The 282,884-nt window shown below is 34.4% G+C and overlaps 15 protein-coding genes across 25 annotated transcripts; 6 read left to right on the top strand and 9 right to left on the bottom strand.

Moving 5' to 3' along the window:
- The first annotated feature begins 10,526 nt into the window (after positions 1–10,526).
- LOC128983888 (peptidoglycan-recognition protein 2-like) lies at positions 10,527–13,798 on the top strand. The gene is made up of 4 exons (XM_054403142.1): positions 10,527–10,724; positions 11,347–11,510; positions 12,760–12,890; positions 13,665–13,798. Exons 1-4 carry the CDS (start codon positions 10,680–10,682, stop codon positions 13,769–13,771), a joined length of 447 nt encoding a protein of 148 aa, XP_054259117.1. The 5' UTR covers positions 10,527–10,679; the 3' UTR covers positions 13,772–13,798.
- A 689-nt stretch (positions 13,799–14,487) lies between these two features.
- Positions 14,488–17,633, top strand: LOC128987978 (peptidoglycan-recognition protein SC2-like). Its single transcript, XM_054409138.1, has 4 exons — positions 14,488–14,619; positions 15,428–15,750; positions 16,540–16,667; positions 17,380–17,633. The coding sequence occupies exons 2-4, from the start codon at positions 15,437–15,439 to the stop codon at positions 17,508–17,510; spliced, it is 573 nt and encodes a 190-aa protein (XP_054265113.1). The 5' UTR covers positions 14,488–14,619; positions 15,428–15,436; the 3' UTR covers positions 17,511–17,633.
- A 35,994-nt stretch (positions 17,634–53,627) lies between these two features.
- LOC128987385 (peptidoglycan-recognition protein 2-like) lies at positions 53,628–56,596 on the bottom strand. The gene is made up of 4 exons (XM_054408209.1): positions 56,491–56,596; positions 55,775–56,240; positions 55,034–55,167; positions 53,628–53,793 (listed from the first exon to the last, which is right to left on the bottom strand). Exons 2-4 carry the CDS (start codon positions 56,203–56,205, stop codon positions 53,669–53,671), a joined length of 690 nt encoding a protein of 229 aa, XP_054264184.1. The 5' UTR covers positions 56,206–56,240; positions 56,491–56,596; the 3' UTR covers positions 53,628–53,668.
- A 16,100-nt stretch (positions 56,597–72,696) lies between these two features.
- On the bottom strand, positions 72,697–77,496 carry LOC128987386 (uncharacterized). The gene is made up of 5 exons (XM_054408210.1): positions 77,190–77,496; positions 75,676–75,765; positions 74,915–75,003; positions 73,282–73,396; positions 72,697–72,800 (listed from the first exon to the last, which is right to left on the bottom strand). Exons 1-5 carry the CDS (start codon positions 77,260–77,262, stop codon positions 72,739–72,741), a joined length of 429 nt encoding a protein of 142 aa, XP_054264185.1. The 5' UTR covers positions 77,263–77,496; the 3' UTR covers positions 72,697–72,738.
- Positions 77,497–79,963: 2,467 nt separating this feature from the next.
- Positions 79,964–87,019, bottom strand: LOC128987384 (delta(24)-sterol reductase-like). Its single transcript, XM_054408208.1, has 6 exons — positions 85,954–87,019; positions 85,164–85,388; positions 83,115–83,890; positions 82,774–82,867; positions 81,714–81,749; positions 79,964–80,062 (listed from the first exon to the last, which is right to left on the bottom strand). Exons 1-3 carry the CDS (start codon positions 86,579–86,581, stop codon positions 83,607–83,609), a joined length of 1,137 nt encoding a protein of 378 aa, XP_054264183.1. The 5' UTR covers positions 86,582–87,019; the 3' UTR covers positions 79,964–80,062; positions 81,714–81,749; positions 82,774–82,867; positions 83,115–83,606.
- Positions 87,020–91,760: 4,741 nt separating this feature from the next.
- On the top strand, positions 91,761–96,308 carry LOC128985208 (uncharacterized). The gene is made up of 7 exons (XM_054404595.1): positions 91,761–91,946; positions 92,770–92,854; positions 93,702–93,766; positions 94,275–94,310; positions 94,606–94,717; positions 95,626–95,690; positions 96,180–96,308. The coding sequence occupies exons 1-7, from the start codon at positions 91,761–91,763 to the stop codon at positions 96,228–96,230; spliced, it is 600 nt and encodes a 199-aa protein (XP_054260570.1). The 3' UTR covers positions 96,231–96,308.
- A 330-nt stretch (positions 96,309–96,638) lies between these two features.
- On the bottom strand, positions 96,639–123,837 carry LOC128987383 (myrosinase 1-like). Of its 3 annotated transcripts, none has more exons than XM_054408205.1 (12): positions 123,758–123,837; positions 117,372–117,503; positions 110,394–110,527; positions 109,696–109,830; positions 109,194–109,316; positions 108,382–108,580; positions 108,086–108,180; positions 106,989–107,136; positions 106,254–106,405; positions 97,952–98,086; positions 97,238–97,341; positions 96,639–96,818 (listed from the first exon to the last, which is right to left on the bottom strand). In XM_054408205.1, the coding sequence occupies exons 1-12, from the start codon at positions 123,804–123,806 to the stop codon at positions 96,707–96,709; spliced, it is 1,518 nt and encodes a 505-aa protein (XP_054264180.1). In that variant the 5' UTR covers positions 123,807–123,837; the 3' UTR covers positions 96,639–96,706. The 3 variants fall into 3 exon arrangements, with proteins under 3 accessions (XP_054264180.1, XP_054264181.1, XP_054264182.1); XM_054408206.1 differs by lacking the exon at positions 123,758–123,837 and adding an exon at positions 120,609–120,629; XM_054408207.1 differs by lacking the exon at positions 123,758–123,837 and adding an exon at positions 120,513–120,531.
- A 338-nt stretch (positions 123,838–124,175) lies between these two features.
- Positions 124,176–143,356, bottom strand: LOC128985476 (protein lin-52 homolog). 7 transcript variants are annotated; one of them, XM_054404997.1, is made up of 4 exons: positions 143,296–143,356; positions 131,412–131,497; positions 128,323–128,388; positions 124,176–124,532 (listed from the first exon to the last, which is right to left on the bottom strand). In XM_054404997.1, exons 2-4 carry the CDS (start codon positions 131,485–131,487, stop codon positions 124,384–124,386), a joined length of 291 nt encoding a protein of 96 aa, XP_054260972.1. In that variant the 5' UTR covers positions 131,488–131,497; positions 143,296–143,356; the 3' UTR covers positions 124,176–124,383. The 7 variants fall into 7 exon arrangements, with proteins under 7 accessions (XP_054260972.1, XP_054260969.1, XP_054260966.1 ...); XM_054404994.1 differs by having other exon boundaries at positions 128,323–128,427; positions 143,296–143,345; XM_054404991.1 differs by lacking the exon at positions 143,296–143,356 and adding an exon at positions 135,147–135,342 and having other exon boundaries at positions 128,323–128,427.
- On the top strand, positions 142,443–225,787 carry LOC128985475 (tubulin-specific chaperone cofactor E-like protein). 3 transcript variants are annotated; one of them, XM_054404990.1, is made up of 9 exons: positions 142,443–142,531; positions 195,909–195,966; positions 213,933–214,176; positions 215,693–215,871; positions 218,855–218,967; positions 219,797–220,116; positions 220,926–221,086; positions 221,932–222,073; positions 224,003–225,787. In XM_054404990.1, exons 3-9 carry the CDS (start codon positions 213,940–213,942, stop codon positions 224,177–224,179), a joined length of 1,329 nt encoding a protein of 442 aa, XP_054260965.1. In that variant the 5' UTR covers positions 142,443–142,531; positions 195,909–195,966; positions 213,933–213,939; the 3' UTR covers positions 224,180–225,787. The 3 variants fall into 3 exon arrangements, with proteins under 3 accessions (XP_054260965.1, XP_054260963.1, XP_054260964.1); XM_054404988.1 differs by lacking the exon at positions 142,443–142,531 and adding an exon at positions 166,142–166,253; XM_054404989.1 differs by lacking the exons at positions 142,443–142,531; positions 195,909–195,966 and adding an exon at positions 208,245–208,389.
- Positions 225,788–244,539: 18,752 nt separating this feature from the next.
- Positions 244,540–246,888, top strand: LOC128988169 (peptidoglycan-recognition protein SB2-like). The gene is made up of 4 exons (XM_054409404.1): positions 244,540–244,673; positions 245,224–245,441; positions 246,119–246,246; positions 246,563–246,888. The coding sequence occupies exons 1-4, from the start codon at positions 244,656–244,658 to the stop codon at positions 246,688–246,690; spliced, it is 492 nt and encodes a 163-aa protein (XP_054265379.1). The 5' UTR covers positions 244,540–244,655; the 3' UTR covers positions 246,691–246,888.
- A 1,966-nt stretch (positions 246,889–248,854) lies between these two features.
- LOC128987559 (riboflavin biosynthesis protein RibD-like) lies at positions 248,855–250,195 on the bottom strand. The gene has a single exon (XM_054408467.1). The coding sequence runs from the start codon at positions 250,193–250,195 to the stop codon at positions 249,116–249,118; it is 1,080 nt and encodes a 359-aa protein (XP_054264442.1). The 3' UTR covers positions 248,855–249,115.
- Positions 250,196–251,843: 1,648 nt separating this feature from the next.
- LOC128988001 (peptidoglycan recognition protein 1-like) lies at positions 251,844–254,370 on the bottom strand. The gene is made up of 4 exons (XM_054409166.1): positions 254,246–254,370; positions 253,286–253,496; positions 252,722–252,849; positions 251,844–252,266 (listed from the first exon to the last, which is right to left on the bottom strand). Exons 1-4 carry the CDS (start codon positions 254,286–254,288, stop codon positions 252,004–252,006), a joined length of 645 nt encoding a protein of 214 aa, XP_054265141.1. The 5' UTR covers positions 254,289–254,370; the 3' UTR covers positions 251,844–252,003.
- Positions 254,371–256,031: 1,661 nt separating this feature from the next.
- Positions 256,032–260,133, bottom strand: LOC128987896 (peptidoglycan recognition protein-like). Its single transcript, XM_054408980.1, has 5 exons — positions 260,065–260,133; positions 259,253–259,424; positions 258,356–258,455; positions 257,217–257,344; positions 256,032–256,492 (listed from the first exon to the last, which is right to left on the bottom strand). Exons 2-5 carry the CDS (start codon positions 259,413–259,415, stop codon positions 256,362–256,364), a joined length of 522 nt encoding a protein of 173 aa, XP_054264955.1. The 5' UTR covers positions 259,416–259,424; positions 260,065–260,133; the 3' UTR covers positions 256,032–256,361.
- A 4,591-nt stretch (positions 260,134–264,724) lies between these two features.
- LOC128987041 (peptidoglycan-recognition protein SB2-like) lies at positions 264,725–268,475 on the top strand. The gene is made up of 4 exons (XM_054407704.1): positions 264,725–264,862; positions 266,607–266,818; positions 267,044–267,180; positions 267,848–268,475. Exons 1-4 carry the CDS (start codon positions 264,791–264,793, stop codon positions 268,003–268,005), a joined length of 579 nt encoding a protein of 192 aa, XP_054263679.1. The 5' UTR covers positions 264,725–264,790; the 3' UTR covers positions 268,006–268,475.
- LOC128987040 (peptidoglycan recognition protein-like) lies at positions 268,227–272,091 on the bottom strand. Its single transcript, XM_054407702.1, has 4 exons — positions 271,976–272,091; positions 270,824–271,043; positions 269,822–269,949; positions 268,227–268,819 (listed from the first exon to the last, which is right to left on the bottom strand). Exons 1-4 carry the CDS (start codon positions 272,064–272,066, stop codon positions 268,653–268,655), a joined length of 606 nt encoding a protein of 201 aa, XP_054263677.1. The 5' UTR covers positions 272,067–272,091; the 3' UTR covers positions 268,227–268,652.
- Between the last annotated feature and the right edge of the window lie 10,793 nt (positions 272,092–282,884).

The raw sequence follows: 282,884 nt of genomic DNA, 5'->3' as shown, positions 1-282,884 counted from the left end.
AGTCCATTAAAATCAATGAGATAAAACTTTGTCATCACCTGTCAAGATTATCACCCTGCGTTTTATTACTAAACATATTGTAAAAAGATAATAAAAGTAAGCACACCACACTGCTTGAGTGGCTTTCGTTACTTTGATTTGTTTCCAAAATACTTATTTCTTAGTTAACCAAATACAAATAAACATTGACCGAGTGACTGTGTGACTCAGCGTCCTCGAGGGATGAATGCCTCATTGGCACGACGTCCTCCACTGAATCTTCCTCAGTTGTAATTGGTCCGTTATTAGAACGTCCGCGGCTTTGATAAACGCGCGTCACATTTGTCTGCAACGGACAAGTCTGGCCTTCCAAACGTCGTCCATTCACTGCGCCGAGGATTTATAAATACTTATGATTTACACTCAGTTGCAGTAAGTTAACGCTCATTGCAACTGACTTTATTAGTTATCTTGCACGTTTGTTAAATGATGATGTTTGCAGTTGCCAAAATGAGGTTGTTTGTGGTTATTTTTTAGATTCAAATTTTAGTAAGGTATTAAAATTGGTTGCAATCAATGTTGTTGTCTCAAGTCATAGCTAATTAGACCCTGCCTGAACTTATCGTTATGGTATAGAGTAAAGTTTATAGTAATACTAGACTTTTCTTAGAGAAAGGGCATCGTTTAGTTTTGAATTTTCCCGTCGACCTGGACCTTATCTTTGGGCTTATGCCTATGTGTAGCACCTTTCAAGCAAATAATGTGGTGAGTCTATACTTCACGAGAATGAACTGTTATGATACATAATAGTGGCACCAGAGGGACGCGAACCCCTAGATCTCTGCCTTGTATACAGTCAGGTTGCCGACTAAGCCACCGTACCATTGTACAATGTATTCTGACTCAATTCATGTTATGTTTTTCTAAGTTGGGTGAAGCTAATTTCTTAAGTGAAATGTCCTGTCATAGAGATTTGTTTATTCATTTATTTCGGCATACACAATTTTATCATGACACAAATCCAAAGTGGCTACATAAAAAATAGCCTATTAACTTAATATGCAATGACATTTTTACAATGATAAGTAAATATAACAAGCAATAAGGACACACGATAAATAATAGGAAACAATATTGCAATAATACACCCAAAAACAATCAATGGAGATGGTATGATTCAGTGCATACGAATGCAGCGATCACGCATAATTTATCAAAGACAATTTAATAGTTAAAACGGGTGAGTTATAAAGATAATTGGATATAAACTTGTAATAAATAGAATAAGGAGATGCTGAAGAAGTCTATTTGTGCTCTCTTAGATGTAGATTTTTTTGTGGTCACAGCCGAGGTGTTCCAAAGGTCCACTTGAGGTAACAGGAGGTCCCCAATCCTATGGAGACGAGGTATCATACTCTTGTGTTCGTATTTGCTGGCTTAATTATTTAAACATAACATTTATTTTGTTCCACCATTTTCTAAAACCTTCAACGTAACTTTATATCCTAGAACTCTAGTCCTCGAAACCACTTGCTATAAATGATTGCGTAAACTTTAGTAGCGGTAACATTCCTCACCTGACTGTCAGGATAGCTTACCTCAGTGACCTACACACTGACCGTTGTGTGTGTGTGTGTGTAGGTGAGTGCGCGTGTGTGTGCTGACATTTAGGCCCTTTGCCATTACTCCACTCCGACTGTCTTGTTAATAACTTCGCCATTATAGCTTATTGCCGACGCAATGCCTCATTCATAAACTCTCGCCTCCTACTTGAACAAGTTGGAAATACTCTGGCCTCAAGTCGTGTGGTTCATGTTGTCTAGTACTCCAAGAGAAGAGAATAACTGTCACAAATAGTGAATGTTTTCTCGTACGATCGTTCGCAAACTATACACCTTAAAATATATTGGAACACATAACTGTACATATTTATAATTAAACATGTACAGTGCCTAAATAGTGGTACTGCACTTTCAAAATTAATCTAATAATTTCAATGATGTTGACGTTGAAAATTTTAAAATCACATTATAACCACAACGTTTGTGTACATTTAGTTTTTAAGCCTACTGTATGATTAGATTTGTATAATTTATAAAGTTATAAATATTTAAAGTTACGTTAAAGGTTTTAGAAAATGGTTGGAAAAAATAAATGTTATGCCTGAATAATTAGATTTGCACAAGAAAGGTTTTAAAAATAACCGACTCCTATCAGTTTAATTTATTTTTTTAATCAATGTAAAACTATTTTTTTTATTTAATTGTTAAAGGCTTATCTTTTGTCTTTGTATCTTGTTTGCTCCTTAAACTCAAATTCTAATGGTAGACAGATGCAAAAGTTGATTAATTTAACCCTCAAAAATAACAATCCAAATAATAGTTTTATGAGGTTCTGTGAAATAACCTGAAACGCAAGTAACTTTAACCATCAAAACTAGGATGTACAAACAACAAATCACAAAAACATATATAGTAATAATTGTACATACACGTAATAGTCATAGTAAGACAACTAAGTAATGGAACAAAAAATTAACTATAATCATACTACTAGTTAACAAGATGAAGAGCTATCACAAATTACTGTTGTGGGAAGGGTGTGAATTGGACTACGTTGAATGGTGTACTTACGAAGATTTACTACATGGTATTGACAGTTGCTAGATAGACTGTTAGCCACATGGTTGATAAGATTGTAATTAAACTGGTGACAAGGCATTCGAGATCAGGGAGCTAACAAGGATTAATTGGTACTCTCATGGATGGCAGCCAAATTACCATCAAGATATGCTTTCATAGCACATGATGATGATATGTTTACTCATAGCCACCTCTAACTGGAGAAGGCTATGGTTTACTGCAACACATATCTAGTGAAACCCCTTTAAAAATTGTAATGTTATAAAAATACGTTTTACTAAGAAGAAAATAAAAATCTTATGCAGTTGTCAAAGTAGTTTTCTTTTGCAAATCAATTGGATATTACCATGACACAGGATTATTTTTTAATACAAATGTTTCTGTCATAACTATTCTCTTGGCACATGTTCACTGTCCATTTATAGAATTATTTATGTCTTGGTTCTTACTCAGATAAACCCACCTTAACTTTCTAAAATGGTTACAACCGTTTCTATGTACCCTTAATATTTTAGTACATTGTGCAATACTTGTTAAGTCAATAACCTAAGAGTTCAATAACTCATTAGTTGATGTTTTTAGACATCAAACCGTAAATCCATAATTTACATATTGCATTTAATGGCTAGAAGGATAGCTAGAACCGATATATTTTTTCCCTTCATATTAATGTTTTATTTTATTTTTTATAGTAGTTTGTTTAATGAGTGTTTGTAATTGTAATTCCTTTGAAAACTGCTTCTCTAATGAATATTATATCAATCCAAGATATATTCTAATGGCTCTGATCAAATAGTAATTTAATATAAAATTGGCGATACTCCCCAATAAAAGAAAAACTTTCACCAATAGCAAATTTCTTTAACACAGTTTTAATGTACTGTTTAGATGGTGTACATTCAATAGAGAGTGCAGTTGTGTAGCTTTAGCGAATTTCCCATATAGGGAATAAGCTATTTTGGTTTAGTTAATGATCCTTCTATTCAGTTTCTTGTTTATCGTATTTTACTGGACCACCAAACTAAAATAATAGAAGTCTGGTAAAAAGTAGTATAAGTACTAATTGGACCATATAAATTATGTCATGTAATAGTATATTTCATTACTAGGACCGAAAGTGGCATTTTCCGTCGCGCGCTCAAGTTTTTGTGTGAGGCGAAGCCGAACACAGGGAACATCAATTTCACGTGCGAGGCGAAGCCGAGTATGTGAGAGCTATTTTCACGTACGAGGCGAAGCCGAGGACGGGAATAACGGAGCAAGTGCCGGATAATAACTTTCGGTACGAGTTATGAACGATACTTTTCATCACGACGCAAAAATACACAAACACAGAATAGCAGACCTCAGTAATATTACAACTATTTTATTTCTCAATTAATTTGATTGAACATCAAAATAAAATTAAATTAAATTTTCTAAAAGGAAACCTACGTATATTCCTCAATACATTTTGTTTAAATACCTATCAAAATAAAAGAATAAAACAACTTTGAACTATACATACAGCTGATTCAAATCATTAAATTAAACCATAACAAAACACTAGCGCGCGTAGTGAATAAATAGAGAACTAATTGAGAGCGAGGGAAAGTAAATTTAGAGCGAGGGAAAATCAGCTGATCGATTTTCCCTCGCCCTAAATTAGAGCTTGGGAAACGACTACTTTCATTGATGTCAGCTGCTATCGAAAGTAGTTACTTTCGTTACGGAGTGATGAAAAAAATATTACATACCAACATCACACCAATAAATAATAACAAAAAGTGAAGAATTCAGGTCAATTTCAATAATTGCAATTCTCACCGGCTGTAAAAAGCGTGTCGCTGCTAACACTATACTTTAAACATAATTCCATTTCTTAAATTGCCACCTTAATTTGTCGCTGAAATATTCTCCTGCTGAATATTTAACATCCATCAGGTCAGCTGGCGTAGTCTCACGGAGAATTAGACGTTCTTCCTCCTTACTGTTTCTGAATATTTGAACACAGGGTTCAAGACAAGACACGACCTGCTAAATTATACATCTTGGTAATAGATCTTACAAAAGAGATGGAATATTTAGAAATCCCTTGATTATGATTACTACTTTGTCTATGCCTTAATCCAGTTAAGGTAAATGGGTTAAATAGAAAAATATTTTCAGGTATAGTTAACTAGATAAATTGTGAATCTAGTAGGATATTTATTCTACTATGACTTCTGGTCGGGGAGCGAGCTGATCAGTGGTTAGAGCGCTGGACTTTGGTCCAAGAGGTCCCGGGTTCAAATAACGCCAAATCACCAATGGATTTTATCTAAGTGATAATGCCGTAACGCCTTGGTCTAGCCTGAAGTAATGTTCAAAACAATCCCGGGCTTATAACTAGCGTCCTAGGACAAAAAAAATACTATGAATTCTGGTTGATAAATTTGTATTTTGCTAAGGAACTATACAAATATGTATTTCACTGTTTAAAGACATTAGTACTGAGGTTTATAAGTTATTGTAAACAAATGAAAAATATGTTAAAAGCAAGGAAGAATTTGGAAGCAGCCAGATATTAGTGCTGAACTTCAAATCTAAAGGTAGCTTGTTCAATTCCAATCGGGGTCAATTTTGAAACCAAAAGTCTATGTGTCATTAGACTGCTAACTAATAATGTTCTCTGAAAAAAGGAATAAATCACTATAAACTTTATAATACATACATTCTAAAGTCTTACATATTTTTATTTTATCTTTTGAATGGATTTATTGTTTAACTATACGAGGGTGGCAGGTTTGTATTATTGAATGTCAACGCTGGCCAGGCTATTTACAGCGTAGGAAACGTGTGTCAATTACGATTGAGTTGGAACGTTAATCAAGGCACGAACATTCAAATAGCGGACCAATTAGCTGCTGGAGATTCCTGGACGTTGCCAGAATGTGTCGCTCTGTGATTGGTGGATCAAACTGTAGCTGGCGTTTACTGCGACAGTCCTAGCGTCGCTGAGGTGTGTGCTTACGTTTCAAACTATACGAATTCAATATACCGACATCATTCTATCCACGGGGTGTGACATTTGGGGTAGGAATACCAAATTAATAAAACATATTGGTAGAATTAATAAATAGCCTACATTAAATTCATATTGGGGAGGGTTTTGCATTTTTATTAGCTACGTATAGTGTGTATTATCTGTACTGAAAGCTATTATCATAGTTTCCAAAAGTGCAATTTGCTCAAAGATGAACCACTCAGTTAAACAACTTGAAACGTTTTAAAGACGTGATCAAGAGATGCAGATGATATGAGAGTGCTGATATATCCGTTGTATTCAGCATCCGTCTGGAGCAGCTGCTGCATCTCAGGGAACCATTAATAATCAACTGTAAGAGATGAAACCTACCTGCTGACGCTGCTATGCATTCATGTAGCGAGAATCACATCTGCTACGTATCTCTATTTGATCAGGGATTTACTAAAATAGTATAATATGCATTCAAAAATGTTCATATACGTTGTAAATTAATTGTTTTTAAAATCTTAAACAACCATTTGATGTTGGGATGATTAACATCAATCTAATCTAATCTATATTCTTGATTCTTGGTTCTTGATTCTAAAACAAACAGTTTCAAATCAAGCTTGTAATAGTTAGCTACTTTGGACTTCAGCACTACCTTCACATGGACTTCAGCACTACCTTCACATGGACTTCAGCACTACCTTCACAACTGATTGTAACCAATAACCTCGATAAGGCACGAGAGTTGTAGAATGACGATTCTGTACGTGGGTGTACTGACATTTAACTCGATAGGTTACTCTAAAGTCAGCTGGTCCATTAACACCTAGTTATTGGTGTCCAAGCTTTGCCTACAGGAAAGCATTATGTCTCAACCTTATGTTAACCTTTGCTCTCGCATGGTTTACTCACTATGTTGTACACATGTACAAACTAATTATTTTACAAACAATAACCAGAGGAAAAATCAACATATTATTTCAAATGTGTTCAATATGTAATACCGTTAATATAAATACGTTTATTTAAGTGGTTTTAAGTGTGGTTTCTTAGGTGAGGCCATAAGTAAGTAACTTAACAGATGATAAACTTAAACGAAAGACATATACTTGAGGCCAAATTTAGGAACTAAGATGATTTAACAACTCTTTCTCAACTTGTAACCCACGAGACTGAAGTATACTTTTAACAAAATGGCCAAAAAGGTTAGGATTGTACTTTACAGCTTTCAAACCTCTAAGAACGTAATCTGGAATTAAGGAAACTCTGGAGGCTTACTCACATGGCTGTTCGAATTCGTAACGGCTGTTCGATTTCTTTTGCATGTAACTCTCTCTATCTCTACCTAGCTGAAAACTGTGTGAGCTTTGAGATTAAAAGACCCATTTTTGCATATTCCTAAAAATTAAGAATCTTCTCCAGTTTGTATCCAACCAGGGTCGAAACCTGTAATTCTTTGTAGCATTCAACATATGAACATTTTACGTACTGCACGCTTTACAATGTTGCACTTCCAACGAAACTAGTCGGTACCTACCTTGATGATAAAGATTTGGACCACAGATGGAGGTAAGATAGCCTAATTTGTTAAATAGTTCAGGAATATAAAATGGATATACGAATCTTCTTACAGTTCTTGTCGCGTATTACGACAGCCACTTAAAGCATATTGTTGGAGTTACATGACCTCACCGTTTAATTTTTCTTCTAAAACGACGAAGGCAGGCCAAGCTGAAATCCATTCCGTAGCTGGCGTACAAGCTCCGAGCCCGGTGACATTTGTAAGACAATCCCGTGCTTCCCACACTATGTGAGAGTGTGATTATTGTCCCATGACAGCTCAGAGTGTTCTTGTCCCGCTGATATACGATCATTCCGTCCTACACAGTTTACGTAACTTACTGGACCACATTCTCACTCCTTGCTTGATTTAGACATTAGATCTCAAAATTTGGTTTTGGCATACAAACAATTTTTGTGACAAATGTATTTAGATATATGCGAAACATGTTGGACTTTTGTTGGATTTACAGATTTGTTGTGGGTTCTGTCCAGAAAATAACCTAACAGAACTTTTGATTTGATGCCAGCATATAATTTTTGTAATTGCGGTTCTACCCTGAAGATACCGATACACAAGAGCACTACTAAGTAGTCTAGTCGAATTGCTGTGGAAGCTTTGTAATTTTTACTTAAGAAAATATTAAGCCTACAAAAATATTATATTTTTGTTTATGTTTCATAGGTTTTTAAAGTTATTGTCCCGTGTTAAAATAATTATTATAATATAGTTTATCTTTGTAAATTTTGTTGTGATAGCCTAATTTTTTTTTCAAAACCATTTTTTGCACTTTTTCCGCACTCAAATTATTTGTTAATCCCAGATTTCGATTTGACCCTCCAATCACGAATCATGCGCCTATTGGGTCTGATGATGATTGGAGTGTCCAATCGAAATCTCTCACCACTTACCAACTTTTATATGTATTTACCATATTGTGAGTGAACAGTATTAGTATAAATATATTATTACAAGTGTTATTTGACTTATTTTTTTGTGGTTTTAGTTAATTTAATATACCACGTAATAACACGTACGATGCTGATAAAGAAATAATTTGGTGTTATTATGTGCAATGAGCATTATTTATTTCACTCTTGTACACTTCCGTTTATCAAACATTTAGTTAATATGAACAAATAAATGAATAGGGTTTAAACTTATATATGCAGTTGTTTAAGAGTGTTTCGTTGTTAATAAGTGGCAACACTGGCTGGTGTGCTAAAAGCTTTTGTTGACGAACGCTGACGAGATTTAAGCTATAACTTGGTGAAGCTATTATGAATCAATTTAAATAGCCCCTTTGGCTTTAAATATCAGATAATCTACCATGGTAGAATTGCGTGGGTTCGTGGCCTGGGCGACCACGCGGACCCTAGCTCTCCCAGAGGGGAGGTAACTGCCCGGTGTCAGACCCGGCACTTCAGGTAGACCACAGTTATGGACGACTGGTAAGCGCCAGCCCCTTAGGGGGAGCCTCCAGTGACATTCCCTCCATTCAGGGTGGGGGGGGGGGGTGTTTAGCTCTCAGTGACGCCGTTAATTCCGCCTCTCCTCATCTACCTGTAACTGTGGTTGTGACACTGTCCTACCTGTTGTGTTCGACTGACATTTTGTGAGGCATATCCTCGACTTTGGAAGTAGCCTCGTCCTGGGAGGTGAAATACCTAGCCCCCAGAGGGGAGGTAAATGCTCCGTGTTGGTATCGGCATTTTCAAGTTGGCCACAGACATGGTCGACTGGGCATCGGGTCCCAGTGACATTCCTTTATCCAGGATGGAGGGGTGTTTAGCTCTAGGAGAGATGGAAGTACATCATAATCTCTAACCTACCTGTGTCTGTGGTTCTTTGGGCTTCGGCCTGCTTGTTGTGTGCGACCAGCATTCTGTGGGCAAATCCTCGACTTTGGAAGTAACCTTTCCTGGAGGTGAAAACGGGCAAGTACCCGCAGCTCACGGGGACACTCAAGGGCAACGTAACTTTCCGCAGTGTGAGGGCAACGGTTTGTAGGTACTTATGCAAACCTATCCCTGTCTCTGAGCACGGACGGTATGGTTATCTTGAGTGTGGGGGGTTCTTCCCGGAACCTCAATTGAGTCAAGGGTGTCGCCACCTCTGGTGGATAGGTTCATCCGGGTGGGTCCCACTTCTATACCTGCCTCCTTTTGGGAAACCCTGATGGCCTGGCAGTGATGTTGGGTCTGACGGGCAAACGAAGTAGATCGGGTGCTGGGTCCGAGCCCGCCAGGGGTATCTGGGGATCTATCGCTCTGGTTATCTCTGGTTTCCCAGCAATGGGTAAGGCCTCGATCGGGCAGCGGTGTAAATGGGAGGTTGGGGTTCCCCCCGTCAGCGTGCTGATGGTCCCCTTCCTCCTGGCTATTGATGGCGGGTTCTGCCTGTCAGGGACTAGATAGGTCCCGAGTGTTGCTTGCACTAAATGCGTCGGGGCGCTCTACTATGGACCTCTAGGTTCCGACCTAGTGGAACCCAGGTGGAGTGACGCTTAAACAAGCAGCCGGAATCCCTGGTTAGGATTGAGGGGCAACCCTCTTTCCGAAGGGTCTGCTTCGGCAGCCGGCGAGCCTGATGACCTTAAGTCATCCGCCCATGATGTGCTAAAGGTTGATGCGTAAGCTTCGGCCTACATCATGGGGCCCGGGTATGTCCTGAAGGATAGGTACCGGGTAAGCAGTCAGGGGGCTTCGGCTCTCATGACAACAAATGTAATGTAATGTAAATGTAATGTAATGTAATGTAATGTAATGGTAGAATTGCATAAAATAATGCTTCAAGCAAAAGTTCTACGACCCCGACCTATGACTCAACCAATAGGCATTACTCGCTGCATAATAATTTGCTGCTAGACGAAGCCTATCGTTAGCATTTGTCTGAGGCCTTCGACTGACAGGCTAAATGGTTAAATATTTCACAATATCTTTGTGATGAGGAAATTCCCTGAAAATTAGGAGGACATAATGTTTGAAATAAAAAGTTTTACAGGAATTTTCATATTTTCAGTTAATGATTTTTATTAGATACGTTCATGACTTTGAGTGGATTTTGACCATGTGTTTAAAATTTATCATTACAATTCGCGTAGAAAAATGAAGCACTAATCCAATGAATGCAATCAAACACGGAAATGATACATTTAAGTAACTTATATTAATTGTTAAAAGTTATGTGTAACAACTACTTATCAACTAGATATCCCTAATGTACGTCAACAATATCAAGCCTACATCATCGTTCTTATTACTTTTCTTATATGAATGACGTTTGTAGTAACACAACAAAAATGTAAAACCTTCACGGTTGTCTAGTGTTGTAAATACAAAACCTATGTATGCATTTTATCAAACTAAATGTGTGGGTTAGCATACAGTTATTGTACATATAAATATTGTATTTAGTGATAGCCAGGTTTGATTTGTCTTTCAATCCAAAACCTTTAGAAATCACACTAAACTTGAGTTATGGATGAATTATAATTGTGGTAATGCCATTCCAGCTGATTACTAGGGCAGATTGGGGTGCACAGGAGGTAAGTACAGAATTATAATATTAAATTTTCTTCTTTAAAGACGCTTTTGGAAAAATAAAATCAAGATTAAGTTATTCCTGCAGCTTAACATAAGCATATAGTAATATTATGTTTGGTCAACTGTTGATAATAAATTAAAGATGCCGTATCCTAAGTGGTCAAATATTTAAACCAAAATCGCGTTCGAATCTAGTTTCACTGTGTATAGGGTGTGATTTATTAGTTTCTTTTCATTTCATAAAAAAATATTTAAATTTAAAATGTGTAAATCTATACTGCAAAATTGCTTTTAGATTAAGGTAAGCAAACGTTAAGAGCCATAAAGTCTGAAGACAACTGCTTAGTCCCATCGTGATTGATCAATATTTAAACTTATTTACCTTATTGCAGAGCATTATAAGTGTAAATCAATGTTTTAAGTGTTGTTGGATGTATTTTTCCTTTATCAAAAGTAGAGGTTTCTGAGCATGTGTGTGCTTCATTTCATAGCTCTCATAAAGATATTGTTGATTTTAAAATTTTTTATGTTATCCTAATTATTTATAGACCCACTTATGCACTTGACTTTATGGATGTAAGAAATAAGTCTTATAGAGACAACTTTTCAATCTCACTTGTCTAGGTAGAATACGACTGCGAGGAACTTCAGAGTCCTGTAGAAGTTGTTCAAATAGTCTCTGACACAGAATCTGATCACTGTTACACCAGAGGAGAATGCGGAGAAACAGTCCAGGAGATACAGAAGGTCCACATACAACAGGACAACCTGCAAGACATTAACTTCAAGTGGGTGAGAATTTTAGTACAGTATATTAGTCCACGAGTCAGTATAGTTAGGCCAAAAACGTCTGTGCGAACGGTTGGTTAATGTTTCAGTTTATTAAGTAAATCATTTGTATTCTTCTGACCATCCATCTGTATTCCATCATTTGTATTCTTGTATCCATCTGACTCAACCACGTACATTGCGTTGTAGCAAATATTTTCATGAAATCTGATGTGGTGGCTGTGGTCGAAACTGCCAAATTAATAAACCCCATCACCTAAGGAAATTACCGTATAAACTGATTGCGGTTCATCCCAGAAAGAGAAGAGACTTATTAAAATTAAGGAGTAACCAAAAATAAAGGTTAATAACCAATGAACTAAACTTAAAGTAAGTGGCTACTTGGCTGTAACTGGTGACTTATCCCTTTCAGACCCAGCACACTCATTTGTGTAGGTAAATTTTTAAGTCCTGACCACCTAACCAACACGATTGTGTAGGTTAGATGTTTATTTGTTTTTTTTGAAGTTTCTGGATCTTTCTGTTGCTCAGACCTGTACGCATCGATTGTGTAGGTTATGGAGATCAGCTGGGAATTTTTGTTTTGCAGTCTGCCTTCATGTCTTATGGTAACACTGAATGTTTTGTTACAATGTCACGGTAAGATAGGAGAAAGAGGCAACTGTTAAGGTTAATGACTGTTTTATTTATGTTTTTAAATTTATATAATGCTAATTATTGCTGAAACTGAAATGGTTAATATGGTATTATGAAGGTTTCGTCTTTAAAACAAACCTAATCAATAATTTTAGTATTTGAAATCTAGGTTAAAAACCAACATTTATTCAAAATTTGCTCAGAATTTAAAGCGGTCGAGATGACTAAGATTCTGGGGTCTAAAAGGAATAGGAAACGTAATTTATTTTTTACGGAAACAGAACCATCAAAAATGTATTTAAAATGATGATACTATTCAACCTTCTTTCTTTCTTATTCAAATAGTTCCAAAATTTCTAAAAGTCCGCAAAAAATAAGACCATGTAGTCATACTAAATCCCCTATAATTATCCGTGAGTCAGTGGTCTGAGGAAAAATGTTGCTGCATTTGTTAACGTCGGGAATTGTATATTCAAGACCATACGTTAAACGTAACTTATTACGTTATAAGTAACTTATAAAACAAATCAATTTTATGTCTTAAACATATTTTGATATGAACAAACAAAATCAAATAAAACCATGCGTTTCGTAATTTATTGTTTCTTGTAGTTTTGTGATCGGTGGGGACGGCAACGTCTATGAAGGGCGAGGATGGAAGAGAAAGGTCCAACAACATCAAAATTGGCAAACTAATATCTGCAATAACCTTGTCATAGGCTTCGTCGGAGGCGATATAATAGGTAAGTAATACTGATATTATTAATACTAGTGTTGTTTATGTTTGACAACTTGACCACAAGCATTCTAGTACAGTAGGTTGGGCACAATACTAGTGTCTAAAGGTTATACCTAATCAAAAACTATTAAGGGTCCAAGTGTTTCTTTGAGTTTCAGCAAAATGTGTTTACAAAGATAAGTAAAAATTATTTTACCTAAAGAAATTGTAAGCGAGACATGTATAAAACCCCACTTTAAGGTGTATAATCCCTAATATAATATTCAAAAATATTACCAACCATGAAATGTATACAGGTCAAATTAACACCTTCAATATATCTTGTTGATCTATACTGCTTCTTCGTAATCTGCAATAGTCATAGTTTGACAGCTGCTGTTGTAGTTAGAATCTGATTCAATTTTAGTTCCAGTTACCCTAACAATTGCAGTAAAAGTTTCAATCCCAGAAATTGTTTCTATTACAGTTGCAGTTGTAGTTACGGTATCGTATTCAGTTGAAGTTGCGGTTGCGGTTACATATTCAGTTGCAGTTCCAGTTTTATTTTCAGTTGCAGTTGCAGTTACAGATACATTTGAAGTTTCAGTTGGAGTTGTAGTTACAGTTACATTTGCAGTTGCTGTTAAAATTACGGTTGCAGATACAGATCCAGTTGCAAATACTTAAGATATAATTTTGCCGGACTGTAATCGTTTGAAGTTATATTCATTAGAATATCTGTAATGCTCCTTCTAAGATAATTGGAAATTTTAAGTAAAATATTTTGTTATTTTTTCAGCTAATCCACCATCAAACGTAGTGTTCCAAGCATTCCATGAGTTTATCGTCCATTTTGCAGAAGAAGGGAAACTCAGTAAAGAAAAACACATTGAAATAAAAATGTAACAATCCATTAATGATTCTTTAACACTATAAGTTACGTTTACTACTCGCTACTATACTTATATTTTATATTAAAACTGTGTTCGTGCACCAATAATGAGTTTATTTTTCGTACTAAGTTTTCGTACCACATCTCAAAACTCAAAAGATCAATGTTTAAAATCATAACTGTTTTACTATAAAAATTATAGTTAAAAAATCCTTTTCATATTTTTATTTATTATTTGAAATACACTATTAGCTACAGCATTTAAAAAATAGCTTACTTGAGACTAATTGTTGTTTTTAAATAATAAATCATGTCCATTCAATGAATAAAAGTTTAAGTTGCTAATAATAAGTAAATAAAAATAACAATAGTAACTACGATATTTGAAAAAAAAACTTCAAACCCTTAATTTTAATCTGTTTAACTCTGCTTTTAAAACCATAAAGCTTTTATTTTAGTTGTGAAATTGTTAATTTTACAAATAGAAAAACCAAAAATGGCAAAATGTATAAATTGTTAAGAAATTAAAAGTTAAAAGGGCTTGTATTTGCCTCAATCACTTTCTTAGAAAAATAAAGTAGATATAGTAACCACCACGAATTTATCAATGTAGTCATTTACATAATTGTAAACACACGTTATCTATTGACGCCCTTATCTCCATTAGAAAATCAACTAACGACTTTACATAAATAATCTTTAATCAGAATAAGGTTAGTGTTGCCGATATTGTTAGTCTCCTTCCATTGTTACATATTGTTGCATACTCTAAATAGACTGTGAGTCATACACGGGTTTGTAAGGATTGAAAACTTTTAAGAAGTGGTTTGCAGCTTTTTTACTAGCAGGAAAGTGATTTAAAGTAAGTAAATATTTTAATCATCTACTGTAAATGTTATATGTGAGTTTTCAAGTTTTTTTATGACCGAAAGATTTTTGTGTGTATATTTTCAGTTTTGTAAAATTGATGTAATTTACTTCTGTAAATTATAATATTACAATGATATTGAAAAGGTTGTTTAATCCTATTAAATTTTCGCTTAGAAAAGTCCTTATAAATAGAGAGACAGTGTTGATGTGAACATCAAATATTATATTTGTAGCTTATGAAATAATGCACGTTGTGTATTATCACTTCGTATGATAGGTTGCTTTGGTTACAAAAGTGTTGTTTCGTCTTACTCTACTGTTATTCTTTAGCTTATATGTTGTTTCAGACAATTTGTTTATTAGTACTTGAAGATTTGAGCATATTAACTGTAAATTAAGTTGAATTTGTACTTGTACATGGTATGTTTACTCACACATTTAGGGGTAAAACTCGTTAATTATATTTTATCTGGAGTTATTTTATCTCAATCACAACGTATTTTGTCAACTGCGTTTTAATATCTTTCATAAAACTTCTAGGTTTGATCTAATTTGATCTAAATTACTTCATAGCCCATTACAAAAAGTAAATACTAGATTATTTTTAACTTTAACTTCTAGTTTGATGAGTCAAAAATGTAATCTGTTTCAATGATATGTGTACTATAAATAGATTGAATTACAATACAAAAACAAGATGTCAAGTAAAAAAATTATATTTGGTCAATTGGGAAACCGTTCTACGAATTAAGAAAATACCTCAGAATCTTATAATAATACACCACTACGTCTTTTCACAGTCCAGCAGGATGCCGAAAAAGAAGAAAGCGTACGATAAGATTCCGAGTTATAGAAAGTATGATTCAGAAGACGATAATAAGATCATAGACCCTGATGATGATCCTCGTAATATGTTCACGAAACAGTGGAAGTTTTTTACACGGGAACAGTGGGGGGCGAAGCCCGGGTTTGCCCATCGTCCGCTGCACACCCCGGTCAGGAAACTACGGGTGATTTATGACCTGAACATGGACCGATGTACGGTGACCAAGACCTGCAAGAAAATTGTCTTCGGAATACAGAGGAGGCATTTACATCTGGGGTGGCCTGACATAAACCTCAAGTTAGTTGAGACTTTTTTTGTAAATTTCAACAATGCTGTATTCTTAAATTAGCATTATGTATAAGTGTCAAGATCAGTAATAAGATTTTACAATTTTGCTTGAGTTGGCATGCACATGCTTTATGATGTTTTTGTAATATTACGATTTTTTATTTGATTTATGCATTATGTCTGATGTTTTTTTATGCAATTGACCATATATTACTGATTACTCGTAACTTCCCTTGTAATGTTAAACATGTCTAGAGCATTTATTTATTACAAGTAACGACTGACAGTAAACGTAACGGTGGAAAAATACATTTTGTGTAAAACCACCTTAGGATCTGGCTTACAGAAATTAATATTTCTGATGTATAGAATACATTTACTATCAGGAGCCAATTTGATTTAAATTCTTGGCCTTACAGTAGATTGGTGTCAAATTGGCATTTACACAATCTACCCAATTAAAAATATCAGATGTTTCGCCCATGCTACGATATGATATCCAGAGAAGAATATTTAATGATTATATTTATCACCTCAGTCTAGGAATTAAAACCACCCAGATCCGTATACATTCCCTACTACTATTCTTACCAGAACAATAATGACAAAAAATTGTAATGACCAGCAGTAAGAAGGTAATTAAACACGCCTTTGAGGCCCACATTCCTGGATATTTTCCTTTGTTAGGTAGGAATGGCCTTAACATTTAGACGGAGTTAAGTTATAATATACCTAAAAATAGTAATTTAAGAATGAATGTGATCGAATAAATTTAAACACGATTAATGTTTTTTTTAGTTTCGTAATAGCAGGAGATGGAAATGTTTACGAAGGTCTAGGCTGGACCAAGAAGATCATCAGACTTCCTCACCATTCCCTGGAGACTGGGAACACCCTTGCCATTGGCTGCATCGGCAGATACAACAGTGAGTACAGCGGAGGACATGTCAGTTAGATGTTCCATGAGAGAGGAGAAATTAAATAGTAAAAATATAATGAGCCCGTGATGTGAAATCAATGCAAAAATGTGTTAGGCTTGTGTTCTATTGACACCACTTACTATTAGATCAGTATGAATCAGCACACCCCTGCTTTGCTTAGTGCGTTCCATGCACAGGATGGTTAAGACATAGCGGACAAGCAAATTCAAGGTTAAAAATCCCGCTCTTTATAAATGATTTTAGTAATAAATAAAGTTTACAATATAATGGTGAACAAAGTCATACTTTAACAGAAAATCATTCATAACTCTATGACAACGTTTGGTTTTGTAAGTAAATTGTTTTACTTGTATTTGGTGTTGCATTGTTGTGCACAGATAGTTTTCCCCAAAATATTTTAAGTAATATGAATAGTTAGTTGTATTCAACTTTTTTAGAAAGAATTCGAAACTTTTGAGTCAGTTTGTCACGAAGTATGCTTTGCATTTTGGAAAACTTTCATGTTTACAAAAATTACTAGAAGGGTAACTGAGCATAATACTTTTTACAAAAACTTTGCAAAATAAATTATAGTGACTTAAATAAATTCCAATAACTATTCTAAATAAACGATAACAGTTTAATTATACACAATTGTATCAGTATAGTTTTCTTTGTACTGAATTACAAAACTAATACTTTGGCAAAAATATTTCAGGACTAACGCTTCCCCGCAGAATAAAGAAAACACTTGATCTATTTATAAAGAAGTCTGTAGAAGATGGATATATTGTAAAAGAAATATTTAATGGAGAATTCTGGAGGATAAAACAAAGTTGTAAACTGTGATTTTAACTTAAACTGTATAATTTTAACGGAATTAGAAGAGCTCTGGTTGTACCAAATGTTTTAGTTTGAAACAAGACAGTAAACTGCATTTATGGGTTTGTACTTAGACTAAAATAAAACGCAATTTAGTAAACCTTAACATTTTTTCTTAAGCTCCTTGCACTCTTATCAGCAATGCTTTGCTGTTAAGAGCATAGTGTACAGTAAACAAACATGACATTTAGGGCCAAAGAATTGCACGAATAACAAGATAGCATATATTGGGGTGATATCTGTTTTCTAAATGTTCTAAAACGCAGGTAACAACTTACCTGCTAAAGTAAAAGAAAACATGCATAATATAATGTTTTAAGATTTGTTTGCATTAGTTTGTGTACAAAAGATAGGCCTAACCCCACAGCAACAATCATTGGTTTAATTAAGAAAGGAAGTTTTCAAAGGAAAACCTTTATAAATACTCTTATCTCTGTGTAAAATAAACAATATTTTCGAAAAACTTAACAAAAATGCATAACACTTAAATGATCATAAAATTTTAAAAGTTTACTTTGAAAACTATATCATAACAAAGTGTTTTTTTTTCAAACAACTTGTAATCTAAAGTAAAATAAGAGATGTACTATTTTTTTATATCTGATCGCTTAATCTTAACTGCTTAAATCTTTCAACAATAATCTTCACACCCTTATCAACTACTATCCGTGTTAGAATTAATATATAATATTAGAGATACTATTATCACAAGCCATTTTATAATGAGAAGTTTTGTTTAGTAGTGCTTTAAACTAAGGGGATAAAAGTAACGTTACAGAAACGCTATCAAGGTGAGTGAATTGTGTTGTCTGTGGAGGTAAAAAATAGAATAATCGATTTTTTTTCTTAAACAATGAACACATTGTATATCAAGACTTGCGTGCGTTGCACGTTTAATTTCGCACATAAGAGAAGTAAACTCACAATAGGAAATGTTTTATTTGAAGATTTTCTACTTTATGATGAAAAATAATGTCGCAAAGAATATGTCAAAACGTGCTTTTTAGTAGCATTAAGTTGGATTACAGTCCAACAAACACCTACTTAGTAACTGTTAGAGATGGTAAAAAAATGGGTTAAGTAAAAGCACTCTTTCTATTTACTATGTAAACATCCAATTCTTAATGTTTGAACCAACGGGAGTCTAATATAAAAACTAATCGATTAGTTTCAAGTGAAGTGGCTTTATGAAACATGTTATTGATCATTTATTAGGTAAATAAGGTTAAACTATAGGCCTCATTCTTGCCCGCTCTCTCACTTGTTATTTAATTACTTACTTTTAAGCTCATCCACTTACTTTAAACCTCACCAAAAACTGCATCCAACTATTTAGATCCTATGAATCTTCTTCATCGGCTTTCAAAGTTTGAGAATCTTTGGATCATTTTCACGTCTTTTTTTGAACATCCAATGGTCTTCCCTTATATATTATTTCCATTTTTAGTTCATCACTTTCTCTTCTCTCTTATTCACATCAATTTTGCTTCATCATATTTCCATTTACCCAAATTCTTTACTTCAGATTGCCTCGTTTTCTTTGGTAAATTTAAACATTTCCCTTCTTTTTGGAATAAAGAACACTCAATCGTCATTGATATTAGTGCTAATAACAGTATTAAGCCGATGCAACTTTATCATCTGTTTCCACACTTAGATGACGTTTGGTGAGGTGACAAGGTTCGAATGGGGAGCTCTTGAGAGCAAAGCGAGAACAGAACTATGGAACCCCATCATGAAGGTGTTAGCTGTTCATGGAACACACACCAAACCCTGCACCACCAAATCCGAATGTATAAGGAGAATGCAAGAGATCCAAATCGTTGACATCTACCAAAAAAAGATGCCAGATATAAATTACAAGTAAGGGATCAGGCCGCTGAAGACAGTTGAGGTATTAGTGCAATAACATCAAGCATTTAACTACAGGTTATTTACTGTCAAACTAATTGTAAGCTGAAAAACTTAATTATTTTGAAGTATTTAGAGGGATTGAGGAGGGAGAGATTCGCATTATAGCGTGTACAATATCTTTAAATACCTAATTATCAGACACCTATCAAAATATAGTCGTATGTTAGCATGTTTAATAAAAATCTAAATAATATTAAAGTGTAAATGAGTGGAATTATAATTTAAAATTCATATTATAGCCACTTTTCTACAAGGCTTTAGGTCAGGACTGTGGAATTGTATTTAACATTTTCCATAAGCTAGGCTAGGAATTGCGGCAATATCTTTTAGCTAAAATTCATCAGTGGTTGGCGGGAGTTCAGCCCGGAACTATGGAGACCGCAGACAAGCACGCTCTCTATAATACAAACTAATAATAGTTATTTACCTAACATCCTGTTGTATATGCAAATTCCAAAGCTTTGTAGTCGTTTATTTTACATTCATCTAAATTCCAGTTTTCTCATCGGAGGAGATGGCAACGTCTACGAAGGTCGGGGATTTGCAAAGAAAGTGTCACCAACGTCTGACTATGTACCGAACTCTCTTGTCATTGGGTTTATAGGAAATTGGGCTGGTAAGTATTTATATACCAGTGTTACAAAAAAGTTAGTCCCCTAATTGCTTGCAATTTTTCTATTGTTTGTTTGTTTTGTCATGTAGCTGTTAGTGGTACCTGGTGTATCTAAATGTAAATTAAAGTATTGCCGTTGGAATGATAAAAAAATATTATATCTGTTCAAGCTTTATTAAAATTGAGACATTTTAGTTTTAGCTTTGTCGGACTATTAAAATGAATTCCGTTCTAAAAGATATTTTTAAATGTCCAGCTTATAAATATAGTTAGGTACGTAGAAGTAAAAACAATAGGTACTCATTTAATACATATGAAATATAACTCGTACTAATAATTTATTGAATCGGCAATTTGAAACATTTATGTTTCAATTAAGTATTATTCCAGTGTTATTTATGTCTTATCTTCTTTCAGTTGAAGAAATGCCAGAAATGTTTGAAGAAATACTTACAGAGTTTTGTCGATTGTACGTCAAAGAGGGAAAGATAAACCCGAATTACAAGGACTATTTTGAAGTAGGATACTAAAATTAATGTTCCTGTGCTACATGTTATGAGTGACCAAGAAATTTTGATATACTAATAATTACTAATCAAAGTAATCAATGGGTGACTCAAGTAGAGATAGTTTTAGCGTTGTATTTATTTATTTTCCTACGTCATTTTTACTCAAATTTATATTTTCGCCCGTTTGTTCTAATAAAAAAATCAGCAAGTAAATCATTATGCATGTCGGTCTTAAGAGGGTCAAAGCTTTCAAGTTTCAGCATTTCTGCTATCAAGTAGGCCTACATAATGGAGAAGACGTTTTCAAAATAAAAATATTTTAGTGACCAAAGAACCTGACATTTTATTTTTAAACTCTTTATGTTATCAGTTAGAAGTTCTCATATTTAGTATTTTAATATAAAAACATAGTTTGTTGGAAACAATCATTGGATATTTAACGAAATAATTTACAACGAGAAATGTTATCATTTTAATGAGTTATGTTAAATAATACAGTGTACACTGAAAGTGAGATAATGTACAATAAGACAGCATATGTATTTAGCTATGCATTGGAAATGAACAAGAATTTTATTCGTACTAATATAGAAAAACAAAAAAGCTAAAGATTCTTTACACGATTTAATTATGGTTGATTTTAAACCACTTTAGCTACTTTCATAAACCTATTCGTTATCATTGCCACAAAATCAATGCACATAAAAAATCGAAATGCACGATCATTTATCTTTCTGTTTAAATTAAAATTAAAATGTTACTTTTTACTTTTACTCTTTTTCGCTTATACATTGATTACATAACTGCTCATACTCATACTCGCCTACTCACTTCGATTGTGTATGACAACGTGTCATTATTTGTTCCTCAATTAGTACATATTTCAACTGTCCACTTCCTCCATCAGGAACACTAGTAATATGTATGCTGGTCTCGAGACGAATCCATTCTAACCCCTTGATGTCTCTATTAAAATGATATCAACCAGTTAAGAGGGCCCTCACCACGATGACTTCATGTTCTCATATTACAGTGGGCTCATATTCAGCTGCCTACTTAATTGTCTTAGATATCCGGTCAGGAATTCTATTTAATGATGTACTACTTAAATTTTTCACCGCTGTGTTCATAAGCTACTGTATGGAAGGTAAAGTCTAGAATTTAGTTACTGGTAACTGAAATCCAATACACCACCATAAGTTTGTACTTAACCATGTATAGTTGAACTACCATTGTTAACCAATAATGGACTGGGTTAGTACTTTTCAAAGTATAGTTGCATCAATGACAAATTTTTTAATTCTGTAAAAAAAATCCGAAATCAAAAGTAGTTTTAGAAATCGTAGTACTTTCAACAACTCAATAATTTTTATTTTAACGTACGGTAGTCTATATTAACTTCGAGATTAAATCTAGTTGCTGGGTTAAGATACGTTTAATCATTTAGGTTTACTTTTATCCAAATATAATAAGGCAGTTTTACATGGTAAACCAACTTATCTAATATTTAATGATTCTCTCCATAAATTGCTATAAATTGTCCATAAATTGCTGTGACCGCTGGTAGTTGATTGACGCTTCCTTAGGGTTTTAGTTAATATTTTAGATAGAAAAATTAACTATGAACAAAAAGTACCACACCCCTCACACATATTGTTACTCTATCACTCATAATAACTACATTAAATCAATCATGATCTTAGAAAATACCTAAAATAAAACACTCACACAGAAAAGTGCGAAGAATATAAATATTCCCGTGTAACAAAGTAAGTTGGTCAACTCGTATCGGAGTTTGATTGTTAAAAGTTGTCACTCGTCGCGCAAACTTGTCATAACCTTCTCACAACTTTGTTTCTGTCCACAAAACCAATTTATCTTTGGGCCTTTATCAGCACTGGATCATTCAACTTTGTCCATCCCAGACAGCATTTGAGGCGTGTCGTGTAGAAAGGGAGCAGTTTTTTCTCTCCTGGGGGTTTGGTAGAAGTTTCAGAATAACACAGTTAAGAAAGCTTAAATCGTAATTTTGATATTTTAGTGGTTCAAGCTTATAAAAATGTTTTAAGTAGATAAAGGGGAAATAAATGTTATTATATTATCTATCTTTTCGAATGTTTTTTTTTATTTTCTGTGAAAATCCTTAGTTATATACCTAAAATGTACACAATGAAACGTAATAAATTGAAAGGGGTATGATGCAAAAACCACATCTGCAATGACTACAGGATTGTACTTATCCTAATACTTACTGTTAAACACTCAAATTACTGAACGAGTTTGTTGAAAATAGTAATAGTTGGCTGTGGCTTTGATTACGGCACTTCGAATTTTCAATTAATAAATTAATTGCTAATATCCGTGGGTTTCCTCAATCAATGTCTAAGGAATTTCTCGTAAAACTACTTTAAAAACTCTTATAAAACCAGATTCCCAAAACTTGTTTGTTTAGTCGTTACCTGAACCATTGTAAAATATTAACAGCATTATATATTTTCACTTTTGAATTTGGAGGACGGTACTCTTGTCCACAAAAGCTGATTCAGCTGGTTTACAAAAAGAAATATTGATAAAATACCAACCATGCACTTCACATTTATTTGAATACGGACAATGGTTTCAATTACTTGAGGACGAATGTCATAGTTTAGTTTGATACGTTATCCAATTGCATACAATAATGACAAAATATTCACTAAACAGTAAACATTCCTCCTCATGACCTCAAGCCACAAGCCCTCATATTCTCAATTGTTATTTAACAGAGGCAGTAGATCACCCTCGTGACATGTATAACCAGCCTATTAATGACGTATTAATTAACCGTAGGCTGGAAGGATTCGTCACAGTTTAGGATGAGTATATCACTCAATTAAAGTAGACATCGCTGACTCGGACTAGTACGACGTTATTGTTTACATTAATCTCGGAATATTTTCTGTTTTTCTCACGAACATGTTAAGTTTTTGTCACATAATCTACAAAACTCAATTTCAGTTTGCATGCGAATATTTTCACATTAACAGTAACCTACTTTACTTGTAACTCGGAAATAATAAGGCGATTTTCAGTTCCCTTATTTTTCTTTTTCTATTTATACATATTGTAAAAAGTAAATCTTTACGGTTACTCAAGAAAAATCGGATTTTGTCGAAAATGCCCTAAACGATTTTCTAAAAAAAATAGTATGTTATAGTCCTTTAAATTGTGAACAAAATGGTATAAATCCCATTTCCGGTAAAAGTACGGTTTAAAAGTTATCGTAATTTATGTTATTTTACCATAAAAAAATCATAAAATTACGTAAAAAATCGGACTTATGGAGAAAAGCTGGTTTTGATCAAAATTAATATGTTATGGTCCTTATAATTCTAAAAAAATAGTACAACACCCCATTGCTGTAACAATTACGGTTCAAAAATTATTGAAACTTGTGTGATTTTTAACTATAAAATATCATATTAATTCTCACCGCTTACCCATGATAAAGGTGTTTGATGAGCTTATAGGAGAAAATATGTGTCAGAATGCTGATACCGTATATTATTTTTTTTTTTTTCATTAAAACTCAATAATGGTTTTTTATTATAAAAAATGCTTAATTGTTGAAAGCAGATGATTGTTTTGGCACCCTCTCTAAACCCCTCTTCCCATGTTCAGATGCTGCTGGTTCACAAATCCCTACAATATATGTTTATTTAAGTGGTCGATCAAAGTTTCGTCAAAAAAGGAGAATTTTAACAAAGAAAAAAATTATCATTTTATAAGAATTCTCAGCCCTCTTAATTAATTGAAGAACCTGTTGTTTGATATAAAATAAAGAACCGTTACGGGAAAAATACCTGTGTAATTTTCTTAATCTGTTTTTAAGTTCTTTATTATCTATTAATGTCATATTCAACGACTTTAGTATGAAAATCTATGGTTCAGCTCAAGCAAATAGCACATAACGTGAAATAAAACTTATTTTCCATTACAAAATTAAAATTTTGGCCTCTTATAGTAGCATTAAACATTCATACAAGTTGGGTTATAAACACAGATGAAGCTGTGATTCCACACACTAACGCCGTGCGACGCTAACGATATTTATAATGTGAAATATGCATTTATCACCATTATGCGAGACATTGGTTGGACACACTATGACACAAATCTGAAGCCCACCGCTCTCATTTAGTGTCTCCCCGCCCAGGCTGCATGGGTGGCCGCGGACTGAATAATACTGATTAAACGTGTCCGACATTTGTTGCGAGTGTGGTTTGGCCAATTAAGATCACGTAGTCATCAATACAGTACTCGAGGAGTGGGTGCTTACAGGCAAAAAGACTTAGTAGATTTGTTTATTTCTTCTACAAAGGAAGTAAGTTTGACTAGTTTGTATAGTATAGTATAAACCAAGAAGGGATGCAGAAATATTTATTTTAGTACAGTATTTACAAACAAATATTTATTTTTATTTTAGTTATATAATATAACGCTGCCACACCAAACCTGCAGACTAAGCGAATTTCCATTTGCCTGATAAGATTTTTCACTTAAATCTATTTTTATAACATTAAGTTTAGCAAGTACCTTGACTTGCTGCTACAGGGAGGGTAATATAAAATGTTTGTATTTATACTTAGTTAGTTAACAAAACATCCAAAACATAAATATTCTATTCAACACAAATTTAATGCTTTAAGTCATATTTGGAGTGAATGAGGGGATTTAAATTTTTTATCGAAACCAATCTTTTTCATTTAATTGACATATTTATGTATCGCCTTCTAATAACTAAAATGAAAAGTCAAGTCTGGTGAAAGAATACTCAAAATCGCATTCCAATTTTTAATATTCTTGTAACAAACTTATTTGGAAAATCCACTGTAAAAGATCTAACTTGTCTCGGTGAAGATCAAATTGTTAGAAATATGATTGTTATGTTTAAAAGGAAATCAAGTTGTAAAATATTGTTGGATTTAAGAAGTACAGTAGGTCAAACATAGTGGAAAGTAACTAAAGGAAGTGTCCAAGCACAAAGATTTTCTACATCCAAGAGTTCTCGGCAGTTGGCATTCATGATCTGCATTAGTGTTTTCGTTCAACAACAAACAAATATACACAACAAAACCCATCTCCACTTTTTAATATTATAGATTTAGGCAATATTATAGTAAACCTAGGTGAGATAGATTGACACTCATTATACATTTCCACCTTGTGATTACAAATCTAATTACAGATTCCTCTCCCCTCCCCCACTACAACCCCGGCCTGGCTCGGACCCAGGGAGAGTTCATTCATTCAATTAGTGATTCATAAATAGTTCTGTCAGACAGCGGAAATGTCAAAGCAGCCGACTGCAGTGAGAGATGGTTAGGTTGTTTGTAATCAAATCGTGTTTTTATTATTCCACTGTAACCTCTTTGTGTATAGTGTATAACGAACGAATATGCAGTCATTATTGTCACACATTTCACTATTGTTCGTCTCTCCATTGAATTAATCAATTAGTATACTGCTCTGTTTTTAGCTAAGGTCTAAAGTGGTAAGGTCTAAAGTATACGTACTATTCTAACTAACGATGAGAGAAACGGGGACATAAATTATATATGATTAGGGCAATTTCTTTTGCAAAAGTTTTCTGGTTTTTTTTTAACTATGCATACAATATTTTATATTGAACAGTAATAAGCTATTTGTTCTTAAAATAGTTTTGGGGTCGGATACATTCCCCCTCCTAAATCTATTAACGCATAACGGTCACAGGTATGCATTTAAGAAAACCCCTGTATGAAAATTTAATTTTCCATCTTCATAATAATGCTCAAACTGTAGACTGTAGAGTTCTAAACCAAACTCATTTTGTAGCTTGAAAAATTTTACAGCTGTTGAAATCTAAAAAGGGTATTTATAAACAGGTGCAACCTGAGTGATTCAAACATTCCCTAGGTCCAAGCTGTAGATCAAAGACAATGCAACATGAGGAACTGGTAGAGCAGATGATTGAAATGCTTCTGACTTCCTAGAATAGTCCAGATGCTAACACCTGTCAGCTGACATGGTGTGCGAAACGATACCTTCATCTGACTAGACTTATCGTAACAGGAACAGAAGAAGAGAAGGAAGTTGATGTCTTCACGTGAATTGATAACAGTTTGAGAGGGAAATGTGGAAAACCAATCCTCTTGTTTCGTTAAGAAAAAGCTTGGTTTTTGTACCTGAGAAATTAATGTTTCTTTTTCATAATTCGAAATCGGACTTGATGACAAGTGGTTAAACGACCTTTTCAAACATTGTCTTGACACACGAATAAGCGTGATCCTGGCCAGCTTAATTTACAACTAAACACAATCTGTATCACCTACCTACATCATACACCTATCTTTACCATACGGTCATAGTTGGGTTTAAATTTACTAATGGATTTGTATTGTAATGAAAATGTATTGAAAATTTAAATTTTTAAGGCAAATTACTGTCAGGAATTCGAAAAAATACGTTTGTAGTGATTTACTTTAAATCGGTGTACATTGATTCTACTTTTTCAACTTTTATTTTTATTCCACATAACTTCATTAATTATAACCGATTGTTTGCCAAAATTTGATTAATAATAAACGATAAAAGTTATAGCGTTATGCAACTCGTGGATCCCTGGAGTCTACATTACTAAGTATTTATGTAATGCTTAACATAAGTCGAAGCAATACAAGAATGCTTTGTTATTCTTAACCCCATGTGCAATGTGGACTTCATTATAGCTCAATACTGTATCGAACAATAATTGCACTGTTTTGAATTATGTATATTTAAATTGAACGCTTGTCAGAAGTCAAGTAATGAAACACCCTTCGCTAGGTGGGAGTCGGTAATTGGGTGTAAATAGGCCATAAACTGAACGTTGACAGGCGCGCCCACCTGTACAGACAGCTTTACTGCCCTTTATGTGGCGCCTTGCTGGTTGTCCAAGCGTCCGTTTGTACCGAGAATGTTCAATGTTCATGAAAATATGTAGGTAAAACATTTCCAAATATATTAGTTTAGAACTAAGCAGCAGTTTGAGATCAATTTATTCATGTTTTGTGGATAGAAACTGTTTAAAATATCCTTTTTGTTGTTTAAAATCGCCTTAGTACTATCAGTGTTAAATGTTGATTGGCTGTTTAGTTAAATGTCTCAGTTAAGTAAAAAAGTATTTGGATTGCATATAAGTTAGTACGAGTGTCTTCTTAATGTAGGCTACTTTTTCAGAGACTCTTTTATTGGCAAGGATTGTACGCATATTGACATCATTGACATAGTCATATGAAAGGGGTCGGAACTCTAAAATAAACATGTTTGGTGTTAAGATCATCTTTTTTATCCTTCATTTTCAAGTAATCAAAAGCAATGCCATTTACTTTGCAGCTTAGTTCCATAAAAGATAAGTAGTCTACACGTACATTTGCTGAAAACTAATTTTTAAAACGTTTAAACTTGATTGCAAGAACTGTTACACAGACGATTGATATACATTTTCTGCTCTCTTCTTGCGAAAAGGGAACAGTTTTATGTCTGCATAAACAGATCTTTCTCAAACCATATGTTCATTTCTCTGTTCGGAGCAACGAGTGATCTATGAGACATGCGAGGCGCCGCTCTGTTGGCCTAGTGACAACAGGCCTACGCTGTGAATATGCTAACGTTCACCAACATATCTTGCAACTATTGTATATGATAATATATTCAACTCGACAAATTGAAAAACACTCGTAATACACATTACTGGCTTTCCTATCCTTGTACTTTATAAGGGTTTAAGGTGCATAATAGTGTGTTGAGATCCACAAGTACTGCATTTGAATTGAAAGAGAGTAATAGTAGATTTGTCATCCTTACGGAACAGCTGAAGCCAATTTTATTGTTAGTTCTGTACGTCCAACTGTAGAGGTTATGTTTTGTTTACAATTTGTTTCTTGTTATTTCAGTAATTTAAAACCTCATTTAACCAAATAAAACGATTTAATCATAAGCAATAACTGGTCTCATAGTTATATAACCAAATAGTAAAGCACAAATCATGAAAATAACCCTAAAATAATAGAAACAAAATGTTGTCTACCCCAGCGATCGGCGTGGACGTACATGAACCAGTCACACACGAAAAAGTCTATGGTAATACCGATGACAGTAAGTTGTTTATTTTTTTATGAGTCGTAGGAATTTCATATTGATTTACACTATAAAAGTAATGTATACATTTCTTTTGTTATTTTAACAATTGAGTCTATACAACATATTAATTAAAAACTTTTAAAGTAGACTTTTTGCGCATTGAGTAGATTTATTTAAAGCATTAAAACGAAAATTTGGTGTTCAAACACTCATTCATGAAACTACAAATGTATTTTCCAGGCTTACGTAAACAAATAGTGGGAATTTTGGGGAAATCCGATACAGTTGAGTTTGTTATAAATGATTGTGGAAATTTGTAAAGGTTTTAAATAACGTAACAATGTAAAGGATCCCTTAAACTCTCTGAATAGTTTCCAGAGAGAAACGAGAGCCAAGAAACTATTCAGAGAGTTATGTCCTCAAACATTCTCGCTCTGACAGAAAGTGTTATTGTTATAGCATCATGTCACGTTAGCACTTCATTGTTCTAAAGTTTAAGAAAATAAGGCCACTGTCTATTTTATTTCTGCATTCTTTAAAGTGTATACCGTCTCTTATACGAGTGAAAATTGTTTCTCATTGTTGGCAGTCATGGCTATTTGTAGTACAGTTTGACCATAGATAAAACATGGTCCCTTAGTAGATTTCCCATCCTAATGGAACAGCTGAAGACAATTTTATTGTTAGTTCTGTACGGTTTATGTAGAGGTCGTGTTTTGTTTACAATTTGTTTCCCGTTAATACAGTAATTTAAAACCTCGTTTAACCAAATAATACGATCTAATCATAAACAATAAATTGTCCCCTAGTTATTTAACCACACATTAAAGCACAAATCAAGAAATTAACCCTAAAATAATAGAAACAAAATTTCGTCGACACTAGCGCCCAGTGTGGCGTACATGAACTAGACATGAAAAACGAGCTTCAAAATTTACAATGGGATGAGAAGTCTACTTGTGTTGGTTAGTCTATGGTTTGACTAACCGGTTATAGCTGTTTTGAACTAAAACTTGTTGACGTAACAATTGTTACTCATGAACTCGTATTAAGCTAATCTTGTGTAGCATTGAGAGTGGGATTTGGTCAATTATCCAATTTCCTCCATATAATTTCCAAATAGGATCAGATGTCATTGACAGATTGGTGTCTGTTACTAATTGCTTAAATCAGAACATCCTACTTAGGAATATAAACATACACATGCCCAATTGTCATCGTGTATAGCTTAAAAAACAAATAATTTTGGATATTGAAGCGTAAAGTACTTTTAGGATTAAAGGTTACGTATCAAAGGCTCCAAAACGCTGTACAAATACAATTACCGTGCTATTTTATGGAAAAATTAAACTGTCGTAGTTTGCTTGTATATAAATATGTTTTGATCGAATTTGGCAAATCTATTTATATCATACTATTCGATTGACATCTTACCAAAAACATTTGTTTTCCCTTGTAACCAAGGTAACTGACAAGTTTGAGGAAATATTTAAATGGAAATTTGATTAGTCACCCTGGTTTTCTATGTGTTGGTAAGGGTTCTATGGTTTTCTAAGGGTTGATTTTCATTTAAAACCTTCGATTTATTATACTGTTTCATGTTTGTGAAAGAAGATAGTATATTCGGGGGGGGGGGGGGTTTATGATTAATTCCTAACATTAATTATTCATTCTTGCATGGTGAGACTCAGTTTTTTACACCGAATGTTTAAGCAGTTGTAGAGGCCCGGTGTAGTGAGTGCCCCGGGGACTATTCTGTAGCAATGTCCACATAAAGCTCTCCCGCTCCTGGCATTTATTGCTAGTGATGGCCGTCGCGTCTAGCTTGGTTTATTTATATAGTTTTGTAAAGTAGACATGTCGCCGGACCTACAATTTTCTATTTGTTGATCGGTGGCGTTTTGGCAAAATTAGTTAAATAACTACTGATCCAACACAATTTATTTTGTTTATGTATTTAACAATCTCAATCTTAAGGCTTATTCAGATATTTTCACTCCACTTCTTTTGTTTGGAAACATTTTCCCCTTTATTTCTGAGTTATTGATCAAACTTACATACAGTTCTTTGTTTTATTCGTCCAGTTTGGGAGACTGCATTATTTTATATAGTATATTAGCCAACACATAGGCGAATGCTAAATGATATTACAGAGTTGTAAAGAAAACGAAAGTGAATATTCCACATTCAAGGTTGGTACACCTCTAAAAAAATACTATGGTTGATACAAACATAGTTTTAACATTAACACAACGTGTAAGGCTTCAGTCTCGAGATTATATATTTTTTATACATATAAAACATTAACATGTATTTTTTACGGCTAAAACCATATCAATTAATTGATGATTGTGAATATGTAATGCAAAGTAATATACCTTGTTAAGATAAATAATTTCAAATAATTCCCTTATCTTTTTTTAAACCCCCTACACACGTTATCCTCCTGCCAGGGATTTACTAAACGCCCTGTGTCCTTATTCCTCATGTTCGAAGCATAACTGTGCTGCAAGAAACCGCTACTGACTTGCAGTGTTAGTTTATAAATCGTCAGATTTAGTTTTATTTGTTACGTTTTAATTGTAACCTTTAATCTTAGTTTTGGGATTCTAGGTTGAATAAATTAAAGTTTAATCTCAAATTTCTTTTCTTTTATGACAGTTATGCATATTTAATTATAAAATGTTTCACAAAGCCGATCTACGAATTTGAAGATTTTTTTAAAGACTAAGATGCTTAACATCTAGTTGGTTAAAAAAGGAAAATATTTCTTTAATACTGCCTACGGGTAAAAGAATAGGGTAATAATTTTTAGACGTAAAAAGCGAAAATTGAATTATACACTTTTGGTTAAATACCAAGTATATCACGGTCAAAAGATTCAAATAAACTGTCTAGTAGGTGTAATCTTTATAATATTAAACTAGCTTTATTTTTCAAGTTAGAGCTGCTTAGTTGTGGAGTTGAACCTAAAAGCACGACTCTTTGCTATAAACTGTTTGAAGTTAAATTCCACAGTTTGTATAAACCAAAACACTATGACTGCTCTCTCAAATCCACATCCCATCACGGCCAAATAAAACAATCATATAAAATAACCTGATACACAATGCATTGCCAACCTTAGCAACATAAATATACCTGGACAGACACAGGAGACGAATGTGCATAGTTGGCCCCGGGTCAGGGCGAGGCGGGTGACATGCCAAATGTCGCCAGGGAATGTGACATGCCCTGGTACACGAAGCATGTGACAAGCCGTCGACAGCTAGCTGTCTGCACTTCACACTACCTACAATGTGTTCTATTTTGGAAATTAGTTAATTACTACGTAAGGTGCATTAAGAGTCCGTTAATTACATTTAATTTGGTAGGTTATTTAATTATTTATTTTACATCTTGTTGCAAGTTTGCAGTAGTTTTTCCATGGATGGATCTAAAGTTAAATAGCATTGGCATATGAACTTCATTGTTAGCTAATTATCAAGACCAAATAATAACCAACCTTAGTCCTTGGTCTACTACCCAGAGCTCCCTTCTAATCCATTCACAGCACAGGACAGCTTTCTTTAGTCAGTCTGATAGACGGACAGACTACATGACCATTAATTGAGGCTCGAGTAAAAAAGGAGAACGAAGGTAGAATTCTAAACAAACAACATTTCCTTATTGAGATTCACTCAGGTCCTGCAAGTCATCCTGATCCTGCTGATGCCGCCAACATCTATGGGGATGTTTGATGTGGTCAAATAACAGAAAGTTTGTTCAGAGAAGTAGTTTAGGTACGGATTAGTTTTGAAATCTATTACTGTCTCCCCTTTACATAGTATATGGAAAAATTATTGTTTTCGTAAAAATTGTTGAGTTTGGGTTTTGGGTGTACAGTAAATATCCGTTTTGGGCCTCCCTGAACTCAGTGGTTTTCAAAGTGACGTATGTGTGTGTGACTGGTATAGTAGATCCGGCGATGGCTGAAAACTTATCGCGAAAGCTCGGTAACCTCTTCTCTACAAATCTTATATCCCACACACTAAAAAAATGAGTTTTGGTCAAACTTTTTGAAAAATTTTCAAATTGTAACACTGGTTACATCAAAATAATACATCTAAACAAATACATACATCATATATCATACAAGGTGGGGCAATGAAAGCACTCCAATTTATAAGTAGTACAAACTCAATAAAATTCACCCTATGGATATAAATAGCACATCAAAACACAGCTTATCTTTTGTCATTTTAACTTAACAAAGTCATTTTTCCATTTCTTGAAAACAAAATCCTGCAATTGACGTCCTTTTCCTACTTGACACTCCTTTTAGTCATTTGAAAACTCCATCAAATGCTCCTCCAGCATTTATTCAGGGATAACTTCAGTTTTTGGACAGTTCTTAGCTTCGGTTCAAGCAAATCTGTGAGGTGACTTTAAAAAACCCCAATCTTCAAGTAGCTTATTAGAATAGCCCCCCCCCCCCCCCAAAAAAAAGACCCAACGTGTAATGCTTTCAACAACAAAAGCTTCCTGGCAAATCTCTTTGGACTTTTAGTTACTGCAACTCGCTCTCTTTCAACATTTGCTGGTGTACAAAGAGTTTTGCGGTACCCACTGATTATTTTTAAGGTTTAAGTGTTTATTCTAAATAATTTTCTCAGTTCACCATTGTTTTCCAATCTGGAACAACGCCATGTTGACCAAGGATGGAATGTGGTCCAAACAATCTCTGGGTTTTTTGCACAAGAAACACTATTTTAAAAATAGGTTTCCACATAAAAATCTCACTGTTAATAGCCTCAGACATAATATTTACTAAAATGGCATAGTTTAATTGTTGTTATAAGCACAGCTGTTCATTCGTTGTTGCTTGACTTAAGTGTGACAACGAAATAAAATTGGGGTGCTCGCACTGCCTCACCCTGTACATACATCTAAATAATATCTTAAACCTTACACTATAAGGGCTATAACGCTTGTTGAAACTTAAACAATAAAGACGGTTTAAACTCAAACAAAGTAGTTGAGAGATCTCTTATATCCCTTGCACAATTTAAAACAACAACGTAGGATTTAATAGGCTAACAAACAAACAGAAGAGATAAACAGTAACTGGAGCACCCTCGAGACCGTTTGCTGCTTTAGTGTCGGACATTAGTGGCTAATACGGCTCTGTTTGTTTTGGATCTTTTATTTCTAGTGTTTGTTCTGCCATCGTTTACTGTTTTAGAGAACATTTATTTTAACCATATACGTGTTAAGATTTTACTAGAGTGAGTGGCGTTAAAATTGTTTTGTCATGGTGGTACACCGGGTGGATTTACTGGTGTTTTCGTCTAAATTAATTCCCACATTTTGCTTCTATAAAGTTTTTAATGTAATCCATTGCTTTTCCCGAAATGATCAAAGACAATCCCCTAATATTTTTAAACCAGGTTAAACGGACCATAGAGTTCGTGTTGGGCGAATGGGAAGTTATATCCCTAAAATTATTTTGCCCTCCTTCCTTTTTTAATTTTACACCCAGTTTCGTTTCAATGATTTCTATCATCTTACCAAAGTTTTTAGTATGAATCTTTTAGTCAAGATAGGTTTTTTCTATGCCATCCTTCCAGAGATCAATATAATTACTGTAGATTGCATAGCTCCACAAACCAACCAAGCAAACTATACTGCAAAGTAGTCACAAAGTATCAGTATTGTTTATAAATAATGTATAACCATTCAAATGATCATTTATCAAGTCGTCAGATTTCTATAGAATCCTACTAAGTAAAATAAGTGGCTGTTTAATAAAGCGACACATTTTCATAAATTCCGGTACAAAATACAGTAGAACCTTGATAACAAGACTCTCATGGGGATTGTAAAATATGACTTGTTATCAAGGTTGACTTCTTATCGAGGTTTTTCTAACATTAGGGGTCAAATAATTTTAAGGAGATTTGAAAATGACACTCGTTATCAAGGGCGGCTTGTTATCGAGGGTCTTCTTATCAAGGTTCTGAGAAAAATATGGCATTTAAAATCAATATCTTGCCACTGATGTTAAAACCAATAACAATTTTCAATTGACCTTGTGTTGGGGTTAAAACTTCACATTGAACAACAAGAACCAACGACGGTCCTCTACAATACAGTTTAAATAGTTATAAAGATTTACTCTTACGTCCTGAGGTATAAAGAAGACAAGAAAACACTTTGGTTGACGGATAGTAGAAGTTTAACTCCACCACAATAACATAGTTGGCAGAGTGTGAGACTGCGATATAGAGGTTCAACAAACTAACAAACCGCTTCTCCAGCTATTGTCCAGTTTATTTCTGTTGAGTTGGTTTAAATTGAGTCTCAACCCAGAAATACTTGCTGATTCGTGTTGTTTTACACAAACGTGGTACTGTTGCAAACTAGGAATATGTGTATGGACATAAAATATTATAACATGGTAATTTTGGTGACAATTTCTTATGAAATAACGGTATTATTGAGTCCATAAATAATCCTTGACAAATGTAAGCTAACATAGAAAATTATGGCTAAATCATGCCTTACACAAAAGAGAGGCAACATAAAACAAAACGCTTTGCACCTAATACTTTCCAACAATAAAGGCAACATAAGGCACGATGTCTAAATAATACCTTACAACAATAAAGGTAACATTGGCCACAACGACACAATGCGCCCCAGGCTGTACGTGTCTCTAATACTAACTGGAGTGTGTTTATTGAATTTTCAATCTGTTTGACACTGAAGTCGTCTTTCCTTCTGCTTTTTCACTGGCGCTTCAGTTTACGTTGTAATTTAGTTAAAATGAACGTTTAGATTTTCTCATTTCCAAATTTTATTCATTTGAGTTCTCGTTTGATTAAATTTTAGTTCGGACTACATCAATATAGCTGAGCATGCTTGGGACATGCATTAAATTCTTGATTGTTCTAGATTTTGAATCTATTATTGAGTGATTTGTGAGTATATGCAACTTGTAGCTAGAAAAGTCTGTGTGACTGGTCGAAACGTTTTCGTAGCTTGGGGAAACTAATGTAATGTGTATAATGACTTTTCTATTGTGTGCTTTGAATCCAATTTTTATTATCAATACATATTTCAAGTCCTAAAAGACTAAGCACTAAGTTTTCTTCTATAAAAAGATGTGGGATTGTTCCGTAATACATTTTCATAATAATCAGTAGCAAAGCTACACTAAGCATCTCATTTATACTATACAGTAAATATGGTTTGTGGTGAGTTTCAGTGGTTTATTTTAACGTTAATTCTTAAAATGTGTGGTTTTTTTGGCAATTCTTAGGCCATATAGGGTAAATATGGACAATTGTTAGTCCATCAAGTACTAGTATATACCTGCGCTATATCTCAGCTCCGGGGAAGCTGAAGATGGAGACAGACCTCTACATCGGCGGGTTTGTAACAAGACCAAAACAAACACTCTTGCTTTGATAAACGGTTGAGTCATGGACCACCTCCTGGTCCATCCATCATTTACTTATCCATCAACGTCCAACGTATTGTTTTATGTCTCGAGTCTACTGCTTATAGGCCTACGTATGTTTTTTTTATAACTGTGATCTATTATTTAACCAATCTCCTTTAAATTTGAAAGTTAAGTCAGAATCCTCTAGTTATTTTTTTATGAAGTAACTCTGTCTAGATGGTTTTAAGCTTTCGTTCATTGAATCGTGTACATATTATGTATTTAAAAAAATTTCAATAATTTAGTTGTTTATAGCCAATCAGTCTTACAATGTGTTCCGTTGTCTTATAGAAAAACGTCGATTATATACATTTGCATGGTTTTGTACATCCTAATTATACCGTATGATATATTAAAGTGGGTGGTAATATTCCTGTGTAAATATTACTATTATTTCTGCAGTATTTTACACATACTAAAACAGTGCAAATAGAAATTAATTAGCATCAAGTGGTTTGTAAAATTGCTAGTATTTTCAGTCCAATTATATTTTCTGCTACTTACTTACTAGTTAATGTAATATTATTAATTTTATCTTTTCTAAATTTTATCTGTAATACCTTTGGATTCTAAAATAAATAAAAAAAACCTGTGGATGAATATTCTCAGTAAGCGCAAAACATTTGACAGCAGTCTTGAAAATAGTGACGGTTGACGATTCTACTGACACCGACAACAAGACCTACAAATGAGGATTCGCTGTCATCATCTTGAAGTAAAACTTTGCTTAAAAACTGTTCAATCAAGTGTTCTTTATTCAATTTCCCACTGAATCCTTCCAACGCCATTCTCTTCTTCTCCTGGACGGTGAGCCAACGGCGGCTACTCTACAGTCAGCCTTTTACAAAGTTCGCACTCTCATGTCTACTGCCTAGTGCCTACCAAGCCGGCGTCCATTGTGCTGTGATGGATGGTCGGGTACAAGATCATTAATTGGACCGACGATGAAGGAGGAGTAACGAAGGCAGAACTCTAAACAAACGTGTCCTTATTGAGAGTCCTGAGTCACTCCAGGATAACAGATAGGGTCAATATACTTTCATTACCACTTTTATTTCGGGCCCGGGAACAGTTTGCCTCATTAAGAAGGTAGCCAGTCTAAAAAGACATATACTAGTTTATACATGTGTACTATAAATATTTTTTGTGAATAATTTAACTTTAAAATTGTATTACTGATGGAAACCTTAGGAGGGTGCTTTTCGATTGTTTGTATTTTAACTAAAAAAAACTACCTATCCCCTAATTACAAAGGGAAACATTAATTTTACGAAAAGCTACCTGCAAAGTGTATGCTAACTGCAAAGGTTATCTATATTGTTGTCATACTTTTATTGTTTGAATAGAAGCCAACCATTAACTAAGAACAATTTTAGCAGAAAGTAAAGTCAAGGTAGTTAAGCAAAAAAATGATTAAAAAGGTGCATAAAATTAGCCAAAAAATGTCCGAGCCCTTAAAAGAAAATAATATATTTAGGATTTTAGGTGGATATGTAATGGAATTAAAACTGAATTGAGGCTTCCATTACGCCTTCCTTTAAAAAAGGGATACCAAGAATAGTAATCAGGTAATATTTTTAGTAATAAAGTCCATTCACGTTGACCCGATTATATTCAGGAACTTCCACTTATCATTATTACAATATTGAAGCCTTAAGTATATCACGATACCCAGTCATGTTTATATTTTTATCCTGACACAAATGAACTATAATAACAAAATCTGGATAATTATTTACCTCACTCCTAATGTTAAACGCTACCAACAGGTGTTTAATACTCTATTACTTATTTTCAAATCTTTATAATGTAATATAACAAAGAGCAGAGTGTTCCATGCGGTTTTTGCCAACAGAAATCGCTTGGTAAGAGCGACACCAGGAGATAGGAGTCATTGAAAGGGTCGCCATCACATTACTCCAAATGACCTCCTACACCATCTGACACGTGTTCCAGACGTCTCCCTTACTGATTTATTCCTTGGGTTTTATGAAAACCACCAAATCTAGTCATGTGGCTTTGAGATTACGCCTGAAAATTGCCGTTAAAATAAAATAACAGAAATCCTCAATAATAGTAAAATTAAATAACAAATAATGGAATTACATCTGGAGTAATAACTTTGTATAGTCTAATTGGTTTTTAAGTATCTTGTAATTTGGGAAACACGAGATACTTAAATGCTTAAAAATCACAGTATCTAAATTTTAACCTGTTAGGTTTTGTGATATCTCAACGATTTAGGTGAGTTCGATTTTTAAAATAGAGACATGTACGTTGGTGTAAAACTGAATTTCTATTCGTCAATGTACTCTCACATGAAAATTAATGTTTGTGGAAATGCATATTTGTGGCATACTGTTAGGTAAACCACGTGAATGATAGATAATGCCTTTACAGAAAGGACAGGGCAAAAGTTTTGGATACTGTCATCTTCTGTCCGAAATAACCTGAATGATTGGTCAAAATATAGCATGAAACTGGTATTATTTACGAGCGCAAAGTAAATCAATACAAAATAATATTAAACATATTAAGTTGAGCTGACAGATGTCATTAATTTTACAAAAAACTATTAAAATAACTAACCATTTGAAGGACAACAACTTTTTAGGTAATAAATGTTTTCTTTCTACATTTCAGACATTAATACAGCTTACTATCATCTATTATATTATTAAAGTGATACAATCAAATTTTATGTAAACGGTTAAGGCCATTTACCAAATAAAAATATAGGCATATGGCATATCAAAATGAAGCTTAGAGTGTGTAGATTTGCCGAAAAGTATTGATATGGACGAATTTCCTAAGGGCTCTGCCCCACTGGCTGATTTCCAAAGGGCTACGCCTGGCATTCTTCCAAAGTGTACATGATTAATTTCATTCAGTTAATGAAACAGCTGGTCAGTACAATGAACTGGTGTTTCTTTATTTACTCGAAAAAGATGTTTCTGACTCTTTATGTAGATTTAGGAGGGTTATGTTTGGTTTTAAAGAAAGGTTGTTGGCCTATACGTTTTGTAAAGTATTGCTCAAAGTTTCAGTTTGTGATTTATATAGTAAGCTACATGTAAAGAGGCTTGACTAAAGTTGAAGAGTTATGGTAAAACATGTCATTCGTGAAGCATCAATATGAAGCAATTGATGCTATTGCTACACCAAGGAGGTATGTTGCCATATTCTTTTGGATCTATTAACATAAAAAGTAGGGGCTTGAAAGTAAGTAGGCTTACACTTTTAAATCAGTTGTTATTTTCAAACTAAATCATAGAGTTGCCGTATCTTAAAACACACATCAGAATTACTTTAATAGCTCTCTAGGTCACATTTTCTTCCCATTGCAAAGCACGGGTATAGCAGCTTGTATAAATTAAAGAAAAACAATTTTGCAAAAACCATAATACAGATCATGATTATTTCAATGTTTTATATCACAGCCGCTTGTTCCAAAAAATCAATCCAAGATCAAGACCACACAGATCTACATTCAGTTCAATGTTGAAAACCTCAACCCTATGATATATCAAATTACGTTCAAACTGATGATTGATGAAAGATGATCAGATTATTTAACCGTTCTATAAAAGGTTTGTTTGTTTTGGTTCGGGTTTAGCTGAGTCACTCGTAAGGAACGCGTCTATTGAGAGCTATCTTGATCTCGGTAACCTCTCCACACATGGGTCAACTAGATGTGAACTTTACGTTTGGGTGTTTTGATTATGTTTAGTATGCTTAGGTCTGGTTGCAGATTATGTTGGAGTATTATAATGAATGAGTATTTTTAGACCTTCATTTACATACTAAACATATCTCTTTTTTTATATGATACCTATCCTCAAAACAAATTATTATATTGCTTAATCTATGTAGTTGACACTGTTACGATAATTTCAGTTCACAAACAAGATAATCACAATACCATGAAATTAAACATAGTATCAACATCAATCTAATACGGAGGCCTATAGAATAAATTTATCATCTTAGGCAATTTGTTGCCTTCAAAATCATTGTAACCACAGTTCATGATTCCACGCCAAGATGGAAACCATTTGGGAGATTACTCATAAAGGTAAACAATATACGAAATCTACGTTCTGTGATTTATCCAGAAATAATAGTGCAGTGAAAAAAAAATTTCACCATGAAACAAAATGACTTTTCGACTCTCACTCATTTTCTAACCTCGGTTTATGGTTCGTGTCGAATACAAAGTCACTTTTAAGCCCTAGAGATATACATATTCCTAAATGAAAATTATACTTAACACCGATAAAAACATCCATTTTGAATGCTAGTATTGAGAGTTTTAGGTAATGTAAAATGCACGTACCTGTTAAAGTCAACGTATGATACATAAACCCAGCATATGTACAAGGAAGTGTAGGATCGATTGAGTCGTAATACATATAAACCGGCGGATTATGGAAATGTGGAACTGATTGTTAAAGTTAGACCGTTATACTGGGTATCAATCACTGTACCGAACTCGTTCTGCGCAACCTTCAATTGCTGCGATACTTTGGTAAAATCATCACACATACATTACATTACATTGGTAAGTGTACTTTACTATAGTTTGTGACTATAACAATGATTCTTAGAGTGATAAATAAATGATAAACCTGTACAAATACACCTTAAACTATCCGATTTCTGTCAAAAATATATTTAAAATTGTGTAATAGTTTAAATATGTTTTCGAGTTTCAGGACTATTCCATTTCATTTTTTACTTATAGTAGGCTTTCATAAATATTTTGATATGTAAATAAAATACAATAGTTAAATATAATGACATTCAGCTTGTTAAACTCTTTATTGAGCTTCTATTTAGGATAAATGAATCACAGGCTACTTTTTCTTACAAGAATAACGTTAAAAGAAGATTTTAAACAATAGTACAATTAATTGTGTTAAACTCTTACCGAACAAAAATTTCCAAAGAGAATTATATTTCAATTGAAAGTTTTTTTTCATTCTCATTCAACCCACGTCTTGTATCGTAAAATGTCTTGGTATATTATCTCTTATGGTTAAATTCTTTCGACTTTAATTTAGGTTTTCTTTTGTTCAGTTATTTTGATGATGTTCAGACTTTTTATGCAATGTTTTTTGTATATTTTCTTAACTGGTTATTTGAAGGTTTAAAGCCCTGTTATTGAGAATATTTTAAATGATGACCTATTTTGCCTGCAGCTAATTTTTCCCTGAAACAAACATATCTATTTATATGCATAAGGCTCAATATGTGCTATTATTTATGATGTGCATGGAATTTGAGTACTTTAAACACTATTAGCGTTAGACTACATAAATATTATGAAACCAATACGATTTCACCAAACACACTAGTGCAAACGTAATTGATTTGATAAATATAATTAGGGTTTTTTATTACTTATAGTAATTGAGAAATGCAACATGGAAGGAAAAGAAATAGCATTTGTTGTTATGTTGTAATTCTTTCATATTGACTGGATTCTTTATTATTTTTATTATACGCTTATTGTAATAAATGGTCAGAAATCGTCGTGAAAAGTTATGTGGTCCTGGTCCGGTCCACCGACATTTGCCGTTATGTGTCATTCCAGCCCTCGATATTGCTGCCGTCTCTGAGAAAATGCGTTGATTTTTGACAAAAATAGTGTTATTATTCCTGTATGAATAACTCAGAAATATTTTTGGTTTGTAACTGCAAACTAATATTTAAAAGCCGTTAGTGATGAATTTGATACACTAAGTAGCCACGGATTATTTAAATTGTATTATATGTTTTAACCTTAATATATATACTATGATTCGTTAGATGTATAAATTTAAAGTCTTTTTTATTGCCAATCAGTTTTAGATAAAAACAAAAATAGACCTCATTGAGATTTTTAAGAATTTTTGAATTTTTTTTTTTTTATAAATAAAGACTATGACACACTTACATGAAAATTGAATACAGTAATTAAATATCATCTCCCGGAGAGTCGCACAACAGTTCGGACGATTTTATTATTTTAACTATTTTATTCATGTTATAAAATATGTGACTCTTAAGTATCTAATTTCACGTAAAAAATAAACTGTACAATTGTACTTTCTTGACATTCCTATGTTTTAGCTACTCTTATATTATCGATAAATTAAATTTTCCAAATCATGTAGCTGTTTAAATTTCAGCAACTACAACATACAAATTTGCTTTCCTATAAAACAAAGTAGCCCAAATTATTTGCAACAATGTTTTCGGTCTTATCGTTACTTAAGATAAGGGAAATTAAACTAACCAGTTGGAGGGAAATGAACTCATTTTTCTGTCTGCTCAGTCGTATCACTTCCATTAATAATCAAGTGAATCGTTCACTGACCTATATCTCTCCATAATCTTTCTCACTGTGGAGTTGGACCATCATAATATTGTTAGACTTTGACCAGATTCACATCGACAAGTAAATAGGGTTTTAGAATAAAAAATAACCTAGTTAGCATTAACTACCAACTAGGTATTCTGCCACAAAATATAGTTAATTGCTAGCTTTGCCACAGTGACATAGTGTATGGACAACTAAATGTTGGATTTATTATGTCCCTTCAACTATTGTCCGATAATCAAATAACTGAGAGCTTCAATAGTCCCACGATCTTTGATAGGTTCATTCAACTGTGTTTACGTGGGGTTAACATCAACTCGCCACAGTGGGATGTTAGTCCATAAACTGAATTGTAGGATTAAATAAAATTATTTTATTTATATTATTTACTATATTTATGAAGACCTAGAACGTTTCAAATTCATAGAGTAACATTGAAGTTAAAATTAAAATTATTTTTTTTAATCGCAAACGTTTTTTATGACACATCCTCAAAGTCATATAACATGACATGTGTTTTAAATAATAGTTGGTGTGCTTGTATGCTGAGTTTACTTTTAATAAAATATAGTACTTTTCAATACTATTAACACTATTTCAGTAAGGAGTGGATAGTAAATGAAAATACATTACATTATATCGAAATAAAATTTATTAAACGATAGTTTAAAAGCGCAATGGAAGGTTTTAATATTTTATATGAATAAATATTTCAAAAGAAAATTATTTTATTTAAAGCTTTGGCCAGTGAACTTTTTTTACAGCAAAACAGGTTTAAGAGGTTTAAGTCTAGCTAGGGGATTGACGTGCCGCGTATATCTGACTATAAATCTTTCTGAGTTTTCCACCAATAATTGTATTTTACTGGGCCTGTAAACTAATATGTTATATGGAATCTCTACGCCACCTGTTGGATTATTTAATGAGTATCATTTAGTTTTAATTAGCATAGACTAAAGGTTTCCTAACCTAACACACGAAATGTATGTTTCATCTATATTAAACTTTTTGTACTACGTAAAATTTATTTTTATCTTCGATATGTTTTTTAATTCTATAAAATTTAAGTCAACATAGGCAACTAATACTACTCATGAAATCTGTACAATTAGTTCCAATGCCTCATCATCCAAACTCATAATTCATACTTTGTTGAAAACGTGTAATCAAGTAATATTTGACTTCAAAATTTGTATTATTTTAGCATTCCTCTAACGTTTTCTACGGCTATTATTTTGTATTTAAAATGATTTATACCAGTTCTGACCATACCAGTCGTAATTTAGTAACTCAAAATGTAATTAAAATGGTAAGTAATTGTTGTTATTATAGTCTAACAAGAAAACATCTAGGCCTATAAAGTAATAACCATGACAATGTAATCCTATGGATAAAACACCAACGTTATTATGATGAAACATTGAAGGGGTGGAAAATCTGCCAATAGCATTAACATTCTCGTATGTTGCCAGAGTTTGCCATATAATTCACTTCAGGAGCAGACTTTGCCTGCAAAATATATCTTTTCTCCCACTTGTATCTCAATTATATACTCCGGTTTTCTACAGCAAAAAATAATCTTTAGTTTATTTACGTTTAAAAATGTTGATCAAATTGGAGGTCCCACGATGTCAAAATTTTAATCACAATGTGAATGTAATTTTTAAAATACCTATGTTATACATATCAAAACTCTTGCAGTTGTGTAGTTAGTAATTGCAATGCAGTTTTTAATAACTTAAACTTGATAACTATTTTCTAAAGACATAACTGATTCAGTACTACGAAATTGATATACAATAAGGTTTTTTCTGTAACTTCCTTTTTCTTTGTCTGGATTTATGTGTCAGTATAAAGCTTAAGTTCTAGCGGAGGGACAATTGATAATTAAATAGATAGTTTCATTTTCGCCCTCCTCGAGCTTGATTTATTTATAGACTACACTTTCAAAGATCCAATGATGCTGACCAACTGTCTAAATAACTGGTTTAAATGTTAATTGTAATTTAATAAAACATCAGATCCTTCAGTTAAATGTTTAGCCACGGTCAGATGGCACATCAAGTCCTCCAAACTACGATTTTTCAAACTACGTATTACTTTAAACCCCTCTCAAATGATGTCTTAAATAATTCCAAAAGACTTTGGCTTTTGAAAAAGACCCCTTGGTCAAATGAAGATGAAGATGCCGCGTGACATACAATAGATGTCCACTTTTTACTTTGGAAGGAGACTGATCGACCTTTAGTAATCGATCACGCTTGTCTCCCTCACTTATCCCTTCGATTTCCCCCAATCCCCTAAGATTATGTCTTTTCCTAACTTTTAAACAATTAGGCCAACTTATGGTGGATTTTAATTTTATTTTACACGAATTGCAGGGAAGATTGAAGTCACAAAAAATAAGTATGTGTACTAATTCTTTAATTGACACCGGCTCTTTACCATAAAAGAATCTGAAGAAGGACCATAAAAGAATGAAAATAATGGTAATTTTCCTCATTGTAAAAAAATTATGATATTTGTAACCATAATCAGAAAGTTGTTATAATTATGTCACATAATTTTATTTATATATACTTTGTTTAGGACTTTGTTTAGTTTTATTTATGTAAACGCGATCACAGAGACAATAAATTTATTTAATATGCGATTTCATTGTAAAGTAATTTAACTTGCTGGCTCGAGCGAGTGTTATGGGAGTGACGCTTTATAAACGCGTTTGGCTGAGAAAAGGCGAACCTAAGATAATTTCCCAAAGGACTCTTCAGTTTAAAGAGAATTTATTTGATTTACTCCATCAACCCGGTTTTATCATCAAATACAATCTGTGCATTACTTGGCTGGTAAAATGAATTCTCATTGAAATATCAAATTATTTAAACAGGGTGAATCGAGTATAAGGTGTCCACTATTACAATTCATTTCAGAGAAACCGTTGTCTACAGTAATGAAAAAGATTTTTGCTCTAAACAAGGAATAACTTTTTATACTTTTAAATACGGGATATAGCAAAACAGAGGTTCAATAACCTGAATCTCACAAAGAACAAATACAAACATTTGTCATTTTAACGATCTTCTTAAAAAAACTTAAATAAAAATTGAAAGTGATTATTTTCTTTACTTTAAAAAATACGGCACTTAAAGTAACCCCATATCTTTCTTATAAATGCAGACCTCTCTACTCTGATTAAAATGTTACATCTATATATTTAATACACAGTTGTAACACTGTTTTCTCAGTAATTACTGGACCGATCCACAAGATTTATGTCTCAAATTAAAGGGGATAGTGTGTAGATTTGCCGAACTTCCTTAGAATTTACGTTTTTTCTAAGGGCTACGACCTACAGCCCTTCAAAGGTCGAGTCAATACAATTCTTATTGAAGAATATAATACACATGTTATAAATTATTTGTCAGCTGTTTAATGTTTGTCGGATATTTGTTATTATTTTTATAACCTCACTTTCAGTATGTAATTATTAATCTAGGAGTTCCTGTTTATAGATCCAGGAAAAGTGTATTTGTTAGCTTTTTATACCACAATGTATTATTTATAATTGTATTTGCACATTATTTGTATGTTTTGGTGTACAATTTGTATTTTTGAAATGTTTTAATTAGTTTTCCTGCGAAGTGATGTGAAGGAAAGTGGTAATTATGAGTTTAAGTTTGAGTATGGAATGTGAAATAATACCCTTAGTAGGGACGGAAACTTATTGTTTTGATCAATATAATTTATTCTCTATTGCCACCAGAACAATCATAGGGAAATGCACTTACAAGTTGTACAGATAATTGTTAATGAGTGGGAAACATACCAACCTTTTATCTTAAGTGATTAATCTTATTCAAGATCAGGGTTTGACGTTCAGCAGTACCAAATTTTGCCTTCACACCCTGACATACGCTGAGATGGTGGTGGTGGTGGTGTTGGTGGTGTGAGTACGCTGGGATACGTGGAACTACAATTTATCAGTGAACTATACCCTAAATATTTTTTTCGAGTACACAGGAAAGTTGCTTGAGAAACTGTAACACTTAGGATTTCGGGTCTGGCGAATAAGTATATGACTTTATGTTTGATGGCAATGTTGACTTGGGTCATTACAGCGTTATAAAGCTTTATCATTAACTCCAGGGTGTGAAAAGTACAAAAAGAAAAAGAAAAGGTAATCCTTAAAAAGACATAAAAAAACGAAAAAAAAACATGTAGAGAACCATCGAACCAAACAAGTAAAGAGCAGTAATGTTGTTAAATGTGCTCTGGAAGTCCCTACAAAAAACACCAACTCTTTTTGAATTGGGTTAGTTAAATTGGATTCGTCACTACAGCAAATCTATGAATTTAGAGTCAGATCAGACTAACAGGGACACAAATATATTCTGCTTATGTCACAAGGGGAAGGTAAAATGAGCTCCTTATCAACATTTTGAGTTTAAAGAAAAGCTTATCAATGGGGCTACAGCGACTTTAAATAAAGTAGTGAGGGTCAAAAGAAAAAACAACTACGGTATTTGAATAATATACTATCATACAACTCTGCATTTGAAATGGCGAGGTCTGAGTCTCACTTGCATAAACATCTTTCTGGTAGGTAGTCGTAGTCTATATAATTTTAAGATCCGGGACTCTCTTTACCATCGGATTGGACCGTTAATACCCTCTAACATTGAACCAAAGTATGCCCAACTTTATATATACGACGTAAACACAGCTGTTACTCACAGAATGGGTCAAAGGTTCGTGAAATGCGACCAACTGCTGATGCGTGATTTACATGTAAGTGACTATATTGATTCCATACAACAAATGTAATTGGCTAAACAAAACCAGTTTAAAGGAATTAATATAAAACATTAATTTGGTTAAACTTATATATTGGTTTGATTAACATAAAATAGTTTATACAGGCCAACTATCAGTTCTATTTCATGTAAAAACTTTTAAGCATTCCCTAAATAAAATACAAAGATTTAATATTTGTTAATTGTTATGTCTTTTATTGCTGACAATATTCCCGTGGCGGAGCACGGGCGGTTAACTAGTTACTTATAAGCTAAGCTTTAATTTACTTATAAAACTAGCTTTATTTATAGTTATTTCTTGGGGTTGGAGTAGTGGGAAAAGTTGTCATTTCATAATGATGGGACGAACGGTTTGTCTGTAATCAGTAGTGAACACCTTACATGAGTCACGCTTATGTTTGGTTGAAAGATTATAATCTATAAGGTTATATATAGATAATAATAATAATCTACTTATTATTAGATAAATACCCCCGCTGCAGCAAACCTGAAGGCTAAGCAAATTTCCCTTTACCTGAATTGGTTTTTAATTAAATCTATTTAAATAACATTATGTTTAACGAATACCTAGGTTTGCTGCTATGGGGAGGCTAATAAAGAGTGTTTTTAGAAAAATATTAGTAGCTTACAATAAAATAAATAAATTTGCCAAGTTTGATCAAAATATTTCATAAACAAGCAACTACGACATTTTAGTATTCTCCGTCAGAATACCATGGGAATTTTAAGTTTTTTCTCCGTAACCAATAACCGTAAAAAACACTTTAAGATACTAAAATATTTGTTTAAGCTCTTTAAAATGGTCTAGAGAGAAATTTGGAAATTTGGTGTTTTGAGGTCCAAAATGAGAAAAGCAAATTTTTACTGCATAAAACCCCCGTAAAACCTGTTCCCATAGTCCAATCATACTAGTTCACGAACTCATTCAAGTTTATTCCGCCTTACACATTCAAACCAAATTCCGTCAAAATCGGACAAAAGTTACGCAAGTTATCACGTTCACGGACGTATATATATTACATAAAAAAGTGTTTTTATATACAGGGTGTCTCAGACCACCCGGCCGGCTTGTATAGCTCCAATATGAAAGCAAATGGAAACCTAATTGCAACTGGAACCCCTATTTTGACCCCAAGGAATTCAGCTAAATTATTTTCAACCCCAAAAAAGCATCCCAAAGGGCAGATTTTGGAGGGTGGGGGTGGTTTTTGGGAAATTTTCAAATGTAAAGGGGGGTCGTGTTACATCTCATTTTAAAGGTCTTTTAGTCCTGAGTATTTTAGTGGAAAAAGATTTAAGTTATCTTCATCCCTATTTACAGGGTGTTCAAAAACGTACAAAAAATAGACCTTTGAACTACTTTTCACTGTAAAGAGGCGGAATTTCGTGGGGGATTCAAATTTTGATAACACTTTAATTGCTAAATGAGCTTTCAAAAAACTCTGGTTTCAACACTTTTGCTATCTTTTTACTTATGTTACGCATTTTCAAACTACATTGTATCCCTTAAAATTAGCTACAAATTTTGTATTTAATGTTTTTTGGTATCTTCATTGGTTAAAGAGATATAGTGAAATTAGTGTATTTTAATGTTTTATTAAATGGTATTCAAAGTGTTTGCTGTTGTAAATGTACACCTCTAGGACTAAATTAAAACTAATTTTGTCTAAAAAATAAAATAGTACTCATATTGTTGATCTTGGAAGATTGATAAAGGAAAGATCACACAACTGCAAATATTCTTAGTTATTTTTCAATTCCATGGCTCTAATAGTGCTTTGAATGAATAATTTGTTTGAACAGCATTAATAGCCTACATACCGCTGGACTTGTACAAATGCTTAAATTACCTTCCATTTTGTTCCATGCCAACCCCAACTCTGTTTATGGGCACTAAGTACTTCTTCTCCACTATTATGGTACTGTATTGTTATTTTACTACCGCAGGTGCATTCACCTCTCGTACAGGTCCAGTAAGTTCCTTATAATTTGTTTTATCCGATCAAACGTGACCAGTTTCACGCACACGCTCATTGATTTCATGATGATTTTTTTTTATTTACCAGTAGCATTTATAGACAGTACTAGCTGTGTACCCGTTCTACGCACGGGGATCTTATAATATTCAGTTGAAACCTTCTTATATAAAGAACAGCAGTTGGTTTGCATATTTTAAGATATGCTGGCCAAACTATTATACATAGCTTCATTTTATGTTGTTTTTTGTTGTTCCGGATCGGTATGACAATCAATAAAAGGTTAAATTACCTCTGTGTCTGCCGGTCGATCCTATAACGGTAGGCTTACTTTTATTTTTACTATCTGATCTCGTTTGCATGGCTCAATCACGTCCTGGTTGAAGTTCGTTCGCTACGCTCACTCACCTGTATGTTGGAGCTCGTTCGCTGCGCTCACTTTCCTTCAGGTTAGCTCGTTCGCTACGCTCACTTGCCTTCAGGTTAGCTCGTTCGCTACGCTCACTCGCCTCCAGGTTGCAAATTAGCTGTTGTCATAAATGTAAAAGAAATAATAGTGCTAGTGCTGCACCCTGTTGGTAATCCTTGTAACTTTAATGCTATTGAACATCACAGAACAGAACCAACTTGTTTAATTGAAACAGCTGTTAAGATTCAATAATTTCATTTCTCATAAGGTTAACATGGGCTTCCAGAAATTCCACGTCTAAAATCGACAAAAACTTGATTTTCAAGGGTTTACTGTTAAATATCTAACTGTCTCATATTCGATGAAATACGTCTAAAACCATCTCATATATGTATAGTATTTGGAAAATAAGTTTCAGGCGGGACAGTGCTATAGTTATTGAGGAGTAGTTGTAATAAAGTGCGTATTTTAGCGTTACCAAGAGAATGACAGATAGACAGACAGACAGACAGACAGACAGACAGACAGAAATTGAGATAAGGTTTGATTCGGTTTCTCTGACCTATGAAATGTAAAAATAACCAAAAAGTTCATTATTCTAAGCAATGTACAGACAAAACTCTAATTTTATTTATATAGATTCATTCAAAGCACTATTAGAACTCTGTAATGTAAAATAACCAATATTTGCAGTTGTGTTCTTTCCTTTATTAAGTTTAACAATCTGGGTAGTATTTTAATTTTTTAAGTTTTAATTGAGACCTAGACGTGTACATTTACAACAGCAAACACTTTGAATACCATTTAATAAAATACTAAAATACACTAATTTTGCTATATCTCTTTAACCAATATAGATACCAAAAAACATTAATTACAAAATTTGTAGCTAATTTTAAGGACTACAATGTGGTTTGTAATGAAACCCATGATGTTATTTGAAACTTTTGAGATAACAGCGTTTTAAACTTCAAAAAGTTTGAAAATGCGTAACTTATGTAAAAAGATAGCAAAAGGATTGAAACTAGAGTTTTTTGAAAGCTCATTTAGCAATTAAAGTGTTATCAAAATTTGAACCTCCCACGAAATTCCACCTCTTTACAGTGAAAAGTAGTTCAAAGGTCTATTTTTTGTACGTTTTTGAACACCCTGTAAATAGGGATGAACATAACTTAAATCTTTTTCCACTAAAATACTCAGGACTAAAAGACCTTTAAAATGAGATGTAACACGACCCCCCTTTACATTTGAAAATTTCTCAAAAACCACCCCCACCCTCCAAAATCTGCCCTTTGGGGTGCTTTTTTAGGGTTGAAAATAATTTAGCTGAATTCCTTGGGGTCAAAATAGGGGGTTTCAGTTGCAATTAGGTTTACATTTGCTTTTATATTGGAGCTATACAAGCCGGCCGGTTGGTCTGAGACACTCTGTATATTAGTAATATAAAAATTTAAGCGAGTGGTGTTTTTGGCCTCTAGGGATATCAAAATTAAAAAGTATATCGGTCCCGGCCCCAAGTCTTAGGCTATTTATTATTATATAAGACGGTAGGTGGTCTTAGGTGCCACCTACGGTAATAGCTACTTCCCTATAGTCAAATTCACTAAAACTGTTGTTTTGAGAAAAACAGATTTTCATAGTAAAGTGGCAATCAATTCTGCACGTTCATATCCTAAAAAAAACTTAAGAAATCAGTTTAAAAACATTAAAAGTTCACTGCGAATTAATTAACACTATTTCAATAAATGATTTACCCTAATAAACCTAATTTCGTAAAGATACCTACTATCGCCCTAAAATCATCCCCCTTTTGGCACTATTTACACAAGTAGATCTTTGTCTTTTGTGAAAAGAAGAGTAAAGAATTTGGCCCTGCACATGTCGTCGGTAAATAGGGGTTGTTAATTTGGGCGAGGGGAGAAGTGGATGAGTGGCAAAGTGAAAATTCGCCACAGTTTTGTTTCCGTTTGACCCTCTCTCTTTGACAGTAAACCTCATACATTGAAATGCTGCTGAATCCTTATTCATAGTACCAAGGTTTAAAAAAATGATTAGTTGAAGTTATAAGGTGAATTATTAATGATTGTGTTACGATTTTAAGTACGGTAATACTTTATACTTAAGTAATACTTTATTGTTGAGAATAGTTGTTTTTTATATTTATTGACCTGATTTTACTCCATATTTCTCATTCAAAAACGACAATTGATGCCCAATACAAATAATCCTACAATATAATCGATTGAATCATATAAATGATCATAAAACATTTAGAGTGGAATCATTTTTTAAATGTTGAAAATAATATCCATATAATAAATCCACATAATGTAAAACATAAGTGGCATCATAAAACAAAAATATCTCTGTAATCCTTTGTTTACTGTAATTAAATTAAGCTGTAATTAAACTTTGAAATACCTAATTATAAATAAATTATTAATGTTTTAAATTGATGACATGATGTGAATTAATAAAATATTAATCAGTTATAAAAGAACATTACATAGATAAAAGTACATACAATATTACTTAACATTTATTGTCAAAACTATGTCATACATAAATCACAATGAAGTAATTAAATTTAAATTCAATAAAAGTCATTATAATATATTTCCTTGGTCAGTTGATTTCAGTGATTTTTTTAGTTTCTCAAAATTAGGATTATTTATTAACTCAGGTTGGGAGGTTACTCTAGAACTATCTACATTATTTATCGTTAAGTTGTAACCACATACCTTTATGCTATATTTTTTTTTTTTTTGTCCTAAGGACGCTAGGCACGAGCCTGGGATTGTTTTTCACATTACTTCAGGCTAGACCTAGGGGTTGCGGCATTATCACTTAGATAAAATCCATTGGTGACTTGGCGTGGATCGAACCCGGGACCTCAGGGACTGAAGTCCCGCGCTCTAGCCACTACGCCAGCTCGCTCACCACCTTTATGCTATATTAGACCATCCCAGATTACAAAATGTAGTTGATATTCTATCGTATCAAAAGTTGGACCTTTTAACAGTTCAATTGGCTGCGGAGAAAATGTCAGTTTACTTTCAAACCGGAAATTAAATCTGTGAAACCGTGCAAGTGAAAATATTTTCATCAAAATCCAATCTGCAGTTACATTAAATTGTTTGGTGTTCAATGGTATTTGTTTCTACTTGTACGAATTATACAACCTACTTCTGTTTTATATGTGTTTGTATCATTATATTGATGTAGTATTAAATATGTAGTACCAACAACATGTTACAAAAGCTACGGTTAACACTATTCAGTGTGTTGAAATTATTTTAGATACTTTATCTAAGCTTTAAATAGTTTATCTTTATTTATTTATGAGTTTAAACTATTTGCCTTATTTTTAAATATAATCTAATACGATCTTGTGGTTGATAGCTGTCAGTAAAAGTATTACAGGATAAATGTAGCCAATTTGGTGTTGAAAGGGTTTTCTAGCCTATTGTGAAGGAGGGTTATGTTAGGCATTGAAAAGATAAATTATGTTTGGGTGATATAAAAGTAACAAGAATACCTTATAAAATAATTCCACAAAATTCATAAAATTTAGCAATAATCGCAACCAGTTACTTCATAAAAAGTAGCAGTAGTACCGTATCCATTAAAGCGGTTTATTATTTTTATTTTCCCTAGTTACATGTGGTTCATTTCTTTTACTTCTACCAAAACAACCATCAATTCGCAATTCGCAAGAATTCCAGTCTGATTCTTGTATTTCGATGAATGTCCACTCATAGAACGTTTGAATTTGATACAGACTGTACTAAGTAATGTCTATCATTTCGTTATCATCTTGCCACCTTCCAGTGTTCATAGTCTATAGGGTGCAATATTTAATTAACCGTATATGACTTCAACGTCCGTATACTTCACTCTACCATACTTCTTTTTCTCTTTTTATGGTGGTCACAATGTGCATAGGCGGAACCTTTCCCGCTTGTACCGCTCTTTTGATGAACAGATGACTGGCGATGGAAATTTGGTGATTAATAGGCGCATCTGAAAAAAAAATTTAAAATAGGTGCTAAAATTATGCAAATTAGGCTATAATAATTATTCCTTCATTTTGAACTCCAGATTATAATTTCATAATAGTACATAATTCAGGAGTGTATTTGAAGGAAACTAAACGTAAACTGTGTGAGACAATTTCATTCTTCTGATTTAGACTAGTTTTGACATCGTCTCAGTTGCAAACTGCTTTTTATAACATATATTATAATAATCTAACTATGTGTAAATAGCATTATCCTTTTTAACGTGCCTTTTAAAACAGTCAGTTGTTTTTTATACTAAAAAGTTTGTATCATTTACACTCAGATCTTACCCCAAAAAAGTGTTCTTTACCATGAGTATGTTTTACTAATAAAGTTGGCCTTATAGTTAAATTTGTTGACAAGGCCTACACAACATTCAAAATCCTAGCTAAACAAGTTAAATAGTATACGACTATCTTACTTATCAATTACAGTATTTAATGGGGACGCCACTATGTGCGTATTTTAACCCAAATATGAGTGAAAGATGAGTGGCACGATCTTGTAGTCTTGTTAGTGACTAAGGCTGACCTTTTCCTTAGACACAGCTGTTAATTAATAGTCCATACAGTCAATCTACAGTTCTACAGCCAATCCACTAAGGGACCTACAGTTCATTGTGGAATCCGAACCATATTTTTTTCTTGTAATTAACGAATTGGTCTAATTATCAGGATAGTACTGCGGATAGTCGTAGTGCTCACTAATGCGGAAGTTAATCCACACCAGGGAGCATCGCATCCACAATGCATGCCTATAAATCAACAATTCGTGACCTCCTCGTAGCTCGATTACAGGACGAAGCCACTGTCCCAGTCTTATATTAGGCTACAGCTATTGGTTTAGTTAACCAATATAACCCCGTAAATATAATTCTAACAACTCGAGTCTACGCACAGATCACTGAGGTCTATGTAGACTCCTTTCCATTTACATTAGTTATTTATAATTATTTATAATTATTCTAGCCGGAGCAAGCACATTTCAACTAGTATTTAAGTTTATACTATTAATGACTTTATAAATTGAATTTTACGTAAACAATGTACTGTATAATGATTCAAGACTATATAGGCCTATATTCGTATTTTATTTTTTGAAAAATTGTTATTTTTTTGTATATATTGTGAAAATAAAACTGTTTTGATTTGAGTTAGGAAATATTGAATAAAATTCAAATTTGTACAATCTGTGACACTTACTTTGGAAGTCCCCGATGTATCCGAACTCAACAACTGTTTGTTTTCCAAATTCCTTCTTCACAGAGATAGGTTTATATCCCTCATTGTCCCAGCCCCTTCCTTCATAGATGGTCCCGTCGCTGGAAAACATGAAACTGAAAATGAAAAAAAGATACATTCATAAGAAAAAACCGATATATTATTATAATATATAACTGCAGTTTTTGTAAACGTATTTATTTAACTCTCCATATATCGATTTTCACTATATGCTTAGTGGTGAACTCAAGGTAATAATTAAGGTGGTTAATTCCTATGCAATTCGTAACAGACTTTTCATCTACATTTAACCTTGATTTTGAACTAGGATCTATAAAATTACCTACTTCATTACTTCTTGATTTTCAATTAATTTTTGTACTTTTATTTCTTTTATGCATAATGAAATACGTCTTCAAACACTTTTTGACACACCCACACTGACAATGAAAACATTTACAACACGGTAAATATATTTTATTTTTATTTTACTGTTTGTGGCCTCTTATAACCTCGCATTTGCTGCTACATAGGCTATGGACCTGTGCGTGGAACCTATCCAGCAAAGCAAGGGATAAGGTGGGACAGTACAAAGGGTGAGCTGTACTGATGAAAAGTAGTAGCATGAACCCTGCCTTTGGCCTCAAGTTCGTGGGACTGAGCCACCGACTCACCAAGACTGAAACTATACTTAAGATATTGACTCAAACATAAAAGCCTTACTTCCAAGCAATGTCGGGCAGATTCATCTCAGTCATGTGGAAGTCTTGTAATTTCTGCAGAGTTTTCAAACAAGTTTCTCTCTCGAAGCACTGCTCAGTCCCAGTATCAGTGACGTGGAACACTTGATAAGGAGGCCCCATCTTCCTCGTCCACCTAGCAGCTACGCCACCCCATTGTTCCTTAGGCACAATAACTAACTCGTTCTCCTCTTCCTTTTCATTCAACATGTCCAATTCACTCCAACCTTTCTTCTTTCTCCAGTAAGAACTTCGTCCACCTTCTTCAGACATCTCGCCTTCGTCCTTATCTAAGGAATTTCCTTCAGCTGTGTATTCTGACTCTAGGTCCACTGGGATGTAGGGGTTTCTTACCTTTTCCTTTTTGTCTGTCTTCTTACTTTTCTTCTTCTCCCTTACAGGGAGTTCGCTCATCTTTGGCTATTGTATTTTCAGATTTCATTGTATTTCTGGATGGACATTTAATGAGAACATATTAGTGTTAATGTATTATTTGATTGTATACAAATATAAATATTACTTTAGGATTGGAAATATATAAAAATTTAATACTTTTCTAAAATTGAATGTATTATTTTAAATTGAAAATTTTTAAACCTACATATTTCTTATTAGCATTATTAAAGTGACTAAAAATATTAATTACTCTAAGACGGGCTTGTAAAATATTATAATAAAGATTTTTAAACATGTACTTACACAAAAGTATTTACTTATATACTATAATAAGTTAGCACATCAATCAATTTACAGAATATTTAGTAAACCCAAATTTAGTCTATATGCACAAACAACTGTGAAGCCAATATGAGTATTAACTCTAATGCCTTGTTATCAGCAGTTATCTTTATTCCTACTTCTTTTATAAAATTACAGTTTTTACGTCAAAACATAATTTCATTGCGATAACAGTATCATCTGTTAAGTATGAAGTGATATAAACGTAGTGACAATTTATTCTAATATTATTTACAGTAGAGAGTTTTATGTTTGTTGACAATAACTGTTAAATAGCAATCTTTAGAGCCCCATATGTTATATGGCCCCAGTTCCTCCCTGTTACCTTTGACTATAATGACATATAGTCAATGCTAATATATGGTCGGGTTGGTATTCTTTTAAACTTTTGTATCGTGTTACATAAATCGAAATCAGTGATGGATCATTAAAATATTTGTTTGCAAAATATAAATATTTTATTGGAAACTTATATGTTTATTAAAACAGGTTTATACTGTAAACCTTCTCTTGCTGTGAGTTACTTAACATCTTGACATTTATGTCGAATTAGATATGTGTAATTACGAGATATTTGTAAGAGTTTATGGTTTACAGAGTAAACGTAATTATTACCGGTTACTATGATTTGTGAGGTATTATTTATTTTACTAACTAGTCTCAAATCATTATTCAACAGTGTAAATAAAGGCTTTTGCATCGTATTGTAAGGACATATAACAGTTGGTTGTTATTGTTATAGGAACCAAAAGTAATTTCAAACTTCATAGTCTGAGGTAGTTCTAGGTAACGTTTTAGTTCAATGCCGCAGATATTAAACCCGTGTGAGAAATAATACAAAGTTGTTCATTGTCTCCGTTCGCTTTTAATTTCCTGTACGAGAAACTAATCTTGCTGGCATCCTCACAAGTTCTAATTAAATCATTTCTTTAAGCCTTGCACAATAGGTTATTACTAGTGTTCTCAGCATTCCTCACCTTACAATATTAATTATTAGTTAATTATCTATAATTTTAACTATTATGTTTATGTTGATTGTTATTTGCGTTTTAATTTTATAAACTATTCTTTTTTATTTAAGTTTACTGTCTTGTAAAGTACAATATTATGAATAAATTGGTAAGAATTAAAGAAGTCATTTTGTTTGTACATTAATTGGATAAATAATATTTATAAATCTTCATAGTGAAATAATTCCTAATTAATCCTCACATTAGGATCTTACTGTAAGATGTGGGGTTAATAGTTCATTTACATTTGTATTTCCTCCCGTCATCATATATAAACATGATTATGAATTATTAACTAGTACATTTACAAGCTATACATGCTAAGAATAAATGTTTGCTTGTATTTTAAGGAAACTATATAACTTTTTTGATCAGCATTGTATGTGTTAATGAAGTTACAGAAAGTCCTACTGTATTGTTATTCGCTTATTGGGTCTGACGATAGTTAAAGTGACCAATCAAAGTCGATCACCAGTCACCACTGCTATCTATTATATTTACAGTATATTCCGTCTCGTAAGTGGGAAGTATAGGTGTAAATATATGATTCAAGTGTTACTTTTTGCAAACTAAATATAAACTATATTTGAAACCAAAAGCTGAATTTATATCAACGTAAAGCATTATACAAAGTAATAAAGCTGTTTCCTAGTACAAAAGAAAACTTAAAATGGGTCAAAATGCAATCAACATTTGAACTTAAACCCCCTAATAATGAATGTAGATTAAATCTGTATTTTATAACCAGTTGTTTTCATTCACCGAATTAAGTTATTCAACTCTACTAATGAATTGCATTGCTGTTTACTGTAGTTTAACTAATTGTTGCTGCCAAAACTTAAAACATTACCTGCCATTCTAAATACCAAAGACGATTTTACAGTTAAGTTTTTTTCTGGTCGTACCTCAGCTTAGCACGTATTTTCAAAATGTCTACATTTTCCGAATCAATGGCAAAAGTAACTTGATCCACACTTTAATTAGGAAAGTTTCTGTTTTGTTCACTCGTATCGTTAATGGAACTTTAAGCTAAAGCAACTGTGAGAGATAGATTACGGTTAAAAATTGTGCGAATGTTTGATCACACAATCATGTAAGGAAAACACAAAAAACTAATATATATTTATGTCTAGTTTCTGCTAACAAGCTAAATAACACCTAACCCTCAAATAAACACAAATAAACGGTTTTATTTGAAGAATTTGTTTTATAGGCTGTTAAGTAGTATCGGGTTCTAGAGCTTTTCAATTTCTCCCAATAGTTTTGTTTTCGTCTGGCTATCGAACAAAGTACTTTTATGAACTCTTTATTATTGCCTTCGTTTGTTTTTCTATTCAACTATGACTAACCCTTTTTCGCCAGATCAATCGTGATAAGTTTTAGTAATGGGCAAAGTGTATCCATACATGCTGATAACTACATATTATGTCAAAGGTTTATACAAACTAAAAACAAATTTTGAGTTAAATTTGTCCATTGATTTTAAACTGAACAATACTTTAAAAATTGTTGTTTAGGATACTACCAAAATTATTTTACTCAACGATTAGAAGCACAACGTTAATATGAGTTTTTTATGCTGCTCAACTTTGAGATATTCTCTGTCATTTAAAAGTTAGGCAATCGTCAAAGTGCCATAATATTAATCAGTGATTTTTTTATTGTTTCTTAATAATATTTCATTTATTATTTCAGTTCATTAATTTACTTTATTTACTATATTCTGATAATAATTAATTTTAGGTCACCATTATATTCAGTTCGACTTAATCTAAAAGTAAAGGGAAATAAATATCATATTGTATCCTGTTTAAGCTATGTTGATTAATTTAAATATATATAGCATATTGGTTTTCAACTATGTAGCTCGTGATATGGTGTATCTCATATTTTCTAAACTTTATCTACCAATACTGAGGTAAGAACAAGAATGCAGCCTGTTAACTTTCCCAATTAAAGTACGGCTTAAGTTTCTTGTATTGGCTGAGGGCGCGAATGTGAAACTTTAGGAGAATCTTCTACTAATTGACTTTCATGAGTTGCTAAATATAACTTACGCTTCAAGTCTCGTTTGTACAGTTAAAGCTGGATTTACAGTATTAGCCAAAATAAACAGTACTGAAAATGAATCAGCTGTAGTTGCCTTCTCGATCAGCTGATTCAATAGGTGTTTGTTGCCACGGCTTTGCGTTCATTACTTCTTTCTTATTTGAGGTTAGTTTTTGTTAACATGGTGCTAACAACTTTAGAAAAAACTTTTATCGTAGAGCATTATTTTCGCTCATACGGAATTGGACGTGCGGGTGGTCCAAGCTTGTCACACACTGCTTTACGTTTTCCGGAACATTTCCACAAAAACCCGCCTAGTAATGCTGTGATTCTTAGTGTCGTCGAAAAATTTCGAAGAACTGGTAGTGTTTTGACACAGCGAAAGGGCTTTTCAGGTCGCCCAGTTACTGTCTGTACAAATGAAAACCACGGAAGAGTGTTGCAGCAAGTGTTACAGTCACCGAAAAGAAGTCTAATGTGAGCTTCTCTTAAACTGAATATTAGCAATACGTCAATGAGAAGAATGTTCAAAAATATTGGTGGTTTTCCCTACAGGATACAAACTGGACAACCATTGGATCGTATAAACAAACTAGCCAGAGTTCAGTACTGTGCTTCAATGTTAGCAATATGCTATGAAGAACCTGATTTTCTGAGTGATGTATGGTTTACAGATGAATGTCATGTGCACCTTAATGGTTACATAAACAAGCAGACAACACGTTTTCTTGGATTTGAACGTCCTGACATTGTTGTAGAGAGGCCACAGCAGTATTGTTAAAATTTATACATAAAATAAAAGTATTACCATTAAAAGTATTTCAGTACTGTTTATTTTGGCTAATACTGTACTTACCAAAATTGATTGTTATGGTACAACTCTCATATACCTATAAACTTTGCGTAGTTTTCATGATTAAATTAGGTCCGGAAACACCCTCTGTATCGTTTGCAAAGCCCTATAAGTCAAAACACAGCTCGTCTTAAATTTTAGTAAACATCGAACTTAAATAACAACCCCAAGCCTGCAATATATCAGTTAGAGTTCTCGGTGCGTATTATATTATTACGTTACTGGAGAGAAGTTTTGAAAGTCTAACCAAAAACTTCGTCAAAAGGATAATTTTATAAATATTGTTAGTATAAACGCCAATGGAGTAACATTAACGTAAACATTATTTGTAATGGAACGATCTAAGCATTTGTCTTGTTAGTTGGTAGAACGACAACTTCAACCTGTTGTTATAAAGCATCATTAATTAATGACTCAATGGTATCTGGGTCTAGGAACGATCTTACTTAAAATCGAACGAGTGACCTTCAGATTTGAAGACGAGAATTATAACCACTCGACTATTTAGGTGATAGTCAAATCAATTAGACTTGCTTAAAAAAGTCCAACCTTTCAGCGAGCAACAGCCTAAACCCGTTTACAACCTAATGAAGAACACGTAAAAATAAGTTTACTTTTATCAGCACTTTGTCTACAATTACTGGAAAAAGATTTCGCTACAAACTATAATAATCAGCAACAGTTTTAATTTGGAACAGCATGTAATTGTAGGTCAACGAAAACTCATAATTCTCACAATAACTGATGAGTCTAATGAAGAAGCAGTAAATAGGAAGTTCAACAATGAAGACCAACACTGTGGGTATACGCTGTCTAGTGCCTAACTGCATTACAGTTCTACAGACTCATCTGCTTATCTGTATGTTCAATTCTGTCTGCAATGTGTGCTTTGCGTTAGCGCATTGCGTTCAGTCTGCTGCATATGCTGTAGTTAACATGTTATACAACAGTTTATTATCATATTGGTAGTACTGAATGTATGTTTTAATAGTATTTCTTAATTCAATTTTGAAATTATAATGGTTCTTCGCTTAAAACAACATTATTTTAAACAAAATTTCAGTTTCCTCTATTTTTCATATACAGACACTGTGAGTTATCAAATAAACACATTTCAGTGGGTTTGGACAGTTAAAGCAAAATTTTAACACTTGATCAATGATGAATTAGCTTTTTCAACAATAAAATGGGTTCGTTCAATTAACTGGTCGTATTTTAACCCCAATATGAGTAGAATTGACTGGTTTGTCATGAGAAGTTGTATAACTTTGCAAGACCAGTTGTGTTGAGTAACCTTAACCAGAATTAATTTATAAAAAATATTTATCAAAGCTTGGACATCTGGGTCCGGTTTTGAATCAAAAGGTTTCTGAACCTTCTCGACATCGAACATTTTGATCATGGACGACCATAATCAATCTGGCAAATACAAAACATGCACTCATTAATTTATTTTACAAAAGAGCGGATTTCTGTTACTTTACTTTGTTATTTGGCAAAGACTGTCTAGCCAATGTTTTAACTTTCAACGTTTCTAACGAGTCTCAACCCTTACAGCACGCCCTTTCGTGCGGACTCACCAAGACCGGAAATCAGTTGCACCCTTGTATTGCAAATTGTATCGAGTTTTGTGCGTGTACGGTTTACACGCAAACCTTCCCCTGTGTTTAATACTTCACTTTCGTAATTGCTTTCTGTTTATTGCCAATGTTTCTTCAGAGTCTATTTTTACTTTTTCCACCTACCCCAGTGTTTTACGTTTGAGTAGAAAGAAAAGGATTCTTTAACAATAATTCATAACGTTAAAAGAGGGTTGTGTGAGTAGATGCGAATAAATGTTGCCAAGTTTGCTTACGATTTTTCTTGTTTTGGTTCCACGAGCGAGAAAAGGATACAGAAATTCCAAGTAAAAACTACTTCAATAAATACGGACCAAATTTAAATTCTAATATGTAACTTTTTTCTAAGTTCATACAAAATGATTACACTACTGATAGTTTCAATTGCAAAATAATTACCGGTATATACCTTGCAAATAAGTCCTTCTAAAGTATGGATTGATGAATACAAGATTTTTATTTGTACGTCTTTATTTTTCGCCAAGAAGTTGTGTAATGTTGTTACAAACTTAAATTTAGTAAAAAAGATCCTTGTACTATTTTTAATCGTTCTCGATAAAACAGGTATCAGTTTGCTACAGAAAGATTTTTTTCAACGTGTTGCTTGAAATATTTAATGCCTGAGATGGTTGTAAAAATATAAAAGCACTTCTGTAAATAAGGTTTACATTCAACAAAGGAAAGTTCAATTATTCACTAAAATATTATGATAAAGATGCTTTCTAGATAACTCGTGATAACATTTTACTAGCAATAGATTTATTTGAAAAATGTAATATTCAATAAGTTCCTAAGATTAAGCACTATATTTCCAAAGACCTGTGTTGTAAAAAGGTGAAAGAATTGTTTACATAGAAGTGAATCTATATAAATAAAATTAGAGTTTTGTCTGTACATTGCTTAGAATAATGAACTTTTTGGTTATTTTTACATTTCATAGGTCAGAGAAACCGAATCAAACCTTATCTCAATTTCTGTCTGTCTGTCTGTCTGTCTGTCTGTCTGTCTATCTGTCATTCTCTTGGTAACGCTAAAATACGCACTTTATTACAACTACTCCTCAATAACTATAGCACTGTCCCGCCTGAAACTTATTTTCCAAATACTATACATATATGAGATGGTTTTAGACGTATTTCATCGAATATGAGACAGTTAGATATTTAACAGTAAACCCTTGAAAATCAAGTTTTTGTCGATTTTTGACGTGGAATTTCTGGAAGCCCATGTTAACCTTATGAGAAATGAAATTATTGAATCTTAACAGCTGTTTCAATTAAACAAGTTGGTTCTGTTCTGTGATGTTCAATAGCATTAAAGTTACAAGGATTACCAACAGGGTGCAGCACTAGCACTATTATTTCTTTTACATTTATGACAACAGCTAATTTGCAACCTGGAGGCGAGTGAGCGTAGCGAACGAGCTAACCTGAAGGCAAGTGAGCGTAGCGAACGAGCTAACCTGAAGGAAAGTGAGCGCAGCGAACGAGCTCCAACATACAGGTGAGTGAGCGTAGCGAACGAACTTCAACCAGGACGTGATTGAGCCATGCAAACGAGATCAGATAGTAAAAATAAAAGTAAGCCTACCGTTATAGGATCGACCGGCAGACACAGAGGTAATTTAACCTTTTATTGATTGTCATACCGATCCGGAACAACAAAAAACAACATAAAATGAAGCTATGTATAATAGTTTGGCCAGCATATCTTAAAATATGCAAACCAACTGCTGTTCGTTATATAAGAAGGTTTCAACTGAATATTATAAGATCCCCGTGCGTAGAACGGGTACACAGCTAGTGTTTATTAAAATTTGTTATAAATAAATTTGTAACGTAATAAATTAAAATAATTTAGCACATAGTCTGTATAATAAGTACATATTCAATATTTAAATTTACATAGTAAAATTACTTATTAAAAAAGGACGGTATGTACTATATCATATGAAGAAAGTTATTTAGTTTGAATTGCCAGCTGACCTCTTTCTGAACTAAGATAGAGTTTCAACTTTACCAATTCAACTTTTTGTTTCAGTCCGTTAAAACAAACAATTCTGATGAAATATTTGTAAGTAAAATGGATAGTTTAATACTACAGTAAGAGTAGTCCTAAATACTCAGTAATAAATTGACGATCATTATTATAAATTTGGAGAACGCGTATGCTAGCATGAGTAAATATTTAATTAAGTTAGTCATTTATTAAACCATGAAATTATTCCTTTTTAACTTTTAGCATAATTATATTTTCTTAGCAGTTTATTGACGAATAACTCATTTGTCTTCTTAATTATAATTGAAAGGTTAAGTGACAAAATTTAATAAACATAAAATTAGGAAATTTAATTTAAAATATTTTTTGAATGACTATGACAACACCAAAATAACAAACTGTCATTGAACACCAATCATAACTTTTGAATTCGGTCCATGTGATTTGGATATTCTTATGCAAACACTTACTGACATACGTTTTACTGCAAATGATTAACGATTCATTAATTAAATTTAGTCAATCGATCTATTCAATATATTTTCAAAAATCTAAACAAGAATATTTTATCTAACTACAAGATTCCGCCTCTTCCCCTTTCCCCATTCGTTGTTTCTTTTATTCTCATACGTCGATTGTACCTAAGATTACTTGGAAGGAAATAATAGAAGCCCCCAATCCCCTTCCCTCTGTCGTTATCTGTGGGGCAAACAGCTAGGTTTTTGAGTAAAAGATACTGACTTGTATTTATGAGTCGAACAATATTATGCCATTCTGTGCTGCTGTTTAAAATTGAAATCATCCAACTTTGAACTAATGTGTCTATGCAAATTATGAGTAATATTTTGTAACAGTTCCAATTTTGTATTTATTTTGCGTCGTTTCTTCCTTAAGATAAAATAAATCAACTTCATTAATATCGTGTTTAGTTTTCTTTGTAATACTGCATTCATCTAGTTTTGTTTAAAAATGTTGATTCTATCTATAAAGTTAAAACAACGAACTGTAGCTGAAATCTGAATATAACTGTGATCCAACTAAGACAGTTTTATAATGGGATATTCTCTAATCAACTCATATTCCAGTTACACTATATTTTTTATGATTTCATTAAAGAAAAACTCGCATGAGAAACATCATCAGTGATGTTTATGCATTGCGGAAATACGTTTCTATACTTTTACTCTGCCTAAGTGCTTTTGCGGTAATATGCAAAATGTTAACCTCACTTTTACATTTGCATTAATCTTCCTTTGATCAACTAACAGCGCGGCCGAGGCTGACGTGGCTACACTGGTCACTGAAAGTAGATTTTCATCTTTATAGAAACCCGCCAAAAATTATGTAAATTATATACTTCTGTAAATATGCGGTAGAGGTTTATTAGGTGATCTATGACTCATTGATTAACAGTTTTAAAAATAAATATATCCGAACTGGTAAAATTAATTTGGTAAATTGTAACTTTGATTTTATTAGGAATTTATTTTAAAGGCTGGCAGAAGGTATGGGTTTAGTTGAATGGGTTTTACGAATTTGCTTAGGGAATATAACATTCTACTCTACTATCAGATCCAGTTTTTCCTCTTTATGTGAATTAAACGTGACCGATTACAACTGGTTAGGTTAGGTTAAACAGTTAGGTTGGATTAAATAACTTAACATTATAAATTAAATTCATTTTGCAATATGTATAAACCTAATCTAGTGTGGTGAATACAACGGAAAACCCATTGTGTTGTCGGTCAATAGGAGTACGAAACATGTTTTCAATGGTTTTGTAATATGACGAAAATATGTGTGATGTGATTGAATGACACAATTATTCATGGATAAATGTACTGTTTGAATAACAGATGTGTTAATTTATTTGATGTACAGTAAATAATTAAGTTACTGTAAATTATTAGCCATTCACATTAATAGCTTTAAATGTTGAATAGACACCATACACATCTTTGCTTTCAATTTTAAACTCTCACCAGTCCCAAACAATCAAAAATTATCACTACAATTTTTAAATACTCTTAGCAGACACTAGCTTTAAAACTAACACAATTTTTACCTCTTTAACAAATGTAGTAAATTCAAAGCCTGTTCCACACTGTGTCCTATGAGTTTGAAATTGAGAGAGCTGTTGTTGGAATAAAGTGTAAATAGGTAGGAAAACAGGAAGTGGAAGCACACTCGAGGGATCTAATTATTTTGAAAGAGGCGAGTATCTTCTTACGCCTAACTCAGCCTGAGCACATTACAGTATCAGCCGGGTACAATTTGGTCACCAAGTTAACATTAGCGTGATCCATATGATCGTTAAATGTACGAGTAATAGAGTAATTTTATTTTCATTTTATTTATTCGTTAAAATGTAAAGCCCACTTTTAACATTTAAAACGTTACATTTGTCTTAATCATGAAGTTTCTCAATGTCCACACGCATTTCTTCTAAGAACGTTCAATAAGTCACTATTTATCAAGTGTGGTTAAGTTTATAACACTCATGGATAAAAGGTGTTTTTGTAATACAGAGGACGATTTAGTTGTAGTTTTCATGGGTAGTTTTAAGGATACATGATAAAACTTTGTTTACTTATGTCTTCAATACTTACGGTTCAGTTAAGGGCTTAAATAATAAGGTGATAATGTTTCGAAAATGTATGCTTCCCCTCGTCTTACAAGTAAAATATTATGTGGACATTCGTTTCATAAACTAATTTTATTTGGAGAGTGGATAAAAAATGTCAGTAGCCTTTTCGAATACACGAGATTTTAATGTGTATGGTACATTCATTTTGATGGCACTTTTTAGTATTGATAAAATGTTATACACATTACTCTTTCAATTTTAAAATAAAAACTTCACAAATATATTTTTGATAATTTCTGAAAAGGCTTAGTATTGTGTTGTGTTGTTACAGTTCATTAAATATACATGACCCTAAAGATAATTTTAACACAGTGTGGCCTCCGTTAATACTTTTGGATTTACGGTAAATAAGACAAGAATCATATCATTCATGTGTTCATTGCAATATCACATATATAATCGGAACCATGCAACTGGAAACAAGAATACCCAGCAGGGAGTCAGGGCTGTTGTAATGAAAAAGGGGAAGTTTTTGAATTATGAATGCATCTCGAAGAGATATGTTCAATCGGAAGCACAAAATGGGCAGGATTTGGGGAAGAACTGAGATGAACAGAGTTTGGAAAAGGATGATGGTGCTTAAGTATAAATGACATCTATGGTGTGGACGAAAGTTCATTTTTATGGAAGAACTTCCATGCTAACTAAGTTTAACGAAATTTAAGACAAATTATAAGAAACAATAATCAAAGGCCAAAGTTATTGTTAAGAATATTTCTTGCATTAATGAAAGTACAGTTTGATAATTTTAATACTGTTAAAACTCAATGTTTGGTTGAAATGAGTAAAATGTGGGTAGAAATTGTATTGTTAAAAGGGGTTGGCTAGGTCATGAACATGTTTAGAGCTTGGGATGTACAGTATACAACAATGTAAAGATGTTTAGTGACAGATTACTACTGACTACCTATTACTTATTACTGACTTCATTGTAAAATCGGAGTTATTAGTACAGTAGTAGTAATCATTAGGGTTAACTAAACGACAAAAAAAATAAGTAATGAAAAATCATTGACATCTTCATAGAATTAACAGTTCATCTGAATATCCATCTCCTTTAGCGATTCCTCCCAAACTTTTTATAACTTTTCCCAGTAAGGAGGAAAAAGTCAGTTTCAGTTATGATTTATGACATTTTATTTTACTTATGCCCTTTTAATTGATTAATAACAGTATATTAACTCGTGACTACAAAGTAAATAAATAATCTTTTCCGTGAAAGGTTATCATCCCTACATAGTAGCAGATCGTTAAATATTTGTTGAATCTAATTTGATTGGATATATAGTAACTTTGAGTTTAAATTTTCTACTTCCATATTCGACATTTTGGTTTACTCCAATATTTTATTTCTTAGGGATTTTTGACACCGTGCTTAGTTTTTACATACTGATTCACTAGACAGTGGTAAGCTTCAAGCATGAAAGGCAAACAAAAAGATAGTCCTAAACGTTATAAATACGAGTACTTTAGGTTGGATTTTGAGCCTTTTCGTAAAGACTTGGTATGTTTGATAGATATTTTGAAACCGAAATACACTAAAGCATTTAAACCTTAAATGGTAAAAGTTATGTTTAGTACTGTAATCATACAGTAACAATACTAATCGTAAAATCTTTTGTAATAAAAACTTTAGACTATTGATAAAACAATGAACTACGTACGTGTAACAAAGATATTCGTTATAAGAGGTTTCTGTGGTCTTATCCAGTCGAATACATCGCCTTCAGAAGTAATTTTAATTTTTGGGGCAAAACGCGAACTACATCAGTATCCATATTGCGTGATAGCGTCTTATAATCTAGAATACATCTATAATATACAGTATATATTTAATAACAATAATATACTGTATATTATATTTTTATACAGTTATTGAAATCCCCTAACTACTCCTAAGAACCTACTCTGCTATCGTAGGTTTGAATTTACCGGTATATCACCTATTTTATAAACAATAGTTTATTTACATTAATTTTCATCCGAATCTAAAATTAGTCGCTGCAGTACTTCAACCTAGGTTTCGACGCAGGTTGCCTCATGATCATACATATACCAGACACATTATACCATGATTGTTTCCTAGATAACAATATAATAGGAATGGTAATAGTATTATAATGTACTAATTACTATGTATAATCTACTAAATCAACTAAATGTATAATCATTATGACTGCTTATCTTCCAGCATTTTGTGACATGCATTGTGTGCATTTTGCATTTTGTGCACATCGTTATTTCTGTCGTAACTTTTGATTGTTACTATGTGTTTGTTCGTTATTTGCATGTAAATTCACTAAATCGTTTTACCGAGAAAGGTAAAATTTATTGCAGCTAAATTTCATTATAGCAATTGAGTGGTTGAGGTATATACACACACACACTGTATTTAACACGTGATAGGAGAAAAAATTACCCAAACAACTTGTGAAACATAAATATTCAGAAAATATTTTTCACCGAATCTGCATAGTAGTGGAAAAACTTAAGAATCGATGGAAATATTTTAAATTTCCAATTGTTTTACAACTGACAAAAGACTTGTTACCTTTTTTACGATTCAAATTCTTTAATAATAAGGCTATTTTCAAAGACACTTTTAATCAGTGTGTACAGCCTAAAATAAAGAAAAAATTAAAGTAATTACTCAAATAGAAGAAATAACTGATAAATTTGAAACAAAAGAAGCTATTTTGTTTAAATAAGCGACTGTTGACCCACTTTCGACGACGGAACGCTGAGCAAGCTTCAACTTTACTAATTTAACTTCTTAGTAGAGTAAAGAGCATCTAAACGTCAACATGTGTAACTGCCAACAAACTTGGCTTTTTAGTTTATTACTGTCTGGCATTAATGTTTCATTTACTTTTATTTTGTTTAAACACTCTTAAAATGTAAAATATCATCTAATTGTTTGTATGTGTGTTATAATTGTAAATTCAACATTGCTACACATTGTCTTTAGATGAATTTCTAACAATTTCACTAATAATGGTTTACACTTACTGCATCAGAGTAATCCTTTGTTGCTTATTTGGCAACTAGTTTCGATTATTCTGAGCTATCATCACACCTCAAGGTGTCAGGTAATCAATTCGTTCGAAGGTCGTTAACAAAGAGAGTTCAGTAAATAAAACATCTACGACACACGATAACATAGAAAGGAGACACGAAACACACGAAGTAGACAAAAAATTAACGTTACCGGGCTGAAGTAAAGTCTAGACTTAACTTAATACAGGGATCCAGAGGCTAGCTACAATTGAAAATAACAATTTCAATATAAAATTAGCCATTTAAATGTTAACCATTAAACCATTAAAAGGTTTATGTGTATGCCTATTTAAACCTTTTAGTATTAAATATTTAGAAAATATATTAGGATTCAACTTACAACCGTCCCTCCTTAAAGGTTATTCGGGTGTATTTAAAGATGTAAAAATGTTGAAGAAGGCAATAATCTGGCCAGGTTTTAATATCGAAGGATTCACGTTCGGTATAAGAGAGCCATTGTGAGGAAGGACATTGTTGTAAGCCTGTCTGAGATTGCTTTGTATTGTCATGAATCTTCAAATATGCGTGAGGCAAAACTGCCCAGTTATTGGAACGCTGAGATATCCTGGGAATTGACATTCAATGTAATGTTGACGATTTCAATTCATCAAACTCCACTAGATTCGTAAATATAGGCTAATAACACTATTGAATTTGTGAACTCTAGTAAGAGGATGTAGAAAAAGTAGGTATTTTAAATGTAATTCATTTATAGTATATTTCATCACGAAGGCCTAAAGTGACCCTTTTCAATCCGAGCTCAAGTTTTTTTTTTCAAGGCGAAGCCGAGGTTAAAAAAATATTGAGTTTTGAAAAGACATTTTTTGCCCATGTGATGAACTATATTTTTTGTCATATTGCACCATCATTTGAACAAACTATGTTACAAAACCGAATTAGTTTTCATTTAAAGATGGCTTCTCTAAGCTACTTCTAGCTTGTTTTCGATTTAATTTTCGAATGGAAACAAGCAGCTGTTTAGCGCAGTAAGTGGTTCAACCGTTTGGTATATTACGATTATGTTACTGTAGTGTACATTATACTATCGAAATATCTAACTATTTACAAAAAGGACAATTAACTACAATCGATTAAAAAATCAATACCTACTTTTGATACATGCAATTGTTTACAATCAAAATTTACAACTGAGTTGACAACAGCAGATTTTTACTCCCTATGCACTAAAATCATTATTTAAATATTCAAATGTTAAGGTTTCAAAAAATCTTACCATCTGTTGCAAAGGATTGTCATTATATTTGAAAAATATTCCTTTACGGCGAATCAATCAATCCATCTCCTAATGGAAAAGAATATTTAATCTGTCTTATATTCAATTGTTTACAAAGATTATATATTATTAAATATTTGAAATTCAATTTATTATTATAAAATATCATCTATTTAATTATTGAGGTGATGGAGTTCCAGTTGATTTGTTCTGGTTCTATAAAAAGGTATTGTACTCTAGCTCATGGTATTATAGTTGGAAATCCGTAGATAATTATTATGATTTGATATCATTATCTCAGACGTGCTACAGAACTGAGCTTAAATCACACTTTACAGGAGAGAAAGTTACAGTATATCCACAAGAAACTTGACAAACCCAGGAAAGTCTCCATGATTAAAAGTTAGATTGATAAAGTTTTTGCTTTAACTACTCTTTGAAACTATACATTTGATGTACAATTAACTTCTTATGACTCAATACATTGATTTCCAACTATGATTTTTACTGTTTCTTTCTTTAGTTATGTTCTAGTTAAAACAATTGAAACCCCAGTTGAAATAAATTGGCATACATTGTGATGGCCATTTTATTGTGAATTATGAACAACTCAACACACAACATTCACCTACGTGATGTAAAAACGCTCTTACTACACTTGTGAGGTAAATAGCTATATTAGTATAGTAATTGATGGTACTACATGGCAATAATACAACGTTATAAAGTCACTATTGAATTGCATTAATTTGTTTTTCTTTTAGATAAAACTCAACACTAAAATAATTTTATACAATATGATTCAATCAAAACAGTGTAAAGAATTTTCTCATCTAGGCTTGAGAATACTTATATTCAATAAATTAAGGAAAATGTTTCATAGAATTTTTCTGTCTCAGTTTTTATGGACAAATGATATATTTCAATTCCACATAGCATAGCAATGTATTTAAATTAACTTCAAGCCATTATCCTTGTACTTTCTGAAACGATTTATATTTCTTATAACATAGTAGGATTATTTAAATCGTCAAATTCATCAGTTAGGTCTTATTTTTAACAATTAAGTGACTATGAAACAAGTGGATAAACTATTAAACTTTCTTAATTAAACTTTGAGTTGAGTTAAACAGGTTGAAGAAGCTCATGTGAAACTTCATCAATTATTCATTTGACTTAACAGGGTCAAAGTTAATCCTCCTGATGATTTGAACACTAAGCAGCAGTTAAAAAATAGGACTGATGAGAATTTCATTTTTGTTCTGAATCAGTCAAAACTTGAACCATACTGTAGTTTTTTAGGTTACAGAAACTCTAGTTTTCACCACTATTTCATCTTAACCTTAAACATGAGCTGTCAGTCAATGGTTAAATAGCCGTTAAATAGCCCTTTAGTTTTCATTTTTATATTGACTACTATATAGTTTTCATTATGATTTTCCTGCCTTTGGCTGGATTTTTGAAGTAACCTTTTATATGTTAAATAATACTGTTCTTAATCCCAACTTATTATAAAAATCATTATCGAAAATATCCTCAATAATCTCTTTAAAAACAAAAACTCACCTTAACTAAAATTCAAATTTAAACAAAGAATCTACAATATTATTTCATAACAGGTTTTATATCCACAACAAACTCTAAATTGTCCATACTGAAAATTTTTTTTAAGGATTAGGACTTCAAATAATTTAACAGTGTACTTTTGTATTTTTAGTGTATTTGCAGGAACGAACAAAGGGTTAACCTTTTTTGTAAAAGCACTGGACGAATCTGTATCCTTTCTCACAAACATCCTTGGCATCTGAAACGATATTCGACCACAATAAATATCACACAAGTATAAAAATTAATCACACTAAATTGTATGTTTATATATGTTTCCTATATTTCCATGGTGGACATTTGTTGGTGAGAAAAGAGTCTTATTTACCAAGAATTGTAAAAGAAATACATCTGATTTATTTAAAAAAGTACTTTTCAGTGTTACCAGTGGTGACTGTGATGCAAAAGTGGTCAATGCAAAATGATAATAGAACTATTGATGTTATTACTTAACAAATATTGCAATATTAAACTGATAGAAATCCCTGACTTAAACAAAAAGCTTACTCAGATTCACTATAAGCATTTCAAACTTTTCTGAATAAATTTTACCATCCAAACAAAAAAAAAAAAAAAATATATATATATATATAGAAAGATTTATGACAAAAGTGTTTTTATAAAGAAAGTTTTCTTGAAAATTGATTATAATTTTCAGAATGAATACTAAGGCTACTTACTCTCCTTCATACATGTAGCTGAATTTCTTGATATGGATTCCTTAAACCTGGATTCTGGGATACTGTTTAAAAATTTCTGCATCGAAGATTGGCTAAATTTGCCTTGTCGGTCCATCTAAAAGTAAGCATATATTTCAATTCAAACCTTCAAAAATATAGATATTTGATATTCTGCTGAAATACCTTTTTCGTGACATTATATCAAATAGGCATGAACGTATCCAATTAGGTAAAAACTTATTACGGTATAAAAGTATATCAACTATTAAAATGCATAATATTTAACTTTCTGTAAGCATATATTTCAATTTAAACCTTCAAAATATAGATATTTGATATTCTGATGAAATACCTTTTACGTACTGTAGGCATTATATCAAATAGGCATAAATGTATCCAATTAGGTAAAAACTTATTATGGTATAATAGTATATCAACTATTAAAATGCATAATAGTTGCATAATAGTAGTTTTCCAGTCACATCGACAAAATTCACAATAGACTTAGTACTAGTGCTTTCCTTCTTCGTAGGCTCTCCTGTTATCAAGACAGACGCATCCTTCTGACAGCTTATTACGGTCTTGTTTACCCCTTTCTTACATATTGTGTGCCCGTTTGGGGTAACGACAAACTTCAAACTAAGAAAATATTCAAACTGCAAAAAAGGGCCATCAGATTAATCTTCAACCTAATAAAATATAGAGGGTCTTGTAGATCTGTCTTTCGTACAAATAATATGCTGACCTTCCCATCAATTTTCATTTTTGAATCTTTGACCTTCTTAAAAAAAAATTCGACACTGTTTCATATTAGAGGGTCATCTCACCACAGCTACAATCTCAGGAGGAACTTTAACCTACATATTCCACTATCTCGTACCACTTTCCATAAAAACCAATCATTCTCCATGTGTATCCGTCTTTTTAATTCTCTTCCTAACACAATCAAGGGCGAACATGATTTTAAAAAATTTAAGCGTGGTCTGAGGGAATATTTAGTTGATAAGGAATTTTACAGAGTTTCTTCGTTTTTAAATTGTAAATAGTTTGTACCTTTTGAAGTTTGTATCTTATTTTAATGGGTCTTATTTTACTTGTTTAGTTTTAGTGACTTTTGCCCTGTACATTTATGTATTATTATGGCAATAAAACATTCTGATTCTGATTCTGATTCTAATATTTAACTTTCTGTAAGCATATATTTCAATTTAAACCTTCAAAAATATAGATATTTGATATTCTGCTGAAATACCTTTTTCGTACTGTAGACATTATATCAAATAGGCATAAATGTATCCAATTAGGTAAAAACTTATTAAAAGTATATCAATTATTAAAATATGTAATATTTAACTTTCTGGAATTATTGGTAATAAACCTATAAATTAAAATAGTTTGTTGGATGGTTGGATCATGAATCACTAGGCTATATATAATTTTTTCAACAAACGAGTAAAAATTCAGTTTAGCTTCACAGCTGATCTGCCGATCATCTTGCATTTAAAATATTTTTGGAGATTAAACTCTGACAAAGACAATAGTTGTAGCAAGCACCGCTGACAAAATAGTATACAACATACTATTCTATGATCCTGAACTACGTGTACCATAATAATAAGTGGTATCTACAAACCAGATTGAACTTGTGAAGTAGACATGATGTGAAACATTTACTTTTCTGATCAGTTTGTTCTGGAGAAGTCAGAAAGGCAACACTCATGGCTGAAACATACCCCACAACTCTATATCCATAATTTGCTCCACAGTTCATGAGTATTTAAATGTAATATCCCACAAAATATTAAAAATATATAATAGTTTTCTAGATTGGATTTTTTCATGACATTTTTTATACAAATAATTACAAACAAAGGGGAGCTGTGGGCATTTCAATTGTGTTAAAACTTTTTTAACTCAATTTAATAACATAAAATAGTTTATTTTGGATCTACACCACAAATAATAATTTACCTACCTCAATCAGCAGTTAAACTTATCAAAAAATAGCCTTAAAACCACTTCAATAAATTGTTTTGTCACACTTCTATACATTCTGACTATGGTTAAACAATCAACTGAACAACCAGCAGTTAAATTACAATTTACATTAAACCTTTTTGTAAAGAAAGTGGGTCAGCATTACTGAACATTTGAATGCATTATGTAGAAATAAATCAAAAGCAAAAGGGACAAAGTCCTAAATGAAAAAACCTTTTAATTACCATTCCTCACTCCGCTAGGTCATAAGCTTTATAAATGCACTTCCACTTCAGTCGCAAAATGCCTTCAAGTTATACGGCTGTAAAAGGGATTTAACAGAGAAAACCCTTATTCACAGTTTGATGTTTAAATTTTAATGATAGTGATTTGTTTCAACATGTCTTGTAAACTCACCTGATGGGGGGCCAACTTCTTGTGAACACTTTTTTGCTGCTTCCACAAATGTCTTCTTGAATGTTCTCTTATCTACCTGCTGCGCTTGAGCTAGAAACCAAAATATAAAGGAAAGAAGAACTAAGTAAAATAAGCATAAATGCAGTTTTTAAACAGAATAGTACCAATTGTACATAGTTACAAACTAAAGAGGAATGAGTTTTTCAGGTCAATTAATACCTCATATAATATCTGGAAGCCAACAGTATGATTTTTTGGTCAAATGATTGATTCAAAATACTTTGAAAACCAAACAAAGGTTTAAGTAGTTAAATACTGTAGTTCTAATGTATTTAATAATGCAAAGAGCAAACAACTCTATCATATAAAAGTAGGTACCGTACCTATACACAATGAATCATACAAATAATAGTACAATTAAAAAAAAATCTGATTAAAGGTTGTACTGTTGGATAAAATAAAAGATTGAATTTGTACTACAATATAGTTGAACATTATTTTATATGAGATTGAAGTTTTTATAATGAGCAAATGTATTAAAATAATCAGTTTTAGCTTAAAATGGATGAGAGTTGTCACCTATGGTTTAATAACAGTAGTTAATTCAATTCAGCGAAATGTTGTAATACAACATAGACAAAGTGAAAAGTAAAGTTGATTTTTTTACATATTTGAATGTAAAAGTCTGAAAGTAAAAATGAGAAGGGGTAGTCAGGTAACCCTTACATAAGTTCTAAATTAGTTCAAAAATATTACTGTTGACCCCTTAAAATGTGTATTATCTAACTTGAGAACTACAGAACAGTGTACACAACAGTTACAGTTCCCTGATAGACCCTTTTGTAGTAAGCAAAAACCACAACCATTAACAAACAACACAGCTACTCCACTACCACTCTTTAATACCCATATTAGTACTTATGGTTATGGAGTGAGGAGGGAAAGAGAGGATGTCTAGATGCCAGCAATTAAAATGTCCCTTTGTGAATGGTAAACTGTCCATCTGGCAGCATCTGAATGAATAAGAAAACTCCATAAAAATTTGTATTTGTAAGTGGTGTACAACCTACAGCAAGCTAGAAGCCCTCTTCAGAAATTCTCTCAACCCTCATACACAGTGCAAAATCACAACACCCCTACCGCAGTAAACCTGCAGACTAAGCAAATTTTCACTTGCTTCCATTTGTCAAACGGGAAAACCCCATTTTTACCCTGTAAATTCATTGCAGCAATATTGTAGGTTTGTCTGAGCTATGTTTATCAGTATAGTTAACGCTTCACAGAACAGACATATCGCTTTGCTTAAAGCGTTTCGCTCTCAAGCCAACCTCTAAAAACAGATTAATGCAATTTTTGCACTACACAATACTTTAAACTACCTTTCAGCTTACAATGGGTTGTATATACCTACAATGCTTTGAGATAAACTTGTGATTTATCAACTATATCGAATAAAAAAGATATATTTTTCAAAAATTTGCAAATGTGAATTCACAAAGAAAAATAACACTTACTTGGGCCATAGGTGTATATAAATACAAGCAGGATAACAACTGCTGTGACCAGGGTCAGCTGTCCTCCATTCATCCTGATGAACTGATGATGGCAAATGAAACAGGAAGCATTGATAGTGATCTTTGCAGAGTGATTAGATCAGTGACATGGCAATAGTCATGCTATGATCACACTTTACCTTGTGTGCTCAATATTTACAGTTAGGGACCAAGAAAACCCAACTGTGCTAGTCCATGTAAATGAATTGTTCAGCATTTGCTGTCCAAGTCAGGGCTTTTGTCAAGAATAAGTAGCCCCTATCCCTCCAAATTGCAACCATGCAGAATTTTTTTAGGGCAGTGACATATTTTAGTTAAGAACATTTAACACGGAAAATTGAGAAGGGATTTCTTCCCCTCTATTTTTTATTTTTTTTTTTTAACCCTCGAGCGGGGGCTTGCGGAGTTTTCCTCCGCAATTGTAGTTTTTGTTAATATAAATATGCATAATGGGTGTCGGCAGTCGTGTATGGCTCTACACTTCACGCACCTCATCCTGGGAATGCCCTTAAGCTATTTTCACCCCGAAATTCCTCCTCATTTTGTTGTCAGTTGCAATTCAGTGACGCGGTGTCAGTTTGCGGAGGTTTACTCCGCGTGCGCCCTATCGCGTAAGTCCTCAGCGCAGAGTTTATTTCCTCATGCGTTATTGTCAAACTTTGTGTATATTTTATACATACAAAATTATAAATATGTATAAATTTATTATTTTATTTATAATTATTATCAAACATATTTTGTTTGCATGTATATGTATAATAGAATTATTGCGGATCAAAACTCTGCACGCCCCTCGTAACATACCTTTATACTGGAAAATTGCTCAATATTATTATTTGAAATATTACTCATATAAAGTTTAACAAATAATGTTATCTACAAAGAAATTAGGTTTCTGATTAGGTTATTCAACATTTACATATAGTATTTCTTATGACAAGTAAAATGGGTAAAATTTATGCTATTTAACACGTTCGCTACTGCAATAGTACGAAATGTTCCATTCACATGGACCAGCGACGCACATATGCGACGGCTGGTTTCCACCCATAGACTGCCGTCGCATATATGCGACGGCTAGTCACATTAAAATAGACTGCCGACGCATATGTGCGTCGGGGTTCTAATGTTTTTAAAATGCTTATATCTTTGTAGTGGTTTATTTGAAGGCACTGAATTCCCTGCAGTGGTCTACAGAGATGTCTGACGCACAACTGCGTCGCTTGGTCTGTGGATATGATGATTGGTGACGTCATATAATAGTTGGAAAAACTGGTCTTTACTTTTCTGCATCACTGTATGTATGCTGCATTATCCTATGTAGCTTTTATATTTGTTCAGTTATAAACTGTTCTTGAATAATCTGTTTATTTCTTTACTTACTTTCACCTTAAAACACAAAAAAATGAACTGTCGCATATATGCGACGTTTAGTCGTTTAGTCTATTTCAAGAAAACTATGATAATTTTCACTATTGTCTTTGCTGTAGACCGGGTGTCGCAAATATGCGACATTACAAAAGGTTATAAAAAATACAAATAAAAAAGAATAATTTATTTACAAACACGATTGTAGCGTATTACAATGTAAATGATCACTGTTTTACAGGTTTTCGCCCGTGGTCTGTGTGTACTGTTATCCAAGTGACAGTCGGTCGTGTAAGATTCAAATGTATACCTCGGTCTGTGGCAATGACCGTGGCGTCGCATATATGCGACGCTCAGTAGCGAACGTGTTAATGATGCGGAATAAAACTCTGCATGCGCCCCGCTCCCGTTTTACTGGTGAAGGAGGATTTAATCCTTGAGGGTTAAGAATATTGTACCAATTTTTACTTTTGTCCCCTAGTACCGTAGTCTATATGGAGAAAATATTGTCTTTACAAAATGATCAAGTTTGAAATTTGGGTGGAAATATCCACTTTATGTCACCCTTAACCCAAAAAAAATTTGCTACAGACTACACCTGTGATCTGATTTGGATAAAATGTGGAATTTAGGTACTAATCCATGGTATCTACAGAGTCTTTTTTATCATTTGTTGGAGAATTTTTATTTTTATTGTGGTTTTCCTATAAAATACATCAAATACCAGATGTACAACAGAAAATCAGATTTTAACAAAACATAAATGCTGTTTGCTATTCACCATTATCCTTGTATTTATTAATTCTAGAACAACACTTATTTTCACAAATATTTCTTCAAGTAAGGCCTGACTTCTTCTGCTTTTGTTCTTGCCTGAAAACAAAAAACATGATATAAGCTTCTTGCATTTTAAATTGTGGTATCCCCAACATGATTCTTATAAATAGTATTTAATCTATGTATCACAAAAAGGAAAGTGTCTTCTCTAAGATCCTGCCTCGAGTGGCTTAAACAAATACTAAAAGATACCACACAGTGAAAACTTTGGAAATACCTTTTTTTTCATCAGTCGTATAATTTTATCTCTGAACCATAATACATACTGAGCAGTGTGTTACCTTAGCAGAAGTGTTCACAATACACTTCAATGCATTCACCACCGCTTCAGCTCCCGAACCTTCCACTGCAACAAATGAGAAGCTCAATTACATTAAATTCTTATTTTGATTGATTCTCAAGTTTTCTCAACAAATAGCATTAATCTGACATAATAGATAAGTGTCTCTCAATATTTTTCCCCAGTGATACTTCTATTAATGAGATAGTGATAGTAAGACAGCAGCTGGAGGTCTAGTCAATAAAGTTACCTTTCCTGCAGATCCTGTAGACTCTATTGAACTCTTCATCGTCATTCACTCTGCATTTGTACTTGTGGAGAGTTTTCGGCATCAACTTCCCTTTAGCATCTAGCTTCATCAAGGTGGTTTAGAAAAGACATAAAGGAATAAGTAACATCATTTCAAAAATAAGAAATTATAGATAGTTTCTACGTGTTTATTAAAAGCAACCAGTTTTCGATCAATATATCATAATATTTTTAGATGGTAGTCCTGGTCTTCAGTACAGGCTGCTATGAAATATCGCATATGAAATATCTGCAACTACTTCACTGTCGTCTTCATCTTTGCGGTTACACGTTCGCTACTGAGCGTCGCATATATGCGACGCCGCGGTCATTGCCACAGACCGAGGTATACATTTGAATCTTACACATAGACCGGCTGTCACTTGGATAACAGTACACACAGACCACGGGCGAAAACCTGTAAAACAGTGATCATTTACATTGTAATATGCTTCAATCGTGTTTGTAAATAAATTATTCTTGTTTTTTTGTATTTGTTATAACCTTTTGTGATGTCGCATATTTGCGACGCCCGGTCTACAGCGAAGACAATAGTGAAAATTATCATAGTTTTCTTGAAATAGACTAAACGTCGCATATATGCGACGGTTAATTTTTTTGTGTTTTAAGGTGAAAGTAAGTAAAATAATAAACAGATTATTCAAGAACAGTTTAAAACTGAACAAATATAAAAGCTACATAGGATAATGCAGCCTACATACTGCATACATACATACAGTGATGCAGAAAAGTAAAGACCATATTTTCCAACTATTATATGACGTCACCAATCATCATATCCACAGACCAAGCGACGCAGTTGTGCGTCAGACATCTCTGTAGACCACTGCAGGGAATTCAGTGGCTTCAAATAGACCACTACAAAGATATGAGCATTTTAATAACATTAGAACCCCGACGCAAATATGCGTCGGCAGTCTATTTTAATGTGACTAGCCGACGCATATATGCGACGGCAGTCTATGGGTGGGAATCGGCCGTCGCATATGTGCGTCGCTGGTCCATGTGAATGGAAAATTTCGTACTATTGCAGTAGCGAACGTGTTAATAACCCGAAGACCAGGATAGGATTTACCAACTATAGGAATAAACCGTGTAAGCTTTCACAGAAAGCCATTACACTTGTTTTATATTTCTAACTGTAGATCAAATTACTTTTCTATTGTGAATAACTAACTTTTAAGCCAACAATGTACCGGTACTTCTAAGCTACTGTGTTCATGTGTCACTATGCTTTATATAATTCCTTTCAGATGTTTCTGCAGTTAAGTTATCGTGATATTAATATAGTAACTTAGCCTTTTTTTTGTGTTATTTCGAGTAAGTAAACTTCTTTTGTAAGAGAAAGTTCTAAACCCTGGTCATGTTACTATAGTTCGGCCGCTTAGAAAACGACCTGCGCGCTAATACTAAACCAATGCTGGAGGAGGTCGCTTTCTAAGCGGCCGAACTATAGTTAGTTACTATCTAATGGTAATCGTTTTGCTGGATAGCATCGTTGATTGGTAGTCCAATAACAAATTGCATCCAATAACGATCTGGCTTTGGAATCAAACGAGGAATCATAAGATTTCTTGGTGAGCACTATAACCGGGTAGCTACCCAAACAGATTATATAAATCATGTATTAATTATTATGGCCTGGATAGTAAACATCTCAACTGTTTTGGAATATAAATGGCATTGCTTACCAAACCAAGCTTCCTAGCAGTGCAGACATAAACGCTCTGGAAACCAAAAAATTATGTTAATCAAACAACTTTATCTCAATTAATTATCTTTCAAAAGCTGCAAATTATTACCAACGTTTGCAAATCATTGCCACATTCCATTGTTGTGGAGCATAGTTGGATACCACTGGTGATTTTTTAAAGCACCTTAATTTTCTGGTCTAAACATTTGCAACAGGTATATGTACTTAAGATTCGTTGAATGAAATCTAGTTATATGAAATGACCTCCTGATAAGATAAATGTGTGTAAACACCTGCCTTAGACAATAGATAAAAATAACAACATTGAAGGACAAAAAAAATTAAGAAAATACTTCTAGAAATAGTTCAAGAATGTGGTATCCATAATGACCTTACCCTACAGCGTTCATATTTTGCTTTTTCACATTTTTTTGACTTCTCTTCTTCCAATATTTCTTCTAAACATAGATCTACAAGAAAATGCATGTATGATTACCAAACCGAAAAAAGTTTAACTAAACAGGAAATATGTGGTTATGACACAAACACCAGTATAAGCAAACTCTTGTCTTCCAAATGGAAGTCCAAATGCCAAAGTTAATTTGGAAAATGTTCAGATTTACTTGCAATTTACTTTAAGTGTGAACATAAGTTGACTGATTCAAAGTGATGATACAGGGACACACACCAGCCCCCAATGACTATTTCATAAATGTGTTTTCAATGTTTTTGAGATTTTTATTAGTCACTGCATACAAAGGGTGTGCATTGGACATTGTCAATTTATTGTTAAGTCTAAATCCATAAAACTAAATATCGCCATTACAATCCTCCACTTCAAACATAAAGGTTTTCCCAGTTTTACTATAAACATATGAAGACTAAACCTTTGCCATGTAAATATATATAGAAGCTAACAATTTATAGCTTATAAATAAGTATGTATCAAGGAATACAGTAAATATCCTTGACTTTTAAGGTATACAAAGGTTATCAATGCACAGTAGTTTGATCAATAAAGCGAATAAACATAAACTGTTATTACAGCTTTTGCTTACCAAATGTCATAGATCCATCATCAAATTCCTTGTAACAATCTTTTAAAGCTGCAATCACATCACTAAATTTTGTCCGAAGCTGGAAAATTTAGACCTAATAAACATATTAAGTAATACAGCATTCAAATCTCATTCATAAAAATAAATTATCAAATACATTCAAAGCAGGTTTATAATGCATCTACAGGGATAGGGCAAAATATTTTAGCCATATCAAAACTCTCAGGTATGGTAACGTTAAAATGCTATTTTTCTAAAGATAAAACTCATCTTGAAAAGAAGAATTAATGTTCTAGATTATAAATTTAATACCCTGAATTCAATTAAAGTAAATTTCTTACTCGTAAAAGCGAGAAAAGTTTGCAGTCCAAAAATTCAAACATTTTATAAACATTGAAATTATCTTTCACTGTCACCTTTTGAAAACATCTATTTGTTGACAAAATAAATCATTTCAAACATTCACTTTATTTGGTAGGATATAGTACACACAAACAGAATTATCTTTATCCATTAGATTCAGTTATCTCAAAGAGTTATGAGTACTTTAGAAGTAACTGAAGTATCACTATCAATTATAATTACTTTGTAAAAACACTCAAGGCTGGGATTAAATATGAACAAGATAAAAAATTATTATTTTAAAGTGGGTTCGCTATAATTTCATATGTCTCAAGTTTTTAGTCCACTATATAATAATTATATTTTTATATATTTTATTGTTTGGAATATCCATCAAACACCCCAGAAAGTCATAATAAGTTACGTAACACTTATTTCTATTTTATCAATATTTAAAGCTATAATCCGACACTTCACTTAGTAAATTTAAACTAATCATTCACGCTGCTGTTTTCACCAATTGCAATCACATCGATTTCAGGCTTCACTTTGTCGTAAAGGTGGGGAAAAGCGCCTTCAGCTGAGTATTTTTTCCTCACTTGGTCATACAATTTCAGATCAAACATCTGTTCAAACTCCTCTCTTGTCATGAAGATATCTGCGTAGAGGAAAGAGAATCCTCTGATGCTGCGTGTGAATGCTTCCATCTTTCTCATAGCTTGTGTTGAGTTGTACTCTAACTTACGCTTCACATAGCCTGGAACTCCATAGATGCCTGAAAAACGTTTAAAGTAACTATTTAACACTAAATGAATGCAGTTTCTCAAATAACTCAATTGTAATAGATTGTGTCAATGAGAGCGGAGAGCGGTATGCACATTCTCACAAGAACCCTTCCAATACCACCGTTGTTTTATTATAATTTTGTAGACTTAACAATTAATAGTGGATTAATTTAATACCTCTAACTGTTCAAAGCCTGTCCCTCATCCACTTGCTATCTTAACTGATACAATTTTTACGCCTACCTCTTTTGTGTCTTTGAAAATTGGACTGTTAAGTGTGGTTATCACATTAAACACAAAGCGAGTTTACAAGTTACTAGTTGGTGCAAGCTCGCAAGCTGGTCCAGAGTACTCGCCGCACTCGCTCAATAGCTGCTATACAAAAAGTTCAGAAAAAGTTTAATTTGTTGGCTAGATTACATGCCACTCACCAAATTTTGAGCAAATAGCTTGTTTACTAACTAAAATTCTTTTAAAACCTCTGACATGGGTACCTTTAAGATGGTCCCAGGGCTGAACCCTAAAAGTTATTACAAAAGTAATTGTGTATAAACCTACTCTATGAAATTCTACATGTATGTACCAAGTTTCGTGGATATCGGAAGTGTCTGTGATTTACTGCCTGTGACAAATTTACAAATATACAAACCAACAAACTCTTTTATAAAATGATTAATTATTAATTCACAGTTGCTAGTGTACGTACAAACAGGTGTAGGGTTAGTCTTACGTCACAAGTTGTGTGTCGTACTCGCTGACAAAGTGACAAGTCTTCTATTTCACCTGCTGGCTAGTAGTTTTTAAACTTGCTTTGTGTATTTGTGACTCTAGGTTAAAGTCATGGTTCAGTAATGCAACAAACAATCCAAGGCAGCAATGTCTCGATGATGCCACTAGTATTTATAATATACAGATAATACTAATACTTTACTGACAAATCCGTTACTGTGCTTGATGTGTTAAATGCACAGGATTGAAATCCATGAGTACGGGGATTACGGTTACAATAGGCCCACCAATCTCATATAAAACTAGGAAAATTCAATCTCCTTAGACCATCTTTTATTGTATTTAAATAATGTGGTACTGTATCTTTCATATCCCGTAAAACTTTAATTAGCTAAATCACCACCATTACTTTAACAGAAAAAAGTGTGTACCATTCATGTTAAAGTTATTTATATCAGTACCATTCATTGAATATTTTCGACAACCACTACACAAGACTTTACCAATAATCAAAACTGTCTATTCTAAACTCACCCAAGTCATTATAGAGAGCGTAGTCAGCTCCAGGACAAAGACAGTCAGGGTTTGGTGTAGGTATTTGTCCTGAAAGTTCTCCTCTGTCGTAAACCCTACAAGGATACACCAACAGTGGATAGAGGTCAAACAACTCCTCTGAAAGGTCAATCTGCTCCTCTAGACTAGACATCGGCAACACAATGTCTTGGAAAACTTGCTTTGTGAACGTCAGCTTCCTGATTCCTGGAAAATTGAAAGAGAACTGAATATTGGTTTAGTGAGAAGTTTCTGAGAGTATTGAAAACAGTGTTAAGTGATTTTTACGTAAAGGACAGCAAAATGGGTTTGTTTAACTATCGATTGTCTCACAACCTGAATGATAATAATGCAAATGTTTATACTAAAATACGAGGAGTGGGCTATGTAATCATAATTTGGAATAGGACTAAAATTTCTTATCCTCAATCGATATCAGAGAGTATAGTTTCATTCAGAGAGGAGGATAGATTTGATTCTCGGCGTATTCACAAATTTTAAAGGACATGGACCACTTTCAGTAAAGCATTCGGGATTCTTCCATAAAGAAAATTCACAGGTCTGGACATTGAAAAAGTTCTAAACCTTTACTGATTGAAAATTATCTTTATACTCATATTTACCTTTAAAGTAACAAAACAACTGAATATTTTACTAACAGCCAGTGGCGAGGTATTAAGAAGCTAAAGTCTAACTTAAATATTAATTTTAGCATGTAATTGTCTACATGAGTAATCTGACTTTTCTAAACTAACACACATAAAAGTAGTACCTGGTGTTGTTGTGAACTTCAAAAAAGCTATTTTGGGTGGTAAAAGCCATCCAAAAAACAAACGAAACAGTTCATTGTTCCCAAAAGGAAGCATCGACTCCATCACCCAAAATATGGACCTGTTATGTCTCAGAAGATAATCCTCCAACGGAATCAACTCTTCAGTATTTCCCCTCTTCAGAAAAGTCTCTACGTATTTATAAAACCAAGGTTTGTACCACTTCTTGACATGCTTCACCTTCAAGCGATCTGTTGCGTTTGAAAACCATCCAGCTAGAATTACAGCTTCTTCTTTACTGTAGATTATAGCTTCCAAAAAGTCAGGAGTATGTTTATCTTTGTTGTTTGCTCCTGCTAGTTCCCTCAGTAGTGTGCAGTACCTCTTCTTTCCTCTCATAGGGATGTAGTTCATGTGTATGTAAGGTTTGGCTGGAATGATTTCAAGCTCGAGTGCAACTAAGAGTCCTAATGTTCCGTGAGACCAAGGCAACGCTTGGTGAAGGTCTGAGTGCTCATTGTCTTTAGTTACATGTATAAGTTTGCCATTTGCTAAGATAACATCATATGATATGACACTCTCTTGGAATAGTCCTACCTTGTGTGAGTGAGTGGTCATCCCCACACCCATAGCCAGTCCACCAAGTGTCGCTTCGGCTATTTCCAAGTGCACTGCCAATATGTAACCTCTGGGTAACAAATATTTAGTTATCTCCCCAACAGTCACGAAAGGCTCTACTTTCACTTTAAGTTTTTTCTCATCTAAACCCAATATATCGTAAAGGGGTATTGCTATTTTATGACAATTATTTTTTTGAAAAAATGTTGTCGAAAGACTGAGCCAATTTGCTCTAGCAGTGCAGAGGGGTTTTCTGTTGTTTTTAGAAAGTTTGTTCCAATATTGTATGTTCTCTTGAACATCCCTGACCTTAGCCTCATGATCCCTGTTAAAGGTAAACTTTCTAACATAGAAATAAAATTTGAGGAAAAAATCAAATATAAAACTTAAAGGTAAACAAAACACTAGCACTATAATCCCTCTGTGTTCTTCTAGTACAGAGAAACACCACTGTTTAACACTGGCCATCTAGTAGCGATGGGAGTACTGGCAGATAACTACAAGCCAAAACACAGCTGTGACTTCATTGAGTAAATATTGAAGTAATCATTATCTCTAGATAAAAGAATTTAGAGGATTCAGCCCCACTCATTGAAAACTACGGTACCGTATTTTAAAAGTGTGAATAAATAAAACTGCTACAAATTGTACATAAAATACTGAGGGAAATTGAACAAGAGTATAAATATTATAATATTCATTCTGATAGCCCCTGAACTATGTATATATGACATTTCAGGCTAGCCTCCTTAAGTAGTCCAAATTGGGTCAAACTTGAATTACTTAAAACTTAAAGTAGGTAATTGAAATTTGGCTCAATTTAAACTACTTACGACGAAGGTAAGCCTAAAAGATTATGTAAATATTACTTTAAATTGATACTTTTACTTTTATACATAAGTGAATTTTATGCATTATCATATGCACCAGTTGATGACAATCAATTATAGTTAGGAGAAAAAATTTACAAAAATAAAATCTGCGATTATTTACCTTTACTTTACACACAAATAAAAGTTCTCCTAACACATTCCATACATGAATGAATATATCCATAGGAATGAATATATTTTTTTAGAGATGAATATAAGCAAACAAAAAGAAACTAGCTTAACTTTGAAAGAGTGTAATATTCAATAACATTCAGTAACACAGCATTATTCCACGGAACTATCAATTGAGCAATCAGATATAACAGCCAAACAACCAACTCTGCAACACGCACATTGATCAACTTTGCCTGTTTCGTCCAAAATAGTCTGTTTTGAGGTTTCAATATGTAATCCGTTGTAAAGTCCTACATCAGACTCTTTTTGCACGGAAGTCCTACTACCAATGATCTTTTGATCATTATTTAACAAGTCATAGGCTCTTGAAAGACAATTTTTCTCATCTTTACAATGTACTGAAGAAGTTTCAGTATGAACACTGTTCTCTAGATTTGTTTGATCATTTATTTGTTGTTGGGATTGATTGTTTACTATTTTATAATGTAAATTTCTCAATAGTGTTTCAATGTAGGTTTGGTCTGATTCAGCAAATTGTGGTTTGATATTAGCCTCATTGGAAACTGACATGTCTAGGGAATTAGATTTGTTATTAATATCAATGATCTTAAAATCTGCTTGGGGAAATATTGGTATTTTTTGATGATCTTCTATTAGTGGGAAATTTACAGGATTGGGTTTCCCCTCTCCTAGCTTATCGATCAACCTTTTGGTCCCAACACTACAAAACCAGATGTTTGTATCTTTTGACATATTCTTGTGATCAAGTTCAACATATTTTGCTTTACACAATTTGTCAATTCTTTTGTCATTCAATCTTTGGAAGGAAGAATGGATTTCTGCTTGTTTTTGAAAGTCGGAAGATTCTTGATTTATAGTTGGGTTGAAATCAAATATTTTTGTGTCTAGATCATCAGCATCATTTGAATTTTCTTTGTTATCATTTCTGATCAAATGATTATTACACGGATGAAGTTTGAACAACTGCGGAAGTATTTGTTTATAAAAATCTCTTCCATTTTTCTCATAAAAGGATTCATTTTTCAAATTGTTCTGTAAAATGTCTACATCTTTGACACTGTTTAGACCAATATGATTCTTCAAATGAAATTGTCTAGTTTTACCCATGTTTGATTCATTCTTTAAATTGTCATTTGCACATGAATAACTAATATTGTTATTGAAAAATACTATTGGCAACCCACCAAACACATTCTTAGTACACAAATTTTCTTTTACATCAGGAAGAGTTCTTTTGTACTGTCCTTTCACAGTGAAGTCTGACAAGTCTGTGGACTTTTCACAATTATTTATTCCTAATACATGTTTATCAAACACTTTTCTCTGATCTTTATTCAAGTAGTTGACGTTGCTTGTTATTCCAAAGAGTTGGGTTTTTCTAGTATCTTGTTTGGTTACTGAATGATCAATCTTATAAAACTGTTCTCCTCTACCAAGTGATGTTAACTTTGTAGGTGATATACCACACTGTAGAAAGTTTAGTTCATCATAACAATCGGTTTTGCATTCCCCACAATCTCCCCATTCCCTTTGGCCACTGTTAAGTTGATACTTATTTGAATTGAACGTTTCTTCAAGCAGCAAAGATGATTTGGTCCCTTTGGATTTTCCACTTGTACATTGAGAACTTGTGTCCCTGTGTTCATCAGTTATTAAATTGTTGTCAAGCTGAATAGTTATGCTCAATTGTTGTTTTGGTGACTTCACTGGGAGAGAAATTGTTGTTTTCTTAAAAGACTTTTGAGTTTGGTCTAGTGATCTTTCACATTGATCATGAGTTATATCAAGTGTAAATAGGTTCACATTTACTTTACTATCCCCCTTGGAGGCACCATCTGAATCATTCCAATCATCACTTCCTTCATCAGGTTTTAAAGATTTGGATGATATATGTGACAAATTATTATTGTTCTTTAAACTTTCTCTTGTACAACTAACTTTGGAGTTACAGCATCTGCCCTCACAGGATGTTGACTCATCCAATTCATGTTTCTCCGATGTCACTTCAATACGTTCTTCAGATATGTTGTCTTCAAGATTTTTTATCTTAGTTATGGATTGTATCTTAATACAGCTTGTAGTTTGAAATTCATTATTGCTATGTTTACTGACAGCATCCTTTGAGCCATTGACACCGTTAATTTCTTCGATAGCATGAACCAGGTACATCTTAAGTTTATCTCCCGCCTCTGAAACATTTTCTACCAATTCCCTCTTATTTTCATTCAATTCACTATTGGCATGTGATTTCAATGCATGATTTGAAGGTAGACTGAAATGATTGTCTAGCCTTATCATATTATCTTCACAATTATTTTGATTGTCGTTTTTAACAGTAGTTTTTGTAAAAATGCTTCTGACTCTAGCCGCATCCATGTTCATTGTTTCGTCATATTTTTTATCACTATCGTAATTTTTTTCAAACTCCAATTGTTGTTTGTGGTCTTTAATTTCTTTAAAATTGGAATTTTGCTCATGAAAATTGTGACTTTTCGACAAAGAGCTAAACAACTGTAAAATAGTATCACACCCAGCTGACGGGTTTGCTTCAAACAAACTTTCCTCTGATAAATCTCCCGGGATTATTAAATGATGGTTTTTAATGAGCAAATCTGGATCGTTTAGTAATGGTACAGATTTACGGTAATCGTTTTTGTTTTCTTGTTTGCTTTTGTGCTCTTTCTTTGTTTTTAGATTATTTTTTAAATCACAGACCAAGGATGTATTTTCATGACTAAGTTCAGTTATAGTATGCAGATTTTTATGAGGTCTAACAACCTTTTCTTTATTTACCTTAACTGTTTTAGGACTACCTGGAGAAAATTTTGTTCTCTGAGCATTACTAGGCAATTGAGTATTTACATTATACTGGGAATTTAGTGGCTGTGAAGGTGATCGGGTAAAAAGATCATTTTTCTTACATATAGTAATTTGATTTGATTTATTATCTATTGATATTGATGCAAAATTAATCGATTTTGGTTGTTCATTCATTAATTTGGTTTTGGGTAAAAGAGAAACATTATCAGAACCTGTCTGATCATTTCTTTCAAAGCTTTTGGATGAGGTTTCTTCTGTGTTACTGGTATTGGATGTTTTCCTTTTCTTTAAACCTTTTTTTCTTAAATAAACCACCCTAACTTTCTTTTTTGGAATAAGTAGCTCTAATTCCTCAGTTTTTGCCTTTATATCATTTTCAGTTAGTTCGTTTAGATTATTTTTATCTTTTGCATTATTTTTTTCAAGTTTGGTTATCTGAGCTCCTGTATTGTTTATAAAAGCTATAACTTTGGGCTTTTTGAGATTAAATTGTGGTTTACTGGTACTAGTCTTGATCAATCCTTTTTGTGATTTGTCAAAACTATCACTTGTCTTGTTTAGTTCAAATGTTTTGACATCTTTATGGTGATTGTTTGAATTGTTGTTTATGCCATTTAATAGCTGTGTATCAAATGAAAACTTTCCGTTCTTCAGATTTTGTTTGATTAACTGTATCTGAGCAGGGTCGAAAACCGCACCTTTTTCCAGGTTCATTGAACCAATGTTGCTCATGTCTAAGCTAGTAAGGTCAATTCCTTTAAGTTTCAGTATTTTCAATGTTAAACTATTGAGTTTTGGTGTTGCATTGCTGTTTGAAGTTTGTTTATCATTTTTATTATTTTGTTTACAAACCAATTTCCAAAATGATGACATCCCTTCAGTTTTGGTTAAGTCTATTGAGCAAATACTGGCTGATTCTTTAGTGGAGAAATGCTTTGGCATCGTGTTAAACTTACTTTCACTTTTAATACAAATAAATGTGATGTTAATACTAGTAATTTTAAATGTGATTGATCCACTAAAAATTTGTATTCAAAATAACCTAAAAGACAAATACTTTGTTTTTCATAAATTGGATGTCAAAATAGAGCTCAGCTGGTCAAAGTTAATCATTTATACTAATACATAGACCTTTAAGTTACTATTCAATTTTAGGGTATTTTCATCAATATTTGTTTTTTGACACCCACCATTCTGAAACAGGTGCCCAACGTGTTCTCCAATTAATTTGTTAGACTACAACCTTTCTTTGACAAACCAAAAGTTAAGTCTAATTTTTAAGTGACAAAACTAAATGAAGCTCTCTGACTCAGAGTTTGGTTTGATAGCAAATCTGTCATCAAATGATTACAATCTTATCTGAGGCAGTTGCTTTAATAGCTGAGTTGTGCAACACTAGTGCAAGCCCTCCTGAAGTGTCCATCTCACGGGTGCCTTTGCTCCGAGTGCCCAGTGAAAAGATGGAACAAACCAAAATTTTGTTGTTTTTAGCCGCTTTGGTTTCTTTTGTTACGCAGTATGCTGAGGGGGTAAGTAACATTACTTGTTTGACCTTGTTACTATTTGAGAAAAATTACTTCCTTGTTTACACATTGTATTTTTCAAAAGTAAAAGTGTAAAGTAGAAAATGTAAGCATTTTCCTTACTCATGTGGGGGGGACACATCATGACCCTAAAGCCTGATCCATATGTTGATTGATTATTCCTCAATTTGTTATTACAGTTGTTACACAGTTGAAGAAAGAGGGTTGTTCTTGAACTAAATATTTACAATAACAAGTCTGAGCACTTACTATGCACCCAAAATATGTCTAAATAACTCTACAAAAACAGCAAAAATCTAAAGACCTCTTACATCTTATCTTAAATCATAGTGTTGTTTGGATGGAAAGGAAATCATTAGATCTGTGTGGGTAGTACAAGTAAAACTTTTCACACTAAAGTGATAGTTAAAGTTCATCATGAGTCAATAAATCATGTTTTAATTACCGTCCCAAGGTCAAAAAAGCATTTTATTATTCACAGGAATAAACGTAGGCCTTAGTTGTTTTAATTTATAAATTCCTATATAAGAAACGTTTAGCTTACCAATTCAAATTTTTTGGAGTTTATATAAACCCAATTTAGCTAGACAATTTAACTTATAGAACTTATGCCTTGAGCTATATGTACCTTACAAAAATATTTCCTGGGGCTCTAGTATTTGTAACAGTAGTTGAAAGTATACTGTGTATGATGCAACCTGTCTTCTGACCGTTCGTCCACCTGGGAACTAGCCAATGATTTATGGCTCAGGTAGACGAAGGGTTAGGAGACAGGTTCCATCATACAGACTATAGTCATGTTTTGCAGGCTGCATTGTTTAACCGCCTGATGGGAAAGATGTTTGCTACTGTATCCATGTGCACAGACGATCTTCAAGGCAAACTTTCCCCAGGTAAAAAGTCTTTGTATACAGTTGTCATATAAAAGATAAGTACTTTGCTCATGGCACAAACGTTATTCTATTTTAAAGGTTGTAATTTTTGTACTTATATTATTGTAATCAAGGGAAATAATAAAACAGTTAAAATGCTGATATTTCTGACACATAAATAATACTTCCATAGACATTTCAGAGTATGCTTAATCCATGTTATCTATAAGGTTAAAATGACTTAATTTAATCTCTGTTATCAAACCACTGTTTTACCTCTGTTAATTCAATATGAATTTGAATTGATCTTATTATATATGATTATAGTATTATATTATATGATTAAGTATTATAGAGACACTTTTGCTCCGTGTGATGAACAACTATTTTCATCATACTGTGGAAATAACCTTCCAATCCTTCAAAATTAGACAGCATAATTTGAGGTTATACAAAGTCATCATCAATGTTTACATTTCTGTTGTTTACAAACATAACTTAAAAATATGTTGTGATTAGCAACGTTTTCATGTGTGTTTCAAATTAAACAACATTTATAATGAGCCATTAACATATTTTGAGTTTAGCAAACCAAAAAAATTTACCATAATATGTTTTTTCTGTTCCCTATTTGAAGTTACCCGTAAAATATGATTTCGCGGATGATTTAGAGAACTAAAACGGCTTTTTTTCCTGACAGTGTGATGAAATATATTTATTTGTTCAAACAGTCATCTTGTTGTAGCCTACTGGACCAAATACACTAGCTTTAAAAAATAACTTATTCATGAATTATTTATTCTTGAAACCTTCTTATTAAATATACTGTAACAAATTTAAAATTAACATTCTACTCCTTTGCTTTCAGAACTGTGTCTGTCTCAGTTTGATGGTGAAAACAACCCAAATGACTCTCAATTTGATGGATGCAAGGTAACTAAATAAACAAAATTGGAAAAAAAATTAAATGAGTCGATTGACCAATCCAGTTTTTACTTGAATTATCGGTCATTGTACAGTATATAATTGGTACTCACATTCATTTAGATAGGTCTACTGCCAATGCACATACATAGCAGATTTAGTACACCATTACATGAAATCGGTGTACTGTAGTATTATTTATCTTTTTGAACAAAATAACTATTATGCACTTATCCCCTTAAGATTGGCATTTCATTCCCATACATGACAGAAGTTTAATTCAACATAATTATTTGCTAATTTATACCTTATGAACTCCAGGACTAAAAAATATTATTTTGGGGTTGACAAATATTTTGATTAAGTTATTGGAGTTGAAAACTGTTCAACAAAACATCTACACTCAGACTAACAACTAATTTTTAAGTTTTAACAATTTGTGTCCTTGAACATTGTATTGTATATTTCCAAGTAATGGAAAATAGGAATTATGAATAAAACATTTTATTTGTTTCAGCAAGCAATGACATGTGCAGTAAAGAAACTCAACTACGTAAGTAGTCTATAGTTTACAACACTGTAAGTAATAACATTCAGCTTCAAGGTTAGGAAACTCAATTTGAATATGTAACGCTATTGCACAATTTTTTTTAATTGGATGTCAAAATCAATTTTATTTAACTCCACAAAGGATAAACCTTTGTTGTGTTGGATATTTTTAAAGCACCTTAGCCATATACAATAGTGTGATTTTTTTAGCCTACTTTCTAAATCTTGGTGCTTATTTGAAATTTGAAAATCTAGGTTATTAGGAGTAATCCCTACTTTTTAACCGATCATACTGTTAGATGACAGAGGAGGGCAGATGGAACCAAGAAAAGTTAGCTTCACTCAAAGACGGCATTAAGGATCAAGAGGCAATAAACGAATTTGACCAGACATTCCAATCATGTAGTTCAGGTATGTACATTATAATACCAGTCGTTAAAATAATACTGCAAACAACTTTGTAACTTAAAAAATCAATAAATTTGCATTGAAAATTCTTCAACTAATAAGAATTAACCTTAATAGCTTAGAAATTAGCTGAATTAATTGGTTCACAGACGCTACAGAACCCTGCTTGGTGTTCAACCCTGCTCAGATACAGTTAATTAAACAAAATATGGCAATGCACCGATACTAAACAGCAATAAAAAAATGTAAACAAACAAAATGATAAAAGTACTTAGCATTTTGGATCAATCAATTCACTAAGTGATAGTTCCATTAAGTCACAAAAAGGATTGAGTCTAGTACCAGTAAACCACAGTTTAATTTTGAGGGACCCAAAAAGTTATAGCTTTTACAAACAAGAAGTAGAACAAAATTAAAGCAATAATTTTAATACAAGGGAAGATTTGAACACATTATTAGCAAATGACGTAAAGAATGAGTGAGGCAAGTCAGTAAGCGCCACGAAGCCCAAAGCACCAATGTGCTGGGTTCAGATCCTGGTACCTGCGACTACTTTTTATCAGTACAGTACACCTTAGTACTGTACTGGCTCACCCCCTTGATTTGCTGGATACATTCCATGCACAGATATAAGTAACAGTGTGGACAGGCAAATGCTGAGTTTAAAGAGACTGCAAACCTCATTAAAAAGTTAAATAAAACTGAATGGTTAGAGATAGGATACTTAAAATTTAACAAAAAAGGAAGTTACGGTGGTTTATTTTAGAATGAAAGATTCTAAAAATAGAAAATCATCAGGCAATGCAGAAGAAAACTTGCTTCTATTGGTAACTAGCTTGACTGAGTATAAATTATATTTAGTTATGGTTAACAACATCTGAAATCTTGAATGACAAAACGACAATTTTTAGTTCCAGGAACTGACGGAGACGCTGTGATCAACATGATATCTTGCATCATCAACAACTCAGACAGGGTAAGGGAATTTGTTATTGAATAGATATGAATACTGTATCACTAAAAGAAAAGGAAAAATGTATTCACTTGCTGGATTTACTGTTAGCTGGGCGTAAGGACTGCCATTGTAACATTTTACCCTACCTGGCTAATTTTTACTTTGATCTTTCTAATAAAACTTAGCAGCTAGGTTATTTCACAATTCCTGTAGACTCAAAAAAATATTAACTAATGGGGTAGCGTAGGTGAAGGATTCAGATTGTCTTAAAATTTATATTTTAACTGGTCAGATATATAGTCTTCAGGGAAGTTAAGATTGATTATCCAGGCAGACACCAGCTAATCTGAACTAATTGTCTTAGGACCCTGGGATTGCCAAATGTTTGTTGTTGGGATTGGGTTGGGACAACCAAATTGTTCGGAAATATTTGTACAAAACTTTTTTGATTAAATATGTTGTATTAATAATCTACTGAAAAACTAAGTCTACATTTTTTCCTTTTTTCAGGCAAAGCAAAGCTACAATGAACTCAAAGAAACCTTCATGAACGGATACTAAGCATAAGTACATGGTCCGAAAGCAAACATATTTTACATATAAAAATTTAAGTAAAAGGCTTTGTTTTTATGATCAGTACCCATACTTTATTATTGTAGAGACTGTACTAAGTTGAAATTAAATTAAGTTTATTAGAGGTTACTCAGCTTTTAAGCTAAAACTAATTAATTAAATCTAAGGAAAAAATATAGATTTTACTAGTTTTTCGTTCCATCAAAACTAAGTGCAAAAGTTTTGCATTTATCACTACTGTTATCTAACTGAAATCATACAAATTCCTAAAAAAAATGTTCATGCCCTACATCAGTAAGATGAATTCTTCGTTGTCTTTTAAATATAAAGTTCTACTGGATGAATACTTAATGTTAACCCCCAATGCTCATAAAGGCAGGCTTTATGACAAAGTCATTAACAAATAAAAACAGATTAGTTTTATTAGAAATGTAAAACAATAAATACAAATACTTTTAGGTGGGTCATGGTAAACATCTTGTTTGTAGGAAGTCTTTGTAGAACTTTGCAGATTTCTTCGGAGTCCTAGGTCTAGCAGGGTCTTCAAAATCAACATGATACAGACCAAACTTTTCCCTGTTGAAAAAAAATTGTTATAGCATTAGAGACCTTCTGTTTTATTTTGGCTTTTCATTACTTAAAACTGACACAACTCTTGAGTAAAGATATTAAATTATGTTTCTAATATGTGTGTTGTATCTTGAACACTTTGTTAAAGATAAACATTCTATTCTTATTTTTCTTTTGAACATTTGCATCTTTGGTTTTTTTATTCAAACTAAACCGATATTTTAAAATGAAGGCGACGCTTAAAAGGTTGACCTGAAAATTTAGAGTACTCCTAATTATCAGGGGGGCACTTTAGCATTCCCTTGAGGGGATTTTGCTTTATTGATAAATTTTACTAGAAGAGACTTATAGTTTTTCAATCTCTTCATATTTATAACTTCAACAGTTTTACTAGATTTATAAGACCGTAAGTAACATAAACCTACGTATAGCCGCAGTCCCATTCATAACTGTCCAGAAAACTCCAAGCTGTGTATCCTTGGACATTGCAGCCTTCCTTGATGGCCTCCAGGATCTGCTTTAGATAGGCCTAGGAAACAATTAATCAAGTAGTTATAGAAAGCAATTGTGACAGAGAAATTCAATGAAAGAGTCTAAAAATGTCAAAATTAAATTGATTATTGAAGGCTTGCATTGGAAATATAAAACAGAATAATGTTTCTTGACAGTTTCAACGTTCATTCAAAACAAGCCTGTTTGAAATGGGTTTTACACTTTAAAGACACTTTTTACACTTATTGGTGTACTTAGATCAATAAATTCAATCTTCTACCAATTTTAATTTGTAACAGATCATATACATTTATAAATAACTATTCATTTCAATGAGTTTTTATATAGAGAAGTAATTATTATTTTGGCTTCAGTAAAACTATGGGCCACTTTTCTTTTTTTAAAGCCTTAAGAAACCAGTAACATAGTTTGACTAGATTATTAAATACTTATAATTTATATTTGTACTGTATATGTTTGTGTCTCATTGTCTTAAAAATTAGTTCTTATTTCTGCTTGAGATTCATTTTCTTGAATCTTGGTGGAGATTGACTAGAGAATCGCCATAAATTGTCATAAATTGTTGACATAAATTGCCCCATTATTTTACATGAGCTTTTAGTTTCTCAATGCCTCTCAAAACGAACCTTGTGATATTCTACTTTGTGATTGTCCTCAAGTTTGTGAGGATCAGAGCAACCATTTTCTGTGATGATCACTTTTGGATTTCCGTAGTTCCTTCTGATCCACTGCAGAATATTCTTTACACCTTCTGGTTCAACCTGAAAAAGGTTAGTCTATTTTACCAGTTCTAGTGTTGAAATTCCAAATATAAAAATTAATTCATAAAAGCTGAGTAACACGGATTACTGTTACCCACGGGCTTCACCCCATTTGACTTCATAAGTATTAAATTAATAAAACTATTGATTAGTTAAGTTAAGCTGAAATAAACAAAACATAATACAAACAAATAATCCCACCTGATTTTAATAAGTTAATAAATTAAAAGTATAACAGACAAATAAGTTAGGTAAAAGGAAAGTCCCCTTTAGAAAGGAATTACGACCTTAACCCTCGAGTGGGCGCTTGCGGAGTTTTCCTCTGCACTTGTAGTGTTTGTTAATATAAATATGCATAATGGGTGTCGGCAGTCGTGTCCAGCTCTACACTTCACGCACCTCATCCTGGGAATGCTCCTAAGCTATTTTTACCCCGAATTCCTCCTCATTTTGTTGTCAGCTGCAATTCAGTGACGCGGTGTCAGTTTGCGGAGGTTTACTCCACGTGCGCTCTATCGCGTAAGTCCTTAGCGCAGAGTTTATTTCCTCATGCACTCATGTCAAACTGTGTGTATATTTTATACATACAACATTATAAACTTGTTTAAGTTGTATTATTTCATTTATAATTATTATCAAATATATTTTGTTTGCATGTATAGTTGCATTATTGTGGAACAAAACTCCGCAAGCGCCCTCTCTCGTAACTTAGGCCTACCTTTATACTAGAAAATTGTTCAATATGTTTATTTGAAATATTACTCATATTAAGTTAAACAAATAATGTTATTAACAAAGAAATTGGGTTTCTGATTAGGTTATTCAACACTTACATATAATATTTCGTTATAACAACAAGTAAAATGGGTCAAATTCATGCTGTTTAGTGTTGCGGAATAAAACTCTGCATGCGCCCGCTCCCGTTTTACTGGTGAAGCACCTCCTTGAGGGTTAAAGGGCAATCTATGAAATAATGGTTAGTACGACAAATCAAATCAAATCAAATCAAATCAAAAATTCTTTATTTATTTCATGCACATAGGTACATATAAATAGTGTCAAAAAATTATATTAAAAATACATCAGTGTTTGAACCTTAACTATTTTAACATAATTTGTCCTGAAATATACTTTTTATTTCTTTTGTGAACAAAGGTGGAAAAACTCATCTAATGAATATATTGGTTTGTTTACTATGTACTCTTTGAGTTTCTTCTTAAATTTTTCAATATTCTTTTCAGACTTTATATTTTTTGGTAAATGCATAAAGAATTTCTTTCCCGAATATGTTGGTTTTTTCTCGTAAAATTTTAATCTGTGATGATTTGGGATAATTTCATTTTTATGCCTTGTATTATACTTGTGGCATATGGAAGATTTAGGACTTACTGCCTCATTTTTAGAAATTAGTATGCAGTCATAGATGTATTGTCCATAAACTGTGGGAATTTTAAGATTAACAAAGTGTTCCTCTTTCGCTGATTGATCATAATTTAGTTTAAGAATGATTTTTATGGCTCTTTTTTGTTCTTTCAAAATACTGTCTAAATTTATTTTCCCTGTTGCTCCAAAAAGACACAATCCGAAACTTATGTGTGAGTGAATGTATGAAAAATAGATATGGCGTAATGTCTCCAATCCACAGTATAACGACATTTTCCTAAGAGCATATATACCAGAGTTAACTTTTGATAACACCTTACCTACATGATCATTCCAATTTAAATTTGCATCCACTGTTAAACCAAGGAAGCATGTACTTGTCTTCTCCTCAATCATCTGTGAATCTGACATAATAATTAAATTCTCATTTTTTTTATTTTGTGCAGTTCTAAATTGCATGAAGTTAGTTTTTAGTGTATTTAGTAACAAATTATGATTTTTTAAGTAATCGTTTAAATTTTCTAGCTCTACAAAAGATCGTATTTCCATTTGTTCTATTGAGTTTGATGTTATTTTTAAATTGGAATCATCAGCGTACAGATAAAGCTGACTGTTGTTCTTATAAGACAGAACCTTATTTATATCCTTGAGATATATTATAAAAAGCAAAGGTCCTAATATTGATCCCTGTGGGACACCATATTTTACTAGTTCCAGGTCTGAAACTATATTTGTTGATTTGTTATTCGGTGACAAATGTTTTACTTCTACATACTGATACCTATTTACAAGAAATGTATTGAACCAATTTAGAGATGTTTTTGAAATGCCAATATTCTTTAATTTTTCTATTAAAATTAGATGATTAACACTGTCAAATGCTCTTGAAAGGTCCATAAATATACCTGTTGTATGTTTGCCCTCGTCAACTGACTCTATTACTGATTCTATGAAGGATACTGCCGCACTAATAACAGATCTTCCTGACCTGAAACCGTGCTGTAAGTCATCAAATAAGTTGTGTTGCTCTAGATATGACGTTAATTGTACAGAAACTATTTTCTCAAATATTTTAGAAACAGAAGGAAGCAGAGCTACGGGTCTATAATTAGAAACATTTTTAGGATCATCTTTTTTATGGATTGGAATTATTTTGGCTATTTTAAGTTGGTCCGGAAACAAACCAGAAATGAAAGAAGAATTAATCAGGTGACATAAAACTTTCGTTAAGTATTGGCTTGCTCCCTTTAATACTGTAGTAGGCACTTCATCATAGCCACTTGAAAGCTTATTTTTCAAACTGCTAATGACTTTTTCCACCTCATGTTCATTTACAGGATTGAGTCTAAAACATGTACTTAAGAATGAGTTCTTTTCTAATTCTTTGTTTAAATGTATATGATTACTAGTAGTTATATTCTTAACAACATTTGTAAAATACCTATTAAACATATTTGAAACATCCTTAGGATTAGTTATATCATTTAAGCCATCATTTAACACAAACTTTCTTATTGATCTATTATTCTTTACAACTTCTGAATTTATTATGTTCCAAACAGTTTTTTGAACATTTGATGATTTATATATTTGATCTTCATAAAAAGTTGTTTTAGCCTTTTTTATATGATTCCTAAATGCTACTTTTTGTTGTTTTAGTATTGGTTTTAATTTTGTGTTTTTACTTTGCCTGAATTCATTAGTTAGTTGTATTATTTCTTGTCTTTTAGTTTTTATTTCATTTGACATCCAATTTGAATTTTTGTTCTTTTTAGTTATCAATTTCTTTGGAAATGCTAGTTCAAAGTAATATCTGAAAATTTCATTGAAAATACTATACTTTTCTTCGACTGGGGCAAAATATACTTCTTCCCATGTTTCATTTTTTAATAGGTCTGAGAAATGGGCAATGTTTTCTGGAGAAAACTTACGTACCTCCTGCTTCAACATCTTATTTGTGGTATTGTCATTTGAATTTAGATTATTGAAAGATAATACTTGTCCATCATGATCTGACAAGCAGGATACTATTCCTTCTATTGAAATGTTATAATTTTCTTGATTTTTTATAAAAAAATTGTCTATAGCTGTTTTGGAATTTTCTGTTATTCTAGTTGGAAAAGTGATCAAATATTTCATATTATGGCTTTTTAGAACGTATTTTAGGCATTTGTGCTTATCATCATTTTTCAAAACATCTATATTAATGTCTCCTCCAATTATGATATGTGTGTATTTCTTGTTAAAAAAGTCAATAAAAATACTTAATCTATCCAAAAAAGTTTGATAATCTGAACTAGGGGATCTATAGACACCAACTATTAAAAACCTAAAATTACATTTAACAAAACTATAAGCACAGAGCTCAAACTGTTTTTCTTCTATAAATCTATTTGACAAAAATTCGGGAATATCCACCTGTTTCCCTTCAATACCCATCTTGGACACAATCATGACACCGCCTTTAGAGGAATTTTTTCTTGAAAACGATACATTAATTTGATAATTTTTTATGTTAACCCTAGTGATTTCATCTGGTTTCAAATCATGTTTAGTTAGTATTATTACATCTGGATTTAATTCATCTATGGTTATTTCTAGTTGCTCAATTCTTGATTCTAAATGTTGTATGTTTTGGTGGAAAATTTTGAATTTTGAATTTTTAATTAGTCCTATCTTTTTATTTGTGGTGTCTTGTCCAGTAAGTTTAAAGAGGAATCAAGTGGATTTATTACAAGATTGTCCTTATCACTATTACTACTTTCTATTACATTATTATTTAAACTTTCACTGCTCTGCTTTTTTAAAACACTTTCCGGTATTTTTATCACTTCACTAAATAAAAGATGACCTGGAACTGTTGGTGGGCTGCTGGTGCTGATGGTAGGGTTGTTGGGAGTTATCGGCTGGGGTTGAGGTCTGCTACGTGCTGGTGAAGTTAACAATGATGAATTTTCAACAGGGTTGTATTGTATTTGGCACCTCTGTATGTACTGATCAATGATTGTTTGTTTAAGATATTTGATGAATGTTGATTGTTTTAATCCATTTTTTTTAAAATTTATTTGATATTCTTTTGCCTGTTACAATGATCACAGCAGCTCCTGTTAGTTTTTGAAATTCCAATACGTTTGAGACAAAATGAGCGGGAGTGACACGATCTCTGTTGCAGCCCATAGTTGAGCAAATTAAAGTTTTTAAATTACGAGTTTTAAAATCATCAGTTAGTTGAGAGAAGGCCAGATCATAGTTTGTTTTATATTCAGAAAAATTGTTGGCATTTTGAAAATATTTGGGCTTTGTTACAAGACTGTACACAGCGGCTCCCTGTACAGTTTTCTGCTGATCAAAATCTGCTGAAATACAGTGAGCATATGCAACTTCTGGGTCACTGCTATTCTTCTCAATGTATGTATCCATGTCTTCCTCCATTACTTTTAAGAATATTTTTGTTTCAATTTCTGCCAATTCTTTTGTACGGTTTAGATTTAATGCTAGATCTGCTATTCTTCTGCTTAGCACCTGCTTCCCAAGCTTATTCAGGTGTTGTCCGTGAACAGTGAAAAATTTACGTTTAAAGTCACTAATATTTATTAAATTGAGATGTCTCATTTGTTTCAATTCACAGTTGATTTTGTGAATTTCTTTGTTTAAAGGGTTGTCACGTGCCAAGTCAAAACGGTAGGGTTGCGTCACATAGATAAAATTTGTATGACTGTTTGCTTTAGAAAAATTATTCAATGTAACTGGAATGTTTTCTTCCTTAGTTTGAACTTTCTCAGTGATGTCTTCAATGTTATTGGCTCCTGCAATAATGACAGCTATGTCATTCTCGTTGAAGTCCCTTACAATGTTTGCAGTTTTCTGTAATATATGGTCAAGTTTTCCCCCAGAGCTTGCTGAAACAAAGGTGTCAATAGATCGAGGTAGCAATGACTGTAATAAATTTCCTAATCCTTTTCCATGGCTGTCTGCAATTACATACACTTTGGTCCGCCGAGGTAAGCTCCCACTTGTTTGTGTGGAGTTTATCTTGTTTTCAATTGGAGCATGTTTTCTATCTTTAAACATGTTAGGTTTAGCAACATGTTTTCTACTTTTATTCGGCATCTGCTTATTTGAGGAAGGAGATTTTTGTGTCAATGTCTCGTAATTATGAGTAGAAATGTAAAGGTCTTCCTCTTCTGGTTGGTAATTACTCAGTGATGCATACCGATTTGTTGTTGTGGGAAAGTAAGTGCCAGTATTTTTAGGTCTTGATGCTTTTTTCTGATACCTAAAGCCGTCATTGTTCATTTCCTTGCCTATGTTATTTGTAGCTGATGGAGTAGTTTCAACACTTGTTGGATTCGTAACAGCTGCCTGTTTATACTCATTCTCAACCCTTTTGAGATCTGTTTTAGATGATTGAGAAAGCTTTGGCGATGTCATCATTTCACGGATAATGTCCGGAGTCAAATGAAGTGCACGGTTTAAAAAGAACAAGGCTAACTGAGATCTTTTTAGAATCAGCGTGCTTTGTGAAATGATAGGAAATAGGTTTTGGAGGGACTCAAATGTATCTTTTCCCTGCATGATACCTTGGATTATTATTTCAGTGAATATGATCAAGTAAATGCCACAGTCAAATCCGTTAAACTGTTGAGGAACGCTTACAGGTGTTATGTTACAAACTTTTGTCTCACCTATCAATGTTTGCCAGGCAGAGCTTATTTTAACTGCGTGTTCATAGTTTTTTAATTTCAACGAGTCAAAATAGAAGAATTCTTTTTTCTCAGTAACATAAAGCAGTAAGCTCCAATGCGACCCTGAGCCACCAGGTTTGTCAACAGCAGGGGAATCGTTAACCGGGATCAACACATGTGTTTTATTCTTTAGATCCATGTTACTAAGAAAATGCTCAAAGTTATTGAGGCATTTGATTGCTTGGGAGATTATGGGGTTTATTAAAGCGATATTTGTTTTATCACATTCTATAGTTCTATTTATTACTGAATCGGTGAGTAGTTCGTAATAAAACTGAATTGCATCATCTGAAAGCCAATTATTTCCTAAAATGTCCAGTGTTAATGCATTTCTTTTTTGAGAGGTTTTATTCTCATTAATATTACAGGTGTTCATGCCATTGGAGGTTACTTGTCTTTCCAGGTGATCTGGTGTGATTACATCTAGTTCTATTTCAACATTTGCTGTTTTTGTCTGCATATTTAGTGGGGTACTAGTAACAGAGGGATCTTCACACAGAATCCCAGAACTTTCAGTTATAGAGTCTTGTATTGAAATACTGCTGATTTCCTTTTGCCCATCATGATTTTTGTCATTTAGGCATTTAAAGCTTGCATTAAAACTTCTCTCAGCTTCTCTGATTGCTGTATTGAATTTAGTATTTTTAACCTTTAACTTTCCATAAAGTGATTTGTTCTCTTTGTAAGAGCAAATATCCACTTCCTTTACTACACTAATCTCATTAGTACCATAAAATTGAACAGTATATTTATTAATATTCTTAGATAAGTCTATTGCCGTAACAGTTGCTGGCCAATGTGGGTATCCTTTTATTTTTGCAAAGACTCTGTCCCCAGTATTAAATTTACTTTTTGTAGGACTCATGTTTATACTGTATTTTATAACAGATTTAAATTCATAATATAAAATAAAATAAAACCTCTATAGTTGGTAAAATAAAATAAAATGTTAGCTTTTGATAATTATATTAACAGTTGTGTTAATTGAGAACTCTTTAGAGTCTAATTAAAAATCTAGTGTAATTCTGAATAGAGCAATAGTTCCAGTTTAAAGCAGATAACTTAAGTTGGTAAATAAACCAACTGATAAGAGATAACAATTTAAGGTAGGTACCAGTTTGTCCTTGGCCAAGGCCAGGTTAGTCAGTTGTCTCAATTACTAATCTTGATTCCAGTATAATCTCCATTGACTGTAAAATTTAACTTTAATTGTGCTTAGTTTATGTGCAGGTTGTATATTCTTCATATATTAACACCGTTAATGGAAAATTCAGGTAATATCTTCCTAGTGGAAATTCTCTTGTAGGTTATAAATAGAATACTGAAAATATTTATATATAAAGATTTAATAAAAACCGACACTTATTTAATAGTTTTATATAGAAACACTGTACCATTCATTTACAAAACACTTTTACACTAAAAACTGCTTGATTTAATAGAAAGTAACTGAAAAATGAGGACTGATAAAAACACCTGTATAACCTTTATAACCTCAATCTTTCCACATTTTAAGTATGGTTTATGGGGGTGTGACTTGTAGTTTTCTCAAAAGTTCATCGGTACTTTGGGATTTATATGGATATTGCAGAATGATAGTAGGAAATTGTGTCCTTTTAGAATGAGATGAACTTTTGAACCACCACTTTTGTCATTGGTTCAAATACCAGTGAGGCCAATAAAATGTATACATATTTAATTGTTTACTGAAGCTTTACTTTGTTTGACACGATATATATCTAGCACAAGAGCAAAGCCAATAACACTGGAAAAAACAAAGTAGAAAGAGTCTGACAAACTTAAAAAATGAACTAGACACAAACTCATTGTCCGAATATATTTTTTTTTCTTCTAGGATTCCTTAAAAAACATTAAGATTGATTCCAGTTGTTGGTTTTGTTGCTCAATTGCTTCTCTTGTAGCCAGCGTAAAACCATATTGCTGCTACATAGTTTTACAATAACAAAAAATTATATCAAGAAAACACTAGATTTATGTGTTACTAAAAACAAGAATCAACTAGGATTGGATATACTTACAGCGAGCCAGGAAGGATATCTAGGGGTTGTGGTTTTAGGGTCAATAGATCTGATAAAGTTGGTATCCCTGTTTTGTGAAGGGTTGGCTCCACATTCACCCTCAGATACGACGTATGTTGTGTAGTGATTCAGCCCTAGGAAATCTGCAGACCCTGTAGGAAAATATACTCAATAAACCATTTGGTTAAGTAAATATTTATTAATGCAACATCAACTGTGCTAGCAAACCCCACGGTTAAGTTAAATTCAGCAGAGCTCAACATTCTACAAACTGTACCTAACTTGATAATGACTTAAAACCAACTGTTTAGAAAGTAAATTATTTATATAGATGTACATTTTGGCTCTTGTTTGAATGCATTCTATAAATGAGTTATGTAACCTACTGTCCTTGTTATAAACTACAATAAATAGTCTAAAAAATTAATAATAATTTAGTCATTTGCATTAATGTAAATATATCAACTGTGCTCCTGAAGATGCCATACATGTTGGTGAAATGTACATCGGGCTTCATAATCATAAGCCTCAAGAATCTGAACCACTAGGTAAACTTAAAAATTGTTGTTGTAGATTTCATGATTTAATAAGATATTTCTTTCTCATTAAACTTCCTATCTAAAGACTCAGCTAATCTTTAACAGTTACACTGTTATCTCAATCATTAACACTCATCTTTACCTAAAACTACTCACTTTTACGTACAAAGAGAAAATATCATGAAGGATATTTTACCTTTGATCATTTCTATTTGCTCTGGTGTGAAGGATGGTAACCGAGATCTATACCTTCCCTCCTTCATACTGTTCTCAGCTACTCTCTCCTTCATTATAGTGGGATAATCTCCTTCTTGGCTGAAGATGGGGTGTAAAACCCATCCTAGCTGGAACATGACAATAATGTATAGACAAAATTGACCTGGAAATATAACAAAACTCAGTTAGCTATTGAAGTGTAAAATAATTATAGGTTACACCAATAAGGCTGTTTAAGAGGTTCTATCACTTATTTCACACCTCCAGTATTTCTAAGCAACATATTTGATACAAAATCGTATAACTAAAGACTTGGACTAACTGAAATTAGATAAAACCAATTATAATTTTATTTTTCCAATTGTGTAGTTAAAGTATATAAATTTTAGTCTGACTAATAAATGTTTGAGTACAATCACAAAGAAGTAAGGTACACAGGAAACATTCAATGGTTCAATTAAGTAGTATCTAACACTAGTCGCTGGTGTTTAGAGCAAAGTCTAACAACGCTCCCCTCGCCCACATGTACGGCTTCTGGCTTGTTTGTGGATATATTTCAATCAAACTTGGCCAATTTATTTATTTAATACTAAGCTATTAATATTTTACTAAAACACACTTAATTACCCTCCATGTACAGCAAACCAAGGTCCTTGTTAAACTTAATGCTATTTAAATAGATTTAAGTAAAAATCAAATCAAAATGCATTTATGTGCGTTAGGCTTAGCTGCTGCAAAGAGTGTATGTGTGTGTGACTGCATGCTAGGAAAAGAAATGTATGTTATGTTGTTTATTATTAATTATGTTACGAAATGTGTATTTTACTTTTGTTCATGTCATGTATTATTGTTATTACTATTATTATTTAGAGGTTAACTGTAAGAAAGGACCATGAGGTCATAAGTTCGACTCAATAAAGAAGGATTTTCATTTCATTTCATTTCATTTCAAATCAGGCAAATGGAAATTCACTAATAGTCTGCAGGTTGGCTGCAGTGGGGGTATTGTAGTTATAGGTTTGGTTGAAGCCATCATAAATCAAAATATTTTTGATCTCGAAAAATTGTGTACATTACCTCAAATGTAAGCCCTCTTTCAGCTGCCTCCAAGTCTTTTGGATTGTTAGTAGCGGGCCTGTAATAGAACCCGTCTGCCACGATTCCTATTTGACCTATAACAAAATAAATGTTTAAAAATATTAAAACTGGAAAATTAGACCAAGCTTACGCAATGGAGCCTCTTCAAAGATTTTGTCGACTTACAACTTTATGGTTCATTTTAAATTTTACATTACATCTTAAAATGGTGCTGAATATTTTACCAGTGGAGTAGACATTCAAATTAAGGTAGAACTGGAATTACCAACACTTACCCTGCTGTACCTCCCTGTAGTGGTTGTTGTAAAGGTGGTAAGCCTTGGCGTGGGCCAGCAGCATGGTGTGACATGCCAGATACTCCCCCACCCCATGCATCTCTAGACCAGGGGCCAACAGAGGGTAGACCGGCAACGACCTTCCATACGCGAAACTGGAGAACAGTCGGGGCTCGTTGATGGTGCACCAATACTTTACCTGCAATGAGAACAGGATATTAAATGGACATTTTACGCCAATTTATAAACTACTTAACCAATTTCCACACACAATAAGGAAACTGGCTGGGTAGCTGAGTGGTTATAGTGTCCCCACTAACAATCAAAGGTAGCCCTTTAGATAAACAGTATAGCCCAGGATAAACAGCCGGATTGATCCTGAGACAAATCAGAAGCTTTTAGATGAATCAAAACTGAACCCAGCTGTCCCTAATTGGGCTTGAAATAATTTCTCCTGGCAAGTAAACAGCTGATCTTAGTCAGTAACAAAGCTTCACAGATCCTCTCACTACATTCTACGATCATACTACGTGCCTAGGTGGCGGTCCCCTTCTCAATTAATAACGATTCCTATACTGTAGTTTTCTGTGGACTTTAGTAAAATCTATAAATTAAACATTCAATAAGACTATCAATATTTTTAACTCTTTTGCCATTCTTGAGACTCAAAACAGGGCATCTAAACAAGTTCAGTTCACCAATAATGAATTGTTAGAACTTTAAAATTTTAATATGAATTTAGAAACTTAATTCAAGCTTACGCAGGATGGTTAACAAATAGATCGATAACTATGTAAAAAATGTCCACTTACCCTATCACCAAAGTTCTCAAACAGAATCTTGGCATAGTCCTCGAAGTAGTCTGCAATCAAGGGGTTGGGCCATCCCCCAAGGTCCTGCAAAGCTTGAGGTGTGTCCCAGTGAAACATTGTTACCTGAGAAACAAAAAGTCCAGGTAACTCTAGAATTCCATTTCTCCAAGAGACGGATTGTGTAGCAAACCTTTTAACCAAACTAAACTCAATAGCCAAATACTGTAAAGTGTAAACTATATGGCATCTTTACTAGTACATGAACAACTACAGTCTAAAAGCAAAGGTAGAGAATAGAATTTTAGATTAATGCACAATCCTGAGATAGCTCTATTAGTTATGCACCTATTTACTAAAAAGTGGCTTCAGCTGGTGCTGGTCCATTGGATGTCTATTTCAATACGAGAATGCCATTTCTATTTAGCTTTTTAAGTCAAACTATGTTTTTTAGCACTTTAAATCACAAAGTACGAGTTCTCAGAATGGGTCATTCATAACTTACCATTGGCTGTATCCCATTTTCTAGGAGATTATTTATGAGATCATTGTAATACTTAATTCCAGCATAGTTTATTTTTGAAACATCGCCATTAGGTAAAATCCGAGGCCAGCTGATTGAAAATCTGTAAAAGTCAACCTGCAACAAAAGTATTTTTTTTTACTTTTCATTCTAATTCATATAAAATATTTTTTGACATATAATCTTTTATTATATTAAATTTTAGCCTCCTGATCACATTTAAGTACTAAATAATGGTGTAAATACCTGCATTTATGTGATTAATTTGTTGCTAAATTGCAACCGGCCAGTACAGATGTCTTCTTGCTTCATTTGAAGGTTGTCAGTTCATAATAAATAAATACATTTAACACGCACACGTACACGAACATAGAAACAAACATTTAGGGTTAAAAACGAAGGATAATACTATACGGTAACGGGACACGACGTGATCGGGCGGGGGTTAAGTCTAGACATAACTGTCTTGCCTAGCGTCCTAAGACATAAAAAAAAAAAAAAAAAAAAAAACGGAGATATCAATAAAACTTGAGACTCATCATTTTTCCACTTGATAGATATGATTGTTAGCACTTGAAACTCTGTAAAACTGCAACAATGTTTAGTTAATTTCTTGCTTGGTTACACTTATTTGTGTCTATCTACCGTTGTACATTTTATGTTTATTCATACCAACATACCCCAAGGTCCTTTAACAGTAGTGTGTCCTCTTTGAAGAGCTTATATGTGTTGCAGGCAATATCACCATTGGATCTGTCAATGATATGTTCTGGTCTTGTATGGACAAACCTATCTATTGTACTTTCTCCCTTACCTGAAATTGACAAATAATCAAATTAAATCAACCAATGGCCTTTTTGAAAAGCATTTGTTAGGGTTGTCTGAAGAGATGGATAAGTCAATAGCAAGTCACATAATTACTGATCTTTTGGATGAACAAGTGGAAATCCAAACAAAATGTTTTAGTTCAATACTAGCTGTGTGCCCGTTCTACGCACGGGGATCTTATCGTAGCCAGTTGAAACCTTCTTATATTAAGAACAGCAGTTGATTTTAATATTTTCAGATATGCTGGCAAAACAATTATAGATAAACCTTCGCAAATACAGTATCTGACAGTTTCAAGCACAAGCCAAAACAAATGCTTCGAAATTAAATGTCACCCGGATCATGTTGGTCCATATGTTAAATCCAATGATTAAACTAAAAAAAATGCTTTATAGATCTATGAGGCATAGCCCTAAGGGAGGCCTGAAAGTTACTTTCCAGAATGGTTAAAAGTATATAAGGTACTACATTAACTTCACAATTTAACACTTTATTCTGGTTGACATTTTTCATTATCAAGGGCTCTTGTACTTTCCGTGAAACACTGAGAAATAAAGGACATTGATGCGTTACCAACAGACATACACACACAAATCCAGAACTTAGAGAATTTACTACGCTTTAAGCATAACAAAGTACATATAAAATTAGTATTTGAAATCTTTGTTAATGTCATCAAATTTTATCATAACAATTTATATTTGCTTGGACCGAAGATGACCCGTAATGCTGTCGAAATGACGGATGACTATTTGAAATGAAGTACTATAGACGATTTAGATTGGTAATTTATAATAAAAATTACCAAAATAGGCCACGAACTATTGATGCATAAACAACGTAAAGCGTTTAAACAATTCATGATGGTTTACTGAGTTTTACTAAAATGCGTTAGCCTATCGTTTTCTTAGCATAAACTAACATTTTGGAATCCAGACAGAAAAGCAAAACTTATACAGTTAAATTAAATACGCCTGTAATAAATAAGGTGCAACACCAACGTTAACTAATTTGTAAATTACAATGATGTTGTAGTACGTAAATGTTATTCTTGCTGCTACCAACGGTTCTAAGGGAAATCAGTACCAAAAACCAACGTTTACAGTTAAGAACTATAGTACATCCGATCAACTGTATTCGTTAATCAAGTCCCGAGGATATTGATCTCTTGGTTTTGGATTTTCTCGTAAAAGGTTATTGGCAGTCAAAGTTATTTACCATAAATTGCTTTATTTATAAATAACTTTTAATGTAAACTTATCGGTGTCAGTTTGAAAAAAAAACAACCTTATACAAACAACTGTTTTGTTATTTAATAGATTACGTATTCTCTAGAAACAATTATTGGTATAGGCTATCCATTTACATTAGAAGGGAATGTGATAAAAATCACACAACGTTGGGTTTTTGGACGTTTGTAATTTTATTTCTTAAGTAGGTAGGCCGTGTATCCTAGGAAAAAGTACCGGCATCAAGGATCGTCGTCAAAAAGGTTGTTATGAATAATTGGCTAGGCGTACGTACCCAAGAGATAGGCTATTTGCCTATTGGCTGTATGGCTATATATATACTATACTATATATATAGTCAATGTTAAGAACAGAAAGTTACACATTGGAAACCGAGTTTAGCATTATCCGTAAACCTCTGTTACAATCACCTACAGCAGTTGTGATTTTTTTACTTTACACTTTACACAACCGCCATTGAAGCGCCGTCACTGAGTGGAAATCTTGTTTCTAAGCTACTGGCGACGATCATTATTAAATTTAAGTTTCCCACCCATATACAACACTGATTCAAGGTCTTCTTTCTTGTTATCAAAACTCAAGAACAATTTCATACACTAAAGAATTTCTGGTTCCTGACCTGGATGATACCTAGTTAATTAATTTCATTTACGGTTACACTATTACACTATATTATTGAACTTACGATTAATTAAATCCGTTATGTAAGAAAAACGTTTTTAATCTCACTTCGTTGAGATTCGCTTTCAAAACGTGATCGAAAATGGTTGCGGTATTTGTAAACAACATTTGTAAACATATCAGTGACAGCTAGAAAAAATAATCTTGATCCGAACAGCTGTTCGTTATTTCATAGATGATTATGTGATAAAAATTGGACGAAAACTTTAAAAAAATCGCACAAAACTGCATTTTTGAACGTCCGTAATTTTATTTACAAAGTAGTGAGACCATATTTTAATCACTAAAGACACTCTCACCAATCCAGTAAATACATTAAAATGACTTGGATCTTGATAGGTAGGTACTCTCGTTTTCCTGGAGAAGATTGCATAAAATGCCATCTTGAGTGTTGCAGACAGACAGACAGACAGACAGACAGACAGACAGACAGACAGACAGAAATTTAGATGAGACTTGTTTCGGCTTCTTTAATGTATAAAACGTAAAAATAACCTAAAGGTTTATGATTCTGAGCAATGTACAGACAAAACTCTAATTTTATTTATATAGATTTTTTTCAATTGTTATCAATTCATTTAAGCATTTTCATAATCTTAACTGTAATTTATTTCTAATAGATTAAATATTAAAGACATATTAGCATTGGGACATATGGAAACAAGATATAAATAAAGCTAGCTGTGAATCTGTGGTTCTCGTTTTGTTATGAAGAATTAATCGTCTTCTTGATCAAATAAGAACCAAAAGTTTGGTCAATTACACAAACCTATTAATAAGTCTGACTTAAATGTCTATTCTATTGTTTATTACTCAAATAAAAATGTTAAAAAACTATTGGTTTCTGAGTTTTAACATACTGTAACTTATATTGGCTGAAAAAAACATATTTGTTAATATATTTTCTTCCTACAAAACTTGTCCATCCAGACTTTCCGACAAAAAAAATTATCAGTGTTCAATTTAGAAAAATAAATTTAGACACATACTTCTGTAGATAAATACTTCTGTTTTTGAAATGTAATGACACTATAAAGAACATTACTTGAAGATTTGCTGAAAATATTCTCATTTAAATATACTGTTTTTCAACATGAAGATTTGCCTTGTTCATAGTTGTGTTTATTTATTCACTCTAACACATTTTATCACCTTAAAAATACTATTGAAATCACAAAGAAAAAAACTGTCAAAACAATGTGGTTATTTTTATTGTAACTATGTACAGTTCAAAAGCCCATGATTAAAAAAAACAATGTACCTTTTTACTTTAGACTCTAAAGCAGTGACCCAAAAACCTGGACAAACAATGGGTTGCAGCTTTGGCCATGAGATAAGTACAGTAACTTCTAGTAAGGCAGACTAGACAAGGCAAGCAACTTATAAACAGCTGACAGACAAGGCTTGGCCAAGGTTGTCAATGATGCATTTCATGCTGGTAATCTAATGACTAATATTTGGGGTCTACGCCACTAGAAACTGGCTAAAGCTTAGTTTGAGAATTAGATGTGTCGGATTTGTTCACACTACATAATAGACCTGCCTACAAACCTAATGTCTAATTGAATTCTTAGATTTTGTTTAAACAAGTTTAGTTAAAAGAATGTTACACTTTAGGCCCTACTATAGTCTTAATTAATATTTTTTTGTCTAATACTTATGTTTTCTGCTATACCAAACAATTATCGTTTTGGTATACTTTTAAATACTACAAATCAATAAAATTCCAGCTGTTAGAAAAATATATTCTAAAAAAACAATGTACGCAGTAACAAATTTACCATGAATAAGGGTGGAAGACATTGTATTGTGTTATATTTAACACCCTTAATACCAGAAGTATCCAATATTTAAATTGAAGGGGGCAATATGGTAGTAGTGTCAGAGCACAGAGCTTTGGACACAGAGACCCCGGGTTCAAACCTCGCCAATTACAAATGGCTTTAACTACATAGCAAATTGTACTATTATGTAATTAATGGCTGAACAACTATTATGAGCTACGAGAAGATGCCACGGCCCTATTGCTTAGCCTGAATTAAGTAATGCCATTGACTATTGGATACTGAAGTTGCTGTATTAATAGTCAAAATTAATGCGTAAAACGTTTCCGAACTTGATCTAGCATTCCAGGATGTGAAGGTATGGGACAAGAAGATTTGAAAAACAGATTTTTGGGGTACAAAATCCAGTGTAAATCCCCCCTGCATAGTGCTGGGTTCAAAAGTGTGTATTCCTACATAGCCTAAACAGATAAATGTATTGACATTTCGATCTGAATTCCTTACAATTCAGAATAATGTGAATAGGCTATAGGTGAATAGCAATAGGCTATACTCTGTACACGGAAAAATATAATACCAAAAATACGTGAACCAACAGTCTTTTTGGATTCTAGAGTTCATAAAATTTAGGATCTAGATATTACCATCAAGACCACAGTAAGAAAACCAAAAGGTCCAAATAATTAGATCAAACTTAAATTAAATATTTTGCTTCTTGGAAACCTTCCAGCATCAAGCATAAGAGAAAGTTTCCTGTCAGGTCTTTAACCTGCAGAGAATCCCTCACCTAGTATCTTAATGAAATACATTGTACTCGTCTTATCTTTGTTTGCTGAGACTAAACAACCTGGTGCTAAACACGTCCACCGCTTCAGATAGAAAATATCTTTTCTGAACAACTTTCCTTTGTAAAACTAAGGATTTATAAAACCAAACAATTTGTAAAAGTAATTTGTACAACAAGTAAAAGCCAGTCTAGTAATTATGAAACCATTGATCTGAGGGAGATTAAATCACTACTAGTTATGTTTAAAATTTGTAGCAATGAGATGATTTGATTTATAAAATAATGATTTAAATGGTAAAAAATGTAGAGCTGTCAAATCCTAGAGGACTTTTACTCAGGCTTTGAGGGTCTCAAGATATGAAAGCCCAAACTACACCAACAGTAACCGTATTTTGTATTAAATAAAATTGTTAAACCAGTTAACAGTATATTCTTTTAGGCCAATGAACCTGTAATACAATAGACCTTAAAGCGCACCCCCAGGAAACAGGGGTATTAATGTCTAGTCCTTTGATGTAGTCAAGGCATTGGCACCTAGTTTTGAAAATAACATTTTTATAAATCTACAGTAGATTAACTCCAAAAATGAAACTGAGAAATTTTGGGTTTAGTAGGCCTAATGACATGAAACCATTAGAAATCAATGACTAAGTCAATCTAAGCTGGTGAACCATATGAGAAGTCATCAAGAGATTTTCTGATATGCTACTATCAACGTGTGCCCATTAGCACTTAACAGTACCTGATTCATTGTTAAATGTCCCTAATCCATCTGAACCAATGGGTCGATTAGAGTTACTAAACTAAATGTTAATTTTTATTTTAAATAAAGAACTAATAAACAACAATGATTAATTACTCAAAGAAAGTAATACAGCCAAAGCAACCAACAAACTTAACAAATTTGAATTTACCTGGTTGGATTTTCACTAAAATATTTCCATAAAATTGTCAGATTTTGTATACGGTATGTTTGATAACATTAATTTTAATGAGTACTTAGGTTTGCTGCTACAGGAAAAATAATAGAGTTTGGGAATGAATTGCTAAATAATGTGTTTTGGGAGTCAAAAAAGGGAAAAACCAATTTTCATCCCATAAAATCCTGTTCCCATGGTCTGCAAGTAGAGGATGTAGGTTTACACGTTTGTATTCCGGGAACATCAAAACAAAAAAGTAAATCTGTCCTGGATCTAGGTCTTACCATGAGACCATGGTAATAGCTTATTCTCAACATGGGAAATACTAACAAGCAACAATATTGTGGAATGTTTTAACAATAATTATTGTTGATACAACCAACAAATTATGAGAAGAAAGTTAATATGGAAAACAATCATGTAAACTCCAATGATTATTGAAGCCTTTAACACGTTGGGTGCTGATGACGGGAATTCCCGCCATTGCTTAACATTGAAATAAATGCAATGTTCATGTTCAAACATGTCAACGGCACTTTAAGTGTTAAACCTAGGTCATGGAAATAGTATATTTCATAACAAGAGTAGAAAGTGAGTCATTACATATTTGAGACGATTTATCAAGCACTTGAAATGGTCGAGAATATAGACCCACTTTCTCTCGTGTTTTGAACATTAATTTTCACTACACTACAAAGACTTGTATTTTCTTGAACATTACCAAACTCATATCATTTTTCAGGTTATAACATCAATATCAAACAAACAGTTAACATTTACAAATTTGGTTTTTTGTTGTACCAATTTGGTTCTTGAATTTTAAAACAGTTGAAAAAACAATAACAAAACTTTGTTTGTTTACGTTGGCAAGATCCAAAAAAAGATAGTAAACATTACTTTGTTTCGCATAGTAAACATTTTTTTGCCTTAGTAAATAATGAAATGATGAATTTGTGCAGGTGATAAACAGGTAATTTCACAGTAGTGTAGAGAAAAAAACTGTTATGTCATTTTATATTTATTTTTAGAATCCATAATTGTTTAGCTTATTGTGGACATCACTTTGGAATCAAATCACAGTTGATATGTGATAGGTACAGTGGTACAGATCAAACATTTGGTCTACCAGGGGTTTTGAGCACCTAAGTTGTGATTACAAAATATACACAGGACAGAACATGATAATTGAAATTAGTAAAGTTATAGAGGAACATATAGAGATATGAATGTAAAGTTATGCAAAATATATCCCCAAGCTTTCCTGGTGGTTTTCGCCCCCTACTTTTAGTGGTCAAACTCTCACTGTGGATGAGTTATTTTGCTATTTTCATTCCCAATTTTAAAATACTGGTAGTAAAAAAAAAAATAATAAGCCAAGTCCCATAGTACAAACTTTAAGATTACTCACCATCCGCAGTTGCGCCTCCTTCCACTTGGTAAGCAGAGCTACCAACTCCGAAAATGAAATCAGGTGGGAAACACGATTCAGAATCAGCCATCGTCCCAAACCAACACACTGAGGAAATGACCACTACTAAGCCTGTTGAACAGAAACGGTTTTATAAGACACACAATGAAGCTAATATAGAGCCATTGACCTCCTTGGTCAATATGACATCATAAAGAGCGTTTTGTTACTTTAGCTGATGTTGAAGTCGTATTTACATTGCTTGATAACATATCACAGCTTTTTGTGACTTAAAATTAAACCTGTACTACTGAAATCCAGGTGATCAGATAAAAGTTATAACAATACCATCACAATATTTGTGTAATAATAGAACATCTAAGGTATTATTAGGAAAAATATAAAGAAACTTACAGCTAGTTTTAAAATATTGTAGAAAATAATTATATGTAAACATGATCACTGAAGATAGTTCAATAGAAACTTGTTATCTTTGTCACAGAGCTATTTATCTACTAGGTAAGCAGCACAGACTATACTAGCACTAGAGAATGGCACCGTTTACACATTGGGCCATTACCCTTTGCCTGATGAGATCTTCAAACTGATGAAAGTAATCAGTCCTCATTTTGTGTAATTATTCACTCTTCACTCTGATTATCAATAAATGAAATGATTGCATAGTGTAGGGATAATCCTAAAAAAAGGAATGTTGTCATGGTTGTAATTGGAATTACATAATTGTTTGGGTAACTGAGAGGTTGGTATGGAGTTAGGTTTCAAAGCTGAATATAACTGGTTTGGTTCTGAGTGGAATTAATTCCATACCCAGGTGTGATTTTAGCTATCGAACTGTCAGTATTTGGTGCTACGTCTAACAAAGATATGTTAAAATGGAATCAAGACTACGGTTTATGAACAAACAGAAAAGATATTCCAACTCGTTGAAAATATAAAAAATCTTGGTTTTTTTTTATCCTTCAGTGAGTGTGGGTTACTTGTAGAGCATCAATTTACTGTGGTATTTACAAACTTATTATTTTCAGTAGAATACAAAAGGGTGGTACATCTTTTATTGTTTGTACAGGGATCAGCCCAGTTCTATTCTGTTGAAATATGTTTAGGGCAATAAACCACATCACTGGTAATTTGATCAAAATGTTTCAAGGAAGATTGAGAATATCTCCTCAAATGTAAGTTTAAAAACTGTACCAAATCAGTTTTATTTTAAAACTTTTTCCTTGTTTTACGAGGAGAAGAAGATTGACAAGCTTTATCTCAAAAGACAAGGATTTTATCTCAAATGCAATATAAAGAATAAGGTCAGAGCCTTGAAATTACAAAAGATAGATATTAAACTTTCTAGTTATCTCATTTATATTTGGATAGTAGCATCATTGAAGATACTGATTCTACGTTTTCATTAGCGTAGATAACTCCAATGTTGTTATAAAAACAAGATATTTATTTATGTAATAATTCTATGAATCATTGTATGGAATGGAAATTATTACTGGTGGGGGGAACTGTCACCACTATTTATATGGCTCCACATAATAAAGACCATCAACTTCATTCAACTTGATTCAGCTATATATTATATTATAACTTACCACTTTTTAGACTTAATTGTGTATATATTCGACTTACTCGCCTCAAGATAACAAAACCTTAAATTTAAAAAAATTTTTACCTTTTTGAGGTCTTAAAATCTATTAGGTATCAAAATCATGAACCTGACAAGTTTGACATTAAGTGTAATAAAATCAAATTAATTTCATCATAAGTTATCTGGTTAATCTTGAAAAACATAAGTAAGTTAGGGTCAAAATAATACAGTAGTTTTTTATAGCTTTAATCTATCTATATAAATAAAATTAGAGTTTTGTCTGTACATTGCTTAGAATAATGAACTTTTTGGTTATTTTTACATTTCATAGGTCAGAGAAACCGAATCAAACCTTATCTCAATTTCTGTCTGTCTGTCTGTCTGTCTGTCTGTCTGTCTATCTGTCATTCTCTTGGTAACGCTAAAATACGCACTTTATTACAACTACTCCTCAATAACTATAGCACTGTCCCGCCTGAAACTTATTTTCCAAATACTATACATATATGAGATGGTTTTAGACGTATTTCATCGAATATGAGACAGTTAGATATTTAACAGTAAACCCTTGAAAATCAAGTTTTTGTCGATTTTTGACGTGGAATTTCTGGAAGCCCATGTTAACCTTATGAGAAATGAAATTATTGAATCTTAACAGCTGTTTCAATTAAACAAGTTGGTTCTGTTCTGTGATGTTCAATAGCATTAAAGTTACAAGGATTACCAACAGGGTGCAGCACTAGCACTATTATTTCTTTTACATTTATGACAACAGCTAATTTGCAACCTGGAGGCGAGTGAGCGTAGCGAACGAGCTAACCTGAAGGAAAGTGAGCGCAGCGAACGAGCTCCAACATACAGGTGAGTGAGCGTAGCGAACGAACTTCAACCAGGACGTGATTGAGCCATGCAAACGAGATCAGATGGTAAAAATAAAAGTAAGCCTACCGTTATAGGATCGACCGGCAGACACAGAGGTAATTTAACCTTTTATTGATTGTCATACCGATCCGGAACAACAAAAAACAACATAAAATGAAGCTATGTATAATAGTTTGGCCAGCATATCTTAAAATATGCAAACCAACTGCTGTTCGTTATATAAGAAGGTTTCAACTGAATATTATAAGATCCCCGTGCGTAGAACGGGTACACAGCTAGTATAATTCTAAAAGCACTTTTAGTAAAAAAATCGCAATTGAAACCCGCAATGGCCGCAATAGAGTTATCTTATAACAATATGTTTTCAACTGTAAATAAACAAGTAAACTGTATGCATAAATCTGTCCAACATTGTTCAAATATTATAAAAATGCAGTTTGTGTTATACTGAAAACTGGATTTTAAATACTGTATTTATTGAAATAAAAGCACATTAAATGTCAAAACTATAGGCGTTGCAAAAATTTTGGAACCAAAAATATTTTCAGTTAGATTTACCATGGAATTATCAAAGTTTTTACATAATTTTAAAACCAAAAATTTGCACAACTTAATTTTTTCAGGTTGGGAAAGGAGCAAATGTAACTTACCTGAATAATGTGTCAATTTGTAGACAAAATATTCTTTTTGGCTGAAAGGTATTTAGATAGTAGTAACTGACATATACATTGTTGGAGGTAGCTTACCTGTATCTGAAGTGTGTGTGTCTGTAGACTGAGTGAGAGTGGCTTCAGGTGCCTACTCTGACCTTGATCATGTGACCTCCTCCAGGCCTTACCTTTACTTTTTATATTGCAGTTTTATGCATCATACAACTTCTTTTATCTTTTTCCTCCAATTTTTTGCCAAAATCTACATCCATTTTGGGAAACCTCTATGCTTTGACATTTTTGAATATTTAATACATGTGTTTGATGGTTGACTTCTTATAATTAGTGTAACGATTTTTGATCAAGGATATTGTGTCATAATTCACACAGTTACTTTTGTGACATGACTCGGTAAGTCAGAGTTAGTAAGTTGGAAAAAACTGAATACCAAAGGGTATAGAGTAGTAGCGTCGAGTGAGAAAAACAAGAAGCTAAGCCATATTTTATGTTACGTCAACCATCTCAGTAACAAAAAATAAGATAGGTAATAGAATTTAAGACACTATCGTAATCAATGTTTTGCTCACTCAACTACTTCTTTTTTAATAAAAAATTGGTGACATCGGGTCCATTTAGATACGATAACTACTCCAGTATACTCAAGTTATTAAGCCCCCAACAATGTTTGCTGCTGCATCGTTTCCTGACTTTAAAACAATTTTTTGAAATTATAATGGTGAACTAGCGTGAAAAGCATACCAATATTAAGACATCTTTGATAGCTAGTCCTTAAAAATGGGTCTTGAGTATCCTAAGACAGTAATGTTATTGTTTAAAACTACCTGAGTTCAATACACAAACAAATTTGCTAGAGTTTGTATTTGAGATGAATAAAATTAATTGTAGCAAAGCATGTTATATAATTTTACTTGGGTTGATATTTTAATTAATCAGCTATTATGCGTTTTTTTTATGGAAAGCAAAAGGTAATTCCTATGCTCCAAAATTCTTTAGATTAGTAACGGTTCGGTTACTCAACAAAAAATTATAGCTTATGTAAATAGTAAAATACTGATATCTATTGTTTTTCTGAACTTTCTAAATGGTTACACGCTTTGTTGTTTCTGTAATTTTGATTTATGTACTTTTACATCAATTGCTACCTATTGATGATGTGATAAATGATATTTTTATGTACAGTACCACTAGAAATTCAATTGGGCCGACATCTGTTCTTCGCCTACATACCTTCGGTCTATTATGATGACTTAGCGGTTTAGGGCTTAGATTGATCAACTCTATACATATAACTGTACTCATTAACATTAAAATGCTCTTTACTAGATCCAAGGCATTGAACCTTGTTTTGACATTGTGCTATGCTTCACAGATCCAACGATCCAACTGCTTCCGGCGAAATGTAGGTCAAGATCAGGCAGAACAGGAACACAATAAACTGGTCCCCTAAAGTTGATAGCCTTTGGCAAGGAAGGTCAGATTATGTAACGTAAAACAGAACTGGACACACAGCAAGGCAGCTTAACTTGATCAGGGGAAATATCTATTTACTTTGCAAAAAAAAAAAATTACAGCATCACTTAAAATCCATTGGAAAGTTTATAATTTTGTTAAAGATTTTAGCTTAAAAAATTTGGTTTCACCTTTTGTCAAGGACATCTTCACCGCAGAGACAGTATTATTTATCCAAGGCGCCACTAGAAAAACAGGCCATGCTGCGGCGTGGGCAGCGCAACACTACGTCACAGTAGTGGATAGTTGTACTAAAATCTTACCATTTACAATCTGACAAACAACCAGTTTATTTACCTAAAACATATGGGATATTGCAAAATGGCAGTGAATTTATCAATGAATCTATCCACTAATGTGATGTCATGGATCCTGCAGCATGGCCTGTTTTTTTCTAGCAGGGCCTTGCTTTGTCTCAAAGACCTATCTTTTTCTGGCATGTGGACGCACAGTTTCAGGTAGGCTGTGAAACATTTCCCATAGCATATTTTCATTGGTGTTTGTTAGGATTTGATCATGCTGCACCTGGACAGAATTCACACAGTTTATCCCAGCTGTTCCCAAACTATTGGTTCACTAAAGTATATCGAGGGAGCGATTTTAGTCGGTCATCGGAAGAGATAAAAATAAACATTCTTTTACTCTGACCCCAAAATTTTGTGATTTTCACAATTCAAATGGTCCGGTGAGCACTAGAATAGCACAGAGAAGCAAGGAATATTTTCATTACATTAAAATGTATTCACAATCCAAATGTACTTGTGTATTATGAACATAGTTATTAGGTACTGTATAATGGTCTAATCCAAAATATTTTTTAAATTTTAATCTCGATTTTAATTTACAACAAAGTATTTGTGTCTAAGGGAATCCACCTTTACAGAAAGATGATGCATTTATTTTAGTACAATTTTGAGATAGGTATTTAATGTACGACTAAAAATTCCAACATATTCTATAGCCACTAAGATTCATCCATTTATTATATTATAATTAATGCTCTTCAGTAATTGACAATTTAGCTATTAAATAATGATTGGTAGGCCATTATTAGGGCGAAAGTGTGTTAAATAGAAACTGATGATTGTTCTTATAAGGGATTTAATGATTTAATTCAAACCCATAATACGAGGGATAAAAATAAATTAATAGATGTTAAAATTGTTTTGTGACTGTTATCAATCTTGTGCAATTTTATACTACAAACTTCAGTAGAAATAACTAATTTTTAATATTTTCCTACATATTTGCACATATATGCCTTACTTTGCCTCCAAAATAAATGAGTATAATTTATTAGTTTTACTTAACATCATCAGTTAAGTGTACTTCACAGTAGCTGCAGCCATTCATGGGACATTTGTAACATACTGAATGAAGCACACTATGAAACCCCTGAATGATACAATACAAACTAACTGGAGATCCACTATTTTATAGCACTATTGAACCTATCACATCCTTAACTTTATTTTAACTTTACTAGAACAGTGCCTGTATAATGTAGATTTACAGAATTATAATGTTAAATGTATAATGTATGTTTGTGTAAATGTATAAAAAAGTGAATATCTATTTACCTTTTTTAAAATTGATAATAGTATTGTTGGCAAGATTTGTAACACATCAGTTTCAGATTAAATTAATACTAAGATTATCTAAAATATGTCTACATATTTTCATTATTAGGAAAAATAATTAAAACCCGGTCTTACCATAAAAACAAAAAGCCATGTTGGAAACTAAGTGTTCTTTCTTGCACATTTCTGTTAGTTCACATGTAATGACGGTGGCAAACACAATACTAATAAAACAAAATAGGATTTTTCAGCAAAACGGGGTTTGAAGGTCTTACATTGTGAACTTCCGATAAAACTTAACTTCAAGGTTGAGTTGATTGAGAAAGTCATTAGTGAAGGAGAGAAAACATCAAAGCAAAAAATGATAATTGGTAATTTAAGAAGGAAAAATTATAATGTTTTTTTAAAAAAAATTATAATAACAACTTTGTGGTGTCCTAATATTTTATACTCATAACTTATAATAACGAACAAGGTTGAAGTTTTACCTTTAAGTTGTGACTGCATTATATCTGATTAGCTTAAATGGAAAGAAAAGGAATAATCATTAGTCTCGTTAAGGAATTTTACATTTATTTGTGTTGTATCTTACAAAATCTCCGTACAATTTACAACCCTTACTAATCATAGAATATGTGAAAAAATAAATAAATAAAATATATGCAAATCAATAGTCATAACTCAATAAGGTGGTAGGAGTTATGAATAATGAATAATGAACAAAATATAAATAAAATACTATGATGTGTCTGGTAATATACCTAAAGTGGTTTTTTTCTTCGTTTCTCAAGAATGTTTAAATACTTTCCCCTGGTCATTTCCTTGGCTTCTTCAAGGCCCAGTTTGTATGCAATGTCGTGTAAGTGTTTCACCTCTGCTATCAAATTGGTTACAGACAGTGTCCCGTAATCTAAAACACAAAAAAAGACCCATGATAGCAATTGACAAATATTACAGACATGCTTTGTAAAATAAACTTTTCATAAAAGTTTGTGACATGGAATGACAGAAATTCCCCAGTGAGACAGAAAAACCAGTGAGTACTTTTTACAACAAGATTAATAGGCCTATATAAACACAAACATAGCAGGATAAACTGAACTGAAAATCAAACAAAGATTTGGTTGATTTGAGTTGAAAATATTATCATCAATAGGATGGAGATGAAATTAATATTTTGATAAGAATGTGCCATTTAGTATTACACTAGACTCCCTCTTATCCGGACTCCTCAGGACCGAGGCCAGTCCGGATAACGGTTTTTTCTGTTAAACCGATGTTAAAACGGACCGTTTACTGTGATATTTGACTTAAATTTAGGAGAGCATTGTATTTAGACACGTGATCACTGGTCTCAAATCTTTCCCACGAGAACAGTCGTTTCAGTACCACCCACTTCCTGCCGATCTAGTCCGGTTAAACCAATGTGCTGATAAAAATTGTCCGGTTAAAGAGATGTCATTTCCGTCGAGTGTAGCCCGGTTAAACCGATGTCCGGATAAGAGGGAGTCTACTGTAATTTTAAACTTAAATATTACACTACAATTTGAAGTAAGAGAATTTTGCTAAGAGAAGCTGTTAAAATTCACACAGCTACTCAAAAAAGCACACTAATGCTACAAACAAAGTTATTTTCTAAAGTAATGGTGCTATCAGCTCTAATGAAAATCAAATGGTTTTGTAATTTTTCATTTGTAGGCTTAAGCGGCCGGTGTTATCACTAAATTCTCGGTCTGCAGTTAAGAGCCACGTAAAGTCTGACGTTTTGTCTATTCTTTGATGAGGCATCCTCCGTATCATATAACGGATGGAATGTCTGGTTGAGCATCTCTCACCAGAAGACTGAGAATTTAGTAGCTCTGTCATTAACACAGGTTATTTTCTCACTGCCTATTTAGGGTCAAATGTGCACTACTGTATGGCAAACTGGAAGAGTAATTCTTGTTCACATTCGCCCTAAGGGTCTCAATTTGCAGAGGCAGCTACTCAATGTATATAAAACAGTTAAGTTATTGGAAACACTTCATTTAATTTTACCACATGTTTTGCTAATAACTTGACAGTCCCCAAATTGCATCTTCATCCTTTTACAGTTCTAACGTCACCCTTCTACATCCTTTCTGATACACAATAATTGTAGGCCTACTTTGTATCACTTTCCCCTAACCTCCTTTGACTCTCTAAGTTCTTCCCAATCTTCCCTGTACACTATGTTGACTTTCTGTAACCTACTAGTCGTCTGGAATCCTTTTCAATATTTCCTGAACCTCATGTCACCATTACAATTTACCCCCTGGCCCCTACAATTTACAATTTACACCCTAGCCTATGTATCCTTCATGTCACCCTAACCTATGTATCCATCTTAATTCTTACTTCCTTGTGTAGCATTCCTTTATCACACGTAGCCATCCTATCATTTTTCTAACGTTTTGTTTCATACACTTAGTGTCGCCTCTTAAAGTTTCTCCCAGATATTTGCTTGACCCTTCAACATCCAAGGGCTAGTGCCCTTAGTTTCTAAATTCTAAACACCTCCAAGCAATACCATTGCCAAAACATTCATGTCCTATCCAGCCAAGTTCATACACTTAATAAAATTGTAATGTTTATAGTACTTGGAAACTGAAACTAGGAATTAAATGGAAACACCATTAGTCACTGTCAACATGCTGTGGCTGATACACACACAGTACGGAGGTTTGGTAACATCGCGGGAGCTCATGGCAGACTGAGGGAGGTATCGCTGATAAAGCGCCGCTTGGTAAATAATAAGATTCCCAACAGTAACTGCCCTTGTAGCAAGATATATTTTTTTTTTAATTAAACTTGAAGATGTAAGAAAAAAAATTAATTTATGAAAATAGTTGTCAGGTCAGCCTATATTGTTCAAAGAATTAAAATTATTTATTAACTCATTCTTTTTTGTCGTACAATATACATAGATAGGAGTTTTGTCGAGATTCATTATGATAAAGCTAATTGTTTCTAATGATGATTGGAGTGTCCTATCGAAATCGATCACGATCATTTACATGTATTTACCGTCTCCTTACTTAACAGTATACGTATAAATATATGCTTCAAGTATTATTAGACATATCTTAATCTAGTTTTCAAAAATAAATATGAGCAAATAATGTTTTTGGCCTACGGGGACATGAAATAAAAAAGTAAATTGGTCTGGGGTGTAAGTCTTATCATACCACCCATAGTTTTAGCCTCTTCTCTAGGGGCCCCTAGTCTTATGTTTGCTAAAATTACAATATCAGGTTCATTTTGACTGTGGAACATCAGTAGCCTACTGCTAGCTACTAGGGATGGACGAGACTAGATTTTAAGTTTGAGACAAGATCAAGACGAGATTCTCTTTTCTCATCATAATTTGAGACAAGATCGAGACAAAATTTTGATCTCATTACTATCGGGTATTATTCGTTTGCACAGTTTTACAACAGTTAACAAATGACAATAAAACACTATTAAAACAACAACTTAAGTACAATAACTATTCATGACAAAGGTTGATACAAAAAGAGTGTACAAATTAAAAATTAGCTTACAGGACCTTAAATAGTTATGAAATCTTAAATAAGAAAAAATAAAAATAAATAAGACATCTTTAATATAAAACTGTAACAACCACACCACAATGAACTATTTCACAACAAAAACAATCTATAAGAGATGAAAGAAAATTGTAGTAGCTTGTGCGGTGGTGTTACTTCTGATCTCAGTGATATTGATATCATATACATACAGTAAGACCAATTATATCTAGTATAGACGGGACCAGGGTCATTACGGTCAAGGAATAAACCGATTTTTGAGATGTACACAGTTAAAAACGCCTTCAGAACGTCTCTGCAATACCCGCAATACAGGAGGGCGTTGTTGTTGCGTTTCCTTTACAAAGGCGTTTTATTTAATTTTGTTTAAATAATCTCGCTCGAAAAAGTCTCATAGAAAAGTCAATCTTGCTCGAACTCCGTCCATCCCTACTAGCAATACACCAACAGGTATCTAGGCTAAACCAGAATTTCTTTATAACTATGTAGGTTTTTAAGGCATAGGCCTGTCTGAAATGGTTATCAGAATGAAAGTTATATTTGATTTAGATAGATCATGAATTTTGCTATGTGCTATTTGTCGTGATAATTGTTTTTACCAAGGGTAATCCGTGGTTAGTTGGTCATTATTATGTCCAGCAATTGCAGGGACATCACCCACCATGTAGAGATGAAATCATGAACCTCTCCCACGTTATTTGCCGCCATTGCAAACATCTTCCTAGGTTGCAGTAAAAAAGTAATCATCTTTGGCGATCACACAACAATCATCATTGACACCTTCGCCATAATGACCAAATCGTGAACATGTCCCGTGATAATGTCGATAATGTGAATATCTCCACAATAACTTAGCTGACTGTTGAACAAATCCGTGGTAAGAAAATTCCGAATTAAATTTAATACCGGCCTAAGATCTAGAATAGGACTTTTCAAAAAATATTTCCTCACTTTTTTAGCCTTCTAATCCTAGTTTTTGTCCAAAATTAATGTGCTCCTACAAGTAGGGTTATGTGCGTTTATAATATTGTAGGTTGTACACTTAACAATATTCAGGTCTATGAGATGATTAACAACCTTTTTTTTATAATTTTTACACTAACAGTAATAAAGATATAAAAATGCACTTACATCTCAGCAGCTGTTTATCTTCATCATCCAATGGTCTGTTCCATGGCTGAGGCAGGTTGTTCTGGGCTGCAGAATTAAGATACATGTATTCCGACACCCCTGGAACTATGACCATTAAAAACTAAAACAAAGTGGAAGTACTCCAAATGATCAGTTACGATCAAAGAATGAAGTCGTTCAATAGGGTCTGGTAATGTCCTGGAGTTGACCTTCCTCTTTCTTAAAAATGGAGCCAAATAAAACATTAAAAAAATAGAATGCCTACTATATTAATTAGCAATTCATTTGATAAAAATCCTCAAACCTCTTTTGGTGCATTGATAGCCAAGAGATTGTTACTCCTCTAGCTTCTAGCCTGGAATTGGGTTCCACATTAACCTACTTTAGGCAAGGTCTAGAGGGGGTCTTGGCATAATCACTTAGATAAAATCCATTGGCGATAGGCAGGATTTGAACCCGGGAACTATCATGGACCAAAGTCCTTCAATGTACAAAAGACCAGATCGATACCTTAACCAAGAGATAAATGATAAAACTTGAAGGCCCACAGAATTAAACACAAGATCATCACTGGACCCGGATGCTATTTTTTTTCATTGGGCGACCAGGTAAAGATAGGCTACTGTATACACAGAGAAGTAATACTAGCCTACAGAGGAAACATTCCAGGTTAAACTTATGTGGTGAGTAGCACTAGTCGCTGGTTTCTAGGGAATAATCCAACACCGCCTGCCTTGCCCTCATCAGGTTCTTTCTTGCATGACACAAGTATATTTCCCGCACGACATACTACATCTGAAAGCACTTGGTCGTCCCATTAGAAATTGTCCTCTGTTCCTTACTTCTCTGTGTGCTTTCTAACAATAGATGGATGTTAGATAGTAACAGGTCCAGGGTTTTATCAGACAGCTTGAACACTGCATAGTAAAATCAAACAAACGTGATAGGCCTACCGGTATAACCAACATTTTGGGTTTATTTTACTTTTCTATCATCAACAGGCTACAGACTGAAGCAAAAAAGGAGACGAGTGTAGTTTATTTTGTACATAGAGCTTAATGCACACACGACTTCAGAATAATGATTAGCCTATATAATTCCAAATGAATAGCACTTTTTGTTTTAAGATTTTAGGGATTGCCCGTTTTAACCGACCTTTGAGTTATCCGACCTAGGTCCAGTCAATTTTAAATGAGAGAAACCGAGACTTTCTAGACTACTGCTCTCTTGGTGTGTGAAGATCAGATTCCTTGCCTGGGAAGCTGATTTTATTTTTGAACATGATCCAAGTAATGTTTGTAAGAAAAAGTTCAGTACCTAGGTATAGTGAGTAAAATAGTCCTAAATGTTTATTTGTAATTTTTTTGGAATCCAGGCTTACTGTTCTCTAGAACCGTATTTTGGATAGACTAATGAGATATAATTGTAGGAAAGCTGGCGACCGTCTCTTAAATCTAGGACAGCTGATGGCAACCCTAAATAATACAAACTTTTTAATTTCCCTGATTGATTGAATAAAATACAGGTCAACTTATAGTGGAATAGAACACAGAATAGGACTGGCCTCTGAGGAGGTAGGGGATGCGACGTTGCCACTTCGTTCTTGGCTGGTGAGCTGACTTTCACCTAGATCCCCATCCCTCTGACTTTTCCCACTTGTAGGGTAGTTTAACACTACAAATTATTAATTTTTTGGCGGTATCGGTTAGTGTTGTCATGTTTATATCACATGGAAGTTACATTCATCCCTTACATGATCATGGATAGATTATTTGCACATTTAATGACTTAAACCGCTACTAGATATAGTTTTTGAAAAATATATTAACATACAATTAATAAATATAAAATGAAAATACATTTTATATAGGGTCACCTTTACGAGTCTCTGGAAATATGTTGCCTATAGTCAAACGTTTGTCAACCCCAAGTTTTAAACAAATCACCGTAACAATAAGAGCAAATGAATACATATGGACCAAAAACTTTTATAGCAGTTCTAAAAATCTTGTAAATTGTTGCCCTGCTTATAGTTTGATACATAAAACAAATTAACATGGAAATGAAGAAGGTAAAATCTTCCATATTAAACATTTACAGCAATAGTTTGGTTGTGTTTAGGAAACGAAGTTGGTCAATGGTCAATGGTTAGGAATCACCCCAAAGCTGCCTTTCTTTGAACACCTATTGTGACCCTCACTCCGTTAATCTTATTATTGCCACTCGACTGAACTCAAACTTACGGAGAACAGGTAGCTCAATAGTGACGAAGACATTTCTGTAATATTGTGATTTGGCAAAAAATTCCGTTAGTTTTATATTGAATTTAAGAAAATTGAACTAACGTTTACATACATTACGTTATGTGTTGCATTCATTAAAATAGTCATACGATATATTCACTCTTCTATAACAAAAAAAAACTTCTAACGTAGGTACTCTAGAAATCCTCAAAAAACATACCAGGTAAAAAGGGAAATAGAACACATAACACACAACATAACACAACAACATAACACAACTGCACATAACATAACTGCCAATTTATTGCCAAAATGACATAACTATTTTTATTAGAAAATATTATTACATTGCACTGGAAATTGTTACATAAAAATATTTACAAAAGAAAATATTGACGTATGAAACTTAAATAAAATTTGTAAGGGACAATGTCATTTTTATATAGGCTTATCAAGATATTTGCATTACGTAAAGGAACGTAAAGGAACACCACGTCCGACGTTACGATATCGCAAACGTTTCACGTGTACTCGTGGTCGTCCACATCGCGTACTGTTGTCCGTATTCATTGGGCAAAACACAGTTCATAGACGAATTCTTGACAAAACAGGAGGGTAGAAACGCACAGGTCGGCTATCGGGCAGAGACTGAGTGCGTGGCACAACTTGGCAACATTGGACAGTTTTCTAAAAGCTGATTGGATGCCGCATGCCCCGCCCCACCCGACTCAAACTGGTTTCGGTCCTATTCTGTATTCTATTCCACTATAGTGGAGTCAGTTTTAAAATGATCACATCAGGCGTAAGCTTGAGCTTATAAATTATTTAACATTTTTTTCTACTTACTTGATTCGGGCCACAATTCAGGAGATGAGCGATCCAGCTTTTCTAGACTGAGGAGACTTTGATCCAATGTAGACATTCCTCACACACTAGAAGGAATGAGAGAGAGTAAACAAACATTTAGTTGGACATGGACACGGTTTATTATTTGTTAGGCATATTCTCTATTAACCTACCCTAAACTTATAAGAATTTTAAAAAGTTCACAGTACTTAACTTAAGTAGGCTAATTGAGGGATGAGCATCGATCGCCAATGTCTGTCAATTAGATGTTTAAAGTTCATACATCACTAAGTACATCAGTTATTAACATAAATTTGATTGATTTCCTTACATCGATGTTATACAAATAGCCTAAAATGATGTTTTCAACAACTAATCAAAATGTTTTATTCTGAAACTAAATACAATTTGAGTGGATAATGATTTAAGTTGGTAAAGCTTAAATTTGAGTTAAATTTAAGTCGGTTAAATTTGTAGGCCTAATTACATCGATTACAGACGTCACGTTAATATAGTATTTTATACTCTAGGCTATTATGATGCTAAATAACGCTAAATTACATATTCGCATTTGAAAATAAATTTCCACACAATTTAAATACAGTAAGGTAGGTAGGCCTACCTTAAATTTGTGATTTGATATTAAGTTAGAAAAGCTTAAATTGATTTTTTGATTCTCTGTGTTTAATCTAACTTATTTGACTTTAGCAGGGAAACGACAGTCATATTTGAATTTAGGACGTTAACTTTAGCATCATAACTTAATAGTGTAAATATTGGCCTAATACTAAGTTAAGTTATGTGATTAATATAAATTACCAAGCTCAGGTAGGCCTATGAGATAGGTTAAGTTTGTTTAAAGTGGATCAACAACATTCCTCAATAAAGTTAGCCTAAATAGGACAAATAGTTCAATTCTTGCAGATATGAAACTGTCTGTCTAGGACCTTGAACGTCTAAAATAGGCATAAGTAAGTAACTAACGATGGTAAGCTTAAGCAGATGAAAAACAAACCATAGCCTACTAAACTACGCCTAAACTTAGGTAGCCTATATGAGTAAGTTAAGTTAGGGTAATCTTAGAAAAACATCAACATTTTCTTCTGAAATCGGTAATTATTCGATATATCTACAACGCGATATTGTGTAATTTAAAGATGTCTACTTACAGTATTTTTCACATTGAATCCAAAAATGCAATCAGTATTTGTCGGAGATTCCCAAGTGGCTGTACAGTTAAATAATTAATAGCAAGCTTCAGTTTTGTTGGGTTACGCATTTTTGATATTGTTATTTCATTGTGTTTCACCCTCTTTTTAATTGTGCAAAAACAGTCTGGAAGTAGCATAAATTAATGAGTCGGTTGATTATAACCCAAACATTACCTTCCTTCCTAATCCAACCTCACTTCAAAACACTTAAAATACAGTCACGAATCCGCATAAAACCCGACCTACCTTCCTCACATGCCTAAATAAGAACAACTGATTTATTTGGTTTCAAAACTAATTGATTTCATTCAGCATTAAGTCGAGTATTAAACAACTGTTTGCTCTCCTCCTCACTCAGTCCTCAGTCCACATACGGACCCGTCCAGACCACGCCATATTACCATCCGAACCGTGAAATGAACCTTAGATTCGTAATTTTAACCTTCATTTTATGGCCACTTATGAATCTCTTCGACAAAAACTGATTGCATTTTTGGATTCAGTGTGAAAAATACTGTAAGTTAAGAAGACATCAAAAAATTACACGATATCGCATTGTAGATATATCAAATAAGTTATTTGCACTGAAATGGGGTAGCTTAGCGGATTTTTACCCCCTGGGCGAATGTGACGTCATAAACTAGAGGGTAAAATTCCGCCGCAAACTTTTGAGTTTTGCGTCATCAGTTCGATGGATTAAGTTAAACGTGGAATTAAATGTATATTTTCACAGTTGTGAATTTAATCAGAACACATCAATTTATAAAAACCTAGAGTGTACGGGCCGGAATTTTACCCCCGGACTTTTACCTCCTTCATGAGGTCAGCTCAAAATGTACGGCCCGGATTTTTACCCACCCAACCCCCCGATTTTTACCCCCCGGAATTTTACCCCCTTGCCAGATATATAAATAAGTGAGAATGGTTACTATTATCTTCTTTCAGTTTTAATTTAATATTTTAAACATTTTATTATTAAGTAGCCTAGGCTACCTTAATTTATTTGTAACATCAACTAATCGAACAGGTTTATAATTTTATTTTTGAGATTCGAGTATCAGGATTTGATCTTTGAACCAACTGTTGGTTTATATGACGTATAAAGAAACATCTGAATGGTAATTTTTTTGAAGATTTCTTTAACGATTTATTATACAACCATGGTAAAATAATGTTTTTGTTTTGTGTTATTGTACTGCAGCCTAGTAAGTTAGCCGAAGTAACAGTTGGCTCCAAACGCAAATCCCGTACATCAAAATTAAACAGCGAATTATGTTTATTTAGTTGAGATTACAAAAAAAAAAAATAAAGATAGGTTACTTAATAATAAAATGTTTACAATCAAATAAGAACAGAAATAGGTAAATCAATCATTCTTACTAGTTTCTATATCCGGCCAGGGGGTAAAATTCCGGGGGGTAAAAATTCGGGGATAAAAATCCGGCCCGTACATCTTTAGTTGTCTAAACGCTAGTTCGGATGGGCAGGGGGTAAAATTCCGGATTTATTGCTACGCTCTGTCTATTTTCATTAGACTTCCAAATACGCGGGGGTAAAATTCCACCCGCTAACAAACTTTTGAGCGCTCAGGTTACTACGTAGTGACGTCAGCTTTGCATAGGGGGTAAAATTCCAGGGGGATAAAATTCCAGCGACCCCCTGAAATCATCCATGTTTTCACAACGGTGTTATTTGGTACATCAAGTGTGGAAACCAATGTTACCATTGATGGTGAACATCAATGCTCATCCCAAGTTTCACATTCACCAAAGCTGCACTTTTTTATATGTCCTAACCTTACAATCATTCTAATGAATATGTTGATCGATATATCGGTTATTTCATTCGATATATCAAGTTTGGTTTGTTAGGTTAACCTAACCTAACTAACCAATAAAATAATCAATATACTGTATCGAATACCTAATCTATAGGCCTATAAGTTACTTATACCTCTAGCCTATCTATATTTTTCATTCGAACGAGTGTAGGACAGATAAGTTACTTAAGTGCAGCCTTCACCAAACCTTTAAAAGGCCCAACTTACTGGCAAGAATAATAACTCCTATAAGTCACACGAGTAAGTAAGTATTAAGTTATGCACCACAAACATTTTCCATTCATTTTTATTGTTTTTGTTTAAAACTGCTGTTAGGTACAATCTGATAGACAGCTAAGTTGTACTATGAAAGTTTTAGCATGATTCTCCCTAGTAGCCTAACCTGAATTCACTAGGCCTAAGTTTACAGAAAGTTAGGTTAATCCCTAGCCCAGTAAGTTAGGATTTGTCAAAATAATTGCATGCTTATGCATAAACACATAAACATAAACACAAACCTATTTCATTTCAAGCATCAAACCTGTTGGACCAATAGGTATCCAAAATTCATTCCATCCCATCCTTTGCATACTGGATAGTGGATATTTTATTTTAGATTGAACACTGACTGAAGGGAGATGACTAGGCCTAGGCCTCAACATTCTGCAATAAAATGTAATTACAAACATAGCCTACATACTGTACCTTTTATATACTGCAACACCCGCAAGTGATGCAGTGTTTGAATAGCTTCATATAAAATCCGAGATTAATACTCAAATTAACCAAGCCTGTAAAGAACACAGTCTTGTACTATTCAATAAAGTTTCAAAATTGCAATACATAACAAATAACAAAATCATACCAAGTAAGTACGCGGGAGGGCGTAATCGACGACATGAAATTGAGAGAGAGTAACAAGAAGAAGAAATAAAGAGAGTAAAAAGAAGATTGTGCGCTCAACATGGATCCCCTCAACCTAGTACAACTGGAAACCATATTTTTTGATATCGTTTCATAGCTCATAAAGACGTTGCGGCGAAAGTTCAAATTGTTTCATAAACGCCCAACGCTTTAACCATAGATAAAACCATAGATAAAAAATACCCTTAACGAAAACGGTAACGATAAAAATGCAACGAAAGTCATTTATCAGCCTATTTTTTTACTATTTTATCTTTAGACGAATAATGCATCGAACTATCGAATAATGAGAGTAAAAAGGTAACGTTGTTAGGTAACAAGTCCAGGGTTTTGGACCTTTCCCTTTCAAAAAGTAAAAAAATGCCACTGGTGTAGAAACACACAAAATCAAACTCCACGGATTTGGACTTGATAAATTTGATAAGTGTATCGTTCATAAAAAGAATGTCTTCGTAAAATTAAATGACACGTTGTTATTTGAGTACAGGTACCTAAAAGCTAGAAACATTCAATACTGCTTCTTATAAAGTAAGTTAATGTAATATTACTTTTTATATTAAATTTTTTTTATCCTAACATGGGGTATTAATATCATTTCTTGAGTAAAATTGAGACTGGGCTTGAACATGGGATGGTTAATTAACATTCAATAATTCGTACCCTGAACCAGTTATTAGCGTAGGCACGGGTTACTAGGGCAATACGTGTACGGGAATTGCTGATTTCTTTATATTTGGCGAAGAAAACTATTGATTTAGTATACTGGAATTTACTACTAGCTAAATAAACGACTATTGTTTGAAATGTTATAATGTAATATTAGCTAATAAACATTAAATTTGGAAGCCTACGATACTCTACATAACCAACTACAGTATTTTGAAAATTTGAAAACTAATTAATTCAGCCACTGAATGAATAGATTATTCAACCAGGAGGCTATGATTCAACGTAGGCCTAGGCCTTACATAAAATATTGCAAAATGTTTAAGACTCATAGAGGTCTAGGTATAAAAGCAAACAAAGATTGTTCATCCATAGTATATCCTTATCTGGCGAACTATGTTCTTAATACTGAATATTGATTTTTAATCTGTGGATTTAATGTGCATAAGGTACATAAGGTACCTTAATTTATTTATTTACTAACATATAACTGGCCTTGCCCTATAAAGGGCTTTCTTCATATTTCCTAAAACATGTACATATGTTTGATTTCTTTGTTTTGATAACTACGATGTTTACAAAACCTGCCTGTTGTTACAAAAACGAAACAGTTGTCACATTTGTATCCCGAGTATCCGGTACTCAAAATTAAAAATATACTAGTGCATATGTTGCTCAAACTCGAGCAACTACTGTACAAAGTATTACAGGGGCCCATTTCATAATAAGCTACAAGTTACAAGTTACAGCTTGTAACTTGTAATTTCCATTAGATTTGCATTGGGCGAACAGCTGATTCACTAATAAAGTTTGTACTTTATTATGAAATGGGCCCCAGGTGTTACAGTATTTCAAAACGAATAACACTAATAACAGTAATAATTTCCGATGACTTCAAAGAGCCAACTTAAAGATAATGTAATCAATCACTCCACTCCAGAGTTATCAAAACTGAAAACGAACTCTGAAAACAAACGCTCTTGTAGGTAACATGTGTTTAATATGAACAGCTGTTGTAATTATAATACAAATTATTAGCCATAAATCCGATGAAGAGTGAAACGAAGATTTTTACCCTCCGAAAACCGTTAGATCCTCCAAATTTAGAAATTCTAGATGAACAGATTGCATTGGAACCCTCCTGACCAAGCAATAAAATATTTAGGTGTATACTTCGACCGAAAGTTAAATTGGAAATTTCATATTAATAAAAAATTAAATTTGGCTTATGGCAGATTATCAAAATTGTTTCCTTTAATCAACAAAAAATCATGTATGTCTATTAATAATGGAACCCTTCTATACAAAACACTTCTACGTCCACTGTTTTTGTACGCCTGCCCAGTATGGGGAACTGCTTCATCAAGCTCGATTCGTAAACTGCAAACGTTTCAAAATAAAGTTTTAAGGATAATTCTAAAATGTCCCTGGTATGTTCGAACCCATCAAATACATTTAGAACTGGGAATAAAACCTATAGAAGATTTCATCAAGAAAATTACATCAAAATTATTTACAAAACTTCCATTAACCAGCAGCATTGGATTTTATAACACAGGCCAACCTTCTGAAATCCAGAGACTCCGACTAAAACCCAGATTGCCTCAAGATGTTTTACTATAACAACTTTTTTTTCATTTGTGTTTCATTGGTGGACAGCGTTTTTACAGTCCGACCCGCTAAAACACTGACAATAAGTGCCTGAGGGGCTAGCCATAGCTGACCTCTACCTATGTTAATATAATTAATTAATAATGTTATTTTTTTTTCTTCCTTATATTATACCTAATCTGTATAGCAATGTAATGCTGATCGGTTAATAAAATTGTTATAAAAAAATACAAATTATTCGTCTTTTTATGTAAACAAAATCTTTTCTTCATAAGAAATACATTGGGAGTTTGATGGCCTGTGGGGCAAAGGCAAAGCCTGAGAACTTTTATTACAGGAATTGGTAAAAAGGGGCGTCTACACAAATAATACTCAATTTTGACACATAGTTTGTAAAAATCCGTCCATTTTAACGGAGGAGTAGCGTTTCCTAGGAATCCGCCTTATATATAAGGAAATGGACATTGACTCAGAAGTACATTGAACTTTTAAAACCTGCTACTAAAAGGAGGAAGAAAGAATAAAACTTGCTTACAGGCAAGTAAGCTTGCCTGTTAGAACATTTGAACATTTGGCTACAGATCCTCAGGAGTCATTGACTTTGATTCGGATTTGCGCAGTGGCCTTGAGACCCACCATCCAACCACGTGGTCCACAGCTGTTTGTTTGTTTGTTTGTTTACATTACCTTCTAACTCTAACACCTGGGGCCCATTTCATAATAAATTACAAGTTTCTAGTTACAACTTGTAACATGTAATTTCCATAAGATTTGCTTTGGGCGATCAGCTGATTTACTAATAATTTTAGTTTGTACTTTAACTTTATTATGAAATGGGCCCCTGATGGTATTTTCTTCAGACTACTGATAGGAACCATAGAGATGAATTGTTAAAACAACGTTGTGTCTAATTCAAATTGATCTTAAACTGGTTTACTACTTCTTTTGTTATTGTGGCACTTTTGTCTAAATGCAATTTAGGCTCTTCTTGATTTTGTTATTTCAGATATTTAAACACGCAAAATAAAAAGATTCAAGCTTTTAAGAAAGATATTCCGACCATACCATGTGAAATTTATGATAAAAATGAATGACATGTCCCATAAAGACCACGCTCTCTTTGTGCTGCTCCAAGTCCAACTCACTGCAGCATACATGAAACATACTCCTGTGTCAGTTAGTCCATTACACAACTTGTGATATATGTGTTAATGTTGAATGTGGTTTACAAATATTCCAATTATTCCCACCATACTGACAACCTCTCGGCTCCCACTATTATTTGCAGCTCACCCTCCCATAATGGTCGACACTGTGGAGTTATTGATCAGCAATGTTGAAAGCAAGCTGGGGGATGTCCAACACACTAGACCTACCCTCTGATAAGACTTCTGTAGGGGTAGCAAACTGCGGGGCTAATACAAGGATGTAGGTGGGAAAAATGGAAAGTAGTGTTGTTTTATTTGGAAAACAGTACAAAACAACTTAGATAAACATACTATTTTATCTTTTCAACCACAGAATCAGTTGAAGACTTGTCATGGCCTATTTCATATGTCCTATCTTCTCTAACACTAAATTACGAACTTAAAAGTATACTAGAATTGACTATATATTATTGAGAATATATACAGGGTGAATAAAAAGTAAAGACCCCCCTCTAATATTTTTGTAAGTAAATATACTGTACAGATATATCCTTTTGTTGGTTGTGCAATCCTAGCAGGAATTTTCATTTTATGATTTTGACATTTTGTAGCGTCCCCCAAAAAGGGGGGACTTTGGAGGCAACTCAAAATTTTTAAAAGTAACCCCCCTTCACGTGACACCTCATTTTAAAGTGTTTACAAAAACGTAATGAATGGTGAAAACCAGAGTTTGCTATCTCTTCTCTAACAAAAATGGCCCGTCAAATTTTATGGAAAATCAATATGGCAATATTGGCTACCATTTTGGATAGAGAAGAGATAACGACCTATAGTTTTTACCATTCTTTAAGTTTTTGTAAACACTTCAAAATGAGGTGTCACTTGAAGGAGGTTTACATTTAACATTTTTGAGTTGCCCCCAAAATCCCCCTTTTTAGGGGCCCTCAACAATCTTAAAATCATAATACCTCCACCACAGCAAACCTGCAGACTATGCGAATTTCCACTTGTCTGATTACATTTTTACTAAAATATTTCGCGAAATAAGACATATTTATTCCCAATTTAAATAGCGGCATTAGATTTAACGAGTGCCTTTTATTCCCTATATGGGAAATTCGCTAAAATGAAACTTACTGCTAAGGTTGCACAACCATCAAAACGATAACACTTCAATATCTACTTAGAAACAAATTAGAGGGAGGGAAATAACATTTATGACACAAGAAAATTAATGTAACAGTAACTTCATTAAACTTTTGACGGGCTACCATTTTGGTCAGAGAAGAGATAGCGAACTCTGGTTTTCACCATTATTTAAGTTCTTGTAAACACTTTAAAATAAGGTGTCACTTGAAGGGGGTTTTATTTAAAAATTTTGAGTTGCCTCCAAAATCCCCCATTTTTGGGGGACATTTAAAAATTTCAAAATCATAAAATGAAACATCCTTTTAAGATTGCACGACCACCAAAAGGATAACTCTGTATATTTGGAGGAAAAAAATAATTGAAATATTGCAGTCAATTCAGAGGTGCCCATCCCCCCCAAACCCAGAGGCGCAATCCCCCCCCCAAGCCAAAGGAGTAGCCCCCCCATTTATACTGCCGTATATTTAAACCTACCCTCCCCCCCGCCAATTTATCTGTAAATTTCCCCTTTACCTCATAAAACGAGCATATAAAGTATTTAGTAAAAGTTGAGGTAAAGAAAAACAAACTTTCTGATAATCAAAATTAAATGTTTAATAGTAAACGTCATCAATATGTCATTATATCTAACTAATGGACGAATTAGAAGTTTTTCAATTTTAAATTCAGAATCTGTATTATCAGCCAACAGTTACTCAGTATTGCAATAGAAAATGTCTTCAAAACGTACAACAATATACTCGGCGAATTACTCTACTCCAACACAGTACTGTAACTGTACAATAAATTAGGTGGCGTTAATTTTACGGGGCTTAAGAAATCAAACAGCTGTAAGTGCATTAATAATACTTTGGCAAAAAGTAGGCTATCTTATTTCAAAATTATAGGCAGAGTCACGAAATAGGACAGACTTTTGTTGCTCGCCACTCTTAGGCTTCCTTCTACAAAAATCGCCGGACAAAATACCCAGAATTCCTTAATTGCCACCAGCATAAAAGGTTTTTGTGATGAAGTAATCTTATAATAAATTCATTTTGATAGCCCCAGGATTGCCTCTTACGACTAATAATGGTAGAAACGCAACTTGTCAGACAATCATTAATAATATCTGTAAGGTAGAGTCGAATTTTACTTGCTACATATGTTCTGGAGGTTCTTTAACTCCACCATCGGAGGCTTACAAAAGGATCCACTTCTGGAGGTGTCGTCAGAATATGTTACAAACAGTAAACACGAAACAAGAAACGATAACAGATAGGCCTATCAATTCACGCGTGTATATTGCCGCGGGCAGGACTGGAAGAAACTGAATCAGGTTATGACGGAAAGACGTGGTCTCTGGATTGTCGTCTGCGTTATCAAAAGCTGATATTGGACTAATTGTAGTAACGAAGGAGATGAGTGTTGAAAATATAATGGAATTCATAATTGAGTTTTCCATTCAAAATTATTGATAAATTATTCAATTTATATGCTGGATATAAATGATGGTCTCGAAATTCTACAGTACTGCGCGAAAGGAAATTTATTAAATACTTTTGAAGAGTTTGAAATTTATAAATACATAAAACTAGGGACAGCACACAATTTTTGAGTGAAAACACTTGATTAACTATGAATTCCATTATATTTTCAACACTCTTCTCAGTCATTACAATAGTGCAATATCAGCTGTTGAAAACGCAGACGACAATCTAGAGACCACGTCAGTCCGTCTCCGTCATAACCTGAATCTGATTCAGTTTACTTCCAGTCCTGCCGACGGCAATGTACACGCGTGAATTGATAGGCATATCTGTAATCGTTTCGTGTTTTGTATTAAATGTTTGTAACGTATTCTTACGACACCTCCAGAAGTGGATCTTTATGTAAGCCTGACGATAATGGAGTTTAAGAACCACCAAAACATATGTATCAAGTAAAATTCGACACTAGAATATTAAGGATTACTTGACAAGGTGTGTTTTTTTTTTGTTTTCACCATTCTTAGAAGCAATATTAATTACGAATGGCAAAATGTTGTTGGTGTTGATAGTGAACTACTTCGAAACACTTTTCAGGCTGCTTATACAAAATTATACATTCATTATGATAGCTAGCAAAAAAATGTCCCCCCCAAAAGCCCCCAAAAAAAGTCCCCCCCCCAAAATTCCTGTGGCGCAAACGCGCCACAGTCCCCCCCTCTGGGCACCCCTGAGTCAATTTGAACTCGCTTGATGGAAAGTACGATCGAATTATCATGTTAAGCATGTGCAGAATACACGCAGATGATGTTTACTACCGGTAGATCATCAATGTTAAAAGACTCTTCAATATGTATCGTTAAATTCAATGCAATTTAGTGTTGAATAGCTTTTGTATGGTTAATAGTAGGCCTATAATGAAAACAGATCAATAACCTACCAACTAACTACGGGGTTGCATGTTTAATTAATTTAAGCCTACGCACAATCCAAAAAAAACTTCAATACCTCCATGTGACTGTTCAAAACAAAACATAAACAAAATTTGTTAGAAAATGTAACTCAACATATTAGTTTATTTCGGCGATTGTTCAAAATTTTACGTTACTATTCACAGAAACACGTCCACGTAAGTTAATTTGTATATTCTATTATGGATAAATCTTGTTTCATGTATTTTTACTGTTGCATATCATGCATGTTTATTGGTGACCTATATTTATGTTTGGTATACTAACGTTTTATTTACAGTACTATATGCATCGTAATAGGGCATCTTCTTCTATGTGACCAATGATTGCATGTTAACTTGAAGATTCAATAATTATGTATACTAAATTGCATTAGATTTTATTTTATTCCGGGTGTGATTTATTGTTTTAATGTTGGTATCTACTATACTGGTGTAGACTACATGATTAGGCCTGTTAAATCGCGATGTTATATAAAAATGTTACATAATGTTAGACGGGTTAAACTACCACATACTTGGCTGGTTACTAAGGCACATTAGGAATACTGTACAGTAAAATTAAAGTATACAGGTTAGAATTGCATAAAATAACGGGCATGATAGCATTGTACGCTATTATGTTGTAAACTTCATACCATAAATTAAAGAGTAGACAAAGTAAAGTAGACATGGTCAAACCGATATCAATTTTCTGGAGGAAATTAATTTTCAAGGCTAATTCAAGTTAGAATATACCCTACAATATTTGACTATTTATAGAAGTACATTGTAACAGCTTAGCCAGTTCCAAAATAAAAATTAGTTTAGTTAACTGATGCGCCACCGGTAATTGTGTTATTTATTTAACCAAGCCAAACTGAAAAGACGAATTATCTAATATTAACTATCCTCTATCCAATCACTAAGGAAAAATATCTTACCTCTGAACTAAACGTAGATTCACCATAGCGAGCGTGTTGTAGGCCAAACCTAATATATTGTAACATCCCGTCCCAGGGGACGCGGAAAGGTCGCCCCCGGAAACATCACCCCCCTACGTCATATTGACGTCAGAGACCGGGGGGTGATGTTTCCGGCCGCGGACACTTAATTTCAGTTGCAGCATGCACTCGTCGATATGACGAGTTATTTTTGAGTTTGCGTATTAATTAGATAATTCACTAATGCGTATATGATATTCACTTATCATATACAATTACCAGATTTTCTAATTAGAATTGATGCTAACCGGATACGTTAACCCCGATCGTTTTCAATATGCACACCCCGGAAAGGTCCCCCCCTGCCATGATCTCCCCCGGTATACCTGCTGTAGGGCTTGGGCTCGTGACTCGAGCCAGCTATTGTTCACAAGGGTAGAGACTGTCCCATATTACCACCGCTCGACTGAACTCGCAAGAATGGGAAGGATTTGGTATTATTACGCAAATGTTGTGGATATTAAGATAAATACAAATTAACACTTTGATATTGTGCTTTCTCTAAACATTTCCCCTTAATTTTATACATCAAATGATGTATAAATTACATAATAGTTTTTTTCCGTCAACGTATAAAATGTATTTGAAAAACGTGGAAATGAAATAAAATGTTTATAGTAATAGTGACAATTAGGTAAGAAATCAACTCGTATTACTATGAGCATGCTTCAACCACTCAACATCATAATACAGTCAGTGCACACTTGACAAACATATTTTCACATTTCCTAATTCTTAAATTGTAAACATTGAGCAATAAATGCTAATTTTTATACATTTAAATAATTGTCTGGATTTTATGGTAAAATAAATGCATTGAGAATATTCCTGATTTGATATTGGTGAAGGACTCTTTCCCGTAAAAAGAATTTAGAAAGTAAATATTGGTTAGTTTCTTCGGCAATAAACAGGAAAAATCTCACACTGTTTACGTTTGCGTTGACAGAGAAACAAGCAACAGTGTCACATTCACTTTATTTCATTATTTCACACAGCTGATATTAAATAACTAAATTGACATTGAAGTAGTACAGTTATTCCATGAACGGTCGCCCATTGTTTTGAAAGTTACACATTTAAATCTACCTGTAGTTCGCAGAATATTAATACGTATAACTTAAAAGTTTGCAAAAGAACATAATCCTAAGTATAGTATCCACTACTCTCAGAGTATTGATTTATGGAATTCGTCTGTAATTTGCAGACTATTAATTCGTAGAGTACAACTGTATTTATAGCGGGAAGTATTTTTTGTAAAATAGCTTAGATTTCCCCACTTCAGGTATCCCTCCCAAGAATACCTGAGCCAAATACGTTTGTTTAACATAGTCAAGGAAAAGTTTAGTTAGTTATTTACTAAAGTCAGTTTCATCTTTTTACCATAATTCGCACATTAACATAATTCATAATTATCAGTGTTATCTAGCCTATGTACTTAATTAATTTGGAAGGGGTTAATTTGTGAACAGAACCCCTCATTGAGTTTTAAACAGATTTTGAAAATGTTAATGTAATTTGTAAAAAGTATACTCTGAAGTTGCACTAACAATAAAACCAGCTCAAAATATGGTAGGGGATTTTCCCCAGTGTTTTCTAGAGACCTGCTACACCGGTTTACTTTTTTATAACCCTCGAAATTTTGGTATATCGATATAGACTACACACATTCTACAAACATGACATAACTTTCATGGCATAAACTTATAGGCCTACTTACACAGATTTGATTTAACACAAATCTTGATTTTACCCAAGGGTAGAAGTATAGTTCAAATCTACAGATTTCCTGAATACAAAGATCCGTTACGGTAGGAAAAAACAACATTTAAAATTGAAACAGTATGCGGGCAAACACCGACGATCAATATTTAAGTAAACTACTTGTAACATAAAAACGTCAATGACAGTTTGAAACCAGCTGTTAGTTAAAACAGCACTGAAACCACTTTAAATTATTAGCGTCGGCTGCTAGACTAAAAAAAATTAAACTTAAAAAAATGAAATCATGGCATTGACATTCCCTTCCTTAGAAAATTATATATATTTCAACACACAAATCACGAAATCGCGAAAGTGGTTGATTCAGAATCCTGAAATGAAAAAAAACTCTGTCACGTTTAAAAATATAATATATCACAATTAATTGCACGCTCTAGTGGAAATCGATGAAACCCACCCATATGAATTCTTGCTTATCCGTTTACTTTTCCACTCTTTGCGTGTTTGTACATGCCAAGTCAAGTCTTAAAACATTACATTTAAAACAATTGTATTAAATCTTCCATAAATTACAAGAAACAGTGACTCATCCATTTTCCCCGATTCCGAATATTTGTGCGCAATCTTGGCGACTTATGTTCAGTCTCCAGCATTTTGGAGGTGTTCGCAATTCAGACACACCCGTTCCCATAGTCCGATTATGCTGGTTCACGAACTCGTTCTAATAAACTTAGGCTTACACGTTTGTAACATATCTCATCAAACTCTCAGCGTTGTTGCCCGAGTTACCGCGCTCACGATCACATATACAGGGTGTATTTATGAAGTCCCGCATGGGCTTAATATTTTCAAAACGGCAATAGATAAATCAATAAGATTTGGTACATATACACCACACCTAAAAACAACGTTTTAAAGACTGTCAGTTTTCTGTCATAATGGGGACATCCCGCAAGGAGTCAGAAGGAAATCTTAAATAAGAGCATAGGTTTATATTTACAGATAACCGTAGGCATATTCTACAACTTAATAAAACGTTATTTTTTGTATTACAGCCATTTTTCATTTAGGACACAAATAATTTTTTTTGCTTTCTTTATTTGTTGTGCTCCTGGTCTTTAATGTTTACCAGGTTTTTAATGATTTATTTGTTGCCAAAAACAATTAAGAAAATATATTTAATTATTTACTTACATTATTTTTTACGTAGTTAAAATGACTAAATATTTGATTTGATAATTTGAAATATTATCAACATATTTTTCAACCTTTTCCCATTTAAGAAGGTGTTTACCAAACACTACCAAATAGGTAAAGGTACTACAGTAGCAAAATGTGTATTTATATAAAGAAATAAAAATAAGAATAAGAAACGAAACACACAAATTTAAAGTGCGTAGCACAAACAATTTATCTTTATGTTTTTTTCTTCTTTTTGTGCTCTTGATTTTGGTTTTGATATATTTTATTGTTTTAAATTATATTGTAAATGAAGTTTGTACCGGTACTGTATAAATTCCTTGACACTTTGTAGAATATTAAATTGTTATTCAGTTATATTTTTGTATTTTCTTTCCATAATTAAAATGTATAGGCCTAATAGACGATTTAGTACTCATTGTGTGTATTTATTTCTCAATTTAAGTACCTGTCTTCCAAACTTTGTTACAAAATCCTAAATTTGTGTTAGCGAATTTCCCCTATAGGGAATAAGCTATTACCGTAGTACTCATGGTAAGACCTGGACCCGGGACCGATTTACTTTCTCGTTTTGAGTTCGAATTCGAACGAGTTCGCGAACCAGCTTGATCGAACCAAGGTAACGGGGGTTTATGGGGGATTTTATGGGGTAAAAATTGGGTTTTCCCATTTTTGACACTAAAAACTTAAAATTTAGCAATTTCTTTATAAACCATTTTGTAGAGCTTAAAAAACAAATAATTTAGTATATTGAAGCGTTAATTATGCGCCTAATGGTTACGGAGAAAATTCCAAAAATCTGTAAATTTAAAATGTCCATGTTATACTTAGAATAAGTAAACTGTTGTAGTTTGCTTGTTTATATACATATTTTAATCAAATTTGGAAAATGCATTAATTTCATACTAAACTAGTATCATTTTACAAAAAAAAAACACATTTTTTCCCTCCCTGTTGCAGCAAACCTAAGTACTCGTTAAACTTTGATGGTTCAAAACTGGACCCATCTGTTCCTGATCATTGGGCTTTAAATAAATGGTCCTGGCTAATAAAACAGCTGATCTTAGTCAGTACAGTAACAAAGCTACACAGATCATCTCACACCATTCTACACTCATATTTGGGTTAAAATACGCACCTAGGTGGCGTCCCCATATCAATTGATATTGATATATTGAAATATTATTTAAATAGGGAATGCATGTGATATTTTTACAGAGACGTTTTAGCGTAAATCCAATCAGGCAAGTGGAAATTCGCTTAGTCTGCAGGTTTGCTTTGTCGGGGGTATTTTTAATTATAATTGGCACTTTGTGATACATTAATTGGAGTATATACGTTTACAGCTCAACATTTCAAATTTTGATAACATATTAAAAATTTGAACTCAAGTATATTTTCCCCTTAGTAATTATGAAACATAATTTTGCAAACTTCAGTAGCAAAAAGGTTTTCTAAACATATACATCTTATATCACAATTTCACATCAAAATATCACATTTGTAACTATTTGGGAAAATAAACATTATTCTTATTCTTATTCTTCTTATAACAAAACTAATTAATTGGTATATCAACACTGATTGCAAGTCCTCTTCTCGATTTAAAGTGATTCTGATATTTTGATTATACTTTCATTATATTTTGACTCTATTCCAGTGATATGAAACTAGCCTAGGCTGTTTCTGAATAAAGGTACTTTTTGGCATAACCTTTAGAATAGTATCATTTACATTGTTGTAATTACTAACAATGAATTATTTCGATAAGTTTAAGGGATTAATCCCCTAAAAGATATTATGTTTATTCTTATTTAATAATCTGTTTCTAATTTTCAAATTATTAATTAAATCGGGGCCAAACCTAAAGCAATGCGATTCATTTTTAATACATTTAGAAATTATTCTATTTTTAACAAATGTGTTGCTTAACAATTACCATAGGGTGTAAGGTAAGTTTACTGATGTTGATAAGTATAACTACCATTTAATGCAAAAGAAAAAATGTATACTTTACGCATTATCGTTGGTTATGAATTAAGTATAAAAGAATCATTTTTTAAAGTCAATCTTTGCTCGCATTATTTAGTTGTCTTAGAAGTTCATACACATCTGAATCTACTGATTGATATTCCACCACAGCGTCTGCAATTTTCTTCTGTGGAAAAGCTGTTGTCCAAGCGACAATAATAATGAACGAGCGGCCGACCCTGAGAACAATGGACTGAGGAGGACGGGCAGCAGGTAGGCTGCCGAGCAGCACAGCCCTACTAGGGGTAGCGTTTCAGGGGGGGACGATTCCGGGGTGTACATAGGGGATGCCTTGCCGGGGAAGACCTTTCCGTTTCTACTTGTTTGAATTATAATTAATAACATAATTAGTTCATATCAACTAGATTTTGATAGATTACTTGTCAAGCCTTGGGGGGGAACGATTCCGGTCGCGGACATAGATTTTATACCAGCTGGTTGTCTGGTTTCGTGACGTCACGTTTAGCCTGGGGGGTGATGTTTCCGGGGGCGACCATTCCGGCGACCCCCGTCCCATATTGAGTTTTCACACTTCCCATGTTACAGCGACCTAGTAGTGAAGGTCTGCCTGGATAGAAGCCAAGGTCTGCTGTATTCCCAACATCCTCTTGTGCTTTGCGAATTTCGCAACTCGATGATAAAATGTTTCGTACCGTCAAATATTAATTAATTTAATCCCCCAACGCCATTCTTATTACGTACTTCATCTAATACTTCGACTTGTATTTTTTTTTATCATTTTCATTATCGATTGAGTACTATGGTACTAAATATAACCACTTAACCACTCATCTACCCAGCCAGTTATTAAATTTTGAATATGGTTGCATGATAAAGTGTAGAATGGAGTGGGATTATCTGTGAAGCTTTGTTAGGTCAGCTGTTTCTGCATTCAGGACTATAAAAAGTTCAGCGATCAAGAAGAACACCTGAGCCTTGAGTGTTCCTCTGATTGGGAAAGTTTCGCAAAGACATTTCATTGCACACGAGACATATGTCTGGTTTATACTTGGGTAAACCGGTTATAGACAGAATGTCAGGAGCCAGGTTCCATCATGCACAGTATAACCAACGTAAACATTATAACGCTTCGAGTCTCGGAGTTAGTCATTAACACATAGTAAAAAGCTATGGTGATAATAACGGGATTAAAATTTAAAAGTGTATTAGCTTGGCCCTTTAAGACAAACTCTATTTTCACTAAATAGGGTGCAATTACATTAGAATGACCATTTAGTACATTAAGTAGAAACACAAATTTGAATTTCTTTTCAACCCTGTACGTAAATTGGAAAAAATGACTTTTCTCATTGTTGGTCATCACATAAAGGATTTGAATAATTAATTGTTCATCGTATTTCTGCATGTTATACTAAATTAACTTGTAACGAAAGAGTGAAATCGATTCTTTAACTCATCAGTTTCAATCTCAATTCTCCTCCGCCGACATTACCTCGAGAATTGAAGTTTCAAAGACAAGATACATTTCTCTAAACAAACATAACCCGAGGCAGTTTGTCTAGCAAGAGAAATCATCCAATTACATCTTTAACTTTCAACTTGCGTTTTTCTTCCAACCCTATTAGACGGCAAAAAGTTAACAAGTGGCTTAGCGAAGAAAAAGAAATCTCCTGTTACATTAGGGCCGTCCCCTCTATACTCTTGTGCAGTGGCTTTTGATGGATTATTAATGTGTTATCTTAACTATCCACGTCAACAAATGTAGCTCTTGAATGATCAAATCCTACCGAGCCCCTGATATTAACTTTCCCAGAGATGGCATGATTGGCGGGTGTGGCGCTGTGTAGGTAATGTCTAATGATGGTCCTTACGGCTAATGACGTGTGAGTGTGTGTGTGTAGTGTTAGAGGGTGACAAGACAAGAGCTTGGGACTACAAGCAGGTGTGCCCTAGGAATATGTGACAACAATCCAAGCCATATTTCACTGGTTCTGGATGTTAAGTTACAAATAATATTTAATTTCCCCTCGACATTTTCTCGACTGAATTTTTTGGGTACACGGGGTTCTAAATAAACTGGAAGGCAAAAGGAGACTCTCCAAAAAGTATTGCATGTGGATTTCCATAAATAACTAATTTGAGTTATTGTAATGCCGTGTGGGCTTTAAACTCCTTCATAACATTTATCTCCTTAGTCAACTGGGAATTAACACAAATTATTGTGTAATAAATACAAATAGTAGCACCTTGATAACAAGACTCTCATGGGATTGTAAAATAAGACTTGTTATCAAGGTTGACTTCTTATCGAGGTTTGTAATAACATGTGATTAGCGGTAAAATAATTTTTAGAGGGGGATTTGAAAATGACACTTGTTATCAAGGGCGACTTGTTATCGAGGGTCTTCTTTATCAAGGTTCCACATGTAAAATACTAATATTAGGCCCACTATTTTACAAGGAGACACTATGTTGTCATATATTTACAATATACCCTTGCCGCAGCAAACCTGCAGACTAAGCGAATTTCCATTTGCCTGATTTGATTTACACTAAAATGTCTCCTTAAAAATATCACATTTATTCCCTATATAGCATTAGTTTAACGAGTACTTAGGTTTGCTGCAACTGGGAGGGTAAAAAGGAGTATTTTGTCAAATGTAAATAGGTTAGTATGAAATGAATGAATTTTCCAAATTTGATCAAAATATGCTCATAAACAAGCAAACTACAACAGTTGACAAATTTTCTCCATAAGAATAACATGGGAATTTTAATTTTACATTTTTTTTTAATTTTCTCCGAAGCCATTAGGCTTTGTTTTTTCTATTAATTATAGTATAATACTATTAGTTCAGTGTTGTTTTAATTTAATTTTAGTAATTACTCTATCAAAACTTTGCAAAACTGACTGAAATCGATTAGACTGACCGCAAAGGAACAGAATTAATGAAAAGATTTTCCTTTTCATCGGACTTAAGTGTGGGGTTCAAATAGTGCATTTAAAACATGTTATGAATGTTGAATAGTCTTTAGTCTTGACTGTGTTTAATATACCTCGTAGATGCATCTAGAGTGCTAATTGTTTGTTATTCGCTCGGAAGCCGTATTGATCGCAACATCGGGTTAAACCACATCCTGATTTACTAAATACCAAGTTTCTATTTACGTCTCGGTGATGTTGACATTTACCAGCTGATTCAGTTGTTGGCAACATTGACCAGGTACGAGAGACGAGGCTGGTAGCACTGCAAGGCTACAACAGCTGTAGAAAGTCGAGCAAACCAGATCATTCCAGTTATTCTGTTTAAGTCGTGTCGACCCACCTACTAATATACACCTTTGGTGTCAACATTGCATAAATGACTTGAGGTCGCAGAAAAATAACAGTATAAAATATACAATATTCCAATGACTATTGAACTGAAAACATTTTCGGTATAAACTCCAGATATTAGAACAAAAACTGTATATGGAATCCTAGCAAATTGCGTTAATGGTCCGGAATTTTGTTTGAATTATTATTTATGTTGAACTGTCAAAAAACGTCTAAAACAGATGTTACGGACGTAGACGTAGCATAGTATCAGGTTTAGACCAATGACATTATTTGTTTATATTTATGATTGAGTCTGTTTTTATATCTGTGGTGAACACTTTTTGGGGCACAGTAAAATAAAATAAGAGAATGTTCTTAAAATCTACTTTATATACTAGATAAAGGATGCTTACAGTCTTCGCAATCGTAAACGGCTGTTTCGGAGATAACTCCAACGTCGGATGCGTAGTTTAACAAACTGGCGTTGGTTAGTATGGTGTTACCATGAACAGCGTCTCCAGGTGAAATTAATTCACTGTAAGATGTTTTGCCTTTTACTTTAAAGTTGCATTCTCATTTTTTATTCGAATCTTTGTTGTTACTGAAAATACACAACAACAAAAAAACCTTATGTATTCTGTCTTAGGTCACAGATTTTTGCTTACCGATTACGTATGTACTGTATGAGGAAACTTGTACATAGTACAACCAATGCACATAGTAGTGTTTATGTCCCTAATACTAATACCACAGACAATATAATACTTTTCATTGAAATGGCGACCATACAAAGATTCTCTCTATAACATCCCCTTCTACGGAAAGTAAATAAAAGAAACGTCTTATAACACTTAAAACATATATTTACGCTTATACTGTTACTCACAAGACGGTAAATATACAAAAACGATGGTAAGTGGTCGTTTACCACTTACCATCGTTTTTGTATATTTACCGTCTTGTGAGTAACAGTATAAGCGTAAATATATGTTTTAAGTGTTATAAGACGTTTCTTTTATTTACTTTCCGTAAATTTAATAACACGTACAATGCTGATCAAGAAGTTATCCCCTTCTAGTACGCGTTTTATCTAAGAAAGATAGCCGATCACAGATTGCAATACGAACAATTTAATCAACCAGGAAGGAGAGCCCAATATGTCAACTATTAGATACACATTTGTCTAATACGATGGTTGATACTACTTTATCTATTTGCGTGGTGAACTGTAAAAATCGTGATTTTATTTTTAGCAATCCTGGATGCTTATATTTACGTTTCCAAAAGTTCAAAATCGCAACTAAAGTTTCAAACATAGTTTGCTACCGATATGTCTAGACAATCCCCTATAGTTCCTCGTTGATTCCTCCCGCACGGCAACAGCCAGTGCAGTCCCCGGTTCACCATCGGCCAAGGCTAGGTCCCCTAGAAGGAAACTTGCTAGTCTCCACCAAGTCAGGCATCCGCATACAACAGACAGCTGAGTCACCAAAGTCCTCGTCCTGGCGCGAAATATTGGCGGGAGTTCTTGGTCCAGAAATAGCGGGAAATTCTAGACCCAAACACGTGTTGAGTTTATCTTCTGCACGAACACTTCACAGTTGAGTATAATGTCTTGCACACAGTGTCGTATGTAATCTCCCATGAAGATAGAAAGGTTTGGAGCTTGGAAGCATGAGTTAACTAAACCGTATGAAGGATTATGGCGAACCCTGTATGCACTAGCTGTATCCTTGGTCAAGGACTGGCTGGAAACTCTGTACCTACTGGAATGTTGAAAAGTTTATCCGAATGATGATTAGACAGTTGGATCTTTTGCAATCTCCCTTACAACGTTGAAGCACGAAGTGAACCTGTTGTGAGATGCATGGCGAACAATGTATATCCTGTATTCTTGGTTTCATACAAGCGGAAAACTCTGGGCCCAAACATGGAAAGTTCATCTGTATGAACATTTATCAGTTAGGTTTTATGCAATCTCCCTAGAAGATATAAAAGTTAAAACACGAAGTAAACCTGTCAGTGGATGTATAAAGGTGAGCCCTATATATCCTGTATTCTTGGTTTCTTACCAGCGAAAACTTTGGACCCAGCCATGGACGTTTACATGAACATTTGCCAGGTATGGTTTATGCATAAACATAAACCGTTTATGCAATCTCCCTGGAATATAATATACCTATGTAAAAACATTGAAGCACGAAGTAACCATTATGGAGAGTTATGGCAAACCGTGCATAGAGGTTGAACATTAGTTTAGTTTCAAATCGAGGCATGAAGCAAAAGCAAGAATTATTATCTCTTTTCTCTAGCAGTCTACTGCTTGACGAGTCTTGATTGAAACTCACTCTGTTCACTGTGAGCTGTTTTAGTTTAGGATTACAGTTTTTACTTCGGAATTTTATTTTCTACACTAAATACAATATCAAAGTGCATACCTATTTAACAGAGAAACGCATGCATTGTAATTGTGTGTAAATTTAAGACTGTCGCTACGTGTTGAAAATAAATTGGGGTAAAAGTAAATTAAGTACAAATGTACATCAAATTTAATTGCATGTAATGTTCAATTAAACTATAGGCTACGCATTGATATTTTCCGTGGTGTGGAATTGGGTTCTTCAGATAGAATCTGAAGGCTAGAGGATGGAACAGTGGATCAATTGAGTCTACCAAGGCCTGGAAGTCTATTAATTAGCATAACCTTGGGATCGATGTTTATTTTATTTGGGTCGGTCCCGCTTGTTGCTAACCAGACTTACATCATACATTATGTCGCTTCATGTAGTGAAAAGACACTTGTTTTGGTCAAGGTTAACATATGATTCTCGACTCATTGGATATTGAATACAAAAGGAAAATCGCAACTAGTACAAATCACGAGTGATCATTTTGTAGATTGTACACAAGGAAATGGCGACTTGTGAGGAATATTGAGGAAATATTACAAATATTAATGAGTGTTATTTGCACCATCAAACTGGTTGCACGAAACCTTTTAGTTCAGTGAATCTATCGAATGGATACTTCAGTTTACACTAGAAAAGAAGATTTATTTGGTCCCTAGACTTGTTAAACATCAGCTATAAACTTCGTGTGTATTTTTTTCATTGTTTTCAGAGGAACCTCGATAAGAAGTCACCCTTGATAACAATGTCATTGTCAAAACCTATTGAACTTATTTTACCGCACATTTTACCCATAATCATATGTTATTGCAAACTTAGATAAGAAGACAACCTTAAAAACAAACCTTATTTAGTAATCCCCATTAGACTCATGTTACCGAGTTTCTACTGCATAATTGTCAATGGTCGAAGTGTATGAACATGCGGGAGTTTGCCAAAAACAGAGTGACGAAACGCTTTGGATGCAAAGATTAATTTTCAGTTTTCAAATCTCGAAAAAATAAACATGTTGTGTATATACTGTATACATGACATAAAACACATTTTCCTAAACAAATAAACTTTTAGGCTTACATCTTATAGGCTTTACAACGAATTAAATTGATCTATTTGAGAAACTCGTAAAATAGATAAATGTCATTCGTTTTATCCTATTTTTATGGAATGAATACATCATTCCGTTTCATACCAAGCTTGAAATGGCAAGGCACGATGAAATAGGAAATGAGTTACAGAACACACCTTGGACAGGGAAATTTATGGTGATGCAGGGTAATAATAGAGGACGGAGGGGTAATTGTGGGTTCGTAACACAGTAATGTACGAGTAGCTTCAAAGTGATGTAATGTGACGTCATATCAAAACACGCGGAACTCGATGCAAGAACATGTAAAGGTACATAAGCTCACAATATTGCCTAAATTGACATTGTGTCTATTTTATAACTCCAAAAACATGCTAATAACGATGTATTAAGTATCTCCTTAACAGAAAACCATCTAATTATTTTGCGAATTTCCCTATAGGGAAGAAGCTTTTCCCTACTAAGCACGACAATACCTCGACCAGGGACCGATTTTGTTTTTCATTTTGTTGCTCCAAGAGATCAAAACCAATATTCGTTAAGACAGTGTTATGAAATCGAGTAATTTTGGTCTTATTTTGATGACATATTACTTGGACAAATATAATTGGATATCACTTGATGTACTTTGGGATCGGGTCATGGAAAAAGGTGTTTGATTTTACAAAAATCGGGGTTTTCACATTTTTACCCTTTAAACATATAAATGCAGGCTTTTCATTATAACATTGTGTTGAGATTAAAAAAACAAATTACTTTTTACGTTGACCTTTAATTCTTTACAGGTTACAGAGAAAATTCCCATAAATTGTACATATTAAGTCCCAAATAATGTTATTGTTATAGAGTAAAAGTAAACTGAGTAGGGTGCTTGTTAATGGATGCATTTGGATTAAATTGGGCAATTTTTTTTATTTCACACTACAGTATTATCATTTTATAAAAACCACCCTTTCTTTCTCTGTAACAAAAACCCTAGGTTATCATAAAATCTTGTTATTTAAAAATAGACAATACGTGTGACAAGTTTAGAGAAAGATTTTAGTAAAAGTTCCAATCAGACAAGAGTGGAAATTCGCTTAGTTTGTAACTTTGCTCCGCATTGAGTATTTAGATTCAATGTTGTGAGAACTTGTTTCTTTATTTACTCTTTATTTATTCTTTTTATTCTTTATTAAAAATCACGAAACCAAACATATAGAAAGCGGTAAATTGTGAATCTGAAGTCAGGCAAAGTAAAGTGTTGAATGATAGCGGGTATTTCATGTCAAGAGGAATGTTGTCTGATTTGAAACCACAACGGTCCCTAGTCCCGTGGGATGTGTGTGGGACGCCGGGACGTGCCAATCCTCTCCCGGCTTTCTCAACAGTCTTCTGTTGTCTGTTGAAATGGCGGGAAAACTTTCAAAGTGTTGGACACTTCTGATATCGTTAACCCTGTGAATATATCCCGATGTTTTGTTGGATCTGTAATCGCCTAGATTCGTCACTAAGCCCACAACCTAAAATAAAATATCTGTTGTTAGAGCACCTTCTAATTTCTTCTAGTTGTAATAGAAATCCTAACAAATACCCAACAATTACTCAATCAGTTGAACCAAGAAATACAATGTTTGTTATCTTGTGATCTTTGGTAAAATCACACTAGAATAGTTACAACTATAACAACTGGAAAAGAGGGGTTGTGTCCTGACAATTCTGTGCCCCACTCTCTGGGGTTGTAGACAGGGAAAAGTCAGCGAATTTGTGTGTTTCGTAGCCGACCAAGAAGTTGGTTGTAAATATTGACTTCATGTAAAGTTAATCATCCTCTAGATATTTGTAGATTTAATAAGACTGAGAAATATAATTATCTTAATGGTAAGTTGATGGAGGGTTTTCCAAGTTTCAAATCTGTTTTAGTTTGATAACCAAAAGAAAGCGTCAACATATCGCCATAAATTTACTAAAACTTTCAATACTGTCAATTCCATGATACTACGCACTAAGATACGATTTTTTTACCGAATATCATAATAGCAGTGGCACTAAAATATTACTGTCCTAAAGGCTATTTAGATTTGTCAACTTACAATTTCCGTAAAAGGATTGTTGGAGTTAAAACTGATGCAATAACTAAATTTGGGGAACTAAATGTTTAATGGCTTTTAATAACGACACCGACGTATCCCATACTCCCGTATGTTTCTTTTAATCTATGGTTTAATCTATGGTATAATGGACTCAAACGTTGCACTGATTGTAAGCAAGAAGTACCTTGCGTCACTGCACTCGTGATTCGTGATCACTATTTATGTGGACCACGACTGGGGGTCACGTTGTCGGCTCAACAGTCATGTTGATGTTGATGTTGATTCAGTATTGATCCAGATCGAGAGGTTGGCTAACTAACAGACGATGTACCGATGGACCAGAATGTTTCGAAACCAAACATCTCCAAGAGAGTCAATGTTAGCCCGGCTCTACCCATGATTCCAAGATGTGGAAAAAAAAACAAATCTGTCCAAATATATTGTTGCGGGCTTAGCAGGTTCTTTACAAATAAAACTTGGCGATTTTATAATAACTATTTATTTACACTAATTATTCTATATTTACAGATATTAGAATTACCTAACACCTAACTAACCCTATCTAAACCTAGCTAAGGCCTATTCTAATTTACAATGTTTCTACTTACAGCTAGCCTCTACAGGATTTATCACTTCTGTTACAACACTGTCACTACACTGTCACTAGAGTCACTACACTGTTACTCTCACTGTCACTACACTGTCACTGCCACTAGCACTAGCACTGGTCACTAACACCGACGGGCACTGCTGCGACGATTCTCGGAAGGCTCAACTCAACTCAACTGCCGTGTGCCGGAAGACGGTCCCTTATATAAGTTTGCCGTAGAACATTCTGGAGACCCCTGGTAGCCTAGACAAAGGTGTTTACGCCGTAGAAGTGTAGAAGGTTCTAGGGCCCCTATTGAGGTAGTCCGTTGACATGGGTCTATTGTCTTTCACTGGCACGTACGGAGAAACCCGTGTAAACAAACAACCCTTTTGATACGGCGCCTGGCTATTGTTGCGCGGGGCTCCTGACTTGTAACACTGCCCCCTCCTTAAGACTGTTCTGCCCCAGAACAGATTTCTCTCGAAGTTTGGGATCTTCTGGACCAATAATGTCTTCGGTTCCCCATGGGTTGTATACGCAGACCACAATATCGATGCCAGTGTCCTCGAAAAGTTCGTGCACCATATTTCTTACAGTCTTCCATTCCAGTCCGTCGTAACCACATCCCAGTCTTGGAATGGCAAGCTTGTTGATTCCAATCCGAAGAAGCTTGTCTCGCAGGTCTTGCAGGCTCTTCTTCAACGATTCGTAGGAAGGCTTCTGGCTTGACGCTTCCTTCGTAACGAGGTAGAACAAATGCTGTCCATTGCGCTTCAGGTGAAGGGTGGTGCCAATGGCGGGTCTCTGACGCTCAAGATCTTCAGTCCCTCCAAACTTTTTCCTGAAGACTGTGGCTATACCTCGCGACGCTCTCAGGTCTTCTGCTACGCAGTGGGCCAAGGCATAATCCACTGGCAAGGTGAAGAGGTCCTTATATAACAGTTTCAATTCCGCCTTTCCACGTTTCTCGGGCACGACGTCTCTTAGTTCGGTTGAGATGTTGCGAACTTGTTGTTCATCTTGTTGGCCGTGATCTCCTTTGTAGGGTGCAAGCCTGTTGAAATGGACTATTTTGGGTTTGCCATTTGGTTGCTTCTTAATCCGGTAGATGACGTCATTTAGACGGGAAATCTATATAAATAAAATTAGAGTTTTGTCTGTACATTGCTTAGAATAATGAACTTTTTGGTTATTTTTACATTTCATAGGTCAGAGAAACCGAATCAAACCTTATCTCAATTTCTGTCTGTCTGTCTGTCTGTCTGTCTGTCTGTCTATCTGTCATTCTCTTGGTAACGCTAAAATACGCACTTTATTACAACTACTCCTCAATAACTATAGCACTGTCCCGCCTGAAACTTATTTTCCAAATACTATACATATATGAGATGGTTTTAGACGTATTTCATCGAATATGAGACAGTTAGATATTTAACAGTAAACCCTTGAAAATCAAGTTTTTGTCGATTTTTGACGTGGAATTTCTGGAAGCCCATGTTAACCTTATGAGAAATGAAATTATTGAATCTTAACAGCTGTTTCAATTAAACAAGTTGGTTCTGTTCTGTGATGTTCAATAGCATTAAAGTTACAAGGATTACCAACAGGGTGCAGCACTAGCACTATTATTTCTTTTACATTTATGACAACAGCTAATTTGCAACCTGGAGGCGAGTGAGCGTAGCGAACGAGCTAACCTGAAGGCAAGTGAGCGTAGCGAACGAGCTAACCTGAAGGAAAGTGAGCGCAGCGAACGAGCTCCAACATACAGGTGAGTGAGCGTAGCGAACGAACTTCAACCAGGACGTGATTGAGCCATGCAAACGAGATCAGATAGTAAAAATAAAAGTAAGCCTACCGTTATAGGATCGACCGGCAGACACAGAGGTAATTTAACCTTTTATTGATTGTCATACCGATCCGGAACAACAAAAAACAACATAAAATGAAGCTATGTATAATAGTTTGGCCAGCATATCTTAAAATATGCAAACCAACTGCTGTTCGTTATATAAGAAGGTTTCAACTGAATATTATAAGATCCCCGTGCGTAGAACGGGTACACAGCTAGTAACTTCATAAGGTCCTTCCCACGAGTTCTGGAGTTTTGGTGAATATCCACGACGCCTTCGGGGATTGTGTAGCCACACGAGGTCTCCAGGTGTGAACCCTCCTTTCTCGGCCTTCACGTCGTACCTCTCCTTCATCCTGTCGCTTGCTCCAGATATGTTGCGACGGACTTTCTCATGTATCTCGTCCATCCTCTTCCGCAGATCCGATACGTAGTCCTCGCCAACCACACATTCATCCGGCTTCAATCCATACTGCAGATCGCATGGAAGACGTAGCTCACGCCCGAAAACTACGTTGGCTGGAGTCTGGCCGGTGGTTTCGTTGACAGAACTCCTATAAGCAAGTAGGAACAGGTGCAGGTATTGGTCCCAGTCCCGCTGATGTTCGGAGACAACCTTTGACAGATACCTTCCCATCGTCCTGTCCATGCGTTCTACCATGCCATCTGACTGTGGATGAAGAGGTGTTGTTCGAGTCTTCCGGATACCAAGAACTTCACACATTCTAGAGAATACCGCTGACTCAAAATTTCTTCCTTGGTCAGAATGAAGTTCGAGCGGGACGCCAAATCGGCTAACCAATTCTTTGATTAATATATCCGCAACTGTTACTGCTTCCTGGTTAGGCAGTGCATAGGCCTCTACCCATTTGCTGAAGTAATCCATTGCAACCAAAATAAATCTATTTCCAGTATCTGACATGGGGAACGGTCCTGCTACGTCAATGGCGATGCGCTCAAACGGGGCACCTACGTTGTATTTCCTCATTGGGGCTTTTCGTTTGTTGACAGGGCCATTTGAAGCTGCGCAGGTCACACACCTTCTGCACCAATCTATTACGTCGTCTTTCTGATTAGCCCAGTAGAAGCGCTCCCTTACTTTAGCAAGTGTACGATGTACCCCTAGATGGCCTCCAGAAATTCCATCGTGTACTTCTCTTAGCACTTCGGGAACCCTCTTCTTTGGAATTATTAGTTGGAGTTTGCGGTGCCCTCCTTCCTCCGATTCGACGACTCGCTTCAAAACTCCTTCTTCCATTAAAATCGAGTTCCACTGCGCCCAGTAGGTCTTCACATTCTTAGACAATGGAGCAATATCCTGCCACGATGGTCTTCCTTTATTGTCCATCTTCCATTGCATAACGTGTCTTAGGTCGGCGTCTTCCTTCTGGTCCTCTGACATTCTCTTACTATCCCATTCGTCGTCAACGGCGGTCACACGATGAACCGATGCACTTTTGTCTTCCTTGCGTGTGCAGTGCGCGCAGCTGTCCCCGCATGGTCTTCTGGATAGTGCATCTGCGTTCCTGTGGCTTGGCCCCGCACGATGGATTGATTCGAAGTCATACTCCTGTAATCTTTCTAACCATCTTGCAACCTGTCCTTCAGGAGACTTGAATCTCAGCAACCACATCAGTGCGGCATGGTCGGTTCTCAGGAGAAACCTTCTTCCATACAGGTACTTATGGAAGTGTTCTATGGACTTAACCACTGCGAGAAGCTCCCTCCTGGTGACACAGTAATTACGCTCAGGTGCTGACAGGACCTTACTGAAGTATCCGATCACATGTTCTTCTCCATCCTGGAGCTGAGAAAGAACTCCTCCAATGGCTGTATTGCTAGCGTCCGTGTCTAATATGAACTTTCCGTCGGATCTTGGGTAGCTCAATATGGGTGCGCTGCATAATTTAGTCTTCAGCTCCTCAAAAGCTTTATCGCAGTCGTTATCCCAAACAAAGGTCCTCTTGTCTTCGGTCAACTTGGTTAGTGGTTTTGCAATATTAGCAAATCCCTTAACAAATTTCCTGTAGTAAGCACACAGCCCGAGGAAGCTTCTAACCTGGTGCTTATCCTGAGGTATCGGCCAATCGGTGATAGCTCTGATCTTCTCCGGATCCACAGACACTCCTTTGTCCGATACGACATGGCCGAGGTAATTGACCTGTTTGCGGAACAAGTTGCACTTCTTGGGGTTCAACTTCAGATTAGCCATCCGCAGTCGCATGAAGACATTCTCCAGGTTCTTCAGGTGGTCTTCGAAGGATTTGCCTAGGACGATAATGTCGTCCAAGTAAACCAGGCATGTCTCCCATGACAATCCCCTGAGGACGTTCTCCATAAGCCTTTCAAAAGTAGCAGGAGCATTACAAAGTCCAAAAGGCAGCACAGTGAATTGCCAAAGTCCTGTCCCAATAGAGAACGCTGTCTTCTCCTTATCCTCAGGAGCGAGCCCGACCTGCCAGTAGCCACTTCTGAGGTCTAAAGTCGAGAATATTCTACATCCTCCCAGAGTGTCGAGTGTGTCATCAATCCTGGGGAGAGGGTAGCTGTCTTTCTTGGTGACATTGTTGAGAAGGCGGTAGTCTACGCAAAATCTCGTTGAGCCGTCCTTCTTTTTCACTAGTACTACAGGTGACACCCAAGGGCTGCTAGAAGGCTCGATAACACCATCCGCTTCCATCTCCTTTATGATTCCCTCGGCTTCGTCACGTTTTGCCAGTGGGAGTCGTCTAGGGGCCTGACGTATGGGTTTTGCATCTCCGGTGTCTATCTTGTGTTGTACTATATTCGTTCTTCCCCTAGGGCCACTTCCGTACTCAAAGACATCTTGCCATCTGGTAACAAAGTCCCTAATTTTTGCACTTTGTTGATGCGTCAGCTCCTTACAGGTGCTCTCCACGAAATCTTCCAGCTCTTTCGGCAATCCATTTGGGGATGGCGGACATGATTTTAGTTGACGCACCACCGAATTAACAGCCACGCAAGTTCCGATCGTTACTCCTCTTTTAATTGTCACAGGAAAACCATTCAAGTTCATCAGCCGCACCGGATTTTCGTGTCCTAAGTTAAATAAGGATCTGGCGACAACGACACCACGTCCAAGCTGGGATTCACTGTCACTTCCTGGCTCCAGAAGAACACTTTGTCCACTAGTCCAATCTCCTTCGACAGTAGTTCGAACGATGACTTGGCTGCGTGCTGGTAGCGTTGTGTCTTCCAATAGAAGGACGCGTGCAGAGATATCCTTTCCACGCCGAAGTATGACATCTTCATCTCCGAGAGTCATTAATCCTCTTGACATGTCCAACTTCAATCCAAACTTCACCATTATATCGGTTCCCAAAATCACGTCCTCGTCTATGTCGGCAACAAGTGCGCAGTGTTGAAACACGCAGCCGCCGATGTGAAAGGTAGCGACCGTCTGCCCATAGACCTGAGCCAGCTGACCTGTAGCTGTACGTAGAGACCATGATGTTGGTGAAATATCTTCCGTCGACACCGTGCTTGGATTCAGGATGGTCATAGTCGCCCCGGTGTCCAGAAGACAGCTTTGGAGACGCCCGTTCACCTTTCCGTCGACGTAGAAACTGCTCGACTGACTTCCCAGTGAAGCAACTTTAACACTTTTCCTCGGGGCTTTCAAATCACGGGCTGACGGTTGCCCCTTTCCATCAACCCTCCTTAGTTTTCCTGCTTCGGTTCTGATGTGGTCGAAGGACATTTACTCCGGGGATGTCCTATCTGTCCGCAGCTCCAACAGCGTATCTGCCGGCGACGAGTTTTTAGTGCCTCCAGCACTCTCTTTACTAGCTCCTCGATGTCCAGTGGAGTTGTAGGTTCTGTGTCTGCCACGCGGACTCGAGCCTGGCCCCTCACCGACTGTCGCACAGCCTCGAACTCCAGTGCCTGTGTCAGTGCGTCACTCAGGGTCTTTGGTCTGGCGAGTTTCACTGCCTGTTGAGTCTCAGGTTCACGTAGACCGTCTAGGAATTTATCCACCGCCAAACTCTCGTAGACATCATCCGTGACCGATGGATAGGCGTTTCTCACCAGGCGAGCAATGTCGGCTTCAAACTCCTGAAGTGACTCGCTGGGCTTCTGGATCCGGTTCCGCAGCTGTGATCGATAGAGCTGGTCCATATGTCGATGTCCAAAGCGCATGTCCAATCTTCTTACTAACTCTGCGAAATTCTTCCGCTCCGCCATTGGCATAGCATGCAGAACAGCTAGTGCATCACCCTGTAGTGCAAGGCACAGTGCTGAAGCCTTTGTCTCCTCGGTCCACCCATGAACCATAGCCGCTGTCTCGAAGAGAAGCATGTAGTCCTCCCAGGGAGTTTTGCCATCGAAGTGAGGAACGATGTTCTGAGGGGCAACGGCAGCAATGGTGGGCGCTGGTTTGGAGATCGTATCTAGGGTGTTATCCTGCTGAAGTTCGCTAGTGCTAGCCGATGACGCAGGTGTGAAGCTCCCCGATGCAGCCATCTCCTGCCTAAGCTTATCAACTAACCTATCTTCTAGATTCTTTTCTATACAGTTAACTTTCTCATCGATTTCATTTATTCTACTTTCTAAACTATCAACTTTGCTAGAATATTCACCTAATTTGTTCAGCATTTTTGATTCTACATTTGACATTTTTGTCTCGATGCTAGCTTCTAAGTTTTTGTTATTTTCTGACATTTTTGACTCAATGCTAGCTTCTAGGTTTTTGCTATTTTCTGACATTTTAGACTCGATATTAGCTTCTAGGATTGACATTTTTGACTCTAATGTTTTGCTATTTTCTGACATTGACTCTAATGTTTTACTATTTTCTGACATTTTTGACTCTAAGTTCTTAAGCATTTTATTCATATCTGATGTTTCAAATAAAACGTTTTCTGGGTCTTCACCTGCATCAATTAAAGCTTGTTTAAGGCGTGCCTGAAGGGCTGATTTAGTTCCACTAGTATCAATATCTCGTTCTTCTAATTCTCTCCTAAGGTCAGCTACTTTTAACTCATCAAGTTTCACACCTTTGAAAGCCATTTTTATGCCAAACAATTAAAATAATTTTACAATAAATTATTTTTTCCTTTGTAAACAAATTTACGACACAAATTACTACTATGTAATGAAGACCCTGAATCTTACTAAAATATCTAATACAACTAAAATTAAACTCAATATTTTACAATTAAAATCGCCAAAATAATGCCGCTTTCTGACACCAATTGTTGCGGGCTTAGCAGGTTCTTTACAAATAAAACTTGGCGATTTTATAATAACTATTTATTTACACTAATTATTCTATATTTACAGATATTAGAATTACCTAACACCTAACTAACCCTATCTAAACCTAGCTAAGGCCTATTCTAATTTACAATGTTTCTACTTACAGCTAGCCTCCACAGGATTTATCACTTCTGTTACAACACTGTCACTACACTGTCACTAGAGTCACTACACTGTTACTCTCACTGTCACTACACTGTCACTGCCACTAGCACTAGCACTGGTCACTAACACCGACGGGCACTGCTGCGACGATTCTCGGAAGGCTCAACTCAACTCAACTGCCGTGTGCCGGAAGACGGTCCCTTATATAAGTTTGCCGTAGAACATTCTGGAGACCCCTGGTAGCCTAGACAAAGGTGTTTACGCCGTAGAAGTGTAGAAGGTTCTAGGGCCCCTATTGAGGTAGTCCGTTGACATGGGTCTATTGTCTTTCACTGGCACGTACGGAGAAACCCGTGTAAACAAACAACCCTTTTGATACGGCGCCTGGCTATTGTTGCGCGGGGCTCCTGACTTGTAACAATATGTTCGGAAAAATGGTTTTCAAAAAGCTAAAAACAAACAATATAGTTACAATATCATTCTACAACTAATGGAACCGAGTTGATCAAAGTTTGCGTCATCTCTTGTTTTGTTCTAACGGAAAACCAATAGCTAAAAAATGCTAACTGTTTGTCTATGAAAGGTTATTTACAAAATTTGTCAAATTTCCCAATTTCATTACTCAGACAGCTTATTCGCTTTACTCAATCGACGATTAATGAAAATAATGTGTTTAGTTCCTCGTAACAGTAAAGATTGAGCCCTCAACTACGAACCTTTCCTCTAATTCTTCGTTGGGCTATTTCGTTAACGGATGTTTCAACACGTTTTTGGGGATCTGAGTGTTCCCTTAGTTGCGAATTACGATATCATATAATCTTATTACCTGTTGTTAGGATATAAGTTCAATAAAACTAATACAGACTCGCGTATCCTGCAGGTTCGCTGGCCCCCAAATCCACAACTTTGTACCAAATGTAATTTTGATGGTTCGATTTAAAATAACCATACTCTTAATTTATAGAATTAATGAAAATCTCGCTCCTAATCAAATTGGGACATAACAAAGTTGGGGACAGAGATTTTTTCCCTATTCAGTAATCATGCAGACTACTGTAATGCGGTAAACGACTACATTGCGCTCTCCTGATAGTTCCACGTCGTTTTCATTGTTGGTAACGTCGCGACGGACGATGCGCCGCGGCTCTCGCACGAGTTGTGCCGTGCTCGCTCGCTCAGCTCAGTGTCGTTTTGTCCTTCGTCTGCGTCGGATAGTGCGCCCGTGCTTGTGTTGTGCCGTGCGTGAGTGGATTACACCAACATTGTGTTTTGTGTGTAAGTTGTTGACATATATTGTACATTCGATATTTTTTTTGTTTATTGTTTCAATTGGACATTTTGTAATTTTTTTTAGTCACCCCTGCAGCGAAACATTTGTTCAAGCGAATTTTAAGTTGTTTTATTAGTCTATTGTTTACAAATAATGTGAAACATAAAAAAAACAAAAAGTGAAAATTACACTTTTGGTATTGAGTTGTCTCACGTATTATTAGGTAAAACCTATATATATATTAAATATATAGACACAAAAAAATTCTTCAACAAATATATAGATATTGATAATTGATTGATGCAACAGTTTATTATTTACTAAAAAGCAAAGAGGCACAGTACATAGGTCCAGACAGTTTCCATTTGCTTAAACATCAGTTCTGTTTCAGTGTATGCCCGTAAATGCGGAAGAGAAAATTTAAGTCGAGTAATTGTATACCAAATTTAATTGAAGCAATGCATAGTGTTGTCATGCAATATGAGGTACTTTTTTCTGGTTTTATCTCTACGAAATCCGTAGCCCTATTGTTGCAAGCAACAATTACATTTTAAGTACGATTAATTTTGGTATAAAATCACTCTACCTTAGTGAAACGTATTACTGTAAGACTTTACGCAGTCCATCGATTTTCGATTTTCTATATAGGTCTATGCTGTATATAACACACTAGGTACTATTAACACTGTAATAACTTATGCAACATCATCGTTGTTGTCCTAGTCACAGTTAATTGTTATGCATTTACATCTTAAATGAGCACAGTTTAACAATATTACACTTATTTATTTAGGGTCTAGTTATAGAAGGTATGAGGTTCCACTGTAAAGCCTCAATAACCTCAATAAGACCCACATGTCATTAAATATGACTTTTATAATGGTTGACTCCTTATCGAGGTTTTCAATAAGATGTGGTTAGGGATAAGGCAAATCAATTGGATTTGAAATTGGCACATGTTATCAGGACCCACTGTAGTTTGTTCTTTTCGGATTTGCTTGCTTGTGTACTCAAACAACGTAGAATCTCCCAACACCAATGCTCCATGTAGGCCCCCCAACGTTACAAAGACGAAGCTTTCTAGCTTCAACGCGTTACTAATCACAAAGCAATGAAGAGATCACATAACAGGGTGCGGATTGTGGAGTTGGAGAGGCCGCAGCCACAAATGCTGATTTCACAACTCCGATTAAGTTACATTCTATGATCGCGAGGTTGAGTAAGAGTCTGGCTTTGATGGGGGATTTGCCGGTCTGCAGCTTCTTCCTGATGGGCGATTATCAGGGGAATCACTTCTCTAGACTTTTGTCTGTCTACTGTCTCAAATACCACAAATTTCCTCCAATTTCTTATACAAATGTTACGCTTAGAAAATAGACTATGAATGTATCAATTTGTGAATAAAATGTTCGAGAAGGTTTATCGAATGAGAACACGATTTATAAATTTACTGAGAAAACTTAAAGACATCGTGGGTAAATTCTTCAACTTTTGACTGTTTTGGTACAGTAGTCTATTTAGAATTGACTACAATGATCTTACATTAGTCCCAGGGTAATTAGCCGTTCTTGGTAATATTCAATTTATTTTGTTCGTTAAAACAATGTAAAATCGAAATGTGTATAGTTTCCGACGAATTTTGGAATTTATTATGTACAAAAAACGTGATACACATTACAGTATCTGAAAGATGTAATTATGTAATAAATGAAATGACAAAACGCATGTCATGATTTTAGCTGTGTGGCCTACTGTATTTATATTATTTTGGCAGTTGTATTTTTAGTATCGAAAGGTTGAAATCCACGTTCTCATTTGACCTTTTAAATCAAATATTAAATTTCCAACACAAAACAATACTCTCGATAACTATACCACTTTAAATATATATTTTAATGTTAAATCAATTTCATTCCAAAAATCCTCACAGCACTTTCATATGATTTTCACCTCGCCTTTGTTCTAGATATGATTTACGCCCCTTTCCTGCACCTCACTCAACCTTGACTATTGCTCGTTTCTCAGTTATGGTTGCTCGTTGCTCGTTTACACCTGACTCGCCTCGTTTGTTTTGCAAATCGCGGCACCTACCTCTCGCATTGTTGCCACTACAACAATGCGCGCGGTTATTGTTGATTGTTGTCGTAAATTACTAAACAATTGGTAGTCTCAACAAACTGACGAGAGAAAGCTTGAAGGTTGGAATTATGGACATTGAACTGAGATTTGTGTGTAATAGCTGATTAAATTTATAGAGTATGCTGTGTTTCTGTGTGGTATTGACGTTAGTTGGCATTAGCAAGCTGTACAAGTCTGTTCTTGTTATTGTGGATTTTTATTATCTGTGTTGAATTACAATGACATTCTTAATCTAAGCCATCGTGCAAAATACGTAACTTTATATAATGACATTTCACAGCCAAAAATTAAAATTTTCCCTGCTATAGAAACCGAGGCCCACAGTATACTTTCTAAATATACATTGTCATCAATTCAACAATATCAACAATATCAACAATACACTATGTATAAGGTCTCAAAATTCCTATACATGGAGGTAATTTTGATTATGCCAGAATTGTCAATTGTCCCGAGGCTACTTATAAGATTTGCTACAGAGAATGTCAGCATCGCTGTAAGAAATAAAGAAACATATCACCACACATAATTATGCTATTATACTAAATTTTCTGACGTTTTCCATCCCCAAATTTCAACCTGGTTTCCGGTGTAAGCGGAAGTTGTAGTTGTGGACCAGCTGGGCGCTTTTCATCTGGTTTTTGCCAGTAGAAAGTGTCAGATACGGAGCGTGTCCAATGTCGCCGTCGGTTGTTCTCTTGGCCACAGAAATTGGCATTGGACTCAAATTGCAATACAGTATTTAAACAAGAATTTGGCTTTGCGTGCACAATTTCAAAAACACAGTTTCAATACCATGTTTTGAGTTTTGACCAATCTTTTCCTACTATTGTAGACTAGAACTAGAATGTGAAGCGAATAAAGAGGATTTCAGCAATGAAAACATTATTCGAAATCCGTTTTCCTAACAATAACTGATAAAAATATGTATTGTATTTTATCAGATTTAACACAGTCGCATCTGTTGGTCCATGCCAAGCTCTATGTGTTAAAAGAGGTGTGGCTAAACTTGATGACTATCAACTGATTGAACGTGTTTCCAAGCATTTTGGCTGAATAATGAGAGAAAAAATAACAAGCGAACGTAATAATTATATTAGTAAAACGTATAACAGAAGAGAAAAAAGCCCCCTAAGAAACGTGGCAAACTTGAGACAAAGAATAGTCTATAGTCTTGATCTGATACCTTCATACAACATGAAGTTGGGTCCTGTGAAGTAGCTTAGCACTTCAATTTGATAGTGACACGTTGTTTTTGTAGCCTTGTCACCTACAACAATGGTTAAGCTCTTGTGTGCATTCAAGACATCTATATTGTTACAAGTCAGGAGCCCCGCGCAACAATAGCCAGGCGCCGTATCAAAAGGGTTGTTTGTTTACACGGGTTTCTCCGTACGTGCCAGTGAAAGACAATAGACCCATGTCAACGGACTACCTCAATAGGGGCCCTAGAACCTTCTACACTTCTACGGCGTAAACACCTTTGTCTAGGCTACCAGGGGTCTCCAGAATGTTCCACGGCAAACTTATATAAGGGACCGTCTTCCGGCACACGGCAGTTGAGTTGAGTTGAGCCTTCCGAGAATCGTCGCAGCAAGCGCCCGTCGGTGTTAGTGACCAGTGCTAGTGCTAGTGGCAGTGACAGTGTAGTGACGGTGTAGAGACAGTGTAGTGACACTGGTGACAGTGTAGTGACAGTGTTGTGACAGAAGTAGTGATAAATCCTGTAAAGGTTAGCTGTAAGTAGAATCATTGTAAATTAGAATAGGCTTTAGCTAGGTTAGATAGGGTTAGTTAGGTGTTAGGTAATTGTAATATCTGTAAATATAGAACAATAAGTGTAAATAAATAGTTAATATAAAATCGCCAAGTTTTTATTGTAAAGAACCCGTTAAGCCCGCAACAGTTGGTGTCAGAAAGCGGCATTATTTTGGCGATTTTAATTGTAAAGTATTAAGTTACATTTTAGTTGTATTAAACATTAGTAATTTGTATCACAAATTTGTTTGAAAAGTAATAGTTAATTAATTGCTTTTGTTAAAATTGCGTTGTCAAAAATAGAAATTATTTATTGTAAAATTAGTTTAATTGTTTGGCATAAAAATGGCTTTCAAAGGTGTGAAACTTGATGAGTTAAAAGTAGTTGATCTTAGGAGAGAATTAGAAGAACGAGATCTAGATACTAGTGGAACTAAATCAGCCCTTCAGGCACGCCTTAAACAAGCTTTAATTGATGCAGGTGAAGACCTAGATAACGTTTTATTTGAAACATCTGATTTTAATAAAATGCTTAAAAACCTAGAAGCAAATATTGAGTCAAAAATGTTAGAAAACTGCAAAGCGTTAGAGTCAAAAATGTCAGAAAATAGCAAAACATTAGAGTCAATGTCAGAAAATAGCAAAGCATTAGATTCAAAAATGTCAAACCTAGAAGCAAATATTGAGTCAAAAATATTAGAAAACAGTAAAGCATTAGAGTCAAAAATGTCGAATGTAGAATCAAAAATGCTGAACAAGTTAGATGAGTATTCTAGCAAAGTTGATGATTTAGAAAGTAGGATCAATGAAATGGATGAGAAATTTAATTGTATAGAAAAGAATCTAGAAGATAGGTTAGTTAAGCTTAGGCAGGAAATGGCTGCATCGGGGAGCTTCACACCTGCGTCATCGGCTAGCACTGGCGAACTTCAGCAGGATAACGCCCTAGAAACGATCTCCAAGCCAGCGCCCACCATTGCTGCCGTTGCCCCTCAGAACATCGTTCCTCACTTCGATGGTAAAACTCCCTGGGAGGACTACATGCTTCTATTCGAGACAGCGGCTATGGTCCATGGGTGGACCGAGGAGACAAAAGCTTCGACACTGTGTCTTGCACTACGGGGCGATGCAATAGCTGTTCTGCATGCTATGCCAATGGCGGAGCGGAAGAACTTCGCAGAATTAGTAAGGAGATTGGACATGCGCTTTGGACATCGACATATGGACCAGCTCTACCGATCACAGCTGCGGAACCGGATCCAAAAGCCCAGCGAGTCACTCCAGGAGTTTGAAGCCGACATTGCTCGCCTGGTGAGAAACGCCTATCCTTCGGTCACGGATGATGTCTACGAGAGTTTGGCGGTGGATAAATTCCTAGACGGTCTACGTGAACCTGAGACTCAACAGGCAGTGAAGCTCGCCAGACCAAAGACCCTGAGTGACGCACTGACACAGGCACTGGAGTTCGAGGCTGTACGGCAGTCGGTGAGAGGTCAGGCCCGAGTCCGTGTGGCAGACACAGAAACTACATCTCCACTTGACATCGAGGAGCTGGTGAAAAGAGTTCTGGAGGCGCTAAAAACACGTCGCCGGCAGATACGCTGTTGGAGCTGTGGACAGATGGGACATCCCAGGAGTAAATGTCCTTCAACCACATCAGAACCGGAACAGGAAAACTAAGGAGGGTTGATGGAAAGGGGCAACCGTCAGCCCGCGATTTGAAAGCCCCGAGGAAAAGTGTTAAAGTTGCTTCACTTGGAAGTCAGTCAAGCAGTTTCTACATAGACGGAAAGGTGAACGGGCGTCTCCAAAGCTGTCTTCTGGACACCGGGGCGACTATGACCATCCTGAATCCAAACACTGTGTCGAATGAAGATATTTCACCAACATCATGGTCTCTACGTACAGCTACGGGTCAGCTGGCTCAGGTCTATGGGCAGACGGTTGCTACCTTCCACATCGGTGGCTGCGTGTTTCAACACTGCGCACTTGTTGCCGACATAGACGAGGACGTGATTTTGGGAACCGATATAATGGTGAAGTTCGGATTGAAGTTGGACATGTCAAGGGGATTAGTGACTCTCGGAGATGAAGATGTCATACTTCGGCGCGGAAAGGATATCTCTGCACGCGTCCTTCTATTGGAAGACACGACGCTACCAGCACGCAGCCAAGTCATCGTTCGAACTACTGTCGAAGGAGAGTGGACTAGTGGACAAAGTGTTCTTCTGGAGCCAGGAAGTGACAGTGAATCCCAGCTTGGACGTGGTGTTTTTGTCGCCAGATCCTTATTTAACTTAGGACACGACAATCCGGTGCGACTGATGAACTTGAATGGTTTTCCTGTGACAATAAAAAGAGGAGTAACGATCGGAACTTGCGTGGCTGTTAATTCGGTGGTACGTCAGCTAAAATCATGTCTGCCATCCCCAAACGGATTGCCGAAGGAGCTGGAAGATTTCGTGGAGAGCATATGTCAGGAGCTGACGCATCAACAAAGTGCTAAAATAAAGGACTTTATTACCAGATGGCAAGATGTCTTTGAGTATGGAAGTGGCCCTAGAGGAAGAACGAATATAGTACAACACAAGATAGACACCGGAGATGCAAAACCCATACGTCAGGCCCCAAGACGACTACCACTGGCAAAACGTGGCGAAGCCGAGAGAATCATAAAGGAGATGGAAGCGGATGGTGTCATCGAGCCTTCTACCAGCCCTTGGGTATCACCTGTGGTACTAGTGAAAAAGAAAGACGGCTCAACGAGATTTTGCGTAGACTACCGCCTTCTCAACAATGTCACCAAGAAAGACAGCTACCCTCTCCCCAGGATTGATGACACACTCGACACTCTGGGAGGATGTCAAATATTCTCAACTTTGGATCTGAGAAGTGGCTACTGGCAGGTCGGGCTCGCTCCTGAGGACAAGGAGAAGACGGCGTTCTCTATTGGGACAGGACTTTGGCAATTCACCGTCCTGCCTTTTGGACTTTGCAATGCCCCTGCTACTTTTGAAAGGCTTATGGAGAACGTCCTCAGGGGATTGTCATGGGAGACATGCCTGGTATACTTGGATGACATTATCGTCCTAGGCAAATCCTTCGAAGACCACCTGAAGAACCTGGAGAATGTCTTCATGCGACTGCGGACGGCTAATCTGAAGTTGAACCCCAAGAAGTGCAACTTGTTCCGCAAACAGGTCAATTACCTCGGCCATGTCGTATCAGACAAAGGAGTGTCTGTAGATCCGGAGAAGATCAGAGCTATCACCGATTGGCCAATACCACAAGATAAACACCAAGTTAGAAGCTTCCTTGGCCTGTGCGCTTACTACAGGAAATTTGTTAAGGGATTCGCTAATATTGCCAAACCGCTAACTAAGTTAACCGAAGACAAGAGAACCTTTGTTTGGGATGACGACTGCGGGAGGGCTTTTGAAGAGCTGAAGACCAAATTATGCAGCGCACCCATATTGAGCTATCCACAATCAGACGGAAAGTTCATACTAGACACGGACGCCAGCAATACAGCCATTGGAGGAGTCCTTTCTCAGCTTCAGGATGGAGAAGAACATGTGATCGGATACTTCAGTAAGGTCCTGTCAGCGCCTGAGCGTAATTACTGTGTCACCAGGAGGGAGCTTCTCGCGGTGGTTAAGTCCATAGAACACTTTCATAAGTATCTGTATGGAAGAAGGTTTCTCTTGAGAACGGACCATGCCGCACTGATGTGGTTGCTAAGATTTAAGTCTCCGGAAGGACAGGTTGCAAGATGGTTAGAAAGGTTACAAGAATATGACTTCGAATCAATCCATCGTGCGGGACCGAGCCACAGGAATGCAGATGCACTATCTAGAAGACCGTGCGGGGACAACTGCGTGCACTGTACACGCAAGGAAGACAAAAGTGCATCAGTTCTTCGCGTGACCGCCGTTGACGACGAATGGGACAGTAAGAGACTGTCTGAGGACCAGAAGGAAGACCCAGACCTAAAACACGTCATGCAGTGGAAGATGGACAATAAAGGAAGACCGTCGTGGCAGGATATTGCTCCATTGTCTAAGAACGTCAAGACCTACTGGGCGCAGTGGAACTCGATTTTAATGGAAGAAGGAGTTTTGAAGCGAGTCATCGAATCGGAAGAAGGGGGGCACCGAAAACTCCAACTAATAATTCCAAGGAAGAGGGTTCCTGAAGTGCTAAGGGAAGTGCACGATGGAATTTCTGGAGGCCATCTAGGGGTACATCGTACACTGGTGAAAGTAAGGGAGCGCTTCTACTGGGCTAATCAGAAAGACGACGTCATAGACTGGTGCAGAAGGTGTGCGACCTGCGCAGCATCAAATGGCCCTGTCAACAAACGAAAAGCCCCAATGAGGAAATACAACGTAGGTGCCCCGTTTGAGCGCATCGCCATTGACGTAGCAGGACCGTTCCCCATGTCCGATTCTGGAAATAGATTTATTTTGGTTGCAATGGATTACTTCAGCAAGTGGGTAGAGGCCTATGCATTGCCTAACCAGGAAGCGGTAACAGTTGCAGATATATTATTCAAGGAAATGGTGAGCAGATTTGGCGTCCCACTCGAACTTCATTCTGACCAAGGAAGGAATTTCGAGTCAGCGGTATTCTCTAGAATGTGTGAAGTTCTTGGTATCCGGAAGACTCGAACAACACCTCTTCATCCACAGTCAGATGGCATGGTAGAGCGCATGAACAGGACGATGGGAAGATACCTGTCAAAAGTTGTCTCCGATCATCAGCGGGACTGGGACCAATACCTGCACCTGTTCCTACTTGCGTATAGGAGTTCGGTCAACGAAACCACCGGCCAGACTCCAGCCAACGTAGTTTTCGGCCGAGAGCTCCGTCTTCCATGCGACCTGCAGTATGGTTTGAAGCCAGATGAATGTGTGGTTGGCGAGGACTACGTATCGGATCTGCGGAAGAGGATGGACGAGATACATGAGAAAGTTCGTCGCAACATATCTGGAGCAAGTGACAGGATGAAGGAGAGGTACGACGTGAAGGCCGAGAAAGGAGGGTTCACACCTGGTGATCTCGTGTGGCTACACAACCCCCGAAGGCGTCGTGGATATTCGCCAAAACTCCAGAACTCGTGGGAAGGACCTTATGAAGTTATTTCCCGTCTAAATGACGTCATCTACCGGATTAAGAAGCAACCAAATGGCAAGCCCAAAATAGTCCATTTCAACAGGCTTGCACCCTACAAAGGAGATCACGGCCAACAAAATGAACAACAAGTTCGCAACATCTCAACCAAACCAAGAGACGTCGTGCACGAGACACGTGGAAAGGCGGAATTGAAACTGTTATATAAGGACCTCTTCACCTTGCCAGTGGATTATGCCTTGGCCCACTGCGTAGCAGAAGACCTGAGAGCGTCGCGAGGTATAGCCACAGTCTTCAGGAAAAAGTTTGGAGGGACTGAAGATCTTGAGCGTCAGAGACCCGCCATTGGCACCACCCTTCACCTGAAGCGCAATGGACAGCATTTGTTCTACCTCGTTACGAAGGAAGCGTCAAGCCAGAAGCCCTCCTACGAATCGTTGAAGAAAAGCCTGCAAGACCTGCGAGACAAGCTTCTTCGGATTGGAATCAACAAGCTTGCCATTCCAAGACTGGGATGTGGTTACGACGGACTGGAATGGAAGACTGTAAGAAATATGGTGCACGAACTTTTCGAGGACACTGGCATTGATATTGTGGTCTGCGTATACAACCCATGGGGAACCGGAGACATTATTGGTCCAGAAGATCACAAACTTCGAGAGAAATCTGTTCTGGGGCAGAACAGTCTTAAGGAGGGGGCAGTGTTACAAGTCAGGAGCCCCGCGCAACAATAGCCAGGCGCCGTATCAAAAGGGTTGTTTGTTTACACGGGTTTCTCCGTACGTGCCAGTGAAAGACAATAGACCCATGTCAACGGACTACCTCAATAGGGGCCCTAGAACCTTCTACACTTCTACGGCGTAAACACCTTTGTCTAGGCTACCAGGGGTCTCCAGAATGTTCCACGGCAAACTTATATAAGGGACCGTCTTCCGGCACACGGCAGTTGAGTTGAGTTGAGCCTTCCGAGAATCGTCGCAGCAAGCGCCCGTCGGTGTTAGTGACCAGTGCTAGTGCTAGTGGCAGTGACAGTGTAGTGACGGTGTAGAGACAGTGTAGTGACACTGGTGACAGTGTAGTGACAGTGTTGTGACAGAAGTAGTGATAAATCCTGTAAAGGTTAGCTGTAAGTAGAATCATTGTAAATTAGAATAGGCTTTAGCTAGGTTAGATAGGGTTAGTTAGGTGTTAGGTAATTGTAATATCTGTAAATATAGAACAATAAGTGTAAATAAATAGTTAATATAAAATCGCCAAGTTTTTATTGTAAAGAACCCGTTAAGCCCGCAACAATATTTATTGGCGTTGGCATTGTAAATGGGTCTCCTGACATTTTCTCTATCCTTAGCTACCACAAATGATTCTTATAGTTATAAGTACAATATTAAATTAAATTTTTCAAACGATGAAGGATCAAAGTAATTCTTGTTAGGTTTGATCACGTGTTCCTCCATTTCGCAGTTTGTAGTTTTGTTGTTTGTGCAAGATAAATCAGCGAGGGGTTGATAAAGAGTGTTTACAGCACGACTCACGTATACGAGACAACGTAGTTAGAGATAAGATGCACTTGACCTTGAGTAGTTGAGGTTCCGCCGGTTCCGCATATAAAGGAGTACAAAACTGCGAGGCCGATAATTCACACATCACACATTGTATTCAATTAAGACATGGAAATTAAAGGTCCTAGTTCCACCGAAGTGTGGTGTTTGGTATTTGTAATACTGTATTATTCTGTTTCCTGTCGATGAGTGTTTCTGCATTCAATATTTTCTATTGACGAGACTACAACTAGGTGTTTTACGATTTGGCTGATCACCAGCCAATCACATATCCCCTATCTTGCAGTGTTATCATACCCCAACTAGAAAACTATATACAACCAGAATATGGTGGGTTCTATAAAAAAATACTCTCACTCTTTTTTACGTCAAAATAGTTGTAAAACAGTAAAGATATCGCAAAAGAACCGTCTCGTAAATAGTACGCATTTACTTTTGCCATGAAGGATAGATGCATCCTTAAATTTTACCCAGCCAGATCCAATAAGATCAATTTGAAGGTTCCATGATTGTAAGATTGAAGATAGTTCATAAGATTCATAAAAGAGTTTATGACATGAAATTGTTCACAATTGTTGAATGTTGTCCGAAATAATAGAGATCGGGTGTTTGCTTTGGTTCGCTCAAATATCGTGGTTTTGCTCGATGGTGTAATATATCGGTTTCGTTACTAAACCATACAACTGGTGATTTAAAATAACGACATGTTTTACTTAAATAATCGATTCCCCCTAATCTTTCGAATTGGTCTTTTAACGAACCAACTTCTTTGTTTTCTATAAAGTTATCAGCATTCGCAGGAGGGTGGGGCGACCCGCTCCAGTAACCTTTCCAGTTTTGCAACACTCCAGCACCAAGACGACTGTATTCCACGGTGATATTCAATTGTAAAATTAATTTACATCCATGTAATTCGACCTTTATGACAGAATATCTAGTGACATGGCAGTTATGTCGACATAGGATACAGTGTAGGTGGATTGCATGTCGAGTTGGGCGGAGCTTCAGTTGACAAATCGTCAGCGGTTCTTGTCTTCCGGGTTACTGATCATCTGCAACTGCAATGCTATCGTCACAACAGCTTCTAGTTCTACAACGAGCAACGGAGAATGATCACTGGGCTGTTTCGGTAACTGCGTAGTTTTGTGATCTGACATCTGACCATGAAGTGTTGTATTGAGTGAGCAACATGTGTGATTGGGTGAATATTGTAAGAAAATAAACCATTTAGGGTTGGAACCTACATTTCGGTGAAAATTTAAGAACTTGCAATACTCAAAATAGTCTTTGAATTGATTTGACAGTTTTTATAGGGACGATAGTCAGTAAATTATGAAGAATGTAATCTTAAAGAACATCGTCCAGACAAGCATTGAGATATCATCAGGAATTATATAGAGAAAAAAATGGAAAATTTCTTTGTTGAGTTTCAAGATTAACATTTTCAACTACAATATGGTTTCTCCATCCATCATTGCAGCACGCCGTTACTGATTTGGTCTTAAACCGTACGTTGAACCGTTGACAGAGGAGTAGACGATTCTCTTGGCTTTGATTGAACAAAGTTATTGTTTTGGTATTGATGTTATGGTTATTGTCGGTAGGATCGCTGTATTGTCAGTGTCGAGGACGTGTTACTGGTAACCTGATGCATTATGGTTATGGCATGGACGGGTTCTGTTTTCCACAACTTGATTATGCCGATGCGTGAGAATCGCTATAGAAAGTTGCTCAAGTTTGATGCTGTACGTGTTGATGTCTAAACGACCCTGTGATGCTGTTAACTGTCTTGTGCTTCCCCATTTAAAGGTTAATTGTGCAATTATGAGACCACCTCGCTGGTCAAAGTTTGTTTTAGTTGAGTTTTCTCTTTAGAGAGTTTATGTTGTTCGACCACTATTATACCAGTATGTGGTGAAAATTGTCAATGAACGTGATCTTAGGATACAATCAGATTTGATCGTCCAATGTCCTATAGATTTTAGAGTTTGCTACATTTGTCTACATTATGTTAATTAGCTCCAACAACCAACCCAGTGTTTGACGGGAAACTCCACGAGGGCTTAAATCCGATTCAGCCTACCAGAAACTATACATTGTTCAAGTTTCACCGAATCAAATTCATTTCCCGAGGAGTCTCCGGACCAATTCCTTGACCGATTTTCGGTCTGGTCGCGCATCGTTTGTCGTTTCCTCGTCACAACTCGTGTCCAAACACAAATGATCAAAGTCAAAGACGTGGAAACTTCCTTCACGATTTCCACATTTATTGTTGCATTACGGTGTCGTGGTTTCCTTGTATGGTATAATTGTTCTCCATTTCTACCTTGTGGCAGAACTGGCTATTGTGTCTCTTTGAAACGGCTTGGATCGCAAAAAGTGTTTCTGGAATACGGCATCTTTATTTGCAGTTACACTTTTTTTATGGGGAGGAGGTAAAAATGTATTTACGCACATTGAGGTGATCAATGGCCACTCAGTAGTGCCGGACTCCCGCGGGCTCATTGCCCCGGACTACAAGCTAAAAACCCCCTCATCTCCTAGGACACTAGCAGTTACACTGTGGTCATAACTATTGGTTATGAGATACATGTACAAGATACTGTTATTGGATCATGTTTAAATACATTTATTCATGTTTTCTCAAAATGTTTGGCTGCTAGATGAACATGAAATGGGAAAGATGTCAACATAAGTAGTGGCGAACTACCGGTTTTACCCCACTTGGGGCACGTTTTCCCATAAGAAATAACATGGGATCATTTTTTGGCCACTAAAACCAAAAATCCTGATCTTTGCCTAAATATCCCTATATAATTGTCAAACCTTATTTTTTACTTATTCCCCATAAATATATTCGATATTAAGCTAAAAAAGCTATTTCTTACATTTATTGACCCTTACAAGTGTAAATTTAGAGTAGAGGCAATATAGGGGTTTAACATCACTTTAGGCACGTTTTCCCCATAAGAATAACATGGTGAGCTTTTTTTGACCACTTTTTTAAAAATCCAGCTCTCGGCCAATACAAGCCTATATTAATGTTCAATACCATTGTATAACACTATTAAAATTTCAAATCCACATCCATTCACATGTATATTCTCAAAATCATCAACTTGACAGTGCGAGGTTTGTACGCGAACTCGGGCGCGCTCCCGGCTCATGGCGCGCTCCCTTGGACATCCTTAGTGGAAATCCATGAATTCTGGCTACTTGGGAACCCAAGCCATTTGACATATAATAAATCACCTTTTCTCCTAATAACCTTTTCTATCAAATACATGTCTTTATATTTGGTCTTTAACAATTCCTCTGTATAGAAGCCTCCCCTGATTATATTACCATTTTCATCTTTCAAGATATAAGTCACAGGCTTTGTATTCTTTACTTCTGCTATTGTAAATAGCTCCCCTGTCCAATTCGGGGTATATCCTTTACTAAAAACATGTTTATACTTGGAAATTCTCACACTATCACCTACCTTATATCTTGGCTTTTTAACTTGCACTACTTTAGAAGTCAACCTCTCATGCACATATTTACTGTTCTTAATATTCACTTGGTTAGGCTTCATTCCTATAGATCTATGCACCTTATTATTATATTTTTGAATTAACTTTGGAAGTAAATCCAACCATTTATAACTCCCCTGAGCACTAAATTCCCTATATAACCAATTCTTTAAAGTTCTCTGAAACCTCTCCACAATTGCAGCCTTAGTTGTAGAAAATGTGTGATAGTGATTAATATTTAATTGTTTCATTAGTTTGCTAAAATATTGATTAAAAAATTCTTTTCCATTGTCAGATTGAATGTTTTTAACCCCCTTTGGTAGAATGGTTTTAATGGCTTCTGTAACCACTAACCCTGTCTTATTCTTTAGTGGAGCAGCATAAGCTTTTTTAGAAAATGTATCTATTAAAGTTAAAATATATTTATTACCAGAATTCTCTCTAGCATAGTTTTGCATATCAATTAAATCTATTTGTACAGTTTCGTTTATACCTAATACTTTAAAAGACCTTCTAATGAAATTCTTTCTTGCAGGCTTATGAAGTTCGTATGCAATTTCATTCATTTTTTATAACATCACTCTTTCCTTGTACTGTAAATATATTACCATTAGCCCCAATCAATAGATTATCTTCCATTCTTTTAAATACATAGTTTTCTGGTATATATGGTCTATTATCTATATACTTAAATCCACTCAAAGATGTGGGGTCAGCAACTAATAAATCAGGATTGTATTCCATCAAATTAAATTTTCTTCCTCCATATACAAATTTTGATCCATCATAATACATAGCTTGTGACATTAAACAAATATCATCTAAATATTCCCCCATTGGCAGATTTCTTATATATTGTTTTTTGGCATCCCAACATTTTTCTTTTTTATCAAAAGTTATAGTCTGTTCTTTTGTAACACAGTCAGTGTCATCAACGGCAGGTTTAACACGTACTAACCTTTTATTATTAAAATCCCAATAGCCTGCTTCCATTTTTGGAACTTGTGAAACATTCACAGCATCCTTACTATCTGTACCTTCTATCAAATTGCTAAGTTTCTGTTTCTTAGCATTCCAAACACCATTCTCTGATTCTAAAAATTCATAATTATTATCGTCTTGTACAAATTTACCATCTTCTTTTCGTATTAAAGTCTGTTGTAAAGTGGGCACATCATCTAAACTTTCACCCTTTTCCACATTAGTAATTTTCCGTTTCTTAGCATTCCAAACACCATTTTCTGATTCTAAAAATTCAAAATTATTATTGTCTTGTACAAATGTACCACCATCTTTACGTATTAAAGTCTGTTGTAAAGTGGGCACATCATCTAAACTTTCACCCTTTTCCACATTAGTAATTTTCTGTTTTTTAGCATTCCAATTTTTATTCTTAGATTCTAAAAACTCATATTTAGTTTTACCTTGTAAAAAGACATCACCTTTTCTAGTTAATGTCTGACCCAAAGTTGATACATCATCTACAAACTCCCCATCTTTAACATTACCAATTTTACGGTTTAAACAATTCCAACTATCATCTTGTAAATTTAAAGTAGGTTCACTACTAGCCCTGGGTTCTGCAGGCTTATTATATGGATTATATAAACGATAAAATTTATCTATAAACATATTTTTATTTAATAAATAATTCCACTTTCTCTCAATTCCTCAATAATGGAATCTATTTCATTATCCACTCCTGAGTTACCGGCTTGGCGACTTAGCCAAAGAAGTCTTAACCTATCTACAAGCTCATTAGGATCATCCCAATAAATATAGTCTATTTTATTACCAGTCACTTGTCTCAAACCTTCACCAACAGATTTAAATAGAGGTTTAATTATATTAAGATATTTAGTATGTCTATTACTTGAAATTGGTGCACCATCTTTGTAACTCTTTAAATGTCCATTTGTAGCTTCAAAAATCTCTTTATAATTTTGCAAATCAGCCTGAGTATAGTTCTCAGGTTCTTTTAACGTTAACAATTCCCATAAACCTTTTGTCCCCTTGTAGGTTTTATTTGCAACTGTAACATCATCATTGGCAATATCAACTTCCTTATTTCCAATAAAAAATTTATTTGCTTCTCGTCTAATACCATATGTAGTGTCTGTCATACTACTTTTACTGAGGTAATTTCCTAAATAGTCTGATGCTAAAAGACCAAAATCTAATTTCTGTGGAGTGGATTGCTGTAATGGTTGTAATCTTGGTATCATTGATATTCTAGATGGAGTCATTGGGAGTATCTCCATTCGAGGACTCTCTGATGTGATTTTCTTTAATTCTTGTAACGGCTCTATTAAAGGTTGGAATGTTTGGAACCTCTCTTCAGCCTCTAGAAACTTGCCACGTTTTAAAGCTCTATATTTCTCTCGTATTTGATTTGCAGAGTCAACCAATTCTTGTTGAATGTTTTTCATCTTTTATTTACATTTTATTTATCTCATTTGACAAAGGATTGTACTCAAACACTTTATCATGTATTATCAAACAATATGCAGATGTATTTGCTGGTACATTTTCTGCAGTTTCAATCTCTAATTTAATATCAACAATTCCTTCCTTCACTGTTTCGTTCTGTCTAGAACAGTCTATTACAATTAGTGGATATTTCTTCATAAACTCAGCCCTACTAATCATAGGATCTGGGATAGTATTATAGTAAGTCTCTCTAAACCTCATAAACATCTCATAAGCTTTAGAGACATCTCCATTTTCAAAGTCGAGATTTAAATCACTATAAGGATAATATTCAGAGTTTAAAAATACTTTGAGATTTTTTAATTTACAGTGATCAAATTCATCAGTTCTTTTTCGTGCACTATTATCCCTAGCTGTTTGGAAACCAAATATAATATACCTAGGCTTCTCCAAACTTGAAGACGTCTTTACTGACCATGTATGTCTTGTGGTATTGGGATATGATGGAAGTTCATGCAACTCTAAACTTCTAAATGCAATTTGCAAATTTTTATTTTACAATAACATCTTTTGTAATTGTAACTTCTCTCCATCTGATGGTATCACATGTGGCATGACCCATTGAATTGAGTTAAGTGTAATTTTGGGAATCGTATCAGCAGTGCCACTGGCTGGAGCACTAGTGGTTGTTAATATACAATTCAAATCATTTTTGGATCTTTTCAACACCAATTCTTGTTTGACATTTACTAATACCTTATTAAAATCCTCCAATACACCCATTAACAGCTCTAATGGCAAACATGTACTAAACTTGCCACCTTTATGGAACTCTTTTAAATTTGTGTCAGAATCAAATGCTACATTTGACAATTTAGTTGTTTTATTGTAAGAGCTCAATATTTTCATAAGACTAGAAATTCCTGGGTTTCTTACAATGTCTATTTCTTTACCTGCGACTTCGTATCTAATTTCATCAAATAAGAACGCAAATGCATTATTTATAAAATGACCTTTATCATGATTCTCAATTTCTCCCTTAATATACAGATAACTTCTACATGGGAGAGTTAGCAAATCTTGATTATTAATACATATTCGAATTTCATCAGAATTATTTATTGCTAAAGTGTTGTGGGGGACATAGGAGTGATTTGTAATTTTAACCACACTATCGTCGAATTGGGATTTCCCTGTAACGTCTAGAAAATCTTCCATTTTTATTAATAGAAAATTTTAACTTTAGTCCTATTGATTTTAGAAACCTAGCATTTTGTACACTTATAGATAAATTCTTATAAATTCTCATATCTTTTTTATATGACAAGTAATTGTAGTTTCTTCTCCGTTAAAGTCAATTGCCTTGTCATGTTGATCGGCAAATGTAATACTGACAACATCTAAACTTCTCTTATTTACAGGAAAATATATAATATTTCTTGGAACTTCAATAATTTTGTAGCCAGGAGGAGCTTCTGGATAAAAGCTATGTATGGTGTGTGATTTTTTGCCATTTAAATAGGACCCGTTTGCAATATTACATTTTACTCTAATCACATTTACATTATTAATGTTTATTTTATTTGTAGATTCAAACTGAACACCAGGAGTAGAAACACCTTTAAATCCCAATAAAACAGACCCTAAACATGGTTTTGTAAAATCAAACACATGGCTAGAAAGTAGTGTCGCTTTCATAGTTTTATTATTAGCTGTAAGGAAAAAGTCTGGGATTTGTTTTTGAATTTCCTTTGCAAGCTCAACCACCTCATATGTTCCTTCAGAAATTTCTATTGTAACTGGAGCATTGTGGTCATAATAGAAAACATCATCACCTTCTCCAATGGTTAATTTGTTGCCTTTAAGTTGATTTAATTTTGGAATAAGCCCTTTGAATAAAAGTTTGGATTTAGTATTAATTAATGCTTCTCCATTTTTATCTATTATAACTTTAAGTTTACCATTTAATAACTGGTTTAAATCATCAACTGAGATATCTCCTTTTGGTAATGTTTTTTCTCTACTTTGTAATATGTTAAAGTATTTAGAGGATTTTTAACATTAAATATAGAATTATAACTTTGAAAATCTACTAATCCAATTACATAATCATCATTTAATTCTATGGGAGGAAAGAACACTGACTTAAGCTCTGGCTCTGTACCCGAAAATGTTATAGTAAATGAATCCATTTTTATAAACAAAAATTTTTTATGAATGATAAACATAAAATTCCACAAATAGAACTATTTAAATCTTGTATTTGATCGGTTGTATAGAAGATTTTATATCCCTCAAAATATTTAATTACTTCTTTTGGAGGTTGGATTCCAAATGGGTCAAAATAAATTACAATATCTTTATTTTTACGATATGCTGTCCAATGTGTGCCAGATGAGCTATCCAAATTAACTATTCCGCACTCTTTTACTCTTGGTTTTAGATTTTTTAGCTCGTTTTTTAGGTACACCCCCCTGAAGTGAGGCACGTCTTTTGCGGCCTCTAACAGCTGGTAGTTGTCCATCTTTTTTATTAAATTTTAATCCCATTCCCATTTTTGCTTTTGCCTTCATCAAATTTGTCACGGCATAAGCAGCAGCTTTTTCAGCAAGACTTGAGTCCTTGGCCGTAACTCTAGTCCAAGCTAAGTCTGCTAATCTCATGTCTGCTTTGTTCCGAGCAGCGGTATCAGGATTATTCATGTAGAATATGTCATGCTCTTTACAATAAGAGTCTAGTTTATTTTTTGGAGGTACATTTTTGGCTAGATTTTCACGTATATTCGATCCAGGTCCACAGTACCGATATGATGGTATGTGAAGTGGGAATGGAAGGTTATTTATAAGAGTATTCAATAACCCTCGTAACCCCTGTATAACCCCTGTAAGGCTTTAGGAATAAACCTTTGCCCTTTTTACATGTTTTCTTATTAACATTTTTTACCATTTTTATTGTATAAAAAATGTCTTTTATTCAACAAAAACACAAATTTAAAATAGTACATACTAAGGAAAATATACCAAAGAAGTTGGGTCTATTTCCTACCAATATTCGATGTGTTATTTGCGGTCCAAGTGGAAGTGGGAAGACGGTTGTAATTTATAACTTAATTGTAAGAAAGGAAGGATTAAAATTTACAAACTTATATTTAATATCTAAATCATTAGAACAAGAAAAATATAAAAAAATAATTGAAATATTTAGTTTGTGTGATGAAGTGAAATTACACACGTTTACTGACTGTGAAATCACACCAAATGATGTAAAATCACAGTCAGTTGTTGTATTTGATGACATAAATAGTCCAAATATTACACAATTTTTCTCAATGGGTCGACACAAAAATATTAACTGTTTTTACTTGTGTCAATCTTACAGCAAAGTACACAAACATTTACGTGATAATGTAAATTTCCTAATATTATTCAAACAAGATGATTTAAATTTAAAACATGTATATCACAATCATGTTGGTAATGACTTTTCATTTGACCAATTTAAAAATCTCTGTCATCAATGTTGGGATAAAACTAAATATGGCTTTTTCGTAATAGACAAAGAAAGGTCAAAGAATAATGGCAAATATAGATTTATGTTTGACCAATTCTATCAAGAGGATGGTAAGGGTAAATAAATAAAAGACTGGAGTTTTTTAACATTTGTATTTATTATATATCTACATACATTTGAACATAACTATGTTTGATCAATTTTATAATGACCAAGCGCAAGAGTATTGATACCATCTTCCAGAATAAACCTCTTGTCATCGTCAAAGGATAGTACTTTCTTATTCATGGTCAAGGTTTGAAGATGATGATTTGTAGATTTAATTCTTGTCACATTCTCATAGTAATCTTGCCCAGTTGCAAGGCAGTTCAAATAATGTTGATGTCTGAGGAGATGTTTAACAGTGGCACCATCAGCTCCTTTAGCTTTCTTCACCTCTAAAGCTTGCTTGTCTTCTTCATATAACCATTTTAGAGGAATGTAAGAATATAACTTTGGTCTTAAACCACAATATTCATACATAATATGACCACCTAATTCATCTTTAAACTTTCCAGTGACTTTTTTATTTTTATCAGAGTATAAGAAATGGTCTTTACTATATCCAGAGGTATCAAAATAGTGCAAGTCACATTCTATTTCCTTGTAAAAGTCCTCTGTAACTATAGCATACATTAATGAATCTGTATCTGTCATTAGAAATCTTTTATTCTTAAATTTTGACATATAATTATAGTGGAAATCATACATTATTACTTTACTAATATCCAAAATTGTCATTCCTAAATATATTGGTTTATTAAACTTTACAACTAATTTATTTAAATGTATAGCATGTAAATTGTTATCGAACTTTTTGCTACAGTCAAACCTTGGATTAGTGACATATTTTGTTAATAGTGACTCATCCTTGAGATATATGTCACGGAACTTTCGTTGATTCATAATTGTTCGACCAAAGAGACTATTATTTAACAATTTGTAAAAGTCTTTTTCGAAATCATTATTAGCACTTTTTCGTTTTTCAATATTAAAATTAATATAGGGTGCAAGCAATTTTGATTGTCTAAATTTTAAAATTCTATGGTATTTTGTAACAACCAACCCCAATTCCTCATATTTTTGTAATGCTTTATAATGTAAAATATATTTAGTTTTGTCATTTAAATTTGGTATTAATTTCCCATTCATTTTCTCTGGTGCCAATGGATAGTCATTATGTAAATCATGTAAGCTTTTATCATATTTTAAATCAACTTCTAAAATGTAACCAAACTCATAATTTTGATTGTATTTGTAGTCTATCTCATTAGTCCAACGGAATTCATCCACAGGCAGTGGCTCGCACATTGCTGTAGAGTATAGCGAGTTACAATCTAAATATATTAAATACACACTCTCTTGATTGGGATCATAGTGTTCACCCATATATCTATTATTGGCTTTAGCATAACGTGTGGAAATCATACTGACTCCTCCTCTGATTGCACTTTCTATGAACAAATGCATGTCAATATCTTGAAATAATTGTAATTTTATACCAGTCATTCTAAGACAGGCCTCCCATGTTAATCCAGGAAGTGAATACATATGTACGGGGTCAAGTTTATAATCCTTTAAACACAGGTCTCTAAAAGTCTCAAAGACATCAGCCAGTAGCAATACATCTGTTTTAAGATATAAATCATGATATTCTTGTAAATTATTTATATTAAAATGGGTCCAGACATGTTTTGCATGTTCATATTCGATGGGGGAGATATGTTCTTTAGTTAGAGTACTATAGAATGCTTCAATGGGGGGTAGAGACTCTGCAAACTTATCTGGTCCCGTCATATATTCATAGGGAAATACGCCTTTACGTTGTAATAGTGGATTGTCTATGAATCTAAATGTATTTAAATTGGAAGCTAATTTGTATAATGGAAGGGACAGAAAGTTATAGGAATCCAAAAATACTAAATCATCAACTGAAAATGAAATGTACTTTTCCATATCCTTGGCTATGCAATTTAATGTACGATTATATTTTCCCAAGTGTTGCATTATTAAATGACCATCATAATTTTTTAAGTTATGGAAGAATACTGGGATTTTCTTTGTTACTTTATAGTTTAAATTACAATCATTGTGCGCAGCTCCACGATATTGGCCATTTGAATGACAATGATCTCTCACCCTATCAAAATATAGGGGCTTTTCACAAATGTGACAATGCATTGAGTTTTGGAAAGATACCTCTTGCTCAGGAGTCATTACAAGAGGAATATATATCGCCATTTGACTTTTAATAAAATCATAGGTCTCAAACAACCTTTTGAAAAACACATCCATAACATTTTCACCACTGTACAACTCTTCAGATATAATCTTAGACTCTTTCACTACAACAAATGCAAATCCAGATGGAGTATGGTTGTTAGAGTTTATAAAGCATTCAAAATCTGCATAAATCACAAATGGGGCTTTAAGTTGATATTTATAGTTTTTAAATTGTAATGTATCTTGTTTAGACATTTCCACTCGTTGGGCATCAAAGTTTTTACAATATGTTGCATGACGTTCTAATATATCATTAGTGTAAAAATGTTGCAAACACAACTTACAAAAATGCTTTTTATGGTCATCTTTTGTAGAGTGGAACATTAACTTATCAAAATCACGAATTAAACAGTAATGTGATTTACGACCTTCTTGTAATAACAATAGATCTACATGATTATTACTATTTAGTTTGGTTGTTCTTAATGGATATATAAATTTATCATATTCAACCCCAAATACATTAATACTTATATCATTCTGTGTTTCAAATTTATCTATATCAGATATTTTCACAGGATACTTTATGTTTGTCATATTCAACTGACTTTCATAGGGTACATAATTAGAAACCCTTTCAGCATGTTCATTAGAGTTCCTTGGATGTAAAGCTGCTAAAATCGACCAAAGGAAGCATTTATTGTCAGCATTTTTAATATTTAAAACTGCATGTTTTGATTGAATACTTTTTGGTGTAGGGATATATGACTTTGGAGTTAGGGGCTTATACTTGTAAACATGCAGCTGCCAATATTTAGTATGGTCATATATCCATCCACTGCCTTGGGCTTGATATTTGTGTATGGAAGCGTCAATCTTTAAAAGTGCATTTTCAATTTGAGGCTTTAAATCTCTCTTCTCAATAGTTAAGGTAGTAAGGCTTCTAAAATCTGCAATACATTCTTTTTCATTGACTAATTTTCCATTTTGATCCATTGAATATTTTATAAATTTGATTCTCCTAACTAACGTCCATTTTATCGGAAGAGGACAAGACTGAAGAGTATTTTTAAGGTCAGCTCTAATCGATTCACCAACAAATTTAATCATTGTATATGGACATTTGATGCAAGAATTGGCGTGTCTTTTAAAATGTCCAACAACATTCGTTTTACAGAAATTACAAGTCTTATGATTTTGTAATATATGTGATTTTAAAGCCACATTATTATCACAGATTAAATTGCAAACCTTGCACAGTTTCACCTTCATTTGATGAATTACCTTGTAGTGGCGAATCAGGTTACTTTTGGTGGAGAGCAACACGGAGCAGTGTTGACAGGTGGGCCTCATGGTCCAGAATGAAATAACACCCGAATGTCACTTCTATTTATAGAATTTTCGAAAATTTCAAAATTTTTAAAATTTTAAAAATTTAGATTAGAAATTAAGAATTACTTCAACAGGAGGTCACCCACCCAGGACTAGAGACCAGTAGAGACGAGAAGCATGACCGTAGGTCGGGAGCACGACCAGGAGCGCGCCATGAGCCGGGAGCGCGCCCGAGTTCGCGTACAAACCTCGCACTGTCAAGTTGATGATTTTGAGAATATACATGTGAATGGATGTGGATTTGAAATTTTAATAGTGTTATACAATGGTATTGAACATTAATATAGGCTTGTATTGGCCGAGAGCTGGATTTTTAAAAAAGTGGTCAAAAAAAGCTCACCATGTTATTCTTATGGGAAAAACGTGCCTAAAGTGATGTTAAACCCCTAGCTATATTGCCTCTACTCTAAATTTACACTTGTAAGGGTCAATAAATGTAAGAAATAGCTTTTTTAGCTTAATATCGAATATATTTATGGGGAATAAGTAAAAAATAAGGTTTGACAATTATATAGGGATATTTAGGCAAAGATCAGGATTTTTGGTTTTAGTGGCCAAAAAATGATCCCATGTTATTTCTTATGGGAAAACGTGCCCCAAGTGGGGTAAAACCGGTAGTTCGCCACTACTAACATATCTAAGCATTCCATTACTATTGAATTTCACATTCAATGTTCGCAATTTTATGATATTATCGCAATTTTAAACGTGGGCTTTGGCTTGTTAAACCAATTAGTTCTTAATATTAGACTCATGCACTTGATCACTGCAGGCCAAAAATGCTTATAATCAAGAATAAATCCACAAAACTCTAAATCTAAGATAATTATGTTCCTTCTACTTGTGATTTATTCTTATGACCTGTGAATGACCCTTATATAGGTCAGACCCACCTGTAGATCAACCCTAGACAGTTGACAACAGCTTGAATGTTTCTCTCAAGCCATAAAACGATCCCCAAGTGAAGCCCCACCCTGTACAGTACGCTGTTTGCACGCTTCATGCTGTATACTGTACATCCTACTGTCTGTGTCTGTTGTAGTTTGTCTGTGGTCTGTGACCCACTTGTTATTTCGTGGGATGGTAGCGCGTGGCGGGATGGCGGCAATATCGTTTATTCGTTTCCGCCATGGAGGGAACAGCAAACAGCTGGTCGATTGTACATGCAAATAGGCAAACTCGGTGCCAGCCTGTCTCGGTCACGTTTTTGTCCCAGGAAGTTAGAGTTCCCAGGGTGAGGCTGCTGAGTGCAGGTGTGGGATTTGATCTTTGGTTTTGTTTAGGGCTACTGATGTACTATCTTAAGGAATAAACCAAATTTTCATTCTGTCAAAACAAAACAAAATAAACGGGGTACTTTGTTATTATACCGACCACATCTAAGAATTATAACCTAACCCAACTAAATCTAACCTAACCTAAGGGTGGACTATTTTTAGGTTAGGTTAGGTTAGGAATATCTTGTTATTGTAACTAATTATAATCTTATTTTGAAGTCGATGTATCGAAGTGGTCGGTATAATACCAAAGTACAAAACGGTGCCACCAATCTGACTCTTCTTTCTACCATTGCTTGTCAACAACCCTTAGGAGTATAATTAGAATATTTTATGGGAAAATCACAAAAGTTGACATTTTTATAACCGTATTTTTTACAGCAATTGGGTATTGTGCTGTTTTTTTTTTTTTTTTTTTATATAGGACCATGGTATAGTGAACTTTAATCAGCATTATCATTTTAAAATAATCTGTTTTTTGTGGGTTTTATTTGTTTAGGCTATGTGTTTTACCTAATTTCAAAAAAATGAAAAATACACACATTCATAATTTTGAAAACGCTTTTTTGGGAAGGGGTGGGGGAAATTAACATTTTATTCTATTCAAATTAATATACTTTATCCGGTACTATGTTTTAGAAGGGGAATGTAAAAAACTAATTTAATAATAATTTATCAGTCATTGTACTTAATCAATGAAAGTAAGCAACTGTATATCGACGAGTTTTAAATGTACTGAGGGTTTTGTTTTTTTATCCACTCACATTAGACTATTACGTTTTCAAAAGATTTTCTGGATTGTATAATATTGAAGGCTTTTATCAACACCAAAATCACAGTGATTCTTTGTACTGCGCTTGTGTAGTACATATGGTGGGTTGCCTTGATAATCCGTTCTATTGGATCCATTCTTCAATCAATGTCTCCGGTAAGACCAGAGGCTTAGTTAATTTGCAATTTTGTTTGTTTCTTTACCTCAGTAGTTTGCCGAACATTTAAATAGTCCGGCTTTTCACTCCCAAAACACAAAACAAATATATCGTTGCCAACAGGAACGCCCTTTAACATAACTATTTTAAATATAATTAGACTGTGTGGTCTTTGGGTCTTATTAAAAGTTTAGTGTTCACGACGATTTTAATTACAAAGACAACACAACTTGTAAAACTTGTCGAATCGGAAATAATCAATAACTATAATGCCTAATGAATGGGTTGTCCTAGACAGATGTTTTCAATTAGGATGCAAAGCCTGTAATGAAAGTCTATTTATCGCCTTGGTCGGTCATTTTGCAGAGAAAGTCACGGTGATTTTGCAATCAAGGTCAATTTTATAGATTTCTACGGTGAACCGGCTCCCGACACGAACACTGAAGACTGACTTGTGAACTGTAGAGCATGTATGGTGCATTAAGAAAACGACTGCGACGTTTTTTTATATCTGATTTTGAGGTTAAATACCTCAATAATGGTTGAGAGTTAATCTAGAATTTTTAAAACTGCCAATATTTTAATTGGATTTTTCATTGAGAACTCCCGGTGCAGAAACATACCAACATTTAGGTGTATGACTTCACAACTACACAGTCCAATAAACGCTTGACTGTGTAAGATTTGTCTTGATCAGTCTTTGATCGGTTTAACGAATACAATACTTCATGAATTCTGTAAACAATACTTAACGTGCAGTACATGATATCACTGAACTAAAAATGTTCAACCACTCGACTTCTGTATTGCTAAAACCCCTCATGTAGTTATCCTTTAGCTTAGTCTTTATTACCTAATCGAAAGCTTGATTAGGCCTATGTTCTATTTCATAACGAATTTCTATATACTGTATTTGTGAACAAAAATTGCTCCACGCACCGGTCCTGCATGGCCTATGCGGGATTTTATTCGTATTTCAAACATTTTACGAAAGTTTTTGTAGAATAAAGTAGTTCTCATATGAATTTTTATTTGTTTTAAGTTCATTTTCAAAATAGATATGTTTATCAAATTCGTTCACATTGGAAAAATAACTTTCCTAAGACGTTTTAATGTTTTATTTCAGCTATAAATCGACACAATCCTAAAACCTGTGCCCAGCTATACGTTTATAGAAGTAAACAACTATTGGTTATTCAGTATTTCCTGACTAAACATTTATCTGACAGATCGTTTCACAAAGTATGAAATCACTCTACAGTTGGATATTCGTTGTTCGCCGACTCCACTAACTGTTTCTCCTCATTCATCTACCACGATGACTCAGAAGCAGAGATACGATCCTCGTGGTCGTATCGCGTGTCTCTCACCGTTACAGGGCGAAGTCCTGTCCTCCGGTCACTCCTTCACTCCTTTCACTCCAATCACGTGACCTGTTTTCCTTTTCCCACCATTACAAAACGTTTCCTAGTTCCTCTTTAGTATTCCATCCTCAACCAGTAGTGAAGACTAGGCCCTACAGTGACGATCTTCAGAGTGCTTCATTTATCCAAAGTTACACTTGATGACGAAATTGTCACGTGACCAATTTTCCGTTTTCCTGCCGATTCAATGTCTGGACATTTTCCATTTTCATTTAAGTGTTCTAACCTCTACTTAAGTATTGAAGGATCTTGTCCCAATGGGACGATAATGTTTTTCTCATTTTCACTTCTTGTTTTCCAGCCTCTGTTCCAGTGTGAAGGCTGCAGTTCCGACCTCCGAGTACCTCACTTTTCCAATGTCACGCTTGATGACGTCACAGTCACGTGGCCGATTTTCCGTTTTCCCTCCGCTTCCATCGCTGCACGTTTCCCGGGCTCCCACTTCTGTGTACTTTTATTGCTATGGACCAGCGTGGCTGAGTCGTGACTTCCCAGGATTTACAGTTTCCAGCTGAATTCTTTGGTCGTCTTTGTGTGGACAAAAAGTCGTGATTTGAGTAAGGTCCCATCCTTTATCACCGTCATCAAAAGATTTTGTTGAACTTAGTAGCTCAGTAGTTTTAACGTCAAAACGTAAGATCAACGAGACTCTAGAAGTGGAAATTTTAATGGAAGTTAGAATACATAACAGTGTAGTTATTGTAGGGCATTTTTTCATCCACTCTATTGAGTTGAATAAGTAGTTTGAACTTATCTAAAACATATAGGTACTGTATGTATTGAGGGCAAACGTTTGCTATTGCAAGCTCCTTTATTGGTACATTTTACTGTAGGTTTTACCATTGACTAAGGATAGTAACCCTGTATATTTGGGTCACGTTTTATCTCAATCGTAATTTATTCAATACTGATAATGCAGTCACGCGCAAATTTTTCAAACGCTCTTCAGAACAATAACTTCTTAACTTCCAAAGTTTTTTACCTTGGTATGTATCTTCTATACAAAGTTAAAAGTTATGACATTGATTTTTAAATTGTTAATTTAATCATGACAAGTTGGTCGACTAAGTGGAGGAAATCTTATGAATTTCTAAAAGACTATGCCCTTTTCTTTCCTCCAAAGGTATAACTCTGGGATAATGTAATACTGCATACTTTCGACTGTTTTATTTGTCTGCTTTGTCATTTGCCATCCTCCCAAATAGAAAGAGGGAATTTTAGTTGCATTACATTTATTCATTACTATTGTGCCTCATAATCTAGCCACTATCCAGTATTGATGATAGTATTGAGGAGGAGATTTCTGAAAATGTCCTTAACCTACTGTAGAAGATACTCGATTCTAAACAGTAAAAATACTGATTGTAAAGTAACCTATCAGGGCTACACCTTTGAAAAATAACTCTCCGTAGAAATCAGAAAAAATTAACACAACAGACTTGAGCTTTCTTGTAATTTTGGGACGTTTTCTCTTCATTAAAACGTCTTGCAATCAACATGAAATGGGAGCGGGAACTCTAGTAGAGAATGGGGAATGCTAATAGTGTTGACTTTCAAACCAAAACAACTAGAGTTTGTAAAAGCTGTCCAGTAGTTGTGTGTTGTGTCCGAAACTAATTCTGGCGTATTTCTCTTCATCTGCTGGTCCGGCCACAGAGGTTACAACCAATTTGTTTTCAGTTTGGAGAAAACCCGCGAGAAACCACTTTCTCTTCATTTGCTCGCCGCCTTCGCGATACTGAAATTTGGATCAACGATTACAGTGTTTAGATGTTATCAACGTGTTACAGTCAGTGTTGTAAATAATATGTAGGATTGCTGTTTTGAAAATTGGATAGTACGTGGTAAATTTGTGTTAACTTCATATTTAAGTTGTTTTGTCTCTGAATCACTGAACAAACTATAAAAGTTATAAAATTACCTGAATACTGCTAGAGTGATCCTGTATGATCAATGGATTAAACGTTTCGAGGACAGCTCATCTTCAGATCTTGTACAAGAAGAAAAACTTTTGCTTCGAAAAGGTGGTCAAAAGTTTAAATAAGTTAACATGGACACATACTATATACAAACGGAAACATTTACATGATACAAAAACGAGTAGGCCCACATACAAAATTTTACTACGACCTGTACCTGTGTGCGCACGCGGACGGATATTAGATTACTGGTAACATAGGTACTAAATATAACAATATTACGTTGAACCTTGTGCTTTGACATAAAACCGTATGACTTAATTTTTTAAGTACGACTTTTCATCAACCAGCTATGACTTAAGTATCAGTGAATTTTAACGCGTGAATATTATATTAATTGTTTTTTGTTGCAGATAAATGAATCACCTCCAGTCTTGGCTACGACATCTACCCTACTCTTTGCATTAATAAGTAAGTATTTATTTACTATACAATTTTATTTTTTTTCATGTGGTTTTACACAGCTATGTTTAATAAAATTAAATATTTCATTGATGCAACCTTTTTTATCGAGTCGGTAAAGAACCTTTAAAACTCACATCTTTTATTAATAAAATCAACACTTGACAGAGTATCCTCACGATCACAATTAAATTTAAAGTCTATTGTGGTTGTACAAATTACTGCTAAGTTGTTAATGGCGTAAATAGGCCTACTCACGATTCATTGTGTGCATTGATAACATTTACACTGTAATGATCTCTTTGTCTAATCATTACTTTTAATGACAAGTGACTCAGTTGGCTTTGTTATATTAACAATAACAAGTACTTGTATCGATAGGCTAGTCAATGTAGGTCATGTCCATATATTACACAACTCGAAACTCGACCTGGTTACTTAAGTGATTAGTATTCACATTAGATAGTTTGATACTAGTAGTGTTTAACACAAACAAAAGCTAAAATGTCGTTATCATTACATTGACAAGGGCATGATGATGTGCATTTTAACCTAAATGTGAATGAAAGATAAGTATAGAATTGAGTAATATGCCTTTTGTAGCTTTGTTGCTTTTTGAGATCAGCTGTTTCTTTGTAGTCAGGAAACGGATTTTCCACCCGAAACTCTACCAGATAATAGCTACGGTAACCATCTCAATACATTTTACCACAATTTATACAGCCAACTTTTCCCTTCTACGCTTTATGACATTTTCTGTTTATTTCTTGTAGTTTTATCTATTATCAGCCAATGAGTGATGATAATGACGTAGGCCAGACAACGTTTTCCCATTACGCAAGCACAGACTAAGTACCCTACATGTTTATACACCGTGACGGTACGGCAGAATATGCGGGTATTTTACGTAACTGCAGCTCATGTTGGCAGCACTGACAGCAGCTGATCGAAGTAAACATTGTTGCAGCGATCAGCTGATGAGTGCTTTGACCTCTGATATCTAGTATACGCTAGTGTAGTTGTAGAGATCGGTTTAATGTGTATGGCGATTGACGCTCAGAGCGAAAATTATAGGTGGTTTGGACATTGAATTTAGTCTGAATGTATAATGAATTATAGGTGCGTTGTGTGTAATTAAACGGAATTTGTAATAGTTTAATTTTCTTTTCATCAACAAATCGAATACAATTATAATCAATACAGATGATAAATGCACACACGTTAATTCTGTACAAAATAGTTTACTTGATCTTACCATTGACTCAAGTCAATGATCTTACTCCCGTGGTCTTACAAATTTTTAATCATTGGACATAAAATGGGTGATATAGAATGGAATGCACAATGGACACATGGTAGGCCTATCATGAGAAATCAAATTAAAAATTTTTTCGGAGTAAGGTTATTATCAATCCCGGAACATGTGATCAAAACAACGGAAAATCTAATCACGACCGTTGTTGCGCAGTAAATTTTATTCGGAGATTTGTTTATTGTTCAGAATTATCTTCGACATATCAACTTGACCTTCACACAACGTTATGCTCGAGCGATACTTGAGCATTCTCCGAGTTAAAGGCGCGTTGGCGAGATACAGCACGTTCACTAGAGGATGGTCCTGGTTTGTGTTCTTGCGTCACTTGGATAATTGTTTAGCAGCGAGGGTTTTAAAAGGCATGACCCATATCCCTTGTCAGCTGATAACTGTAGGCTGTCAATCATTTTGCGATTGTTTTGTTTTGTGTGTTTTATTTGGAAGATTAAGTTGGTAATTAATTACTGTCATCATTCAGACAATGAGACTTAATTACACGTTTTCTCAGTTCTAAAAGGTGTTTTTAATTACATAGTATTTTTTGTTTTGTTTATATTTAAGCTGTAACATAGATATGTTTTGAATTTTATACGATTTTAAATTGTGGTTAAAAATGTAAATACCAGCAAAGCTAGTAAAAAACAACACAGCGTCCTGTCCAAGGTTTATGATGCTGTACCATGGCTGTGCCCGTCAAAATACTGTCATGTTTTATTTTGTCGCTGCCTAAGTGCCTAAAGATTTCCTGCCTTTTGAAGGTTGACTGGTTTTATCAACGAATATGCGTCGAAAAATACCGGCTTGTAGCTTAATAGCTCGAGAACCAGTTTTTTTATGGGCGTTGTCAGGTTAGGAATGTTTAATTAGGGAATTTCTGCGTTATTAACGAGTACAGTATGGGCAAATATGTGCAATATGGGCAATTTGTGAGGTAATTATTTGTTTGCTATATATCTAAGATATAAACAAAGATAAAGGTATAAACAAAGATAATCTAGGGAAAATGTCAACCAAACTGTATTAATGTTGATTTGATTTTACCATGGCCTTAAGTATATTTTCAACATCTTGTTTATTTGTTTATTGACGGAAAACTCCATATTACATTTGCATACAAAGATGGCAAAACGTTACATTTTACACTCATCTAAAAAATTCTTGTTTGTTGGCCGTCCTCTGAAACGGAATACATGATTCTTCAAATAGTCAACAAACCAATTGATTCACAATTTCGATTAGTAGGCTACCTCACTAAATTAGCCATCACGAATACTTGAAAAAAAACCCGGTATGGATCATAAACATAAACAAATTACGTTTTTGCCCGGAAAATAAACATTACATAACATTGCTTAAATGGAACTGCAAAAACATTTTAACGCTTTTAGTATAGGATTCGGGGCAACAACATCAGTTTGTTGTTTATGTTTGTAATCCTAATCCATACCGGGGTTTTTTCTAGTATTCGTGTTAGCCGTGTTTATTTCTTTAAACGTAATATCCTTTTAGCAACATTATAGGTTACCAGAAAGTTGAAGGAGTAAAAGAAACAGGTGGTAAAGGAAAGGTTTCTTATAAATGGAACTAATGGAAGTGAAACAATCAATGACGCTTGCCTCTCAAGAGTTGCTTTGTTGCATCGGTGCATTGTTGTGTTGCTCAATCTAATGGTCTAACGTTCCGTTTTTTTGCGCAACCATTATTTTACTCTTCGATCTCTACGGTGTCCTACTATTTGCCACCAGTGTCGTTTGCCACCAGTGTCATTTGCCACCAGTAGGGTCAGTTCCTGGAATTCCAGCCGTGGCCGTCATAACCGTGGTATCCATCCCAGTTATTCTATATATAATACCAATTCTTTTATGTTATCATAATTATTTTCACGTTATCATTATGGGTCTTTTGCAGCCAAAGGCGCAAAAGAGTAGAAACATGTGTAAGAATTATTGAATTTTCTCGTGTTCAAAGTTAGTTTCCGTTAATATTCAACACCACAGTCGATAGCCGAAATCACTCATTCGTGAAAATATACGTGCGATAGGGCCGGCCGCACATGACACGAATGACGTTTTAACAGTCCCGTTTAAAGGGTAGGAAGTTTATCAAACCGTTTAAAGCCCCCTCGGCGTCCCGATTCCGAACCATTTGGGACAGGTGCTGATGGGGGAGGACTACGAGGGTCCGAAGGGGAAACTTGCTTGGGGTGCGAGTTTTGAAAAAGCAGGTGTGGGTGGGGGCAAACACTGCGTAATTTTAAATTGAGGGGTGTGTTGTATGGATCAATGCGGGACATATTCTAGTCTCTGTGGTGGGTCCAAATAGAGAGGCTTATTATTTACGAACCATAAAATTACAGTGAAAATATCTATATTATCACGTTTTTCTGTAATGTACATGTAGACACCATGACAAATGTTAAATAAAAAATTATGATATCGTACTGAAATGATAAGAAATAATCTATATGTAATTACCTAAATGTTACGGTTGTGTTTTGTTGATGTGATATTTTTAAAGCGTGTTGTTTATTGGACATGTTCCATAATGACTTACACAAGCATCATAGCCTGAACATGGCTTGAAGACGTGACGAACCTGTAATTAAATTAAAGTTTTAAGAGCCAACAATAATACGGTATACTGGCTCCATTTATATTGGTATTGCCTATCTAGTTGTGTAACAATTTCTTCCAGTTTTGCTGAAGTATAAGGTATAACATTGAATACAGTATACAGTACTTTGTTGTCCATACGAGGAAAATAGTTTATATATTACTTGATTTGGTACGTTGTAGTTTCTGATAACGTTTAAACAAGAAAATCCTAAAAGTATCTTACATTATGATTAAAACAAGTCGAAATATATTCTTTGTACGTTGTCCTTGAAAATATTCAATATTTACTAACTTAAGACCTCTCAACATCACATCAAACAAGACTTGGATTTCCTGATTCGGATTCACCGACTGCGCAAGAAGATTAAATTTGGGGTAGTACGGTTTAACGAAGCAAGTTTGTCTTCCCCTTCAATTTGACTAGAGGGTGACTTCCCGCTTTCAAGAGGGGATTTAAGCGATTCATATTTCATTTAGCTTCCTTATTAGGGATAAGACTTTCCATTAGCAGTGTCTTTTCCAAGCTTCAAGCTTGTCAAGGGAGAAGGGAAGAAGTATCAAGGGAGAACAAAGTTTGCTGTAAATGAAGGAACTAATTTTGTATCCTTTTGACTGTAAAGATGGTCTGGAAACGTGAAAGAATCAAGTCAATACTTTTTGTTGAATAAAGAATATTAAGTGACCTGTTTTATGCCTAAAGTTTAATGTAGACAGTTTTATTCGCATTTAGTGTTCATGTTAACTATCAAAAATGTTTTTCCTGTAAATCATGTTTGGGTTACTTCATTGCATTCACAGTGAACGCCGTCCTCAGTTACTGTTTACATGGACAGGCCAAACTACTATGTAGGCTAGTATCATTGACTATACAGGGTGAGTTTCTACTGACCGTGTTAACTTCGCCAGTAGGTTCTACTCACTAAAAGGAACAAAAAAGTTCATATAAACCCATGTCCGATTTTCAACCGTTTGGCTGTAATAGGGGATTTTGTGTTTTTCTTATTTTATTAGACTTTGCTCCACAATTTATGTAATAAAAACGTAACCAATTACTTTAGAGAGTTATAGTTAAAATCATTGGAAAGAATATTAAATTTTCTATAAATCAAAGGTTTCATTCAAGAATTATACCATTACATAGTCCACGTTATATCCAAAATAAAGTAAAAATGTCATTAAATTAATTAATTACGATAATTTTCATGAGCCCACTTTGATACATAAACCTTCATCTATGCAATGTTGAAATGCATAAAAAACTTGGCCATTTAATAATCTTTCAAATGATATGCTATTCAATACTATTATTGATATAAACCAGTGCGAAATTACTAATAAACTACAATAAAACACGGTCTACAGATTTTGTTTTGACACAGTTTTTACTGTTAATAATAATTACTGTATTCATCATGTTGGCATACTCTTGATTGGTAAAAGGCTCCATAGTTTAATAAATGTTGAAAAACTCTTAATTGACTTGGAAATATAAAGTTAAAACAGCAAATTACTCAACAAGGTATGTTTAAGCAGCTGAGTTATCTAGCTATAGATGACAAATCAATAAAAGCTGACTTAATCAAGCACAAGGTAAAACTAATTATACAGCATTTAAGAATCAAACACACTACATCCTTGAAAATGTGAAAAACCTTGAGTTTATACATTTTATTAATTCAGATAATTTTAATAAATATTTAAAAGTTAAAATAATGTACAAATCTTATCAGATTGTTCAATAAAATACAACATGGAGTATACAGTAATTATTATCAACAGTAAAACTGTGCAAAAACAAAATCTGTAAACCGTGTTTTATTGTAGTTTATTAGTAATTTCTCACTGGTTTATATCAATAATAGTATTGAATAGCATATCATTTGAAAGATTATTAAATGACCAAGTTGTTTATGCATTTCAACATTGCATAAATGCAGGTTTATGTATCAAAGTGGGCTCATGAACATTTTCGTAATTAATTAATTTAATGACATTTTTACTTTATTTTGGATATAACGTGGACTATGTAATGGTATAATTCTTGAATGAAACCTTTGATTTATAGAAAATTTTATATTCTTTCCAATGATTTTAACTATAACTCTCTAAAGTAATTGGTTACGTTTTTATTACATAAATTGTGGAGCAAAGTCTAATAAAATAAGAAAAACACAAAATCCCCTATTACAGCCAAACGGTTGAAAACCGGACATAGGTTTATAGGACCTTTTTTGTTCCTTTTAGTGAGTAGAACCTACTGGCGAAGTTAACACGCTAAGTAGAAACTCACCCTGTATAACACTAGTGTTATATAGTCAATGCTAGTATGAATCATGGTATGAATTTGATCAATTTCCAAGGTTTTGCAATCAAGAGTAACTTAAGAGATTCGCGGTGTCATCGTTTCTTATGTCGACATAAAGCTTTTGCAGAGTTAAACTGAATAGGAAAGAATTCATTATCAATATCCAACTTTCGTGTTCATGAGTAACTGCAGTGAACCTATCGCAATTAATGCAATCTAATTGTAAATTGTACTTACTGTTAGTAGGTGAACTCATCTATTACACGACTTCCCCTTAACTCTTGTTTTTCTAACTTTGCTGTATGTTTCCATATACACCACCACGACTAACCATTCATTCAACCACATTCATAGGCATGTATACAACAGAAAACACGTAAAAAACAAGTCTATGACTGATAGCAACAACTACTCAACCAGTAAAATGATGGTACAACCTGGTTGAACAGCTTGGATTCAGAACCCCCAGGTTATCAGGAAGAGTCTGCGTTTGTGTGTCATGCGTACACCAGGGCTCCTCTAGCCGGCGGACAGTGACGTAACAACGCTAGTGAAAGTACGCCGTCGGTGGAAAGCTACGCTCCGTATTACGCTACGTTCATGCAATATGACCTCCAATTCCAGCTGGAATCTCGGGTTACGCAAGACATCAGCGAACGTGCGGCCCTTTACCCAGTTAATGCGTTGCCGACACCTTACCAGACTGTAGTTGGTTTCTTACTTTTGTGCCTTGGGAGCTTGGCAGCGTACGGGTTTGACAGTTCATCTCTTAAAACCCAACCTAACATAACAGAGTCTTCAAAGTCTTCAAAAAGACTTGTAAAATGTTTTCAAAAAGACTCGTAAAATTAATCAGTAAGTATACTGATGAATTTTATGTATAAAGGGCAATGATAAAACAACAGATTTTTACTAACTTATCGAAGTTATAGAAGTGGTAAGGGACAACAACTACTTTAATGCAATCCAAACTGGAAACAAGCGTTTTCAAGTTGCTATACATACTCTAAACTAAACATTAAAAATGAAAGTGCATTACAGTTAAACGTAACAAAGATACAGTGTATTATCTTCCAAGGACGTTTCTGATACTCATTTGTCCATTACCTCTGAAGTGTATGAAGCAAGCGATAAAACTGTAATTGTTCCCATTCTACTCGTAGTTACTGACTCCTTCTCCATGGTCCATTGTTACTCGTGTTGATGCGATGACGCAAGTCTTCGGTGACAGGTTATCTATAAATATAACTAGGACATGAGGTCACTGGAAAAGAGGTCGTCGCTTTTAGATGCTGGACTGTCTTTGCCTTTGTTGTTGTTGTGTGGGTCACTTTATTGAATGTTCTTGGTGTGTTCAACTTTTTATTTTAAATACCCATTTTAACAGATTTTTTACAAATTGCCCTTATCATTTTAGTCTTACAATAACTATCACTGCTACTATAAAATATTTTATTTGGCTTGCCAACCATTATCTCAAGTTATTTGGGGAACATTTGGGGGTTACAATTAAAATTATGTGCCTGTATGGTTCATTACCATGTCCAGTGGTACAATAACTTTTCCTCGTCAACACTCGTTTAAACTAACCTCTTTTCTTTAGGCCGGACTAGAAAACCGTAGAACCACGTCTATGAATTTGCAATACTGTATTGTGATTTTATCTAGTCTAGAGCTACAATGAGTTGATAATTGGTTGTACGTCTGACAGCAGCAATAACGAGTCGACGACAACCATGAACGTCTTCCTCCTAAGACCAAGATGCCCTTTGGTGTCTTTTAAAGAGGGGGTTGTCACTAAATTTGTCCTATGCAAGTTATGTCAGGTCACATAACTGGATGTATAGATATAGCACTGACACGGCAACTCTACTAGAAAACCGATACGCTATAGTTAAAATATGAACTAGGGGAATCAGCTAACTGCTTTGTACAACCTATTCCCACAATCCCCTAGTTGAAATGTACTAACAATGTACTCTATTAATACCCTAGTGAAATGTCGTCGTCGTGTCATTAAATGCAATTGTATCATTCAGTGCTACGTTCGTTTGTCCAGTCCAGTGAGCTGAAACTCTACTGGACTGAGGCTGTTTATGTCCTGTTCAGCCAGGAAAACCTCCAGTTGTACCTATCTTTAGCTCATTGGGTCAGATCAGATTATGTTAGGTTAGGTAATGCTATGTTAGGTTAGGTTAGGTAAGGATTAGTTTACATAATATTTATTTGCATCGGTCAAATCTTTAGGGGCGGACCACATCTTGAAAAGATCCTTGGCATGTTGATGTTTGTATGGAGAACATATCGCAACATCAACTCGGGCGTAGGTCGAAGCCCAGAGGTGACGATGTCCTTGTTCGGCCAAGTTCATTGTCGTCAGCTGATGAGGTGATTGATTGATAATGGCGATAGTGTGTCCAGCCACTGTAGCTACTTCCGGTCGATTGTGTACCGGATGTGCCTTCTGATAGACTTTGTCAAGGGAGGCTGACTAAAAACCTCCAGAATTGGTTGCGGAAGCTTCACAACAGGTTAACTGTTGTAGTTTGTAGTTCATGTTGCAAACAAAACATTTCGTTCTGTAACCTGCAGGTACGCAATTTACAAAGACGGTTCGAACAAGTCTTCATAATGGGACATCAGCCACGTTGTTCTCACTCTGTAATCATCAAGTGTACACGGTACACATAGCAAACTCATATCTATCTTTGTATAATAATGTAAATAAGCATTACAATAACACACATTACTTACTCCGGGATCACCAACAATTAACTTCATACAAAGAATCATACATTATCTAGATTTTGTACTAAGTGAATCTTATTTTCCGAATGCTTTAAGCTCACTAAACGTCAATAATGCCGGCCACTCTTTAAGATCAGGCAAATATCTGGTGAGAGATACAAAGGCTTTACAGAATTCACCGCAAAGTTCGTAGTGTCCTTCAAAACTGCAGTTTGTATGGAGTTGTGCACCAAAGAATTCTTGTGCCATCTTGGAGAACGTTTTGCAGAAATTCAAGAGAAAGTACTCATGTGAACTGATTACATAAATAATTATAGTACTATTCAGTTCTCTATAACCGTTCACAATATACGCCCATCGTTAAATTAAACAAAGAAAAGATTTCTAGTTGTTGAATATGGCAATAGTCCTAGAAAAGTCATCAGTTATCACCATAACTTCCACGATCATGTCATTAAAGAAATGCTGATGACCAAAGACATTTTATCAAGGTGAAACCATCGATGTATATAGTTTATGTCTAGACTATAAACAACGATGGGTGAAACTACAGGGTAAACTCTTTGACTCATTTAAGTCCAGATATACGAGTAATAAGAGGTCAAAGCCAATGTTCATTACGCCATGCAACAGTAAATATAGTATGATCTACACCTGTTTTATTCTACGAGCAGGCCGCTGGAGCAACAACAGCCGGAGCTAAGAATGACCTTCAAACGTCCTTCACCTTTGTGGTCACGTGATTTAAAGGGCTCACGACTTGCGCTGCGCTCGCTTCTTGCGCTTTCGTTGTGTTGTGTCATCTCCTGCTCCGGCTTCATTCTCCACTCCACTCCACTCCATCCGACGGATGGCATCCGTCTAGCCCAATGATCACATTTGCCTCCAGTTCTGTATTCTCTATTCTCTAGCACCTTTTTACATTTCACTTCTTTTGCAGTAGGCCCCATACTATGAAATGGAAAAGCGCATTGGATTGCGTTACATTAAAAAAAAATGATTCAATCAAACCTTCAAACGGCTCTCGATTATTTATGGTCTGTGAATAAAATACACTTCTGGTAACTTTGATAGTCATATCCTAATTTATTCACCGGGCTTTTAGTGACATTTGATGAGAGACTATACATTTTTTAGGATTTATTTTTATTTTTACCACTTATAGCCATGCTATTTGGATTCTATTTTGATTAATTGCATTTTTGAAAACTAATTTAGCTTCTTTAATCCAAGCCTAATTTAGACTGTTATTAAAACTAAGTAGAGAAATTTCTAAATCTACCCAGACAGCACACTTTCTCCTCAGGACATCTCACGGATATTGCGACAGGATATGCAAGATATCCCATAGTGGTCCTATGGTCAACTTGGGATATCACAGGATATCCACAGGAATGCCTAATGTCCCCGCCCGGGGATGTCCTACGGATAAGCTCACACGCATATCCGTGGGACATCCGAGGTCATCCCAGGGTAGTCCTCAGGACATTCTCAGGACATATGGGACTACTATGGGATGTCCCTGGGATAAAGTGTGGTCTGGGCCTGAACATAAAAAACACAAAATAATATAGACTTAGTATGAAAAGCTTAATTATAAGTTTAGTAAATTGATTAAATAGTTAATAAACACAAATTTTGAAGAAAAAAACGAGAAAAAAGTTTTTGGCCCAGACGGGTTTCGAACTTGGTACCTTCGCCTTGTGAGCCTCTTACCTTACCTCCTGAGCTATCTGCGCTTGTTGATTATGGGTGTTTTCAAGTGGTTAAAGAGTAGCCGACAGTTGCAATGGTCGCAATACTTAAAATATTTTTGATACTACAGTATAGGCTATATATGATTCTGTTAATCTGTTTGGACCTCAAGTAGTTGAATTGTTTTTCTGGTAGTTGGAGAGGATACTGGTATTTGAATATAGATTATTTAATCACCATTAGATTAGCACTGTAATAATTGATTGTTATATGATTAAAATTAGTTTTTTGTTGTTTTATTAATTTAAAGTTAGAATTAAATTCACATTTCACACAACTATGATAGAACTCTAGTTTTCCTGAACTCAGTGGTAGTAATATGTCAGTAAAGTAAAGTCAACCCTTGCTAGCCATAGTATTAACAAGACATATTTTCAAACTGGGAAACCTTAAACTTTTTAAATAAATTATAAAACCTCAACATCTTAATGCGTGGGAATCTTATTTTAAGAAAAAAAAAGCAGACCAAAATTATTTGTTAAATAATGAAGACGGCCCAATTATAAATTCGGAATTACTGAAAATAATTACATCAAGAACAACACTAGTTGTAACATATCCAAAATTCAAAAGATTAATTTTTCTAATATTATTTTTTATTTTTCCAATATCCTTTAAATCATCTGTTTTAACTTTGTTTAAAATTAATTTATTAAGTAAATATTTACTTTTTGTACTAGTGTAAACACAGCCTGAAGATGGAAACCAAGTTTCTGAAAGCACTAGTGAAAAAAACAAATTATTATATATTGGCCTTGTTGAACATTTAAATTTAGATATACTGTACATTTCATCAGTGGTAGTATTTTTTTTCTTCAGTTTGTTACCGGGACATTACGGGGCATTACAGGATATCCAGTGGATTTTGTACATGTCCCGGGATGTCATGGGACATTCTGGGATATCCTATGGCATTCGTACATATCCCGGGACTTTAAAGGATATCCTGAGGTTAACTTACAAATCCCGGGACATTACGGTATATTGTAGGATATCCTGTGGATTTCGTACTCGTCCCGGGATTTTGCGGGATATCCTGAGGATAGCGCACATATCCCGAGACATTCTCAGGACATATGGGACTACTATGGGATGTCCCTGGGATAAAGTGTGCTGTCTGGGTAAAAGTTTGTGAATGTCAAAACTTTCCGATGTTGGGGACCAAACCAACCAACCAAAGGTAAAATTGATTGCTGATCGTGAATTTCGCCACAGTCGCAGATATAACGTGGGCCGTGGCAGATATAGTGGTTGCAGAAACTAAAAATGACGCGTTATGCTTTATACTGATTAACACATAAAATAATTGAAGTTTGTAAGTTCAATACAGTAGTAAATTATTTACTGAGTAACTATTGCATGCTGCGGCATGTAAAAACGTGCGTGCGGCACCATTGCTGTTATCTATTGTGTGATATAATAATATTTTGGCATAGATTTCCAGACCTAATAATATTTCAGAACACTCAACGTTTGCTTGAAAACAAATCCATCTTTCAGCGAACACGCTACAGGCTCGAGTTTGCGTTCAATGTTGACCTTGTTGCCAGCGCTCCTAGCGGCGGTGTATGGAACTAACCTCTCAGAACACAGCTGTCTGTTGTAAATAAACAAAGCACGGGCTACAGCAAGCTAGAGACGCACTGAGTGTCATTGTTGTTCATGTGTTTTTTCGCTGATTGGATGAGTTAAATGTAAGTAATTATTGCTTAGATTAGTGTTTAGGATACGAGTAACAATGGATTTATACTTTATTTATACTGGAACATCTGATGTATATGTTTCTTTCAATTTTGTAAGGGACAAAGCAATGACATTTTCATCAGCTGATTTCTGTGTGTTCACCCTATCCCTTTCTTGTGAAGGCCAGAATGGAGCTGATTGAAATTGAAATTGGCTTTAGGGAGAATCACAATAAACTAGGATATTTCATATTTATTGTAGACGCAAAGCTGTAACATATTTATTATTGTTATGGTTGTTCAATAATTTATTTATTTTTAAATCTTTGACTTTGCAAAACCCTCCTCTCTATAGTTAATTCTTTCTTCCTAATCCTCCTAATAATTTATGACTTTACCACTGGATTTCTATTATACACAGGCCTACCACTTTTGCTAGAAATAATCTAAATACGTATTGAATATAAAAATCAATTTATTTGAATTGACCCTACGCACAGGTTTAGTTTACTGTAGTTAATACATTATTTTTACAGATTATTAATTATTCTACACTAGTTTTTAATTAAACAGTTGTTACATCTCCTTATAAAATTTAAAAATCTTTGACCTTTATTTTGAATTTGATTCTGTTTAAAATCATTATTAAATGGGACACAGTTAGGTTTACATGAATTTAATGCATAGCTAATACCATAGATTAAATTAGTAGACATAAGACATAAGACATTTATTCATCACTTTTACATATGTAATGCATAGACAGGTCAAATTGTCGGTAAATACATCTCGTATTCAGTCTTGAGTAAATAAATGTATAAATATATAAATATATAAATAACAAGTAATTCAGTTAATACAGTCAATATAATACAAGAGTTAAAATTAAAATTGAGCGACGAGCAGATAAATACAAAAGTTACAGACCATGGCTAGAGATTAAAAATTTGACAGTAATAAATTTAAAAAATCGTGCAACTTATATCTAAATCACAGTTACATCCTATTTCAAATATTTTTTTTACACTCTGTCTATTCCTCTGTCTACTCCCTTTACTCTATTAAAATATAGGTATTGTGTAGGTATAGGTATATTCACAACAATAGAATATATATATACAGGGTTAGTAAAAAGTGTGGAGACCCCCTGTTATTTTTTTAACGGCCCATACTAGAAAAACTAAACTCGGCACACCTTTATGGCATGTTATGAAGTACTTTTTGGGCATAACCGTCACTTGGTGTACATCCCCAAAATGGGGGATTTTGGGGGAAACTCAAAAGTTTTTAATGATAAGCCCCATCAAGTGACCCCTCATTTTGAAGGTCCTGGTAAAAGAAAACTAACAACGCAAACTAGAGGTTTCTATCTCAATCCAGTAAAAAATGGAAGGTGATTGAAATCTTTAAAATCGGAAATAACTTGCAATTTTATATTGAATTGGCTGCCATATTTTACTGTGTTAAGATAGAGACCTATAATTTGTGTTGTTAGTTTTCTTTTATTATGACCTTCAAAATGAGGGGTCACTCGATGGGGCTTATCATTAAAAGTTTTGAGTTTCCCCCAAAATCCCCCATTTTGGGTTTAAGAACTTATGAGAATTTCAATCGGCTGCCATTTTGTACTGAACTGAAATAGAGACCTCTAGTTTGCGTTGTTGGTTTTCTTTTACCAGGACCTTCAAAATGAGGGGTCACTCGATGGGTTTTTGTATTTGAAATTTTTTAGTTTCCCCCAAAATCCCCCATTTTGGGGTGAACACCAAGTGGCAGTTATGCCCAAAAAGTACTTCATAACATGCCATAATGGTGTGCCGAGTTTAGTTTTTCTAGTATGGGCCGTTAAAAAAATAACAGGGGGTCTCCACACTTTTTACTAACCCTGTATATTCAAAACAGACAATGTTACACTTAATGCACACATAGAGTGGTTTATGTTTACAAAGGATGAGATTTACTTTATGCTATTAGACATTTGTCCAAAAACATATGGGGTAGATATGCAAAATTTATTTTATACCAATCTCACTGCTTATTATTACATTGTAAAAATGGGTTTTTCATTTTTCATAGGTATTGAAAAAAAATTGTTGACAATTTCAGGAATTCTTTGGATTCTTTCATGAATTGAAATATAAAAAACCCCTAGACAAATTAAGTCTCAATATAGGCAATGTTAACAAGACACTGGCACAAAACTGGAATATAACTGGTCCTTACAATCCTCTTATTTGTTTTAAATAAAAGAATAATGTTTTATTTAGTTTCCCTGAAAACGTAAATTTCTACTCAGTCTGAATCATAAAAGCCACACATGTTTAGAAGTCCAATAGTCTTTATTGTGGAGTCAGACTTCATTCGGACACAAGACTTTTACCCATCATATAGGTCAAGTATTTTTGGCCAAGATTGTGCAAGATTCTGTTAGTGTGTCAAACTGTTGCTCTTAATTTAGATCCATCCAGGCCTGGGTTCAGAAACATTGCGGCGCCCAGTTGATCACCTGGCATGTTACCAATTTCCTTATTCTGTGCGTTTGTAGGCTTTTTTTGAAAATTCTGTAAACCACACTTGTACCTATATTCACTTGGGAATTCAATTGTGAAAGTCCTCAGGTTTTCCAGAGTGAGCTATTAAATATTTTTGTAGTCAAAATAAGAAACATTGTTACAATACTATCATTGACATCGTTTACCGTGTATAAAGACTAAGATTCTCTGTTTTGTGAGATTTCAAAGCTGGATGCAGCTGTCATTGATCATAGGCTACATATAAGCTAATTCTGAATGAAACATGAATAAAAAAATAAATATAGTCTAAAGGCTATTCATATTTTTTACTGACATTTTAAATTGTAACTTATTATCTTAATTTCCACTCTCAAAAGTTTTATCTGTACTTCAACCATAGATGAAGTAATCAACAATCTTCATATTTTGGGTTTAGAAAGTTTTGGCTCAAAACGTTGCTATTCTCCATTCTTCTTTTGGACTGGCTAACTAGAAATACCAAGAAATTGCATTACGAAATACAAAACATGTATTTTTTTTATCAAACTTGAAAAAAAAACCTTGGATCAAATAACAAAACCTTGATTACCTATCTGGACAGTTAAAAAGGCAATAATTTGCAAGAAAGTTAACAGTTTGATCTCGCTTTTATTGTGCTATGTTATTTGCTGATTGAATTTTTTGAGTCACACGGTTGTAAGGTGAAGTTTTGTCTCGTTCAGTGACTCGTGTGCCAGGCACCACCCACACTTCTATACCTCGTACTGGCAACTGACTTGGCACGTGGGACCGACGTGGAGAAATAATCAACACAATTGCCTTTAGTATGTTCACTCATAATTGCACATGCTTCTGCTGTACAATTATTCCTCATATTTGTAATTTTAATTGTTGTTTTGGGCTGTTCAAAATGGTAGGATTCTAATTTGGTGTTGGGGTTATTTCAAAATATGGAACACAATATAGGTTACAACCCACTGGGTATGCAATGTGTCAGATGAGCTTTGCAATTGGATTGTCAATCCTTCGCTCCTTGATGATCAGTGTTGAGTAAGAAAACTTAATTTTTAGGAACCTGACACACAGAGAAAACTATAAATTTTTATCGTTTAGATTATTAGTCGGATTACAAGAAAGTCTGTAAATTTGAGCCCAGTAGGCCTATACCCAACATCAAAATAACTGGATTACACTAGTACGTGGTTTAAGTGGATCGGGAACGCGAATGAACAGAGTTTCCGCTCCGGTTCATGATGTAGGATATATGCCGCCCATGAATTTTCAAAGTGGGTTTAACCAAATTTTAATTTAAGCTATTTTATTACTCAAAACATCTATAACTCCTCTGTGAGGGTGGTGAAATCCTGAACATTTCCCGTGATCAAATAAGTTAAATTAATAACACCTCCCTAGGTAGTGGCAGAATCAAGAATCCTGAGGTCGTAATAAAATCGGGATTGTATCCTACTGTCCGCGAGATAGTGAGTATCTTTAATGGTTGCGGCAAAATCGTGAGTCACTTATTGTGTCTTTTTACGCCAATGGGATTTATATTGACCTTTTTTGTAAGGGAACGGTCCCATCCCTACCATGGTCTTGTTACTGTGTAACGTCAATCTATTGAGTCATGTGGGCCTGGTAACAATCTCGGTTGAATTGATCCATTGACATTCAGATTTGAAGGCAAGCACTACTTGGCTACCCAGGCTATGTATGTAAATTATATTATCAATTATCAATTATTTAAGATGGGGACGCCACTATGTGCGTATTTTAACCCAAATATGAGTGAAGGATGAGTGTAGGATGAGTGGCGCGATCTTGTAGTCTTGTTGGTGACTAAAGCCGACATGTTCCTTATACACAGCTGTTAATAGCCCATCCAGCTAATGGCAACTAAGGGACCTACATTTTATAGTGGAATCCGAACCACATTTTTTCCTCGTAATTTACGAATTGGTCTAATTATCAGGATAGTACTGCGGATAGTCGTAGTACTCACTAGTGCGGACGTTAATCCACACCAGGGAGCATCGCATCCACAGTGCATCCCTATAAATATCCACAATTCTCTGTTGCCCAATGTATATTAACATTAATATAATTAATAATCCACAATTAGGTGGTAGTTAAGTTGTGAAGACCTTTTGCAGTCTCAGAGACATTGTCATTGTCTTCCATCATGACACAATCACTACAAAATGATGAACATCTCTAGTGTTAGTCAGTTCTCAGATGATAGTGAGGTGCACTTTAGAAATTTACAGAAAATTACTGGAATACACTAATTTTTACTCATCATGCATTATATTTACTCAAAATCAAGAGTGCATCAATATCTGGGTGTGTCACATAGATGAAGAAGTAAAGAAGTAAAATCACAACTATGACTTAACTTACCATAGCTCAGTTCTCAAAACAGAACTCTTTTCTTAAAAATATAGCTCCGGTTTTAGCAACTTCAATATGTTTTGACAATAATGATTCGACGGCCTATTTGCTACTGCTTTAGACTTGTGTATTGCAGTTCTTTTTTAATTTATTTTTCAATGTACAAAGCACTAATCGTCCAGTCAGACGAGTATGAGGGAAGTGAGCTGCTTGAGTACCTTCGGCCAAGAGCAAGGGAATGAAATGAAGGTTTGCATCTTTGCATAGATACTTCCATCCAGATAATGATAGCATTGCATTATGTAATGTTAAAGTTAATGTATTATACATTGAGCAACAGAGAATTAGTTTTGAATTGCACTTTCAATGTTTTTGACTTTGTATTTGTAAGGGAACAAACTTTGTAGACTAACCACTGTCTTGTTACTATCTTAGATTGACCTACAGTATTGTTTAAAGGCATAATTAAGGATCCCAACTATAATAAGCAAAAATAAATATGCAACTTCTTAAACAAAACCACTCAACCATGTATTCACTCCATTGACCACCAAAGCAATACATTGGATAGTAGACATTGACATCGTTTCGATATGGATAGAGTCAAGTAAATTATTGAAATGTGTCTGAGCGAGTTGCATATTGTTTCAGCCGCAAGATGCCATCGTTGCTGGAGGCCATAGAACGCAAGTACGGCGATGACTGGGAATGTTGTGACAAGATCATGCCAGCCATCGCTATATTTGTCCCCCCTCCACGCGGCAGCCTGCCTTCACTTCTAGTGTTCAACGACTGCAGCATTGATTCTGCAGGAAACCCTGATATTCTGCAGGACAAGTGCAGCCGTGTGCAGGAACTGGACCTGGCTCAGAACAGTCTGACAGAATGGTCAGAGGTGAGCAGCAAACTATCAAAGCGTTTACTTGAGTAGATGTTTGTAAATTACCCTACACAAATTTCACCAGCTTGTGTTACATCATCAAAGGGGCCTTCCAATGTTATCACACTAACACTAACATTATTATTGTTTATATATTTAGTAATATTTACACAAATTTATTCGTACGTACCCAGATTGAGTGAAACAATGACGGACAAGTCGGGGCAAACACTTGTTGGCAGGAGTCTTTTTCTTTAATTTCTTTGACAGGGTATTGGAATTTGGGGCATTGGACAGCTGATGACAGGGGGAGAGGCAAAGAACACATTTTCTGTAAACCACCATGTTTATTGTCACATTATTCAATCGACTATGCTTCTCGCTCGACCCCACACCGTTAATCATTTACAACATTATAAACGTGTAACGGTGTGTAAATTAATATTCTGAAATATTTAGACGATAGCGTTTTTGTCTTAGTGTGTTAACCTTAGAAGACGAAGACACATTATGGCACACAAGCTGGCAAAACATGCATACAAAGTACTACTCATTAACAAAGGCAACAAGATAAAAGTAATCTACTTTATTACTTTACTCAAGTTCTTGAACCTGGAATAGCTAAATCAAATATCGACTCCTACACGATGAACACAAAAAAAGATGAAAGGCTTGCTCAGGTCTGACTAAATTCACACATGAGTTTCCCTTGTCACAAACTGATGCGGAACTCCTTTCCTAGGACTGGAATATTATCAAAAAGGCCACTGATGAACATTTGCTCTTTCACCGTAAAAGGGGTCAGTAAGGACTGACTCCTTTGGTAAGTTAACTAAAGGGACAGATAATTTCTCAGGGGTTCTGCAGGTTCATCAGACTGTAGATTAGTTTATTTTATAGAGAGATGCTTTTCAGGGGATTGCAAAAAGCCTTAGTTAAGCACATCAGACTGTCATTTGTGTTGTGCTACAAATAAACATACGATTGTAAAAAGAAATAAAAAAACTGTTTTATTCTCAAAACACAAAATAGACATATAGCAGTAAATATTAAAATTTTACAACAGCAAAACAAGACGAAAAATCTTTCATTAGATCATTTAAGTTAGAGGTTATCTTGCTCATATTGGTATATTTCTCGCTAACGTGAACTCTATACCCAAATTTGTTATCTGTTTTATAGATTGTATTTAAAAGGCCGTAGTGATGAAATTTATAGCTCACGTGAAAAATATCTAGTGACATAACAATGACAAAGAAGTTAAATTGTTGATATGAAATTCTTGTACATAAATCAAAAACTTTACATTTCATGCTTCATTATTAATTCATTTTCCGTTAATGTTTTTTGTGAAAATGTTGGTAGTTTTTATTGTTTAAAATGGATATTACTTTCTGTTGTTGTATGCTTTCCTGCTTTACCATCCTAGTGTTGTAGAGGCTAGTATAAACGCCCCTTTTTCTCACCCCTCAAACCACTAATCCTGACTTGAGAATAGACAAACTGGTAAAACCGTGTTTTCCCCTGTCAGATCCTGTGCATTCTGAGGCACATGCCCCAGCTGAAGTTTGCCAACCTCAGTTTCAACCTTCTCTCAGAGAGTATTCAAGGCAAGGTCTGTGATAACTTCCCTCTGTTGACCAATCTCGTACTGAACAACACACAAGTGGACTGGCCTAGCGTTAGACATCTACTCAATGTATTGCCAAGGTATGTGTTAGTGGAGTTATATCCAGATTAGTACCAGAATAGTATCTTATTTTCTTATATATATTCTTACGTATGTTCAATAAAAGGTGTAATCATTAAAAACACTTAAGTTTAAATTTAAGGGGATAGAGTTCTGCTAGCTTACCAAAGAAAATTAGGGTCCATGGCAGGGTTGCCACCCGTCCCGATTCTGTCGGTACAGTCCCGATTTTGGTTCCTTATGCCCATATTTAAGACTATGTTAATCAAGGGGGAGGGGGCCATGTCCCGATTTTTCCCTAACCTAGGGTGGCAATCCTGGTCCAGTTGGTAATAGATACACAATAACAGTTACAACATAACACTGATAATTTGTGCTGTTGTTTTGTGTGATCTAGGGCTTTCTCCATATTTGTCTTCAACCTAATCTCTTATAAAGTCCAGTATTATGACCAAATATCAGTGCCATGTTTTGTGACTTTTAATTTCGTAACATAGCCTCTGGACTCGGATTTTCTTAAATAAGCTAGCCGAACTCTCTCCCCTTTTCTAAACAAATCCTTATCAGCCTTTGGCTTTCCTTTAAAGTACAAGCTTACAATATGACCTTAGTGTTAGTTCCATTCATAACCATTTTCAAAGCTCAATGATTGGCGTTTAGCCTACAGATCTAGTATAATCTAACATCATGATTATTTTCATTGGGATTGTGTCAACTTTCCTCGACCTTCATGAAGGTGCTAAAGTACATTTTACTTATTTCTGAAACCTTATTGTTTTTATAGTTGACATTTGACTAAATGATATTGCCGGCGCTGATATTTTGTAGGACAGCTAATGTCTTTGAAAATAACATTAAAATACCCCCGCCGCAGCAAACCTGCAGACTAAGCGAATTTCCATTTCCCTAAATGGATTTACACTAAAATGTCTCCTTAAAAATATCACATTTATTCCCTATTTAAATAGAATCAGTTTAAAACATACTTAGGTTTGCTGCAACAGGGAGCGTAAAAGTGTTTTTTTATGTAAAATGTTAATAGTTAGTAAGAAATAAAAACATTTTCCAAATTTGGGCAAAATATGTTTATAAACAAGCAAACTACAACAGTTTACTTATTCTCCATAAGAATAACATGGGAATTTTAAATTTACAATTTTTTGGAATTTTCTCCGTAACCATTAGGCGCATTATAACGCTTCAATATACTAAATTATTTGTTTTTTTAAGCTCTACAAAATAGTTTCGAAAGAAATTGCAAAATTTTATGTTTTTTGGGTCAAAAATGGGAAAAACCCATTTTTACCCCATAAAAGCCCCCATAAACCCCCGTTCCCATGGTCCGATCATGCTGGTTCGCGAACTCGTTCGAATAAACGTAGGTTTACACGTTTGTACCAAATTTCATCAAAATCGGATCATTTTTGCTCGAGTTATCGTGCTAACGGACACATATATATATAAATATATATATATATATATATATAAATATATATATATATATATGAATTTGAACGGATGGTGTTTTTGACCTCTAGGGACCTCAAAACGAAAAAAAAAATCGGTCCCGGGTCCAGGTCTTACCGTGAGTACTACGGTAATAGCTTATTCCCTATATGGGAAATTCGCTAAAAATAGCTCATGGACACTCCATGCTGCACTGTGAGTGTGGAATTGGGGATCTATGGTTTCCATTGAGTATTAAAAGTTGAAATATATACATCGCAGGTGATTACTTCCATGTTTAAGGTTCTAATTTTAGACACAGTCCAAGACTGCACAGAAACAACAGTGAAGTGATTTGTGTTGTGAGATCTCATTCACAATTCATGTTTGTTTCAATGATGGTTCAGACTCTATTTCTGGAGTCGGGTGTGATCATAGGAGGTCACAGTGTTTAGAGTTACTGTTAGTGTTTGGAGAAACATTCCATAAACATTCAACTTTGAAGCAGCTCCATGTCCAGTATTATGTAAGATAACTATTACGTATTTACAGAAATATATATCTTAATTAAAAAAAACTTGGTTTTTCTTTTCCGACTACGTTTGGCTCTTCTATACCAAAAATTTGAATAAAATTGAGGTCTCAATTTTAAGGTATGCACGCACAGATTTGCCATCAAGCATCAGCATATAATTATCTATAGTATCACTCGGTTTATTCGTAAACAAAAATTTGCTCCCCATGTATTTCTTATGGGAGTTAAATTTGGTTTCTCTTTGCCGAGTTCGTTTGGGTCTTCTACCCGACCGATTAACATGATGAGGTCTCAAATTGAAGGTATGCACGCACAGATTTGCCATCAAGCATCGGCGTGTATTTATCTATAATCCCACTCAGGTTGTACGTAAATGAAATTTTCTCCCCATGTATTTCTATGGGAGTTAAATTTGGTTTCTCTTTGCCGAGTTCGTTTGACTCTTCTACCCGACCGATTTTCATGATTGAGGTCTCAAATTGAAGGTATGCAAGCAAAAATTTGCTATCAAGCGTCGGCATATTTTTATATATAATCCCATTCGGCTTATACGTAAACGAAATTTGCTCCCCATGCATTTCTTACAAGAGTTAAATTTAGTTTTTCTTTTCCGTGTTCATTTGGCTCTTCTACCTGATCGATTTTCATGATTGAGGTCTCAAATTGAAGTCATGCACGCAAAGATTTCACATCAAGCATCGGCATATACTTACTTACCTACTGTATTACTCGACAAAAAATTATTAGTATAATTTTCAAATTCTTACATCAATTTAAGATGTATTTTACCAATTATAATTATATAATCCTATATATTTTGGTCTAAGAGCTTTTAGTGAAATATCGGCTTTTATGTAAGCGATTAAGATACTGTATTACTCAATCAAAAATCATAAAAATTTGATTTTTTCTCGGATATTATATTTATTTTAACGCTGCGGAGCAGCATGGGTCCTCTAGTATATATTAATCTTGTAAATTGAAATATAATTTCTTTCTCTAAAATTGATTTATTTTTACAGCTTAGAAGAACTTCATTTAAGTCTGAATAACTTCATCAAAGTGGAGATTGACGATGACCTCTCAGATGAACCCTCTGTCAGGCATCAAAATGTGAAGAAACTTCATTTCACAGGTATATTAAGTATTTAATATTTGACTGTCACTTGCTGTTATGAAAAAATTATTGACCATTGGTTTTTATTGTTTTTCTATGCCATTTTTGAATTACGTGCTTTTATACCAGGTATTATTCAATTGTGATGATTATTTTTTTGTGGACTCGCCTTTCTTTTTATCTTGTTATATCAAGGCTTATCATATAAGATTAAACACATTCACACGTACATCACACGCAATCGCCCTGATAATCAAGTCCGATGTTTTGCGGAACCTAAAAACGTCCCGCTTCTTCAGGATTTCCATTTAGAATGTGGATCGTACACATGAACTCATAACCACGACTGCTGGGACAGTTTATGAAGAAGGATAGGCAGGAGTAGGAATAGGGCCACTGTTTATTGTAGATAATACATTCAAGTTCCTGACCTTGTCTCTTAGTTCTAGTTATTCTTTAACAAATTTTAAATAAACAGTGCTAACATCCTATTGATGGTTGAGAAAATGGCTTGTCTTCAATTACCATGAATAATGACTTTGCCAGAGGAAACAGATGCTATTTCATTGATATCTGCACATCATGTTCTGATCTCATAAAAATGATAATTAATCCCAATTTGCAAATTATTAGAATAGAATTTGGAGTAATGCATACACATAGGCCTACTTATGGTCAGCCTCATGCACAAATTGACATTCGTTCAACTTTCACTATTATAAGGCCAGCACTTGATGCCACAAAAGATTAAATCACTGAAACAAGACTTGAACCAAACTTCCATTTCCTATGGTTGCTTGTTTGATTCAAAGACAACATCTGATCCAATATTTGTATTTCGTTACAGGCAACCCAGTTTCAGAGTGGTGTGAGATCTGCAAGTTAGGCAGAGCCTTCCCAAACCTGGAGATGTTGGTAGTCGCTGATTGTCCTCTGGCTTCACTAGACCCCAGCAGTCCGTGTTCCTCTCCCGAGCGCAACGTTTACTCTCGGTCAGAGAGCGAGTGTGAAGGCAGCCCGAGACGCAACTCACCACACGACAGCTTTCGACAACTGCGGCTACTCAACCTAAACGGAACACTTATCCACTCGTGGGAAGACGTTGAGAGGCTAGGCAGGTTTCCAGCGTTACATTGTCTGCGGATACAAGGGTGCCCGCTGTTTGATGTGAGTGAATTTGGAAAAATCTTGACCTTTTGTTGAACCCTTTTCATACTATGAAACCAAAAATGGTAATTAGCTTAAATTGGAACGGTGTAATGTTGGGTTTTTGGGTGTGTATGCAATAAGGGACCTGAGAATACTTAGTTATGTAAGAATTTATTTTTATTGAAAAGAGTATTTTCCATTTTCCCCATGAAATAAACCACTCTTCCATCATGAGTAACACGACAAAACCTTTAATAAAAAAATGGGTTAAAACTGTTCCTGACATGAACTGCAGACCAAGGCGACATGTCTAGAACTATTACGCAAAGGTGTTTTGAGTGTTTCATTGCGGTAAAGTATAAAATTTAATGAGTGGTCTTTAAATCAGTTCTGGAGTTCAATTCATGATAAGTACACGTGCCTCTGGCATACGTTTATGGGAGAGGACTACTTTATTTATCAATAGCTCTTGTAGAGGTGATGAGTAGGTAGACCTTTGAATCAGGTATTTTGCTACTTCTTAGTGCTTGTAAAAGGGTTTTAATCTCTGTAATAAGTTACTTCGACACTACCTATCACAAGAGTACAGGGCCGCGTTAAGGGTAAGTGGAGCCCTAAGCAAACCCAAAAGCAGCGCCCCCTTTTTTCCTAGTGCGGGCGGGCGGTGGTTAGGGGGCAACCGGTGAGCGCCCCTAAACCTCCGGCCCCCCTGGGCATATGCCTGCAAGAGTATCAAAAGCCTACCAAACTGTTCAATAAATTACTCTCTGTTGACTACCGTATGTTTAGTTTTGTAACTTTTTTTACGCATGTGTATTGTATTTTAGGAATACACAGAACACGAGAGGAGACAGTTGTTGATTGCCCGACTGCCAAACATCACAACACTGAATGGTGGAGGACAAATACAGCATCAGGAGAGAGAGGATGCGGAAAGAGCTTTCATCAGATACTACATGGACAAGCCTGAGAGCGATCGTCCTGAAAGGTAAACCACAGTCACCAGTCTTACAAGAATGGAAATAATTTAACTGTTTGGTTTTGGACCCAGTAGGATGGTTATAAGAAGTTCTTTAAGGTAAGAACAGTTTTCTCACAGAGAAGTAACGTACAGAGGAAACTTGCTTATTACACTGTGCTCTCTCAACTCTAGTATGTTGTGTTGGAAATATACTTGTGACGGAGTGGTGAACACTGTGAAGAAATTCTTATCACACAGGACACAGGGTCTTCCTCCACCATGAGGGTCTTAGTAAATGAGGAGCTTATCTTGTTTTTACCAATTTATAAATAGTTTTCTATAATTTCCCTTGTGAATTTTATTGTCATAATTGCTGAGCATAATCTTTCAAACTGTGTTTTTCTGTGTAGGACCATATCTAAGCTTTCAAGCTAAGGCCATTGACTATACACAGAAAAGACTTCCCATGTTATGTAAAAATTGGATGCGAAGAAAATACATATAATTCAGAACTCTCTTATCCGAGGGCACTAACTAGTGTATTGGGCTAAATACCAATTAAAATCAATGACTATCATAGAAAAAAGCTGATTGATGTATCACTTGACAAAGAATATTGCCATTAGTTGTTAGACCATCTCAACATGTCGCAGAGAGCGATAAACTTGTTGTTTGGCTTGCAATTTTTACACATGGGAAGCTTATTCTGCGTATAGTCAATGCTAAGGCTTATTACGGTTGTAAACGTCAAAACAAAGCAATTTTGAAATATTTTGACAACCATTGTTAGAGAACCCCCCTCCAGATCTCAATTTTAATTTATTTTACCAAATGATTTTTGATAAAAATTACCCGAATGATTGTATTTGCAGGTACTCAGATTTGGTTGCTATTCATGGAAAGCTGGAACCTCTAGTCAACATAGACTTGTCACCTGAGAGAAGAGTGAAAGTCAGTGTCACTTGTGGCCAAAACACAGAACTGAGGAGCATAAACGTCTACCAGACTGTTCAGGTAAACAATGGATGGTGTAGTAACCAAATAATGAATTACGAGTATTGACTGTAAATTATGGTCTCCATCAAGCTCCTCTATCAACCAAAAACAAGTTAGTTCAATTCTGAGACCAGTGTTCTTACTTCTTAGTTCTATTACTAATCTTCTGGATGGCTCTTCTCCCTATGAGATGATTAGTCTTGTCATGGTATTAAAAAAAAAAAAAAAAACTATTGTGAAAGAAAATTTACGCTAGGAAAACAATGGTCTGTGATTATATTTCTGTGGAATCAGTCTTAAACCGCTATTGAAGTTAATTAAATCCTACCATTTGGCTTTGTGAATGGAGTAAAGTATATGGACGAAGAAAATGTGTACAAGAGGTAGAGGTAGTTTGGAGGTGGTATCAAAATGTTTGCACAGTGTTCCCCCTGCCTGGTGTAGGCTGACTTTTATCAGTTTCCTTTGTAGCAGTAAACAAAGCTTGAGAAATTTTGCATTTGAATCACGGTGTTGCTGAACAAGGGACGCTGTCAAACTAATATGCTACACCCTTACAAAACTATCAAGAACTACAGAAAGCTCTGGAAGTCTAAAACACAAAGGTCATCAAGCAAAGTTTCCTCAAATTCAATACAGTAGAACCTCTTTAATCTGAACCCCCGTAGTCCGAACGTTCACTAATCCGAACGCCATTGCTGTACTCTATACACCGTACAGTAGTTCTTTATTGTATACTGTATTTATTGGTATAAGCACCGTAATTGTTTCTATTGTATTGTACATTACTGTTTATTCACTATGTTTCCTACTGTACTAAATAAATACTGTATTTAACTTTATAAACCATTTTTCACTTTTTCTGTAACAATTACGATCCATTTTAGCCATTTTGTTATGTACAAACAACAATATATTCTGTAATCCAAACTATTCAATAGTCCGAACTACCCCCTGTCCTAATTAGTTCGGATTAAAGAGGTTCTACTGTAAATGTTTCAATAGAAACTTATGATCACCCACTTTGGGCCTGTTTTGCAGACATTTATGACTTTCTACAAACTCCCTTACTTTTCCCAATTTTCTATGTCAAATACTTTTCAGCATACACATCTATCAACTGACAAAATTAATCAATAGATATGATTATCTATTGATTAATATTGTCAGTTGATCCCCCCCCCCCAAAGCCATGTTCTAGTTATGCCACTGTGATCAGTGGCATAACTAGAACATGGCTTTGGGGGGGGGGGGGATGGATGAGCTCAAAGTCTGTACTCATGTGGGGGGTCTGGGGTGTTTGACTAACCCCAAGTAAAAAGGGGGGCCCGGGTCCAGTCACAGTTACACAGAACGTGCGACGTGCCGGAACAGATGTGTGTGTGAATCGACCTTAAAACATGCGCAATACATACTCCTAACATGCTATACTGAACCCTCCCTTCTTGTCTGGAAATTTAGTTATAGGATCTGTGATCACGGGAGACCCCATGAGTTCGGGAGATGGGTCAATATTTTGCTGCAATAGCCATAGACGATGGTGACTTTTTCCATTACTGTGGGTTTGGTCTAGGATTTTACCGCAGTTCAGAAGACGATGATGATGTCCACATGACTATCGGAAATGGTCATCATATTACCGAGATAACATAGTCACCGATTGGCGATGGCACGGTCAGATTAAGCGAGGAGTCAGGCTAGCCAAGGCTAAATTACTGAGGTTATATTATATATTTTTCGCCAAGCAAATCATTATTTCCTAAAAGTATATTTGCTCTGGAAAAAACTTCATAAAGATACTAATTGTCAACAGATAGAGGTCAGCCAAAATGTGGCTGTGGATTACAGCAAAATCTATTAATAAGTTGCTACTAAAAACAGAACCGAGTGGCTTACACTAACCCAACCTCATGTAATGTTGTTTTACTAACAAACCTTCTTTTGCAGGAGTTGAAGCAGAAACTGGAGCCGTTTGCCAAGATCCCTGTAGCCAAGATGCGTCTGTTCTACGTAGACCAAGACATGGCCTCTCTTGGACCAGAGGAAATGAAGTTCCCTAACAAACAGATCTACAGCTACAACATTTGTTCTGGAGATGAACTCATCATCGACTCCAAGATCTGAGCTGCAGCGTGGCCGCCGACAGCTCACGAGCCGTGATAGCGAACATCTCGCAGCTTTCGTCACCACTCATGTGATATCGGACAGTCACTAACACACTAACCTTGTCCATCTTGTTATTAAAGTATTTAAGCCTGTCCTCACAATAAGGATAGTTTTTCATCTTGTAGATTGTTGAGGTTAGTTTTTAAAGAGGAGGTTAATGTTTCAGTGATGGAATTTCTGTACTGAAATACGTTGGGTAGTCTTTAGTTCACACCAATAAAATCAGTGATTGCTCTGATAAGACAGTTGTTGGTGATACTTTTCACTTTCGTTGAACAGACACTTTATATTCTCATACCCACCATTATTCATTCTTAAGAGCATTTGAAAGATATTACGAGGAAAGATTAAATTTCTTTGGCATTTATAGTTTGGATTTATCCATGTTCTTGCTCTGTTATCGATTTAATTCATTAATGGTAAAGTCACAACCTAGTTATTAGCACATTGAGAATATATTTGAGAATGTAATCGGTGTCAAATAAGTTCAGCGCCTTTAATGTATAGTTATGTGCATGTTAAGATAAATTTGTGTTTACATAATCTAAAACATATCACTTATCCTGGGCTTTGAGTCATTGTTTAACGATGAATAGTGCTTTATTAGTTTAACATTAATTTCTGGTTAGTTAAAATAGTCAATTTGATCTGTGATAAAAAGGTCTAAAAACTTCTTTTTCCTACGGGGACGAATGGAAAGAACTTTCTTATACTTATTATCTTGTGTTATTATCTTATCTTGTACTTTAATTTTAACCCACTATTTTTAATGCAGCTGGCAGTTTTAGAAAAGATGATTTAGTTTTTACTTTGAGTTACTTGAAACACCATTTACTTCAATATACTTGAGCAAATTGTGTTTTAGTTGTACCATATCTTTATTACCTGCACAAATATTTCTTAATAAAATGGTGATGGGAAGGGGTCTCTTTTTGTTGACTGGCTTAATTATTTTGTGCCATTTATATTTCTGGTAAAAACTTTAAAATCTAGGGGGTATTATTTTGTGCTGAACTTAAACCATTTTTATGAGGCAAACATTTACATTCACGTAAAGACAATTTTAAAGTCTATAAAATAAAAGTAACAAAAACTCACTAAAACTATATGAATAAAGGGATATTTTCAACTTACAATTAAGTAACTAAGGGGTTAAAACGTTTGATCTTAATCCTCTATTAGTTTATTTTGCTTGTTATTTTTTTTCTATTTGAAAGCATTTGATTGAATCACTAGTGGGTAACAATTGCCCTGATATGTTGTGATAGTCTATAGTTGTGATGTAATGTATTTCATTCATGATACTTAAAACAGTGTGGATTGTTGAATATTAGATGTACTTGTAAATGTAGTATAAGCTAGAAACTAAAACCTTGTTATGATTTGTAAATTTATTTTGATATAAAACAGTCGTAAGGATCTAATGATTATACAGACTCAAATTCCCAACGATTTAAGGCAGGAGTTGTTCAATAAAAAAATAGAACTGAGAAGAAAACTTCTCTTTATGTCTTTTTGGGACTTAGTTTTACCCATGAACTTGTGAAATAAACATTTCCATCATAAGTTTGATGTTTGTTTGTTTTCCTCAAATGTCTAAGTTCATAAGGAGGAATTATATTCCTTAACACTGACCAGCATGTCCGTGATTGCAGAGGGCCCTTCGCCCAAGGAAGCCTCGCAGGGTCCCTGCTTAGCATACATCAAATGTTTATTACATTTTCCAAACTGGAATAGCTAACAACTGTTTATTTATTTCTGTAAATATGAAAGATTTATACGAAGTACTCTGTATTGTAAGTTTCTAGCGATGTGCGGTGTCATGTGTTTAGCAGACAACTACAAACACAAAGCGATACTCTATCAAATCAGCTGATTACTCAGTAGGGTGCGCAAAAAAAATGGGAAAAGAACACAAAGAAACCAGAAACTGTTCAGTATGTGTGTGTCGATTCTAAATACCACTGTTACTGAAAGGTTGGGATTAAACGCACATCGGTAACGAATACCATTATCAAGATTTGATACCGATACCCGACAGTGGATAGGAAACATTTAAATGTGAAAATCTAAGAGGGAATTCGACTACCAAAATCAGAATTTTCTGCTAAATGTTGTCGCATTTAAAAAAAAAAAAAAAACAGTAAAAGAAATGTCAGTGACGTATATGCTTGTGTCAACTTACAAAACATGGTGTGTTTCAAGCTAGCGCATGATAAATGGTTGGCTAGTCTGTTTTCTAGTAAGTTGTGCCGGAAATATACTTGTGACGAGCTAGGAAGAGCCTGAGCGGTAAGAACTGTGCGGAAATTCCTATCACACAGGGCACAGGGTGTTCCTCCGCAGTGGGTGGTGTAGTACAGAAGAGCGAGGGGGCGGTATTGGACCTTTTTTGCCCTAGATACTAGCGATTTGTGCTTGACACTATGTAAGTGTTTCCTCTGAACCTTACTTTCTCTGTGGATGGACACAACACTAGGAATTTACAATTCACACGTAATTAATTCCCACCAAGGCCCAAAGACAAAAAAACATACAAGGAATCTTTTGGCACAACAGTAGTGAAAAGCTTGCAAACTGTGGAATCAAAATACTCCATCCATCACAGTGCTGAGTGTTGGCCATCACAAAGGGAGGAAGTATTGTATACCTCTTGTTGTGCTTCAGAATCAGAACCTTTCCAGGGCATATTATTCATATTAATAGTGGTTACAAGTCTTCAGCAAACCCAAACCCAAGTTCTTGATAATTTTTATAATATGGGTGCTCAGAGAGAAGATCAGAAGGGCTTGATAAGCTTAGCCTTCCAGCCCTAGCCTAATAACGATTTCCCCTATAGAAATGTACCGTACGCATGATATCGAGTGTTAATACTTCTTTTTACTGGAGAGGTGAGACAAGCCACTTTTATGTGAGTGCATTCCGCTTGGTGAAAACATTATAGACATGTAGACCTGCAACTGTTTAGGACCTTTGAGGGTTATCAGAACCACAATAATCATCGTGGAAGGTTTTTATGTTACTTATAGGTACATAAAACTTTCCACTTAAGTTATGAGAGATCTGACAGTACAATTGGAAAATTAGGTTGAAGTGTATAAACCTATGAAAGGAGATACAGCGGGAATTTTTTCTGGCCGAAAATACTATGTAGGTGGTTTCAGAGTGAGCAGTCCGAAGCTCCCTGGTAGAAGGAAAGTAAGTTAATATTGTATTGTTAGGTTGTCTCTTAACTTGATTGGTTACATGTTTAACTTAAATTTTTGTGAGCAAAGCCACAACGGGTTAAGCTTCTTGCTTCTTATATGTTTCCACAATCTATTTACAAGTTACAACCTTACCAAAAATTTTGCATTTTTAATCTAGCTTTTGTTAGTTAGGGGGCCATTGCCCACTATCTCCTGGGGCGGCCATAATATAACGTTAATTGTTTTCCAAATTTCTTCTTTTAATATTTTATATTGTAGAGTCCATTCTTTTAGCAATTTTAAGTTTTAACCTCTCTTATACTTGCCCTAAAGCGATGTTTACACAAGGCCAGTAGAGTAGGCAGGCATGTTATATGCCTCTATTGTATTTCATGTTGCCTGAGGCAGGTAACCTGCCCTAACTTATGTGGTTTTCCCATAAAAAACCCATTAAACGACAGAAATCAGATTTTCAAATAAACAGATCGACCGATTTGCATTAAAATGTTAGTATTTTATTTTGATCCTTAAAATGCCACAAAAAAATGTTACAACTCTAATTGCTGTAAAAATTATGGTTCAAAATTTATTTAAACTTTTGGGATTTTTCCCATAAAATATCATAGTTATTCCCGCCGCTCACTCATGATAAAGATTGTTGACAAGCTAATGGGAGAAAGTATGTGTCAGATTGCTGATACCGTTTATTGTTATTAAGAAACAACATAGTGCATTGAGCTTCTAATTGTGTGCACCAACGATCATTGTCAAATTATGTCCCTGGCCCAAAAGTAAAACATAAATGGATCTGTCGAAGCCAGTGGTGATTTGGTTATTTATGATCCATACAGTTTCTGTTATAATTTTTGTCCTGTGCACTACTATCAACATTTTATTTTTAGCAAAATCCCCATGTAGGGAATATTAGCGAATTTCCCATATAGAAAACCAGCTATGGTCAGTATTTTTTGTTTTGATGTCCCCAGAGGCCAAAAACACAATCAGCTCATATTCAGTGTGTTACTTCCTTACTCTAATGGAAACGTGAGTACTTCTGTTTACTGTAGATATGAAACAAATAACAAATGTAACAAGTAGCTTACATTGCTACTGGAGGATATGTATTTTTTATTTGGGTGATATCGGTTAAATTGGACGTTCCGACCCATCCCGACCTCCCTCCCAACAAGTCCACAACTGAGATGGACCTCACAGGGTATTTGTTATGTAGGAGAATTGTAATAAATGTAGGCCGACTCGAGTTTAAACAAGATCAAACAATAAATGGCTGAGAAATCAATATTTCTGTCACAAAATAAGGCGAATCCCTGCAAGGCCTTTTTTGCCTGGTCTGTACAATCAACATAATTATAATTTCTCAGCTATTTATTATTTGATCTTGTGGTACTTAATGTAATTTCATAGGGAATTTTAAGTGCTAAATAATAATATTTCATTATAATAGGGCATAAAGTGACTCTTTTAAACCCGAGCTCAAGTTTGAGGATTGAGGCGAAGCTGAGGTTAGAAAATGAGCGAAGAAACTTTTTGCCCGTGTGATGAACTATATTAATTTTTGTCATATTGCACATTTTTGAACAAACTATGTTACAAAACATAAATACAGTAGTTTTAATTTAAAGATGACACCTCTCAAACCTACTTCTTACTTGTTTTCAATTAAATTTGTTAATGGAAACAAGCCGCTGTTTTAGTAAGGGATTCATTCGTTTTGTCTATAACGATTGTATATTACAGTAGTGTATATTATACCATCTGAACTATTTACAATAAAGGCAACAATAATTTACAATCGATACTTACTTTTGATACAAACTTGTTTATAAGCAAAAATTACATCTGAGTTCACTACAGCTGATTTTTACTCCCTAGGGGCTAAAAAACTAAAAAAAATGGTGTAAAAATGCTAGTAGACGCAATGCATGCATTAAAACGGCTGTTTTTGCTGCAGTACGACAAAAAAGTGTTCTTGGAATTTTTTTCATGAAATCAGCTGTGTTTAGTATAAGAGTTTAAGCCATTAACATTTAAAATGGCCACCAATTTGAAACCCAAAATATTTGTAAATATTGTTAGGGGGAGTTTATGAAAAAATTAAAAATCTTTAATTATTAGCCAAAAATATTTAAACTTTTTCTGGATATTGCATGTAACCATAGAAACAAAAAATGGGTTGGCATTTTTTTCACCCCCTATGGTGGAGGGGGGGGGGGGTGATTTTTCACGTTTTACAAGAGTTTACTAGATAATGTACGGATTAAAACCCATAAAGGATAATTGATAACTTTTGGTTTCTAAGTGTTTCGTAAAGTATGCTCTATGGTCTGTAGGATGGGTTTTGTTGAATGCAACAATTAATGGTCCTATAAAATTTTTAATGTTTTAAGTAGGTTTTTTTGTGTCAAATTAAAAAAAAAATATTATTGAAATATTTTCTTTTAGGATTTCTTTCAAATCCATCCTACAGATAATAGAATTTAATAAGCAAAATAATCAAAAAAATCATCTCTCTATCTCTGCTAGAAGCGGAGGTATGCAATATCTAGGGTAACAAAAAACAAATTTCGGGAATCCACAAAATCAGCTTTGACCTTAGTAAGCAGCTTTTTTCTCAAGAGGGATTTAAAGTGGCCGAGTAATCTGAATACAAATCTGCCTAGTTATGTGCAATTTGAAATCAATCCTCATTGTCATAACTACAAATTGCAACCCTAATGTGCTGACATTTGAAGTGATGAATGCAACATTATATATTAGGGCAACAAGTTGTGAAATATTACAAGTTCGTTAGTTTATGAGAAGGGAGGGGGGGGGGGACTTTCTGTACTAAAATATTACTCCGTCTTTTCAAAAATGTACAAAGTGGCCCTTGAAGGAAATAGGTTGAAATTCCCTTGCTTTAATTCGCTGTCCAGCTAATTAATGTTTCCACATACGATAATAGTAGTTCAATTATCCAACAGAACAATCATTTGTAGTTTCAACTGATGGTTCTACAAGCGAGGTCACGGTAAAGTGGCATGCCACCCACTGAAGCCGCAGTAAACCAAGATGGTATAGTGCCTTATTGCAATTACCCAGTAAGAGGCTAAGGAAGGCCTTAGGCCAGTGGCCAGTGTGGGTTATGAGTGTCGTAAAGTGATTGTGATTCTATGGCCTTAGGCCTCAGGCTGTAGTTTGCAACATGCCTGGTGATGCTCTTCCACTACTCGGGGCCGTTTGTATGAATGGGTCCAGTCCATTGAGTTAGAAGTGCAATGGGAGGATTTATATTTATATGTCCTCTCGAATCTTTGAGCCAAAGTTCTTTTCTAGTATGAGATTGTTTGTTACGTAGATTTTCTCTGCGATGCACACGAGCTGAGAAAAAAAGGCTTTACAGAAACATGCTAGCCTATTGAAATATATATTATTAAGTTATTATTCAGTGTTTTACATAAATTTTATTATATTTTTGTAGGGCTCTTAGTGTCCTCATTCTTTATGGAGATAAAAAGCCTATTTAATCCGTTCTCTTTATTATTTTCTTTTACAATTTAGATTCTGGCCAACCGTAAACAAAAAAATTAAAAATACAAGAATGGGAAACATTGAATCGGATGTTCAATGCGGCACCAACCCACATAACATAGACAAAAACACATGGCCAGCGAGTATGCATATTACCAGTACAAACTGCCGGGGGGTCCTTCTCAAGTTGGGACTTGCTTGGATGGAGGTTAGGACGAGTAATTTCAACAACATTCTCCCAAATAATTACCGTAAAACATTACACAATTAACCAAATATAAGACCCTTCTAGAGCCAAGTGCCGTCGAGAGTGAAATAAGGCGGGAACGATGAGGAGTTTTGGCGCGAGACTCGTCTTAATAAGCATTACGTTACACAAACAAAATCAGGCACCTCATTACGAGGTTGATCTGAACTGAACTGGAACTGGAACTGGAACTGGTGTGTTCATGCAAAAAATGCTAAAATGTGATTTGTGTTTAAAATTAATAGATTGCAAAATGACAAAGATGAATACTGTAATTTTAAAGGAATGTGTGGTGAAAATATGTCGTTAAATAATTTATAGGGTGACACTTAAGCTCAAAGATTGGGAAGCTACTTGGTCTAGAAGAAGATTGCGGGACGTTGGTCCCTGAGTTCTCGGGTTCAAATCCCGCCAAGACGATCATCAATGGATTTATCTGAGTATGAATACCGCAATCTCTAGGTCTAGCCTTAATGTAACTTTCATGCATGATCAAACCCCCTCAGCTCCTGGACTACTAATTTAATTTACCTCTTAGTCAAACATGCTTACAAAATGTATTCGAAGAATAGGTTTTTATATTTTCCTTCAGGTTTTAATAAATAAAAAAAAAATGGTTGTTAACCTATTCCTTACAAGTGTAAAAAAAATAAATACCACTGATCAATATGTCATTTTTGAATACATTATTTTTCGAATACTGTTTATATAACTTCCATTTAGTTTGATAACAGAAAGCATTGATCCTGTTACTTTCGGTCGTCTAACCGCCCAACAAATCAACATTGACTCCGCATCATACAAAATGTAGGCGCATTGTTATTCCGGCTTTAGAGGTTTGAAGAATTAAGTAAAAAAAAAATATTAAGTAGTAAACCAATGCAATACAGTATAACTACATTTAAGATATAAACTAAAAGTATTTTATTGAGTATTATTAAGAGTTTGGTCTTAACTCGAATTAGTTATTTTTAAATTAAACATGCTTTGTTTTACCTACTTCTTGCAGTTGATCTAAAGCCAAATCATGAACCATTACATTTATAAGTATATTATACGTTTTTAATGAAACCTATCATTTTTTGGACATGTATTTTATATCAATTATGAATATATTAGTTTTATTTCTACGTATTGGTAAAATAAAAGTGTAAACATTACAGATCAGAAAGCAAAAGAACATTTCTTTGATGAGATCTTCATCACAAATCAAACAAAACATTAATGGTCACTAGTATTAAATTTTTATATATAAAAAGAAAGATACAAATTCACAAACTAATCCCAAAATAGCAAATGAGAAATGACGATCTCAAATGATCACATACTTCATTAGATGTAGAAAAAAAACAATGAAATGCATGTACCAGCATGACAATGATCACTTTCTTATTTCTTTCAATATTATTGAAAATATCTTTCTTGCGATTGACGAAGCATTTGATGATTTTGACTGGTATACTTGAAAAAAAAACCTTTAATTCATCAACATTCGATTATAATTCGGTCGAATGTTTCTTGAGCTACGAACATATATACAATTTAATAACTTGTGACGTATTCAGCAATTCAGTGTATTGCTAGTGTGAAACTGTACAAATTGTGGGGAGAAAACCTAGTTCAAAGTTGTTTCAACCAACTTATAAAATCAAACCAGGTTAGAATCTCGTTAGTTGCAGCTTGGAGGGTTTTCTAGTCGAGTTATTTTAATCGTAAACTCAAAATCACCCAGTAGTCTCGCCAAGATCTCATTTTGTCTGGTAATGACTCACAGGGCGGGTAACCGGGGAGACCACCTCTTATAATCCGCCATCAACAGTTAAACATCTGTTTAGCAGCCATAAAAGTTTAGATCTGCTAATGAGTGAGCCGACTTCTCAAATTTACACCTACGAGCCCTGATGGCATCTTTATAACATCATATGGCTTGTAAGCGGGTTTAATAGTGATGTTAAATCGACATTTTTACACATAAGAGATTAGCCTAGAGCTATCTCGTCTCGTCGTGTTCTGATCTCGTTTAGCTTTATTTCCTTTATTGATTGGTTGAGGGGCATACAGCCTCGGGTTTAGAAGATGTACATTGCTAATAATTACGATTGGGGTTTTATCGCAGTATTTGATATTCATTTACTGGAGGTAGGCCCTTACAATCCAAAAGCGGGACTTGTAAGAAAGCGTTTATAATCAGTACTTCAATGTCAAATTATAACTCGGACAAGAATAGACCATTCTTAGGTTCGAACCTGGAACCTTCCGTTTTGATCCGCTCATCTACCCAGGCTAGCACTAAAAAAAGGTTTAGAGATGCTTGTTCATATCAACCCTAATCCTCCTAATAAAATTGGCCTTAATTATCTTCAACCAAAATTATTATAATCTACTGTCTGCAGTTTTAATTTATTTTGTAGAACTACTATGTTACTTCCAATTATTAGTTTCTTCTAGATTTCAATCATATCACTTTTAGAATTTATTGTAATATACAACAATCGACAACTTTCTACATTCAGTAGTTCATCATTAAAATGATTACGCGATGGAAGTTCTAGGTGAAATATTTCGATGATTGCGGGCTAAGCATATTTTCTTTCACCTCAACAAAGCTAATCAATCAAAATGACAAATAACACGAGCTGTAGAAGCTAAAAATCTGACTGTCATGACGGGTTAATCAGTGAACAATACACAGGCGACGAGCAGACGAACAGGTGTTGTGGGAGAATCATTATAACACCATACACCATACACCATACACCATACACCATACACCATACACCACACACCATACCATACACCATACACCATAGGTTTTACTAGGCTATATCACCGGATTGTTCTCCACACTACACCAGGCTAGGTATAAAGGTCGTGGCATAACAACCAATACTATATTATAGTGTTGTGGAATTAGTTGATTATGCAGACGTATATTTGACGTAGGTTTATTGTATATAATTGTCATCAAGAACTATTTATGTGTTTTTTGTGACTGATGACGTCACTGTATCATAAAGACCTTTGTTTTAATTGAAGTTCCTTTACTCACAAATCACAAGTACATTCTTTGTATAGTAATGATCGTTCAAACAACCATAAAATATAGGATAGCCTGTTATTCTTTCAGCTATCGTAAAGTAAAAAAATGTGTATTTTTTGTAAAAACGCCTTCCAAACAATATACTATTATGAGGCCTTGGTAAAAAGAAATATAAACGCTTATAATGTACTCGTAATTCACAGGAATGTATAAGAAATATATCCATTTTACCACGCGGTTATTACTTACATCAATCTATCCGTGCATTATATAAACTTGTAATCAAAAACATGTCTGTAATTTGTTCTGTTGAATTTTGGGCTTCTTATCAGCTGTCTTGTATATTTTACTTGTTTGTTGTGATAACTTTGCAGCTCTCTAGTGAACTCTCTAAGGAAACTCGGCGAACAGATTACAAGAGGTCAATACAAGCCTAATTTAGTAGTGAATTTTAAAGCCCTGTTTTGGAGTAAAGTTGTTGGACCACCCACCATCTCGCACCATCATCATTAGCAGTTAATAGATAGGTTCTAGTAATGGATCTTTGACAATATTTAGGACCCCATCCCACTCCGTGTTCAACTGGGAGTGGATAAGGACTATTTCGGCCACTTCTCGCATATCTCCCAAAGTGGAAGTACTTCAGACCTTGAAATGCTCTTAGACATTATTGTAACTTAGTAATCATAGAGAAGAGTAAGAATATTAAGAGTTAGAAATTAAATCTTAAGAATCTATTAATTTAGCAAATAACCCTTTTTGTAAGTTTCACACTTTTAATGTTTTAACGTACAATTAGTTTGGAAACTCATTATTTATCGTTGCCTATCTATATACTTATAAAAGTCAACTTGAATTATGAATTAAAATTCCTTATCTTCAAATTAAAGATGTATGTGGTATCTACCTCGAATATTAGAACAGAATCAGTATGGATTGTAAATCCAAACAAATTATGTCACTGGCCCGAAATTCAACAAACTTTTATCAATATTTAAATGAACTGTGAAACCATTTCTTACAGCTATTAATATAGACATTCTGCCATTTGTTTATGTTATAATCCATACAGTTTCTGTTCTAATATTAGTGATATCTAGAAAATAAACTCACCACTTACTATCGATAATCAATTTGATCTATTGTCACCATAATCGGATAACTTCGGCCGCTTAGAAAACGACCTGCGCGCTAATGCTAAACCAATGCTGGAGGAGGTCGCTTTCTAAGCGGCCGAACTTATCCGATTATGGTGACAATAGATCAAATTGATTATCGATAGTTAGCGGTGAGTTTATTTTCTAGATATCAGTAATATTAGAACAGAAACTGTATGGATTATAACATAAACAAATGGCAGAATGCCTATATTAATAGCTGTAAGAGCTGGTTTCACAGTTCATTTAAATATTGATAAAAGTTTGTTGAATTTCGGGCCAGTGACATGATTTGTTTGGATTTACAATCCATACCGATTCTGTTCTAATATTCGTGGTAGATACCACATACATCTTTAATTTGTCTGCTCGTGTAAGTAACGTAGCTAAATAGTGCAAAGTTATGGTTTTCAATTCAGTACTCGGAGTCGTACAGTAGTCCAGCGGAACGTTAACACCACGAGCCACCAGCCAGGAGCAGTGCGCAATATACGTCGTGCACCGCGCATCACTAAACAGCACTGCGCATGCGCGGATGATCCCTTACTTTATTCGTCCTCGACACGAGACCCAAGCACTACTGAGGGATTATATTCATGCAATGATTCATGCACACTCACCTTATAAGAAGACAGCGGCACAATCAAGTGCATAAGTTGTTGTGACTTTAGAATGTATCTTTCCATATTCAGTCAAACTGCCGGTCGGGTACGATTTGATGGCTTTCGATCCTTTCAAGTTTTGAAAATTGTGTGACACAAAAGTTTCTGGATCCATAAATACTTGGCGCTTTGGTAATAAATTATTCTGGTTTGTACAAAGCCGTAGTTGTGTCAAGATACTTTGTGTGAAGGGTTGTGTTAAATTACAAACAACTTATTCATGTTTAAAATCCTACAGGACTGTGACGTTGGTGAACCTTGTTTTACAGAAAAGCCTCTGGGAAAGAACGCAGCCAATATGTCTTGTTGGGCAATAAGTTGTGAATATGTGCATGGTAAGTTTTTGCTGTGTTGCTGTTCAACGGAAAAGAAGCCACCAGAACCTTTTTTTAAGAGATATACAAATTAACATATTCCCACTTATCGGTTCTAGATGCCAGATTGTTTGGACATTTTCTGATTTTTTTTTATTTTCTCATTTAAGTGAACGTTTTAATTTAAAAAATATAACCGGGAAACATATCCAGGACAGGGAAATCTATAACGTAACTATATCTCTCTTCGTTCATTGTATCTCTCTCACCCTTATTATATATATATAGATTTTTACACATTTTTGAATTTAATAATATGGTTTTACTACCCTTTCAGCCCAAACAACATTTTACCAATTCGTTTTACACGAATGATCTATATACAGTTTTGGGTACTTTGGTATTATACCGACCACACCTAATAATTATAACCTAACCTAACCTAAGCGTGGGCTATGTTTTAGGTTAGGTTAGGTTGGGAAGATTTTGTTAGTTAAACTGATTAAAATCTTATTTGGAAGTCTATTTATCGGTGTGGTATAACACCAAAGTGCCTAGTTTTACATTGATTTCTTAGAACTTTTAACCAACAATCACATCATTTTTGAGTCAATCCATATACATGGCTATCATTTAGTAATCTTTTAAGACGCAGTGCAAGAAAGTTACAACAGCAATTTTGCAAATGTTCTGTATTGCTTTGCTAACTAGTGTTGACGTATGCTAAGCTGTACTGTACGTATTGCATGCAATCTCTCCCCATCGGATATTGCGTTTGCAATCAACTCCAATAATCTTTGCCATTGATTCAGCTTCGTTGATTGGGGAATGTTGAGGTGCAATGTTCATAACTCCCATTCTCAAGTTTACTATCGATGGAAGACTTAGTGATCCATAGAGAAAGGAATCAGACAAATATTCATGGCGTCCTAAAATTCAATTTAAAAGCACTTTTGTTGATTTATTTGAATTTGTTTGTGTTTAAAAACAAAATAATTGCAAGGAAATACTAGTGATCAATGGGGAGTCAAGGTATTAGCAATTTTGAACAAGATATAACAAGAGTGAGGGTGTCTGTGTTTATTTTGTAGTTTTATGTGGTATGGAGGAGTTTTATAAATAAATCTTTCTATACTAAAAGCAATAAAAACTTTAGATGAACATACTTTTTGCTTAAATTCATCCTTTCCGAAAATTTCACATTAAAAGGACGGCCAATCTCGTATCACAATTTCGAGAGTTGTATGTACAAATGTCATAAAAGAAGTATCGTAAAAATGTTATAACGGGGCTCGTCTGAAAATTTAAGGCTTGGATCAAAAAGTAAAGGAATATTTCATCACCAGGGCCTAAAATGAATCTTTTCGACATGAGCTTTAATGACGGGGTTAATGTCGAGGTTTGTAAATTAGCAAGAATATAAAATACACTTTTGACCCGTGTGATGAATAACATTTTTCCCTACACTGGGTCTTTCTTTAAGCTAAGTAACACACAAAAATAGAGTTGGTACAGACCAATTTAATAACCATTCAAACATACTTTATTTATTAAGATATTATTTTCATAGGCAAAACCATTTGACGAATTTTAAGGTCTGTAAAAATTTACAGCTCAACTCTAACTGATTAATTTTTTCACTAGAGAAGAACGCAGCTTCTGTAGACCCCCAAAGTGGTGAAAGCGTCATATAACATATAACATATTTCTGGCATGTTTAAGCTCCTTAAACTACATAATTTAACCTAAAACTAGTAATTAGTCTTAAACCTCCCTTTAAAACATGGCCCGGAAAATCTATGTAGATTATAAAGTAATCAGCCAATATGCAGACGTCAAGGGTCATCCCGAAACCTCGAACCGGCGTTTAAACTGAGCTAGAAATGAAAATTAATCGTGTGCTCTTCAGTAATTGAATCTTCCAGTTGATTTCCATAATGCGGCCAGAAAGCGGCACCCGACCACCCGGGCAGCTGTTTATAAACACTTGTCCGTCCCTAAATAGAATATTTATGAGTCGCGCCGTCAGTATGTGATCTGACTGATGGACTACAGTAATTGAGCGAATTTATGTAAACAGGTGTTGAATTACAATCAGACCGTGATCGAAATTAATCCGCGCTAGATGCACAAAAACATGCACAAGTAGGAGTCTTGAGCTTGGTGGACGGAGAAATATAATTAGCCAATTTTGTGTGTATGAAGAAATGGCAATGTAAAATGAATTTAAACCCCACCGATGATTGCATCGTGTTAATCCTTGGCAATGAGGTACTACAGTGGTAAGAATTAAGTAATCCAAATCGTAGTAGATCCAGTAGTGGCTGTTAAATATTAGTAGAGATTAACCATACTTCTTTTAATGTACCAAACATCAATAGTAATAGCTAATGTTGTTTATGGAGGAGGATAGAATAAAATTATCAAACAGATTAAAACACGATTATATACTGTCTACTTTTTAAGACATTCACGCAAGAGATTTTGTTATATAAGCAAGGAGAGGTAAATTATTTAAAAAAATAAATACATGTTTTATCGATTTGAAATTGAGGACATTTTCGATGATGCATGAAGCAATCCTGTTTTTGTACATTATTTTTTAACTAAATCATGTGCATTTTTTGTATCTGCTTCCACGCTTTCATATAAAATACGATGTCCAGAGTTCAAGCTTATGATTTCAGAGACAAGAAAAACAAGTGGATGTTTGGTAAAGTAAAGAGCAAGGATGGACAGTTAATTTACGTTCTTGAAATGGATGATGGATCTATATGGAGGCGGCATATCAACCACATGTTACCTTCTAAATTTAAGGGGGAGGATTGATGTGTCCATTCCAAATGTACTGGCTTATACTATATTTGTTAATTTACATATGTTCTGTTCAGTTGTTATTGTTTATATGATGATTGTGATTAAATAAAGAAAACTTGAGTTACTGCATTAAAATGTTACATTACTAAAATATCTATAGAATCTTCAATTACGCTCATTTTCTTTCAGGATTTGACTATACAGTTGAATTTAGAGGAACAGAAAAACACGGCAATGCAGACTTTTTGTCGAGATTTCCACATGAAAAGTCGCTACCAAACTCAATTGATGATTATTCTGTCTTTCAAATCAACCAATTAGAAACACTCCCAGTTACAAAACAACAGATTGCAGATGAATCACTGAAGGAAGAACACCTTAAAACCATCATTCAACATTTAGAAGAAGGAAAGAGCCTTGAGAATCTTGGATACAATGATTATGAATTTACATTACAAGACGGATGTTTATTTAATTATTAAAGGTAATAGAGTTCTCAGCTCTGATCCTGCATTGTGATTTCTCGTACAGTAAAACTTACATTATAAAATATAAATGCCTGTTTCACTAAATGGATTTCCCTAGCTCATAATAAGCTATACAGTTTTACACAAAGTAACAACAAACCCTCGCCACAACCATATCTATAATATAAGTACATAAAAGCGCTTTAACATGTAACTAGAGACCCGCGTCGAGCATATCATTGTGTTTACCTACGACCCACGGACAAAGGTGAAGTTTGTAAATACTCGGGGTTAAACACTAGTAGAGGTGATATATCCTGTGCCGAGATCACTATCATCGGACATTAACACTAACACAGGACTACGCCCCCTGTAGGCAGAGCACCTCGTGGATATGGCTAAATATGGTTGTAAAATTGTGCGAGACTACAGTTGGTATGCTATGGGGGGATGAGAGTAAGCTTTAATGTGTAGAATGAAGTGGATGAAGATCTGGCTGGTTAAGTACTACACAGTTATTTTACTAGTATTGACTTTTGTAGACTTTAGTACGCTGAAGTTGATATTTGATCGTTATGGATCATGTGTCGCGAATACATTTGTGTCCATAATATTTTCTAGTTCTATCAGTTTTGTTTGGTTAGAAGTCTACTTTTGCGACAGAAATCTTCATTTTATTTTCATCGATGCAGTCTGTCAATGGCTATCTACAATTAAGTCCATTTTGATTTTAACACTGGCAAAACACTTTAACATGGAGATGGGACGTATCATTTGACGTAATGTCAATAGCCAAAGCTTATAATCATACTTGAAGCTGTATATTTCAGCACGAGTGTTTGGATTCTGTTTTAGTTAAAGATATATGATTGCATCTAACAAGGGGGGGGGGTTTGTGATAAAAGTGTTACAATAGAGCTAATAATTCCTGCAATCAATAAGTTAGTAACATTATTATACTATCACGTTGAACACGTAAAAACCCCTTAATAAACAACCTGTAAATCCGAGTGGAATCCCAACCATTCAACTTCAAAGAATTTTACGAATAAAGAGGGAAGAATTATTTTATTGAGGTTTTCTTGGCATTAGTTAAAAATCAAATCATAACCTAAAAAAATTCAAAATGTAGAAAATTATTACCATTATTAATCCATGTAGTTAGTGGACAGTGGTCCTAGGATAGTGCAGAGAGAACAAACGAAAGTATAAACTTTTACAATAGTAATGTTCACCACGATTTAAACGTCTTATCTTAAGAACTTACTAAAACACTCCAAGTGAAGCTGAATGAATTTAAATCAAGATAATAAAACCACTCATAAAATACTAACAAAAATACTAACACCTTTTGTACAACTTCAAAAGGACAAACCCACACCTTTCAATACTTGGGCGCATCGTATTTTACAACCAGCCCAAAACAAGCTTAACAGTTTCAAGACACATTTCATTTCCATAAAAACATTTCCGAACGTACAAAATTCCAACTATTCCTTCGGCGTGCACTTGTTCACAAACAGTTTGGAAAACAACAACATAAAGAGAACCGACCGTTCCGTCGTCGAGTAGGCGTTTAATATTGGGATCTGGATCTGTTATGTTGCAAATGGATTCAAATCACTAGAATCAAACGTGGCGTGGGCCGATGTGGTACACTCCTGTGAATATGTAACATAACAAGTAACTAGGTACAAACAGGAACGTTACTCGTGACAACGGTTACTGTCTAGGGAGTGTTTAAAATATGAGACTATACTAGGTTGTTTTATTGGAGTATGTCAATGGAAAATAGTTTGATTCTTTACATGTAAGTAAAAATGAAAGGTTTTGCAAATCATGGGAATGACCGGCTAGTGAGCTGGAGGTGGGGGGATGTATAACTCACTTTCTTTTTAATATTTACAATATTATCATAGCCGATAGTATGATGCAACCAAAGTACACTGTGATTTAGGAATCCTTGCAAATATACATGCATTTTTTAGTTTTTTTTTACAAAATGTTTGTTAATTGTTTTTGTGTCTTTATTTGAATTCTATTTTATATGATGTATATATCGTATTAGGCGTTATTGTTCGATGACAATTAATTAGTTAGATTTATGTTGTGAGAAGTATTTGTATTTTTGTTCATATTAGAAGTCAAATACAATAACATTATGTACAACTTCAGTGTATAATATATTCTATTGTATTGCATTTTTAAATAAACAATTAATACATTTTCAATTCAATTCATATAAACTGTTCTTAAAGTTCTTTGTACATGTAAAGTCTTATAAGCCATAGATTTTTGTAGAATGTTATTGTTAACTGTTTTAATTTTAATGCCTTCGAATTTAATAAGTACAAGGATAATGTATAACAAATTAAATTTAACTAGAGTTTAGTGTGATTTACTAATCCTTGTGTATTAATAAGAGGGTTCCACAAAAACACTTCTTCTTAAAAGTAAGAGAAATATTTTGTCGGAAAACATATTTAAATACAAATCTTCAGTCATTTATCATTGAGAAACTAATAAATTCCCTGTAGCTCAGTGTATTATAAAAGTAATAATGACTAATTACAACAGGTGAAAGTTAAAGATCAAGCGGTATCTGTATTCATAGTAGACATGAAAAATAAATAAATTTGAAATATTGTAACTCATTATTCAATTCCCTCCTTATAACAAACAAGCAGACAATATTGGCCATAACTATGGCTGATGGGGAACCGTTGTTCCTGGATGCTATGGGAAGTCTCGATGGTGTTTTGCATTTTACTACCGCACGATTTCGATTTTATGGGACCAATGGTGATATAAATCAATCAGCCGGACGTGCCTTACTCTTTACTGTTGATTGGTTTGTGTTGTGTTGAGATGGAAGTGGCTGCGGAGGAGTTGTCTAATCTGTATTCAAGGACAAACTTTGCTCCAATTACCTACGCCAAGGATAAACAATAGTCTCTAAGCTGGTAGAGATTCTTGAGGATCTACTTGACATGTATCTGTAATGTCATGGGAAAAGTGCTTATAAAGTGGGATGGGATAAGATATAATTTAAACGGTATTCTGAAGGGTGAATTTTGACTTTTGTTGGTATGAACCTACTTTCGACTGATTAGGTAGGGAAAGTAGTACAGTTAATAAATGTTGATATTATTCGTAAAATCTGACTACACTTACAGGATATTGACAAAAATATGGCGACCGAAAGTTAAATCAAATCGGATAAATATTTCCCAAACCAACTTTACTGTTTAAAGTTTATAGGTTTTAAGAGTTGAAATATTATGTTTTTAGTTTCCATGATGCTATTTTATGAGCATATTAAATGCTATTAACTGCTGACGTGTGCCCACACTTGTGCATACATTTATCACATTTACAAATTTATATTGTGCCAATGAAAGCGTATTATTTAAAGTAATTTCATTGAACAATGACACTGAAATCATTCCAATTTTAACCCATTAGCATTTTGATATTTTAAAATAAATCATTACAAGCAACATGTAGAGCAACATAACGAACCCACCATTAAACTAATTGGTTGAAGTTTCGTGTTTTTGCAAAGTTTTGTTGAAAAAGATATTAGAGCTTTACTTAAAAAAAAAAAATTTAAATTAAATTAGTGTTGCCCTTGTAATTATAATTTGAAATTTGAAGACTTTATATAACTACATAAACACTCTAAACATCTTCAAAAGATGCATAAAGATACAGGCCTGAAGCGTGAACAAGTCATCTAGAATTTTAGTTTTCACTAAATTTGCATAAGCACACTCAATTCATAGAACCACTCACAACAATAGATTAACGGAAATCCCACTGCTATTAAGTTTCCATAGCTCACCTCTTGTAGAATAAAACGTCCAACGTCTTCCGGGAGGACCTAGATGTGTCACGACCTCAAAATATTGCGCAAACGTTTCCCTCTAACCTAGGAGACCTGTTGCCAAATTGCGCGCAGTCGCAAGCATTAAGAGCAATAACGGGAGCTGTGGGTGAGTCTTCAAAAGAGCCGCCGTGTTTGCGTATTCCTCGGCCGCGCAGAGTGAATAATGCGCTCTCTGTCACGACAAGACGACGCGTGCGTACTACACGCGTGCTCTCCCGCGCTTGCGCACCGCACGACATTCCGGCGGGAATATCTGAGTGATTCAGACATCATTATGGCGAGTTTGATAGGCTGGAAGTGAGGATTTTATTTTGATTTGTGGTTTACAGCTATTATTCACATATAATTCAATTAATTAATCACAATCAAAGCTTGCAACGTGGTATTGGGTAAGAGTGTTAATTTGCGGACCGTTCATGTAGAGATGAGTAAAATATAGGAAGAAATAAATATTTATAACGATTAAATAATAAATTATTCAATAATTTAATAAATTAAATACCTACTTTATTCTTAACAAGGTTTAAAATGTATGTGATCACAAGAAAATGGGTACAAAACTATTGTAAACCGTAAATTGTTTATTACATTTGAAACTAACCTAACAATTTTCCTTCAAGTTAACGGATACAATTAAATACTTGGATCTAGTTAGGCCATGTAACATATGGATTTGAAAAGCTTTATTGTAAACTATATAATTAATTATTGGATGATTGTTAAACTTTAAATACCGGTCTATAGAATTATAATATCACACGTACCACACTAGTACTGTATCGTCTTCGAAATTAAATAGCTTTTGATTTTACAACTATCTGATTGAAACCGTTACCTAGTGTTTTATCTCAAATATATCATTCTGTTTCGTAGTTATATTTTTAACTGTGGTCATGATAGTGATAAAATGAGTTATGATTTGTTATTCTCGGGAGGTAAATGGATCGACCAATCAAATAATTACATTTTAAAATATATGGTACACAATCATAGCACAGTCTGTAGAGTAAGTTATTATTGTACAACATCAAACTTTCGAATTTCACCGGTCATTTATAAAATCAAATTCTCTTGCTGTTAATGTTTTAGGTATTCTTTTACTTTGACTTGTGCCACTTCCTAATGGCTGCCAGTACACAGGTAATGAATATTTATAGTAAGTTTGAGTTTTAAAGTTTGCAAAAATTACCTAGGTAATCAATAGGTAATGTAATTATAATAGCTCTTCGATGGTTTGTCTTTACTCCAGAAGAATAAATATTTGATTTATTCAGATTCTATTTTGCTCTGAGTGTGCTTTTTGTATTATTGCATCTTGTATAAGCATATTTTAGCTATCCATCTGAAAACAATATAACTATTACCTTTGACTATTAATACAACTAGACATTCCATCCCCATGTTAAATTTAAAATTTGTACCCAGATGTTTATCAAAATCTTCGTAGTTGACGTGAGCCACCTACAGTGTGCCTATCTATTATTTTCAAACATACATACTGCTCATGTTTGATGTAGCGATAAACTTTTCTTTGCGTTACACTAACCTCCCTTCAAACAAATCGCTTATAAGGGTGGCCCTATTTCTCTCAAGAATAAATTGCCAAACTATTTCATGGGACAATAGTAAACCAATTAACCATCCTGATGTATAAGGTATTAAAGAGATAATCAATATTACATTTGCTCAGACAACCTACGAGAAACCTCTTCGTATAGTTTACCGCCAGGAATGGGGTGCAGCCATGAACGACCCCGAGATGCAACTCATAGGAGGAGCAGCCGTGCCTTATGTACTTCTCACATTCACCAACACGGACCCATGCGAGGACAACGATACGTGCATGAGGACAGTGAAGGAGCTGCAGACCAAACACATGAATGAGGGCTTGGAGGACATCCAGTGGAAGTGAGCGCGAAAGTGGCAAGTTTATTTAGGTTCAACTATGATTGAAATGGTGGAGGTTGTGGAGATTCGATACATTTTTAAAATCAAAATAAAATCGAAAAATGTGTATTTCTCCAAAAAGGTATACAGCAAACCGAAGAACATGAATAAATCTATTCTAAAATAAATCTATCCATCTATCAATTCTTGAGTGAAACTATAATGCACATTGCAAAATCCTTACATAGAAGAGAGAGAACAGGAAAAGACATTGTAATTTATTTTGTATATAAAAGGAACAAGAGATAGTAATTAAACTACGGGAAACATCATAATTTATGATTTGTGATTGCTTAATCATCTACGATATTATTTCTTATCATAGAAAGTCTTAGTTATATTTATATTTTGGTATCCGTTGAGTTACAAACCTATTTTCAAGGTCAAAATGTAAATTGCACCTACCGTTGAACTAGGGTGATTATCTAGTCTAGTTGGATATCTCAGTTACAATATAGGTTGAAGTGATTTCAAATCTTTCTCAAGGAACAAAACCAATATTCGTCGATCACGAATAAATTGTTAGATAACTTTTTGAGTGCTTAGTCTTCCTTGTTCAGCAATTGTAACGCCTCAAGTCTATTTGTAAGGTATTTGTGTATTGTTAATACTGTTATATGATGTATTGTTTTTTATAGTTTCATGGTTGGAGGCACCGGCAGAGTATATGAAGGCAGAGGATGGGAAATTTGTGCTGACAAAGATGTAGAGTTTGAACAATACCACAAAAAATCAATCGACATCGCTTACATAGGACGTTATGGAGGTAGGGAAAATTTCAGTAGCTTACAATAGTCTTGGTTACATTGCTACCTAAGGTTATTTTTGCTTGCTATTGATGTTTTTTCACAGGCACATTTTGCGATAGTTTATATTCCACCAGCATCACGAATTAATCACAAAACTACAGAAGACCTAAAGAACACACATTAAATAGTCGTAATAAACGTGTTGAACACTTAACTTTAAAACAGTAAAACTCTTCCAAAACTTCGAAAGAAACAAATATGTAATGAATATTTTATCAAACCACATGAAAAGGAATTGTTAAATAATATTCCTGTAATTTCTTTTTTTTTCAGAGAATCATGTTACACCTTTAATGGAGGAAGCTGTGAATAAGTTTGTGAAAATTGGGATTGATGAGTTTTACATCGACCCAGATTTCATCTTTTTGGGACACAAAGAGCATAAAGCGTTCCAGGGCTAGTTCATGCGCTTTATTGGAATTTAATTTATTTTATTAAAATGGTATCACCAATAGTATTAGCAACTATAGTTTTCAATAGGTTTAAGTTTTTATTAAAAATTTTCCTCTGACCCCTAGCGGGCCGTCCCCCAGAGAGGGTAGCGTATCACTGGATTATGTGCTAATTCATTTTAATGCCTCTTAGCTTTGTACAAAGTTCCCTGGCTCTATCTTGACTATTCCTTGAAATATTTAACCCTAATTGACTTTTTGTCACCTTGTAAATTTCTCTTTATGATCATATACTTTTGATAAATATTAGCTTGAGACTAGATTTAATCTATGTATTACACGAATTACACGTAATCGAAGACAAGTGTGTTATTCATGATTTATTACTTCTCATGATGTTAATTTACAATTATTTGTCACAAACATTTTAAGTAGGCATACTAATATATCTTATTACTGGAGAATTTTTTTACACGAATTTAAACTTATACAAATAATAGAAATTAGTGTTGGCCGAAAATAAACTGAAATATATACATTTCTAAATAAAAGAAATTCACTTTGTTAGTGTTTAATCTTTTGCTTTAATGTCGGGAAGCTGGTATATTTTAAATAAAATATAAAAATATAAAAGATAATAAGCAGGACAAATAATTAAATTTGTATGATTATTTAATAGATGGAATTTGTTTTTCGAAAAGATAAGCGCAAGCATTTTACAGCAAAAAAATGCACTGAAGTAGTCGAATCCAGGTGATCATTCTATCCCCAGAGGGGTGGGGAAACGATCTGCTTACTCTAGCCCAGCCAAGAATGCATATAAAACAACTGATTTTGCCACAGTAAGATGTAATATAAGTTTATCTTGAGACACAAGCAACACATTGTGTTAGTGATTAAATAATTGTTTAGGGTTTTAACAGAAAAATAACACACTTACTTTAAATTCAGTATTTTTTAGTAGTGTACGTACTAACAATCATAATATAAAAATCTAATATTTAAGCTATTTCTTATTTCATCTTTTTGAACTTGGTATCGTTTGATAGGGAATGAAAAAAGGTAAATAAAAACGTTCTTGGCATTTTTTTCATATAATTAGCCGTTTTTGAGGAATTTAAGTTTAAAGAATTAAAACGGCCACCTTTTTGAAATTTTTATTTGAAACAAGATGATTTTTTTTCTAACATGGGTCTCTTCTATCTTAACATACATACCAAGTTTCATAACGATCGTTAAAAAAATAAAGATAAAAATGTTTAAATGAAAGATTCAAAATGGCGGATATTTGGTTAAGGAAGCGATTTTGGAAAAAAATGTTAGTCCTGATTTTCTCTTTATTTTTACCCAAGGAATCACAATGTAAATTATGTACCCACCTTTTTTGAATATCCTGTATAGGTTAAAACGAGTGTACCATGGAAACGATCATAATTGTTTAATGGTTCTTCTTAAGTGTATAGAATTTCTGTTGGGGGAATACAAGTTTAGCATGAGCATTTTGTAAGTTACAGTATATTTTTAAGCGTTTCCATCTAGGGATACAACAATAAAGCACTACCCTCCAGTAGTTTTTATAAAATAATACAAAATGTATAAGAGAATTACATATTGTAAAGTTTCTTTTAAGAAACCTCTGCATAATATATACGACAATAATTTCAATAATTATTTTTCCTACAAGTTATTAAGTACGAGAGGTCGTCCAGTGGTCGAAACTCGACCAAAAATATGTAATGGTAACTTACTTACTTCTCTATTTTCACCCCACACTGTAAATAAAACATGTGATTGGAGTTTCTTCCATTTGTTTTGATTTTCTGTTTATATTTCGTTGTTATTTCGTCACCAGCATGGCAACGCATAAGATCCATGTTAATTTTTTCAAATTTTTAAACTCATTTTTTGTGCTTATCTTTGAGCCTATTTCAATTTATAAAGGGATTCTGCACACCTACAGGAAAATAGCTTTCTAACGGTATGCGTAGATTTACCCCACGATGCACACGAGCTGAGAAAAAAGGTTTTAAAGAAACAGGCTTGCCTATTAATATATAGATAGATACACCAAGGTGGTATTGAAAATTTAATATAAAACACAATTGAGTTTTAAATATCTATAGAATCCTAAATGTTGTACAACGATAGTAATATAGTTATACGAGAGGCCACGAGAGTCTGCAGTTGGCGTTGCAACATCACCAGTTCACTAATTTTCGACAATTATTAAAATAATAAAATGTACTAAATAATATTTTCTAATCAGCTGGTATTATTAGATTTGGCAACAACACACGGTCCTCATTGGCTACTTCGAAGTCACGTGGTATATAGGCTCCTCCCTCAACTGCAGTCTCTCGTAGACCGTACTATAGTGTTTTTGGGTGGGGTGCAATAGTTTGCTAAGATGAGACTAAATTTAAACTAAGTCAAACTACAGCTTATCCCAAACTTCAGCTACATCTTCACTGAACTCCTTCACTTCAACTTTCCTGAACCTGAGACATTTACTGATCGTCGCGATCCCTAGATCTCTCACACAAGGCACTCCATCGTTCCCAATGATTTTCCCGCTTCTGCACATTATCAATCTGTCTATCAAGTTTTCCTTCAGCAGTTCCGTCAGCAAACCCCCTCCCCCTTCCACCAACAATCTCGTGATACCCACCACTGAAGCTATCTTTTCCATCGCGTCCTTCATACAAACTTTTCCATCACCGTTAGATTCCACTACAAGGTAGTTAACAAACTGAATTTTCATTGTGACCTCCTTATTTGTGACAATCCACGTCTTCACTTTGTCAGCTGTTTTTGCTATTTTGTGAGTTTCCTTCAATCTCTGTTGGCTATCTATGATGATTCTGACAGGAGATCTGTCTTCCATCCCGGGTATTCTGCAGGTCAACAAAGGGTCATCACTAACTAAAGTGTTGCTTCCGATCATCACAGCGTCGTATTTAGCTCTCACCTGGTGAACCCATTCTCTAGTATCCTCTTGAGTTATCCATTTGCTGTCACCACTCGCTGAAGCTATTTTACCATCCAAGGTGGTAGCGATTTTACACGTGATCCACGGACGGTGGAGTCTCCTCGTGGTGAAAAAGCCAATATTCAAGTCCTCAGCTTCCTCTTTCATCACGCCTTGTACAACTTCCACTCCTGCTTCAATGAGTTTCTTGATCCCTCCTCCAGAAACTCTCTTGTCCGGGTCGACAGTGGCAACCACAACCTTCTTGATCTTAGACCTGATGATCTCATCAGCGCAAGGCCCAGTGACTCCTTGATGACAGCAAGGTTCCAACGTCACATACATGATAGAGTCTTGTGGAGACATCTTGGAGTTTGTCAAAGCTACAGTCTCCGCATGGGGTCGCCCCCCAGGAGCTGTCTGCCCTTCCCCTATTATCACCCCATACTTAACTATGACACACCCAACTGACGGGTTTGGAGCGACCAAACCCAAGTTTCTTTCCGCAAGTTTTAGCGCTATAGACATATAATGTTCATCCGTCATCTTACGGTAATGATTTCGTAATGGGATTTTTTACTTGTAAACAAATGATTTATTGGCAAAGAATTGTGATAAGTGGATATTATAAACGAGTTGAGTTACGTAACGTAAACTACGAAATTAGTAATGAACTAATATCATATTTTCTTCAACGGGTTGTTTTTATAGTTAGAAACTTATCATCCTAGCAGTTCTTGAGTTGCCAGGAGGGTTTCGTTACTGGATACAGTGTCTAATCTTGAAAAACCTTCCACAATTGATTGTATTTCAAAGCTGGAATATGCAAGTGGCTAAAGTTTTTTCTCTGCTCTACTTCCGTTTTTGCCATCTAATATTTCTTCATACCAACGTTACAGCACCTTTCTTCGACGTGGGATTCCCAATCGATCTCCAAGTGTCGGGTTCCGATAGATTCTTCAACTCGTAAAATGTAAATCAGTCAGTCGTTGATCGTAAACGAGCGAGGAGAGATGTAAAACCTTTACTACATTGTACAACGGATTTATAGGGATGGGTCGCCTGTTGCTGTCGGTAGGTTTTATTTGCGCAGACACACTTAACAACTGTCAACTCTTGTTAGGGCTTTCAACAAGGCGCTGTTCTGTTGATTTGTTGAGTTATAGGAGTCGTAGCAGACCCACGCTGATATTTGATACAGGGAATAGTGTTGAAACACAGCCCTAGATTAAGTTGTGATCGTTCGTTTGTTATTTTACTATGCTATTAGTGAAGAAAAGTGAATAGTTGTGGTTTGGATCCACTAGCAGAAGTTTGAAATGTAAAATCCGTAGAAGAAATAAAAAAAAACCTACTGTACAAAATTTGTTTAAAAAAGATAATTATAAAGCTAGTGGGTTTCCTGCTTAAGTGGTAAGCTCGTCCAAACTACCTTTTTGTTTTACCGAATATGTTACTACTTTTCATAACATATACATCGGGTATCCATAAATAACCTGTGCCTGTTTTGTTGGATCTTTCCTTGCAAAGAGATAAACAGATTTTGCAATACTGTATAACTATGGGTTTCCCATATCGGTTTTCCGTCCGTATAATAATTTCAAAATGTTAGTATCACAATTAGCAGCGAACAAGGATTTTTTGTCCTAGGACGCTAGGCACGAGTCTGGGATTGTTTTTCACATTACTAGACCTAGGGATTGCGGCATTATCACTTAGATAAAATCCATTGGTGACTTAGCGGGATTTGATCCCCGTACCTCAGGGACTGAAGTCCCGCGCTCTAACCACTAAACCAAATCGCTCCCCCCAAGGAAACAAGGAAATTAAAGAACTTCTAATTTGAATTGGTTGATTGTTCTATACACAGATACTAATAAATTAGTTTTCTTATTCACTATTTTATTCTATTCCCAGAATCACGAAGCTAGAAAGTAAACTAGGCCTACTGTAGTTCTTCCGAACTTTATTTCTTGACCACCTCAAATTTTATCTCAGATTGGTTGGGTTTTATATTTATTTTAAACTTCTAAAACCGTTCATCACATACCACTAACAAAAAAAAATGTTTTTCGACTTATGTTTTTACACTAATAAATCAATTTACATTTCAACTTAAGTCAAGATTTGTTCTTGGGTATAACATCTTAGCTACAAGATTATTTTAGAATATGGTAAATGAAATCACTCCACAACAATTTAAAACAAATTACGTATAATATATTAACGAGTATACTTGTATTATATAGTACCAATACAATGGAAAACGAAGTTGTACCGACTTGTAAAACAGCGACTTACCAAGTGATATAAAAAAAAAAACTGCAAACATATTACGCTACCATGTAAACTTATCATCCTTCGTCGTACTCCTCTTCCTCTTTCGTCCATTTTTCCTTTTCCTCTTTTTCTTTCTTCTTTATCTTTTCTAGTTTTTTCTTCGCTTTCATTTCCTTGAGTTTCCTCTTCTTTTCCTCTGCCTCTCTCATTTTTTGTTTGATCTTGTTCCTGTCAACTTTGTCTTCTACGAACTTAAAGTCATCTTTGATCAAAAGTTCCCATAGGGCAAATCTGATTAATTGCCCTTTTATGAATTTCATGTCTTCGTTTACTTGCCCTGAAAACTACTCAAAGTTACAAATGTTCCCAAAGAGGAATTTAGTTAGTTTTATGTTGGCTTTACAATAGTTACGTCTTTATTTTCAATGACATTCAATAAGTATCAATTATTTAGAATAGGGAGTAAGAATTATGTAATTGGACAACTATACCTATACCTGTATCTGACAGTAATTCCTAGGTGATTAGACTTAATTAAGAAAAAAATAACTATAGCTGCAAAATTAGATACAATTTACATTACATTATATCCAAGTCATGGCAAAAAACATTTTCAAAACTCGCAATTTACTCTGAGATAGTATATCATGGCTACTTGTTGACTAAAGTTTGGCTCTCCTAGTATGCTGATTAACCAATGACTGTAAGTTTATTTCTCTTAAATTATCGAACAAATGTGTCAAAGACCATATGAAAGTGGGTTTAATGAACATTTAAAGCTATTTGACTCACGTTTCTTGTTAGCGATATAAGCTATGTCGAATGTTCTCCCATCCCATTTTGCATATTTCGGAGATTTTACTGGTAGAACGTCCCATCCTCTGCCTTCATAGATCATTCCATTACTTCCAACCAGGAAACTGTAACAAATCTTGGATATAAATTATGTCATTGATCGGAACTGTACTCACTTTGTCTTATTTTGCTGCAATTGTTCTACCGCCTGCATATGAGAAAAACACATATTATATCTTGGATATATTATGACGGACAGCGTCACTTGTATTTTAAAAATTGTCTTCAAAATTATATTATAGTTCCTGTAAATCCTATTGACTTTTACTTCCTACATATACTAGGGGAGTGAGCTGATCTAGTGATAGAGCACGGGGCTTCGGACCCCGAGATCCCGGGTTCAAATAACGCCAATCACCAATTGAGTTTATCCATGTAATGATGCTGCGACCCTCTAGGCTAGCCAAAAGCAATGTGCTGAACCGTTCCGCGCTAGAATCCTAGGATATGAAGGTGGGACAAAAACTAAACAAACAACTGATATTGACCTGAATTACTAACTTCCACTGTATGTCGTCCATACCAGCAGCCATCTGATCTTGCTGGAGCTGTTTGACAGTTCTGATGCATGCTTCGTTAGTCTTGCAAGGTTTAGTCTCAGTATAGGTCAGAAGAACTCCCTCCACGGGTAGTTTGAGTTGTTCCCGCGCTTTTGGCTCATCCGCACCCCAATCTGCTCGCCATACGAACTTGTCCTTTACTTCAGGAAATCCTGAAGAAAATAATACAACTTATTGTTTAGCTTATTTCAAAAGGTCTTTAATAATTTACAAACATAGTTTAATAACTACTCTCAACAGTTTCAGTGTGTAATTAATTATTCACTAAATATTTTGCTATCATTGAATTATGGTTTAATTCAAAAATTTAATTTACACGTCCAAACGTGAGTCTACATTTCATTTAATTTATTTACAGGCAATAAATTTACAAATAAATATACAAAGTCACTGTTGTGCTCGATTTATATCTCTTGGTAAAGTTTAAGACAATAACCACAATTCCCCAACCACCACATAAATTGTATCAATTGCATTAAGATAAAAAGCAGACCAATGACTCATGGCTTCACGTCAAGCACCAGTTCTGCATTTAAATTAACAGATTTAACAAGTTTTTAATAAATTATTACATATAGTTTGTTTCTAAATTAAACAGTTTTTCTCCAATGGTTGGTTTACGTATGGTATCCATACATTAGTATTAAGAGTAGTATTTATTTCTTAAAAATTGATAAACTAGTAAGGATATAAGAATCAATATCTTTTGCAAGTCCGATATTCTTTCTTATACGTTATACGTCATTTTAGTACGCTATCGTTCTATCCTAAACTCCACTGCTCTTCTAAGTTGTATTGCAAAAATAATGTTCTTCCTAAGGGAGGTAATTAAAGAACCTCTAACATAAGTTAATTGTAACGGAAATTTATATTGCCAATTATCTTAACTCAATCTACTTACTTTTCAAGTGTTTTAGATTAACTAAACTGGGGTCGATCGTCATAACGTCATATGCGTATTGTAAAACAGAGTCGTAAATTCATAAATACACACTTATTAGAATTGTCACATCTTTCTAAACACATGTAAAAACTTCACTAGATAAGCGTTCTAACAGTTATCTACATGTTCGTCATCATTACTAAATATTAGTGATAAGACTTATCAAACCTATGAAAAATCCCCCTCTTTCCACAAACCTACTAGTGGTTAAACTTTTGAATATACATACTAAACTGCTTTATTATTTAAAGTAAAATGTGCATTTAATACATCAATTCTTTTATAATCACAATAACAGAATTATTTTTTTACAAGGCCTATTAGTAGTTGTAAAATAATAGTAAATTAATAGTAAATTATTGGTCAGTTTCTAATAATTTCAATTTTAATAACTTAAATTGTGGTACTGTAACGATGAAATAATAGTATTTTAAAATTACACAGTTGAACAAAATTGAAATTAGTATAGCATTATAATCCTTTAAAAACAATAACAATGCCAAATAGTCATCATGAATGAGGATATTTTTAATTCAGATGGACGGACCCAGCATTGACTATCTGCCGTGTAATAATATTAACAATTAAAAGTATTTAAATTCAACAAATCTTACTTTAAGACATATGGTTGACATAGCATTTTTGATTACCTCTTAAAAATGTGTGCAATATCATTGAATAGTGTTGTATTCAATGGCAATATAAACTATTTTTTTCATCTTTGTCCTTTTTGGTTCGTTCTTCTGTAAATAAATAAATAATAATTGAAAATTTCTTTATTTAGCGAGCGTTTTTCAGATACAATGATTCTGCTTTTCAAAAGAACTCTTCTCCTTAATACTAATAAACTATAAACTATAAACTCAGTGAAAAACGTTAGTAAGATCCAACAACCAAAGGTCAAGTGTTTGAATCAAAGGATGTGTAGGAGTTTTAACTGCAGAAACGACGGACTTGAGTGGAGAAGAAATGCTAGTGTTGACTGGGTAGTTCTACAATATTGTTGTAAAGATCATCTAATGCCGCCGAGGTGGAGGCTTACCACTAAATATAGACGAGGTTAAATTATTGTTTGTGTTAGAATCTGTAAAGCAACAGCGATCTGTTGTTATATAAAAGTCTTTGAAAAATATATGTAATTAATTCTATAAAGTCGAATTTTGTAATGTTTGAAGAGCCAATAAAGTCAATAAGATAAGGTGTGTCTGAATTTCAACCAAGCGAAAAACAAAAGACCAAATCAGTTCAAAGACCAAACGTGAATATATATAGACTGCGTTAAGAAAGGGCACATACTACATTCGATTTTTTATTTAGAGCTTGGTTCTATGCCTTCAATATTTCGAAATAAAGCTTCAGATATAAAATATTAATTGGCGTCCTTGGAAATAATTATACAAAAATAAAATGTTTATATTTGTTTTGTTTGGGTGTGAATCATATTATACGTCCATAAAGAATATTAAAAACAGTAAAATCATGTATACAATATTTTATCAATCCTTTATTGGGACGATTCATTTTCATGCCAATGTCTGAGATTAATCCCAAAGCCCGGAAAAGTTAGGGATTGTCACTTGATCTAAGAGTCAAAATTTGATTCGACAAGTAGGAGGTACAATTAAGATTGTGGATCAATAGAGTCAATAGTGCCAAACATTTTTAAGACATTTATTCTAAATTAAAATAACAAACAAAAAAATTACAGAAAACACATATTTTTCAAATTTTAAATCTACAAATAATTATTTCTTAACGAGTATTAACTTTTAATAGGTTGTGATCAAATATAGTAAACATAATATTGCGTGTTACCGAAGTATATTGCCAACTTGATATTTACTTGACTGATGTTGTACTTAAACCAATCAAGGTACAGACAAAACTTTAATTTTAGTATACTGTAGAATCGAATAGTTAGACACTGACTACCATGACTGGAGCATAATAAGAGCAGTCCATTCGGTCCATGCGGTTCACGTGTAAATCCCTTCAAGAGTTAGATATTTTCACCAGTCTGGGTTTTACACTTAGACATGTTTATGAAAGTTTTCTCATGTTGTCAGTATTTCCTCTATATCGTATACAGGGTGTCCACGGCTTCACGCTCGCCGATGTACACTGGTTTTATACTCAACTTCTCAAGACGACACGAATGTTCTATTAGTTTTCTACAAGCCCATCTCATGTCAGGTGTCACGTCATCTGCGAACAGAGTAAAATGTCAATAATCTATTGTTACACATTTGCAGTTCGGATTTTATTTTATGGTTAACTAATAAAATAATGGAGAGGAAGTCATCCTAAGCATACGTGAAGGAAAAACACGTCTACTCTTTGATTGGCATTTTTTGCATTAAGTATTGGAGTAGATGAGTGAAAGGATTTTATACTGAGAACTTTTATTGGTAGTATAATTTAGGACAGTTATACCATAGATTAAACATACTCCGTTATACCTATCTTATGCGTAAAACATTGTTCTTATAGTTTGAACTAAGATGAAAACAAAAACAAATCATACAAATTGAACATGTTCATGATGACATTGATTTGTAAACAATGCAACTTTGTAAACAACGTAAACATATTACTAAAGTATTATTCTCTTAAGAACCTACCCTTAATACACAAAAACACATAGCCTGACACAATTTCCTAACTGTTTTATGTTTTAGCATTTCTCTTACATTTAACGGCCCTGGTCCTAATTTATTTGGTTACAAAATAAAAACATCCTAAACACACTATAAACATTGAAAATATAAATGAAATTATTTTAATAGTATTGAATCATAATTTTTCAACCCGACAAAACTTTGTATTTCTGGAAAATTTCCAAATTTATCAATTATAAATAAACTGAGATGGGGACGCCACCTATATTCTAAATATTAGTGAAGGATGAATGACATATTTGTTCACTTACTGTTGTCTTTGCCTATATAAGCGATGTCCAAGTTTCTAAAGTCATAATCCATGTATTTGTCCTCTTTTGGCGTTGTGTGCCTCCATCCCGTGCCTTCATATACCTTCGCGTCTCCTCCGATCATGAAACTAAACATTAAATTTACTAACTACAATGGTCAATTAAGTACTCCATGACATACACGAGTATTTTCTTAAAATGCACAAGTTTCGAAGTAACTAGAGGTTTAATTCTTCATCACCATCCAATACAACCAATAAGCTTGAACTCCTACTACTAAAAACAAAAACGTCACCACCAAATCCATTAGGTTTGGTAGAATGCTCGTCTATGGCAAATGTAATCAACACGAATTACGATAAGAGTTATCTTGTTTACAATAAATTGTTTAAACAAAAAACAGTTTACCCTAGTAAATAAATACAAGTTTTAAGAGTGGGAATAAAACGATAGGCATACATTGATTTCGATAGTTAGACTATATCGATATTTGCGTATACGGAAATGTGTATTGTTTGATATGTCTTCAGAAATTTTCAACCGTACGTGAAAATACCAATAAACAACTAATTAATAAACCATATTAAAACTAAATTAAAGTGAAAAAAACTAAACGAGACGTTATTCTGTGTTCAGCATTAAAGGAACACAATTTCATCCCCCAAATACTTCTAACGATCAACATAACACCGTAGTAGTACTTAGGTTTTAAATTCAGGTCTTTTCCAATTGCTTTGAGTCATAAAATAATTTTAGGAAATTTATTATTTATGCTACAATTTGTTTACGTTAACGCATTCAATCAATAAAAACATTAAAACTTAATTCAATTTTGATTATTTTGTTTACGATTGTGTACAAGTCGTCGTTTTAATTTGATTTATTCTCGGAATATTATTTAACGTAACATAATACTCATATTGTTTTTTGGCGTGATTTCTGGACTCAAGGCCTATTTAATCTCATCCAAAATCGTATTTTAAAACACGCTACGACGCATAATAAATTTAGTTTCATGAAGAGCGTTTGAAAAATGTTCTATTTAGAACTAAAACTAAATATTAAGGAACACCTATCCAAGCAGAGAGATTACTAGTCACTTTTTAACACAAATCCATTGATGAATTCGTCCAACTTACTTCCACATTATGTCGGCTTGATTCAGTTTATCGATCTGCAACTTTTGGAGATCTTGGATAAGCTTCGTGCAGGAAGTCTCGTCTTTACATGTCTCCGTCCCTGAGGAAAAAGATGTTAAATAATCGTCAAATCATTGACAGAGTGGCTTGAGAACGGTAATTCTACCTGATTAGCTGATATTAGCTGATCTTTATCTTAATGATGCATGCGTTCTTTTATTACATTTTAATTTAATAAATATATGAAATGTATGTGTAAGTTCATCAACCAACTTTGGTTGACTCAAATAAAATATTAGTTATTGTATGGTGTTAGTATAAGATTTTTATTTTTATAACGATTTATTGCAAATTTAAACTTACTATAATGAAAAGCTGCCGTTAATTCAATCATGCTATTGTTTTAAGGGGAGGTTCTCAATAAATGTTAATATACACATTAAATGTTAATTTGAATCTATACAAATTAAAAACAATTCAATGGTATTGTCGTTGGTTTAATTAATTTGTTATTTAACCTATCCAATAATACCGGGACCCTCTAAGCCTAAAGTAAACTACATCAGTTTTAGACCAGAACAGACCCCATTATCCTGGGATATAAAAGGTGTAAAAAGTCATGTAAAAAGTCAGTAGCTTTTTGATGGTTCGAAGTTGGACCCAGCTATCCTTGATCATTGGGTTTTAAATTAATGATCCTGGGTAATGAAACAGCTGATCTTACTCCATAACAAAGCCACACAGACCATCTTGCTCCATTCTACACTCATCCTTTACTCCTATTTGGGTAGGTAGCGTCCCCATCTAATAAAAACGACAGAAATAATTACGAATTTAAAACACATAGTATTTAATAAAGTAATTGTTAAAATGAAGGGTGTATGCTATGGAATCTACCTGTGTATCTGAGTAGGACAGTGTCTGAAGGCAGTTCAGTCTTCAGCCTATACACAGGTACCCTGGCACCCCATTCTCTTCGCTCTATCATCGTCATGAACATGGTTGGAGGGTTCAGCATGTCTACTTTAGGGTCAACAGACCTTAGCTTCTCAATCACCATCGCTGCAAACTGGGAACACCAATAACATGTTTGATTAAAAATTAAGCATTGATTTCATTAATTGCATTTGTATAGAGTTATTAGTTAATGATGAAATTTAAGACCATATAATGAATAAAGCTGAATTTTTCATCTGACTGTATGAAAAAACATAATTTCCTGCCGTTTGTAAAAGAGATTGTTTTGAGATAAATCCTAAAGGATTCTTTAACGTATTTTAGAGTAGTATAGTTTCTTTCCAGTTTTACATATGTATTTTTTTGATCAAATGTGGGGCCATTAGTTAATTTTTTTTAATATCGTATTAAATTACCACTTATTTGATTAAATAATTACTGTATTAGTATTACACCTATATTTTACTGCAACAAATATATGGATCAAAATTAGCTTCAAATTATTATTTACCCAAACTAATGTTCATAAGTGTCTCTCATAGTTTGTAAGACGTTTCAGTATATAATTACCTCTTCTTACTTGCTATTAGTTTAGCAATAGATCATTACTAAAATTATTACGTATAATGATTTAATTTACTATAAAAATTTAATAATCCTTACTAAAACACTATTTAAGTTCTAGTTTGAACAACATATCAGTTCAATACTGGAGTGTGTACTTAACACTTACTAGATCCGTAAATACTTACTTAATCAATATCTTTGTTTTCCAATGTGTATTCTCTTTTGATATGGAACAAACTAAGCCTATCCGATATAATACATTAACTTAGTTAAAGGGTTATCAATTTTATCAATATTTAAATCTCTAACTTAGAATAATTATAAATCCTAAATAATTTTAGTATGACCAGCTCAGTGATATTCACAACTCTAGCATCTGCGTGTGTTTCTTTACTAGTTTGAACGTTGTTTGACATCTATTTCTCGTTTTCGTAATTTTCAATGTAACAGCTATTTGGATTTTCGTATAATTATATGTTAAAATAAAAAAAAGTTAAAATTTTTTTTATTTAAACGTTTAATGATTTAGAAATATTTATTGAACTCATTTTAATTTAAAGCATAAATTGAAGTATAGGTGTAATAAAAATAAAATAGGATACAATAAAATTTTATACATAATAAATTTAATTTACATGTTATTCTCACTTTGATTCACATGCTCATCATACAAAATATTTCGCTAGTACAACAAAATAAAGTTGAAAATATATTTTCAAACGCTTGTTCATTACAATAAAATAATATTGAGGTTGAAACATTAACAAGGAAAATCGAGAATTTCATATTACAAATCCATATTTATGTTCAAATATAACAACAGTTATTATCTCTAGAAATTCTTCCATTTTGATGTAAAAATATAGAAATTGGACCAAACTATCCACATTAAAGAGAGAACTTCTTAGTGACTTCTCAGTTTTGAAAAATTCAAACGAAATTCCTATTCACTCACAACCAAACGTTAAACCACAGCTCGCTAACTACCAAGAAACACAGACAATCGGAACTCAACTTGTTGCAGATTTTGTACGCATTTTTGCTTGGGTCAGAAGTCCTAGGTAAGTGGAGGGCGGCTCAGTGATTTGAGGCTAAGGGGATAATCACCCCAATGCAATCCAACGGTGACAAATCAGTGATCTTTGACCTCGGTGCATCACTGCATCAATGATCACTGCATCACTGTCTCGCTACGTGTTGTAATGATTAGAAGCTTACAACCAGCTAAGAGATGATTTCTGTTATTAAAACCCATTAGGAACAATAAAACTTGAGGTCATCCGTGAGTCTTGGAGTTGGAAATTTTTGGATCTTACTTTCCATCGTTTGAACCAAAGAACTCTTCTGTAGTTACATTGAAGTTGTGTTAGGTCTTTGACTTGATGAACTTGATATTCAAATTGTAACAATAGCAGGTTGTGACTCGTTCAAATAACTGCACAAGTCCTGACTTCAACTTGCCAATGTTATGTCAGTGCTTAAGTCATTGATTTTGAGTAGTTAGTGGACGTTTACTATTGCAAAATCTCATGTGTGTGATGTGTAGATCACTGATGTCTACTAAATAATTATCTCTTATTTGAGGGTACATTTGATTTCTTTTGTCATAAGATTAGAGTTCAAGCAATGGTTCAAGCAACTTAATAATTCTACTAAATCAAATTGATTTAAACTACTTAAAATAACAAGAACAATCAGTTAACAAAGAAACGCCCGGACTGGGTGAAATATTATTGAAATTATCTTCAGCTGATCCAAAAGCAGAATAAATCCATAAGGAATTATGTTCAATCTTTATTTAAACTCGTGAGTACCTAATGAGTACTCTTTGATAATTGTCATACTGTAACTATCACCCATGAACTGGTTTTATTACAATTTCACGTTTCCCAGTAGTTTTTTCAGTAAATATTACGATTAGAATAATCACCACTTATTCTTTTCCAAGTGATCTCAGAAGATAGTTATTTGTCACGATTGTATATGCTACACACACAGTCTGTTATATATTCCCCCACCAAGGGACCCGAAGAACGCTCTCGGTGGGAAAGGAATTACAAAGGTCAGTAGTGTCTAATACGAGCAAGAGTAGAATTAATTCCTGAAGCTAGATAGGGGATGCGTAATCGAAGGCTAAGTGTCAATTTCAGAAGTTGCGTTATTATCGGAGTGCCTCAGCTGTGTGAGGCAATCTTTGCTGGAATGTAGCGTGATCTACTCGCGGTCGCTGGGAACTCTACAGATTGGCGGATTGTTATGTATTATTTTTACACCCTAGGTAATGTGAGTCTACATTTTGTTCATGTTGTTAGCCTCCGGATCATTGGTATAGTAATAAATAATGGTTTAAATGCATTATACTGTCTTCGATAGATTTTAACTTTGAAGAGTTCTTCTGGAATGCACTAATTTCAACTAGTTAATTTCAACTTGTGAAGTTCAGTAGGAGGGTATATTTACTAGGAAGAATAAGAAAATTTATTTTTATTTGTATTTTAATGAGATTTCCACAAGTGTACAATAAGCCGCTAAAAATTTCCTTATATAATTACTGTACAACAATTTATTTTGTGTCGCAGTGAACGTAATACTATTGACGGGAACTGAAGTAGACTTCCCATATATAAAATGGACGAGCTGTTTTCCATGATTTTTTTGCGATTTTTCTCCAAATGAACATGGTTGAGTGAGCCACTTACAGTGAGTGCTAGTTTATAACATTATATTTTCTAATTCATTATTTGTACTGAGCTATCTAAAGTGGTGTAAAAGATGGTATAGCTTACAACAAGATGTCATATCAGTGTTTTTGTTGTTAAAATGTACACATATTCGACAGAAATTAGTAATTTATATCAGCGCAATCTGTCGGTGACTCGATACATATACGTCAATTTCGATTTAAGAGCTGGTGACAACTTTAAAGTGGGGATTAAAAATCTAAGGCTTCACTTAATAAAGGATACGTGCATTAGTCAATAAAATATAAACTCTATTTTATTTTTCTAACACTTTTTGTTTTATCTTGTACCTATTATATCCTTTCAATGAAGCCCCACACGTACGATATTCCATAAAAAATACTAAAAGTAATTACAACTCAAACTAGAGTAAAGAATCAATACAACTATGGACCACTAAGTTATTCTTGCAAGGAATGGTAATAAAATGATGAAAACACGGGATGGAAGGATTCCAACAATCTTATCACGTATCGGAAACGTGGCTTGTCGTGATAAAAGAACAACGTGCACGAACAATGATAACATCGTTATCAACAATCAGCTGATCAACCTGACATTACAAGACATTGTTGTTGTATTGTTGGCGGTCGGTTATCGGTGAAATATGTATTACAACGGTTGTCTTCGTGTAGCTCCTTCTTGGAACTGTTATTTTGGCTTGCGTCCAATCTGTGAATGATGCCTTTACTTTATAATAAGGTACAGCTTTTTTTACAGTCTACATTTTGAAAGGTGTATACATTACATATTGCTGTTTAAAATGAAGAAAGTAAAAAAAGTCGCCTGCTGGTTGAATATTATGGTATAGTTTTTAGCTTAGGCCTATAATATTTTGAGATATATAAGCTCTCAACTCTATATTTACTACGTCGAGCATAGGTAAAGAAATGTGTTTCTGCTTAGCCATCTAAAATTAAGAAATATATTGTGTATTTTAGCAGACTCTGTATTTTAACGTATTTTTACTGCATTATTCTTGCATTTTTACTATGTATCCTTTTACATTCCTCCTAAAGTAAAAGGTTGTATGGTAAAGATTAAAAAAATGTGATACCATACAATTTTATACAAACAAGGGCTTCCCTAGTTTATATTTGCTTTATTATTCTGTATATCTTGAACTGATATTATAACAGATCTTACAAAAAATATAATCATGACTCAGGAAAATTCTTTCCTAGGACTTTCTGCAGGCTATGTAACAAATTGTTTTAAGGAAATGATAACAAATCATGCTTAGCCGTAGAAAACTATACTAATCAACATATATAAGTAAGAAACGTATTTATACATTATGAAACTGAATACGTAAAAATGATCCAAGTGAAAGCGATCCTCACAAATTTTCCCCTACTAAAGACATCCGCCGGTTACGCTGGTAGCGGATACGCAACCACACCCGATGGTGGTATAATTTTGTACGAAACCAAACGTACGAGGCCCGGGGCCGGGGGAGACACACGGCATAATGACGGGGGCCCGACAGGGGGCTATTAGAGGGGGGCACCACCCACTGGCTGATAAAGTGGTGGAGGCCTATGTCTTCATTATACCCAAGTTGTGGCTGCCCCAGTTTGGGACATAGGATTGTTTTTGAGTTTATTGCAGGTGTTTGCAAAAGTCCGAGATGAAAAATTGATATTTTGGGTGTTGTTTATCTTAGCCATTACAGTTACGTGGTGATTGCGGTTTTGTGATGAGTGAAAACCATTACGTATATTAGGTTACTGTAGAATAGATTTATTTCTGATGTTTGCTGTAACAAGATGACTTGTTTTGTATTGCCCAATACCTTATGAAACGGAAAAAACGTACTCGTTAAGGCCTGGGGGCATGTTATGGCATGTGTGTACCAACCCCTGAAATAAACCCCGACTTTCTTGTAAAATACACTAAACTTTAAAAATACAGTTTAGTTTGAAATATAACCATATAACTCTCTCTTGATCGGTTATGATTAAACTATAGAAAACAATATTTCATTTAACACTGGGAAATCAGTGACAAAGAGCACAATGAAGAGTTATAAACTTAAAAAGATGAACACGTTGAAAACTCAAGCAAACATTAGTTATTGTTTGAACTACTGGATGATTTGAGATATGAATCTCAACGCTCAACTCTATCCCCTCCCATTCCAACATATTATTTAGTCGTGATAGTGATAATGACCTCCGATATTGAGCTTTTTGATGCGGATAGATTTGCTGTGAAATCAAGAGATGATGGCTACTACCCGGTAAGTGATGATTATGATCAATATAATATAGCTAAGTCGTCGTGAACTAATAAACTTAAACTGTTCAAGGGTGTGATGAATATAAAACTAACAATAAAAGCAAGCACTTGTAACAAAACAGTAAATAATCGTCATAAAAAAGTATAATTATGCTTTGTCAAATAAATATAGATGAGACATAATAAAAATAGATTTTCAAAATACAGTAATAAACATACTACAGGGTTAGGCAAAAGTCTGGAACCCCCCAGTTAATATATTGATAATATATTGATATTGACCTCTACATTATTACATTATTTGTCATGAGAGCCGAAGCCCCCTGACTGCATACCCGGTACCTATCCTTTAGGACATACCCGGGCCCCATGATGTAGGCCGAAGCTTACGCATCAACCTTTAGCACATCATGGGCGGATGACTTAAGGTCATCAGGCTCGCCGGCTGCCGAAGCAGACCCTTCGGAAGGAGGGTTGCCCCTCAATCCTAACCAGGGATTCCGGCTGCTTGTTTAAGCGTCACTCCACCTGGGTTCCACTAGGTCAGGACCTAGAGGTCCATGGTAGAGCGCCCCGACGCATTTAGTGCAAGCAACACTCGGGACCTATCTAATCCCTGACAGGCAGAACCCGCCATCAATAGCCAGGAGGAAGGGGACCGTCAGCACGCTGACGGGGGGAACCCCAACCTCCCATTTACACCACTACCCGATCGAGGCCTTACCCATTGCTGGGAAACCAGAGATAACCAGAGCGATAGATCCCCAGATACCCCTGGCGGGCTCGGACCCAGCACCCGATCTACTATAACCTCACAGTAACCTCAGTGGTTTGGTGTTGATCTGATATTGACCTCTGGTTTGCACCATTCAATTTCTCTTGATAAACCCTTTAAAATGAGAAGTCACATGATAGGTGTTTACATTTGAAAATTTGGGGCTGCCCCCAAAATACCCCATTTCGGGGGCTGGGGCAACGTTGTGACTTTGATGGAAAAGTGCAATTTCTTATGTTGTAAATATGTGCTGAGAATATAAAAAGTTAACTGGGGGGCTCCAGACGTTTGCCTAACCCTGTATACGAATTGTAAAATTATAATTATATTATTCTCATTTCAATCGTAAAAAGTAAAACCAGCATGCTAAGTAGATTTTTTTTAAATTTATTTAGTTAAAGCTCTTTTTTCAAATTGGAAACTCAAACATATATTGAACATACTGTTAACCTCTAAATACGTAGATGTTGATTAACTTCTTTATTTTATTTTTTGACGTCTTTTATTTTATGTCAGTTTCTACAATAATAGTTAGATTGATCTTGAAAGATACTTACAAACTATGGGTAGGTACACAGTACAAATTATAAATTTATCAGAATTCATTTTCTATTGAATTTAGAATAGGTAAAATATTTATTAATTTGAAATATTCTTTGGAGTTTATACTATTAAGCAGATAATTCTATACTGCAGGACAAACGGGAGAGGTGGTGATTGTCACGACAAAAAATATAGTAGGCCTATAACTCTTATTTAAACCTAAGTTGCACTAAACAAATTATATTGCCAGTTCTAAATTTGATGGTACCATCTCCTTGTTTCTTCTAAGGTTAAGATTACTATTTAAACCCGGGGGATATTTGGAAGAGTTTTTAATAACATTATCAGTTATTGATAATTTTCCGAGTTACAGATTTTAGCACTCAATGCATATTCTGCAGATAATTTTAAACTCATTATTCCCCAGGTTATCCTCAACCTCCAGATCGTGCCGAGGGAGGAGTGGGGGGCTTTGCCCCCTCGGACCCTTGGGGAGGCCCAGGGAGGGATCGTGGGCAACATCGTCGCTACACTCAACACTGATACAACCCCCTGCGTAAACCCTGAGGAGTGCGAGAGAACTGTGCGGGAGATTCAGAGAAAACAGCTGCAACAGGGATACAGCGATATACAGTACAAGTAAAGAATTTGATTACATTCAGCTAGTACATCATAGCTGTAGATATGATACTATATAATATATATATAATATAAAAAACCCGTGCTTTGCATCGGAGAGTGGACGCGGAAGAGAAAAAATGGCTCTTCAAATATACCGTATGAAATAACTACACACTCATCACGATTTTATCATCATCCTATCACACTTTAACATTAATCCATAATTTTATTCTTCTTCCCCAGTTTTCTGGTTGGTTGTGACGGGAGGGTGTACGAGGGAAGAGGGTGGTACTGCAAGTCTTGCCCTAAGTTGGAGACTCCAAAGGGTTTAAATACAGAAAAGGCGAGGCTGGACATTGCCTACATTGGGGACTGGAGAAGTGAGTAACTGTGTTGTTTTTTTATGGCAACGGTCCAAACCCTGGTTTTGTTACTACCTAACATCAACCTTTTATAAGATAGCTTAATAACTAATTGAGTGCATCGCAACTGGATCCAGAATTGACTGTTATGGATCGAACCAGCTACCTTCGGACATGGAAGCCGAAAAATTTATTGGGGACCCAGAAAAGTAATGACTACCGAAAACTTGGTCCGTAGTGGGACAAAAATTGTTTTCCTAGTTGTAATACATCTTACCTAATTAGGCTCAATATTTTCCAACTTTAAAATAACATTGAACTGTCGCCTCTAAAATATATATGATAGATAATGTCTTAGCACGAGTTACCATGGTAAAGATTAATGAAATCGTAATGGTGAATGAATAAAGGATTTACTTTGACCTAAGCTACAAATTTATTTGCCAAGAATATTTTTCCGTTACATTTTCTTTTAACAAAATAACCTTGAATAGTTTAAAATCATGTAAGATTTTATAGCGAAATATCAATTATATTAATTTGTTTTATAAGTGGTACTAAAGACACTTATCATTAAGGAAACTTATTATTAATTTACAGTACAGTATTAATGTAAACCTTATAATAGCGTTCCAAATAATGGTTTCTGAAAAATATTGTACAAGAGATTTTATATGTATTTCAGATGATTTGAACCCAGCCTTCTCAATGCTGGATCCTACTTTCACTTTATTCATGTTTGGTATGCAAGGCAATTATATAGAGGCTAAATACAGATTTTTTGAGTTGGACAAAAGATATGTGAAGCCAGAAAAAGAACCAGAGATCAATGATTTTCAATGATTCTCAAACTACCGACGAGGCAAGAGTCACATACCTGCAGTGATTCATAGAACTAAACGTTGATGTGCAAGAGTTTAAAGGTGATAAAAGTCAGTTTCAAGTGATTGGACCAGATTAATCTACAATTATTTTACACATTCCTCTTGATATTATGAGTTATATACCATCTATGAAATCTTGTGGATTGAGGGTGAAATTATTAAAAACTAGGGATATAAAAAACATATTTTACTAAAACAATTAAAATATATTTTGTTAAAGGCTTGGTTGAAATGCTTTTCACTAAGTCCAGCAAAGTTCTTAGTTTTTTTTTTTTATGTAATAGGTGAGTGAGGATAGAATTTTATAGCTAAATTATTAACTAAATTAGGACTAAATTATTAACATATTGTTGTTTTTGAAATTTTAGTCAAATATTTTTTAGTCAAATATTTTGTATAGTTTAAGCTATTGAAATTCTATTTAACATATTCCAGTAGTTTGTATTTTTTTCTATGTTAACGTATAGAAATTATATTGTTTCTTTATTTTAATCGATCTTTTTAATTAATATGTTTTAAATATGTACACATAATACGTGTAAAGTAAGGTTATAAAAATCTTAGTTTAAAAAATGAAATAAAACATCTACAATAAACGGGTTGCAATTAAAGTCGTGTATACAGCTTCATGTTTTTCCCCTCTGGTTTAGGATAGTCCTCAGGTCTGAAGATCATATCGTCCAGGACTACGAAGTCTCGAACCAGCATGTTTAACTGAATACCAAGCCTGACCAGTTTGCTAGCGGCGTTCTTCATTTGTTTTGTAACATCCTCTGAAATAGTTTATATTTAAAAACTATTCATCACCATCTCCAATATACGCAGTTATATATATATATATGTTTAACTTAGATTAAAATTGATGGAGTTGTGGTTTACCTAAGAGTAAAAAAGTTTTCTTCGGAGTAAACGATTCACACAATTACAAGTTTGTTTGTTTGTCATTTCTAAAAGATTGTAAGATTGAGTTAGATAGCTTAATCATCTAAAAAATCATATGGTTGTTTAAAATAAGTTTGTAAATATTTGAGAATATTATGTATAAGATTTATAAATAGGATTGTGAAAGCCATAAAACAGGATTCAATGTACGTTTTTTAGGCACGAGCATGGGATTGTTTTTCACATTACTTCAGGCTAGACCTAGGGGTTGCGGCATTATCACTTGGATAAAATATGTTTAATCTATGATAAAATCCATTGGTGACTTGGCGGGTATCGAACCCGGGACCTCAGGGACTGAAGTCCCGCGTCTAACCACTACGCCAGCTCGCTCCCCACCAATGTACGTAACAGAACTGAGTTATAATAATGGGATATAAATGTTGAGTAATTTGAAGTCGAAATATTTTGGTTATGACGTTTTAGGTTTTCAAACGATATCCTGCTCATTTAAAGCCTCTTTCTTACGTTATTTAGCCATCATTTTCTGTCTATATGGCCCTCAAGGCGCTTTGCATGGAACAGGCCAAGTCAATACAAGAAATTGGCAAGTCGATACAGTAAGAGTTTCCTAAAATAAACTAAATCAATTCTAAAACCAAAATAAAATTAACTGATAAATTTAAAGTGACCTGGGAACCTAATCCACTACATTGCTGCGTTGTTTTCCCGGTTCACAGCGCTACCGATGGAGTCACCAGGCACGTGTTTGAAAAATGGATCGTTTGAAATAATTCACCAATAAAATTACACCAGTTACTTGAAATGACCAATCCTAAGTAGATTTTTCCAAATGACAGTAGTTTGAATATCAATATCGCCAATATACACACCCTCTTTGCTGCAAATGTAAGCGACGTCGAATGATTTCCAATCCCAGGACATGTTCTCTGAGTCCTTTGTAGCGGAGTATTTCCATCCCCTTCCCTCGTAAACTTTACCGTTCCCTCCAATCATGAAACTAAACAAAGAACATAACATTACCTCACCTGTATAATATAGCATAACATAGCAAACACCAAATATCTTACTTTTTAAATATAGTAAAATTTTAATGAATGTAATGGATTTACAGGAAAAACTTAAGTGTTTTATTTTGAAAAACTGCAAAACATAATAAAAGCAAAAAATAATTAATTTGTAATTGTCACGCGTTAATTATCAAAATCAAAATCATATTAAACAGCGTGGTAGCTTAATTTTGCTTTATAACATTCAGTACAATAATTGTTAATTATTAGCACAAAACAATATGCCTTAAACCATTTAGACCATTGTAAATTGTTCTTTGAATGTGACAAGAACTAACGAAGCAATAATATTGAATCACATATCTTTGTCAATTACAGTATTTTCGTCTAATGTTTTCCTTTCACTCAATTGTGGACTTTTTTTACCAGCATGTGGTCTCACTCCAAACAACAACTGCTCCAAAAATAATATATTACTAAGGATTTACTCCGAAAAAAATTCACTTCTAAAGAACTGCTCCGAAAAGAATGCGCTGCTAAGGAACTGCTCAAAAAATAATTAGAATATACTACTTCGAAAAGAATTAAATGCTAAGGAACTGCTCCAAAAAGAAGAATTCACTACTTTGGAAATAATTAAATGCGAATGAACTGCTCCAAAAAGAATTATAATTCACTAATTTGAAAAAAATTAAATGCTAAGGAACTGTTAAAACAAAATTAGAATGCCCTGCTTCTAAAATAATTAAATGTTTAAGGAACTGCTCCGTGACAGTAGGAAATGTGAGGCCTGCTACGGAAGGCACTGCTGAAAAATGAGTTTCAGAGCAGTGCATTTCGGAGTTACGACTAGGTCTCACGCACTTCCATTGTATGTCAGGTAAGTTCCTCTTCAGCATATGTTCTTGCTGCACCTCCCGCAGTATTCTAGCACAGTAGTTGTCTCCGCGACACACCCCAGTCCTCGTGTACATCAGCAGCATGAAGATGTGAGGTAGGGGATGTGTAGACAGGTCCAGGGTGTAGGGGTCTGCAGCACCCCACTCTGACCTTGGCACAATCTCTAGCGGGGTCTTGAATATGTCTAGATACATGGGTTGGAAACTCAAAATAAACCCGCAGGCAATACATGATGTATGTAAATTTATACTATACATTATTTAACTGTCCTAGGTAGTTCAACTAGTAGTTCAAGCTCAACTAAAGTCACTGTTATTTTCCTTTGATAGGACGATGTTTATGTAAAGACATTGCTATTGTAATTGGTGTTAACTAACTCGGTTGAAATCCCATCTGCTTGGTTTAAATAGGAATATATAAGATGATGTTGTTTACAATGATGCGTATAGTTTATGATGTATAGTATAACTACCCTCTTAATAAAAAAAGGATACAATACATCAGTTTCATACATATCCATAATGATATTTAGGCAAATTTAGTGAGAAAGTAATGAGGTACTAATACTATAGCAGATTAATGCATGAGAAAGTTCTTTCAATTTTACCCCATTAAACCAATAATTGTATCATAATTGAACCATGTTTTACATTGGTTATAAACAAGCACTCATTCCCCTTCTTAAACCCTGGCATAACCTTATTGAGTAAAGTTTTTTTTAGGCAGAGCTTGCAGCACTGTATTTCTAACGCTGGATACTAAATTTAACTGGAAACTGACAATTAATTTCACCAGAGAGCCTATCCAGAATTCTGCTGCATTTACTTACAACAACTTTATTTTAAACTTGTCGAATAATCTAGACTTACTAAAAAGGACGCCAAAGAAAACGCCTCTTTCATTTTATAATACCAAAAGTCATCCACAACGGTATACTGTATGTTGAAACAAATCATGATAACTATTGATTGTGATTCAATTTTCACCTCGTTTAAGAGCTCAATAAGTCATTAAAAGAAGAAGGTTCAAGATGAGTTTTTCAACTTTATAAATAGTATTATCAAACTATAGATTATAGATTATTACAATAATCGATTCTATAAAATATTAACTTACATAGGTTATCATCCTCAGGGTCAGGTATACACCGTGTTCTAGGCTCATTGAACTCAAAGCTCGGGTTCTTCGCGAACATATGGTCCGCCATCTTGGAATTGTGTCAGTCATTTGAAGAATCTGTAAAAATACAGATCTGGCTTATAGTAGTGTATGTTGTATGGTTTATGTTTCCTAAGTGAGCTACATAGCTCAATAATCGATCTCGCTGGCATTGTACAAATCGTATTTAAAAATATAGACAGTTTGATTGCAAATTAAAATTAAATCCAAAAGCAAATTATTCAAGCGCTGACACATTTTCACAAAGGATCTTGAAGATAGTAGAGTATTGTTTATAGTAAATAGAAGAGTATACAACCATCCATGCAAAGGTTCAAAGTGGTTGGCGTAAAAATACGTATGGAACGCTGGAAATTAAAATTGAAAAGACAGGAAAAGATGTAGTGGCATCTGTAATAAATATTATTGAATACCTTCTTTTGTTAAGTAAGAAATTCAATCTTCAAAATTAAGATAAACATATATTTATAATGAGAGTGTTGCAAGCAAAGAGTGTTACTAAGAAAGTTCATAATTAGTGTTACAAGTGAAGTAATGAGATGTTTCAAGATAGCATTATGTCTTAGAATTTCATCCAACGGAAATTAGGAATGCCATTGAATATGGCTGGGTGGAATGTAAACTTGTGGAGTAAGGCATACTATAATATAATTTAAAACCAAGAAGGTCCCTCCCCATTTGAGCCATTGCGTGGCTCTAACAAGACTATGAACTCAATTGTTCAGAAGGCATATTTTTGAATACTATTTATGTCTTTTGAAGGTATTTCGAGCCTCCGAATTCATCCGCTAGCATTTGGGAGATTCATTGTTGTACTTTTTAACCTTTGTAGGCTGGTGGCCTCTTAACCTTGCATTTGCCTGTTCATATGAGTGACTGAGGTTTTATGTGGAAGATCTCCAGCAGACATGGGTGAACTGTACTGACAAAAAGTAAAATCAGGTACCAGGATCCGAACCTACGACATCGTTGCCTTGGGCCGAAGTCTGTGGCACTTCTAACTGAGCCACCGGCTCACCTCCCTGATATGAATTTGATACTGACGGTACAGTATTTAGTAGAGGCTTAAATGAGCAGCTGGGGGTAACATCTTCTTAAGTCTACATAAAACAATTATCTAAATATTAAATAAGCAGCAATTATAACAAATATAAAAGTAAATAAACCGTCCTAGTATGTTAAACAAATCATGACACGTATCTGTGAAATCTCAGTTACTCCGCGGTGAAACGTATGAAGGCGAGTTACTAATGAGCATTACTCAAAAAAGGCTTAACAATCTATGACATTTCCAACAAAAAGAAAATCCAGGAAGATATGATTCGAGGAAAGAAAGAATCTCGGAAGATCGGAATGAGAGGAGTCTTCACGTCTGGTGAGTGGAGAGTCGTCGCCGTGCTGTCTGCCGTAGAAGGATCAGTCTCAGGATACAGGATTTGTAGGAATGTAGCTGTAGTCATGTGGTAGTCTGTGTACTTAGAACTTGTCAAACCTTTAGTCTCGAAACTGAGAGGAATAATACAAGTGTAGAGCTTTGATAACAGGATATTCATCGCATCGTATTCAATATTGTAAATCTGTGAAGTATACCAAGATTTATAATACGTGTGGATGTAGTTGTATTTTGTTGGCAGCAAGCTGGTCTATTGGTAGAGAGTGGGACTTTGGTCCTGGGTTCAAATTCCACGAAATCACCATTTTATTTTTCCAAGTGATAATGCCGTGACCCCTAGGTCTAGCCTAAAGTAATGTGATCCTGGGCTATAGCATAATGTCCTAGAAACAAACATTAGCTTTTTGGTACGATATGTTGCCTATATAATATAAGATTTCGCTTTTACATGTTAATGCACTCTAACGTTTTCCTTTAAAGGGTATACTAGTTGTTGGAGCCCAACACCGATAAAATTTACCTGACACAAATAGAAATGCGTTTCAAATTTAGTAGTACCATAGATAAAACATACTTCCTTAGTAGATTTTCCATCCTCATGGAACAGCTGAAGCCAATTTTATCGTTGGTTCTATCCGGTGCACTGTAGAGGTCGAGTTTATTTTACAATTTGTTTCTTGTTATTTCAGTAATTTAAAACCCCGTTTAACCAAATAATACCACATAATCATAAACGATAACTGTACCTCTAGTTATATAAGTAAAGCACAAATCATGAAATTAACTCTAAAATAGTAGAAACAAAATTTCGTCGACACTAGCAACCCGTGTTACCGGAAATGAACTAGACACGAAAAACGAGCTTCAAAATTTACAATGGGATGGGAAGTCTACTTGTGTTTGTTAGTCCATGGTACAACAGTACGATTTTCAACAGATGTGATTAATTTGTCAAACCATATTCAACCTTCATCCATCATACCATTACATAACTTACTATTTCTAATGTTATAAATGAAAGAAACTAATAATACGGGTTTTCTTATCTATTCATAATCTTTTGTCTCAAAAACAACTTTTCTTCAATTTTGTCCAACGGGAAACACGGCAATATTACAGTACACTAAGCTTATTACAGTATAAGCAAAGGATATATTTACATAAATCGTGCAAAATATTTTAAAAAACCCACAGACATTTACATATAGACATTTTCAAACTTACGCATTTATTAAGATATTTGATTTACACAAACTTATTTACATATACATAATGAAGCAAATGGGGCATCGTTTCCCCTGGGATTATAAGAGTTGGGTGTCATTGTCATCGCACCAGTATTGTCATCATATGTAAATACAGCTACATGGACAAAGCTCATGCTTCCTAACCCGCGCGGTTGCCGGCGTGACCGCGTGCGCGCGCTAACGACGACGTAAAGCGCAGGATTACCACCGGTAGCGGACCGCGTCCCCATATTGAATATTACCCAGCTTTCTGGCGGGCTGTCCAATTTATACAACATTTTATGGGCCTCCTCGAGCCATAGCGAGGCTAAATTATGTCTTGTTGGTAGCTTATATTTTGTTAAATCTATTGGTTGTCAAAAGCGACAAGTAAGTGGCATCTTAGCCACACGCTTTGATGGTTGTATTTCTGGGAGAGCTTTATCGCCAGTAAAATAACTTATGGATTAGTGAGTGTATTCTGATGTATTATTTAAACTATTTTGCTTTGTATGTTTTTGTTTACATAGATAAATTCATTATTTAAATTATATATGTTTTAATAACGTATCGTTTAAGGGAGATAATGTGACAAAGCACATAGACGGATTGACTATCCAGAACAATATTTATCATGCCTTATGTCGTACGAATAAATATTAGGTAGGCCTATATTTAACTGTGCTGTTACGGTTTATTAAACAATAAAAAATGTATGTTTTCATTAAATTGGCTAAAAACTGTACCATACCTTAGAGTAAAATATCCTAAATATTTGTTGAAAGCTAGTAAATGGGTTATGTCAAGACGATTCAAATAAATGTAGCTTTAATAAATACAACAAAAACTGTCCAATTCGATAGAACAGGGACTTCTTGGTTCATACAATTCTCCTTAGCAAATTAATAAAAAAAACTAATTTTTTTTACTATAATATTGAATTTATCTATTATCAATTGAACAAAAAAAAAATAATGTCAAGGATCGTGGCGTCAGCGGCGGATAAAGTTATTTTCTATTTCATAGTTTGCCTCTGAGTTTAACACTTATGGATATACACGCTAAAACTAGTGTAGTGAGCAGAAGGATGAGGTGCGAGCACAGCGATAAGACCGTAACTACAACGATGAACTTAACTGAAGATGGAGACTGGAGACTTAAATGGTTGATATGACGGAAGTTAAGGTGGAAACTGCAGACCTTAACAGTGGATATAAGTGAAGTAAAGGCTTAAACTGGAGACTTTAATGGCTGATATGACTGAAGGTAAGGTGGAAACTGGAGACTCTCTTTGGTGGATATAACTGAAATTAATGCTTAAGCTGGAGACTTTAATGGTTGATATGACTGAAGTTAACGTGGAAACTGGAGACTTTAACGGTAGATATAACTGAAGTTAAGGCTTAAGCTGTAGACTTTTATATGGTTGATATGATTGAAGTTAAGGTTGAAACTGGAGACTTTATTGGTTGATATAACTGAAGTTAAGGCTTAAGCTTAACACTTTAATGGTTGATATGAATGAAGTTAAAGTGGAAACTGGAGACTTTAACGGTTGACATGACTGAAGTTAATGTGGAAACTGTAGACTTTAACGGTGGATATAACTGAGGTAAAGATATGACTGAAGTTAATGAGGAAACTGTAGACTTTATCAGTGGATATAACAGAAACTAAGGCTTAAGCTAGATACTTTAATGGGTGATATGACTGAAATTAAGGTGGAAACTGGATACTTTAATGGTTGATATGACTGAAGTTAAGGGGGAGATTGGAGACTTTAATGGTTGATAAGACAGAAGTGAAGGTTGAAGCGGTATATAATATAATTCATTATAGTTCTCCATGTACTTTATTACTTTATTAATTTTAAAATGTTGAAGAAAAAATAAAATGTGAAACAAACAACATTATGATATCCCTTGACCAGTACCGGAAGCCTTCACCTCTACTGTTATACGCTAATTAAGTAATCTTCGCGCAGACAGATAAATCAAATACTAAGCATTACTACACAGCACTGAACGTAATAAAGTACTCATGAACATAAACACGCTAGTTTAATTACCTAACAAGAGGTGCTAATAATTACTAGTGAAGGTAATTACTAACTCGTTATTGAGGAATGCAGCTCATCAGGAAAGTGCGATGGCCTCTGTCTCTAACGAGCTTATATTGATAGGGCCCGGTTTAAATTTATGCTTTTATTATCTAGTGGTTAGTCGAGTAATTAATGTAGAAAGCTTAATTTTATTAGAAAATTATCGATGAATTTATTTTGACCTGACAATATTACCTCCATATTGGGAATTAGTGCTGTCTTGAAAACAAAAATGGAGATGAAATGAGACCAAATTTTTAAATAATAAAGTGGTTAAGTAGTCTCATCGTCACGTTTATTGGGCGTAGGGATATGATGCTAAAATATTTACCATATGTAAAGTTTTAGATGAAAAATAGATATTTTTCATTAACATAAAATCGAAATGGTGGGCTATTTGCTATTTTAAAACGAATTATTATACAACAATGGTCCACATGACGTTGATTATGTCTTTATTTAATTTCTTTATTAATTAATAGCTGAGTTGCATAGTCACTCTAAGTGTACACTATGGAAGTATACAATTAAAACAGGTATAAACTAGTTTAAACTATTTTTAACCAATGGCAAGTATAAACAGGAAGTAGTTTATATTCATGCAAAATCTTATATTGTTACCCAACCAGTTATCCAACATAAGTTATCCCTAAATAATCCTTAGTTTAGTGAAGTTAAATATGAAAAAACATCTTCAGCTAAACCTTGAAAAAACAACAAGGAAATCCAAGGAGATCAGATTTTGATTCAATTCAATCCACGTTGCCGTCGACATTCCTATCTCGCGCTTCTACCTTGGACTTGGACAGAATCGATACGTTTTCCTGATCATCATCTCAAGTTAAGGGTTTAAATATGGACGTGAATTTAAAGGAATACCATACTCTAAAAAAGTCTAGGATCCAAAATTAAAACTGATGAGGTAACTTAAAGTTTGACATATACCTGTAATCATTATTACCATATACCTGTATTAATCATTATTCAGTGCATTACCACCTTTACAGTCTTTTCTTGAAAAAAAAAGTAAAAGCTCTAAGTAATGTACTTTGAACCATATCTTGAGAACTATATCTAGAGAAAGCTCTCTAAATACTTTTTCAGAATAAATATAACAAATATCTATCACTAATATAAAGAAAAGTGTTGGGAGTGTAATGTTGAATAAAAATCTATATAAACATTCACCTGTTATTTACGTCAATAAATTCGGAGTAAACCTTGGACTTATATCGTTATCTATATATATAATTCCGTAAGTCAAATTTTTGTAAAGAAATTGTGAGTTACTGGATGGCCGTAGAAGGATGGGAGGGGTCTTATTTTAAAGGTCTTGACGTGAATTTTGAAGGAAAACTATTCATTTTTCTTAATTATGCACCAAAAGGTTATTACGGAATAAATTAATTCACATTTAAATAGCACGGGAATCTAAGTCATGTCTACTTTGTTTACTTTAAAACATGTGGTTTAACTTTATTTACAGCATATGGTAATTTGTATTATGTACTGTGCATGGTGGAAGGAAAAAACATAGGTGTGCTATTCCCGTCATATTCTGACGTCACTCGGATTGCAAACAAAAGATCACCTGATTGTAACTGTCAAATTAGTATGTATTTGTTTTGATTTGATTGTTATTGTTTTTTTACTGTGTATACTATTATAAAGCTTAAATATACTTATTCCCAATTTTAAGGGTCTAAATTAGTTAATGGAGTACGATTGGTTGTGTTAGCCATGTCCGAAAATAGTGTCAAGTTAGAAGGAATTACTGGAGTAGGCAAAGGGAACATATTTTTCATGCCAAAAATAAAACTAATATCAACCAATTCGAGTTTAAATTTTCTCTTAAAAAATCGCTGTTTCTATAAATAAAGCGCAAGGACAAACCTTCACAAAAGTTGGCAATTATATATAAAAAAAAACAGTGTTTACCCAGTGGTCAACTTTATGTTACTTTTAGCCGGGTGATTTTGCATTTTACAATTTGGAGGATGACATTACCTCTATGTGTTTTTTCGAAGTGAATTTGTATATATTCAAAGACATTTATATATATTTAATTAATAGTCATGAAAATTACTATTGAACATGTTCCTTAGTTGTATTATGATTAGAAAGTTTATATTATAAACACACTGCATGAACAGTCCTTTGGATTTTTTTTAAACAGAGCAGACAACAAAATGCTTTATGCAGCTATGTAATGACTAACTATCATACATGTTATAACAAATAAAAATGTTAAACAATAATTCAAAGTAGAGGATAACCCATGAGACTAATAATTTGTACAAAATACTAACTAGAATAATAGGGGCTATTGCCCCTACAAGCCACTAGTAAACGTTATATATTGTTATAAACGTTTTAGTTTTGAGATTAAAATAAAAACAAAAAAATATGATATCAATCTTTATAGGAACTTAATTAAATTATACAAATAGAGAAATTCTCATATGGGCTTCTGCCTGTGTGTGATAAGAGTTCTCATACTAATGGCTTAAGTTCTGCGGGTGGCTCACTCGAACAAATAACAGTTAATTTAATACAAATTAAGTGTAATGTTTACAATATACTGCTTTCTGTTTGGATCAAAAACTGCAAAATAAACAAGTGTGAAAAGAAGTATAGCCATACGTCTGTAGCGGTGAGGATATACAGTGATCGATTTATCAGTCTGAAAGAAACCGCAAATACATCATTCTACACTTGCCACACATCACTCAATGGTTCTCCTAAACCGATCTGGTCTCCCACTCGCTCTCACTCTACCCTCTCTCACAAAAGCTCTCTCTGGACAATGATATAGACACTCCCTCTAGCCAGGGCCCTCTGGTGAATAATACATAGAGTTTACCTTCCTTATCTATCGCGGCGAAGTGGGACGAGTAAATCTCCAACTGACAAGCACGTATCATGCAACTTCTCCTTGTTATCCATATTTGATGAAAGACGGATTAAAATTTCCTTCGATTACATCGACTGAAACCTCTACTTATATGGCGCTCACATAGTTGAATAGATGGTTAAAACCCCCCTCTGTGGTGTATTTAGAAACCCTCTGAGGGATTTTTCAATGAATTGTCCTTTATTCAGAAGGATTGTCCAATGATAGTTAGAGAAATAGTTAGAGAATGATAGTTAGTAAAGAGTTTTAACTTTAAAAGATAACTTGTTTCTTATAAATTTGTTAATTTATTTCACCTTGGTTGGAAATTTGTATTACATCTCTGTGGGATTATCCTGTAAGTAGGCAAAATTCCTTACAACGTTTAAGTAAGCCAAAACATATTATAATTATAATAATTGTATTTTTCTGTAAAAATGGTGCAACCGTTTATAAATAAATAAATACATTCTAAGAACATGTTATCGGTACGATACATGGTTGTAGTAAATGTATTGCAATGTCAATAAATTTGTGGTAGCTGATGGTGTATCCCTGTAAAAAGATATATTATAACAACTTATTTAACCTCTGCATTTCCACTTAGTTAATTTAAGCTGAATTAATGTGTGCAAAAACCATTTGTGCTATAAAACAAAGCAACTCGCTAATCATGGCACGGAAACTATAGGAAAAAGCCATCTGAAAATAAAATAAAACCATGTAAAAATGAAAAGATTCAAATGTAGATTAGCCTACATAATTTATTTTTAAAATGTCTTCGAATACCATATTGTTGTGTTTTACGGACTGGCTGATAGCAATAGCAGCACAGGAGGTCCTTATCACATCACCAGCACGTCACAGGCACATACCTGAGGATGCGGGGTCATATCTAATGACCACCGGTAGATAAAGGGTCCGCAACGCATCGCCACTTTTGAAAAAGGTTAAAGAGCGAGGATGAAATATAGTCTGATGAAGGTCCGACACGATCCGTTGTCAACGGGGAAGTGCCGGCTTTCGTTATTTATGATTGTGTGAATATGAGTAAATACGGAATAAATTTGGTGTAAATTCTATTAGTACTCACCTATAAGCTAACGTTGACAATTTGTGGGATTTACGGTGAAAATGTGTAATTAATATTACAGGTTTTCACGACAAGTTGTATGGGTGCATTGCTGGGTTTCCATTGTAACGTGGATGTTTGATGATTGATTGCCCAGTAAGTAGTGTAATGAAATAAATCGTTGGTTAACGTTAAATGGTTATTATTACACGTTAGGTATTCAATTTTACAGTTTGGTACATGTGATAAAGTACACCTTGTTATTATGTTCACAGATAAATATTCAGAAAACCAGGAACTTTTTAATGGTGTAAAAATGGACCAAACCGTCTATAATCATTCATTGGGGATTTTTAACTGTACTTGCAAAGAAACAAGGCATCACACTCAATTCTACACTCATCCTTCGCTCATATTTGGGTTCAAACACGCATCTAGGTGGCGTCCCCATCTTAAATTATAATGATAACAATTCATCTAATTTCTTTCTACAATAATCTTTTACACACATTCAGGTTACATGCTAGGTACGTTTTTTAAGTAAGGGCCGTTTTTAAATTTCTTCGTTCCAGCACTGCGATTGGCATTTTCGACATTTGCGCTGTGTATGTGCATCTATTGGTAAGACATACCTGGAAATTCGAGAAAAATCGGCCGTGTTTACATCCGGTTTCAAGCATTTAAAATGGTGCCGCCAATTGAGACTGCCGCCGACTGTGAAGTGCGCGCTGTAATTAGATTTTTAAGAGCTTAAGGTGTGAAAGCCATTAAAAATCATCGACAGATTAGTGAAGTGTATGGCGAGAACATTATGAGTGTCATAATTGTATGCAAGTGGATATGGGAATTGAAATACGGTACCACGAACGTTCATGATGAGTAACGCACTGGGCGGCGTCATTACTGTCCCCGTACCCATGATGACAACCAGTCCTTTGCTCATCATGAACGTTGGTGGGGCCGTATTAAAATGCCCTTACCTACTTGCGTACCATTCCGTCACTCATAATGTTCTCGCCATACACTTTACTAATCTGCCGATGATATTCAATAGCTTTCACACCTTTAGCTCTTAAAAATCTAATTACAGCGCTCACTTCACAGTCGGCGGCAGTCTCAATTGGCGGCACCATTTTGAATGCTTGAAACCGGATGTAAACACGGCCGATTTTTCTCTAATTTCTGGCTATGTCTTACCAATAGATGCACATACACAGCGCAAATGTCGAAAATGCCAATCGCAGTGCTGGAACGAAGAAATTTAAAAACGGCCCTTACTTAAAAAACGTACCTAGTACGTATCATCGTGCCCCTGTCTCAAAATAACGAAACATTGATTTGTATGAGAGACTAGCCTATTAGATTATTTCAAAGTACAAAAATAAACAGGTTACACTGCATTTCAAGTTTAAATTTCACAATACATGGTCAAGAAGGCACGATTATCTTTATTATTTATCACAGTTATACTGTATAGGTCTAGGAGTTGAGATTCCATGATGTGATAATAATGAGACGCAATTACATCCTGTACCCTCATTTTTACATGAGTTTGACTATTTTCCCCACTGAATCAAACTTTTTAAAAATCTTTAAAATGTATTTCAATGTTACAAACGTTTAAAATGCACACGAAATATCTGTGTCACTATTTGTCAAGTAGGTGCTAGGATCGCTTCTCCACAGCTTTCCACGTACCTGGGTGTTCCTTGGGTGCAATTTGCATCATGTTCTCTAACAGCTGGTGTCTCGCGGTCCAAACATATCTACAGTCAATGTCCAGCTTCGGCATATATCAGGACTGCACTACTACTGGTTGCGCAGCGAAGTGCAGAGTTTGTCATTGTACCTGTCTGCGATCCGCGTTGCGTTAATTTACATGGCTGCTTGGCGCGCCGATTGCGAAACTATTTGAGCAATAAATTGATGCAGTTTTCATAAATACGTGCATTGCAGCGAGTCTTGTGGTGAATTATTTATGAATATTTTCTCTCACACAGAAACCTCAAAAAATAAATAATGACCCAAAACCATGTAGCAAAAAGTGAAATTTTTTTACTAAGATATCCGCTCACTCTACTCTTCACTAGCATTTAATTAATATTCAGCCTGAAATACACAACAAAGTTGTGTTGCTAGCTGAAACAATGAAATTGGATTA

This window comes from Macrosteles quadrilineatus, unplaced genomic scaffold (genome assembly GCF_028750875.1).
Source record: "Macrosteles quadrilineatus isolate MER2022 unplaced genomic scaffold, UCM_ALF_1.0 Scaffold_2__2_contigs__length_208266976, whole genome shotgun sequence".
Taxonomy (NCBI): Eukaryota; Metazoa; Arthropoda; class Insecta; order Hemiptera; family Cicadellidae; genus Macrosteles; species Macrosteles quadrilineatus.
Note: the sequence above shows the minus strand (reverse complement) of the source record. Positions and strands in the feature narration are given on the sequence as shown.

Coding starts and splice junctions, on each gene's coding strand:
- LOC128987041 (XM_054407704.1), top strand. CDS start 264,791: ATGACCTCCGATATTGAGCTTTTTGATGCGGATAGATTTGCTGTGAAA. Junction 264,863..266,606: donor GAGATGATGGCTACTACCCG/GTAAGTGATGAT, acceptor ATTATTCCCCAG/GTTATCCTCAACCTCCAGAT. Junction 267,181..267,847: donor CTACATTGGGGACTGGAGAA/GTGAGTAACTGT, acceptor TATGTATTTCAG/ATGATTTGAACCCAGCCTTC.
- LOC128987896 (XM_054408980.1), bottom strand. CDS start 259,415: ATGGTGATTGAGAAGCTAAGGTCTGTTGACCCTAAAGTAGACATGCTG. Junction 258,456..259,252: donor TGTCCTACTCAGATACACAG/GTAGATTCCATA, acceptor CTTTTTCCTCAG/GGACGGAGACATGTAAAGAC. Junction 257,345..258,355: donor CAAGCCGACATAATGTGGAA/GTAAGTTGGACG, acceptor TTTAATGTTTAG/TTTCATGATCGGAGGAGACG.
- LOC128988169 (XM_054409404.1), top strand. Junction 245,442..246,118: donor TTGGAGGACATCCAGTGGAA/GTGAGCGCGAAA, acceptor TGTTTTTTATAG/TTTCATGGTTGGAGGCACCG. Junction 246,247..246,562: donor TTACATAGGACGTTATGGAG/GTAGGGAAAATT, acceptor TTTTTTTTTCAG/AGAATCATGTTACACCTTTA.
- LOC128985476 (XM_054404994.1), bottom strand. CDS start 131,487: ATGTCTACATTGGATCAAAGTCTCCTCAGTCTAGAAAAGCTGGATCGC. Junction 128,428..131,411: donor TGAATTGTGGCCCGAATCAA/GTAAGTAGAAAA, acceptor TAATGGTCATAG/TTCCAGGGGTGTCGGAATAC. Junction 124,533..128,322: donor AGATAAACAGCTGCTGAGAT/GTAAGTGCATTT, acceptor TTTGTGTTTTAG/ATTACGGGACACTGTCTGTA.
- LOC128987383 (XM_054408205.1), bottom strand. CDS start 123,806: ATGTGCAAGAAAGAACACTTAGTTTCCAACATGGCTTTTTGTTTTTAT. Junction 107,137..108,085: donor AAAGAGGGCTTACATTTGAG/GTAATGTACACA, acceptor GTCATGTTCCAG/CTAGGATGGGTTTTACACCC. Junction 96,819..97,237: donor GAATGGGACTGCGGCTATAC/GTAGGTTTATGT, acceptor TTTTTTCAACAG/GGAAAAGTTTGGTCTGTATC.
- LOC128987386 (XM_054408210.1), bottom strand. CDS start 77,262: ATGAATGGAGGACAGCTGACCCTGGTCACAGCAGTTGTTATCCTGCTT. Junction 75,766..77,189: donor TATATACACCTATGGCCCAA/GTAAGTGTTATT, acceptor TTTGGTTTCTAG/CTCAAGCGCAGCAGGTAGAT. Junction 73,397..74,914: donor TACTTCACAAGTTCAATCTG/GTTTGTAGATAC, acceptor GCTTACTTTTAG/ATGGACCGACAAGGCAAATT.
- LOC128985208 (XM_054404595.1), top strand. CDS start 91,761: ATGATTACAATCTTATCTGAGGCAGTTGCTTTAATAGCTGAGTTGTGC. Junction 92,855..93,701: donor TCAAGGCAAACTTTCCCCAG/GTAAAAAGTCTT, acceptor CTTTGCTTTCAG/AACTGTGTCTGTCTCAGTTT. Junction 94,718..95,625: donor ATTCCAATCATGTAGTTCAG/GTATGTACATTA, acceptor GACAATTTTTAG/TTCCAGGAACTGACGGAGAC.
- LOC128987385 (XM_054408209.1), bottom strand. CDS start 56,205: ATGAGCGAACTCCCTGTAAGGGAGAAGAAGAAAAGTAAGAAGACAGAC. Junction 55,168..55,774: donor CTGCCCGACATTGCTTGGAA/GTAAGGCTTTTA, acceptor TTTCATTTTCAG/TTTCATGTTTTCCAGCGACG. Junction 53,794..55,033: donor ATACATCGGGGACTTCCAAA/GTAAGTGTCACA, acceptor TTTTTTTTTCAG/ATGCGCCTATTAATCACCAA.
- LOC128985475 (XM_054404990.1), top strand. CDS start 213,940: ATGCCATCGTTGCTGGAGGCCATAGAACGCAAGTACGGCGATGACTGG. Junction 220,117..220,925: donor AAGGGTGCCCGCTGTTTGAT/GTGAGTGAATTT, acceptor ATTGTATTTTAG/GAATACACAGAACACGAGAG. Junction 222,074..224,002: donor ACGTCTACCAGACTGTTCAG/GTAAACAATGGA, acceptor CTTCTTTTGCAG/GAGTTGAAGCAGAAACTGGA.
- LOC128987040 (XM_054407702.1), bottom strand. CDS start 272,066: ATGGCGGACCATATGTTCGCGAAGAACCCGAGCTTTGAGTTCAATGAG. Junction 271,044..271,975: donor CCCTGAGGATGATAACCTAT/GTAAGTTAATAT, acceptor CCATGTATCTAG/ACATATTCAAGACCCCGCTA. Junction 268,820..269,821: donor TTACATTTGCAGCAAAGAGG/GTGTGTATATTG, acceptor AAACTATTTCAG/AGGATGTTACAAAACAAATG.
- LOC128987559 (XM_054408467.1), bottom strand. CDS start 250,195: ATGACGGATGAACATTATATGTCTATAGCGCTAAAACTTGCGGAAAGA.
- LOC128987384 (XM_054408208.1), bottom strand. CDS start 86,581: ATGGGTGTGGGGATGACCACTCACTCACACAAGGTAGGACTATTCCAA. Junction 85,389..85,953: donor GAAGTTCACAACAACACCAG/GTACTACTTTTA, acceptor TCAATTTTCCAG/GAATCAGGAAGCTGACGTTC. Junction 83,891..85,163: donor CGCTCTCTATAATGACTTGG/GTGAGTTTAGAA, acceptor AACGTTTTTCAG/GCATCTATGGAGTTCCAGGC.
- LOC128988001 (XM_054409166.1), bottom strand. CDS start 254,288: ATGACGATCGACCCCAGTTTAGTTAATCTAAAACACTTGAAAA. Junction 253,497..254,245: donor TAATCTAAAACACTTGAAAA/GTAAGTAGATTG, acceptor TATTTTCTTCAG/GATTTCCTGAAGTAAAGGAC. Junction 252,850..253,285: donor ATGGACGACATACAGTGGAA/GTTAGTAATTCA, acceptor GATTTGTTACAG/TTTCCTGGTTGGAAGTAATG.
- LOC128987978 (XM_054409138.1), top strand. CDS start 15,437: ATGCCGAAAAAGAAGAAAGCGTACGATAAGATTCCGAGTTATAGAAAG. Junction 15,751..16,539: donor TGGCCTGACATAAACCTCAA/GTTAGTTGAGAC, acceptor TGTTTTTTTTAG/TTTCGTAATAGCAGGAGATG. Junction 16,668..17,379: donor CTGCATCGGCAGATACAACA/GTGAGTACAGCG, acceptor AAAATATTTCAG/GACTAACGCTTCCCCGCAGA.
- LOC128983888 (XM_054403142.1), top strand. CDS start 10,680: ATGCCATTCCAGCTGATTACTAGGGCAGATTGGGGTGCACAGGAG. Junction 10,725..11,346: donor CAGATTGGGGTGCACAGGAG/GTAAGTACAGAA, acceptor TCACTTGTCTAG/GTAGAATACGACTGCGAGGA. Junction 11,511..12,759: donor CTGCAAGACATTAACTTCAA/GTGGGTGAGAAT, acceptor TGTTTCTTGTAG/TTTTGTGATCGGTGGGGACG.